Raw genomic sequence first — 224,397 nt, 5'->3', positions numbered from 1 at the left:
ACTCCACATCCCACATCCTATCCAATCCCCCCACAGCCTGCCCAACCCCCACTCTTCAACATCTTAGAAAGGACAGGGGACCTGAAGTCGCTTCTGGAAGCCTGAGCAGCCGGATGTAGCAAACACCCAACCTGCCCCACTCCTGGACTCATAAAATCCAACACACCTGCTTGGAGGTGAGAGTAGAGCTTCCCCAAACTCCTGCCCAAGTCTCAGAGATGTGCTGGGACTTTCCTGAGGAAAATCACTGCTGGGGACCTCACACACCCTGAGTCACTCCCAGCCTCCCAGCCTCAGGCAGCCGTTGGAGCCCTCTGCTTAATCCTCACCCTGCAGCAGGAAGAAGGGGGGTGCCTTCTCCCCTCTCCATGGGAAACTGAGGCCCGTAGGGCTTAAAGGACTAAGGGGACGGTCACAGGGTCACAAAGCCTGAAAAGAACCAGAGAGCCCTGGCACCCGGCCCGGGACAACCCTATTATTCCCCAGGCAGTCTGCTCTGATGGGGACCACTCAACAGAGGCAGATCCTGGCATTCAGAGCCCAAACCCCACTTGCATATAAATGCCCTTTGGTTTGTTAAGAAGGGTGTAGAGGAGCTATAGAAAACAGAAGAGGAGAAAGAAGGATGTCCCCCTCAACCAGCTCCCAGGTCCAGAACCCAGCATACCCTGGACCTCCACCCAGTACAGGCACCCCCACACTCGTTCACGGAGAGCCTCCAGAAATGAGCATCAGGCTGAAGGCTGGCCCTGCCCCAAAGGTCCAAAAAAGACCTCTCAGACAGCACCCCACAATCCTAGCTTCCCTCCCGGCAGCAGGCATAGGTTGGAGTGAGGATGGGGTGGGGTTTCTGCCCTTTGGAAAAAAAAAAAAACCATCCGACCCAGCCTAGCTACCGGGTTCTCCTGCGGGTCCTGGCTTTTTCCTTTCACCGCCACCTGTAAACACCCCACCTCACCTCCATCTCAGTCAGCTTCTCTAGCCAGAGACTCTGACGCGGTCTAAGCAACATCTCACTCACGCACACACACCCACCCCAGACATGATGTGTGTGCGCCATGCCCCACCCGCGTGGATTTCTGAGGACAATCACCCCACCTCCGGAACACAGCCCATTACGCTGAATCGCTCCATGGAGTCGAGGCACCAGGCTCACACAGGTCCACATGGGCTCGTTGCAACCACATGCATTTGCACTCACAACGTACCCCCCAATCCCACATTCAGTCCCACCCAGGACTCACGTCCTGATCCCAGGCTGACTATGGGATTACCCCCAGCCCCATCCTGCTGACCTTCTGTTTCACCGGCGCCTGGGGCTCACTCCTCACTGTGGACGCAATGGCAATCGTCAGCCGCGGCCGCTCTCCGGGCCGGTGCGCCAGCAGCAGCGGCGTCCCCAGTCTCCATCCGACCGCGAGCCCCCTCCTCCTCCGCCGCCGCCGCCGCCGCCGCGGGCCGCCCTGGCTGCCCGCCCCGCCGCGCGCACCGTCACTGCGGCGCGCACGCGCGCACCCCGGCAGCCACTCGCCCCGCACAAAGCGGCGCCCCTCTCCCGCAGCTCGCTCGCCGCCGCCGCCGGCGCACCTGGCGGGCTTCCCCACGGCCACCGACACCTCTCACTTGCCGTCAGAAAGGCAATCCCGGGCTAAGGCCCGACCCTGTTGACGCACCCCCGCAACGCCGACGCCGCTTGGCCCGTGCCCTGGTCCTGGCGGTGCCCACCCGGCTCACCCTGTGCCGCCGGCAGAGAGCGAGGGGAGATGGAGGGGCGGGTACCCGGGGCAGGAGAAGGAGCCGGGACCGTGAGTCCCCGTGCGGGCGCCCGCGGGATGCTCGTGTTGCCGCTGTCAGGGGACTGCCCGAGGCGGCTCCTCGGGAACAAAGGCGCGGGGCGGGGCAGGCGCGCCCAAGGGACCCAGGGGAGCAGAGGAAGGGACAGCCCGCCTGCCCACAGAAGTTCCTGGAAGATGGGGCCAATGAGGAATGGAGGTGGGGAGAGGTCCACGGGTTCCTGGTGTATTCAGGAAGACACTGGGGCTCTCGCCAGTGGGATTGGGTAGGTTTGCGGATAGGGATTGGGTGGGATTGCGGTGGGATAGGGGACGAGGTACGGCACTATGTGAACTTAGAAGTGGGAGGTCTCAAGGACTGCCAGGGCCCAGGAAACTGCCCAGCCTTGGAACTGGCACTCTCAAGTTTTCATTCATTCACTGAACAGACATGCTCCCAGCTTTGGCCAAACCAAGGATGTGCCTGAACGTGAAGGGGCTGAAGGCTGGAAAGGTACCCTAGGAAGCTTGAGTCTCTTTCTCTATAACCTCCACAGAGGGTGGCCTGCGAACATAGCTTGCACACCTCAGTAATGGGAAGCTCACTCCCTCAGGGGGCAGCCCACCCTGTACTCAAGCAACTCTATATGCTAGAAAGTCCTTCCTTTACTTGCATGGAAATCTGTACCGCTCCCAGCTGTTGGCCATGGCCTCATTCTGCCCTGGCCACGATGGCTTTCTGCTTCTAGAACATAGGTAGGGCCTTGTAACTGCTGTTCGCCTTCCCATCTCCTGTGCCTCCTCCCCAGCACTTATTCAGCACCCCTCGCCAGCAGCTTCTCCATATGCCTGCCCCCTTGTGTCCTTCAGGACCTAGTTCAAACAAATGTCACCTTCTCGAAGTTCCCATCGTGGTGCAGCAGAAACAAATCTGACTAGGAACCATGAGGTTGCGGGTTCGATCCCTGGCCTCGCTCAGTGGGTTCAGGACCCTGCGTGGCCGTGAGCTGTGGTGTAGGTTGCAGACAAGGCTCAGATTCTGTGCTGCTGCGGCTGTGGCATAGGCCAGCAGCTGTAGTTCAGATTACTAGCCTGGGAACCTCCATATGCCACAGGTGCAGCCCTAAAAAGCAAAACAAAAACAAAAACAAAAAACAGTCACCTTCCCAGAGAGGCCTGTCCACTTCTTCCAAAGTTCCCACACACCCACTGGTCACTCTTCTTTTTTTTTTTTTTTTTTTTTTAATATATACACCAAGGCAATTGCGGCATATGGAGGTTCCCGGGCTAGGGGTCAAATCAGAGCTGTAGCTGCCAGCCTACACCACAGCTACAGCAATGTGGGATCCCAGCCACATCTGCAACCTACACCACAGCTCACAACAATGCCGGATCCTGAACCCACTGAGCGAGGCCAGGGATCAAACCCACGACCTCATGGTTCCTAGTCGGATTTGTTTCCGCTGCACCACAATGGGAACTCTCAATGCTCACTCTTTATCTGATGTCCTGTTTTAGTGTATTCAGCACTCTGATCATCCCTGGAAATTCTCTTATCTATATGTCTATAGTCTGTCTCTCCCACTAGAATGTGTGCCATGGAGGCAGGACCCTTGTCTTCCTTAAGACAAGACACTGTAATGCCAGGGCCTGACCTGGAGAAAGGCGAAAGGAAAAAAGGAAAATGGGTGGCTAGCCCACCCTCTGAGTCCCTTCAGCAGCCTGGCCTATCACCCCAAAATGCAACCTGCTCAGCTGTTCAAGGCTAACATCTGGCACAATGTTAGGAAAAGAACATGCTCAATCTCTGTCCACAAAATAAATGAGGAAATGATGCATTTCCTCATTTCTCAGTCTTCTTAGTCTGAGACTCAAAATAGCAGGACCTGGATTTCCCATCGTGACACAGCAAAAACTAATCTGATTAGGAACTATGAGGTTTCAGGTTCAAGCCCTGGCCTCACTCAGTGGGTTAAGGATCTGAGTGCCATGAGCTGTGGTGTACGTCACAGAAACGGCTCGGATCCCACATTGCTGTAGCCTGCGGTGTAGCCCAGCAGCTGTAGCTCCAATTCAACCCCTAGCCTAGGAACTTCCATATGCCAAGGGTGAGGCCCTAAAAGCAAAAAAAAAAAAAAAAAAATAGCAGGACCTTCCCTCTCCAGCTCTAGACTCTGCCCTGAGCTCCTACAGTGTCTTCTCTGCTTGACAAGCACCCAGGCTGACAAACTCTTCAAGGACCCTAGAAGGCCTCTCCACCCCTGAGGGCAGTGGTTCCCCACTGCGAGTTTATGGACCTTAATGGGGCTGGCTGCGTAAGCACCATCTGGAGGGGCCTGGAGCCCAGCCGAAGAAGGAGAGTAAGGGCAGGGGGTCCCCTTACCTGGAGGGAGACTCAAGGTCAGCGCGGCTGAGGATGCGGTGCTGCTGCGGGCTGTAGAGCCACTGGAATGCTGTCAGCGTCCTCTCCTCAATTCGGAACCGCCCTTCCTGCACGTACCTGAGGGTAAGATGGGAAGGAGTGAGGAAGTGCGCGGACAGGGCTCTGCATGGCTCCTTTGGGGAGTTGGCCCTCCGTGATAGAAGATGACAGATGAGGAGTTCCCATCATGGCGCAGTGGTTAACGAATCCAACTAGGAACCATGAGGTTGCGGGTTCGATCCCTGGCCTTGCTCAGTGGGTTAACGATCTGGCGTTGCCGTGAGCTATGGTGCAGGTTGCAGACGCGGCTCGGATCCCGCGTTGCTGTGGCTCTGGCGTAGGCCTGTGGCTACAGCTCCGATTCAACCCCTAGCCTGGGAACCTCCATATGCCGCGGGAGCGGCCCAAGAAATAGCAACAACAACAACAAAAAAAAAAAAAAAAAAAAGAAGATGACAGATGAGAGGTACCAGTCCCCAAATATCCCCCCCCACCCCATTCTGCTGGAAAGCCCTGTTTTCAGAGAGCCACAATTAAAATTCACTGATGAAGAAACAGCTACAAGGGGCAGGTTTCAACTCAATGGATGGGAAAACTTTCAAAAAGTTAGTTGTCTGAAGTTGAAAGGAGCCACTTGGAAGGAGTGAGTTCCCTTCACCAGAGGTATGTAAGCAGAGGCTGGGCAGGGGATCCAAGCATCAGACATGGTTCTATTCTCCAAGTCCCTTAAAGGACTGAGACATTGAACTTGTTGAGTTCATAGCAGGAGAAAGGCTGCTCTGGAGTGGGGGGCGGGGGTCATGAGTCAGACGTCAGGATTAGATCTTTCAGAACCTCAAGGGTCATTCACATGGTCCCAGCCACCCTCCGGATGGACAATCATCCCAGAGAAAGGATCTGGGAGGCTGGACTGGGCAAGGGAAACAAAAGTATCTCACCCATTCAGGCCACCTACTCCTGGTAGAATCATAAATCTGTTCACTAATTCAGTATTTACTGAGTGCTGACAACAATAAGCAAAAGAGACAATCCCTGCTCTCCTTGAGTTTAAAGCTTTGTGGAGAGAAAAGCCATCAAATAATCACATAAACAAGTATATCATTATAGGAGTTCCCACTGTAGCTCAGCAGGTTAAGAACCGCATGAGGATGCAGGTTCAATCCCTGGCCTCGCTTAATGGGTTGGGGATCCCATGTTACCACAGGCTGCGGTGTAGGTGGTAGATGCAGCTCGCATCTGGTGTTGCTTTGGCTATGGCGTAGGCCAGCAGCTGCAGCTCCAGTTGGACCCCTGGCTTCAGGAACTTCCATATGCCATGGGTGTGGCCCTAAAAAACATATAAATATATGCATATGTATGTAGATATGTATATATATATATATGTATACACACACACACACGCACATGCACACATGTATTTATAAATAGACCCTCTCATACATTGCCAGGGGATTTGTCAATTGGTACAAGCCGTCTGCTGAACAGCCTGACAACACCTGTCTAAATTATACAAACAATTCCCCTGTAACCCAGCGATCCCCATTCAGAGAATTTTTCTACAGATTCTAGCATGTGGGACAAGGTTGTCTGTGGCACTATTTATAATGGCCAAAAACAAGGAATGGCCCAAGCAGCCCAGTAGAGGGCTGGTTAAATAAATTATGGTGCATCTACAGAATAAAACAGTGTGTAGCCATAAAAAATGTTTTGAGGGCATCCTCTGTGTTCTATTGTTCAAAGATCTCCAGGATATATTGTTAAGAGGGAAACAAAATCAAGTGTAAAAATAGCAGTATGTGTACTTTATATTTAAAAAGAGGGAGAAGGAGTTCCCATCATGGCTTGGCAGAAACGAATCTGACTAGCATCCATGAGGATGCAGGTTTGATCCCTGACCTTGCCCAGTGGGTTAAGGATCAGGCGTTGCTGTGAGCTGTGGTGTAGGTCACAGACACAGCTCGGATCTGGAATTGCTGTGGCTGTGGCATAGGCTGATGGCTACAGCTCTGATTCGACCCCTAGCCTGGGAAGCTCCATATGCCGCGGGTGTGGCCCTAAAAAACAAAACAAAACAAAAAAAGATAAAAAGAGGGAGAGAGGCATTCCCTTGCAGCACAGCAGGTTAAGGATATGGTGTTGTCACTGCTGTGGCACAGGTTCAATCCCTGCCCAGGGAACTTCCACATGCCGTGGGTACAGCCAAAAAAAAGAAAAAAGAAAAAAAATGCAGAGAGAGAGAGAATAAAGTAGGAATTCCTAACTGTGTATCTGTACATGTAGACATTCTAGAGACACAAAAGCTAATAAAATAGTTCCCTGGGTTGGGGGAGGGGGGAGATAGAGGAGTGACTCTTTAACAACATGCCTTTTTTTTTTTTTTTTTTTTTGGCCACAACCACCATACATGGAAGTTCCAAGCCAGGGATCAAAACTGCACCGCAGTTGTGGCCTATGCCACATGCCGTTTTTTTTTTTTTTTTTCTTTTTAGAGCCACACTCACAGCATATGGTGGTTCCCAGGCTAGAAGTCTAATCAGAGCTACCACTGTCAGCCTATACCACAAACACAGCAAGATCAGATCCAAGCCGCATCTGTGAGCTACCCCACAGCTCATGGCAACACTGGATCCTTAACCCACTGAGCAAGACCAGGGATCGAACCTGCAACCTCATGGTTCCTAGTCAGATTCGTTAACCACTGTGCCACAACGGGAACTCCTAAGGATGAGTTTCTATGCCTTCCCCCATCCCTGGGCTCCTCGGGACTCAGTGGCGAATGATACGGTCTTGCCATCTCTGAGGGTGGAACGGGTAACACCAGTTGCCTCCAAAGAGAACTGAGCGGCTGGGGGGCACTCTAACTGCTTTAGTGCTTCTGGAATTTGGACCAAGTCAATATACTATGTTTTAAAATATATATATACTATGTTTTAAAAAAAAATTTTTTTTCATTTGAGAACTTTGCTGATCATGAAGTCTTAGGTCATAAGAACCAGGAAAACCCCCAAGAAGCCACTCATCTGGCCCAACAGCTTCATTTTACACATGAGGACTCACCCAAAGATCCTGGCAGAGCCGCACCCTGAGAGTTATGCCTCCTCACTCCCAGGCTGAGAGATGGCAAATAGCGTTGTTTTTGACCCCACCAGGACACACAGAGGCCCCCAGGCTGAAGGAGGAGTAGGCTCAGTCAGGAGCCACCCCCACCCAAATCCTCTTCTCACCCACCACCCACCCCTGCCACTGTGCAGAATGCAAACAGCCGCAGCCACAGGCACCACTTCCCTCTCCTTGCTCCAGCCCCCCCTCCCCTCCCCTGCTCCCATCCCCTCCCCCTCCCAGGCAAGTGGAAGGGACAGTCCTCCCTGCTTCGCAGGCACCCTGACCTGGATGCCACTTCCCAGCTGCAGATGCGTGATTTTCTACTGTGAGTCCTGGAGGCCTCATCTGTAAAATGGGAGTCATGAGATCACCCACTCTGAAGGGTTGTTGAGAGGCTTAAATGAGAATTCGGGTGAAGCTCTGGCCACCTGCTCATCATTACAGCCTTCCCTCCCCACTGTCCTCATCCGTTCTCACCAGTCACGGGCTTCACCGGCTTCACCAATGACAGAAGAGTCCATTCTGTGCACTCTCTCCTCCAAGCTGCACCTCAAACCCCTTAGGACCGGCTGATCCCATCTTAGAGATGAGGAAGAAGAGGCTTAGGGGCCAGAAGTGAACGCGTCCCATCGACACACACAGGAAGCAACAGAGGCAGCCCTTCTGTGCACCTTCAGCCCCTGGCATCCAGGCCCCTCTGCTCACACACACACATCCTCTCCCTCCTCTGCACCAGCCCCCGCTTTCCAGCACAGATCTTGCCCGCTCCTCCCCTGCGCAGAAAAGGCCAGGGACTTCCCACATATCCAATGTCCTCCAAACCGCTCACCTGAAAGGCCCAGTTCTTCCCCACTTTGCTCCCCTCCAGCCTTTCCCACCATTTTTCATGCCACTCCCCCACCCCCCACCCATATGCACACAAAACACACCCTCTGCATTGCCAATCTGTTTGTCCTTCTCCAAAGATTCCCAGCCGTTTCTTACCTCAGAGCCTTTGCTCAGCCTGTCTGCTGCTCTCACTGCCCTCCCTCCGTCTGCGTCCTGCCCCTCCTGGCCCCACCTGCTCAAACCACAGCATCTGTCCCCAACCTCCCCCACCCCCACCAGCCTCCAAAGTGGCTCCAAGGTTCCAGGGACGCTTTGCTTAACCTCGATCACAATATTGCTCTCTGCGCGCCTGTACCTGAGTTATTTATGCGCCTGTCTGTCTCCCGGCTAGAGTGCAAAGACGGTGTCTGATCGGCTCTGAAATCCCAGCAACACCCTCACGCAGCCCCCAGTCGACTGGGCCCATTCGCTGTAAAAGTCACAACAGCCACGGTGATCAGCTCGCTAGGTTCCTAGGAAGTTTCTTCCATTGAACGCTCTCACACAGATGATCCCCATTCGTTATTATTGCTCCAATTTATTAACTCAGTTGAGTATATTTGCTGCATTGGACTTCCTCGACTATAAGGAAAAACAGAAGCACTTATCCCCACATATCTTCCCTATTAACCTGCCTTATACCTGAAATTCTATTAAACAGTACACACCCAAGGAGATTCAACACTGCAGAGGGTCAATCTTTTTTTTTTTTTTTTTTTGATCTTTTTAGGGCTGCACCCACAGCATATGGAGGTTCCAAGGCTAGGGGTCGAATCTGAGCTGTAACTGCCGGCCTACACCAGAGCCACAGGAACATGGGATTCGAACTGCGTCTGTGACCTATACCACAGCTCACAGTAATGCCAGATCCTTAACCCACTGAGCAAGGCCAGAGATCTAACCCACATCCTCATGGATGCTAGTCGGGTTCGTTAACTGCTGAGCCATGACAGGAACTCCCAGAGGGTCAATCTTATAAAGCACAATCAGCCATTAAAATTCTAGCAAGAACCAGCTTCTCAGTTTATCCCTGGGAAAGTAGGAATCAAGACCTGGGCATGATTAGGGACATTTTGAAAGGAGAGAGAAGAGGGAATGAAGGATAGGAGCTGCTCTTGGAAAGAGGTCCCCGGTTGTAGGGGTGGGTGACACGTCCAGGAGGATGCAACCCATCACCAAAAGAGAGAAGGGTCGGGGACTATACAGGTTTTTTTCAGTTGAACACTAGGATAGGTGAGGCAGCTATTCGAACTTGAATCTTGAAAATATTTTGCTAAGTGAAAGAAGCCAGTCACAAAGGACCTCATATTATATGATTCCATTTATATGAAATGATGTCCAGAATAGGCAAATCCATAAAGAGAGAAAGTAGATTCGTGGTTGTTTAAGGCTGAGGGGAGGAGCTCCTGCTGTGGTACAGTGGGTTAAGAAGCCAACTGCAGGAGTTCCCACTGTGACACAATAGAATTGGCAGCATCACTGCAGCACTGAGACACAGGTTCAATCCCTAGCCCAGCACAGTAGGTTAAGGGTCTGGCATTGCTGCAGCTGGGGTGTAGGTCAAAACTACGGCTAGGATCTGATCCCTGACCCACATGCTCCATATGCCTCGGAGGAAAAAAAAAAATCTCCAACTGCGGCGGCTCAGGTCTCCACACTGGGCACTTACGCATGCTGCTGGTGCGGCCAAAAAAAAAATCTAAATAACCTATGGACCTTAGTCAATAATAACACAATAATATATCAATATTGGTTCCTTAGTGTAGCAAATGTACCATATTGAGCTAAGATGGTAATAACAGGGGAAACTGGGTGGGGGGGGTTTATGGGAACTCTCTGTCCTATCATCTTAATTAATTTTTCTGTAAATCTGAAACTGTTCTACAATATAAAATTTAGTGAAAAAATTAAAAAAGACGAATCCCCACAATAAAGAGCGTTTACAGATCAATATATAATGAGCAAAGCAATGAGAAAAAAAGGACAAATGAAGGAGTTCCCCTCGTGGCTCAGGGGAAACAAATCCGACTAGGGACCATGAGGTTACGGGTTCGATCCCTGGCCTCGTGCACTGGGTTGAGGATCCGGCATTGCCATGAGCTGTGGTATAGATCACAGACATGGCTCAGATCCCGCGTTGCTGTGGCTATGGTGTAGTCCGGCGGCGGTAGCTGCAATTTGACCCCTAGCCTGGGAACTTCCATATGCCCTGGGTGTGGCCCTAAATGGCCAATAAACATAAAAAAATCAACTTATAAGACGAAAATTAAAACAACAACGAGGTGCATAAATAACAAGGTCCTACTATTTAGCACAGGGAACTATGTCCAATCTCCTGGGACAGACCAGGATGGAAAAGAATATTAAAAGAGAATGTATATATATATCTGACTGAGTCCCTTTGCAGCACAGCAGAAATTGGCACAACATTGTAAATCAACTATCCTTCAATTTTTGAAAAGTTTTTAAAAAAACGAGGAACCATTTTTTACCAGTGACATGGCTAAGATTTAAAAGTTTGTTAATTCCAGGGGAGTTCTCATCGTGCCTCAGCGGAAACAAATCTGACTAGCATCCATGAGGACGAAGGATCAATTCCCGGCCTTGCTCAGTGAGTTAAGGATCCAGCGTCGCCATGAGCTATGGTGTAGGTGGCAGACACAGCTTAGATCCTGCATTGCTGTGGCTGTGGTGTAGGCCTGCAGCTGCAGCTCCAATTAGACCCCTAGCCTGGGAACCTCCATATGCTGCGGGAATGGCCCTAAAAAGACATAAATAAATAAATAAATGTTTGTTAATTCCCAGTGTGAGCAAAATTGTGGGGAATGTGGCAACTCACACATCATTGCAGTTACTATAAAACAGTTTAATTTCTTTGGGGATCAAGTTGGCAGTATCTTTCACAATGTGCACATGCATTTACTCTGCAATGTCACTTTGGAGAATACATCCAACCATTATCTTTGCCCATGTTTGCATGAGTATTGATTCACTGCAGCGATGCTTGTGAGATCAAAATAGTCAAAATTCACTACAAGGTCATCACTAGAAGCTAGCCAAAGAAATTATGGTCCAAATAAAGGAATAACTACAGTCAGTTAAAAAAAAAAAAAAAATTGTTGCCAGAGCCGTCTGCACTGCTCTTGAAGTACTCACACAGCCTTAGCCTCTAGCCTCTGTCAGTTCCTTCTCCCGGATCTGAGGCCCCACCATCAGACACTGGGTAAGGCCAAGCACAGGCCCTCAGACATAATAGGAAGGCTGAAAAACCACATATGTCATAACTTGAGCTGATTAACCCAACCAAATTCTAATTTACTCTTTGGTACCTTATGGAGCATTTGGAGGAGGAGCCTCCAAAGCCGGAGAGCTGTTCCAAAAGAGTAAGTAGACCTAAGGTGTCTTTGCTGCACAGTGAATATTCACCGCCCTCTCCCAGGCTCAAAATTTTGTGGTTCAGGGTGGAGCTAACCCCGCCCCAGCTCCCAGAGTGGGCACATGACCCAGGCCGGCCAATCAGAGTAGTCCATCCCCCTGGCCATAGTGACTGGCTGAGGGACGGCTTTGTGATCCAAAACAGGCCAATGAGATGACATTCTGAAACTTTGCCTGCAACCACTGAGAAAAAAGAATCTTTCTTTCCAGGAGGGTTGCCCCTCTAAAGTGGTGCCTGCAGCTGCTGGGAGCCACCTTGCCTCCATATGGGAATAAACACAGAAAAGAGGAAAGAAAGCAAAGGGACAAAAAGAGTAGGACAGGCGTTCCCGTCGTAGCTCAGTGCAAAGGAATCTGAATAGCATCCATGAGGACACAGGTTCAATCCCTGGCCTTGCTCAGTGGGTTAAGGATCCCACATTGCCTTGTGAGCTGTGGTGTAGGTCGCAGATGCGGCTTGAATGCTGTGTTGCTATGGCTGTGGTGTAGGCCAGAGGCTACAGCTCTGATGTGACCCCTAGCCTGGGAACCTCCATATGCCATGGGTGGGGTCCTAAAAAAAGACACACAAAAAAGAGTGCTCCCTGCCAAGCTAGCTGCCTGACCACTCAAGTCACATCTTCAGGACCCTTTCAGAGCAATGCGTTTTTACCCAGGAGTGAAAGGTGACCCCGAACCTAATTAGGGTACTAACAATGATTCATGCATCGTCAGGTCTAGCCCAAGATCCAACCTAGCCTGGCAGTATTAGAGCAGAGAGTCAGAGCAAGAATCCAAGTCTGCTCCTTTAAAACTCTTTCTGTTTCCTCCTCCATGAAGTGAAGGAAGGAATCAAACTGAGCAACCTGAGCTGAGAGGTCCGCGGTGATTTCTCCCTTCTGGGGAGAGGGCACTAAATAACTGCCCACTCCCCACCGGCTCTTCAAACAGATTAACCTTACTTTTACCTCATTTATGTATTGGCGTCTCATCTGAAGAGTGACTCCACTACTTAATAATAATTTTGATTGCTTGGACTTTGATTCTCGGAGTCCTCAAAGGGCGGGGTGGGCTGAGCAGGTGAAAAGTCATTGACCCCCCCTCCTGCTCTGACCTGCAGAGACTTTTTTTTCTTTTTCCTGTCTTTTTAGGGACGCACTAGCAGCATATGGAGGTTCCCAGGCTAGGGGTTGAATCGGAGCTGTAGCTGCACCACAGCCACAGCAACACAGGGTTTGACCCCCATCTGCGACCTACACCACAGTTCACAGCAACGACGGATCCTTAACCCACTGAATGAGGCCAGGGATCCAACCTGTGTCCTCATGGATGCTAGTCAGATTCGTTTCCACTGTGCCATGACAGGAACTCAGCAAAGACTTTTTGACAATGTGAGCTTGGGTGTGCAGCCAGGCCCTGTGTTCTGGAAACAAGAAGCAGAATGGAGGAAGAATTAAGCCCCTGGGGAAGTCCTGAGTTCAAACCCTGACTCTGTCGTTTGTTTGCTGGGTGACATTGATTAACTACTTTCATTCTCTGAGCCTTAGTTTCCTCATCTGTATGAGTGGATACTAACACTTTCCTCTGAATATCACTGTAAAGAATAACTGAATCAATGCCTGTCTATGGTGGGGCCAGTAGGAAGTGCTCTGGAAGCCAGGTTACTATTGGTGGTGATATTACCGTCATTCGTATTCAGGCTAGAGAATGTACCTGGTGAGAAGTGTCCCAGAATGCTACTTCAGAGATGCCACTGGCCCTGGTGTGGGTGGGATGATTTGAGATGAGGAGGGGTCCCAGCCAGACATTCCACTTTGTTTCTTGAGTCCTTCCGGGGCAGGGGAGGGCTGAGCAGGCTGCCCTGCAATCTAAGTCCCGCAAGCAGAGGTCAGGCCCCTGGATGAAGCAGCCCTGAACAATCGGACACCGGGGACGTGGGCCCAACCCAGATGACTCTTCTGCGATGCGTCTGAAACCCTCTCAGCCTGCAGTCTTGCAACCTGACACTGGCAGGCTCTGATTTCCCAGCCTCCGGAGGACTGCAGTAGGAGTAGGGGCAACCGCGCACCTACACGGGGACCTCTTCCCTCACCTACTAGGCCCCCTCCTCAAAGCCCCCATCCCCAAAGTGCCCACCCCCGCAGGTCCAAGTGTAGGCAGACTGAGGCATCTCCTTGAACAGGAGAGTTGATAATTGTAGGTCGTGCCCTCTCCAGGCCAAGTCTGGAGCAAAAGGAATGGGAGTAGGCAGGGGAGCCGCACGGCACAAAGAAATCTAGGGTGTGGGGTAAGGGAAGTGGGGACACCCTGCGACGAGTTTGTAAGGAGGACCGGGGGTCCCTCAAAGCCTGACATTAGCGACAGGGTCGAGGGTCCCAGGTCCCAGGGTTGATGTCTCTGGAGAGCCGCGAAGACCAGGCTTGGGGACGCGCGATGGGGATGGCCAGGTAGCCCCAAGCTGCTACTTAAACCCTGCCCCGCCGCCTCCACTCTAGAAGAAACTTCGAGCCAGCGCCCTCTCTCCTTGGCGCGCCCGGCCCGGCCTTGGCGCACGGGGCGCGCGAGTTCGCGCCCTCACCAGGCCCCGCGCCCCCCGGTGCCCACTCACCAGCGCACCAGCTGCCAGCGCTTCTCTCCCGGTGCCCGGCGGCCCGCCATGCCTTCCTCCCGCTCTCTACCCGCCGCGGGTCGCACGGTGGAGGTGGCTCCCGCTGCCGCAGGCCAGTACCGAGGGCGCGCTCGGCGACGCGGGGCGCGGCGCGGGCGCGAGGCTACTCGGCCGGAGCCCAGGCGGTGTGGCCGGCGCGCGCATCCCCTCAAGGCCGGCCGTCGGCCCCGCCCCTAGAACCGGCCGGGGCTGGGTCACCGTGCCCCTTGCCGCTGCAGCTAGACCGCAGCCTGTCCCCTCACTGCCTTCGCCCCGCACTCCCTGCCCAGGGGCACAGCAAAACCGGCTTCCTTTGGGAGCACTGGGCGAGGAGTCAGAATTCTGTCGTGATGGAAACCTGACTTGCTGAGTGATTTGAGGGGATTCACTTAATCCCTCTGAGCCTTACTCCCTTGTGACACCTGTTCTACCTAGCCAAAAAGTTATGCATAAAAATAATTAAACCATGCTAAATGCCTTAAATAAAACCTGATACGGGACTTCCCGTAGTGGCTCAGCCGTTAACGAACCTGACTAGTATCCATGAGGAGGCTGGTTCAATCCCTAGCCTCAATCAGTGGGTTAAGGATCCGGCGTTGCTGTGAGCTGTGGTGTAGGTCACAGATGCTGCTTGGATCCGGCGTTGCTGTGAGCTGTGGTGTAGGTCACAGATGCTGCTTGGATCCAGCGTTGCTGTGGCTTTGGCAAAGGCCAGTGGCTACATCTCTGATTGGACCCCCAGCCTGGGAACCTCCGTATGCAGTGGGGTGCAGCCCTAAAAAGACATAAATAAATAAATAAATAAATAAATAAATAAATAAATAAATAAAATGGCGATGGATTTTTTAAGCTAGGCATCAATAGCAGAACCCATATAGGAAGAGATTAATGGATTTGACTAAAATAGGAATATTTAAACTTAGTTCATCACAAAAGCACAATAAGCAAAATTAAAAGGCAAATGTCAGGAGTTCTTGATGTGGTGCGGTGGAAACAAATCCAACTAGGAGCAATGAGGTTGCAGGTTCCATCCCTGACCTTGCTCATTGGGTTAAGGATCTGGTGTTGCTGTGAGCTGTGGTATAGTTCGAAGATTTGGCTCTAATCTGATGTTGCTGTGGCTGTGGTGTAGGCCAGCAGCTGTAGCTCCGATTAGACCCCTAGCCTGGGAACCTCCATATGTCGTGGGTTACCCCTAGCCTGGGAACTTCCACATGCTGCAAGTGCTGCAGCTCCCCCGCCCCAAATAAGGCAAATTTCAAATTGGTTTAAAAATATATATATATATATATATATATATCAGGAGTTCCTGTTGTGGCTCAGTGGTTACAAACCCAAGTAGCATCCAAGAGTGTGCGGGTTTGATCCCTGACCTCGATCAGTGGGTTCAAGATCCAGCTTTGCCATGAGCTGTGGTATAGGTCACAGATGTGGTTTGGATTCCACAGAGGCCAGCAGCTGCAGCTCCGATTTGACCCCTGGCCTGGGAACCTCCATATGCATTGGGTGCAGCCCTCAAAAAGAAAAAAATATATATATATATGGCTGTATTTGCATATCTTTATTCATAGCATTATTCACAAGAGCAAAGGAGTGAAAGCAACCCAAATAGTCATGAATGGATTAATGGATAAGTAAAATGTGATATATGGAATATTATGCAGCCTTAAAAAGGAAGGGAATTCTGACATGGGCTACAACATGGATGAACCTTGAAGATATTATACTAAGTGAAGAGCATGTCACAAAAGAACAATACTGTATGATTCCATTTCTATGCAGTACCTAGAGTAGTTATATTTATAGAGACACACATTAGAATGGGGTTGCCAAGGTCTAGGGGTGGGGAGAAAAGACTGGGATGTGAGTGTTTACTGGACACAGTGTTTCAGCTTTAAAAGATGAAAAGAATTCTAGAAATAGATAGTGCTGATGGCAGCACAACACTATGAATGTACTGAATGCTATTGAATTGTACACTTAAAAATAGTTAAGGACGTTGCTGTGGCTCTGGCGTAGGCTGGTGGCTACAGCTCCGATTCAACCCCTAGCCTGGGAACCTCCATGTGCCACAGGAGCGGCCCAAGAAATAGCAACCAAAAAAAAAAAAAAAAAAAAAAGACAAAAAAAAAGTTAAGGAGTTCCCTGGTGGCACAGTGCGTTAAGGATCCGATATTGTCACTGCTGTGACTCAGGTCCCTGCTGTGGCATGTGTTCGATCCCTGGCCTAGGAACTGCTTTTTTTTTTTTTTTTAGATACAGATCATTTTAATGAGATTGGCATAGTTAAGATCAAAAAGCTAAAGGGGACACTGTCAATTTCTCTTCAGCTCGTGCCTTACCAGGCTAGTTGAACACAACTTGAAACACAGGTGAATCTTGCTCTGTTCTATGAGATAGCAAAGGGATCTTCTCAGTATTTAAATATATTCGTATAACCAGTTATAGAAATCTAAATGTGAAACCAGTCTCCTTCTCAGGTTCTGAGAAGGTAGTCACCATTTTCCTGAAAAGTTTAACACTCCGCATTCACTTTTTTTTTTAAAAGATATTTTTTAGATTTAATTTTTATTTATTTATTTATTGTCTTTTTGCTATTTCTTTGGGCCGCTCCTGCGGCATATGGAGGTTCCCAGGCTAGGGGTCCAATCCGAGCTGTAGCCCCCCGCCTACGCCAGAGCCACAGCAACGCGGGATCCGAGCCGCGTCTGCAACCTACACCACAGCTCACGGCAACGCCAGATCGTTAACCCACTGAGCAAGGGCAGGGATCGAACCCGCAACCTCATGGTTCCTAGTCGGATTCGTTAACCACTGCGCCACGACGGGAACTCCCACATTCACGTTTAACCATCTCTGTAGAAGGGGAAGACAGCACTAGTACTCGTGCAGCTGGAATTACTACTAAAATTCAAAAAGCTGACCACATTCATTTAGCCACCAACCAACTGTATTTAAATCAGGACCATCCAACAGAAACATTCCGAATTCTGAAGTCCAGTGTATGAGATCAGTTTAAATATGGTACACACATAAAAGTCATGACACATGTCGGTCTTGTAATGAACAGGGCGGTGGCCAACTTTTACTCATGAGTAGCTTTTTTGAGACAAGCTACCAAGACGTCCCTTTCTCCCTCCGTCTTAATGCCAGTGAAGACCATTTTCGTTCCAGGGATGTACTTCTTGGGATTCTCCAAGTGTTCCAGCAGTGTCTCCTCTCCCCAGGGGATGCCTTTGTGCTTGTTGGCATCTGTGTAAGTGAATCCAGGAGCCTGACCTGTCTTCTGCCCAAACAGACCATGGAGGTTTGGCCCCGTCTTGTGCTTGCCTCCCTTTTCTACAGTGTGGCACTGGGCACCCTTCTGAACAAAGACCTTCTTGCCCTTCTCAAGGTCACCCATTTTATTTTATTTTATTTCTTTTCTAGAGCCACATGCACAGCATATGGAGATTCCCAGGCTAGGTGTCTAATCCGAGCTGTAGCCGCCAGCCTACACCACAGCCACAGCCACGCCAGATCTGAGCCGTGTCTGTGACCTAAACCACAGCTCACGGCAACGCTGGATCCTTAACCCACTGACTGAGGCCAGGGTTCAAACCTGCAACCTCATGGTTCCTAGTCGGATTCATTTCCACTGCGCCACAACAGGAGCTCCAAACATCACCCCAAGCTCAACAGACAAGTAGCCACTCACAGGCCAGACGTCCCACTTTCTGGCCTGTGAACTTCTGAATACCACCAGCAAGGCCCCACTAAAAAGTTAAGATAGCAAACTCTATGTTATGTGTATTTTACTACAATACAAATTTTAAATGTCAAAAGCTGTTATTGTTATTATAAAGGAATAAGTGATAAACACTCTAATAGAGAAACAGGTGAATATGAACAAACAATTCACAAAAGAAATATAAATAGATAATAGACACATTTTAAAAATTCAAATATTGCAGTTCCCATCATGGCTCAGCGGTTAACAAACCTGACTAGGATCCATGAGGACGCAGGTTTGACCCCTGGCCTTGCTCAGTGGGTTAGGGATCCAGCATTGCCATGAGCTGTGGTGGAGGTCGCAGACACGGCTCAGATCCAGTGTTTCTGTGGCTGTGGTGGAGGCCAGCAGCTATAGCTCCAATTAGACCCCTAGCCTGGGAACCTCCCTATGCCTCAGGTGCAGCTCTAAAAAAGACAAAATAAATAAATAAATAAAAATTAAAAATTGAGTTCCCATCGTGGCTCAGTGATTAACGAATCCGACTAGGAACCATGAGGTTTTGAGTTCAATCCCTGGCCTCGCTCAGTGGATTAAGGATCTGGCGTTTTGCCGTGAGCTGTGGTGTAGACCTGTGGCTACAGCCCCGATTAGCCCCTAGCCTGGGAACCTCCATATGCTGCAGGAGCGGCCCTCAAAAGGCAAAAAGACAAAAAAAAATAATAATAATTAAAAATTAAAATTCAAATATTATTGGAAACTAAGTACTTAAACATTTAAATATGATAGCATTTTTCTACTTGTCAAACTTGGAGCAGTTTGCTGTGGTCATCGTTGTTCGTTATCTCAGGCAGAGTTTGTACGGAGGAGGGAAGTGAGCTCTCCCAGTCATCACTGAGGTCGGAGTACGAGCGGGTCCAACTCTTGTGCCTGGCAATTTGACAACATGAGCCAAAGCCATCAAATGTGTCTCTTGGCTAAGGGATTCCTCTTTTTGGAATCCATCCTACAAAGATAATTAGAATGTGAAAAGAAGTCTTTGTAGAAGAACATCCATTGCAACACTGTTTGCAATAAAATAAAACTGAAGACAACACAAGTGTCCAACAGAGTAGTTAAGAAGCATGTCCATTGGATAAGATATTATACAGCTATTAAGAAAAGGCTTTAGGAGTTCCCGTTGTGGTGCAGTGGTTAACGAATCCGACTAGGAACCATGAGGTTGCGGGTTCGGTCCCTGCCCTTGCTCAGTGGGTTAACGATCTGGCGTTGCCGTGAGCTGTGGTGTAGGTTGCAGACGCGGCTCGGATCCCGAGTTGCTGTGGCTCTGGCGTAGGCCGGTGGCTGCAGCTCGGATTGGACCCCTAGCCTGGGAACCTCCATATGCCGCAGGGGCGGCCCAAGAAATAGCAACAACAACAACAAAAAAAGACAAAAAAAAAGAAAAGGCTTTAATAGAGTTTCCATCATGGCTCAGCAGTAACAAATCTGGCTAGTATTCAGGAGGACACAGGTTTGACCCCTGGCCTCACTCCGTGAGTTAAGGATCCAGTGTTGCCATGAACTATGGTATGCGTTGCAGACACAGCTTGGATCCTGCATTGCTGTGGCGTAGGTCGGCAGCCGTCGCTCCAATTTGACCCCTAGCCTGGGAACATCCATATGCTTCAAGTGTGGCCCTAAAACAGCTAAAACAAAACAAAACAAAACACTACGTATTTCAAACGAATAAAAGACAGCATCCAGCCAGAAAACCCAATTCTCTTCAAGAGGCTGTAAGCACTAGAAAGACTACACAGGAACATCAGGGGCGGGGGGGCGGGGGAAAACTGTGATAATTAGGTTGTGGTGATGGTTGTACAACTTTAAATATAATAAATTTTTTTTTAAAAAAAGCTATGAAATAACATGGTCGAAAAAAATCAGATGTGCCACGAAGATGACCTTGTAAACCATCGTCAGTGTGAACACACTAGAAGATAATTCACAAAAATAATACAGTTACACCAGGGCAGTAGAATTATAGGTAGTTTGTTGTTGTTGTTTTTAGGGCCGCACTCGCAGCATATCCCAGGCCAGGGATCTAATCGAAGCTACACCTGTCGAGACACCACAGCCACAGCTATGCCAGAGCCGAGCCCCATCTGTGACCTACACCACAGCTCACAGCAATGCTGGATCCTTAACTCACTGAGCGAGGCCAGGGATCAAACCCACAACCTCTTGATTCCTCGTCGGATTTGTTTCCATTCTGCCACAACGAGAACTCCCAGAATTATAGGTAGATTTTTGGTACTGCATTTCCCAACTTTCCTGATGTGTAATCCCAGTGCTTCTGTAATAAAACACAATATTTGAAAGAACCGGCTGAAGGAAGTGATAATTGATGGCAAAATGTAAAGCATTACGGGTGGCAAAGCTAAAACAAAGTTAAGGAAAAATAAAGGAAAAGGGGGCCCCAGTTACACCAAATCATCAAATAATTGGGGAGCTAGTTGCCCAAAATCATGGAAAGTGGTCTGAAAAGGAAAAATTTTCAAGCACAGAGTGGAACGGATAGGGATAGGGTAGGCACAGGTGGTTGTAGAAGTCCCAATAGGATCACAGATAAAGAGGGAAACCTGGGGGATGCTGGGGGACCACTCTAAGTTCCAGAAAGCCTACAGAAGATCATGGCAGGCTTGCCTAACTAGTGGAGGTTTGAGAATTGCCTCAGGTCATTGGGTGGGGGAATGGGACGAGGTCTGCATTTAGATTCAGACCAAGTGCCAGAGTTTGAAGACAGCCCTTCAGCTGATTTGAATACACACCTTACCAGATACTAAGGAGGAGTTACTCCTCCCAGAAAGGAAGAGGTGGGCCTTCCCAACCTCCAAGCCCCTTGGATGAGAAAACCATTACTCTCCAGATCCTCCGGGCAGAGTTTCCTTACCTACCTACTCGCATCTCTTACAAGCATCCTATCCTAATAAGTCTGCTTCTTTTTTTTTTTTTTTGTCTTTGTTGTTGTTTTTTTTGTTGCTATTTCTTGGGCCGCTCCTGCGGCATATGGAGGTTCCCAGGCTAGGGGTCTAATCGGAGCTGTAGCCACCGGCCTACGCCAGAGCCACAGCAACGCGGGATCCAAGCCGCGTCTGCAACCTACACTACAGCTCACGGCAACGCCGGATCGTTAACCCACTGAGCAAGGGCAGGGACCGAACCCGCAACCTCATGGTTCCTAGTCGGATTCGTTAACCACTGCGCCACGACGGGAACTCCCTAAGTCTGCTTCTTACCTATCACGTTGTCTCTCACTGAATTCCTTGTGCGCGGAGGCATAAAGAACCTGAACCTTTGTGAGTCCAGATACAGGGTGAGTACTCAAATTTAAAACTGTAGGTTTGGAATTCCTGTCGTGGTGCAGCGGAAACGAATCCGACTAGGACCCCCATGAGGTTGCGGGTTCGATCCCTGGCCTTGCTCAGTGGGCTAAGCATCTGATGTTGCTCTGAGCTGTGGTGTAGGTCGCAGATGTGGCTTGTATCCCCCGTGGCTGTGGCGGTGGTGCAAGCTGGCAGCTGTAGCTCTGATTCGACCCCCTAGCCTGGGAACCTACACATGTCCATAAAAGCAAAATAAATAAATAGATAAAAAGCAAAATAAATATTTATTCTGCTCCATAAATAGCAAAATAAATAAATAAATAAATAAAACCATTGATTTAAGTCCTGATCTGGCTTTAGGTTGGGTTCGAGTCCTGGCACGTGGGTCCCAGTCTCTGTTCTGGCTGGGTTTAGGCCGTCAGTGCTGTCAGTTTCAGAACCTCTCAGGATCCCTTCAATGAAAGCTGTCAGGTGAGCATCTGAGCTCTGCCCTCGAGGAAGGAAGATGTGAACAGCATTGAGGCAGAGGGGATGGATGTGTCTGAGGCTGGATTTCGGCCTAGCACTCGCATGTGCACGCGCGCGCACACACACACACACACACACACACACACACACACCTCATTCCCATTGCCATGCTAGTGTGGTTTAGGAATGATGTGAAATTTTGAAAGTCAGAGCTGAGATCTTAGGGACCATTTTGTCCACATCAGCCATTCCACCACTGAGGAGATTGCAGTCTTGCCCCTGTTTGATCTTTAATTCGTAAAGTAAGCTGACTAAGAGGCTTATCCACAGTAACCCCTCTGGTTAGGTCTCCCGTCCCAGGGCTCCAATCCCTCTAGTCATAGCATCACAAGGCACCCAGATTAGGTGGTCTTTGGGGGTCAGTACAGATGGAGAGTCTTTGAGGAGAAGAGGGTATCTCAGTAACACTGCCACCTGCTTCCCTGTTCGGAGGGTCTTGGTGCCTACTACTGCTGGAGCACTCAGTAGGCAGCAGCCTGGCAGAGAACAGCAAACGGAGCCCCCCCAGGGGAGGAAGTGTATGCCAAATAGCTCCTCCCTCCAGAACATTTCCCTACCTTTTTCTACTCTGCTTGTGACCTGGGAAGTCAACCTATATAGGCAGCATCAATGGACTCCCTTACCTTCTGGCTTCTGATTGGGATTGCCTGGAGGAGGCACCAGCAGGAGATTGGGAGGCAGGAGGAGAGGAGTTGGGATATTTATTCCTCAGCTCCCTCCCTGGCGAGTCCCTGTGGGTCAGATACTTCCTTTTCAGAAAAGTCACAGCTCCTGCCAGATAGCCTTCTCCCCATCCTCATCCTTCCTAAATTCTCAAAACTGCCTTCTTCTCTTGTCCGTCCTGGCCTAGGGTAGGGATGGTAACTGCTCTGCCCGTCCTTTGTTCTTTCTGTGTGTATGTGTGTGTGTGGGGGGGGGGTGTTTTGTTTTTTGGGTTTTTTTTTTTTGTCCTTTGTTCTTAAACTCTCCCCACAACCTTGTAGATCGGCCCCCAACTCTCTTTAACTCTCTTCAAATGATTCTTTTTTTTTTTTTTTTTTTTTACTTTTGGCCCCGCCTACAGCATGCAGAAGTTTCTGAAGTTTCTGGGCCAGGGATACAACTCAAGCCACAGCAGTGACAATGCTGGATCCTTAACCACTAGTCCACCAGGGACCTCCCTGCCAAATGATTCATATTAAATGTGCCACCTGTTCCCTTCTAGCACACCAACCAGTGGAGAACTGTTACCTAAACAGAACTCAGAATGTCAACATTCATAGCTGTCCGTGATGAGTTAGAGAAAACCTCTAGACCTTCTCTGCCACCCAGACCTCACTTTTCCAGCTGACATTCAAGGCTCTTACCTTCCACTGAAGCCCATGCCCACTGTGGTGGGTGCCTTCTGCTACTGCTGGAGTCCCATCCTCACGGAGGGGCCTGATGGAGTCCACCTCTGGCCCTGATGCACTGGGGTGTGAATCCTGGCTTTGCTTCTTTCAAACTGAGTGTTGTCAAATTTAACCTCTCTCTGTGCCTCATTTTCTCCACTTGCAAATGGGAATAAACCTTCCCAATAGGATTTCTCTGAAGTTTCAATGGGATTATGTGAGTAAAGTGCTCAGCTCAAAGTAATGTCACTTCTTTTGTTTTTGTTTTTGTTTTTTAGGGCCGTACCCATGGCATATGGTGGTTCCCAGGCTATGGGTCGAATTAGAGTCACAGCCACAGCAACTCAGGATATGAGCCACGTCTTCGAACTACACCACAGCTCATGGCAACACTGGGTCCTTAACCCATTGAGTGAGGGCAGAGATCAGACCTGAAACTCATGGTTACTATTCGGATTCCTTTCCGCTGCCACAACAGGAACTCTTTAATGTTACTTCTGAGGCAAGATGTACACTTTTTTGTTTTTTGGTTTTTCTTTTTTAGCCATCCCGAGACTTGTGGAGTTCCTGGGCCAGGGATCAGATCCAAGCTGCAGTTGCAACCTATGCCACAGCTATGTCAATGCTGGGTCTGTAACTCAGAGCCAGGCTGGAGATCCAACCTGCATCCCTGTGCTGCAGAGATGCTGTGGATCCCGTTGAGCCACAGGGAGAACTCCAAGATGTACACTTTTTATACACTTTATTTTTTATCTTTTGACTTGGCTACAAGTTTAATTTTGAAAATAGAAATAAGACTTTTCAACAGTATTTAGTGGATGGCTTGGCATATAGAACCTATTTAATTCACATTGTATTATCAACATCATCTGCAATATCATCACCTCCATATGTCGTGATATGTCTCTGGATCCCCCCACAATGTCAGGTAGCGTGCCATGCAATCAGCTTTATTCAATATTCTTTTACTCTGTGTGTTGACCAACTGGTGGTTAACCTCTTGCAGAGAGGCATCCCTAAGTCCCCTTGCCCACAAGTCCAGGCCCTAGTTCTGCCTTTCCATGGTGAACTGTCAGCTCTGCTGGTTCATCATTTTCAGTTATTCCTTGGGTGCTTTTAAGCACATCTTTTGTTTCCAGCAAAAGATGTTGCAAGTGTCCAGAAGACAGCCCTAGAAGCCCATCTGGGAGCTTGGGCCAGTGCAGGACTCTGCCAGAAGCACTTCTTGTGGCAAGGTTGGAGCGCCCCCAGGACCAGGCAGGAACATCCCTCAGACTGGTGCTGTTTGCTTCAGCTGATGAAAAGCCAGAATCCCAGATCCATCTTTTTTTCTTTTTTCTTTTTTCTTTTTTTTTTGTTTTGGCCATGTGGGCCAGGAATCTAACCAGTGCCACAGCCATAACCAGAGCCACAGCAGTGAAAACGCTGGATCCTTAACCCATTGAGTAGCCAAGGAACTTCTCCCAGGATCCATCTTGATATGGATGAAATCAAGGATCAAGGAGAAAAACATTTGTGGCTGGTCTTAATCCGATCTGCATGCAGTTTACGAAACCCTTCCAATCTTACCTCATGACACACAATGATCGTATTGCCAGAGTAGATTTTGCTTTTCCTGGTTTACTCTTTTAAGGAATATCTAGAGCTCAGAGAGATTAAGACTTGCCTGGAATGACCCAGCTAGTAACTGACACAATTCAGACTAGAGCCCAGATTTTTAGGGTCTTTAATACCACACATCTTTTGGGAATACAAAGCATAACTTTCATCCTTCTTACCAATATCTCATGAAATTGGAGGGTGGGTTCATGAGAACTGATAAATCAAAGGCTCATCAGACCCATAGCCCTGCTGGAGACTGACACACAGTACATGGTCCAGGAATGCTGTCCTAAGAGGGACAATGGATGAAGAAGCAGGATTGGGCTAGCCTTCCTGCTGCTCTCACATGGGTTTCCTCCAGGGAAATGGGGTGAAGAGGGCTACTCATGGCACAGCTAGAGTTCCTACAGGGTGGGATTTGAGATGCCTTTGAACTCCACTGCCTGTCAAGCTGATAAGGATAGAGTAGGCACAGGTGGTTGAAGAAGTCCCAACAGGGGATCATAGATACAGACCCAGTGCAAGCGTTTGAAGACCGCCCTTCAGCTGATTTGAATACACACCTTACCAGATACTAAGGAGGAGCTACAACTCCTAGAAAGGAAGAGGCGGGCCTTTCCAACCCCCACGCCCCTTGGATGAGAAAACTGGCCCATCAGATCCTCGGGGCGGAGCTTCCTTGCTTACCCACTTGCATCTCTTACAAGAGTCCTATCCTAATAAGTCTGTCTCTTGCCCATCACTTTGTCTCTCAATGAATTCCTTGTGCACGGAGGCATAAAAAACCTGAACCTTTGTGAGTCCAGACATAAGGTGAGCAACTCGAATTTCAAACTTTGGGTTTAAGCCCTAATCTGGCTTTTGGCTGGGTTTGAGTCCCAGCATGTGGGTTTAAGTCCCAATCTGTGTTCTGGCTAGCTTCAGGCCATTAGCGCTGTCAGTTTCAAAGCCACTTGAAAGACTCATTTCTTCAAATTTTTGAGAATCTGCCAAGAGCAGCTAAAGCTTTTATCCATTGACACCCAAGTCCAGTTAAGGCTTAAAAGTTGACTGGGAAGGACGGAGAGCAAAGGAATCCATAGGGAAAAGGCAGGATGACCTTTAAGCCAATGAGTCGTTGAAACCTTCTCCGAGGCCTTCATGCAAAGGTCTCCCAGTTCTGGAGACGAAGGTAGATTTCTCTGGATATTTGGCCCAGGAGTGTAGGGAAGGGAGTGTTTGGTTGGCAACAGTGCAGAAAAAGCCAGACCAGCCCTTTAGTCTCAAACCACTCAGCCCCTTCCTCCAGTCTCTGAAAGCAGCAATGGAAACCACTTACCCAGAGGTTTCCATCGCTCTGAGCCACCTGCATTCACTTAATGCCACCTGTACCTGATTTTAGACAGCAGTGAGTGATAGCTTGGAGCGAGATCTTCATTTTCTGCTCAGGAATTGAACCTGGGCAGCCTAGTTGAAAACCAGGAATCCTGCCACTAGAACAACTAGAGGCTAGGAGCCCTGATTCTTGCCCCCTGTGGAAAGCAAGAATGTGTCAAGGAGGCAAAGACGGTGAAAACAGGTATACAGTTTATTGTTAGAGTCTCAGTACAACACGTGGGAGAGCACACAGAGAAGTAATTTAAGTCAGAAGCAAAGAAGTAATAACACCCTAAAGAGGAGTGCAGGTGCCCGTGTCCCCCTGAGGGAGGAGCACACCAGAAAGGTGATTTAAATCGCTTACATAGGACAGGGACTTTGGGACTTTGTTTACCTTTGGCCAATTATCTTGTTTTAATCACACCTGACTGGACACAGGACCACCCCCCCCCCCAATATGCGTGAGCATCTTTTGGCAAAGATGGATTCCAGAGCAAAGGGTGCCAGGACTGTATCAGGGCTTTTTATGGCCTGGCGCCCCCTCCCTTTCTGACCCCTAGGAGTCTTACTGCGCATGTGTAATTGGGAAGGTCTTCTTGACCCCAGGAGTGACTCAAGTGGTCATCATCTCCTTCTACTCCAGCAGAGCTCAGCTCCTGCAATTAACTTTTTCCTTGAAGTGAAACAAGGCCCAGTTTACCTGGCCTAACAAGTCCCAGCTGTTCTCAGCCCAGGGGCCCATCTACCTTCTGCCTCAGACCCTTGCCCTCAGGAGCACAAATGCTAATGATCACTCAGCACCCTTTTAAGCACTTTACGTGCTTATGCCATCATCATCCCATTGTACAGATGAAGAGACGGGCCTGGGGAGGAGGAAGGTACTGGTACACCCAGAATTAGAAGCCAAGAAGCCTGGCTCCAGAAGCCGTCCATATGTAGTGAAAGCAGATCAACCCCAATGTTCTGGACTTTAGGTTTTAGAAAGGATCTCTCTTGGCTCTTGGGACCATCACATAAGAGGGTGTCTTATTAAGGGGCCCAGAGAGGTGATGTGACTCACCCAAGGTCACACAGCTAGTGAGAGATCTGAGGCAGCTTGGGGTGGATTTTCTGACCCCTAGTCAGCTCGCCCTCCAACCCCAACCCTTCCCTGGACCAGTGGGGGGCACTGTCTCTGGTTTCTGCGCCAGAGGGTGGGCAGATGGGCGGAGCGGATCGCGGCCTGCCGGCCTGGGCGCTGTCCGCGGTGCTGATCCGCCCGCCGCGCCCTTGCTCGCAAACTGGCCCGCGGGTTCCCCTTCCAGCTTCCAGCCAAAGCCCGCTCCATGAGCTCGGCAGCCTGCCGGGGTCCTTAGGCCTGGCTCTCGGGGTTCCCGGGGCTCCCGGGATTCCCCCTCCCCCGGCTGCGCGCAGCCAACCTCCCCTCCCCCCCGCCCCGCCTACGGCCCCTCCCCGCCAGTCCCAGGGCCCTCCCCTCCCCCCTTATCGCTCCCGCACCCCCTCCCCCCTACGGCTCGTTCGCCAGTTCCGGTCACGTTGCTGGGTGTTTACGCCTGGAGCCCGCCCCGGACCCCCCCTCGGCGCCCGGGAGCCCCCCGGAGCCCCGGCCCGACGCCCCGCAGCCTCGCAGTAGCTGATGGCGCCACAGCCTGGGCGGGCGCTGCGGAACCCCGGTCGCAGCTAGCGCGGGGAAGAAGAGAGCCTCCCGCTGCCCGGCCCGGCCCGGCCCCAGGGCCCCGTTCGCCAGTCGCCCCCTCAGGTCCCGAAGGTGAGGAGGCCGGTGGGCGTGGGGGGTGGGCACCCGGGTGGCCCCGGGTGGGGAACCGCGCGACCCCGGCTCCAGCTCCCCCGGGAGGACTGGTGCGGGGCTGCGCACCGCAGCGCGGGAGGCGGACAGGACCCGCGGGCTGCTGGCAGAAGTTGTCCTCCGCCACCCAGACTCGGGCCCTTCCTGGTACTGGCGAAGAGTCCAGAGCGACCCGAGATGGAGCCACCACCACCTCCTGCCACCTCCCACCACACAGCTTTCTTTCTGATTGCCTTTCCCTGTCCTCCCTGGTACCTCTCTTCCACGTCCTCCTTAGTCTCCACATCCCCCCCTGCCTTCTCTGGGAGTCATATTCGAGGCATAATCAGGGCAGAACATTCAGACTGAAGGGGGGGTGGGGGGGGCTCCAGTTTCCCCGGTACATCCCACTCCTCGTGTCCCTGCATCTTCAGCTCTGCTGAGGCTGGCGCTCCTGGGATCTTCAGGAGAGAGAGGGGAGCCATAGTCTAGAGATATCGGGGGCGGAAGAGCCCTAGAGTGGAGGGGACCACAAAACCCCAAGAGAACTGTGGCTCCACAGCTGACCAAGTGACCCCACTTCGCAGAGAGTCACAGACATTTATCAAGGACTGACTTTTTGTTCCCAATGCAAGTCCCAGGAGAGCCAAGGACTTGGAGAAGTGGGGGGGGGGGGGTTAAATTATTTTTTAATATGTGCCCTGACTTGGCCTGGTGAGGCCCTGCCCGCAGGAAGCTTATGGCTTAGAGTAGAAGCCAGGTTTGCATGCACAGTGTACACACACACACACACACACACACAGAGACCCCAAGGTGTGATATAAGGCAGAATGCCCAGGGAACACCAAGGCAGGAGTCATCCCAGGGTGGTGGGCCAAGGAAGGCTACATGGGAAAGGTAGCCTTTGAGCAGGGCCTTGAAGGTTTCCGGAAGCAGAGAGAGGGTGGGGGTAGTAAGGAGATTCCATGGCTTGCAGCAAGAGGTAGATTCTGAAAGAGAAGTTCAGATTACAAATGTGGGCTGTCTTTAGATTGTGAAGGGCTTTAAATGCCAGAGAGAGGAGTTCCCTTGTGGCACAGCAGATTAAGGATCTGGTGTTGTCACTGCAGCAGCTCCAGTCTCTGCTGTGGCACGGGTTCGATCCCTAGCCTGGGAACTTCCACATGTCGTAGGTGCAGGAAAAAAAAAAAAAAAAAAAAAAAACGCCAGAGTGAGCATCTAGTGGGGTGCTCCTAGTTGCCAGCCACTGTAGTTGTATATATTCTACTTAACCTCTCTGAGCCTCAGCTTCCTTATTTATGGAGCAGATATACTAACAGAACCTTCAGTGTCAGGTTGTTGTAAAGATAAATGAGTTAATATAAATAAAATGCTAAGAATAGTGCCAGCCAGGAGTTCCCGTTCTGGTGTAGCAGAAACAATCCGAATAGGAACCATGAGGTTGTGGGTTCGGTGCCTGGCCTCGATCAGTGGATTAAGGATCCAGCATTGCCATGAGCTATGGTGTAGGTTGCAGACGTGGCTCAGATCCCGCATTGCCATGGCTGTGGCGTAGGCTAGCAGCTGTAGCTCCAATTCGACCCCTAGCCTGGGAATCACTATATGCTGCGAGTGCGGTCCTAAAAAGCCAAAAAAGAAAAAAAAATAGTGCCAGCCATAAGTATTATTACCTGGGCACTGATGGTTATTATAAATATTATTACCCGTGCATCTATATCTGAGAGAGACTTCTTGAGTTCCTGCTCTCCCTCCTACCCCAGAGTCAGGTAATGAAGAGGAATAATGACCAGGGAAAATAAAGAACATACTAATTCATTTATTTATGCATTCGTTACCATGCCTCTCCTATCTAATATATACCTGCCCTGGCTACAAGAATGGTGAACAGAAGTTTAACGTTATCCTTGAAAGAAGAAGGCATACTTAAAGAATTTAATGAGCTGTGGGTATTTGAGTGTTGAGAACAGTGCAAGGGTATTTGTTAACTCAATAAATATTTTCAGTCCCCAAAAGAAAAGAAGCACCAAGAATGAAATAGAAACTGGAACAAGAGAAGCAGTCAGGGGCTGGGGGGTGGCAGGCAATGCAAACTCCATGTAAGCAGAAAGCCAGGGGCTTCAGTTCTGGTTCATCTCCCAGCCCCAGTGTCTGCCCGAGGGAAAGATGGGGAAGCAGAGACCAAGGGCCATTGAGCAGACTTAAAGAGGGAGGGGAGGGTTAGCCACCCAAGGAAAGATTGGACTGTATATGTGGTTTTCAAACTTGAGGTTAGTGGAAGTCCTTTCTCCAATGCCTCTGCATGTATAAGCCCATCATATGAAAGAGGAATAAACACAGCAAAGTTTCCAGTCCTGTCTCTTGCCCTCGACTCTTTTAGAAACATCTAAAACTCCTCTGCAGGACTCTGGGGCTTTATGAAGCAAAGTTTGAAAAACACTGATTGAGATGATTCTGAAGGCCCTTCTGAGCCCTGAGTGCTCTAAGTTTGTATTTTCTGTTGTTCTTTCAGCCCAACAAGCTCTAAGAACAGGTGAGGAGGAGCTCCCACTGTAGCTCAGCGGTAACAAACCCGACTGGTATCCAAGAGAACTCGGGTTCCATCCCTGGCCTCACTCAGTGGGTTAAGGATCTGGTGTTGCCTTGAGCTGGCGTGTAGGTCATAGACACTGCTCTGATCTGATGTTGCTGTGGCTCTGGTGTAGGCCAGCAGCTGTAGCTCTGATTAGACCCCTAGCCTGGGAACCTCCATATGCTGTGGGTGTGACCTAAAAAAAAGAATTATGCCAGGGTCAGATGGTTCCTGGGCCTGACACTTTGTCAATGGTTGGGGACCTGAGCACAGAGGGTTTCTCCCAATAACTTCCCCAAGAAGGAAAAATATTGGTAAATTTCAAATGAGAAACATGTCAGGAGTACTTGGAATTAAGTCTATAGATTGCAAAGCCTGTATTATCACTTCTTTTTTTATTCTTGATTTTTGTTTTTCTTTTTAGGGCTGCATGTGTGGCATATGGAGGTTCCCAGGCTAGGGGTTGAATTGGAGCTGGAGCTGCCGGCCTACACCACAGCCACAGCAATGCCATATCTAAGTCATATCTGTGACCTACACCACAGCTCAGGGCAACACTAGATCCTTAACCCACTGAGCAAGGCCAGCGATGGGACGCAAATCTTCATAGATATTGGTTGGGTTTGTTACCACTGAGTCACAACGGAAACTCCCTTGATTTTTTTTTTTTTTTCTTTTTGGCTACTCCTGTGGCATGTGGAAATTCCCGGGCCAGGGATCAAATCCATGCCATAGCAGGACCCAAGCCCCAGCAGTGACAGCACCAGATCTTTAACCCACTACACCACAGGGAACTCCCTACAATGAACTTTTTTTTTTTTTTTTTAATCAAGCTAGAAAATTCAAAGAAGAACTAGGAGCACCAAGAGAAGGTATGCAGCAGAAACAATGCAGGCCCCGAGGTGGTCAGGACAGTGGACAGAAGTGAGGGACCCTTCTCACCAAGCACTTTAATCCGTGAGTTTGGGCATCTCAGGCTGGGTGTGGGGAGAAGATCATACTGAGAACTCTAACCCTTCATCGGCTGCCATTGGCCCAGACCAGGTCCTCAGGCCTGAGCATCTTCAGAAGCCTGGAGCTTCCAGCACTGCATTGCTCTGCAAAATCCTGACATTTTTCTGGCTTGGGCCTTCTGAAGTGCCTGTGATTCCCCAGCCACACAGAGAGATCTGTGCGGTCTCTGGTTCCCCCTTCTTCACTCCATCCCCCCACCCCAAACAAACTAAACAATAACGTCTAAGAAAGAATATTTGCCAAGATCGTTTGTGACCCAAATTTCTGCCCTGAGAAGAACAGCCTGCCTAGTGGAAAGGAAGTATTCAGGCCCTTCTGGGAAAGCACAGAAACAGCTGGGTGGTTCAGCCTCTCACTGTGGCCAAGGTCCGCTCTGCAGGGCTATGTGGAAGGGACCTTTACTCTTCAGAAACGTTTGCATTTTATTTATTTTTTTATTTTCTATTTTTTTGCCATTTCTTGGGCCGCTTCTGCGGTATATGGAGTTCCCAGGCTAGGGGTCGAATCGGAGCTGTAGCCACCGGCCTACGCCAGAGCCACAGCAACGCGGAATCCGAGCTGCGTCTGCCACCTACACCACAGCTCACAGCAACGCCAGGGGTCGAACCCGCAACCTCATGGCTCCTAGTCAGATTTGTTAACCGCTGAGCCACAACGGGAACTCCAACGTTTGCATTTTAGCAGATGGGCACAGACCTTTTTCTCTCTTTATCCTTAGCATAGGCCCATATGCCTTCATCTTCCAGGTGCCTGCACAGCAAATGTATAGAAGCAAGAAACACCCCTCCCCCCACCACAGACACACATGCACACATAAGTGCACTCCTTGAGGCATGCACACAGGCTCAGATATATGGACAGATGCATAGGCACCCACATGCCAACACAGGTATACAGTAGCACAGAAGAGCTCGTCTGTTTCTGCTAAGTTAGGCACCAGCACCAGTGTACTGATTGCCTGCTTGACATCTCTGTCTCCTTGTTGGTTTTGTTTTTGTTTTCATTTGTTTTTGGTTTGGTTTTTGGTTTTTGGTTTTTTTGTACCTGCAGCCTATGGAAGCTCCCAGGCTAGAGGTCAAATTGGAGCTATAGCTGCCAGCCTACACCACAGCCACAGCAATAGCAGCAAGGGATCTGAGCCATGTCTGTGATCCACACCACAGCTCATGGCAACGATGGATTCCCCAACCTATTGAGCGAGGCCAGGGATCGAACCCACATCCTCGTGGATACTGGTCAGATTCATTTCTGCTGTGCCACGAGGGCAACGCCTCTTTGTCCTTGTTTGAGGTCTCCTGAGCATGTCAAATCTAACGTCTCAGGCTGGAACTTCTCTGTAAATCTGCTTCTCCATCAGTCTGCTCCAGCTCTGCAAATTCACACACTCCTGCCTTCTGCACCTGGTTACTGAGTAGCTCCTATTTGCCAGATTCTGTGCTAGGTACTGAGGAGCAGGAGGAAACAAAACAGAGTCCATCATCTTGTATTGCCCACATTCTGGCAGGGGAAATAGCTAACAAAGATGTAATATACTCTTGTGGTAGTAAGTTCATGGGAAGAAAAAATGCAGATTCAGAGAGTAGAGAGTGACAGAGGGTTCTATTTTTTTTTTTTTTTTTTTTTTTAGGGCTGCACCCACAGCATATGAAAGTTCCCACGCTAGGGGTCGAACCAGAGCTGCAGCTTCAGGCCACAGCCACAGCAACATGGGATTGGAGCCAAGTCTGCGACCTACACCACAGCTCACCACTGAGAGGAGCCAGGGCTCAAACCCACGTCGCATCCTCATAGATACTAATCAGGTTCTTGACACACTGAGCCATGATAGGAACTCCCAAAGGGTTCTGTTTTAAATCAGGTAATCAGACAAGGGCCCTGGACTAGAGTCCCGAATATACGGGGAGGGAATGGGCCCTCAGGGTATCCTGGAGAAGGACATTCCTGGCCTGGGAACAGCACAACGAAGCCCCAGAGGCTGGAGTGTGCTTGGCAAGTTCAAGAAAAAGCAAGGAGGAAGTTCCCCTGGTGGCTCAGCGGTTAACGAACCCGACTAGTATCCATGAGGACACGGGTTCGATCTCCATGTGCTGTGGATGCGGCGCCAAAAAAAAAAAAGAAAGCAAGGAGGCCGGAGGGGCTGGGGTGGAGCCAGCAACACAACAGTGGGAGATGAGGTTAGGCAGCAGGGGCTATCGGGTAGGGTCTGGTAAGAACCTTGGATTTAGTTTTAAGTGTGATAAGAAGGTTTTGAATGGGGCGTGGGGAGATGTGATCAGAGTCCCTAAAGGAACTCTGGGGCTGCGTGAAAAGTGAGGGGCAGGAGTGGAAGTGAGGGAGTTCCCAGGTAGTACACTGGGTTGAGGATCCAGCATTGTCACTTTTGTGGCTCAGGTTCAATCCCTGGTCCTGGACAAAACACAAAACAAAGCACGGAAGTGAGCAGCTAAAGAAAAGGCACTTTAGGGGTACAGGAGAGGAATGACAGTGGCTGAGACTAAGGTGACAGCAAGGGAGATAGAACTGACTGGATTTAGGTTTTGGGGGGTAATTTTTTGTCTTTTTTTAGGGTGGTGCCCATGACACATGGAAGGTCCCAGGCTAGGGGTTGAATTGGAGCTGTAGCTGTGGGCCTACGCCACAGCCACAGCCATGCTGGATCCAAGCCCCAAGCCACATCTGCCACCTACACCACAGCTCATGGCAACGCTGGATCCTTAACCCACTGAGCAAGGCCAGGGATCAAAACCAAGTTCTCATGGATGCTAGTCAGGTTCATTACCGCCGAGCCACAATGGGCACTCTTAGGATTGTTTTGAAGGTAGAAACAGTAGGATTTGCAGACAGGTTGGCTATGGAGCATGAAGAAAGGAATCATGGTGACTAAGTTTTTGGCCTGAGCAGCTGAGTGCCCTTTATCAAGATGGCAGACACTGGGCAAGATCAGCTTTGTAGGGGGGATTGTAAGAGTTCAGTATGGAGACTTGTAAGTTTGAGGGGCCTAGCAGACATCCACATGGAGGTGTTAGGATTGGTTTAGGGGGTCAGCCTATACACAGCAGCTACAGCAGTGGGACTGGATGAGACCATGCAGGGAGTGATTATAGAAGCATGTGAAAGATGGAACCATGGGGAAAGAGCTAGCAAATGTGCTTGTATACTTGAGTTTCCCAAGGTGGAAAACTGGGAGGCCTTCCCTTTCCCCAAAATGATCTCATCCCGCCAGTTCTACCCCCAAAATACACCTGGAACTTGTCTCCATCTCCACCTCCATCATCTGGTCCAGGCTCTGGCATCCCTCACCTGCTACATTTTCCCAGCTGACATCCACTCTGCCCCCTCTCATCTGCTTTCCCTACAACGGCCAGTGATATTTTGAAAATGCAGATCATGGAGTTCCCATCGTGGCTCAGCAAAAACAAATCTGACTAGCATCCATGAGGACACAGGTTCGATCTCTGGCCTCGATCAGTGGGTTAAGGATCCAGTGTTGCCATGAGCTGCGGCATAGGTCGCAGACGACTTGGATCTGACGTGGCTGTGGCTGTGGCTGTGGTGTAGCTCCGATTTGACCCCTAGCCTGGGAAACTCCATATGTCTCGGGTGCAGCCCTAAAGAGACAAAAAAAAAAAAAAATGCAAATCATATCATGTCCATTTTCTGCTTAAAATCTTTTAAAAACTTCCTGATTCATTTAGTATGAATCCAAAATTCTGAATGTAGTTTACACGTCTTTTACTTACTAACCTAACTTCCTACAACTCTCCCCCAGTACCTTTCACCTCAGCCTTCATCAACCATGGCCATGTCTCCATTCCTCAAACAGTCCACGTGAAAGACTTCGCATAAAGCTTGGCACATCGTAGGCACTCAGTAAATGTAAGCTATCATGATTATTCTACCTCTGGGCCTTCCTAGATGCTATCCCCTATTTGGGATGCTCTTCCCTTTATTTTTCTTACTAACTCCTGCCCCTCCTTCAAGACTGTATTAGTTTTCTTTCTTTTTTTTTTTTGTCTTTTTGCTATTTCTTGGGCTGCTCCCGTGGCATATGGAGATTCCCAGGCTAGGGGTCGAATCAGAACTGTAGCCACCGGCCTATGCCAGAGCCACAGCAACGCGGGATCCGAGCCACGTCTGCAACCTACACCACAGCTCATGACAACGCCGGATCGTTAACCCACTGAGCAAGCGCAGGGACCGAACCCGCAACCTCAAGGTTCCTAGTCGGATTCATTAACCACTGCGCCACGACGGGAACTCCTGTATTAGTTTTCTGTGGCTGCATAAAGTTATCATCTCATAGTTTCCAAGTATTGGAAGTCTGGCCCATTTTACTTGCATCCTCCACTCAGGGCCTCACGGGATAAAGTCATGGCAGGGCTGCATCCTCCGTTGAAGGCTCAATGAGGGAAAGATCCACTTCCAAGATCCCTTAGGGTGTTGGGAGAATGTGCTTCCTTGCCGTTGTAGGACTGGACTCCTCATTTCCTTGCTGGCTGTCAATCAGGGACCGTGCTCCCCTATGAGAGGTCTCTGTTAGTGGCTTGCCTGTGGCTTCCCCTCGCAGCCTGGCAGTTTACCCCTTCTAGGCCAGCATCCAAGTTTCTCTCAGGCTTCAGATCTCTTCCTACAGCAAGGGCCCTTTGGATGGGCCTACCCAGCATAATCGCCCTTTTGATGAACTCAAAGTCAGCTGATTAGAGATCTTAATTACATCTGTAAAATCTTTCACCTTTGTCATATAACCTAATCACAAGAGTGGAATCTATCCCATTCCCAGTCCCACCCACACCCAAGGGGAGGAGATAAGATAGGAGGGTGTGTAGATCAGGGGCTGGGAATCTGGGGGATCATCTTGGAATTTTGTCCGATCCAAGGTCTCAGCCTAAACTCATTTCCACAAGGAGACCTTCCCTGACCCCAAGTCTGAAATAAGTCCCATGTTTTTTTTTCTTTCTTTTTAGAGCCTCACTAGCGGCATATGGATGTTCCCAGGCTAGGGGTCTAATCGGAGCTACAGCTGCCTGCCTACACCACCGCTCACGCCAATGCCAGATCATTAACCCACTGAGCGAGGCCAGGGATCGAACCCACAACCTCATGGTTCCTAGTTGGATTTGCTGCTGCTGAGCCACCACGGGAACCCCAAGCCCCACTTTCTATTCTTTCACATCACCCTGCAGGTTTCTTTCATGGCACTTACCGGTCGTTGTTGTAAACTTATTTGTATTATTTGTTTGACTGATGCATCGGTGTCTTTGTTTGGTTCTCTCCTCTCCCCCGTGAGCTCCACGGGAGCGGAAAGCGGGAATGTTGTTTTGCTCATCACTGCGTCCCTGTACCGAGTACAGTGGTTGGTAATAATAGATCATTGAATGAATGGTGAGCAAATGAGCAAATCAGGGCAGGGATTCATCTAGTCACACATTAAACAAAGAGGGGAAGAAATGAAGCATTGACTAAACCAGGTCCTGTGCTAAATGCTCTACAATTTCTGATCTCATTTAATCCTCACAGCTCTCTAGGACTATTCCTATTAGTAGCCTCACTTTACAGAGGGAAGCAAGGTTCAGGGAGGTTAACGTTCTTGCTCAAAGTCACACAGCAGGAGGGGAGTTCCCTTTGTGGCTCCGCGATTAACGAACCCAACTAGTGTCCATGAGGATGTGAGTTTGATCCCTGGCCTCACTCAGTGGATTAAGGATCTGGCGTTGCCATGAGCTGTGGTGCAGGTCAAAGATGTGGCTCAGATCTCATGTTGCTGTGGCTGTGGTATAGGCTGGCAGCTCTAACTCTGATTAGACCTCTAGCCTGGGAACCTCCATATGCTGCGAGTGCGCCCCTAAAAAGCAAAAAAAAAAAAAAAAAGTCACACAGCAGGAAACCGAAAGACCTAGGATTCAAACCTAGGAGTGTTTTGAGTTCCCCTGTGGCATAGCAGGTTAAAGATCCAGCATTGTCATGATTGTCACTGCAGCAGCTCAGGTCAGTACTGTGATGTGGGTTCCATCCCTGGCTTGGGAACTTCCACGTGCCATGGGCACAGCCCAAAAAAAACCCCAAAATACAAAAACAAAAAACAGGACTGTTTTCAGTGTAAATATTGGGAAACTTCATTGGATTCAAAAGACTTGGTTGGAAAATTGGATCTGCTGCCACTTACCGTGGGAACTGTCACAAGTCACTTTGGCTCTGAGTCTGTTTCTTTGTGCAGTGGAGGTGGTAATACCTACTGAAGAGTGGTTGACAAAAGTAAGATAATGTACATAGAGTTCCCTAAACATAGCAGATGGTCAGTACAAATGTACCCAGTGATTCCCACAGGCCAAAGGGCCACCCCCTGCTGAAAGGCAAGCCCATTCGGTTGGACTTGGGAAGCCATGGAAGTACAAGGGAATGGGGGCCCTGAGAGAGGAACCTATGAATGTGAGGTTCTTAGGTGCACCTGCTGAATGTGACCCTACTAATGAAAATCTGGATTTGCACAGTCTTACCTGAAAGCCCCTCGGAAGGGGACCATTGCTGAACAGACCAGTCTGTTTGCTGGCTTCCCGCTCCGCTGGCCAGGGAGTTCCTAGGGCAGGTGGAGGAAGGTCCTCACGAGCTGTGGAAGTCCCTGGCAGAGAAGGCATGAGCTCTTGAGTCCTAGACTCCAGAGGTCTTGGCCTCCACTGCCCTCCTCCTCCTGTGTTTGCCTTTTTTTTTTTTTTTTTTTTTTGTCTTTCTGCCATTTTCTTAGGCCGCTCCTGCAGCATATGGAGGTTCCCAGGCTAAGGGTCGAATCAGAGCTGTAGCCGCCAGCCTATACCAGAACTACAGCAACTCGGGATCCGAGCCGTGTCTGCGACATACACTACAGCTTGTGGCAATGCCCAGATCCTTAACCCACTGAGCAAGGCCAGGGATCGAACCCGCAACCTCATGGTTCCTAGTCGGATTCGTTAACCACTGAGCCACGACGGGAACTCCCTGTGTTTGCCTTTTGCCTGTGCTCTTCCGGGATGTCGATCATCACAGAAGAGACTCGGTGGGAAGGGGGCAGGATCAGAGGAGAGAGCACTGAAAAAAGCCAGGGCGTCATTAGGATTCAGGGATGCAAGCCTCTCCCTCCCATCCGTGTCATAAGCTTCTGCCGTGGAGCCACTGCTTGGGTCTCCATATCACCCTCCCCTGTTCCTCTTGGAAAAGGGGTCTCCACCCCCTGCCTTCAGCTTACAGAGTCAGTATTTGCAAGACTTTCATCAAATCTTCCTCCTCCCTGACCTGAAATCGCCCATAACCCTGGGCTGAGGTTAAGTCTGAGACATGAAGTTGAATTGGGGGAGGGTTGTGCTCTAACCCTCATGCTGCCTTCCCACTTGACGGTCACCCTTGCGCAGGAGAGACCTCAGCATTCAGCCTTTCCACAGCTCCCTCGTTTTACCGAGCAGCAAACCAAGCACTCAGAGAGGGAGAGGGCTTGCCCAAAGTCACACAGCTGGTTAAGCAGCAAGCTAGAACCCACATCTCTGTTTCTCTTAAGGTTTTGTTTTTGTTTTGTTTTCTTTGCCACACCCATGGCATGTAGGAATTCCTGGGTCAGAGACTGAACCACAGCAACAACCTGGGCTGCAGCCAAGACAATGCCAGGTCCTTAATGCACTGAGCCACAAGGGAACTCCCCTGTCTCTCTTCACTGACTTTGTTGCTCCCTTTGTTTTCCTCTCTGAGAAAGAGAAGAGGCTAAACTTACATGGGGGCAAGGGCATGAAGCTATTTCCCTGTAGGCCTCAGGTTCTTCATCTATTAAATGGAAATGATTATATTTCCTGCCAGCACACCATCTTGTTCGGGAAGCTGTGGTGCGTAAATATGGGGGAAATGACTGCCGTGGCAGTAGTGTCTACCTGGTTCAACAAACTGGACCCCAGATTGAAGGAGACCACTGAAGGGACCTGAGATGTGGGGTCACCTTGTCATCCTCCCCAGGTTGGGCCCAGGCCGGGGTTGCCATGGATACTGTGTCCCTGGAGCATCAGATCCAGAGCGTGCAACGCCACATCAGCTTCCTGAAAAAAGAGCAGATGGCCCTGCTGCGAGACCTGCACCTGGAAATCCTGAGGCTGCAGAAACGCTGTTCAGGTGAGGCCCAGAGGGAAGATGGGGGGGAAGGGGCAGCTATCATCATCATAAGCACTGTCCCTGATGGGGTATCCAGTGTGAACTCTCTTAAGCCACCACCAATCCTGCCAAGCAGGTGTTTGTCACCCCTTTTTCTTGGTGAGGAAACTGAGTCTTGGGGAAGTGAGATACAAAATGTTCATCAAGCACCTTCCAGCCCTTAGAAGCCCTCCGAAGCCCTCCGTCTAGCTGGGGAGACACACACACGCCAACAGGTGATTTTAAAGATACACAGAAAAGGAGGTCCCATTGTGTCTCAGTGGAAACGAATCTGATTAGCATCCATGAGGATGCGGGTTCCACCCCTGGCCTTGCTCAGTGCTCAGAGGCCCACATTGCTGTAACTATGGCGTGGGCAGCTGGGGCTCCAATTCGACCCCTAGCCTGGGAACTTCCATATGTTGCAGGTGCAGCCCTTAAAAGCCAAAAAAAAGATACACAAAAAATAAAGAGGCCCAACAGGAGTTCATGGGCAGCATCATGACCTGGAAGCTTGGCTGATGGAGAAGACCAGGCATTCCATTCTCCCCAGACGAGGGAGGGACCCAGAAGCTCATGAAAAGTTCTCTTTGACTGGATAACACTGTGCTTAAAACTAGTGGGAAATATGGCTGCAATCAGATTGTGGAAGACTTTGACCAGTATCAGGACAGCTAAGAAGTTTGGTTTGTCCTCCTGGGTAGTAGGGAGCCACCGAAGGTTTTTGAGCAGCATTATGCCACATTAAGAAACTTGAACCAGGAGTTCCCGTTGTGGCTCAGTAGAAACGAATCTGACTAGGATCCATGAGCACACAGGTTTGACCCCTGGCCTTGCTCGGTGGGTTAAGGATCCAGTGTTGCCGTGAGCTGTGGTGTAGGCCACAGATTTGGCTTGGATCCTGCATTGCTGTGGCTCTGGTGTAGTCTGGCAGTTGCAGCTCAGATTTGACCCCTAGCCTGGGAACTTCCATTTGCCTTGGGTACGGCCCTAAAAAGACCAAAAAAAAAAAAAAAAAAGAAATGAAAAAAAAAGAAACTCAATCCGGTAACTGTGTGGCAGATGGATTGGCGGGAGATGGAGGCAGGAGACCAGTGACAGGTCCAAGGAAGAGATGCCGCGGGGCGGAAAGGGGAGGACCAGTGGGAGGCAGATTGAAGGAAGGGGCCTGGCAACCAACCGAGTTTGTAAGCAGGACAGAGGGAGGCACCAGGGATGTGGTGACCTTCACTCAGACCTCAGGCCTCAGCTGACCCAGTCCAAGGCCCCAAGTGCCAGCTTCAGAGCCGGGGATTCACTCAGTGTCTCAACCGGAACAGTCCCACTTCTTCTTTGTACAAGTAGGTAAACTGAGGCTCAGAGAGGGAGAGTCACAGCGTTCGCGTCAGCGCTGGGATTGGAACCCAGCGCTCCACACTCCCACTTGAGCTGCCCATTCGCTCCTCAGCAGGCTCAGATTTCTACCCCCTGCTCCTGGAAGGCTCCCATTACCCAGAGGGAAACCAAGGCCCAGAGGGTTCGTATGACCGCCATGGCTTCTCACGCTGTGTCACGAGAAGCTAGCAGTCTTGGCTCACAGTCCCATAACTGCCTCCAGCTCCGCACACAGGTTCAGCTGCCACCCTCCAAGGCCAGGCTCCCTTCCATCTCTCTCAATGCCTGGCTGGCAGCAGAGGTCTGCCCAGGGGTCAGGGATGGCCCCCACCAACTCACCTCTGCCTGATGCCACTTTGTCATTGCTCTAACATTAAAAGGGAATTAAGAATGAACTCTAAGATCCTATAGCTCTTCCTCTAATGTCTTTTTGCTTTGCCCTCACTCTGCAAACCTGGCCTCTTCCACTCAGGACTCAGGCCAGGAGCCAAAGAAAGTGTGACAGGCAGTGACAGAGGGCCCTCAGCCCCAGCCCCCTTCTCAGACAGGTGTGGACTGTCAGCTCTTGGTTATTGATTAAGGAGATTAAAAATAACTCTGGGCTGGCCTGGAGCAGCTACATTTGGGGCTGAAATGTCTGAATAAGGCCCTCCCTCCAAGGGGTGGGGGAAGTGAGGAGAAAAAGCAGCAGGACAAAGAAGATTTAAAGAAAAAAAGATTAAGGGAGTTTCCTGGTGGCCTAGAAGATTAAGGATCTGGCATTGTCACTGCTGTGTGGGTTTGATCCCTGGCCTCAGAACATCACATGCCTCAGAAATGGCCACCAAAAAAAAAAGAGAGAGAGAGAGATTAAGGAAGGATCCAGAGGCTGGGGAGGGGATAAGAGAGGGGGGAGGCAAGTGTAGGAACCAAAGAGCAGGGCTTTGGAGAGAACCTGCCAAAAAAGGGGTGACAACTCAAAAAGAAGAGGCTTGAGAGGTAGGTGAGTATGTTCTGGCTGGGGAGGTAGCTTGGATGGTAACACAAGCTGACTCAGCCTAGGAGTTCCCATCGTGGCTCAGTGGTAACGAACCCAACTAGCATCCATGAGGACTCGGGTTCGATCCCTGACCTCGCTCAGTGGGTTAGGATCCTGTCTTGCTGTGGCTGTGGTGTAGGCCGGCATCTGCAGCCCTGATTCAACCCCTAGCCTGGGAACTTAGTATGCTGCTGGCGAGGCCCTAAAAAAATAAGCTGACTCAGCCCTAGACTGAGCCCTTTATTTCTCTCTCTCACTTAATCTTAGCAACAGCCCTTTGTGAGGCAGGTGCAAGTTTGTTCCCATTTTGGAGGTGAGAAGACTGAGGCTCTGAGAGGTGTCATCATTGGTTCGAGGTCACATAGTAGATCTGACCTCACAGCATAGTCCTCTAAACTGTGGGCACTCTGGCTGGAAGAGGGGCAGGAGGATTTGATGGATGGGGGGGAGAGCCCAGCTGGGATTCTGTCCCCTCTCCTCCACCAATTCCTGTGGTTAAGGGCTGAGGAGAAACAAACCCACAGGCGGTAGCGACAGAGCCAAAGTCCCTTGGGCTACGTCCCCCAACCTAGTCCAGGGCCTATTGGGGTGCATAGCAGGGCCTTGGAGGAGGGGCCAAGTTGGCCCAGGAAGCCCTGGGGAGTAGAGGCATCAGAGGCCCCAGGGAGGGGGTTCAGGCTCCGGTCACAGCAAAAGGCCCAGGCGCTCCAGATTCTGTCTCTTGGCAACAGTTGGCCTCTCCAGGGAAGGCACCTCCAGCAAAGCCCCTCAACTCCAGGAGAGCCTGGCAGGGGCAGGCAGAGGGCCCACAAAGTTGGTCCTGCTGAGCAATGAGCCCAAAGATCAGTGGACCCACTCCCAGGTTCGCACCTTCTCCCTTTGGGCACCAAACTGCAGGTACAAACAGGTTCTCCTGAGCAGGCGCCCTCCGTCATGGGCAGCTGTGGCTCTTGGGCTCCCTCCTGACCCTCTCCCCACCCCGGAGGGAATTTGGGGACTGGGGTAGAAAAATGATCTTACCCAGCAGGCTGAGGGGTGGGGCTTTCTGGGCTCTAAGGTAGGGGATCCAGAAGACAGAGGAGAAACTGTTCCTGTACAAGGGTGCTTAGTGGGCCTTGGCTGCCCCACCCGACCAGCTCAGCACCAAGCCAAGAGCCATGCAGGCTTTGCTTCACCAGGTGGCGCTGTCCTCCTTGAAGCCCCTCTCCCTGCCCGTGGAATGTGGCCCAACCAGGTCTTAGATAGGGCAGGGCTAATGTCTGTAAAAGAGCACAGGCACAGCAGCACTGGCTGTGAAAACATGAAATGCAAGCATCCTGTGGATAAATAGCCACTGCCCTGAATCCCCCTTTGGTGCTCCCAAGCAGCACAAGACACTCCGTCCTTCCCAGACCCACCACCTAAACACCAAATGGTCTGCACCCTGGGTGGCAGAGGTCCTCCAGACGGGCTCTGATTGGTTGGCATGTTAAATATTTGTATATCACCTCTGCAAAGCAAGCCAGGCTTCTCAGTCCCACAAGGATTAAACTAACCCCCAAATCCAGATCACAGACCTTACATTGGGAAGATCTCTGGGCTTAGAATCAGGCAGGTCAGGCTCAGGCTGAGTCTCTGACACTTCTCTTGTCTCTCTCCCTCTCTGGGCTGCAGTAAAATAGATATGGGGGGCAGGGGGGGTGCTTTAGGTGGTTTCCAAGGATCCTTGTTGCTACATTTACCAGGCTAAGATTCCCTGGTTTCATACACATTCTCTCTCCCTCCCTCTCTCTTTAACATACACACAACTGCCTTTTCTTATCTCTCCCCCAGAACTGACCCATGACCTGGAGATAAGAGAGGCCCAATCTCACCAGCAAGGTAAGAGGACATCTGGGGGGGAATTGCCCAACAGATCACCTTTCCCCACCATTTAATAGGACCCAGCCTTCTCCATCCCCATTCTAGACTTGGGGACAGCCACTCCTCAGCTTGTTGAGCAAATGCAGGATGTCAGCCTCACTTTCCCACTCAGCAGGGTGATCTTGTGCAGTGAACAACCTGCACCACCATACATAGTACCCTGTATCCCTGTCTTGGTCCAACATGGGAAAATGAAAGCAGGAAGGAGATGGTGTCCAGGAAGTCCAGGTGGCTGACCTCATTCCTTTCTGTGACCCACTCCCCAGTCCTTCCCATCCTTGCACAAGTGATTCTCACGGTCAGTGTCCACACCCTCTGAGTGTCAAGGTGCAACACAATGACAATATAGGGTCTTTGATTTCAAGGAACTTAGTCTAGAGGAAGAGAAAAGAGGCACGTGCACATCAGCAAATTCATCATTCTACAGGCATGATTTCTTGCTATTGTAGCAATTCCATTAAAGTATTTCTTATGGATTATTACTTCCCTCATTAAATGGGGAATGGGGTTGGGAGGTGGTTTTCATTGGGTATAGGGTTTCAGTTTTGCAAGATGAAGAAGTTCTAGAGATCTGTTGCACAACAATGTGTGTGTGTTAACATTACTGTATACTCAAAAATAGGTGAGATAGTAAATTTGGTTATTTGGGTGTTCTTTGCCCGAATTAATTTTTTTTTTATGTCTTTTTGCCTTTTATAGGGCCGCTCCCGCAGCATATGGAGATTCCCAGGCTAGGGGTCTAATCGGAGCTGTAGCTGCCAGCCCACACCACAGCCATAGCAATGTGGGATCCGAGCCACGTCTGCAACCTACACCACAGCTCACGGCAACGCTGGATCGTTAACCCACTGAGCAAGGCCAGGGATCAAACCCGCAACTTCATGGCTCCTAGTTGGATTCGTTAACCACTGCGCCACGATGGGAACTCCTGAATTAATATTTTTTAAATGGGTGGGTTGCATTGTTGAGATCTTAATCTCCAAATTATATGATCTTTGAGAACTAGGACTGGGGGAGTTCCCATTGTGGCTCAGCGGGTTAAGAACCCAACTAGTATCAATGAGGATGGGGGTTCAATCCCTGGCCAGCTCAGTGGGTTAACAATACACTTTGCCACAAACTGTGGTGTAGGTTGCCAATGCAACTTGGATCTAGTGTTGTTGCGGTTGTAGCTGTGGCAAAGGCCGGCAGCTGCAGCTCCGATTCCGCTCTTAGCCTGGGAGCTTCCATACCACATGCCCATATACCATATGTGCCTAAAGAAAGAACTAGGACTGGGTGTTACCCATTGTCTCCCAGTGCAAGACACATTACCTGCCATGGAGAGGGACTAGGTAAATGCTTGATTTAAAATGAAAGTTCCTGGAGTTCCGCATCATGGCTCAGTGGAAATGAATCTGACTAGTGTCCATGAGGATGCAGGTTCGACATCTGGCCTCACTCAGTGGGTTTAGGATCTGGCGTTGCCATGAGCTGTGATGTAGGTCAAAGATGCGGCTGGATCCCGCATGCTGTGGCTGTGGTGTAGCCCAACAGCTACAGCTCCAATTCGACCCCTAGCCTGGGAACCTCCATATGCCATGGGTGTGGTCCTAAAAGACATTAAGAGAAAAAAAAGAAAGTTCCCTTGTGGAGCAGCAGGTTAAGGATCAGCATTGCCGCAGCTGTGGCACAAGTCGCACCTACTATGGTGTGGGTTCGATTCCTGGCCTGAGAACTTCCACATGCTACAGACACAACCAAACCGAAAAGAAAAAGAAAAGAATGGTCTCCCTGCCATAGTAATATGCTGCTTAGAAGTCAACAGCTACCTGACCAAAAGTTAGGCAGAGGGAAGGCTGAAAGTTTAAGGTTAAGGTAAAATGTTAGGAGCCCTACAAATTGCTTTGCATATTCATATAAAAAGATCTAAATCTTAATGGGCCTAAACTAATTTTGCCCACTTTAAGTGGCAGTCATGGGCAACGTCTTGGTGCCTCGGTGCTTGGAGGAAGAGGTTGCACGCATCTCAGACACCAGACAAGAACAGTTCTGGGAGTTCCCTGGTGGTCTGGTAGTGAAGACTTGATGCTTTCACTGCTGCGGCCTGGGTTCAGTCCCTGGTCTGGGAACTGAGATCCCACATCAAGCTTGCTGCGTGCCTTGGCAAACAGTTCTGTGACAATAGCAGCTTTTAGGCCGCTACTGTCCTTCCTCTGAAAGGGCTTTTGGGGTCATCTGGGCTCAAGGCACTGCCCTAGTGCCCCCCCCCAACCTTTTTTTTTTTGGTCTTTTTTTTTTTGGTCTTCTTTTTTTTTAGGGCCACACCAGAGGCATACAGAAGTTCCCAGGCTAGGGGTCAAATCAAAGCTGCAGCTGCCAGCCTACACCACAGCCACAACAAGGCCAGATCCTTAACCCACTGAGCAAGGCCAGGGATTGAACCCATATCCTCATGGATACTAGTCAGGTTCATTACCATAGAGCAACAACGGAAACTCCCTCAGTGTCCTTGTTTTTATCCTCTCTCTCAGTGGGCTTAAGAGCTCTCTTTCTTTGTCCTCTTTTTTCTATGAAAACCCCTGATTTTCATTTTTCCTGCAGCGTCACCTTTTATCCACCCTTTGTCACCTGGTAGCATGTCCCCACACCCATTCATATGTGCCAGTCCTGGGATACGGTCCCTGCTGACATGGATCCAGGAGATAGGGGTCCCCAACTCTGGGGGTACATTAGAATCACCAGGGAAGATTTGAGAAGCACCAATTCCCAGGTCCCATCCCAGAGAATCTCATTCCCTTGGTCTTTGGTAGCCCAGGAAACTCTATTTTAAAGCTCTCTGCCATGGTTTCAATGTGCATGTAAGATTAAAACCCAAGGCAGGCATTCCTGTCGTGGCGCAGCGGAAACGAATCCGACTAGTAAACACGAGGTTGCGGGTTTGATCCCTGGCCTCGCTCAGTGGGTTAACGATCCAGCGTTGCTGTGGCTGTAGTGTAGGCTGGCAGCTACAGCTCCGACTGGACCCCTAGCTTGGGAACCTCCATATGCCGTGGGTGCGGCCCTAAAAAGACAAAACAAAAACAAAAAAAAACCCAAGGCAGTGGGCCAAGGCAAACAATAAACAAGGAAAAGGGGGAGTTCTCGTCCTGGCTCAGTGGAAATGAATCCAAGTAGTAGCCATGAGGATGCAGGTTTGATCCCTGCCTCTCTCAGTGGGTTAAGGATCTGGTGTAGCCGTGAGCTGTGGTTTAGGTCACAGACGTGGCTCTGATCTGGCCTTGCTGTGGCTGTGGTATGGTGTAGGCTGGCATCTGCAGCTCCAATTCAACCCCAAGCCTGGGAACTTCCATATGCTGTGTGTGTGGCCCTAAAAAGCAAAAACAAAAAACAAAACAAACAAAGAAAAAAAAAACAGGTAAAGGTGTTCCCATTGTGCTGCAGCGGAAACAAATCCAACTAGTGTCCATGAGGATGTGGTTCAATCCCCGGCCTTGGTGGGTCGGGGACCATCCATGTGCTACAGATGCAACCCTAAAGAGCAAAAATAAATAAGAGCTAAAAAAAAAAAAGTTTAAAAAAATGCAGGAGATCCCTGGTGACCTACTGGTTAAGGATCTGGCATGATCACGGCTGTGGTACGGGTTCAGTCCCTGGCCCAGAAAGTTTCACATGCCTCCAGAAAGGCCAAACAAATTGCACAATATAATAAGTGCTCTCTTTATGAAGAAGGTAAATTTTGCAGCACACTGACTCCCCTTTCCTGCCCATACTGCCAGTTCTTTCATTCTTTCAATTCCCTGTTATTTGTGGTTGTTGTTGTTTGTCTTTTTGTCTTTTTAGGGCTGCACCCACAGCATATGGAGGTTCCCAGGCTAGGGATCGAATTGGAGCTATAGCTGCAGCGTACGCCACAGCCACAGCCACACCAGATCTGAGCCACATCTGCAGCCTACACCAGAGCTCATGGCAACGCCGCCAGACCCTTAACCCACTGAGTGAGGCCAGGGATCAAACCTGTGTCCTCATGGATACTAGTCGGGTCCGTTAACCACTGAGCCACGACAGGAACTCCCTTTTCAGTTCCCTGTTCTTGTAAGTCTCTCCTGACACAGGGCTTTTGCGCAAGTCCTACCCTCTGTCCAAAGCACCTTTCCTTCCCTGTTCACCACTCAACTCCTATTCATCAGTCGGATCCTAGCCCGAGTCACTCTTCTGCTGAGAAGCCTTCCCTGATTAGGTCAAGTATTAGCAAGCATCCCAGGTGCAACCTCACATTCCTTTTTTTTTTTTTTAGGGCTGCACCTGTGGCACATGTAACTTCCCAGGCTAGGGGTGGAATCTGAGCTGCAGCTGCTGGCCTACAACACAGCCACAGCAACACTGGATCTGAGCTGCAGCTGCAGCCTACACCACAGCTTGTGGCAACGCCGGATCGTTAACCTACTGAGCAAAGCCAGGGATTGAACCCGCATCCTCATGGATACTAGTTGAATTCTTAACCCGCTGAGCCACAACAGGAACTCCTAACCTCAAATTCTTTTGCGATTATTTACCTGTTGACTGAAAAAAAATAACCTAAAAGTTGAGAGTTATGTTTTATTCCATGCACATTCTGAGGACTTCAAGCTTGGGACATTGCATCTGAGAAACTGTCCCAAAGAGGCAGAGGGGGAAACCAGGATATATAGACATTTTTGAAATGAGGGAGTTGCCCTCGAGGCTCAGCGGAAGCGAACCCGACTAACATCCAGCAGCTACAGCTCTGATTTGACCCCTAGCCTGTGAACCTCCATATGCCACTGGTGCGGCCCTAAAAAGACAAAAAAAAAAAAAAAAAAAAGACTTTTTTGCAACGAAAGACCAAGTAGTTAGAACATCAGCAGATTAAAAATAAAGCCAGACATCTCAAGTTAGTGAATTTAGCGCTTTGTATGGGAAGATGCAAAGTCTAGGCTTACTGAAATTATTATTCTGATATGCATCTCAGCTATCTGGAGCCAGTATCCTGTGTTTTCTCATCCTGAGTTTCCTCAGGGTGCGCCTCTGGGCCTTTGGTTGGGGTGGGGAGGCCTCAGTCTGATGTTCAGATAGCAGGTTTTCTGTTTGCATCCTGAGTTCCCTCAAGGCTCACCCTTGGGGAGGCCGTAATGTGATGCTACATCCTTTCTTTACTGATAGGGCAGGCAGGCGGCACTTTAGTTCACATACCAAGCTTCTATGCTTGCTATGAGCTTCCTGAGGAATGCTTTATTATCCACCATATCTGCAATGTCTAACACAACCCCGGGTCCCGACTCAACAAATAGCTGTGGAGTGAATAAATGGTCCGGGAGGATGTGCACGGAAGAATTAGAGGAGTGACCAAGCAGAAGGTAGGGTGGGGACAAGGGCCCCAAATGGGCCAGCGAAGCGGGCACATGCGGAGTGAGGGCAAGCTTGGCAGAACTTGTAGTCGAGGAAGTGGGAGGCTTCGTCGGAGGGCCGGTGAGCCGTTCAGGAACGGTCAGGCAGGGACCCTCACTCTCGATCCCTCTTGCCTTCCCAGAGTTGGCATCCCAGGAGCTGGAGAGCAAATGTCGTGCCCTGGAGTCGCAGCTGGCGGCGCGGGCGGCAGCCAACGCGGAACTGCGGCGCGAGGTGGCGCAGCGCGAGGCCCTGGTGTCCGCGCTGCGCTGCAGCCTGCGCGCCGAGGAGCGCCGCTTCCTGGAGGAGCTGCGTCGCCGCAGTCACCGCGCCACCGTGCTGGGCACTGAGCTGCAGAAGCACACCGAGGCGGCCGCCTACCTCTCCTGCCAGCTGCACGCGGCGCGCCAGAAACTGCAGACTCCGCGCCCGGGCCCCGGCGCTGCCGCCGCCGCCGCGGAACCCCGGGTCCGCCGGCGCGCACAGCGAGCCCGACGCCCGCCTGCCACCGAGGCCGCTGCCAAGGGCCCGGGCCGGGACTGGGCCTCCTGGGAGCGTGCGGCCGGCGCCCTGGACGACATCGACGCCATGCCAGACCCCGCGCTCTTCCTCTACGCCCGGAGGCCCCCGCGGCCCAGCGGCCGCAGCCCTCGCCAGCCGCCTCCCCAGGAGCCCCCGGACCAAGCTGGCCCGCTGGCCGCGCCTAGCCCGCCGAGGGCGCCCGCGGACCCGGAGTAGGCGTGGGGCCGGTGAAGCGGGAACCGGGGGAAGGCGGTCCCGGCCCCGGGCTAGGGACGCAGTTCGGGCCATACAGGCGGGTCCCTAGGGCCGAGGGAGCCGGTCCCTACCCCCAGGGAGCGGACAAAGACGGCCCCTGCTCCCCAGCCCCTTCCAGCCGCCCCCGCCTTTTGTATCCCCTTACGTCGCCGAAGCTTCGAGCTTTCCCCTCCACCAGGGAGGTCCTCCGCAGGGCCCAACGAATGCACCTTTTTTTCCTGGAGAGGTCTCATAGTACCGATCCTTATCTGGTCCCCACCCTGCCACTGGGAGGGGAAGGCGCGGGGGTCACGCCCTGCCCCTGGAAAGCTGACAATCGTTTGTCGTTTGGCGGGAGGGGGAAGGCCTGGCTGGCATACGGAAAGGAAGCAGCGTGACCTGACCCTTAGCATCCTTAGGCCTTTCAGCTGCCCGCTGCGGCCTCCCCCAGCCCCGCACGGCTACCCTTCCCGCCGAGCCTCCTCCGAGGCTCGAGCTAGGGGCTAGAGGCTGGACCTTTTCCTTGGAAGCCGCTTCTCCCCTACCCTGCTGACAGGTCCTTACAGGTGAGCACGAAACACTTTAGAAGACGCCTCCTCCAGAGCCTCTGGTGGGGAAAGTGGGCAGATGAAAGTTTGAACTTCCCGAGGTTAGCACCCCTAGTCCCTTAGAGAGGATTACAGGAGGGGTTTGATGGCAGATGCTGGTCTAGGGCTGTCTCCAGCTCAGTTCTACCCTAGGACGCTGACCTAGGTGTTTAGACTCCAGGTGCAGCCAGAGATGAGCTGCCTGGTTAGGCTTATGGAGGTGTTAGAAACTGCCTTCAGGAGGGAGCTGGGAACCTGAAAGCTGTCCTGGGGGTTTTCCTAGTCCTGTTTATTGGTGCTATTTTTGCCCAGCTTCCTAATGAGCTGGCTGCACCCAGAGGCAGGAAGAAGGGCCCAGCTTCTTGGAAGCGGCAGCAATTGACAGAGGCTAGAGTTTGCTAGAGATTAGTTGTGAGGGGCCACACGGTGGGAACACAGGTGAGGCTCCAGCCTGGCCTTTTCCAGGAATGCCCCCAATCCTATCAGAGCCGACAGTGATGGGGTACTCAGTACCCTCTGTTTAGGTTGGGGAGTGACAAACTGGAAATACTGCCCCACCGCCTAATGTGTTCCCCCCCCCCCCCCGCCCCCAACTAAAGGCAGGAAGTGCAGCTCCAGTCTGGCTCATTGCTCCCACCCTAGTCCAGCCTAGAAAGACAAACCCCTGGGACCCTGTCCTCTCATGCCATCCTCCTCTGTTGGTCTTGCATCAAGTCCTAAGTGCCTGTGAGGTCTTCCAGGGGCTGCTGAGGGAGGACATGGGGCAGGGAGAGGCCTTTGCCTCACTCCCAAGCATCCCGTCCTGGCAGGTCCTGACCTGGCTGGGGCCAAGCCTTCAGTTTGTCACCCAGGAATCCAGGAGGTTTCTAGGGGTAATAAACCCTTTCCCCATCGTGGCTCCATGAAGAAGTGGCGGGGAAAGGTCCCCAGTTATACCCTCTTTCACTGTATATATTGGAGCAGGAAACCAGTGAGCCTACTCCCACCCCGAACAGACATGCAGGCCTGGGAGTTCCCTTGTAGTGCAGCAGGTGAAGGATCCAGCACTGGCACTGCAGGGCCCCCCCCTCTCGGGTTGAATTCCTGGCCAGGGGAGCTTCCACATGTTGTGGGTGTGGCCAAAAACAAACAAACAAAACATGCAGGGCCCCTCCCAGCTCAGGACTGCTGAGATCACTGAGAAATACCAGGCCTGGTTTAGGTGTCCTCCACTGGGGCACCTTTGGTTTTGTTCTCTCTCGTTCTCTCTCTTTTTTTTCCCTTTTTTTTTTTTTTTTTTTTTGGTCTTTTTGCCATTTCTAGGGCCGCTTCACAGCATATGGAGGTTCCCAGGCTAAGGGTCAAATCGGAGCTGTAGCCTCTGGCCTACACCAGAGCCATGGCAACGCGGGATCCGAGCCGCGTCTGCAACCTACACCACAGCTCACCGCAATGCCGGATCCTTAACCCACTAAGCAAGGCCAGGGATCGAACCCGCAACCTTATGGTTCGTAGTCGGATTCATTAAGCCCTGAGCCACGACGGGAACTCCTCCCCCTGTCTTTTTAGGCCTGGGCCAGTGACATGGAAGTTCCCAGGCTAGGGGTTGAATTGGAGCTGCAGCTGCCAGCGTACACCACAGCTGCAACAGCAGATCTGAGCTGCCTCCAAGACCTATGCTACAGCCTGTGGTAACTCCAGATTCCCAATCCACTGAGTGAGGCCAGGGATTGAACCCACATCCTCATGGATACTCGTAGGGTTTTTAACCCTCTGAGCCACAACGGGAACTCCTGGGGCACCCCGGGGACAGACAGTGCTGCCCGTCTAACTTGGGCCCCAGCAATGGCCTAGGGTCCTTGCTCTGCCTGCTCCCACCTCTTACACACACACCCCCAGTCTCTGTGGATGTGCCTCTGCCCTCTGACTCCCCACTGTACCCCTCCACCTGTTGCTCCCCTTTTCAGAATGTGTCTGAGTGAGGAGGCCTCTCTCTGCTCTTGGCTGCACTCACTTGAAGGGGCCCAGAGGACTGGAAGGAGGGAAAGGGGGTCTTTCTGGAGGCGCCCATCCAAACCCTCATCTTCCACAACCATACTTTTGGGGTGAACAGGGTGACTTTGTTGCATCCGTTCTTCTACAGAGATGGTGAAGTCCTTTACCCACCCACTCACCCGGTAAAAGCCATAGCTACACCCGTCTGGCCTCCCCCCAGCGCTATAGCAATAGCCCTCTTCCTCCTCCCCTCCTGGGTACCCAAGGTGTCTGGCTGGGGGCCTCCACCCGCACCCTACCCCACAGATCCTCCGGTGGCCTGCCTGCCTCTCCCCAACTGACCCCATCGACACCTCCCACCTCCTGTCCCTCTCCCAGCCATCAGAGATAATGGCGCTGAATTGTTTGTGGGGTGCCTTGGAGATGCCCCAGGTGAAAGGCCCTGAGTGCTGGGGCGGCTGACTCGCTGACTCTCAGCTGAGGTGTCAGGGCGCCTGGGAAAGGAAAGAAAGCAACCAACCCTTCTCCCCTCCACTCAGCAAGCTGGGGACGGGGGCCAAGGAAAATACAGGGTTCCAGTGATAACAAATTCCCCTTCCCCGTCCCTGTCCTGGACACAGTGGACAAGAGGCTTCCCTCCTCGCCCTGCCCCTGGGTTTGGAACAGAACCCTTGAGACAGCAGAATAGGACTGGGAGTCAGTGACCTGCCCTTGGCCTCAGTGATCCAAAAACTTCTCAGTCTGGCTCTCCCCCTCTCCTATGCTGGGGGACCCACGCTGCCAAAGGAAAGACCCCCTCCCTTGAGCCCCTGAAATGTTTGGGTAACTAGAAGGGAAAGGATTGTTTCCTTCCCTCCCCTTGCCTCTCATCGCGCCCCTCTTCTCCAGGGCACAAATCCCCATTGGGACAGGGGCCTGTTGACATGGACACTCAGGGGCCCTAGCTGGAGCCAGGAGCTGCAGATGGGGGCCCCTTCCCTGATCTGGAAGCCAGCCAGGGACCTGTGGGCAATGCAGCATGAGGCTTTGTACCCCTGCCCCCCATATCGCACCCACAGTGGCCTGCAGTTTGGGGAACCAGTCCAGGGCTGAGATGGGGTAGCCCTTCCCCAAACAAGCAGCAGACGAGAGGCCTCCCCTGTGAAGAGGAGGGGGGCCCAGAGGGCATGGAGCAGCATCTCCTCGTCGTGGAGAGCCGGGATCTCGAAGCACCGTCTCCCTGAGGTCCCTACCTGGAGTGGGGACGTGCTTCGGAACCCCCTGGCAGGACCCCCATGGACACGGCAGAGGGATCCTGCTCCAAGTTCTCTGTTGGCTGCGCTTTTTAATCCAATGCTTTTCAGAGTGTATCCACTCACCCACAGAAATAGAGCCCTGTGCTTTAGGGGTGACTGTCATATGCCTTATTCTTAATAAAATATCTGAAAAACACACAAGTCAGACTTCTTCTCTGTGGGCACTCCGCCCCTTCCTCTTCCCTCCCCCCTCCGCTCCATTCCCACAGGTCTGTGGAAAGGAAGTAGAGGAGAGAGAGAAGGGTTTGGGAGTTAGCCAGTGGGCTGGGTGAGAGTGGGAGCTGAGACCCTGGACTGCCAGTAGCTATTCCTCACAGAAGGCATGAGGCGGTCATCTGAGATGTCCTGATGCTCAGGCTAGCCCTGTCCCTCTCCTCGCCACTGCTACTCAGGTGAACAAACAAGACCTTAAATCAGAGGCTCCTGGCTAGGGTTGGCAGGGGTAGATTGGAATTGCCCATTGTTCTGGCCCAGAAGTTCTGGGCACCTCTGGCCATGCTGGTTCTTCTTCCCTGACACCCACTTCTGTCTGATCCAGCTGCAAGAAGCCCAGCACCCCGGAGATGCTGTAAGAAGCTGCAAGAAGCCAGCATCCCAGAGAAAAATCCCTCATCATTCTCCACTAATGAGGGCAAACCTAAGACTAGCTTGAGAGCTCTGCACACCCAACACCTTCAAGCCTATACATTTTTAGGGGGTTTCCATGATGGCACAGCAGAAATGAATCCGACTAGGAACCATGAGGTTGCAGGTTTGATCCCCGGCCTCGCTCAGTGGGTTAAGGATCCCGAGTTGCTGTGAGCTGTGGTGTAGGTTGCAGACGCAGCTGGGATCCTGTGTCGCTGTGGCTCTAGTGTAGGCTGGCGGCTACAGTTCTGATTGGACCCCCAGCCTGGGAACCTTCATATGCCACGGGTGTGGCTGCAAAAAAACAAAATTTAAAAAAAAAAAGTCTGTACATTTTTAGTGTGAGTCTATCATTTTATTCCTAAACTCTAGGAGAAAAAGCAGCAGCTCTGTGTTCTAAGGATGCAGGGGACATAGAGGTTTTACCTGCAACCTTTCTTCTAACGGCAGGACCCATCACTTCCTTTGGGACAACAGCCTTCTCCTATCTCAGTCCAAGTGTTGGGGGAGCGGGGCTGACCACACCAAGGCAACGCCAACGTAAGAGAATCCATCTCAGAACTTTTACTGGAACCGTTCCTTTAACACACCATGTTAGGTGCTAGAGATACAGCTGGGAACCAAACAGGACTGTGGAAGGACAAATCCTTGGGTGGCTAAAATGGCAGAAGATCAGCCTGGAAATCTGGCAAGCCATTTGCCACCACGAGGAATAGAGCTACCTGAGTATGAAGCTCTGCAAAAGAAACAAACCCAAGAAAGGACGGAGATAATTCTTGATAATTAAGCTGTCTGGATCCAGCTATGCCTGCGATCCACTATATAGAGTTATATAGACCAATAAGCCCCTACTCCACTTGTTTTTTAAAATGATTATCATTAATTTGTGTGGGGTTTTTTTCCTACTTTTTAATCCTTTTTTTTTTTTTTTTTTTTGCCATGCTCACAACATATGGAAATTCTGGGGCCGGGGATCAAACCAATGCCACAGCAGCACCTAAAGCTACAACAGTTCCCGTCATGGCTCAGCGGAAACGAATCTGACTAGCATCCATGAGGACACAGGTTTGATCTCTAGCCTTGCTCAGTGGATTAAGGATCCATCATTGCCATGATGAGCCCCCAGGGAACTCTGTACTTTTTATTTTAAACTAAATTTATACTTGGAGGAGTTCCTCTCATGGCTCAGTGGTTAATGAACCTGACAAGTATACATGAGGATGCAGGTTCAATCGCTGGCTTTTCTCAGTGGGTTAAGGATCTGGTGTTGCCATGAGCTGTGGTATAGGTCGCAGACCCAGCTCAGATCCCAAGTTGCTGTGGCTGTGGCGAAGGCCCACAGCTACAGCTCCAATTTGACCCCTAGCCTAGGAACTTCCATATGCTGCAGGTGCAGCCCTAAAAAGACAAAAAAGAGAAAAATAAAATAAAATAAATTTAGACATGGAGAAAAGTTGAAATAATACAGAGTTCCTGTATGTCTCTTACTCAGCTTCTCCTAATGTTAACATTTTACTTTATCATAGCACAATTATTCTAACCAAGAAATTAACATTAGGGGTGTTCCTGTTGTGACTCAGTGGTAAGTAACCTGACTAGTATCCAGGTGGATTCAGGTTTGATTCCTGACCCCGTTCAGTGGGTTAAGGATAGGGCATTGCCGTGAGCTGTAGTGTAGGTCACAGATGCGGCTTGGATCTTGTATTGTTGTGGCTGTGGCATAGGCAGGCAGCTGCAGCTCTGAATCGACCCCCAGCCTGGGAACTTCCATTGGCCGCAAGTGCAGCCCTAAAAAGCAAAAAGAAACAAAGAAAGGAAAGAAAGAAGGAAGGAAGGAAAAAAGAAAGAGGGAGGGAGGGAGGAAGGAAGGAAGAAAGGGAGAAAGAAAGAAAGAAATTAACTTTAGTACATGGCAGAGATCCCGTCATGGTTCAGTGGAAATGAATCTGACTAGCATCCATGAGGACGAAGATTCGATCCCTAGCCTTGCTCAGTGGGTTAAGGATCCATCATTGCCATGACCTTGCTGTAGGTCGAAGATGTGGCTCAGATCTGGCCTTGCTGTGTCTGTGGTGTAGGTCAGCAGCTACAGCTCCGATTCAACCCCTAGGCTGGGAGCTTCCATATGCTGCCCGTGAAGCCCTAAAAAGACAACACCCCCCCAACAAAAAAAATTAGTACATGGCTATTAACTACACCACAGGCCTTATTTGAATTTCAGCAGGTTTTCCACTAGAGTTTTTTTTTCCTGTCCAGGATCCCATCCAGGGTCCCACTACATTTGGGTATTTTTCCTTAGTCTCCTCCAATCCGTGATGCACTTTTATTGTATTATCTATTTATTTATTTTTAATTTTAGGACATTGGATCTCAGAGGTCCAGACATATTTTATTTTTTATTTTTTGGCTGTGCCCACAGCATGCAGAAGTTCCTGGGCCAGGGATCAAACCCGAGCCACAGCAGTAACCCAAGCCACAGCAGTGATAATGCCAGATCCTTAACCCAGTGAGCCACTAGGAACCCCCTGTGACACACTTTGAAAAGCCATTTGGAGTTGGGTTTTAGTGCCTTGCTAACACCCCAAGTCCTGAGGATGTCCAAGACCAAATAATCAATGGGGGAGAAACAAGTGAACCAAAACTAAGTACCTTGAATAAAATATTTGCAGAGCTCTAGGGAGGGAGTGACCACTTCCAGGTGCCAGGCCTGGAAATTTCTGGGCCAGGGATCCAAGCCAAGCCAAACTTTGACCTACGCCACAGCTGCAACAACACTGGATCCTCTGTACTTAACACACTGTGGATCAAACCGGCGCCTCCACAGAGACAAGCCAGATCATTAACCCACTGCATCACAGTGGGAATATCTGGAAATTTTTTTTTTTTTTTTCCTGTAGTTGGTTGAATCTGCAGATGAAGAACCCACAGATATGGAGGGCCAACCTGCATACTGACTCCTAGCCAGTGTGTCCAGATGGAGGAGATGGGCTGGCCCTGGCTCCCGGATCTCTGTTCTTTGCCCCAGTCTCTGGAAGTCAGGCTTGAGCCCACGATGAGCTGGGACTAGACTTGTAACAGGCCCAGGTCCAGATCTCTGCTTGTCTCTGGCCTTTTATCTCCCCAGGCAGCTAGGGAAGGGAAGGCCCAGCCCTGGGTAAACATCTACCCAGGACTCTGGGGTCCCACGTTCAATTCCAGTAACAGGAGAGAAGGGAAGGGAGAGAGGGGTTGGCTTTGGGGTCCTCCCAGAGATCCCTAGGGGTGCTTGGCTGAGCCCCGCCCAGAGTCACAGGGCAGAGCAGAGGTGTGCAAGGTCAGCACCAGATAACTCTGAGATCATTTTTGCAACCCCTTCATTTTACTGGTCAAGAGACTAAGTCCTGGAGTTCCCGTCGTGGCTCAGCGGTTAACAAATCCGACTAAGAACCATGAGGTTGCGGGTTCGATCCCTGGCCTTGCTCAGTGGGTTAAGGATCCGGCATTGCCGTGAGCTGTGGTGTAGGTTGCAGACGCAGCTCAGATCCCTCGTTGCTGTGGCTGTGGCGTAGGCTTGGCAGCCACAGCTCTGATTCGACCCCTAGCCTGGGAAACTCCATGTGCTGCGGGTGCGGCCGTAGAAAATACAAAAAAAAAAAAGAAAAAGAAAAAAGAGAGAGAGATACTAAGTCCTAGGGAGTCTTACCTGCTGTTACCCCTTCCCTCTTGGCAGTTCTGCCCACACAGGTTTGCGTTCCTAGAGTCAGGCCACTGAGGTAGGGAACTCCTTCCTACAATCCAGGGGAGCTGTGTTCCTGCTCACTCGCCTCTCCAACCCCTTGGGAACTCTGAAAATGAGGAAGGAAATAGGAATGCCCAGATCAGTGGGTGCATCCATCATAACAATAATTAGGGAGGTGGGAGGCTTTAAGTAGGCTAATTATGTAGGCTGGGTCCCAGCCTCTGTAAACCTCCCTTGGTGTTTACTTAGCTTCTTTACCTACGGGCCATAAAGATGGGGAGTGCCACCCAGGCAGCCCTGAGGATGAGGACTATGTAACAGGAGCCTGCTAAGGAAATGGGAAGGAATCCACAGGAGCCAAATGGCAGGTTCTACGGCCGCTGGAACTGCTGAGTCACTGGGCCCCTGGACAAACCAGTCAACGGTGTCCTTACTAATCAGGAGTTCCCCTTGTGGCTCAGTGGTAATGAACCCGACTAGGATCCATGAGGATGTGTGTTCAATCCCTAGCCTCACTCAGGGGGTTAAGGATCTGGCGTTGTCCTGAGCTGTGGTATAGGTCGCAGACACAGCTTGGATCCTGTGTTGCTGTGGCTGTGGTGTAGGCCGGCAGCTCCAGCTCTGATTCGACCCCTAGCCTGGGAACCTTCATATGCTGCATATTCAGCCCTAAAAAGCAAAAAAAAAAAAAAAAAAAAAAAAAAAAGGTGAAATCACATGGAGGCCTGAGAAGGACTGCGACTGCTTGGCTTGCCAACACCTGGGGCCTTTATTCAACCAATTAATGTGCATTAAGCACTTAGTACACATCAGCCTCTGGGGAGATGCTGGGGATACCTGGATAAGTAGGATATGGTCTTTACCTTCGAGAAGTCCCCTGATCTAGCAGCTGGACTCCTCATCTGAGAACCAGACATCCCAGTTTGGCCAAAACAGTCTCAGTTTATGCCTATTGATTGTCCTAATGTCATTATTAATAGCGTCCACTTTAGAAAAAAATAGGGTCGACTTTCATTCTCAAATTGTCCGGCTTTGCATGATAAATATTATGGTCACCTCAACCACAGAACAATGTATAGGTGGAGAGAGTTGGGGGGAGTGATGGGAGCGGTTGTTGTGAAGATAATGGTGAAAAGACATTGGTGGACAGCTTGAAAGCCAGAAATAGTCTGCTTAATATGTGATTGGACCACCCGACAATAGAGAAAGTGGTCAGAGGGTGATGCTTTTTTGTGTGGATCTGTCTCCCCTTCCCCAGGCTTGCTGCTTACAGTGTTAAAACTGAGCTATATTGGGAGTTGCCTTCGTGGTTCAGGGGAAACGAATCTGACTAGTATCCACGAGGACGCAGGTTCGATTCCTGGCCTCGCTTGGTGGGTTAAGGATCTGGGGTTGCCGTGAGCTGTGGTGTTGGCCTTGGATGAGACTCGATCTGGTATTGTTGTGGCTGTGGTGTAGGCCAGCAACTGTAGCTCCGATTAGACCCATAGCCTGGGAACCTCCATATGCCTCGGGTGTGGCCCTGAAAAGATAAAAGGAGGAAAAAAAAAAAAGGGTTTTATGAGAAAATAATTGAGTGGCTTTTTGGCCAGAATGGCCATCGTCTAGTAACTCACCAAAATGATGTACACGAAGGGAAAGAGAAGTGGCACCTGCTATATGTTCTCTAGACCTTTTAGAACACAGGGAATTTTTCCTATGGAAACATACATGTGAAATCTACAAGAAAGGTGATGTTTTATTTTATTTATTTTGTCTTTTTGCCTTTTCTAGGGCTGCTTCCCTCGGCATATGGAAGTTCCCAGGCTAGGGGTCGAATGGAGCTGTAGCCACCGGCCTACGCCACAGCCACAGCAACGCAGGATCCGAGCCACGTCTGTGACCTACACCACAGCTCACGGCAACGTCGGATCCTTAACCCACTGAGTGAGGTTGGGGATCGAACCCGCAACCTCATGGTGCCTGGTCGGATTCGCCATGACAGGAAATGCCAAGAAAGGTGATATCTTAGACATCACGGGAATAGGCACTGTTCAAAAAGTAAGGCCCCACAAATGTTAGCCATGGCAAAACCGGAAGAGTCTACAGTGTTCCCTAGCATACTGTGGCATTGCTGTAAACAAACAAGTTAAGGGCAAGGTTTTTTGGAAAGAGACTTAGTGTGTATATTGAGCATATTAAGCACTCTAAGATAGCTTCCTGAAACATGTGAAGGAAAATGATCAGGAAGAGAAGGAAGCCAAAAAGAAAGGTAGTTGGATTCAACCAAAGCACTCGCTTGCTCCACCCAGAGAAATACACTGAGAACCAATGGAAAGAAGCCTGAGCTGCTGGAACCCATTCCCTATGAATTCATGGCACGATAGATGTAAAGAAAATAAAAGACCTGGACTGTACCAATAAATAAATGAGTGAATAAATTCCCGGGGTCTCTCGTTCTGTGTTTTCCCCATGATTCTTCTGACTTGTACATTAAAATCCTTCTGACCCTTCAAAGCTTCAGAGCAGTCTCTTCTGAGAAGCCCTCCCTGACTGCCTCCCCTGCTCAGCCGGAGCTGCCTTCTTTAAAGGCTTTTATTCTGCAGCCTGAGACATGAGATGGCAGGGCGTATCTCTCTTCATCCACCAGATTGAAACTTCTCCTGGCAGGGACTAAGTGTTTCATCTCTGATCTTCCTGCAGCACTAAGTTCCTGCAAGCTTCCCTTGAAAGAGTGAATCACCCAGTGTTTTACACTATCTACACTGCTTTGATGACTACTATCTGCATCCCACCGCCAGGTGAGAGGCTAGACAGATGGGTGTTTTTATTTGACAGAGAAAGCTCCTGAGATTCAGAGGAGTGAAAGTCAAGTGACTTGCTCAAGGTTACAAAAAAGAAACAAAGTGGAGGTTGCAGGATGCAGATTTCCAGTCCAGCTCAGTGTTAGGTTCATGCACCTCCTAACTGCTCGCCTTCCATGTGGTGGGTAGTCAGGTCTTGCTTTTATTTCTAGCCTTCTTGTGCAATAGTCCAAACTCATCGAGCCCTGGTTTAGCTCTGTCCCTGCCAGAACATTTCTCACCTCTCTTCTTCCTGCTTAGATGCTTAAAGCTTTTCACTGGCTCCCTGTCCCATCACCTGTACTCCAGGGCAAAGTCCACTTTCCTGTGCAATTTTTTTGTTTTAATGGCTGCACCTGGGGCATATGGACGTTCCCCAGACCAGGGATTGAATCTGAGCTACAGCTGTGCCCTACACCACAGCTGCAGAAACTCCAGATCCTTTAACCCACTGGGCTGAGCGAGAGGGATTGGTGCCCAAGCCTCCACAGCAGCCAGAGCCACTGCGGTGAGATTCTTAACCCACTGTGCCATGGTGGGCATTCCTCTTTTGCAGTTTTTATGAGAACCTAAGCCTACCTCAGGCCACCTCTGCAGCTTCAGCTTCTCGATTCTTACTAGTTCCTGGAATATGCCTTAAATGCTTCCCCATGGCTTCCTGGGCCTGTGCAAGGAAGACCCTCCTATTCCCTTAGCATAGAGAACTTCAGCTCCCTGGCAAGACCCGGTAAGGAGTTCCCATCATGGCGCAGTGGTTAACGAATCCAACTAGGAACCATGAGGTTGCGGGTTCAATCCCTGCCCTTGCTCAGCGGGTTAAGGATCCAGCATTGCCGTAAGCTGTGGTGTAGGTCACAGATGCAGCTCGGGTCTGGCATGGCTGTGGCATAGGCCAGAGGCTACAGCTCCAATTAGAGCCCTAGCCTGGGAACCTCCATATGCCGTGGGTGCGACACTAGAAAAAGACAAAAAAAAAAGAAAAAAACCTGGTAAAATGTCACCTGGTCAGCATGCTGACTTCACTTCTCAGTCTCTACCAGGCCACAATCATGTGAAAACATGAACTACTGTACAGTGTCCAGTCTGTAGACTTAGCCCGGCCCAGCTAAATCCTCGCTCTCTGTGTGACCTTGGTCTTCCCTGCCTCCACTCTAAAGTGGGGATAATGCACCGGTCTGAAAGAAGTGCGGGGTGTAGAGGCCGCTGGCAGAAAAGAGGCCGTGGTGGCTCAGGACAAAGTTTGTTCGTCTATCTCGGACACACCACCTGCCACCCCTGCCTCTAGTGACCAGAAACTAGGCTACCCTCCACCCCCTCTTCAAGAAGCTAGACGCACCCCAGCCCCACCCCTTTGGGGGGAAAGGGCAAGCTTGTAGAGAAGGGCGCTGAGGGTAACGTGAACACCACAGATTAGGGACCGCGTGGTCATTTGGCAGCTTTGCAATAGGAAGCCCTTGGGGGAGGGGTCGGTAAGCAGGAACAGTCCTAAAGCAGTCCCCACCCAAGGTCAAAGCGCCCGCCCGACGGGTGGCGACCCGCAAGGACGTCTCTCTGTAGCTCCGCCCCTCGAGGGGGAGCGAAGCCTCTCTCTTGCCCGGGCCATGGTACGTTCCCTTTAAGACGTTCGGGAAAGGCGCCGCGTTGGTAGACGGCGAACAAGGCGCGGTGTATTTCGGCCCTCGCCGGCCTCCGTGGGCCGGGCCGGGCGCGAAGGCGGGACAGAGGCGCGGCGGTGGGGTCAAAGGCCACACGCGCACCACGTGGGCCGGTGACTCCGTCCTTCCCGCAGCGGCAGCGGCGCGCAGGGCACTTGGGTTAGTGGCGCGGCGGGCGGCGCGGACAGCCAAGCCGGACGCCCGCTCCCGGCGCCATGGTCATCAAAACGGACGAGTTGCCGGCGGCCGCCCCGGCCGACAGCGCCCGGGAGCCCAGCTCGCAGGCCGGTGGCAAGGGGCGGCCAGGCGCGGCTGGTGAGCAGGGCTGGGGCCAGGGGGCAGCTGGGCGGGAGGCTGGACTGGGCCGAGCTGGCGGGTGGGTCCGGCGTTGCGCGGGGACCGCCGCCTTCCTTCCGCGCCTGGCCGGGTTGCATCTCGCCGGGCCCTGCACCAGGTGCCCCTGCCCTGAAGGTCACCTTCACTGTCGCCCCCGGCTGCGGCCCGGGCTTCGCACGTGGGGTCCCGGGGAGAACAGCGGCGGCGAGCATACGCGCGACTCACCGCGGGGACACGTGCGCGCACACGCGGTTTCGGGGTGCGCCGCCGAGGCAGGCGGACCAACTCGGCGGCCCCACCCCCTCCGCGCCTGGGCATGGGGAACTCTCCCCGCTGGGGTCACTTGACAACTTGCTCCGTCAGGCACCCACTTCGCGTCAGGATCGCAAACATTCCCTGGGCACAAGACTGCAGCTTTGCCAGTTAGAGTCAGCTTGGGAGTTCTCAGGCTTGGTCTCTGGGAAGAGCGCGAGTTGGGGTGTGTGTTTAGTAAGGGAGCTTCTGTGATTCGTTGTCAGACGAAACAAGGCGTTAAGCCCAGATCTGCAGGCTCTGATCGCGGTCCTGTTAGGAGTCTGCCTAGTAGGAAGATGGGGGCCGGGGCGCGGGGGCGGGGGCTCTGCCTGTGTGTGGGGGCAAAGCCAAACTCCTTGGCAGGAGGTGGTGTTTGTGCCAGAACTTGATCATTAACTCACCTTATTGCGAAAAGTGGGTCAGCCCAGAGTTGCTGTTTTTAAGGCAAAGGTCAGCAGCGTGGAGTTGAGCTCCCTGCTTTCCACCATGGGGGGTATGTGGCATTGGCTTTGGGAGTGGCTGCAGCTTTTCTCGGGTGGGGCCTGCCTCTTCGTTTCTCCTGAGGCTCCTCTCTTCTCTCTATTCCTTCCATCACATCTCTGGTTCCAGCCTTGAGACTGGAAGCCCCTTCCCAGCCCCTGGGTTGTCGTCTCCAAATCCTCCTCAGAGCCCCAGGGCTGGGTTGTGTCCCTCTCTGCCCTGGGTGACAGTGTGGGAGTGCAGAAATACCCCTGCCTCCGACTCCCTGTATCTCTCCTCAAAAGGGGCTTGTCGTCTTCATGTCCCTTCCCGGCTTGGGTGAGTCAGGACAGTGTTAGGGGGGCTCTAAGACCCTGTAGCTGATCACAGCCAGGTTACTGGTGGTGGGGGATAGGTCCTGTGGCAGCTTTGCTGATTGCCTAGAGAAGGCCAAGGTTTTGGGCAGAATGACAAATGTGGATGACTCCAGCCTGCCAGGCTTCACCCAGATGAGGCTCTGAATCAGTGGTGCAGGCTAGATAAGAGGCTGATTTCCCCTCTAGCAAAGAGGCTGGAAGAGATGAAGCGACTTGCCCAAGGTCACACAGCAATTTAGCATTTGGATTTCCAGCTCACAGCCAGACTGCCAAGGCTGCCCCGGCCTGTCTCACAGGGAGCTGGGCGAGGCATGTTGGCTGGGATCATATACCGAGAACATAACGGCTAAAGAAGGGGGCAGAGGGTGTTGGAGGATTTCTCTGAGGGGCTCTGTCTGGGGCAGTGTGGGTTAGGAGGGGATACAGCTGTTCATTTTGGGGAAACTGGCAGCATACTAACTAGCAGGTGGAGCATTGGCTCCCTAAGTCTCTGGGAACCTAGTACAGAGGTAGGACTTGCATCAGAGCCCACAGACTATGTTAAAAGGAGGAGGGGACTTAATGGAGATCCCCAGAGGCCCTCAGCCCGGCTTCTTGACCTCAGAACCTAGCTCCGGACGATCTCTAGTCCCTCGGAGGAGGTGATCAAGGCTTTTGGTGGGGGAGACATAGGGTCAGTTACTTTTTTGGGGATAAAGCTGCATTTAGGGGTTAAGAGAACGGGCAGGTTTTTCAAGTTCATGGTGGTGTGTTGAGTTCCTTCTGCCTAGGGTCAGGCTCCTTGGAGTTGAGGCCCAGAGCAGCGGGGGAGAGGGCCGGCAGACTGGAGGGGAGCTTGCGTGCTTCGGGGAGCTCCTGGACAGGGCCCCCAGAGCTCTCCTGGAAAGGTCTGAGCAGAGCAGCTCAGGGAACACTGGACCCTCCCCAAACCCTGCAGACCTGCTTCTGGCCCCTGGTGGGGATGGGAAGGAGGCAGACAGCTGCATTCTGGGGGTCTTCTTTAGGATGCCTCCTCCCCTCTGCCCCCTTTTCCCTTGAAGCCCCGGGTTTCTGAGCTGGGGGGATATGCCTTCTGAGGCTTTACTTCCTGCTGGAGCCTCACCTGCTGAGGTTTTGTAGGGGCGGGGCCTGGCCCTGGCACAGTCTACTGAGTGAGGCATGCCAGGCTGGGGAACGTGCAAGGCACCTGGGCTGCCTGTGTTTCCTCTCTGACTCCTTTCTGCTGCCTGTGGGGTCCCTTTGCTCCCAGGATGAGACAGGGCTCTTCATTCTGGTCTGTCCAGTGAAGACTGGAAGGTGGGGCATATGCCATGCTGTTTGGGTGACCCCTTCCTTGTTCTGTGGAGGTTCTCCTTTCCCTCTTCCTGAAGCCCACCTCCTCAGGGATGCCCCCTGGGGTAAGAGAAGGGGTGCCAGCCCAGGAGTGTAGAGGCTTGGGGGTGTAGAGGAAGGGGGGGCTGTCTACCTGGTGGGTGCTGCAGCCTGGGGAGTGGCACTCAGAGCCCTGCGCTTGGGCAACTGATGAATGTGTTTTTTTCTTGATCTGGCTTGGCTGCCTTTTGCCTCTGTGACCTTGGGCAGCTTGCTTACTAACTTTCTGGAGCCTCAGTTTCCTCAAGTGAGAGGGTCTCTTCAAGCTGACGGAGGGGTCTGCTGTGGGCTCAGCCTAGATGAACGTTGGCTTTGTGGTAACCAGGATGCCGGTGGTTATAGCAGCTACTCTGGGGGTCATTGCCAGGCAGATCTGCCCCACTGCCAGGCAGATCTGCCCCACCCTCGCCTCCAGAGGGTGGGAGTGTGTTTGGGGAGCCCAGTGGGAGAAGAGGGGCTCTGGGCCTTGGTACCACTGCTGAGTGTGCGCAGGCTAGAACCTGTGCTTGGGGGCTGCAGGGGGTTGAGAGCCTGCTGGGTGCCAGCCCTTCAGGGCTGCTGGGACGGGGCTGGACAGGAGGTGGGGCCGCCTAGAGGAAGCCTGGCTCCCCGCCCCTGCCCTGGTTAGTATGGATGCCGGAGCAGTTCTGCCTGGGCCCTGGCAACAAGTCAGAGGCCCTGGGAAGGCGCCCTGGCGAGGCTGGGCATGTTTCTTCTCCACAGCCGCACGCACGGCCTTTGGCCTCTTGCTGCCAGCTCTGTTTCCCCAGGGGAGAGACTTGGTTTTCTCTTGGCAGCGCAGGGGCTGCTGGGAAGGGGAGCCAGAGCCTGCCAGCTTCTTGGTGGAGCAGGAGGCCTGAGGCACGGGTGCAGTTGTCCTCTGGGAGTCAGGGGACCCATCCCCCCTCCCACCAGAACTAGTGCCTCTCAGGAAGGGGAGGGCTGCCAGGTCACCTGCAGGGGGCAGCACGAGCCAGAGGCCCCCGACCAGCCACTGGACCCAGTAGGCGGGCAGGGTGCTCGGTGCAGCTGGTGGACCGGGGGTAGCCACTTCATGGCCTGGGCCTGGGTCTGCGCCAGCTGTTGCCGGCAGCTGGCTGAAGCGGTCCTGCCCACCCCTAGTGAGGTTGGGGCTGAGGAAAGGACCCCCTTGCTGGGACCTGTCCCCTCAATCCTGAGGGGCCCAGGTACCCCAAACGATGAGTCCTCCTGCCCCCCTAGCAGCTTCACCAGCAGTGACCCCCTTTTGGAGGCATGCAGGAAGGTGGGCCCGAGCACTGGTGGCACCTCCACCTGGGGTCCTGGAGCCACCGAAGCTTCCTGGCCGGCGACCGTCCTTCTGGCCGACCTTGAGCAGGATGCAAGGCAGGGGGAGTGTGCCCTTCCCAGGGCCGCCCCAGCAGGCCTGGCCCCACTGAAACCCGAAGCCAGCTGGATCTCCAGCTCTGGGCCGACCAGCTGCATGGGGGCAAGGGTAGAGACAGAGGCTGGAACGAGGGACACAGGCAGTGCTGGGCCTGAGCCGGAGACCTGGCCGCTTCGCTGCCATGGAGGTCCCATGACTTCAGAACCCAGGAGAGGGCAGCCACCGACCACACCAGGTGGGCTGTTGGGGGAGTGAGCCAGGTGGCTGGCCTCTTGAGGGGGGACCTTCACAATCCTTTGGAGGAGAGAGGAGGGGCAGAGCGGGCTGCCCTAGGGGAGTGGAGGCCCCCTATGTTCCTTCGAAATCTGATAGAGGATTGGGTACCCTGGGGCAGGAATCTGGTGCCGAGGTGCCTTCTGGGCAGGCTTTCTGGGCTAGGGACGGGGGGAGGGGGAGCTTGCGCCACTGGTCCCCTCCTCTCTGTCCCTGCCCAGACTCAGGGAGGCCAGGGCACCTGTCCAGGTCCAGGTCTCTGACTTCCCACTTGTGGCCTCTCATACCTGAAAGCTGCTATTCCATATTGGGTGGAGGCCCCCTGCTGCTGGGTCTCCACACCTCCACAGGGGTCCCCAGTTGGCAAAGCCTTGCTCAGGGACTCAGGGATGCAGCTGGGGGGAGACCGCCTCATTGTCTGCCACTCCCTTGGGTGCATATTGAAAGCTCACCATCCACCACCCTACTCCCCCGCTCCTGTCCCTGTCTGCTTCGTCATATAATTGCCCAACTTCTCCCTTTGGGGCCAGCTGCTCATTTCCCAGGGGCTTGTGGTTGCCCAGCCTGGCCTGTGGGCTCACTGGAAGGAAAGGTCCTTGTGTGTTCTTGGAGGTTTAACTTCAGGTTTGGAGAGGTGCTGGGGGGTGGGGTGACGACCGTCATTGTAGGTCCACAGCTGGCAGGAGTGAGGGCAGCGCATCCTCTAGGTAGGGGGCTCTCCCATAGGAAATCATGACTCTTGACCTTGGGCAAGGCTCTAAACTTCTTTGGTCCTCAGATGTCCTCATGTGGGGGAAGGAGGAGGGGACTATATCTGAGCTCCCGGCAGTTCTATTTATCACTAAGTTGAGGGGACACGGGGAAGAGAGAGTGGCTTCTCCCCACCCTTGTGGCATGCACTTTTGTGCCAGGCTTATCTGGACTTATCCCCTTTCCTGAGGCCCCTGCTCTGTGTTTCTGGTGGATCTGGGTAGAGCCCACACACCTCTGGGGAGATGCGCCCCATCCCCACTCCTTGCAGCTGGATAGGGAAGAGGAGGTGGGGTCTGTAGGGGCTGGGCTGGGATTCTGACCAGAGCTGGGTGAGCTGACCTGTCTGGAGCTCCCAGATAAGCATGAGGCTAGTTTCGCTGCCAGGTGGATCCTGGCTGGAAAGGCCTCGTGGGCTAAGTAGGCATCTAAGCAGGCCTGTGTTTTGCTGGTGGGGATATCCTCTGCTCCCCAGGGCCAGGAGCTCCTTTGTTTCCCTTCGTGCCTGGGGAGAAATGGAAGGTTTTGACACCTGCTCATTCTCTCTCCCCACAGCATGTGAGTCAGGTGCTGTTCACAGGGCTTTTACAGTGACTAACTCATTAATTCAGTGCCTTTCTATTGAGTGCGGAGAAGACCGGAGGAGAGAGATGGGAGCTGCTGGTGTGAGCAGCCACCCCGAGGGCAGCAGAACACATGCTCTGGGACCGTGGGGAGGTGGTGATTCTGCTCTTAGGGTCATTGGTCAAGCTTCCAAGTAGAAGACTTACTTCACTGAGGCCATGACGGATGAGTAGGAGTCTGCCTGATGGAATGGTATCTGCGGGCAGCATAAACAAAAGCGCAGGCAGAAGGGAAGGTGTGTGCCCTGTTTTCAGGCTTCTGAGTAATTTGGTGTGGCTGCGCCTTGATGGGGAGGACTGGCAGGAGCTGAGATGGACTTCAGGCTGGTGCCTGAGAGTGTTGACCTAAGACGTTCAGATCTTGTGAGCTGTGGGGAGTATTAGATGCTTCTGAGTGAGACTCTTTTTTTTTTTTTTTTGGACCACACCCTCGGCACATGGAAGTTTCCAGGTCAGAGATCAAACCAAGCCACAGCAGCGACCCCAGCTGCAGCAACGACAACACTGGATCCTTAACCCACTGCGCCATAAGAGAACTTTTTTTTAAAAATATTTATTTGATTCTATGGATTTTCATTTAATCATACTAACCATTAATTTTGCAGACTTACCATTCATTGAAACATTTTGTCTTTGTACTATGGTCACAGTAACAACTTGAAAAGCACTTTATTTAGGAAACAAGTTATCTATAGGTACCAGAGTTTCGTTTGTAGAAGCACAACCTTTGTCTTTAGATCACCTTTAGCTACTCATTTAAGGAAATAGTCATACCATGAAAATTACTTACAGACTGTGAATATAAAACACGAGCAATTGATGAAGTTGCTCTAAGTATTTGTTCCCTACAGTTTCAGTGCTATTTTTTTCTCAAAAAGCTCCTGATACTTTTTTTTCTAAATCGTACTCTGATAAACACTAGTTCTACAGTTGTGTCATAAAATACAGGCTTATTTTAAATACCTAAAAAGTATAGACTTTATAAGGAGAAAATTATATCACACATAATCATTCAAGGACAGCTAGTGAAATCTTTTGCGTCTTTTAGTCTTTCTATGGGTATAGATAGAAATGTACATAAACAGTTGGGACGTTAGTGCATATTCTGATTTTTTTTTTTTAATTGAAGCGTACTTGATTTACAGTGTTGTGTCAGTTTCAGGTGTACAGCAAGTGGTGATCTTGAAATAGGGGAAATGGCCTGCAGCAGGGCTGTGGCTGCAGAGGCTGGTCCCGTGACCAGTTTTGAGATTAGGTTGGGAGAGCAGATAGGGGTGGGGGGGGCACTCGCATAGCAGGGGCCCCTTTGTGGAGGAAGATAAATTCCATGCTGACAGGATGAGGCTTTGGTGAGGCCTAAGGGATGGCTGCATGTTGAAAAGCTGGTGAGGCCTGGATGGGTCCCGCGTGCTGGGAGGTGGGTGGTCATTTGAAGCCATGGGCAAGGGTGAGATGAAAATGATGAGAGGCTGGGGCCCAGGGACACCCACAGTTGGCCCCCTGGGAGAAGGTGTAGCTGGAGAGGGAGGAACATGAGTATTGACATCCAGGAGTTCCCTTGTGGCTACAGCTCGGGTTGCTGCTGTGGCAGGGGCTTCGTTCCTGGCCTGGGAACTTTTTTTTTGGCCCTTTTAGGGCCGCACCTGAGGCATATGGAAGTTCCCAGGCAAGGGATCAAATCGGAGCTACAGCTGCCAGCCTGCACCACAGCCACAGCAACGCCAGATCTGAGCCTTGTCTTCGACCTACACCATAGCTCATGGCAACACCGGATCCTTAACCCACTGAGCAAGGCCAGGGATTGAACCTGCGTCCTCGTGGATGCTAGTTCAATGGGAATTCCCTTAGCCTGGGAACTTCTGCATGATGCAGGTGTGATTCCCCGCCCCCGCCGCCCCCCAAGAAAAAAAGTATCAGTCTCCATCAGGGAAGAGGAGGAAGTGAGCAGGGTTTGGGGAGGGGGCATGTTGCTACCAAGAAGCCAAAGCAGACCCTTGGGTTTGGCTCTCAGGGTAGTGTTTGGTGACTCGGGAGAGTGGTCTGGGTGGTGTGCCCAGATAAATGCCAGATTGGTGGGCTGAGGAGCAAATGGGAAGTGAGAGCTAGGTGTAGAGGGGAGTAGGCAGTGGCCAGCAAGGGGAAGTTGTGTGCCCAGGGTGCAGTGGGACCAGAGTCTGGGGCAGGGCTGCATCTCTGGAGGACACAGGGATGGGAGGCAGGCCCACCTCATCAACGAGGCCGGCCTGACTCAGCTCTTCTTGTCCCCCCAGAGCTGCCATCAGTCATGCTATTGAACGGGGACTGCCCTGAGGGCCTGAAGAAGGAAGCGGGGGCCCCCGAACCACCCCGGGAAAATGGATTGGACGAGGCTGAGCCAGGAGAGGAGACCACTGGACAAGAAGTCATTGTCATTCAGGACACAGGCTTTTCTGTGAAGATCCTGGCTCCTGGGATTGAGCCCTTCTCCCTCCAGGTGAGATGGTGGAGGGGTTCCGCGGATCAGGGCCTTAGCCTGTTAGGACGAGGCTGGAAAGCCAAGCTTTGTCCGTGCTCTGTCTGGCCCTCCCTGTGTTGCAGGCAGGAAACGGAGGGTCCTATGCCTTCCAAGGTCACTCAGCTGGTTTGGCGGATGTGGGAGTCCAGGTCCAGGCCATTGTCCCATGGCTGGCGGTGGATCCCAGCTGGGACTGCCAGCCCTGTTTGGGGAGCTCTAGGTAGGGACTGGGTGTAGTTGGGATCCCGGGGCTCCCCAGCCTTCTGTTCTGTGCCCTTGGGTAAGTCGCCTCGCTGGCTGTGGTTTTGCTGTCTGCCTTAGAGGAGAGGGTTATAGGGCAGTCTTCAAGAGCAGAGCCAACCCAGAGGTCTTGCAAAATAGTAACTGCCTGGGGAGGCGAGACCCCTTTTGTCTTCTGGACCCACAGGTTTGAGCCTTAGAGCACACCTTCTGAAAGGAGGAAGGCATTTATCCTGGGGACCTTGGCGTTGGGCAAGGGAGGAGGCAGGGTTGCTGTTTTCTTTCCCTTATTCTTATCCCTCCTGCTGCTCTGTTCAGGGCTTGCTCTTGGTCTGCAAGAATAGTCTAGGCCTGCACCCGTGTATATTCCCTGTGCCTGCTTTCTAGCCCACACACAGCTGCAGGTGGGCATGGTTTGTATGGGCAGGACCTAGAATTTAAAATAAAAGCTGAAGTTCCCACCGTGGCTCAGCAGGAACAAACCTGACTAGCATCCATGAAGACACAGGTTTGATCCCTGGCCTTGCTCAGTGAGGTTAAGGATCTGTTGTGATTTTATCAGTCATGCATTGCCGTGAGCTGTGGTGTAGGTTGCAGACGAAGCTCATATCTGACGTGGCTGTGGCTGTGGCATAGGCAGGCAGCTACAGCTCCCATTTGACCCCTCTCCTGGGAACCCCCATATGCCACAAGTACAGCCCTAAAAAGACAAAAAATAAATAAATAAAAGCCAAGGAGGGAGTTTCCATTGTGGCTCAGTAGTAATGAACCCGACTAGTATCCATGAGGATGTGGGTTTGATCCCTGGCCCCACTCAGTTGGTTAAGGATCTGGCGTTGCTGTGAGCTGTGGTGTAGGTCACAGATGCAGCTTGAATCCAGCGTTGCTGTGGCTGTGGCATAGGCCAGCAACTGTAGCTCCATTTTGACTCTGGGAATTTATGTGCACCTCAGGTATGGCCCTAAAGAGCAAAAAATAAATAAAAGCCAAGGAGTTCCCTGGTGGACTAGAGGTTAAGGATCTGGCATTGTCACTGCTGTGGCGAGGGTTTTGATCCCTGGCCTGGGAACTTCCACATACCACGGGCATGTCCAAAAAGTAAAATAAGATAAAATAAAAGCAAAAGATGGGGAAACAGTATTTGCGGCATTGATTTCAGGGATCCAGGTACTGGGGAAAAACAGTATGTTTTCACCAGGGTCTTCTCCCTGGCAGGTGTCCCCCCAGGAAATGGTGCAGGAGATCCACCAGGTGCTCATGGACCGAGAAGACACATGTCACCGCACCTGCTTCTCCTTGCACCTGGACGGCAACATGCTGGACCACTTCTCAGAGCTGCGCAGTGTGGAGGGGCTTCAGGAGGGCTCGGTGCTACGCGTGGTGGAAGGTTTGTCTAGAAGTCAGGTGGCCTGAAGGTGAGGGGTGGCACACCAGGAGCCGGGGCCGGGCAGCACTCCCTGCACCCCCTCCCGCTGGTGTCTTGGTATCTGTGTCACAGAGGAGCATATGGTGGCTCAAGGCATATCGAACTTGAGGAGGTGGCACTGGACACAGGTCTGCATCTCAGCTGTCACAAGTGCATCCTCCAGCTTCATGGGTTAAATATCAGAGTCGTGATTTAAAACAAAACAAAACAAACTCAAAAAACCAGTACCAAGCACTTGAGATTAGCCTGTTCAAATTTTATAGGGATAAAAGTTCAATCTGTTAAGGAAACTCAGGTTTCACACCTCTCCAAAAGGGAAGTTAGGCCGGCGTGGAGCCATCCGCTGGTGTTGGTGAGGCTGATTTGTTTGTAAAACAAAAGGTCCTGTGAACTTGGGTCACCTGTGGGGAGGTAGCTCAGCGGTTCCAAGCGTGTCAGCCAAAGAGCAAATGTGGGAAGAGTGTAACTCAGTTGTGCCCAGACTTGCCTGATCACAAGAACCTCCCTCTTCCCCAAAAGCGCCCTCATTACAACTCACAGAACAGGCCCTGCACCGTGGGTTAAAGGATCTGGCATTGCTGCAGCTGTGGCATAGGTCGCAGCTGTGGGTCAGATTCAGTCCCTGGCCCGGGAACTTCCATGTGCCACGGGTGCAGCCATTAAAAAAAAAATGGCACAAAACACATGGTGGGGAGCAGCGTTATAGTTTGGGGTCCTGTAAGTCTGAGGGCTGCCCTGGGTGAGGAACAGGACTGAGTCCACGGGGACCCCGCAGCTCCACTGGCCTGCCCACCCATGACACTCAGACAGAGAGTAGGGGGCTTCTCTGGGCTCCCTGAGGCTTGTGCGTGCACTTCCAGGGAGGGACATTTGCTCTTTGGCAGAAGGTTTTTGGCAAACAAGGATCCCTGCCTAATGCCAGGCAGATGTGTGTTGAAAGCTGAACTCCAGCTTAGGGTTCATTGTGGCATTTGTAGCTGAAAGCCTGAAAAGTGAAAATGAAGACCACCTCAGGGAGGGCCGTGGCTGACTAGTCTTTGGTTGGTGCCCCGGTAATGCCCTGTTCCTCCCTCTCCCGTCAGAGCCATACACGGTGCGAGAGGCCCGAATCCACGTGCGCCACGTTCGAGACCTGCTCAAGAGCCTGGATCCGTCCGATGCCTTCAACGGGGTTGACTGCAACTCCCTGTCCTTCCTGAGCGTCTTTACCGATGGCGACCTGGGAGGTGCCCAAGGCGTTGGGGCCGGAGTCTGGGCAGAGGGGCCGGGAGCACGTTGGCCCGGGGCTGGGGAGGGGGATGAGGGCCGGGCAGACCTTCCCACCTGGAGGAAAGCAGGGCTGGAGGCGCCCAGATCAGGGCCGCTTTCGCCAGGGAGGTGGTTGGCCCATGGGTGGCCCTGTGCTGACCAGCCTTGGGTCCCTCAGACAGCGGGAAGCGGAAGAAGGGCTTGGAGATGGACCCCATCGACTGTACGCCACCTGAGTACATCCTTCCAGGGAGCCGGGAGCGGCCGTTGTGTCCCCTGCAGCCCCAGAACCGTGATTGGAAGGTGGGACTCACGGAGCAGGTCTCTGGTGGGGCAGAGAATCGCCACCCCAGGAGGCCTGGCCCTCTGACGCTTGGCCATTCCTGCAGCCCCTGCAGTGCCTCAAAGTGCTCACCATGAGCGGTTGGAATCCACCCCCGGGGAACCGCAAGATGCACGGGGACCTCATGTACCTGTTTGTGATCACGGCAGAGGACCGGCAAGTCAGCATCACAGCGTCCACTCGGGGCTTTTACCTGAACCAGTGAGTGCCTGTGCAAGCCCGTTCCGGGTCTGGGCAGCTGCTCGGGGCGCCTGTGCCGTGACCACCCTCTCCCCTCAGGTCCACAGCATACCACTTCAACCCCAAGCCTGCCAGCCCCCGCTTCCTCAGCCATTCCCTGGTAGAGCTGCTCAACCAGATCAGCCCGACCTTCAAAAAAAACTTTGCTGCCCTGCAGAAGAAAAGGTAGGGCTTTGGCCTGTCTGTCTCTCGTCTTACATCCTGCAGGGGGTGGATGAACCAGCAATTTTGCATGAAGAAGTTGCGCCCCCAGCACCCTAGAGCCTCCCTTTAGGTAACTGTCAGCCTGCCCAGGACGGCAGGTCTGGGACAGACACCCATTTGCTTCTCCTGGACTCCCTGGGGACAGGGCCTTGGTGGGGAGATGCCAGAGCCAGTGGGGTCTTGGAGAGAGGCCCAGCTGCCCCATCTCCCCTCCACCTGCCACAGGGTCCAGCGCCACCCGTTCGAGAGGATTGCCACCCCGTTCCAGGTGTACAGCTGGACGGCACCCCAGGCGGAGCATGCCATGGATTGCGTGCGAGCAGAGGACGCCTACACCTCCCGGCTGGGCTATGAGGAGCACATTCCTGGACAGGTGCCTGCCCTGGGTTTCTGCCTTCCCTCCCCTGGTGGGGGCCGGGCTGGGTCTGGGCGCCTGTGGGGCTGTCTGTGGGGAGGCAGGAGAAGGGTCTGCTCTGAGCAGGTTATGGGGCTCTGGCTGAGCCAGCGTCTCCCTCCCCATCCCTCTGCAGACCCGGGACTGGAATGAGGAGCTGCAGACGACTCGGGAGCTGCCCCGGAAAAACCTGCCGGAGCGGCTGCTACGAGAAAGAGCCATATTCAAGGTGCTTGCTCGGAAGGCAGGGATGGGCCATCAGGGAACCCTGCAGGGCGTTCTGCTAGCCTTCTCTCCCCTGGCAGCTCCTTTGGCTGGCCTGAGTCCGTGGGCTGAACAGGGGACCAGGGGACTCCCCTCCAGGGTGGGCTGAGTAGCAAAGGCCCCTGCCAGCTTCCCTCCAGCACACCCACGTGGGGCCCTCACCTGGGCACACTGCACTCCTGTGAGGTCAGTGCTTTTCCTGAGACAGAGAAATGAGGGAAACGTAGTGTTCTCAAAAAAAGTTAAGTTTAGGCGTTCTGTCGTGACCCAGTGGAAACGAATCCGACTAGGAACCATGAGGTTGAGGGTTTGATCCCTGGCATCGCTTAGTGGGTTAAGGATCCGGCGTTGCTGTGCCTGTGGCCTAGGCTGGCAGCTATAGCCCTGATCCAACCCCCAGCCCGGGAACCTCCATATGTTGCAGGTGCCGCCCTGTGAAAGCAAAAAAAAAAAAAAAAAAAAGTTTAGGGAGTTCCCGTTGTGGCACAGTGGTTAACAAATCCAACTGGGAACCATGAGGTTGTGGGTTCGATCCCTCGCCTTACTCAGCGGGTTAACGATCCGGCATTGTCGTGAGCTGTGGTGTAGGTCGCAGATGCGGCTCGGATCCTGTGTTGCTGTGGCTGTGGTGTAGGCCAGCGGCTACAGCTCCACTTAGACCTCTAGCCTGGGAACCTCCATATGCCACAGGAGCGGCCCAAGAAATGGCAAAAAGACCAAAAAAAAAAAAAAAGAGTTTAAAATCTTCCATAATTTTATTGCCTAGAGATGATAATGGTGAAAATAAGATCTAAATGGCCCGGCTATTCATTTTGCTAGAGGTGGCCAGGTGTTGTGCGGGTATTATCTCTTGTAATCTTCTGGATACCATACTTTTGTGTCACTGTTTTATGTGTGTGTGTGTGCATAATACAATTATTTTACTGATTTTTATAATCAAGTATTGCCAACTAGCGTGACTTCCACTCACATGTTGTTAAAAACAAAAGCGTATTTCCTTGGTATTTTCAATAATGCACTGTACAATAAAGTTAGAACTTAAAATGCACCCTGATTAATTATGCACATTGGGAATATTTAACAAAGCATAACAGATAATTTGGTTCCTTCCGTGTCACTGTTCTATGATGTTGGATCCTAGACACCCCCCCCCCCACCCCAGGCCTCATGCTCCCTGTTAATCACCACCCTCTGCTCTCTTTCGACACCTTATACGTGTCCAAGCGGGTTTCTCGCTCTTTGACTGTGAGGAAACTGCCTTCTGCTTTGCCCCAGCAGCCCTGGGTGAGCTTGGCCGGGGGGAATGAACCCTGAGGCTCGCTCACTCTCCCGCCCTCGGACCCCCAGGTGCACAGCGACTTCACAGCGGCAGCCACGCGGGGCGCCATGGCGGTCATCGATGGCAACGTGATGGCCATCAACCCCAGCGAGGAGACCAAGATGCAGATGTTCATCTGGAACAACATCTTCTTCAGCCTGGGCTTCGACGTCCGCGACCACTACAAGGACTTCGGCGGGGACGTGGCGGCCTATGTGGCGCCCACCAATGACCTGAACGGCGTGCGCACGTACAACGCCGTGGATGTGGAGGGGCTGTACACGCTGGGCACGGTGGTGGTGGATTACCGCGGCTACCGCGTCACGGCCCAGTCCATCATCCCCGGCATCCTGGAGCGCGATCAGGAGCAGAGCGTCATCTACGGCTCCATTGACTTTGGCAAGACGGTGGTGTCTCACCCGAGGTACCTGGAGCTCTTGGAACGCACGAGCCGGCCCCTCAAGATCCTGAGGCACCGGGTGCTCAACGACCGGGACGAGGAGGTGGAGCTCTGCTCCTCCGTGGAGTGCAAGGGCATCATCGGCAACGACGGGCGCCACTACATCCTCGACCTGCTGCGCACCTTCCCCCCCGACCTCAACTTCCTGCCCGTGCCCGGCGAGGTGCTGCCTGAGGAGTGCACCCGCGCTGGCTTCCCCCGCGCCCACCGCCACAAGCTCTGCTGCCTGCGCCAGGAGCTGGTGGACGCCTTCGTGGAGCACAGGTGGGGAGTGCGGGCGGGTGGCTGCATCCTTCCCGGTGGCCCAGGGGCTGAGCCTTGACGGGAGAGGCTTTGAAAAGTGAAGAGCGTGGCGTTCCCCGGTGGTTCAGGACTCGGGGTTGTCACTGCTGTGGCTTGGGTCACTGCTGGGACTTAGGTTCCATCCCTGGCCTGGGAACTTACTTACGCTTTAAGTGTGGTGGGGAAAAGAAAGTGAGGAGGAGTTAGCTGTGGCCACGGTCTTCTCGGTCTCAGCGCCACCCGCTGTGACTTCTGGCTCCTCCATACAGACAATCAGGAGCTTTGTAGGAATCAAAAACTAGCAAATGGGAGTTCCCATCGTGGCACAGTGGTTAACGAATCCGACTAGGAACCATGAGGTTGTGGGTTCGATCCCTGGCCCCGCCCAGTAGGTTAAGGATCTGGTGTTGCTGTGAGCTATGGTGTGGGTCGCAAACGCGGCTCGGATCCCGCATTGCTGTGGCTCTGGCGTAGGCTGGTGGTTACAGCTCCGATTCAGCCCTTTGCCTGGGAACCTCCATATGCCGCAGGAGCGGCTCAAGAAATGGCAAAAAGACCAAAAAAAACCAAAAAACAAAAAACTAGCAAATGGTCAGACCAGTACCTTTCAACTAGAGTAGTGCTGTTCCCTTAAGGAGCACATGGCAATCAGCTGGGGTGTTTTTGAATCTCCTCATGCCAGGGGCCTGGAGGAAGGGCAGGGGGTGTCCCTGCCACTGTCGTTTAGTGCTCAGGAGTCAACCCATCCACTGTCTACTGCCACAAGAAAAGCTTTCTTTCAAAGTGCCAGTGGGGTTCCTGGCAGTCTTGGAGCCCTGGGCTCTGTGGTGAGCCACTCTCCCCAACACCCAGCTGTGCTCTTGCTGTCTGGGAAGATCTCTGTTTTTGCCGTGACCTGCTGCCCTCTGCTAGAATTGCTGGGATGGCACATGCACACATGCACTGACACTTGCACACTGGGCAGGATGGGGCCCCAGGCCAGCAGGGTGCCCCGCCCAACATCCCTTAACCCCCGCGGGACAGGAGCTGAGGCCTGGCTGTGGTCTCCACAGCCAGCAGGGATCTGCTGGCTGGCAGAGCTGCTTGATAGTCTCCTCTCCCATCCCCGCTCTGCCCCATCCACTGTGCTCTAGGTACCTCCTCTTCATGAAGCTGGCGGCCCTGCAGCTGATGCAGCAGAAGGCCAGCAAGACGGAGAACCCCACATCCCTGGAGAACGGCAGTCCCCCCTCCTCAGAGTCCAAGCCTGAAGACCCTCCAGCACCCGAGGCGGGAAGCAAGGAAGAGGGCAGCAGTGCCAGTGGCCTGGCTAAGGTGAAGGAGCTGGCGGAGACCATCGCTTCGGATGATGGGACAGGTGGGGCTGCTGCGGCTGTAGGGGGAGCCCCAGGCCAGGGGAGGCTCGGGCCACTGCCCCAGCAGTGGGAGAGTGGGGCTGCCTCCCAGCGGGCTATGTCTCCACAGCAGACCCTCGGAGCCGAGAGGTGATCCGCAATGCGTGCAAGGCAGTGGGCTCCATCAGCAGCACGGCCTTCGACGTCCGCTTCAACCCTGACATCTTCTCGCCAGGTAAGTGGACCTCTAGGGCTCCAGTGTTGGTTGGCCTATCTGCCCACCTGCCTGGCTCATGCCTCTGCCCCCCACCCCCCCCACAGGAGTTCGCTTCCCCGAGTCCTGCCAGGAGGAAGTTCGGGACCAGAAGCAGCTGCTGAAAGATGCCGCTGCCTTTCTGCTCTCCTGCCAGATCCCCGGCTTGGTGAGGGCAGGGGCAGGGTGGGAGGCTGCTCAGGGGTGTTATGGGTGCTGGGGCCTCTCTGAAGGATAAGGATCCTTCGCAGGAGTGACTTAGGCCTGTTGACCCCCCGGGGCAGGCAGGGTGGAGTTCTCATCCCCAGAAGGAGGCAGCTGGCACAGAGGGGCCGAGGGAGGCAATGGGTTCTGCTCCGTTCTCTGCCTCGTGGGCTGGCAGCTGGGATCTGGTCCTAAAAGTCCCTATGTGATGGGGTGGCTGACACGGGTGGGGTCATCTTCCCTCCCCACCAGCTTTATACCTAGGCCCTGTGGATGACCGGGTGCTCGCTCCTTACTGAGGCAGCCCTGAGCTCAGGTGCCGTGCTTGTCCCCTGATCTTTGAGCCAAGCCCACAGTGCCAACTGCCCCAGACCCCTGCAAGGCTTGGCACGGCCGCCACGTGAAGCAGTGGTACTTGTTCCTGTGCGATTGCTCCCAGGGGAGCCCGTGCTGCTGCTGCACTGGGCTCTCACCTGTGCAGCTCCCTCAGCCCCGCTTCCCCGCCGGGCGGGCCCAGCAGTACAGGGCTGACGAGGCCTCTGCAAAAGACCGGGGGCAAGGTCTCAAGTCCTTGCTGCTTTCTCTCCTTCCCTCTTCCTGTCTGGGAGCTGGAGTCTTAGGCCCCTTCTTCCCTCAGGGCCTCAGGGCCGCATGAGCTCCCTGAGGAAGAGCCAGGGTGGGAGGAAGCAGGGGGCCGGGGCTGGGGGCCTGACCTGCTGCGGGCCCGCAGGTGAAGGACTGTGCAGACCACGCGGTGCTGCCCATGGATGGGGCCACGCTGGCCGAGGTGATGCGCCAGCGTGGCATCAACATGCGCTACCTGGGCAAGGTGCTGGACCTGGTGCTCCGGAGCCCAGCCCGGGAGCAGCTGGATCACATCTATGTGAGTGGTGCCCAGGGCGGCTCTGAGCTGGTGGGGCTGGGCTGGAGGCCTGGGCTCTGACTCAGATTCCCCTCCCTGATCCCTTGCAGAAAATTGGCATCGGGGAGCTCATCACCCGCTCTGCCAAGCACATCTTCAAGACGTACTTACAGGTACTGCTGCTCCCGCCCTAGCCTGGGTCATGGGGATGTTGGGGGAGCCCAGGGGGTGACATTGATCCAACCTCCCTCACAGGGGGTCGAGCTCTCGGGGCTCTCGGCCGCCATCAGCCACTTCCTAAACTGCTTCCTGAGCTCCTACCCCAACCCTGTGGCTCACCTGCCTGCCGACGAGCTGGTCTCCAAGAAGAGGAACAGGCGGAGGAGAAACCGGCCCCCAGGGGCAGCGGATAACACAGCCTGGGCGGTCATGACTCCCCAGGAGCTTTGGAAGAACATCTGCCAGGAGGCCAAGAACTACTTTGACTTCAACCTCGAGTGGTGCGTGAGCGGGTGCTGGGGTGTTTGGTCCAGCAGGGGAACGGGGTGAGGGGGAAGGGGTGAGCTGTGGAGGACCACTTGTTTGGGGAGTGGGCAGGGGAGCTGGGAGGGGGCTCTGAGTGTGGGTGGAGAGCCCGTGGAGAAGGGGCGGACGGGCACCGAGCTGCTTGGGCCCACCTGCCCCTCCTCCCCAGTGAGACCGTGGACCAGGCCGTGGAGATCTACGGGCTGCAGAAGATCACGCTGCTGCGGGAGATCTCCCTGAAAACCGGAATCCAGGTGGGCCCGATGCAGGGTCCCGCAGGGTCCCCAGGGCCGGGGGGGGACATGTGGGGGGTGGTCTGGCCATTTGTGCCTGGGCTGAGGATGCCTGTGGGTGTTGGGCTGCGTCCCCAGATCCTGCTGAAGGAGTACAGCTTCGACAGCCGTCACAAACCCGCGTTCACGGAGGAGGACGTGCTCAACATCTTCCCCGTGGTCAAACACGTCAACCCGAAGGCCTCGGACGCCTTCCACTTCTTCCAGAGCGGGCAGGCCAAAGTGCAGCAGGGTGCGTGGCAGGTGCTGCCAGGGGGAGGGGAAGGGTCCCCCCTGGGGCTGGCCCTGACCTTCCACCCTCGGGTGCCCTGCAGGCTTCCTGAAGGAGGGCTGTGAGCTCATCAACGAGGCGCTGAACCTGTTTAACAACGTGTACGGAGCCATGCACGTGGAGATCTGCGCCTGCCTGCGCCTCCTCGCCCGCCTCCACTACATCATGGGTGACTACGCCGAGGTGGGCCTTGTGCACCCTCTGGGCTGCCAGCAGAACCTGGCGCTTGGACCTGGCACGGGGGGGTGGTGGTGAGGGAAGGAGCCTGTGTGTTTTCACCTCCTGGGCAGCAGGAAGTAGGAGTCCAGGCCTCGAAACCGGAGCCCCTGTTATCCCAGAGGCCTGGTCTGCTGCCAACCTCCGGAGGAGCAGGTGGAGACTTGGGGCAGTGCCCGTGCCTGTCTGCACCACTGGAGAGCTTGTGTACCGGGGAGAGCTGCCGTGCCCGAGGACAGAGTGGGAGTGATAGCAGGGCCTCCCTGAATTCTGACTAGAATACCCAGTGCCTTGCAAGTGCTGTGCAAAGCTCCTGGGAATCCGTGCTGTTGCCAGTAGCCATCCTGAGGCCTGGTAGTTGGCCCTGGGGCTTCAAGGGGCTGTTTCCTGAGCCAGGGGCACTGTAGGTGCCCCATGCCCCCTCCAGCCATAGGTCTCTTGTTTTCTTTTGTCTGCGTGTGCCTTTTCTTATTATGAATGCTTTTAATTTTAGCATGATTTTAGATTTGTTATGTATGTGTGTATGTGTATAATGTGTACTTTAAAACGTGAAGCAGTCTTGGTGGGGTATAGACTTCCATGGTCACAGCAGCTGAACTTGACCACTTCCCGCTGCCTTTGCACAGAGTAAAACTAGAAATTGCGGTTAAAGGAGTTCCCGCTGTGGCTCAGCGGTAGTGAACCTGACTAGTATCCATGAGGATGTGGGTTTGATCCCTGGCATTGCTCAGTGGGTTAAGGATCTGAAGTTGCCATGAGCTGTGGTGTAGGTTGCCAACATGGCCTGGATGCCGCGTTGCTATGGGTGTAGCCGGCAGCTGTAGTTCCCATTCAACCCCTAGCCTGGGAACTTCCATATGCTGCAGGTGAGGCCCTAGAAAAAAAATTGGTGCCGGAGGAGTTCTGGCCATTGTCTCCTTGGCGGCATGGGTTCAATCCCCAGCCCAGCGGAATGGGTTAAGGATCTGCTGTTGGGGCGGCTGTGGCATAGGTCACAGCTGTGGCTCAGGTTCAATCCCTGGCCCAGGAGCTAACATGCCCCGGGCTGTGACCAGTGCTTGTGGGGCAGGCAGACTCGGGGAGGGGCACTACCACTGGGAATGACAGCCCCCAACTCCTCCAGGCCCTCAGTAACCAACAGAAGGCTGTGCTGATGAGTGAGCGGGTGCTGGGCATCGAGCACCCCAGCACCATCCAGGAATACGTGAGTAACCGCCGGGGGGTAGGGCCTGCCCAGGTGGGTGGGGCCTGGGGGCCGCGGGGCCTGACGCGTCTGCGCCCTGCAGATGCACCTGGCTCTGTACTGCTTCGCCAGCAGCCAGCTGTCCACCGCCCTGAGCCTGCTGTACCGCGCCCGCTACCTCACACTGCTCGTGTTCGGGGAGGACCATCCTGAGATGGCGCTGCTGGACGTGAGTGCTGGGGAGGGGCAGCGGGACTAGGCTCCATCCCAGGGGAGTGGGAGCTGACCAGGGCCCTCCCGACTGCCCCCAGAACAACATCGGGCTGGTGCTGCACGGAGTGATGGAGTATGACCTATCGCTGCGCTTCCTGGAGAATGCGCTGGCCGTCAGCACCAAGTACCACGGGCCCAAGTCCCTCAAGGTGGCCCTCAGGTGAGGCTGTGCTGGGTTGGGGGCAGGGAGGCCCCGGGCCACAGGGTCCCAGGAAGTACTTGCATTGAGGGCGGGCATGGGATCCAGCGCTGTGTCCTCCACCTGACTCCTGAGGAACTTTCTTTCAACTTGCATCTCTTCTCTGCGACTTGCGCCTTCTTCCCGTCGGAGAGATTCCAGAGTGGGGTCTAGAGTAGTCCGCACCCCCCCTCCCATCAGCTCCCCACTCACGTCCCTCCCTCGCCCCCACGCCGTGCCTCCCTACAGCCACCACCTCGTCGCCCGGGTCTATGAGAGCAAAGCGGAGTTCCGCTCAGCGCTGCAGCATGAGAAGGAAGGCTACACCATCTACAAGACACAGGTGGGCGGCGGCGGGCGGGGCTACGGCGGCGGCGGGCGGGGCTACGGCGGCGGCGGGCGGGGCTACGGCGCTGGCGTTCCTTAACCTCTCCCGGCCGTGCAGCTGGGCGAGGACCACGAGAAGACCAAGGAGAGCTCCGAGTACCTCAAGTGCCTGACCCAGCAGGCCGTGGCCCTGCAGCGCACCATGAACGAAATCTACCGCAACGGCTCCAGCGCCAACATCCCGCCCCTCAAGGTAGGCCCCCCCCCGCCCCGCAAACCCCGGCCGGGCCGCCTGCGCCCCAGCCCAGCCTTCTGCTGGTGGTGGCTCACCCTTCCTGCGCCCCTCAGTTCACAGCCCCCAGCATGGCCAGCGTCTTGGAACAGCTGAACGTCATCAACGGCATCCTCTTCATTCCTCTCAGGTGAGGCATCCCGCCCCCCCTGAAAGCTGGCCTTTAGTCTCCTGGGTTTTTTAAACACATCCTGCACTGACATGGCTCAGAACGGAGAAGTTCGGCCGAGGGCTGAGGATGTCTTTGTGAATTCTTTGTGCATAATTGGGCAGACATAGATCTGTAATCTTTGCTTCCCCTTTTTTTTCCTTGGGCGCGAGATTGTAGCGAACCACGCACGTAGGTATTTCGGATTGTTTGGCGTCGGTAGGTAAACAGGGCCTCTGTGCTTTCTCTGGCCCCTGCTGTGTCTGTGGGGATGTGCCTTCATGCCCGGCCCTGAGCGGCCCTGGGCGACGCTCAGAAGCAGTGCTGCCTTCAGGGGGTCCTCAGTCCCAACCCCTGTCCTCCTGTGTGGGGCTTAGCTTCGGTCAGCTCAGCACGAGCGCTTTCACAGTGTACCTGCTGTGTTGCACCCGCACCTGTTTCCTGGGTGTAATTGGCTGTAGGAGCGGCCAGAGTGCAGCAGGTTTGAACTGGGCGTGAAGGCCGAGTGAGAGCCAGGCCTTAACTGGAGGCTGTCAAGTGCGTGGAGTTGTTTTTCAGCACTCTCTGCTTTGGGGAAGGAAGCAAGCACAGAGCCTGATCTTGTCCTAAGTTTAAGCAAAGCCAGTAGGGTGACGGAGGGCCCAGGGCCACTCTGATAACCACCCTTCGCCCCCATCCTTCTGCTCAGCCAAAAAGACTTGGAGAATCTGAAAGCTGAGGTGGCACGGCGGCACCAGCTCCAGGAGGCCATCAAGAACAGGGATAAGGCTGAGGAGCCCATGGCCACTGAGCCAGAGCCAGCAGGGGCCTCAGAGGATGCGGCTTCCCAGCCTCCAGCTGCCAAGGACCCTTCTTCCCCGAGCTTGCAGGGGTAGAAAGGGAGAGACAGACGGACAGTCAGCTGCCCCGTTACCCAGTGATCCAGACTCCAGGAGAAGGGAGCACGCCCTGCACATCGGGAGAGGAAGCAAGTCCCTCTTCCTCCACGTTTCCAACCCCAACCCCACCCTCAGCATCCTCCTGGGACCCTGGCCTGGTGTGCCTGACCCCCCGAAAGATGTTCTTGCACTGGTTCAGTGAATATACGATGCAGAGGTCTAATCAAAGACATGTGAATGGAGTGTATGGGCATCAGTTCCCAGCTGGGGGGCAGGTGCCCCCTGGAGCCCCCCATCCTCAAGCAGGTGTGTGTGAGTGTGTCCATGCCGCGAGTGTCCTGATCCGTCCTTCCCAACTGTACATAGCCCCGAGCCGGTTCTGAGTGGGTGATGCGCAGATGAGATTTCTCAGGTCATTTGTATGTTTGACATTATGGCTGCTGCTTTTGCTGCCACTGCCCCTGGGCCTGACCTGGCTGAAAGTCCAGGTTTGAAGCCAAAAAAGAGGGGAGCTTTCCTGTGTCCTGGGAGAGGGAGCCAGAGCTCTGTGGCAGGGCTGGAGGGTTGAGGTGCACTTTAGTTTGTGGGGGGTGAGAGCCTCAGTGGCTTTATTACTAACTGTGGTTGGGCCTGGCCTGGCTGTGCTTGGGGTGGGGAAAGGGGTGGACTCCCCTGCGCCCAGCCCCAGCCTCTCTGCCCTTGGGCCCCAGCAGGAGGTGCTGCCTCCCTAACTTCCTGCGCCCCAGCTGGGGATAACCTGGGGGAGGGGTATATAGTCTGAATGTATCCTCCCCATTGAACCTCAGCTGCCTGACGCACAGTGGGGCTGGGGGGGGTCTAGGGGAACCAGGGCTGAGTCATGGGTCCTGGGGGAGAAGTTACAGATCCACAGGAGTGACTGTCACTTAACTTGTGGAACCCAGCTCCCTACCTGGTCCTTGTCTACAAGCACCTTCTACAGAGAGGAGCTCTGAGGGTGGCAGGGGGGTGCTGCAGAAGGGGGTGGCCCCCACGGGCCCCGGCTGCCCCTCCACCGCCTGCCTGTGCCGCTTCTCTGTGCCTATTGTTGAGCCCTGATGGGTGGGGGGAGATGGCCACCCTTGGGAGCTGGAGGGAGCTGTCCCCGGGCTGGGGCATCTGCCTGGTGGCTTTGCGGGGAGCTGCTTATGGGTATGGTCTGTCCAAACACCGTGTTTCAAAGGGAGTGGGTGTGAGCTAGCAAGCGAGGCATCCCCACAGCTGATCAAGAACTTTTTCTTGTTTTTAAACCATCACGTCTTCATTTCACATTGGAATAAAGAGAGTTTTTGAAACCTGCTGCCCCAGTCTCCTGTGTGTTGTATGCTAGTCTTGTGAGGGTGCTAGAAGTGCCAGCAATGGTACTAGTAAAAAAGTTTAAAGCGCCAAGTGTGAAATTAGGTCAAATACAAGGTTACCCTTATAACTGTCATGTAAGTGGGAGGAAAGCAGGTGGAGTCACAGGTAGCCGGCTAGGATTTACCGGTCGGCCAGTCACTAGACCCGTGGGACTGGGACTGGCACACAAATGAATGTCACCTGCTGCTGGTCACAGAGAAAAAAGCTGAGATGATACAGAGCTTTGTGTGGTGCCGGCTGCAGTGAGGGGTGCTGCAAGGGGAAGGCCCAGGCCCTGGGCCAATGCTGGCCCTAATAGGCTCTTGAATACCTAACTCTGGCTACCTGCCCGTGGCCCATTGCTCTGCACACTCTGAAGACTTGAAGTGCTAGGATGAAGGGTGTTGGAAGGGTGCCATCCCAGGGTAGTCTTAGAGCTCGGGAGGCCCGTGCAGAGATCTGATGAGCTTGAGGGGCAGGGCCTGTGAGGTGGGAGGGTTGTGGGGAGGAGGCCTGTCCCTTAGTGTATACAGCTGGCAGCTGCTGCCCAGCCTTAGGCCTTTTTGAATACTTAGTTCTTTTGTGTCTGACATGAAAAGAAAAAAAAACTCCAACCCTAATACTTGCTAGTTTTCTTGAGCCAACTGGAAAAAAAGACGGTCCCTGACCTAAAGGTTTTAAGTGCTACCTGGAGATCTCCACCTGTGCCTCGATTGGGTGCTCCCTCCCACCCAGCCCTCATCGTACAGTCTCTCGGTTGTGTCCTGAACAGGCGTGACTTCCTGTAGCCTTTATCCCCATGAATGCCGGTCACGTGTTTCATGGCACTTCTAGAAATGGGGACATCATCTTTTAAAGCTGAGAAGGGATCAAGGTAATTACCACTGATTGTACCAACCAGTTACCTGAGAGGCCCATTTTTCATGGTTGATCCCTTAAGCGTATTAGTGCTGTCAGATATCTTTTGACAACCCAGACGACAAGGGACAGTTGTCTTATAAAGGACACAGGTGTGAAATCCACCCTTTCTCCTCTTAGTTGACAGATTTCAATTGTTTAAAGAAAGTGAACAGTGGTATCCAGGAAGGGTGAGATGAGGAGCAGCACGTGTTAGGCCATGGTCTGTGTGGATGGGCAGCTGTGAAAAGATTGTGTGAGCCACACTCCTGTCTCTTCAAGCCCCCAACCCTGGTCTTTCATGTTCCTCTCTAACTACTGTTCTCCCATGTTTGCATTTCTTTCAACATGCATATTACTTTTACAACTTAAAAAAATATGTGTGGGAGTTCCCGTCGTGGCGCAGTGGTTAACGAATCCGACTAGGAACCATGAGGTTGCGGGTTCGGTCCCTGCCCTTGCTCAGTGGGTTAACGATCCGGCGTTGCCGTGAGCTGTGCTGTAGGTTGCAGACGCGGCTCGGATCCCACGTTGCTGTGGCTCTGGCGTAGGCCAGTGGCTACAGCTCCGATTCAACCCCTAGCCTGGGAACCTCCATATGCTGCGGGACCGGCCCAAGAAATAGCAAAAAAAAAAAAAATATATATATATATATATATATATATATATATATATATATATGTGTGTGTGTGTGTAAAAGAACTGTTATTGCCAGCTTTCAGGTTGTATCATCTGTCTCCTCTCCAAACTGGCATTGTCCCTTTTTTTAATTTAAAAAAATCTTTGAGGTATAGTTGATTTAGTGTTGTATTAATTTCAGGTGGACAGCAAAGTGATTCAGTTAGTATGTATGTGTGTGTATGTATTTTTTCATGTTTTCCATTATGGTTTATTACAGGGTATATAGTTCCCTGTGCTACATACCTTGTTGTTTATCTCTTTTAGATTTAGTAGTTTGTATCTGCTAATCCCAAACTCCCAGTTTATCCCTTCCCCACCCCCTTTCCCCTTTGGTAACCATAAATTTGTCTCCTGTCTGTGAGTTGGTTTTTGTTTTGTAAAATAAGTTCATTTGTATCATGTTTTAGATTCCACATATGATATCAGTCTTTGGTTTCGTATGATAATCTCTAGGTCAATCCATGTTGCTGCAAATAGTGTTACTCATTCTTTTGATGGCTAAGTAGTAGTACCTCGTATGTATTTTCTACATCTTTATCCAGTCTTTATCCATTCATCTGTCGGTGGACATTTCGGTTGTTTCCATGTCGTGGCTGTTATAAATGGTGCTGCTATGAATATTGGAACATTGGGGTGTGTGTATCTTTGAACTATGGCTTTCTCTGAATATATGCCCAGGAGTGGGATTGCTAGATCTTATGGCAACTCTATTTTTAGTTTTTAAGGAACCGCAATACATTTTCCATAGTGGCTACACCAGTTTACATTCCCATCAACAGCGTTGGGAAGGTTCCCTTTTCTCTATCTACACTTTCTCCAGAACTGATTATTTGTAGACTTTTTAATGATGGCCATCCTGATTGGTGTGAGGTGTTACCTCATTGCAGTTTTAATTTGCATTTGTTGAGCATCTTTTCATTTTCTCGTTGGATAAATGTCTATGTAGTTTTCCTGCCCATTTTTTGATTGGGTTCTTTATTTTGTTATTATGAGCTGTTTGTGTATTTTGGAAGTTAAGTCCTTGTTGGTCACATCATTTACATTGTTAAATATGAATATCGAGAGAACTGTTACAACTTCATTGAGGAATTCCTGTATATCTTGAAGTTGAGAACAAGGTATTCTGATGGGCCCAAGTATTTCTTTGTCCTGACTACACTAGCAATCAAACAAGGCATGCATGGTCAGGATACCTTACAAAGGACAGGTGGCCCTTTTCAAATGCAAACAAAATAACCCCATTAAAGAGGCAAATCTATTGATTAAAAAAAAAACAAACCCTCAGACACTAAAGATACAGACTACTCAGGACATAATTATACTGAAGAATAGTCATTTCATAGCAAGTGATTGTGGAGCCTTCCTAAGTTGCAAATGTGGGCAATATAATTCTTAACCCTTTCCTAGCCTCTATCCCATTTCCAATGGCCACGCCACAGTAGAGTTGGCAGTGCAGTATAACGCGGTGAGGGGCTCAGCGATGGGATGAGGTCTTTTCCTGCAAAACTAAAGGTAGGTTAATCTGTACTAATATCAACCAGCAGGGAGTATATGTGAGGTGAAGATGTGTTGAGAATAAAGGGAAGTGTTGGCAGCTGACAGGCATTCGCATGTCAGGGTTCTTGTGTGTCAGCAGTGGAGAATCATTAGTCTACACGCAAGACAAGTTTCAGCAAAGACTACTAACAGGACACCCAGGATCCAGCACCATTTCTCCACCAAGTCTTCCACACTCCTGTCCTGCCTCATACTACATACACCAGGGACAGAGGCAGCCGTGTCTTGGAAGGAAGCTTGGTGTCTGTGATGTAGTAGTGAGTTAGTTACTCAGGTTTTGAACAGCTGCCTGCACTTTGAGAAAAGTGGGGAAAAAAAAGTCTTGTAAGGAAATGGAAAAGCTGCAACATACAGGAAGCTTCAAGCTCCTTACTGGGGTGCTCTTGGCTCAGCTTCCCATTTCGGGGCAGGGTGGAGAAGCTCCTCTCCTAAGAGGCAGGATGACAACTGGGTTGTAAAAGCCACATAATTCTTGTCCTTTATATGTGAAAAATGCTGGAGACTTCATTGGTGCCCTAAAGACACTATGGATGCTAGCTGGACAGCAGTCGCGGGATCAAAGGCAGGACATCGCCACCATGGGTAAAGTTCAAAGAAAGCCAAGAGGCCTCTGGAGCAAGGGTGCAGATTCCTTGGTACATTTCAATCCAACTTTAAAACAGTACTAAGAATCTTGAAGAATCCAAGACCACTAGGCAGATCAAAAGGCTCATTCATCAAGAGAACAAAGGAGACAGGGTCCTGTCTCCCTGGGGCCCTGACCACCACATAAGGGTCAAACCTTTGAAAGGGGGACCTGAACAGGTCATTCCTGACCTCAGCTGTAGTCACTGCCGAAAAGGACGGCTGGAGAGGAAGGTGGGGGGCCATAACAAACAGTCTTGGCACTGCCTGACCCAGTAGGTACAGCAAGAGACCCTGCAGCCACACTGTGGGCTCCCTGTGCAAATAGGGTGAGAGCAGCAGAAAGCAGTGCTGGCACTGCCCTAGACAAAGGCTTTCCATCCAGCCCCTGCTGCCCTGCCAGCAGTTTGCATCTTAACTCTCCCTCTGACTGGTGCTGAATACAACTTTGCTTCCTAGGCAACTCAATTGAAGAGATTTTAAATCTTGCATAAAAAGACCAAAAAAAAAAATCACATCTAGTTTTATAGGCATTTAATAGTTTACCAATTGGTACAATAAGATTTTTTAATATGCAGAAAACATGAATAAATCTTGTTTTACACAGTCTGAGAGCAACAAATCTTACTGTAAAACACAAGAGCAATATTATATACATTCCTTTACTGATTTTTTAAAATTGTGTCAATATCTTCAGTTAACTCTTACAATCTGGGGAACTGTTTTCTCCAATCACCACCTCTGTGACGTTCATTATGAAATCAACGCTCGCCTTCATGTCAGTGTCAGGATCAACTTCGAACTCGAAGATTATGTTTGTTTCTACCATCTTCAGAGTGAGCTTGAGGGATGCCTGAAGGGTAGGCAGGACAAGAAAGCAGCTACTTACATGATACAGTGGAAAGATAAAAAGGCCAGTTCAGTCCAGTCGTGACTTGTAAATCCAGCTTGCCCTCCCCCCGCCCCTCTGAAAAAAACCAAAACCTTTCCCACCAATTTTGTACATGTCGAGTCTCTACCAGGAGATTCTTCTTTGCATCATCTAGATTAGTAACACATCGGACTTATATACAACTGGACAGAGAATAACCATTTTAAGGGCCTTTTCCTTCAATTTAACAATTTTAGCTTCAGTTGCTTAAGGATTATCAAGCCACCACTGTCAACAAAATAAAATGTCCTTTACTTCTAAATAGTTTTTCTTTAAATAAATTAAAAAAAAAAACTATTTAAAATGAGTGATATTACCTGGAAGTTCACATAGAAACAGAAAGAGGCAAACAGGAGAGCAGGGCACTGACATTAAGGAGACTGGGCTTGGTGATCTAGAGCCAAAGCTTTCCGAAGACTACAGCGAGCGCCCACAGCCCGGACGACGTGCTAACACTAGTGAGTTTGAGAGCAGTGCTCTGGGCACACCATTGGTCACACCACACATGGACAAAACAGGACGGTCTCAGTCTCCTAAAGTGCAAGATGCCATGTCAAAAAGCAACTATTCTCCAAGCCATGTCTAAGCCGGTTTCCATGGCTCGCACTTTCAAGAGTGCAGCTAGGACTTCTTGGGCACGTTGTATTAGGGTGGCACTGGAATGTCTGTTTTCACACACACAGAAGGTCAATCATCATCTGAGGATGCAATTCTACCAGCTTTTTATTTCTTAAATAAGTGGCCAGTTTGATTGAGAAAGTGACAAAGCAGCAGTGAACCTCTAAACCAATTAATAAATTCCTCTACTTACAATCCAAACCAGTTACCTCAACATTGTACTTATCCCAGGCAAGGCACAGGGTTAGACAGCAGACAGAGAAAACCGAGGAAACAGGAAGAAAGGGCATCAACAGGGCAGTGTCAAAACAACAGTGCAGGAAACCTCTGCAAATCTGCTTCCGGATTGTGGATGGACCGCTCTCCCCACCCCCTTCATTATTCAAACAGGGCTCGTTACACTTGGATCCAGTTGAGGACCATCCCTGAGATTCAACGTTCGCTGCTTCGCAAATGGAGGATGTCTGGTAACTCGACTAAGCAGCAGGCTGTGGCAATCTCCCAACAAGGATGACTTTGTTTATAGAGTGATAGTTTCTCCTTGTTTGTCAGTGAAAGTCACTGTAGGCTGCAGGGAAAACCCAGCGGACAGCGGCTTTGTTTCCTCCTACATCGGTACCATTTTTTCCTTTATTGTTCGTATCTAGGAGTGATTTCTAGATGTTGTGGCTTACCCTTAAACAATTCGTGTTGCTACATGCTAAAAATGAATTAAAATACAAGACATTTATACATGTACAAACAAATGTTAAGATGCACCATTTCTATGTATTTATATTTCTTAAAATAGGACAGGAAATAGCAGCAAACGAGAACAAAGATATCTTCCATAGCTTTTGTAGAAAAATCCAGTCAGAACAGCTAAGGGGAAACAAAAAAAGACTTCTCGATGTGAGCAGGGTTGTGAGGCAACATTGTCCTGAAAGTTATTCTACTGTATTTAAGAAATTAGCTTACGTTGTAATTTTTGTCCTTAAAAATAGCCATTAGTTTTCAAAACACTTATCCTTCCAGAGACATCTCTCAGGAATTATTAAAAACGAAAGACACAAACTAGACATAAAGCTGCTTCTAGTAAATATATGGCCTGTCTCTGTGTGTGTTATCTACAGGACATTAACTCTAACCCTTTGTCTTTTTCAGGATCCAAATCTCCATTGAATACTAAAAGGGACATTAAAAAAAATTCACATATTACACAAATGAACAAATGCAATCCAGAATAAGTTTCTCTGTTAAACTATCTTTGTTATTTCATTGTTCTGTTAACTTTTCAAATGTCTTCCTTAAAAAAAAAAAGGTTGGTTAGCTAAGCAATGGAATTATTTATTAATAATCTGCAATGGAATATTGTTTCCAAAGTCATAGATAAAAATTCTCTTAAACCTACTTGTAGTAACTTTGGATCACAATGTACAGGATATCAGGGATGTGTGAAATGCTCAACAGCCAAACTGGGGGTGCAGATGGAGGATAACGGAAGTGATTTTTCTTTAGCTGGGGAAAATTCCCACAGAGTCAGACCTAGTTTTCAGAAGCGTTAGGATCAAAAAGGATTTGTTCTAAAGCATGGTATTCCACAGCAAGATTTATTCTATTTATATGTTTTAGCACTTCTTCAAAAACCCAGGACCCAAGGACATGGAGGTTGTATGTGTGTGATATACATATACAGACTTATCCACTTCTAGATAGGCCCATATACTCATAAACATTTATATATAAACAAAAGGTGAAAACACAGTACATTTTTATGCACGCTCCATTAAACCCTGTCTTTTTATAAACCTGTAAGTTAAACACAGTTTAAATCGATATCAGATTCATGTTGAAAAACAAACCGCTGTATTTCTCCCACTCCCTTAAAATGGGCAAACATAACCTTTTCAATATTTCTTTGTCATTATGTTATGCACATTGCACATCCCTAAAAAACATCAAAAACAATAGTGATTTGTACCATGACACACTCGATGGGAAGATTAAACTCTACTTGGAAGTCACATCACTATACAGTCTAATAGTATGGAGAATACAACTAGAAGTGTGTCTAGTGTGGAAAATAGAAGCTTAGAGTATTACAGTGTTTTTAAAACCTGTTTACAAAGCATTAAGACCCAAATGAACTAAATGATTTGCTATTAGCTGCTGAGATTTTTCTTATTTCAGATTTACAGTCATTTTCTTACATAAATATACCACTAGCCTTTGCTTGATAGGCTGCCAAAACAAATGTATCCTATTGATTTGGCAAATGTGTCATGACAAAAATTCCAATGTGTAATCCCCATTAATTACATAGATGGTTCAGAAGATTTTGAATTGTAGTCTTATTATCTAACATCCTTAAAGAAGATTTATTAAGCACACTTAAGTGATGTTACATAGATACACATTTCAGAAAAAGCCCTAATAACCACCACTTTCCCCCAAATGAGGCCATCAAGTCAGGCACCAACAGATAGCAGAAAGAAAACAGGAATTAATAATCCAACATAAAATGACACTGTCAACTATTCAGTTTAGTGCCCTATTTCAATTTATTTCAACTTCTGCCTTCTTAGGCCTGGTGTGACCAATGCCAGCCCAGGTTTTTAAACCCTAAGGTACTTCTAGACAACGTATGTAAATTTACAGTATACAATTTGGATTCACCATGCATGAATACTTTGTGTGTAACATTTAATAAGCTCAATCTACATCCAGAATAATTTACATGAAAGGACAATATTTATTTAAACAGAGCTCAATGGGGTAACCATGGTATCATCAGAGTGCATCCAGAGGAAAAAAGGGAGGAGGGGCCAAATGAGACTCAATCAACGGCACTCCCACACCTTTACTGTTTGATCTACACTGCCAGTAACCACATATGGTGCCGTCTTATGGAAATCTGAAAGAAAAAGAAAAGGCTTATTTTAAAAATCAGACTGAGCCCAGACACAGTTTTTAATAAGCCACAAAATAAGCAAGTCCAAGCGCCAGAAATACCCATTTTTTTCCCTCTATATAGCCACACATCTAGCAGGTACATCAAGCGTACCAACTTGGTCAGGGAAGCTGAGACTTAATGATTAAACCCTATATTAATACCCTAAAGGAAAAAAAAAAAAAAAAAAAACCTCTCCCACTATCCTCATCTCAACGAAGGCTGATTAAACACTGAATTCTAACAAGGACAGCCTCAATGTATCCATTTATTGAACACTTACTGTGTTCCAGGCTTAGTATTAAAGCATTATATTCATGTTTAACCCTTCTGATGGTCCTGTAAGGTTAAGCACTGCCCTATTTTACTGCGGCTTTACGTTCATCATTAGATTCACCACACTCTAGTGTGGCACACTTTACTGTATTCACTATCTTAAACTCTAGAACAGGTCTAGATGATACTCAAGATGTTCACTAAATGTAAATACAATTCTCTGGGTTTCCAATCCATGATGGTTTATACCTGCCAGAGGAAAAAAGTTGAGTAAGATTTCCCTTGAGAAACTTAGAAACTAGTAGGGGAGAAAAATTACCCATCAGAGTGGTCAGTAAGCATACTCTTCATAACTCCAGTTCCCAAAACCAATGTTGTGCAATGGAGAAAGTAATTTTTTTTTATTATAAGGCTGATGATGGAGAGAGAAAGTTAAGGAAAAGGTAGGAAGCCATAGAATTTTTAACCTGTCTTCTCTATTCTGCCCTGAAAGTACATGTTCATTTCTTACCTGGAAAGGCCCACATGTTACATAAAACTGAGCTCTGGCCCTCCAAAACCTAATTGCTCAGAAACCTTGTAACTTGTACATACCCAAGGAGGTAACAAAGTGTTCATGCGCATTGAGGGTCTTCATGCATCGCTTGTTCTTGTAATCCCACACACGCAGGGTCTTGTCATCAGCGCAACTCAAAATAAACTTCCCCCCAGAATGGAACAGAACTCCACGTACCCAGTTATCATGACCCACCTTAAAAACAAAAAGGTACTTAACTTAATAAAGGGATAAACAGTTTAAATAGCACTTACCAAAATAGTAAGTCACTACTCAAAGTGGACTGAAACTGCATGCAATGAAAACACCAATGCCAAAAAAGACAAAGGTAAGAAAAGTCTAGGGGATTCTTCTAGATTAAGGGAAACAGAAAAGTAACAAGACATGACCAGTAAATGCAACATACGATATTTGACTGGCTCCTGGACAGAGGCTAAAATGAAGTTATAAAGGATACTGTGGGGTAACTGGAGAAAATGTGAATATGTAGTGTGGTAATGTTAAGTTTCTTTAGTGTGACAGTTTTATTACGGTTACATAGAATACCCTTGTTTTTAGGAGACATGTTAAAATATGTGGGGTCAAATGTCATGATGTCTACAGGTCAACTTCTAAATTGTTCAGCAAAATCTACAAATAGATTAGAAACTTAAAGAAAACGTTAACAACAGAATACTCTAGGTGAAGGATATGTGTGTATTTATTGCATATCGTTATTCTTCCATTTATCTAGCTCTATCCCCTGCCCAGCAGTTCCACTTCTTACAGTTTATCCAAAGAAATAATTAAGACTGTCCAGATGACTTAAAAGATGTCCATCAAAGCACTGTATGTAATCAGTTTATCAAATGACATGAGCAAGTGTCACTATAAATTAAAAGTCTGCTGCAAAGCAGTATGTACAATATACTGTTTTATATATTACAAAAACCACCACCATATTCATCTATCTAGTAATTTAAGAAAAAGGCTTAGAACTGCACAGTCCAACAGGATAGCCATTAGTCACGTGTGGCTATTCATATTTTTTCTTTTATGGCTTCACTCGCGCCAACACAGAGACAGCACCAGATCCTTAATCCAGTGTGCCAAGGCAGGAACTCCATTTGTGGCTATTCGATACAATAAAAAATTGAGTCCTTCAGTCTCACTAGTTACATTTCAAGAGCTCAATAGCTGCCTATGGCTATACCATGCTAGACATTGCAGACACAGAATACCTCACAGTAAATTCTACTGGACACCTCTAGTCAGTGAAAATATATTTTGTAGGTATTATTAGGTATGGTAAAGTGACTTGAGGGTGAGTTTTACTTCTTTTAACTTTTTATTTCTCAAATTTTCTACAATGTAAATAACTATAGCTTTTGTAAACGGACCCCCTACATTAGAGCTAATAGTTTTAAAAAAAGAGATAGTCAAGGCGATACATCTTTTACCTTGGTTTGTACTTTTGCCTTTGCCCTTGCAGAAAAAAGAACCCTCCTTCAGTTGAAAAACAGGAGCCAGAAAAAATTAATGGCAACATACGTTGTTACAGAAGAGAGCAGCACATGCTTTTTTTTTTTTTTTCTTTTTGCCATTTCTTGGGCCGCTCCCGCGGCATATGGAGGTTCCCAGGCTAGGGGTCAAATCGGAGCTGTAGCCACCAGCCTGCACCAGAGCCACAGCAACGCAGGATCCGAGCCGGCGTCTACGACCTACACCACAGCTCACAGCAACGCCAGATTGTTAACCCACTGAGCAAGAGGCGGGGATCGAACCTGCAACCGCATGGTTCTTAGTCGGATTCGTTAACCACTGCGCCACGACGGGAACTCCAGCACATGCTTTCTAACAGCAACACAGTGTATGTGAACTGAGCGCAAAATGCCACTAAGAGGAGAGTTTGCAGATAATACCAGGTGTCTCTCATATTCTACAGAGAGTCACTTCAAGGTAGAGTGAACAGCTGAAGGATCTCTAAACCATTAACACTAAATTATAAAAGTTGCTTATTGGATTAATGGCAACAGATTCCCTTAGAACAAGAATGTCTACAACCCTTTAGAATCATTTATATGTCTTCATATCAAAATCTAGATGAAATAGGCTCCTAAACGAAATAAACATTCGCAAGTCACAAAGCTAACACCTTTAATTTCAGAATGGTAAAATAAAGCAAATAACTAGAACGTGAATTAATAGGTACTAGATAAAAAGGATTCATATTAAGATTAGATATAATGAAAAAGAGAAGCAAACAGCCTCAAGAAATGAATTAGTCTGTAATAATACTATTTTCCCTCCACGTACATATTATATAATTTTTAGAGATGCAGCAGCTAGGATTCCCCCCCTCCCCCTTAGCACTGACTGCTTTGTAGATCCTTTGTATAAGTATTCTACAACAATGACTTCCACATCACTGTAACAATGGAAGTAACACAAAAAGCTATCTTTATAAAGAAGTTATTTTAAAACCTGGAGTTCCCATCATGGTGCAGCGGAAATGACTCTGACGAGGAACCATGAAGTTTCGGGTTTGATCCCTGGCCTCACTCAGTGGATTAAGGATCTGGCCTTGCTGTGAGCTGTGGTGTAGGTCACAGACGTGGCTCGGATCTGGCCTTGCTGTGGCTGTGGTGCAGGCCAGCAGCTATAGCTCCGAATCGATCCCTAGCCTGGGAACCTCCATATGCCAAGGGTGCGGGCCCTAAAAGGACAAAAGACAAAAAAAAAAAAAAAAAGTTATTTTAAAACCTGAAGTAGTTCAAACTATTTAATAAGATATCAACAGGCATCTGACCCCAAAAGATATGAACACAGTAAAAATGCAAAAGCAGCGGTGAGATTATGCAAACTTACAAGGGTCATAAGGCACATGCCAGTACTGACGTCCCACATCTTAATAGTCTTATCTCTGGATCCAGACAGTAAGAATGGCCCAGGCTTGCCGCTTTTTTTAGTCTATAGAAAACAAAATTTTATGTATTAAGGTATACAACTTGATGTTTTGAAATACACAGGAAAATGATTACTACAATCAAGCTAATTAACGTAAGAATCACCTCACATAGTATCTTGTGTGTGTGATAAGAAGACTAAAGATCTACCCTCTAAGCAAATTTCAATTATGTGATACAGTATTATTACCTATAGACATCACGTTATACATTAGATATCCAGGACTTTTCTCTATTATTGAAATACAGAAATCTTTTTGACATAATTTACACAGAAAGGACCCAGATAATATAAAAAGAGAAAACTTCCACTTAGGATTCAGTTTCTGCAGGAGTTTCTGCTGTGGCACAACAGGTTAAGGATCTGGTGTTGTCTCTGCGGTAGAAGAGGCTCAATCCCTAGCCTGGTGCAGTGGATTAAGGATCCAGTGTTGCTGCAGCTGTGGCATAGGTCACAGCTGCAGCTTGGATTTGACCCCAGGCCTGAGGAACTTTCATATGCTGTGAGTGTGGCCGGAAAAGGAGTAAGAAAAAAAATTTGGTTTCTAGTGGTTTCTACCATACCAATGGATAATAAATTTACTGCTCAAGACTTCTATAATCAAGAAGAACTCAAAAGGTATTTAAAAAATAAAAACTGGAGTTCTCATTGTGGCTCAGCAGGTTAAGAACTGGACTAGTATCCATGAGGATGCAGGTTTGATCCCTGGCCTCAGTGGATCCAGTATCCAGCGTAAGTTGCAGATGCAGCTTGGATCTGGTGTTGCTGTGGCACGGGCCTGGAGCTGCAGCTCCAATTTGACTCGTGGCCTGGGAACTTCCATATGCTGCAGGTAGGGGCTTAAAAAGAAAAAAATTAAAAATTTAAAAAACTTTAATTTAGCCTTTCCAGCCAGAATGAAATTTACAACATAGGTAAATAACCACCACTAGGTGGCAGTAAAAAGAATCTGAAAAGGTAACCAGCCAGAAGCTTCATTTCAAGATATAACTGGATAGGGTGTGGGTGAGAATGGGTGGAGTTTTTCCTTAATTTATTAAAATGTTATGATGTATTAAAATGTATCAGAAGCTTGTGGTAAAGGACTATGACAAAATGATTTAAAACCCAAAAGTTAATTTGATAATAGGAAAAAAAAAAAAAAAAAGCCTCCATATGAAATATTCTTTCTTTTCTTTTTGGGGCCATGCCCACTCCACAGCAATGACAACACTGGATTCTTAACCACTAGGCCACCAAAATGGTTTCTTCATTTAAAACCAGTATTTAAATACTGAACTGCATTTCACCATAAATTTATAAAGTAAGGAAAGCTATTTTTCTAAAAGATAACTTTAACCTCCCGTAAGTTTTATTTTGCATTGGCATACTCTTACAACAGTGGCATTTCTTTTTTTTCTTCGTCGTTTCTAGGGCTGCACCCACGCGGCCCATGGAGGTTCCCAGGCCAGGGGTCCAATTGAAGCTACAGCCACTGGCCTAACGCCACAGCCACAGCAATGCCACATCAGAGCCATGTCTGTAACCTACATCACAGCTCACGGTAACGCCAGATCTTTAATGCACTGAGCGAGGCCAGGGATCAAACCTGCGTCCTCATGGATGCTAATCAGATTCATTTCCAGCTGAGCCATGATGGGAGTTCCAACAATGGCATTTCTGATAAATTTAAAAAACCACTTTTACTCTTCAGGAGAACCCCCATTCCAGCACGGATCAAGAATGAGCTGAGAGCAATAATAATCACTGATTTAAAAATATAAAACAGGAGGTCCTGTTGTGGTGCAGCAGAAACGAATCTGACTAGGAACCATGAGGTTGTGGGTTCGATCCCTGGCCTTGCTCAGTGGGTTAAGGATTCACCATGGCCATGAGCTGCAGTGTAGGTCGCAGATGTGGCTCAGATCTGGTGTGGCTATGGCTGTGGCCACAACTACAGCTCCGATTAGACCCCTAACCTGGGAACCTCCATATGCTGTGGGTTTGGCCCTAAAAGAACAAAAGACCAAAAAAAAAAAAATTACATATATATATATATAGATAGATATCTGTATCTATATCTATCTATATATATACACACACACACATAAAAACACATTTCTGGAGTTCCCACTGTGGCTCAGTAATAACGAACCTGACTAGTATCCATGAGGACATGGATTTGATCCCTGGCCTCGCTCAGTGGGTTAAGGATTCATCAATGCTGAGAACTACAGGGCAGGCCGAAGACGCGGCTCAGATCTGACATTTCTGTGGCTGTGGTGTAGGCCGGCAGCTGTAGCTCCCGTTCAACCCTAGCCTGGGAATTTCATATGCTGTGGGTGTGGCCCTGAAGAGACTATATACACACACATATTTACACATCTGCAAGATGGAAAGAGTAAATAAAGGGTTTCAAGATTCAGAATTCTGGGTTGGAGATTTTTAAATATTAATGGCATGAAAATGAGAATCAGGAAAATTATTTAAGATTCTGAGATAACACTAACAAAATCATGACATATAAATCACATGGTACCTCAGATCCTGTTGCTTCAGAGATGGAAGAATATGAGCTTTCTGGAGCCCAGGAAATGCATTCTACCACATGCTCATGTTCTCGAAGCTCAGCCTTGCATTCCTTTGTTGCTACGACCCATACGCGCACAGTCTGGTCATTGGAACAGCTGGCTATCAGCGTGCCATCCTGATTTGGCCGCACCATACGTACCCACTCTCTGTGTCCTGTGAATGTCTTCACACAGTAGCTGTCAAAATAAGTAATAATTTACATCATAAACGGCAATCATTGGGAGCCTTCCCAGAAGCGACACAAAACTAGATATGCACTGGAATGGAAAGAATGGCATCATGTGCAAGTCAACAGAATACAGGTACATTCCCGGTTAATAAAAGATGGGGACAGGCTGGAAAGTCAAACATCAGTTAAAATAAGCTGACAGAAGTATCATTAAGGAGCTAACCAAATCAAAATCTAGAAGGAAAAAAAGAGAAAATCTCTTGACTTAAGCACACACAATACACCTAACAAAAATATTTCTAGCCATGTTGGGAAAAAGGCATGCTCTTACTAATCTGGACAAAACCAGCAGGTTAAATAAGGTTTTATTATAACAATCATGTAATTCTAAGCACAACCAAATTAAGCCTAATAGGGGCATACCTGCACAAATGTTATTTATATTTTAATTCAACCCACAGAGAGATCACCTAAAAGAAGACCACAGAGAAAATAAGCCATTACATAAAAAATGGCTCTCGAGGACATGAGTTTCTTTCATAATTTCTCTGTTCCTTTTGGGTAGACATTTAGAAATCAAAACTTAGTTTTAAAATATGAAACAATCATGGTGATCATCCTGGGTTACAGGCAAATTTATGGGAACAATAAGAACATAATTTGGGAGGGGTTGTTTAATATTATCTCTTCAAGCTGATACCTGTTAAAGCAAATCTACTTACCCAGTTTGCACTTCCCACATTTTTATAGTTTTATCCCTTGAGGCAGACACTATATGATCTCCATTGGGCATGATGGCTACTGAAGAAACATTGTGGTCATGGCCTAAAACACAAAACACAGTAACATATTAAGTAATGTATCAAGAGCAATTAAACCCCAATGTACGATGGGATTTCAATAACACAGCAACTTCAAGTACAATGGATTTTATATAAGAAAAAGTTTAAGGGGAGTTCCCGTCGTGGCGCAGTGGTTAACGAATCCGACTAGGAACCATGAGGTCGCGGGTTCGGTCCCTGCCGCCCTTGCTCAGTGGGTTAACGATCCGGCGTTGCCGTGAGCTGTGGTGTAGGTTGCAGACGCGGCTCGGATCCCGCGTTGCTGTGGCTCTGGCGTAGGCCGGTGGCTACAGCTCCGATTCAACCCCTAGCCTGGGAACCTCCATATGCCGCGGGAGCGGCCCAAGAAATAGCAACAACAACAACAACAACAACAAAAGACAAAAAGAGAAAAAAAATTAAAAAAAAAAAAAAGAAAAAGTTTAAGGAATTAGTAACTTAATAAAATAACCAGCATTTGAATGTATTAATATGCTGAATATTTTTAAGATTAGAAAACCACAAAATTTTCCATGGTTACTATTCTAAGGTATAAGAAATAAGGCTTACAAAGGTAAACAGAATGGGTAAGAAAAATGAGAATTTCACATTACATTTAAAATAGTGATTGAAAAAAAAATAAGGGGAGTTCCCGTCGTGGTGCAATGGTTAACGAATTCAACTAGGAACTGTGAAGTTGAAGGTTTGATCCCTGTCCTTGCTCAGTGGGTCAAGGATTCGGCATTGCCGTGAGCTGTGGTGTAGGTTGTGGACGTGGCTCAGATCTGGTGTTGCTATGGCTCTTGTGTAGGCCGGCGGCTACAGCTCTGATTAGACCCCTAGCCTGGGAACCTCCATATGCCGCAGGTGCGGCCCTAGAAAAGACAGGGAAAAAAAAAAGAAAAAAGGAGTTTCTGCTATAATGCAACAGGATCAGCAGTGTCTTTGGAGTGCTGAGGATGCAGGTTCAATCCCTGGCCCAGCACAGTGGGTTAAGGATCTAGCACTGCTGCAGCTGTGGCACAGGTTGCCAGTGCAGCTGGGATCCGATCCCTGGACCTGGAACTCCGTATACTGGGATATATATATATGAAATAAAATAGTGGTTGAAAAGTACTTTGTTGTTGATGTTCATAGGGGTAAAAAAACTGCATTATTCACAATGCTAAATAGCTATTCCTTTGCAAAAAAAAAAAAAAAGTCCCAGCGAACCCTCATTAATATCACATTATTTTAAAGACTACACAATGGTTAGAAAGAGCTCTTCTAAGTTAGAACAGTAAGATACAGGCTACTTAAAGAAACAAATAGATTTTACAAAAGGATTCAATAAAACTCCTTTAATTGGTTAGCTTCCCTAATGTATTTAATTGGGGGTAGAGGAACATGCCTTTCAAATTATACCCTCTATGTAATCACATAGCTTATTCTAACATTACTGGATAATCTATTAAAAATTTTTTATTTGTACTATGTCTAGATACTCATGTTGCAACAGAACAAAGGGTGGGGAAAAAAATGTATACACGTAAGGATAACTTGATCCCTTTGCTGTACAGTGGGAAAATAAAAAAATTTTTTTTATTTCTAACACAGTATGTGTTCCTTATATAAAATCCAAACATTCATTATTTCATTATGTTTTTAAAGAAACAACAAAAATTCTTATTTAGTGAGCACCTTCTATGTACCAGGTACTAAACCAGATGGTAGGAGTATATGATCTCATTTTATCCTCACAACAACCTTATGATTTCAATTCTTTCTTTCTTTTTTGTCTTGTTAGGGCCGCACCTGCAGCACATGGAGGTTCCCAGGCTAGGGATCGAATCCGAGCTGTAGCTGCCAGCACACGACGGAACCACAGCAACACCAGATCCGAGCCGAGTCTGTGACCTACACCACAGCTCATGACAACACCAGATCCCCAACCCACTGAGCGAGGCCAAGGATAAAACCCAAAACCTCATGGTTCCTAAGTGAGATTCACTTCCGCTGCACCACAAAGGGAACTCCCCTGATTTCAATTCTTAATTCAATACTTAAATTATTCATCTTCCAGATTAAAGAGGTTAAAATTTCCCAATCCCATAAGTAGGAATCTGTACCCAGTTATGTGATTTCCAAAGCCCCAGCCCTTCCTTTTTTTTTTTTTGTCTTTTTAGGGCCACACCCTCAGCATATGGAGGTTCCTAGGCTAGGGGTCAAATCGGAGCTGTACCTACTGGCCTACGCCACAGCCACACAAGAGCTGGGCCATGTCTGCAACCTACACCACAGCTCAAGATCCTTAACCCAGTGAGCAAGGCCAGGGATGGAACTTGCAAATTCATGGATACTAGTCGGGTTGTGTAACCTCTGAGCCACGACGGGAACTCCCCCTGTGCTTTTTCCACAAAGTCAAACTGCTTCAGAAAATAGTCTCCAAAAAGAAAAAAAGAAAAGAAAAATTGAGAACTATGTCTAGATACTCATGTTGCAACAAAACAAGGGGTGGGGGAAAAATGTATACATGTAAGGATAACTTGATCCCCTTGCTGTACAGTGGGAAAATAAAATATATTAAAAAAAAGAAAGAAAATAGTCTCTATAACAAGGCCTGGAAAAACAACTTAACAATGAGACTAGTATATGTGGAACACTAAAAAGTGAGCAAGGGAATCCGGGTTCCAGCTTTTATTATATCTATTCTCTAACTTCAATTTCCTGAGGAAAATGAAAAATAGCAACAGCGGCCAAAAAAAAAACCCCCAAACAGCCCACCCCCCATAATTTCATCTTAAGGACAGAGAGGTGCCCTAGCAGTTTTTTTCTCACCCAAAAATATTTGTGAAAACATATTTCATAACCATTAAGAGATGCTTAAAACTTTACAACAGAAACAACTCCCAATTATCAGGATTATCCATGGACTATCCATATCATATGCTCCTCCACTGATATAGACAATTAAAATTGAGTTCCTGTCATGACCCAGTGGAAACGAATCTGACTAACATCATGAGGACACAAGTTCGATCCCTGGCCTTGCTTAATGATCTGGCGTTGCCATGAACTGTGGTGGAGGTCGTAGATGTGGATCAGATCTGGCGTTGCTGTGGCTCTGGTGTAGGCCAGTGGCTACAGCGCTAATTAGACCCCTAGCCCGGGAACCTCTGTATGCCGTGGGTGCAGCTCTAAAAACACACAAAAAAGGATCCAGCATTGCCATGAGTTGTGGTATAAGGTGTAGACATGGCTCAGATCTGGCACTGCTGTGGCTGTGGCGTAGGCTGGCAATTACAGCTCCAATTCGACCCCTAGTTTGGGTTGCAGGTACAGCCCTTAAAAAAAAAAAAAAAGAATGTAGGGAACTTACATACTGTTAGAAAACATTACCCTTCTCTCTGGAATACCATGTTAGAACTAAAGTCAAACTCTTACCATGCATGGTTCTGATGCATTCAAAGCCCTGAAAATCCCATAGTTTAATGGTCATATCTGCAGAACATGAAGCCAGAAGCTTGCCACTGTGGTCAAATGATATATCCTGTACAGAGTCTGTATGCCCCTTAAGAGTTCTTTCAAAATCTCCAGTCTCATAATCCCACACCTGTCAAATGAAGAGAAAACTGGTTAGAAAATTCCTTTCTAGGTTAACATTTACACTCAGCAGGCCAGTCTGGCACTTTACTAATTAGCTGAGCAAGTAACAAAGGCTGTCTTAGAAACAGCATCTTCAAGTATAAATTGGTCTTTTCCCTATAGAAGAAATCAATTATTAAATAGACCTCTAATACCACATTTATTAGGCATCTACCATGTATATAATCACACTAGTAATAAGATATGTAACATCTCAAAAGAGTTCTGTCCCAGTCTAACAGCAGGCAACATACATGTTAAAAAGACAATATAAGTACCCAAAACAAAAAAAAATGTCAGGGGCCTATGAGAGAAATTTGTATGTAGGATATTAGGGGAATGATAAAGGAGTACTCAATTCTACTAGACACTCAGAGCTCAAAGACTTCACAAGATTTAACTATCCATAAATAGCAGAGTAACAAAAAAATTATTATTTTTAGTCTTTTTGCCTTTTCTAGAGCCATTCCTGCGGCATATGGAGGTTCCCAGGCTAGGGATCTAATCAGAGCTGTAGCTGCCGGCCTACGCCAGAGCCACAGCAACTAGGGATCCGAAGCATGTCTGTGACCTACACCACAGCTCACAGCAACACTGGATCCTTAACCCACTGAGCAGGCCAGGGATTGAACCTGCAACCTCATGGTTCTTAGTCGGATTCATTAACCACTGAGCCACGGCGGGAACTCCAAAAACATATTACCATTTTGATGAAAAACACTAAGCCACAGTCGTATTTTTTATTTTTTGCCCACAACATGCAGAAGGGTTCCCAGGCCAGGGACTGAACTTGTGTCATGGCAGTGACCTGAGCCACAGCAGTGACAACGCTGGATCCTTAACCATTAGGTCACCAGGGACCTCCCAGTCGCATTTTTAAAAGATAATTTTTCTAAGAAAATAAAAATAATGAGCTATCAAAAATAAGTATTATTAGAAGTTCCTATTGTGATGCAGCGGAAACAAATCTGACTAGCATCCATGAGGATGTGGGTTTGATCCCTGGCCTCACTCAGTGGGTTTAGGATCTGGCATTGCCATGAGTTGTGGTATATGTCACAGACGCAGCTCGGATCCTGCATTGCTGTGGCTGTGGTGAAGGCCAGCAGCTGCTGCTCAGGTCGGGTTCGATCCAGAGCCTAGGAACTTCCATGTGCCCTGAGTGTGGCCCTAAAAAAGACCAAAAAAAGTATTTTTAGAAGCAGATCTCAACAAGATACTAAACTTCCATTCTGGAGGCCAAATGCTAGTCTAAATTTTTTTTTTTTTAATTTATAGCTGTATTCTCAACTTATGCAACAGCAGTGGCAACACCAGATCCTAAACCCACTACACCACAGCAGGAACTTCTGAAATTATATCTTTAACAATAATTACATGCTCTAAAATCAAATGACTCATTCCATTCTTCCCATAGTTCAAATGTACCTGTGCTGGTTGTATTTCAACCAATTTAGAGAAATTTGGAAGATGATTTTGAAAACTTACAAATAGGGAAATGGCTTTATAAAGAATTTACAGCACATATACAGTAACATTACGTATGAAAGAACATTATATGTGATTACAACTACATAAAACACATAAGGAAAACAAACTGGGGAGTTCCTATTGTGGCTCAATGGTAACAAACTTGACTAGTATCCATGAGGACATGGGTTCGATCCCTGGCCTTGCTCAGTGGCTTAAGGATTCCACATTGCTATGAGCTGTGGCATAGGTTGCAGACAAGGCTTGGATAGTAGTCGGATTCATTTCTGCTGAGCCACAACTGGAACTCCAGTTGTGTTATTCTTTTTTTTTTTTTGGCTTTTTGCTATTTCTTTGGGCCACTCCCTCGGCATATGGAGGTTCCCAGGCTAGGGGTCGAATCGGAGCTGTAGCCGCCAGCCTACGCCAGAGCCATAGCAACGCGGGATCCGAGCTGCGTCTGCAACCTACACCACAGCTCACGGCAACTCGGGATCCTTAACCCACTGAGCAAGGGCAGGGACCGAACCCGAAACCTCATGGTTCCTAGTTGGATTTGTTAACCACTGCGCCACGACGGGAACTCCTGTTATTCTTTTTGATGCTATTAGGAATGGAATTATTTTCCCGATTTTCTTTTTCATGTTGTTCTTTTTTTTGTCCTTTTTCTTTTTAGGACCACACCCACAGCACATGGAGATTCCCAGGCTAGGAATCTCCATGTGCTGTGTTACAGTTGCCGGTTATACCACAGCCACAGCAACTCGGGATCCAAGCCACATCTACAACCTACGTTACAGCTCACGGCAACACCGGATCCTTAACCCACTAAGCAAGGCCAGGGATTGAACCCACAACCCCATGGTTCCTAGTCGGATTGTTTCTGCTGCGCCACGACGGGAATTCCAGATTGTTTTTCACTAATGTATAGAAATAACTGATTTTTGAGTGTTAATCTTGTGTCTTCTCTTGTTGCCACTTTAATTGTTAGGTATATGTTTCTTATTTCATAGACCTTTGATGTTTCAAGTTCTTTTCCTCTGTCCTTTTTGTTTTGTTTTTGTTTTTTTAAGGGCCTCACCTGAGGCATATGGAGGTTCCCAGGCTAGGGGCTGAATAGGAGCTGTAGCTGCTGGCCTACACCACAGCAAGAGCAATGTGGGATCCAAGCCACGTCTGTGACCTACAGCACAGGCCCCTGGCAATGCCAGATCCTTAACCTACTGAGCAAGGCCAGGAATCAAACCTGTGTCCTCATGGATGCTAGTAAGATTCTTTTCCCCTGAGCCACCACAGGAACTCCAACAATTTTTTATATTTTGTTCTTGTATCCTGTGACTTAAATTCAGTCATGGTTCTAGCACCTTTTTAAAAATAGATTTGGTGGGAGGTGGGGTGGATGCACTGGGGGTGTGGGATGAAAATATTATAAAGCTGGATTGTGATGATCATTGTACAACTATAAATGTAATGAATTCTTGAGTAATAAAAAATAAATAAAATAGATCTGGCATTTTCTACACAGAAGATCATGTTGTCTGTAAATAAGACAGTTCCATTTCTTCCTTTCCAATCTGAATGCCTTTTATTTCTTCTTTACTGTACTGGCTAGGCACAGCAGTACAAAGGTGAATTTAAGTGGTTGAGACTGGTTACCCTGACTCTGGTGTCTTATCTCGGGAGGAAGCATAATTTTCCACCATTAAGTATTATGTCCACTGCAGGTTTTCCAGATACCTTTACCTTTTATCAGGTTAAGGAAGCTCCCTTCCTAGCCTGTTCAGAGTTTTTTGCATTTGCATTCATGAATGGTATGGTACTGGTCTATAGTTTTCTTTTTTTTTGTAATATCATTTTGACATCTAATTGCTTAATTTTGACACCACGAGTTCAGATACTTTATATACTGAAAATAAATGATATGATCCTGACATTCACTTCCATTTCAGTTAACTTTCTTTCCATGCATTCATTAAATAACACTAAAGCATTTTCTCTAAAATAAATATACCCAGAATATGAACTGTCTCTTCATAGATGGTAGGCAGAGCATGTCAAGAATTTTTTTTACTTGACATTTATGTTTTGTATGACTATAAGAGCAGTTAAGTGCTCATGATAAAAACTCTATAACATACTTAAAGGCAAGAAAAATATCCATTGTCCTAACCAATGACATGGTTTTTCCATTTTGCACACTCCTTTAAAATTTTTTATTATTTTTTTCCCTTTTTCAGCTGCACCCAAGGCAATGGAAGTTCCTGGGCCAGGGATTGAGTCCGGGCCACATCTGTGACCTACGTCACAGCTGTGAACACGCCAGATCCTGAACCCACTGCACAGGGCCACGAATTGAATCGACAATGCCAGAGATGAGCCAGATCATAAACTGACTGTGCCGTGAAAGTGTAATGACTGTGTATACTTCATTATCCCAGTTCCTCTGCTTAGCATAAGGATTTTTCCATGCCACTAAAAACTTATTAGCAAACATTCTTTTTTTTGTTTTCTAGGGCCGCACCCTCAGCATATGGAGATTCCCAGGCTAGCGGTCGAATCAGAGCTGTAGCCGCTGGCCTACACCACAGCCATAGCGATGCCAGATCCGAGCTGCATCTGCGATCTACACCACAGCTCACGGAAATGCCAGATCCTTAATCCACTGAGCAAGGCTAGGGATCAAACCTGCATCCTCATAAATGCTAGTCAAATTCACTTCTGCTAAGCCATGACGGGAACTCCTAGCAAACATTCTTTTTAAAGGAATTTCTATTGTTTTCTAACAACAGGAAAAATTTTTTATTATAGAAAACATTATGGTGAAAACCTTTGAATACTGAAAAATATCTGTCTTCATTTTGCAACACTTAGGTCAGACAGTAACAGTGAAAAAGCATTTAGAGTAAAAAAATATAAACTTTTTTAGCCCTTCATGTATTCTGCTAAACTGTTCTCCCCTAAGATTATATCAAATGAAATGAAAACATCTACTTCATCAAATTCTTATCACCACTGAGAATTCTCATTTAAAAAGTAAAATATCTTGGCATATCTGACATACATTGTGATTTTAATTTGCATTTCTTTTATTATTAGTGAGGCCAAAGCTCTGCTATTGCTGCTTAGCCAGTTTTTCTTCTTATATGAATTGTCTGTTCATGTCATAGAGTCCATTTTTCTATTAAGATGTTACTGTTTTCCATATTTGTTTGAACTCTTTACATTTAAGTTGGCAATCCTTCATCTGCTTTATCAGTTGAATGTGTTTTTCAGTTTTGTTTGCTATTCATTTTTCTTAACATTTAAGAACTAGTTATAAATGACAATCAGAAATCATGTTTTTAAATTTTATTTTGTCTTTTTAGGGCCACACCCACAGCATATGGAGGTTCTCAGACTAGGGGTCGAATCAGAGCCGTAGCTGCTGGCCACAGCCACAGCAACGCCAGATCCAAGCCATGTCTGCAACCTACACCACAGCTCATGGCAATGCCAGATCCTTAACCCACTGAGAAAGGCCAGGGATCAAACCTGTGTCCTCATGGATATTAGTCAGATTCATTTGTGCTGAGCCCTGACGGGAACTCCTGTTTTTAAATTTTAAATGACACATCATTGTAATCGTGGCACAATGGGATCAGGAATGTCTCTGCAGTGCCAGGATGCATGTTCAATCCCCAGCCTGGCACAGTGGGTTAAAGGATCTGGTGTTGCGGCAGCTGCAGCTAGGATCTGATTCCTTGCCTGGGAACTGTATATGCTGTGGGGTGGCCAAAAAGAGAAAAAGAAAAAAAAAAAACTCTCATGAACTATTCCAAATATCCATCCTTTATCATTTTTCCTAAATTATAGTTCAAATATTCATGATATAAATGAATGGCTCTAAAAGGAACCCATTATATTTGAGATGCACAAGATAAATTATTCAATATAATAAAATTTTAATTTTGTAATCAATAACTATAACATTAGCTAGCTTGAGGCCTTTCCATCTATCCACCAAACACTGTATTCTTATATACATTATGTATATATTACTTTGTTTTAAGCAAAATAATCTGACATAGATTTTTTTTTGTCTTTTTTTGCTATTTTTTTGGGCCGCTGCCGCCGCATATGGAGGTTCCCAGGCTAGGGGTCGAATCGGAGCTGTAGCCGCCAGCCTACGCCAGAGCCACAGCAATGCGAGATCCAAGCCGAGTCTAGTCTGTAACCTACACCACAGCTCACGGCAACGCCGGATCGTTAACCCACTGAGCAAGGGCAGGGACCGAACCCTCAACCTCAAGGTTCCTAGTCAGATTCGTTAACTAATGCGCCATGACGGGAACTCCTGACATAGATATTTTTAATGCCCCTTCCAACAAATGCGAAATTTGAACCCTAAACACATCAAGTACCCAAGATAGTCACAAGACTACAAAAGACTCCGTCTTTGTGTGCTTCTTTGAAATTTTTGGAAAATAGTTCTATCACAATCATCATTTAGAAATCACCCAGCTTTACCACAATTAAAGAAAATAATTGGAATGGGAGTTCCCGTCATGGCACAGTGGTTAACGAATCTGACTAGGAACCATGAAGTTGCAGGTTCGATCCCTGGCCTTGCTCAGTGGGTTAAGGATCCGGCGTTGCCATGAGCGTAGTAGTGTAGGTTGCAGAGGTGGCTTGGATCCCACATTGCTGTGGCTGTGGCGTTAGGCCCGAGGCTATAGCTCTGATTAGACCCCTAGCCTGGGAACCTCTATATGCCGAGGGAAGCAGCCCTAGAAAAGGCAAAAAAAAAAAAAAAAAAAGGAAATAATTGAAATGGAAACAGGTTTCTTTTTATCCCACAGAGTAAGAAAGAAAAAGACTCGTATACAAAATGAACAGAATGGAGTTCCTGTCACAGCTAAGTGGTTAACGAATCTGACTAGGAACCTTGCTCACTGGGTTAAGGATCCAGTGTTGTTGTGAGCTGTGGTGTGGTGTAGGTCACAGACGTGAGTCAGGTCCTGTGTTGCTGTGGCTCTGGTGTAGCTCTGATTGGACCCCTAGCCTGGAAACCTCCATATATGCGTGGGTGCAGCCCTAAAAAAAGACAAAAAAGAACCAAACAAAAAAACCCACAAATGAACAGAACAACACTAATTATGATAGTAGATGACTGGAAATAAAAATCCAAAGGAAGATTTGTTAATGGTGGTGAGACACTGCTGATACTGAGTACTCCTATAGTATTTGGCCAGCACCCTTTAAAGCACTTTTCATGTATTAATTCATTTAAATCCTCCCTAAAGCCCTGTGACAAAATATTAATTATCTTTATTTTACAGATGAAGAAAGAGAAGCACAAAAAGTTAATTTGCTCATTATCAAATCATTAAGTGGCAGGGTCAGAACTTGAATACACAGTTTGTGCTCTTGACCATTAACTATAAAGTCTCCATACATAATGGTGATTCATTAGAAATAAAGATATTTCTAAAATAAGTTTAATCAAAAAAGGAAACAAAACTAAATAGAAATGTTTTCATTAATGAAACAACCATGTGTGAACGTTACATAAAGACTAAATGGAAGGGAGAACTTTCAGTAGTTGTTGAGATATGCTGTATGATTATAGATAAAACTTTTAAAACTTTCATTTGTAATTCTTTTTCCTTTTCTTTTTTTATTGCTTTTTAGGGCTGCACTTGTGGCATATGGAAGTTCCCAGGCTAGGGGTTGAAATGGAGCTAGCCAGGCTAGACCCGAGCCCCATCTGCCACCTATGCCGTAGCTTGAGGCAATGCTAGATCCTTAACCCACTGAGTGAGGCCAAGGATCTAACCTGCATCCTCATGGATACTAGCTGAATTCTTAAACTGCTGAGCCACAATGAGAATTCCCACGAACATTTCCTTAGTTATACCTCTACAAATGAAAACTTAAAATCTAGAAATTAATCTGAAATAAGCTTCAGAATAGAGAAACCTAAATTTTTAAAACTGTATTTTACTTATCTTTCTGTAGGTCGTTTCTACAACTGTCAATGTATTATGTCTGGACCAAAGGGAATTACAAAAACAACTTTTTATGATTAAAAAATATTAAAATGGGAGTCCCCATTATGGCTCAGTGGATGAAGGACGTTGTCTCTGTGAGGACATGGGTTTGATCCCTGGCCTTGCTCAGTGGGTTAAGGATCCTGCGTTGCCATTAAGCTGTGACGTAGGCCCCAGCTGCAGCTCCAATTCAACCCCTGGCTCAGGAACTTCTATATGCCACAGGTGTAGCCGTAAAAAGAAAAAAAATGCATATGCTTATCATGAAAAATATAAAAATCAGAGAAATACATAGCTTATAAAGTGAAAAGCTTCTACATTCCCACACCCCTGAAGAGAACTACTTAAGTTTGGAAAGTACAATTTAAATTTCTCTATTGAATTCTTTTGCAGAATTATATTCATCCCTTGAATTACTAGTTTTATAATCCTGTATTTTCATCTATCATCTCTGCTTATAAGTAAGGCACACACTTATATTTTTATTCTCCAAGAACAAAAATTACTCAAGCACTAGGTGACCTATTGTTTATTGTCCAGTGCTTAATTAGTGATACTCAGTGTTCTCAAATTCATCAGTAAACTTGTTTGGCAGTTTGTCTCTAAGGAGCTACAATGAAATTTTATTCTAATTCTGTCTTTTAAGGTTAAGAACCAATCACAGTTTCAAAAAGGCGCTCCTGTCCCTCTGCTTAGGTCCTCATTTCAGGATCTTTTGATTTCTTTCACTCAATTAACATTAAATCTGCTTCTAACAATCATCCTATTGTATGTCTTCCAATTTTTTTTAAAAAAACTACCTTAATTGTAGCATCCTCTGAAGCAGAGACCATAACACTGAACACAGGATGGAAAATGACTCGAGTAACTGGACTCCTATGACCACTCAACGCATATTTTTCTGGTGGACGGGGAATCCATTCTTTTGGGTCTCGTTTTTGACCAAGAGGTCCACCCGACGTAAATTCTTCTTTCGCTTCATTTAGTTTTGATTCTAATTCCATAACCTTGAGAAAGAACACATGGTTACGTACAGATAGATTCTGAAAAACAGCATATTTGGTGTTTTAAAAACTGCCTTTATTTTGCATCCATATATGCAGAATAAAATTTTAGTAATTTACAAAACATTTGTCAGATTTAATTGAAAGAGATCTATATTATATATCACCAAAATTTTAGTAGTGTGACAAAACTAAAAACTGAGAAAGCCTTAATAGAATTGTGTTTTGACCACTTAACTCAAAAGAAAAACTTGCAAGGTACCAGGATATGAATTAAGGACAAGTAGGGAACCTATCTTGATTCCATCTAAGTCCGCCACTCTCAATAAATTCTTTCCAAACCGGTTTACATTATACATACTAATCACAATATTCACAATAAAAAAGCTAATATTAATAAGCATCTATGTTAGGCACTTTTCTGAGAGCTTTTAATAGATTAACTCCCAGTATAATGTCATTTATTCTAACTCCGCCTACCCAAAGTATAAATTTTAGGACCAGAATACTACTTACTGCCTTCACTTTATAAATAAAAACAAAAGCTCAGAGATGAAAATGTCTTGTCTAAGAGCACATTTTAGTGCTCTTTTCCCAGGATCATATCAACTCCATGTGTTCTTCCCACTTAACTGTATAAATGGGCTCTTAAGTATCAAATCCTTAAAGTTGAGGTTGTGTTAGGTTCAACCCAGCCTGGGATGCATAAGTTAGTTTGCATATATCAACAATGATCTGAATAGGTCAAAAAAAAATTTTTTTAATGTAGAGAAATGTATTTTTATTTGCCTTTTCAAGGTTAAATATAATTATTAATTAATGCAGAAGAATAATATGTTATATTGATACTTTCAAAGTTTGTATAATACTCTGAATACAACTAACTTAAAAGAAAAAAGACTTAGTTACCTTCTTTTGTAATCTAATAACAGATGTCCATTTTTTTTCCAAAAGACCAGCATATTTCTTATCTAATTCTTCATTCTAGAGAAAAAAATGAGAACCTTTAAAAAAACATGGTTCAAGTACAACAGTGCAAGCCAAACTGACCATTCATCTACAAGCCCAAACATTACTAAAAATATCTGACTGTATACCGAGTTTAGTGCCAAATAAACCACAGTTACAAATGATAAGATTTTTGAGTAACTGAGGTGACTATTAACTACTGATAATTGAGTAAAATACACTTATTAAGTACACCATGAAATAATTATTAAAAAGTTAAACAATGGAGTTCCCGTCGTGGCTCAGTGGTTAACGAACCTGACTAGTATCAATGAGGATGTGGGTTCGATCCCTGGCCTTGCTCAGTGGGTTAAGGATCCGGCCTTGCCATGAGATGTGGTATAGGTCACAGACTCGGCTCAGATCTGGCATTGCTGTGGCTGTGGTACAGGTTGGCAACTGTAGCTCCGATTCAACCCCTAGCCTGGAAACCTCCATATGCCATGGGCACGGCCCTAAAGAGACAAAAGACAAAAAAAAAAGTTAGACATACCATATCTAATTCAGCTTCCTTTTTAAAAACTGAATATGCTTCTTCATAGCCATTTGAACGAAGATAATCTGCTATAGCTCGATTTCTGGAAGAAAACAAATTCAAATGACTCCTAATAAACTCTCATTTCTATTTTGAACAGAAAATATTTTATTTAAAATCTCATAAATCTTAAGACATTCTTTTAAGAATTATTACCTTCCAAATCATACAAGTATTTCACAAGAAAAGGAACCAATACCCCCCCCAGCCTCTAAAACATTCAGCCCTGTCATAGTATATCCACAAAATTATAACATTACTCTTGAGCTTTTAGTTATGGTTCTAATGTGTTCCTTACTTTACAAACTGTGGGTACTCTATAGATATGGCTTATTAATTAGTTATCACTCTGTGACAGTAATGATGAATTTTGTTCATGTTTATAGTTTATATTTAGCCTTCCCTTACTACTTTTATTCTAACAGACACTAAAAGACTAGCAAAGGAAATTTAGTTTTTGCAGGGAGAATTGTTCAAATAAAATTGTAATTAATAAATATTTTAATATTAGAGACAACTTAATCCAGGAGAGTGGATGAAAAAAAAGAGTGACATAAGCTTTAAACCTCGTATACTATCAAAAATGAGACATTCATTTAAAATGAGAACTCAAAGGTTAGAGAAGCTAAATTAGTAGATGAAATTCATGCTCTCTTTATAATCTTCCAAAGAGAGTATCAGCTACCTGTATCCTAAGGCAACCTATTCTAATGTCTCTCAATTTTTTTAAGCCTTAAGTTCCACTGTGATAGAAATAGTTGTTTTCTTAGTATTGCTTTCAAAACATTTTAAATTAAATAATTTCAAAGTTAACATACACACAGACTTAAAAAAAATATAAGCACACAATAAAGTGGGGTTTCTACCACTGATCCCCAATATTCCATCTGAGGAAACCACTTTACCAATGTTTTGTATATTCTTTCAGAGATAATCTACCTAAGAGTATATATCCCTGCATAATCTTTCAGAGATAATCAATACTGTTTTATAACAGACTACATACAATATTTTATATACATCACATAAATTTAATCTTAGCAAGCATTCTTTATCAGATGTATAGAAATCTGCTTCAATTAAAAAAATGTATTCCATTAGAGACACATGCTTTTACAATTAGTATTACAACATCATGGCTATTCTTGTATAAATGTCTTGCTACTGCCTACCTAATGCTTTAGGAAATAACAACACTAACAGTGTTGGAGGGTGGGATTAAGTTTTAATTCAATGGCATTTGAAAACAAAACAAGCTGGAGTTCCCTTTTGGCTCAGCGGGTTAAGGATCGGGCATTGTCACTGCTGTGGCTCTGGTTGCAGCTATGGTATGGGCTCACTTCCTGGCCTGGGAACTTACGCATGCTGCAGGCATGGCCAAAAATCAAAACAAAACAAAACAAACAATGGCAAAAGAAAATGAGACCAAACATTTTATGTTTTAGTCAATTAATAGCATATCGAAGATTAAAGTACAATAACCAGTGGAAGACAAGGTCCATACATGACAGTTGTGAACATAGGGACTGAGGAAAGGTAAATTCTTACTATTATTTTGAGTCTGTGTCTGTGTGCTGCCTATACTTTCTGTCCTTTTCTGAGATCTTTTTAATTTCCAAAGTACTTCTACTTGGGTCTTCTGAAATAATACAAAATACAAAGGTAATGGCTGTCTCAAAATATTCCATCAAATACTATGTTGTCAAAGCCTGTATTACAAATCTTCAACAAAAATAAATAACCCTTTGGTTAGGATACCTCAAGTAGTAAGGGAAACAAAGATACTAAAAGGCATCTATTTATCTTAGCTTTATTTCCTTCAAGCAAATAAAAGGAAAAATGTCAATGGTAAAAAATCATATATAGTATTTCTAAATATTTAATGTCCCTACATAGCCCTAATCCTACCCCAAGGTCAAGCCCTAATGCCTAAACTATGTCTACTCATACTATGTTCTCTGCCCATATATTCACATCACCATGTATGCTTTTAATCAAGCAACAATCTGCTTATTTCATCTAATCACTGTAAAAATCTTTCCTTGTCAATAAATATTCATTTATGACATCACAGTTGTTAATATTCAAACAATATTCCATTATATCAATGTACCAAATTTTATTTAAGCATTCATCCATTGGTAGACTTACAGTTTCTGATTTTTCACTATTTAAAATAATTTTGCAAATAAATAGTCATAAAGCTTTTCAAATATCTTCACATTTTAAGTCAAAAGGTGCTATAGACTTTAATGTTTGCATCCCCTCCAAATTTTTATGTTGAAACCTAATCCCTATAGTGATGGTATTTAGAAGTGAAGTCTGGGAGGAGATCACAAAAAGGGTTAATGCCCTTATAAAAAAAGACTACGAACCAAGAAGCAAACCCCAACCAGACACTGATCTGCCAGTGCCTCAATCTTAGATTTCCTAGCCTCTAAAACTGTGGGACATAAATCTTTGTTGTTTATAAGCCACCCAGTTTAGGGATTTTGTTTTGGCAGTCTAAGAACAGACTAAGACGAGAAAAAAAAAATTTTTTTTCTAGCACATTTTGATAGCTACTGTCAAACTACTCCCCAGAGTTGTAAACAACTTATACTCCTACCATTAGTTCTGAATACTATCCCTTTACCACATTTTCTTTTCAAACAACTGACTTAAACAGTAGATGCTCTTTGATTTTGCTTATATAGCTTTTACGAAAGTGTACTAGATGTTAACTTTTTTTTTTTTTTTGGCTTTTTTCGATTTCTTGGGCTGCTCCCGCAGCATGTGGAAGTTCCCAGGCTAGGGGTCTAATCAGAGCTGTAGCTGCCGGCCTATACCACAGCCACAGCCACAGCCACAGCAACAGCAACTCGGGATCTGAGCCGCATGTGCAATCTATACCACAGCTCACAGCAACACCAGATCCTTAACCCACTGAGCAAGGCCAGGGATCTAACCCGCAACCTCATGGTTCTTAGTTGGATTCGGTAACCGCTGAGCCACGACAGGAACTCCTAGATGTTAACTTTTTAAAACTTCTGCCAGATTTCCAAATTCTGTGTGGCTTAACCCAACATTTGTATTTTTTGTTGTTGTTGTTGTTGTTGTTGTTGTTGCTATTTCTTGGGCCGATCCCGCGGCATATGGAGGTTCCCAGGCTAGGGGTTGAATCGGAGCTGTAGCCACCAGCCTACGCCAGAGCCACAGCAACGTGGGATCCGAGCCGCGTCTGCAACCTACAGCACAGCTCACGGCAACGCCGGATCCTTAACCCACTGAGCAAGGCCAGGGACCGAACCCGCAACCTCATGGTTCCTAGTCGGATTCATTAACCACTGCGCCACGATGGGAACTCCCAACATTTGTATTTTAAAAAGAGGCTGTGTGGCAAAGCCAATTAATTAAATACAGGTAATTCCACCTGTACATAAAAAGCATAGTTGCATATTATATTTATACTTTTTACAAATTGTTAAATCCAATTTAAAAAACAACATTCAGTGTTGTTTTTTGATCCTAAAACCATTCTGTTAAATTAGGTAGAGGAGTTCCTGCTGTGCCACAGTGGGTTAAGAATCCAACTGCAGCAGCTTATATCCCTGTAGAGGCTCAAGTCTGATCCCCGGCCCAAGGCAGTGGATTAAAGGATCTGGCATTGCTGCAACTGCAGTGCAGGCTGCAGTTGTGGCTCACAGTGAATCTCTGGCCAAGGAACTTCCATATTCCAAGGGTGCATAAAAATAAATAAATGAATGAATAAATAAGGTAGAAAGTATATTACCTCATTATTATTATTATATAATGACAGACTGATTTATCCAAGGTCACAAAACTAGTGAAATAATTTAGGATAATAATTCCAATCAACATTTACTGAGTAGGTGGGGAAGAAACTGGCTAAATAAATGGAAGGCTACACCTCCCTTCAACTAGAGTTGTTACATTTTCATGTATTTCCATATATTGTATTTCTTCATAAATGTTTAAAAAGTGGATTTATACTGCTTTAAAAAGAAGCCCTACACAAATTCTAAACACCAAGAATGACTCACACTTTTAATCACTAGGCTTTTGTTTTAGTAACTGACTTGATGTGGGAGATGGGAGAAAATATTTGATTCACAAGTTTCTAGTAGATGACAGTAACATTTACTTAGGAAAGAAAACAGGAGAAGAGGAGGAAGAAAAAAAGGGGTAGGAATATAATTAGTTCAGTCTTAAACCTTTTGACTTGAAGGAGCTTAAGGTATTTAAGTAAAGATATATGATACATTAGGAGGTAACTGAATATAACCAGAAGCTCAAGAGACAGATCTGATGTAAGGAAAGATTTGGGAAAATTCATAAACAGGTAGTAGCAATCTGTTAGGTGGTGAAAGATGCTCTGCAAGATGGTATATAATGGGAAGGAAAAAGGACACTTAGAATGTAAATAATGGAACCTTGACAAATACCAGTATTTAAGAAGCCATTACAGACAAAAAAAAAAAAAACCAGCAGTCATTATGGAGTGAAGGAGCCTACTAAGACATTTAAGAGAGATGTCACCAAGCCAACAGAGAAGGGAGTTGAGAGGTCAAGTAGAGTAAGTCTAAAGTATCCAAGCAATGTGGCTACTAAGAGGTCACTGCTGACTTTAGCAAGTGCAGTTCTGGAACTTAAAATAGCTTCAGTATTCCACTCCATAGTAAGGCTTCAAATGAGCACCATAAACAGTATTCCATATGAGTTTAAAAAACAGACATACAAAAATATAGCAAATACATTAAAACTGAAGTTTAAGTAAATGAGTCTTGAGACCATCAGGGATAGTACATTACACTGATAATGTACAAAGTCCACAACCCAGTCCCAGAAGAGTCTAGTCAACCAGATACAATTCAGTCGTGTGTGTGTGTGTGTGTGTGTGTGTGTATTTTTTTTTGCCTTTTTGTCCTTTTAGGGCTGCACTCTAGGCATATGGAGGTTCCCAGGCTAAGGGTCGAATCGGAGCTGTAGCCACCGGCCTACGCCACAGCCACAGCAATGCAGGATCCAAGCCGAGTCTGCGACCTACACCACAGCTCACAGCAACGCTGGATCGTCAACCCACTGATCGAGGTCAGGGATCAAACTGAGACCTCATTGTTCCTAGTCAGATTCGCTAACCACTGCGCCATGATGGGAACTCCCAGTTAGATTTCTTAGTCACACATCTAACCACAATGTCAGGTCAGTGGTGTTGACAGAGTCAAGAAACATAAGCCAGGTCCCCATGGCCAGATAACTTTGGTACCACCACCCGTTACCCTCACCACTCAATAGCTAAGTTAACTATATGATCCAGCGAATGTGGAACCAAACTCAGGAAAGATGTACCACCATTGCTTAAAGTAAGAATAAACAGACTGAAGAATCTTGTAGTTCTAACAGTCTAAAGGGTGGATTTAGAGTTTGCTAATAATTTCAATTCTTGACCTAGAGTTGATTTCATCAGTTTTACTAAGGATGGAAGACTTATCTTGTTAGAAACAAGTGGACATCAAAGCAAAGTTTATAATAATCTTTCAAAGAAACTTCATACATATAAGTTAAATCTACTAAACCTTAGGAGATTAAAAAAGAAAAATTCGGAGTTCCTGTCGTGGCGCAGTGGTTAACGAATCCGACTAGGAACCATGAGGTTTCGGGTTCGGTCCCTGCCCTTGCTCAGTGGGTTAACGATCCGGCGTTGCCGTGAGCTGTGGTGTAGGTTGCAGACGCGGCTCGGATCCCGCGTTGCTGTGGCTCTGGCGTAGGCCGGCGGCTACAGCTCCGATTCAACCCCTAGCCTGGGAACCTCCATATGCCGTGGGAGCGGCCCAAGAAATAGCAACAACAACAACAAAAAGACAAAAAAGACAAAAAAAGAGAAAAAAGAAAAATTCATACATTCACACATAGAAGTGTAACAGTAACGCCAAAACCAGTAACCCCATGCAGAATCAGAAAATGGTTAAAATCAAAAGAACAAACTGAGGAATTTCCTGGTGGAAGAGCAAGTTAAGGATCCCCACATTGCCACTGCTGTGGCATGGGTTTGATCCCTGACCCTGATACCCATGCTGCAGGCTTAGCCAAAAAGAAAAACTGTAAGGTAAATGAGGTTGTTTGTTTCTCTAAACTATACCAAGTTTATTAAAATGCAAAGATTATATTTTAAGTATTTTAGTTGACTTCCTACACTCTTTTCATTGTTCTTACATACTCCAGGATAATTTTTGTAGCTGCATCAGTCATACATAATACCCCGACACTATCAACCCAAACACACCCCTCACATTCTTCTGCCATGGATGCAAAAAAAAAAAAAAGAATAAAAATTAACAAATAAAAACATTTTCTATGTAGAGCAGAAATCAGCACACCATTGTACGTCAATTATACTTTTTTTTTTGGTCTTTTTGCCTTTTCTAGGGCCACACCCACAGCATGTGGAGGTTCCCAGGCTTAGGGTGGAATCAGAGCTGTAGCCACCGGCCTACGCCACAGCCACAACAAAGCAGGATCCAAGCCACACCTGCGACCTACACCATAGCTCATGGCAATGCCGGATCCTTAACCCACTGAGCAAGGTCAGAGATCGAACCCGAAACCTCATGGTTCCTAGTCAGATTTGTTAACCACTGCGCCACGACAGGAACTCCAATTACACTTTTTAAAAGTGTAAAAAAATGCCATTTTCTACCTTCTCCTCCAACTTTAATATGTCTATAGCAATTGTAGGTATTTACTTAACTGTGAGACCCCTTTAGAATATATTCCTGTAAAAAATTACTTTGCATACTTAGACCCATACAGAAAAGTCAGCCTGAACAAAAAGAGGATAGCCAATATAACTACTGTGTCTTGAAAAGTTTGAAACATTTACATTTCTGGAGTTCCCATCGTGGCGCAGTGGTTAACAAATCCGACTAGGAACCATGAGGTTGCGGGTTCGATCCCTGCCCTTGCTCAGTGGGTTAAGGATCCGGCGTTGCCGTGAGCTGTGGTGTAGGTCGAAGACGTGGCTCGGATCCCTCATTGCTGTGGCTCTGGTGTAGGCCGGCGGCTAACAGCTCCGATTAGACCCCTAGCCTGGGAACCTCCATATGCCGTGGAAGCAGCCCAAGAAAAGGCAAAAAGACCAAAAAAAAAAAAAAGAAACATTTACATTTCTAAAGGTAAAGCGAATTTTCACTATAAAACAAGGGAGGAATGGGGGAAGGGATGAGTAGCAAAACCAGTTACCAAAGGGTGTAAAAACTAATTCAAAAAAGAGAAAAGAGATTGAATGGAAGAATCTTTTTTATGAAGATGTTCTAGGGATTAAAGGAAAAAGAAAATTATAGGCAGGGGAATGAAGGAGAGAAAGGGGATGAGAATGGTACTTGATGAAGATCTCAATGGATACCCAATCAAATCCTTCAACATTCTTGACTTTAAAACACTCCTTAACAATGGATAGGTCTTCATTAACTTAAAAAAAAAGCACTTCAAACCTTCAATCAATAAATATTATAGTTAATGGTAAAACACTAGAAATACATGCATTAAAGTCAAGGACAAGGAACCTTATAATCACTATTTAAAATTGCTCCAAAAGTGATCCATCTAAATAATAGATATAAATATTGGAAATGAGATTAAGATATGAGAGATAGCTGAAAGACAGGAAAGAAACAGATTATGAAAAACATGCAAGGCAGAAAAAGCAATTTAATCTAAGTGATTTTTTTTTTCTTTTCTTTTTCAGCCATCCCTGCAGCACATGGAAGTTCCTGGGCCAGGGATCGAATCTGAGCCGCATCTGTGACCTATGCCACAGCTGCCAGATCCCACTGTGCCTCCAGAGAGACAAACTAGATCATTAACCCACTGCTCCACAGCAGAACTCCTGTAAGTGATATTTTAAAAAAATTTATATATCAGAAGCATATAGGAAAATTAGATGGGATAACAACTAAATAAAGGAAGAGTATCATATAGTAAGCCAAGCTCTAAAAAATAAAAATGAAGAACTCTTGGAGTTCCTGTCGTGGTGCAGTGGTTAACAAATCCGACTAGGAACCAAGAGGTTGAGGGTTCGATCCTTGGCCTTGCTCAGTGGGTTAAGGATCTGCCATTGCCATGAGCTGTGGTGTAGGTCAAAGACGTGGCTCGGATCCCACATTGCTGTGGCTGTGGTGTAGACCGACAGCTACAGCTCCGATTAGACCCCTAGCCTGGGAACCTCCATATGCTGCGGGTGTGGCCCACAAAAGACAAAAAAAAAAAAGGAAAGAAATTTATGTTTAAATATATACTTACTTCCCTAGTCAATGAAAATATATAGCCTTTTAAAATAAAAATTTGAAAGAGAATTATAGCCTCATTTCGGTTCCAGCATCCAATTCATGTATTTTGTTTCCAAATTTTACTGAAGAATAGTTGATACTGTGTTAATTTCTGCTGTACAGCAAAGTGATTCATTATACAGAAACATATACATTTAAAAATACTCTTTTCCTTATGATTTACCATAGGACACTGAATACAGTTCTCTGTGCTCTACAGCAGGACTTTGTTATTTATCCCCTCCATGTATACTAGCTTACACCTGCTAACCCCAACCTCCCACTCCATCCTTCTCCCAAGCCCTTCCCCCGTGGCAGCCACAAGTCTGCTCTCCTAGTCTACAAGTCTGTTTCTGTTTTGCAGACAGGTTCATTTGTGTCATATTTTAGATTCCACACATAAGTGACACCACATGGTATTTGTCTTTCTCTTTCTGACTTATTTCACCTAGTATGGTAATTTCTAGTTCCATCCATGTCGCTGCAAATGGTATTCTTCCTTCCTTTATTGCCTTTAAGGGCTGCCCCCTTGGCATATGGAGGTTCCCAGGCTAGGGGTCCAACTGGAGCTGCAGCTGCTGGCCTACACCACAGCAACAGCAACGCAGGATCTGAACCACGCCTGCAACCTACACCACAGCTCATGGCAACGCGAGATCCTTAACTCACTGAGTGAGACCAGAGATGGAACTGCAACCTCACGGTTCCTAGTCGAATTCATTTGCGCTGTGCCACAAAGGGAACACCATATTTCACTTTTTAAATTCATGGCTGAATAGTAGTCCATTGCATATACGTACATCCTCTTCATTCATTCATCTTTTGATGGATAGGTTGTTTCCATGTCTTGGCTACTGTGAATAGTGCTGCTATGATCACAGCCCCTGTGAATTATAGTTTTGTTTGGATATATACCCAGGAGTGGGATTGCTGGATCATACTGGTAACTCTATCCTTAGTTTTCTGACGAACCTACAGATTGTTTTTTTTTGGGGGGGGGGGCACAGCATATGGAGGTTCCCAGGCTAGGGGTCGAATCAGACCTATAGGTGCTGGCCTATACCACAGCAATGTGGGATCTAAGCTATGTCTGCAACCTACACCACAGCTTGCGGCAACACTGGATCCTTAACTCACTGAGCGAGGCCAGGGATCAAACCCACAGCCTCATGGATACTAGTCAGGTTCATTAGCGCTGAGCCATGACAGGAACTCTCATATTGTTTTTCATAGTAGCTGACCCAATTTACAATCCCAACAATGTAGGACAGTTCCCTTTTCTCCAGCATTTGTTATTTGTACTTTTTTTTTTATATAAAGTATAACTGATTTACAATGTTGTACTTACTTGAAGACTTTTTCTCTGAATACTGAATACTTTTTTTCTGTGCTTACTGGCCATTTGTATTTCTTCTCTGGAGAACTATTAGGTCTTCTGCCCAATTTTCAGTTGGGTTGTTCGGGTTTTTGCTGTTGAGCTGTATGAGCTGTTTGTATATTTTGGAAATTAAGCCCTGGTCAGTCAAGTAATGCAAATAGTAACTGAATTTCAACAGCTCAAGCTACAATCTCAGAATATTCTTCAATTAAACTGAGCCAGAAGATTTAAAACAGAGTGGGAAATACCTGTTTGAAAGCTGAATTACTAACAAAATCTAAACACTGCTCTCATTCCTTAACATAGATTCTAAATGATCCTCAAGTGCCCAAAACTAAGCTACAGAACTATTTGTAACAGCATATTGCCAAGATGCAAGGTACTGTGCTCAGACTTGTCTTTACAATTATTCACTCCATGACATGTGTATATGTGCCAGAGCCTTATATGGCATCTAATGCCACTCTATGAACATATGCTGCCATAGCTATAGTGTATTCCCATGTATAATTTCAAGTATGCAGGGAAGTACCGATCTGTACTTAAAAAAAAAAATCAGGAGAGAACCACTTTCTAATGGATACTAAATATATACAATGTTCAAATACATGTACATGAGAAACCTGAACACCTCAAAGTAAAGAGATTAGTTTTTTTAAAAGCAAAATACAACTTAAAAATATATTATGGAAGTGAAAAGAAAGAAGGAACCTTAAATGCTTGCTGTTAAGTGAAAGAAATTATTCTGAAGAGGCTACATACCACGTGATTACAACTTTCTGAAAATGGCAAAAGTATAGAGTGCAAAAAGATCAGTGGTTACCAGGGATTTGGAGAGAGGGAGGATGGACAAATAGGTGAAGCATAGGGGATTTTTAGGGCAGTAAAGCTGTCTACAGGCAAAGCAGGATTTAGGAGAAGGGTGAAGAGAATTAGTTTTACATGTGCCAGTCAGAATTAGCTAACAGAGACAAACAAGAAATTATCCAAAAAAGGACTGAGATAATTTGAAGAAGGTTAGCTCATCTGAGGAGGACCTGGGAAGCTAAGAGGTAAAATATGCCCCAAGGGTAAAGGGCTGTAATAATATGGTAGAAAGGTGTTCGATGACAGCACACTCCATTTCAAGCTATTCTAGCCCAATCACTCTTCCCTACAAACAAAACTGTCCTCAAAGTAAGAAGGTAAAATGCCACATAGGACCCATGCAAATTTTTTAAAAGAAAAGGAAAAGTAGCAAAGCAAGTAATAGAGGAAAGCATGCTTTACAGAGGAAGAATAACTCCTAGAAGCAACAGAAAATTATAGATGAATGCTATCTTCAAAAATATCCAAGGTAATATAAAACTAAAAATAGACCAAAATTAAAAGAATCCAAAAAGACATAATAGAATATAACCAAATATAATAAGAGAAAATATCCTTAAAATAAAGAATATCCAGGAAGTTCCCTTGTGGCGCAGCAGATTAAGGATTTAGTGTTGCTGCAACTGTGGTGCAGGTTGAAACTGCTGAGGGTGCTCCATCCCTGGCCTGGGAATTTCCACATGCCAAAGGGACAGCCAAAAAGAAAACAAAACCAAAAAAAAAAAAGCAAACAAAATCTAGCTTGGTGAATAGGAAGACAAGTGAACAAAATACTATGGTTACCTAGGCAGAAAAGCAAGGAGAAACAGGCTCCACTGCAACTATAATACCAGAGAATATTAATATTCTTTCTTTCTTTTTGGCCATGCCTACAGTGTATGAAGTTCCCAAGCCAGGAACTGAACCCAAGCCACAGCAATGACAATGCTGAGTTCTTAACCACTAGGTCACCAGGGAACTAAAGTTTCTCAGTTCAAAAGAAAATCCATTAATATTTTACTTTTACTACACAGACAAAAACACCTATTTGCCTTATAAAATACTGAAACAATCCTGTCACAAATCTTCTTTATCCAATTTCATTCTCTTCAGAGGCAACCACTGTTAACAGCGTAGTGTATATCCTTTCAGGCCTTTACAGATATAGGCATGAACAAAATGCATAGCTGTGTGTGGGCGTTTAACATAAATGTATCATACCATCTTATTTAGCTACCAGACTATTTGACTTAACAATGCATCTGAGAGTTCTTTACCTATTGATACACAGGAATATACCACATTTTAAAAATGCTATACAGCACCCCATAGAATAGATATAACGCAGTTAACATATTCCTAATGATGGATAATTTTAGATTATCAGCTTCTTACCACTAAAAACAAGGCAAAACATTCATAATTTTACATAGCTATTCCTACAGAAATACTTGCACATGTGCTAAAAAAAGAGGGGGATCCAGCACAAATGAACATCTCCTCAGAAAAGAAAATCATGGACTTGGAGAAGAGACATGTGGCTGCCTGATGGGAGAGGGATGGGGAGGGAGTGGGAGGGATCGGGAGCTTGGGCTTATCAGACACAACTTAGAATAGATCTACAAGGAGATCCTGCTGAATAGCATTGAGAACTTTGTCTAGATACTCATGTTGCAACAGAAGAAAGGCTGGGGGAAAAATGTAATTGTAATGTATACATGTAAGGATAACCTGACCCCCTTGCTGTACAGTGGGAAAATTAAAAAAAAAAAAAAAAAAGAGGGGGGACTCTTTATAAAGAAAATTGTCATATCAAAGAACACACATATTTTGAAAGACACTGTCAAACTGACCTTTAAAGAAATGATAACAATGTATATGCCTGTCACAGGTGTCTGAAAGAACCCATTTCCATACACCCTTGAGAGTCAAGGCTGTCATTATTTTCATTTTGGACAACAGTTTTAAAGAAAACACTACTTTTTTTTTTTTTTGGTCTTTTTGCTATTTCTTTGGGCCGCTCCCTCGGCATATGGAGGTTCCCAGGCTAGGGGTTGAATCGGAGCTGTAGCCGCCAGCCTACGCCAGAGCCAGAGCAACGCGGGATCTGAGCCGCATCTGCAACCTACACCACAGCTCACGGCAACGCCGGATCGTTAACCCACTGAGCAAGGGCGGCAGGGACCGAACCCGCGACCTCATGGTTCCTAGTCGGATTCGTTAACCACTGCGCCAGGACGGGAACTCCACACTGTATTGTTTTGTTTATGGATACTAAGTTTACTGGCCAATTAAAAATTTTTTTTTGTTTGTGAATGGCCTCAGTATTGTCTTTTTCTCATTTTCCTACTAGCTGCTTGTAACCATTTTTATTAATTTTTAGGATTTCTTTCTATATTCTAGATGTCATTCCTCTGTTACATGTGTTGCAAATATTTTCCCCAGCAAGTATTTTAACTTTTATTTTAGGTCCTTCTTAGAAAAACTTTATAATTTGATAGTCAAATTTTCCACTTTTTCTTTTGTTTTCTACATTTGGTATCTTTAGGAAGTCATTTCCTACCAAAAGGCTATGTTTTCTCCTACCACTTGTACACCGTAATTTTCTATTTATTAACTTTTGGGCTTTTACTCCTTCTGGATTCAAGGTTATCTTATTTAGTACAATCTGCTGCACAAACACTATTTGCTGAACAGTACATCTTTTCTCTACTGATGTGAAATGCCATCTTTTTTTTTTTTTTTGTCTTTTTGCTATTTCTTGGGCCGCTCCCGCAGCATATGGAGGTTCCCAGGCTAGGGGTCCAATCGGAGCTGTAGCCACCGGCCTACACCAGAGCCACAGCAACTCGGGATCCGAGCCTCGTCTGCAACCTACACCACAGCTCATGGCAACGCCGGATCGTTAACCCCACTGAGCAAGGGCAGGGACCGAACCCGCAACCTCATAGTTCCTAGTCGGATTCCTTAACCACTGCGCCACGACGGGAACTCCCTGAAATGTCATCTTTATCATATGCTGAATTTCCATTGACAAATGGGCCTGTCTCTAAACTCTGTCCCCCTAACTTACTTCCCAATCCACAAATATTTTACTTACTACCTTTATAGTAACATTTGAATATTTGATACAATTAGTCACTTTCTCACTAATCCTTTACAATTTTTTCTTAACCACTTTCCTCTTCCAGATGAATTTGAGAACCAGCTGGTCATGAAAAATTGTTCGGATTTTTATTGGGATTCTATTTAATTTCATTAATAATTTGGAAGTTCTGACACCTTCCCATTATTCACATTTTTTTCACTAGAAATAGTGCAAAGCAATCTTTTTTACATTACCCAACAGAAAAAACAAATTTTTTTGAAGGCCATCTTGTTTCTGGCCACCACATTAAACCCAATCAATCTACTGTTAATTCTGTTGGGTTTACTGTTTAGATGCTATCACTACAAATACATTTGGTCTCTTCCTTTCCAATAGTTATATCTAATTCTTTTTGTTGTCCTATTACATTCGCTAGAATCGCAAATCCAAGTTTAAATAGTAGCAGGAAGACAGGAACTTTCTAAAACTCAGAATTGTTCCAGACTTTAACAGAACTGCATTTGATCTTTCTAATGTTTGCCATAAATTTCTGGCAAAGAGCCTTAATCAGATTTAGAAAATATCCTATACCTTATTTTCTAAGAAATTTTTTTTTGGTCTTTTTTTTTTTGCCTTTTCTGGGGCCACTCTGCAGCATGTGGAGGTTAGGAGTCGAACTGGAGCTGTAGCTGCCGGCCTACACCAGAGATCCAAGCTGTGTCTATGACCCACACCACAGCTCATGGCAACGCCGGATCCTTAACCCACTGAGGAAGGCCAGGGGTCGAACCCGCAACCTCATGGTTCCTAGTTGGATTCGTTAACCACTGTGCCACAACTGGAACTTAAGAAATTTTTAACAATCAGGAAGGAACATTAAAAATACTATTTCTGGGAGTTCCCTTGTGACACAGTGGGCTAAGGATCTGGCACTGGCACTGCAGAAGTGCAGGTTTGATCCCTGGCTCAAGGAAATTCCACATGCCACACAGGTAGGTGCAGCTTAAAAAAAAGTACTATTCCTGCGTTTTCTGAATTGATGACTTTTTTCTATTTATTAATATAATCATTACATTAACAGGTTTGTTTTTTTTTTTTTGGATTTTAAGGGCCACACCCACAGCATATGGACGTTCCCAGGCTAGGGGTCCAATCGGAGCAGTAGCTGCTGACCTACACCACAGCCACAGAAACGCCAGCTCCAAGCTGTATCTGAAACCTACACCACAGCTCACAGCAACACCAGATCTTCAACCCACTGAGCAAGGCCAGGTATTGAACCCTCGTCCTCATGGATACTACACAGGTTCGTTACCACTGAGCCATGACGGGAACTCCCTAACAGGTTTCTAAATGTTGGAAAAACTTTTGTGTTCTTGGGATACTTGCCCATGATTAACTTCTTTCATATGCTACAAGGTTCGGTTATTGTATTATTTAGTGTTTTATGTCTGAGTTCATATAAAAATTAGTGTGTAATGAATTTCTTTCTTCATTATTTTCCTTCTGCCTAGTGTTGCTATCAGGGTTATTCTATCCTCATAAAACGAGCTCCTGGGAGTTCTCCTGTGGTGCAGTGGGTTAAGGATCTGGCATCACTGTGGTGGCTTGGGATGCTGCTGTGGCATGGGATTGATCCCTGGCCTAAGAACTCCTGCATTCCATGGGAGTGGCCAAAAAAAATTTTTAAATAAAAAAATAAGCTCCTAAGTTTTCCACCTTTTTCTATGTTCTGGAAGCAACAACATAATCTGGGAAGTTACTGGTCCTCAAAAACTTGATAAAAAGTCTAGGCTTGAAAATCACCTGAACTTGGAGAGAAGGGAAGGACTGGACTGGACTGGGAGTTTGTGGTTAGTAGATACAAACTATTACATTTAGAATCGATAAGCAATGAGGTCCTACTGTATAGTACAAGGAACTATATCTAGTCGCTTGGGATAGACCATTATGGAAGATAATATTTTTAAAAAAAGAAATGTACATGTGTGTGTGACTGAATCACTTTGCGTTACAGCAGAAATTGGCACAACACTATAAATCAACCATACTCTAATAAAATTCGTTTTAATTAAAAAAAAAAAAGAGAGAGGAGTTGCCACTGTGGTGCAGCGGAAACAAATCTGACTAGGAACCACGAGGTTGTGGGTTCTATCCCTGGTATCGCTCAGTGGGTTAAGGATCTGGCACTGCTGTGAGCTGTGGTGTATAGCTCAGACGTGGCTTGGATCCTGTGTTGCTGTGGCTTTGGCGTAGGCTGGCAGCTGTAGCTCTGACTGGACCCCTAGACTGGGAACATCCATATGCTGTGAATGTGGCCCTAAAAAGGAAATAGATAGATAGATAGATAGATAGATAGATAGATAGATAGATAGATAGATAGATAGATAAAATCATCTGCACTTGAACTCCATTTACCATTTTCTCTACAGTTTATGATCAAATTTTCTACTTCTTTTGAACAAATTTTATCATACATGTATTCATCTAGAAAATCACTCAGCTGATTCAGATTTTCAAATTTAATAGGACAGAACACTCATAATTTTGAAAATCTTCATTTTATGTTGCCTCTTTCATTACTATATTGTTCATCTGTATCTTTTCTCTTTTAGTTTTGTCTATTCCCCCCCCCCCCCGCCTTTTGGCTACCCCATGGCACATGCACTTTCCTAGGCCAGGGATCAGATCCTAGCTACAGTTGCAATCTACATGGCAACTTTAACCCACTGTACCAGGGCAGGGATTGAACCCTATCCTGAGGCTACAGACATGCTACAGATCCCATTGTGCCAGAGCAGGAACTCCCAGTTTTGTCTATTTTTAAAGTTTTTAATTTTACCAAACAGGTTACCACGTTATATTTTCTATTTCATTAATTTCTGTTTTTATTTATTATTAATTCCTTCCTTCTGCTTTCTTTAGGCTTATTTGTTGTTCTTTTTGAATGTTCATTTCTAGTCTTTATTTTTTAAAAAAGATTCATTAGGGAGTTCCTGTCGTGATGCAATGGAAACGAACCCGACTAGGAACCATGAGGTTGTGGGTTCGATCCCTGGCCTCACTCAGTGGGTTAAGGATCCTGTGTTGCTGTGGCTGTGGTGTAGGTTGCAGATGCAGCTCAGATCCTGCGTTGCTGTGGCATAGGCCAGAAGCTGTAGCTCTGACTGGACCCCTAGTCTAGGAACCTCTGTATGCCACGGGTGCAGCCCTTAAAAATAAACAAACAAACAAAAAAAAAAAACAAAAAAAAGGATTCATTAAAGACTATCCGATTTTTTTATATGCCATTATGTAGTGGGCTACATCCCAGGTTTTTGTTGTGAGTACTCTCACTAATAATAATTTCTTTACTTCCTAAATTTCATTCGGCTCTTTATTCCAGTTACTTTGAAGTATATTTTTAAATGTTCATATGGATAGATTTCTCTTTTCTCTCCTTTTGCAATTAATTTGTACATTTATTGCATTATTGTCAGCTAATGAGGTTTATGTGATTTCTGCATTTTTGGAATTTGAAATTTTCTTTTCAGTCTAAAACATGGCAATATTTTTCCTTAATATTTATAACTGAGGGGGGAAAAGGCATAATCTAAAAATTGTTCACCTTTTACTTCTCATTCATTTTGGGAGCAAGAAAAAATTATTCTCTAGCATGCAAAAACTCACAGAGGTCCATATATGAGCCCATTTTGAAAAAAGTACAAGATTGACAAAATCTACCCAGAGAGTAGATAAGATAATCTATTCTTATCAAAACAAGAATATAAGAATGGCCCAAACTCATCAAATTGTACACATTAAATATCTACAGTTATTTGTTTATCAACCATACTTCAATAAAGCTGTTTAGGAGTTACCACTGTGGCTTAGCAGTAACGAACCCAACCAGTATCCATGAGGATGTAGGTTTGATTCCTGGCCCTGCTCAGTGGCTTAAGGATCCCGCGTTGCTGTGGCTGTGGCATATGCTGGCAGTTTCAGCTTCAATTCAACCCCTAGCTTGGGAACTTTCATATGCGGCAGGTGCAGCCCTAAAAAGCAAATGATAATAATAATAATCATGATAAAGCTGTTTAAAAAATACAAGAATGAGAAGTTCCCGTTGTGGCGCAGTGGTTAACGAATCCGACTAGGAACCATGAGGTTGCGGGTTCGGTCCCTGCCCTTGCTCAGTGGGTTAACGATCCGGCATTGCCGTGAGCTGTGGTGTAGGTTGCAGACGCGGCTCGGATCCCGCGTTGCTGTGGCTCTGGCGTAGGCCGGTGGCTACAGCTCTGATTCAACCCCTAGCCTGGGAACCTCCATATGCCGCGGGAGTGGCCCAAGAAATAGCAACAACAACAAAAAAGACAAAAGACAAAAATAAATAAATAAATAAAAAATACAAGAATGGGAAAGTTGTGGCACAAAAGAATTAGGGGTGAACATCAAATCAAATACAGTACGTATACAGGACAACCTAAAAATACAGACTTCATCTTTTGTTTTTGTTTTTTTGTTTTTAGGACTACACCTGTGGCATATGGAAGTTTCCAGGCTAGGGGCTGAATCAGAGCTACAGCTTCCAGCCTACACCACAGCCAGAGAAATTCAAGATCTGAGCCATGTCCATGACCTACATCATAGCTCATGGCAACGTGAGATCCTTAACTCACTGAGCAAGGCCAGGGGTTGAACCCGCATCCTCATGAATACTAGTTAGGTTTGTAACCACTGAGCCACAATGAAATTCCCTTCCTTTATCTTTCATGGGGAGAAATCAATGCATAAAATTTGATAAAGAAATAGAGGTATAAGTAATATTAAATGAACTAAAAACAGATACTATTTCTAAATTCACAGAACAGGTGACAAAAAATGTTAAAAACAGTAAGACCACAGAAGGTAGGCAATACACATTCAGTGAGTTTAACCACAAATTATCATTTTCAAGTTTGTCAAAATTCATTTCTATTCTAAAAATATCTTAAAGAATTTTACTGGCTAATTGTTATCCAACCTTTAGAAATGCCAAAATGCTACAAAGGCCAATTGAGGTACCCAAATTTATCTTATTTGTAAAAGGTACATAAACATTTGTGATTTTATATCACAGTAAATATATGTTCATAATATTTTCAAAAACAGGAGAAAAAGGAAAACCTTTCATTTTATTTCCTCACTAAAAACTAGAAGACACTAAATCCATCTCCCAAATTTATTTATTTATTTATTTATTTTTGTCTTTTGTTGTTGTTGTTATTGTTGTTGCTATTTCTTGGGCCGCTCCCGCGGCATATGGAGGTTCCCAGGCTAGGGGTTGAATTGGAGCTGTAGCCACCAGCCTACGCCAGAGCCACAGCAACGCGGGATCTGAGCCGCGTCTGCAACCTACACCACAGCTCACGGCAACGCTGGATCGTTAACCCACTGAGCAAGGGCAGGGACTGAACCCGCAACCTCATGGTTCCTAGTCGGATTCGTTAACCACTGCGCCACGACAGGAACTCCCATCTCCCAAATTTATATTTAGACTCGTAAGGCAAATTTTGTTTGCTTGATGATGAGCACTTTAAGTCAATTCTTATCTCAACTTCCATAAAAACTTAGCTACCTGAAATTAGGTTCTCCGCTCTTCAGTTGATTTCCCCCCCCCAAAAAAAAGCTTTATTATTATTATTATTATTATTTTTGTCTTTTTGCTATTTCTTTGGGCAGCTCCCGCGGCACATGGAGGCTCCCAGGCTAGGGGTCGAATCGGAGCTGTAGCCACCGGCCTACACCAGAGCCACAGCAACTCGGGATCCGAGCCTCGTCTGCAACCTACACCACAGCTCACGGCAACACCGGATCCTTAACCTACTGAGCGAGGCCAGGGATTGAACACACGTTGGGAACTCCAGAGGTTGGTTCTTATGTAGAGGGTTAAGGAGGGGTAACTGAGTAGAAAGGATTCAGAGGAAGATAACACTTCAGAGTATGTATTTTTGTATAGATGATGTTCTACATAGTTAAAATATTAAATAAAATCAGAAAGATGGGAAGAGGGTGGATGCAAAACACAGAAACCCTAAAAACTAGGAGATGAACCCAACTGTATTTCAAATGAATGATATGACTACATGAAGAGGGAGAGAAAAAAACAAAACAAATCCATATAATTTACAAACACAGTATTTGATGATATACTCCCAGTCTCCAGTAGTAGATAGACAGGGTAGATGGGGGAGAACTGCTTACAATTCTGAACCAGTGGTATGAGCATAATAACTCTGAAACTACTTTGTAAGTATCACAGCCCCCACAGAGGAGAGTCTAGAGACATTTTTGGATGTGGCATCAAGTAGGTAGAAACTAGGGATGTTGCTAAACAATCAAGAGTGTACAGGACAGCCCCCATAGCAAAGAATTATTTGGCCCCAAATGACAATTATGCCAAGATTGAGAAACCTTAGTATGTGAGCCAGGTGTCTGAGCATGTGTTTATACACACATGTACTCCCTAGTTCTGTTTACTTAAAGGGCCAAGAAGCAAAGACATCTCAGTAGCAATGAATACACTAGCGGAACAATGGCTTGGTGCAACAGCTGATTCTAGGATTAAAGCAGGATAGGTAAACAATAAGCATGGGCTATTTTGTTATCCTAGAGAGTAAGGGTATATATAAGAGCCAACTGAAGAGGCTCCTATGGAACAACCTGGGATGATTCAAATACCAAAACAGTAAGAAAAGTAATGAATGATAAACGACTGAAAATATAAGAACCTGTGAATTCGTATCAACATAAAAAGACAAGTATGTATAAAGGAGAAAAAGGTCTACTGATTACAGTAAAATGCTACGTGCTGACTAATAAATACAGAATGACTAGTGGTGTTAGAAAATCATCACTTTGCAACCACTGTAGTAAAGAATTCTTTAGGCGAGAGTTCCCATCATGGCTCAGTGGTTAACGAATCCGACTAGGAACCATGAGGTTGTGGGTTCCATCCCTGGCCTTGCTCAGTGGGTTAAGGATCCGGCGTTGCCATGAGCTGTGGTGTAGGTTGCAGACGCGGCTCGGATCCCGAGTTGCTGTGGCTCTGGTGTAGGCTGGGGGCTATAGCTCCATTTCAACCCCTCACCTGGGAACCTCCATATGCCGTGAAAGCAGCCCTAGAAAAGATTAAAAAAAAAAAAATTCTTTAGGCAAGAACCATCAATGGAATAAAATGTAGGGGAGAAATACTGATGGGAAAGAAGAATGTTGGAATGATCTTAAGGTGCCTCATCACTTATTTGTTGAAAAGGAAATAACAGTAACTATATAGTGGAGACATGAGGCATTTAGCTTGAGGGATCAAAATTATCATCATTGAGGTGCAGATGGACAGTATGTGTCTCTAGATATGATATCCCCTGAAAAGACTAGAAAATGATTTATGTAGTATTCTGGCCAAGAATGCGTAAACTGGATATAAACATGAGGAAACAAACACAAAATGAGAAACATTCATATTTCAAAAAAAAAAAAGGAGTTCCTGTTGTGGCTCAGCAATAATGAACCCTACTGGTATCCATGAGGATGCAGGTGTGATCCCTAGCTTCATTCAGTGGGTTGGGGATCCAGTGTTGAGCTACAGTGTAGGTCACAGACATGGCTTGGACCCACCATTACTGTGGATGTGACGTAGGCTGGCAGCTACAGCTTCAATTTGACCCATAGCCTGGGAACTTCCATATGCCGAGGGTGTGGCCCTAAAAGGACAAGACCAAAAAAAAAAAGACTCATGTAACAAATGTTGTTGAGGATGTGGAGAAAAGGGAACCCTCCTACACTGGTTGGTGGGAATGTAAACTGGTGTAGTCACAATGGAAAACGGTATGGAGTTTCTCAAAAAAAAACTAAAAACAAAGTTACCATATGACCCAGCAATTCCACTCCTGGATATATATCCAAAAGAAACAAAATACTAATTAATACTACTCAGCCATTAATTAAAAAAAAAAAAAACCTGAAAATTTGGCATGTGAACATGGATGGACTTAGAGGGCATTATGCTAAGTGAAATAAGTCAGACATAGAAAGACCAATACTGTCTGATATCACCTATATGTGGAATCTAAGAAATAAAACAAACTATTGGATAAAACAAAAAAAGCACACTCACAGATACAGAGAACAAACTAGCAGCTGGTTACCAGTAAAGAGAGTCAACATTTGGGTAGAGGGGGAAAAGGGGTTATTATGGGATTATATGATATCATGTGTGTGAAAGTTTTGAAAACTGTAAAGAGCCACAGAATTTAAAGAATCTTTCATTCAATTAAAAAATTTTTGAGTTCCCTGGTGGCTCAGCAGGTTAAGGACCCCACACTGTCACTGGTATGGCTCAGGTTGCTGCTGTAGTGCATTTTTAACCTTCCACAGGCCACGAGTACAGCCAAAAAATTAAAAAATAATTTAAAAAATTTTATGGCTGTGCCCACCTGCAACACATGAAAGTTCCTGGGCCAGGGACTGAATCTGAGCCTCGGTTGTGGCAACACTGTATCCTTTAACCCACTGCTCTAGGCCAGGGATCAAACCCTTACCTCTGCAGCCATCTGAACCACTCCAATCAGATTCTTAACCCACTGTGCCACAGTGGGAACTCTCCCCACCCCCCAATTTTTTTAAAGACTATTCAAAGACAGAATCATAAAAGACAAAGAAAGGTTGAGGAATGTTTCAGGTTAAGTGAGACTAAAGAGACATGACAACTAAATATAGTATCTGATCTCAGACTGGATGGTATGTCAGAGAGAGAAAAAAATGCTATAAAGGACAATATTGGGCTGATAACAAAACTGAAGTAGATTAAATAAAAGCATTGTGACAATATTAAATTTTACTGAAACTGCTAACTGTAAGAACACAGTTATTCTTAGGAACTGGACAATGAAGTTATCTTTGAGAAAAGACCCTTCATGCATGCAACTCATTCTCAGATGGTCTGGAAAAAAAATTATCTCAACTAACTTGTTTGTTCTGCTTTAAACATATACACGATAACATTAACAAGGACAAATAATACTATGTCAAAATAAGACAGTTTTAAAATCAGACCAAACAGCTCAAACCAGTATCTGAATTTTCATAGCAATAATTTTAATTTAGAATACATCTCCCAGAGTTCCCATTACGGTTCAGCAGTTAGGAATCCAACTAGTATCCCAGAGGACAAGGGTTCGATTCCTGGCCCTGCTTAGTAGATTAAGGATCTGGTATTGCTGTGAGCTGTGGTGTAGCTCACAGATGTGGCTCAGATCCTGCATTGCTGTAGCTGTGGCATAAGCCTGAAGCTGCAGCTCCAATTCAACTCCTAGACTAGGAACTTCCATATGCTACAAGTGTGGCCCTTAAAAGCAAAAATAAAGATAATAATAATGACAATAATACATCTCCCAAAGCCATATTTTTATTTACTACTTGGTCCTTTTATGAGAGAATTTACAAAAAAAAAAAAAACATAAAAACAGAGAAACTTACAGTTCATCTCGTTGTCTCTGGGACAGCACCATTTTGGCTGTAACGTCAAGCTTATTCGATATAGTGGTATGTCCCTCCTTCGGGAAATCAAAATCTTTGCGATGCCTGGACTTATACTTAAATATGCCACTAAGTGGCTTCAACGCAGGGGAAAATGATTCTTTCACAAGTGAATCCAACTAGTAACCAGGAGATATTCAACAAGTAAGGTTCATTCCACCTAAGGAGAAAGAGAGAGAAAGGTTATTTTTCACTCAGAATTTAAATTATTTCTAAATTATTATTTGCAGTATATACTTTCAAAGATGAGGTTTAGGAGTTCCCTGTTGGCTCAGCAGGTTGGAAATCCAGCATTGTCACTGTTGTGGCGCAGGTTTGATACTTAGCCCTTTGAAATGCATGCTGCAGTTGTGGACGAAAAAAAGAGATGAGGTTTATTGTGATGCCAATATGAATATCAGATATTTTAACATACTGTGAAAAACTGATGTCAAAATATAGTCATTTTTGTGTCTTAAATTATCTTTAATAGTTTACTGAGCCAAGATAGCACTACTTAAAAATTTACCCACTCAAAACCATGTCACCTGCTATATCTACTTTTATCAATTTAAAATTTTGTTGTTGACTTTTTTTTTTTTTTGCTTTTTAGGGCCATCCCTGCAGCAGATGGAAGTTCCCAGGCTAGGGGTCAAATTGGAGCTGCAGCTGCAGGTTTACGCCACAGCCACACAGGATCTGAGCCACTTCTGTGACCTACACCACAGCTCACAGCTCACAGCAATGCAGGATCCTTAAACCACTGAGCGAGGCCAGGGATCAAACCCACATCTTCATGGATACTAGTGAGGTATGTACCCACTGGGCCACAATGAGAACTCCCTCAATTTTAAATTTCAAATATTACCACATAGGTTCTGGAGAAGATAATTTTCCCTTGATGAAATACCAAATATTCTAATTTACAAAAAGAAGTATTATCTGAAAAAATAGGTATTTCCCAAAATTGCCCACCAGCCAAAGGTTCCAACCATAACCAAAGTAACCTTTAAGACTGAGTTATCAGTCACCAGTAAGTCTTAAAATAGCTGATATTATGTATGTCAACAAACTATTTAGCAATCCCATGCCCCTTTAACCAATATATTTAATCAATAAATAATTTAGCATTGGCTCAATTTACTTTGTGTCCTTAAGAAGGATGTGTTTTAAAAAAATTAAAAACTGAATGGAGTACATAATTTCTGTGCTCACAGTAATTCAATCCTCTAACCTAGATTTTTGGACAATATTACTTAATATTTTAGAGCTCTTTCTTTATACCTGTAACACTATAAAACCAGTTTCTATACAATATCTAAAAAGTACTGTGATCAACTCATGAGAGGAAATGTAGATAAGAGTAAGAAAAATCAAGAACCGTTTCTTAAAGAATTATTCTTCAAATCTCCTATTTTACTGAAGTTTAAGTATATTTTGTCTCATCACATTGCACAGAAACAGCTAGAAAGAATTTCCACCATAATTGGGAATACTGTTTGTCCTTGAACAAAATGGGTTTGAACTGCATCGGTCCATTTTTGTGCGAATTTCTTTCAGTCAATATGGGACTATACAACGTGAAATTGTGAATATCAAGAATCCAGCCAACTGTAAAATTTTATGCAGATGTTTGATGCCCCTTGGCCCTGCACTGTTCTGGTCAACTGTGTATCTGAGATGTCTTCCTTAAAATGCAAAATACTGAAATACAAAATTATTTGTGTATACAAAATTCAACTGACGAGGATCCTTCAGAGTTCCCGCCATGGCTCAGCAGTTAACAAATCTGACTAGCATCCATGAGGATGCATGTTGGATCCCTGGCCTTGCTTAGTGGGTTAAGGATCTGGTGTTGCTGTGAGCTGTATTTGTGATGTAGGCCAGCAGCTACAGCTCCAATTCGACCCCTGGCCTGGTAACCTCCATATGCCACAGGTGCGTCCCTAAAAAGCAAAAAAGCAAAAAAGCAAAGGATCCTTCAAAGAAATAGAAAATCATCTTCCAAATGAAATTAAATTTTATTTATTTTTTGTCTTTTTAGGGCTGCACCTGAAGCATATGGAAGTTCCCAGGCTAGGGGTCAAATTGAGAGCTTCAAGTGCTGGCCTATACCACAGCCACAGCAACGTGGGATCCAAGCTGTGTCTGCAACCTACATCACAGCTCACAGCAAAGCTGGATCCTTAATCCACTGAGCAAGGCCAGGATCCTCGTCAGTTGGCAACAGCTCTGATTTAGATCCCTGACCTGGGAACCTCCACATGCCACGGATGTGGCCCTAGAAAAGTAGAAAGACAAAAAAAATAATAATTAAAATAAAAATATGAGCCCTAAGTCAAAAGGTGGGCAGTCACATGTTCCCAATGGCAGCTGCTGGTTTCAATGGAGAGCCATCTCCATTGAGCAATGCTAGTAAATATAGCCAGAGATATATAATTTTCAAAAAATCTTTATTGAAGCATAGTTGATTTACAATGTTGTATTAATTTCTGCTATACAATAAAGCAACTCAGTTATACATACATATTCCTTTTTTTCCCTTTTCTTTTTAGGGCTGCACCTGTGGCAAATGTGTAGCATATGGAAGTTTCCAGGGCTAGGGGTTAAACTGGCCTATGACACACCAACTCAGGATCTGAGCCATAGCTTGCAGCAATGCCAGATCATTAACCCACTGGGTGAGGCTAGGGATCAAACCTGCATCCTCAGAGACACTGTTAGGTTCTTAACCCACTAAGCCACATGGAAACTCCCATATTCTTTTTCATATTCTTTTCCATTATGGTTTATCACAGGATATTGAATACAGTTCCCTATGCTATACAGTAGGATCTTGTTTATTCATCCTATACATAACAGTTTGCCTCTGCTCCCAATCATTCCCTCCCCATAGCAACCACAAGTCTGTTCCTATATCTGTGAGTCTGTTTTTGTTTTGTAGATATGTAGATTTGTGTTGCATTTTATTTATTTATTTATTTATTTATTTAGGCCACATGCCATGAGGAAGTTCCTGGGCCAGGGACTGAACGTGCACCACAGCAGCAACTCGAGCTGCTACAGTGATAACACTAGATCCTTAACCTGATGCACCACAAGGGAACGCCTGGTCTCTATTTTAAATTCCATATACAGTGATATCATATAGTATTTGTCTTTCTCTCTTACTTCACTTAGTCTAACAATCCCCCAGATCCATCCATGTTGCTGCAAATGGCATTATTTCATTCTTTTTGGCTTTTACTGCACTGTGTGAGTTTATTTTTAAAAAAAAGATGACGTAAAGATGGTACCATAAATAAGTATCTTTGAAATATGGAGTTCCCATTGTGGCTCAGTGGGTTAAGAACTAGACTAGTATCCATGAGGATGCACGTTCGATCCCTGGCCTCTCTCAGTGGGTTAAGGATCTGGCATTGTCGTGGCCACGGTGCAGGCCAGCAGCTGCAGCTCTGATTTGACCCGCAGCCTGGGAACCTCCATATGCTGCAAGGGGGGTGGGGGTAAGAGGAAGGGAAGAAGGAAGGAAAGAAGGACAGGAGGAAGAAATAGGTGGAAAAGTTGTAAAGCAATTTTTCTGGGTTGTTGTTTTTCTCAACTAAGATGGTTAAATGCTAATGGGAGAGGGGAAAAAAAAAAGACACAAGAGAAATGAGGAAGAATTTTAACATCACCATTTTTGCCCTTTAATTAACCAAAGGCAAACGAAGAAAAAAAAAAAAAAAAAACCAGACTCGTCTATTTCTTGACAGAATAACACCACACCACCCATAAAGTATTCTTGCCACAAAATCAAATCTGAATCTGATCAAGTATCTTGCTCTGATCATCAATGTGCAAAAAGTATAGAGCACAGAAGAGTATGTTGACGACACCAAAGGGATATAATCAGCAAAATCCAGACTGTGAAAAGCTCTATAAAATAAATGACCCTGGAGTTTCCATTGCGGCTCAACAGTAACAAACTCCATAGTGCCCATGAAGATGCAGGTTCGATCCCTGGCCCCACTCAGTGGCTTAAGGATCCTGTGTTGCCATGAGCTGTGGTGTAGCTCACAGATGCAGCTAGGATCCCAAGTTGCTGTGGCTGTGGCACAGGCTGCCCAATGAAGCTCTGATTTGACCACTAGCCTGGGAAGGTCCACATGCAGTGGTACGGTCCTAAAAAGAGAAAGAAAAACCAAATTAAATAAATGACCCAGTTTCTTCAAATAAATTCCAAGAAAATAAAAAGAGTTGGAAAGGGAAATCTAAAGCTTAAAAGAGATAAGTGATAATAAGAACCAACTGGAATTTATTGACCTTACTTAGATCTAATTTTGCTTTCTTTTGGGGGGGGGGGGCTGCACTTGTTGCATATGAAAGCTCCTGGGTCAGGGCTTGAATCAAAGTCACAGCTTCAATAACGCCAGCTCCTTTGACCCATTGTGCCAGACGAGGGATCAAACCTGCACCAAACTGCTGCAGTGGGATTCTTAACCCACTGGGTCACAGCGGAAACTCCAGATCTAAATTTTCTTAAATTGTAAAAATAAACAATGATTTGTAAAACAAACTAATCAAGTTTTAAGGAAATATGAACATTTAATATCTGATGATATTAATATTTTCAAGGGGTAATACAGTACTGTGGCTATTTTTTAAAAGTCTTTTTTAAAATATACAATGAAAAATTTATCAGTGGAATAGTATGTCTGGGATTTGCTTCAAAAAACATGTAAAGTGCATGGAGTGAGATATGTGAAACAATATTAGCTCTGAGTTGAGAAATGTTGAAGCTGGATAATGGGTATATGAATGGGTACTAGTCTCTACTTTTGTTTATGAGCCTGATATTTTCCATAATAAAATGTCCTTTTTAAAAATCAGAATAGGGCAATACTGAATAGAAGGAGGACAAAAAAGGAATGAGAGATCCAGATATACGAAAGGAGAAAAAGATGCAAAAAAAAATTTTTTTTGGTCTTTTTAGGGTCACACCCACAGCATACAGAAGTTCCCAGGCTAGTGGTCTAATCAGAGGTACAGCTGCCAGCCCATACCAGAGCCACAGCAATGCCAGATCTGAGCCTTGTCTGTGACCTACACCATAGCTCAGGGCAACGCTGGATCCTTAACCCACTGAGTGAGACCAGGGATTGAACCTGCAACCTCATGGTTCCTGGTTGGATTCATTTCCACTGAGCCACGAAGGGAACTCCCGCAAATACTTTTTATATTTCAAGAAAATAGGAAGTGAGGTCATTTGCTGGGTGGGGGTAGTAAGGAAGAAGGCATTAAGAGGTTTGAAATAGCTGCAATGAAGAACAAAGACAAAGAAACAGAACAGGATGTAGAGGAAGGACATTTTTAAGAGTGGAGACCATGAATTTTTGGTCGTAGCAATCAAAAAAGATAAGTTTTTCTTTAGCAAGTATATATGGTCTGGCTGCAGACACAGAAAAGTCACACATTTAGAGATCTAGGTTGGATTGAGGTTTTCAGGGTATGTGTGATGAATACATAATGAGGAGAGTTGAAACAATGGCTAAAAGAGCCTAAATTACACTGTCAAAAGTGAACACAGGAAAGGCAAATAGAGGGATCAAAAAAGCAGGTCTTTCTCCCGGAGAACATTCAAAAAGTTGTAGTCATAGAGTGGGATGATTAATTTTAAGACTTCTCAATTTGTAACTATTATTATTATTTACTGCCATAGGTTAATAATGTTTTTTATTACAACCGCTAAATACTGATGACAAATAGTAGAAAGAGACAACAGGTGTGATGAGCCCTAGATGTGCGTTAAGAAAGATGTGGTTCAAACCTGTCAACTCTATAAGCCTGAGTAATTCACGCAACTTTTCTGTGAAGAAAATATCTAAGGTTCCCTGTAACCCAGATTATTTCATCCTCTATTAACTTCCTACCCTTAAACTTTCCTACCACCCCCCCCACACACACACACACAGATGATACAAAGTATTTCTCAGATTTACCTTTCTAGTTACCTTTTAGTTTAACATTTTAACATGTAGTTGCAAAATATCTGATAACAAAAATAAACGTTTCTCAAATGGAGCAAAAGAAAGAGCCTAGAGCTATTTAGCAAAAAGCAGTCTATATTTATAATAAACAGTATGAATAAACCAGGCAATATTTTCATATCACCTGGTGGAAGAATTCTGTATCTTCTGGTGAGGGGTCATTGGATTCCTTTGAGAATGTGATGAAAGCCAAGATCTCTCCCCATCTTTTATGAAGATAAACAAAATATTATATATATATGTTAAGGGGGTTCCCAAATCCTTCCAAAGTCAACATAATAAATGAAAAGACTTATTTTTGAAATGTATTTTGGCAGTACTTCAATAACCTAAGCTATACGTATGTAATACAAACAAATTTAAAAAAGGAGTGTGGTTTATTCATTTGTATGTTAATATCCAGACGTTCTTAGAGATCAGGTCTGGTTCGCCTAAGCACTAGAAAGAGGCTTCTTCAGTATGCTTTTTGAAATGCACAATTCTTAGGGATTCCATATTCTACTGTGTGTGTGTGTGTGCGCGCGCGCGTGTGTGTGTGTGTGTATCTTTTTAGGGCCGCACTGAGGCATATGGAGGTTTCCAGGCTAGGGATCAAATTGGAGCTGTAGCCGTTGGCCTACGCCACAGCAGCACCAGATCCCAGCAGCATCTATGACCTACACCTCAACTCACAGTAATGCCAGATCCTTAACCCACTGAGCGAGGCCAGATGGGACCCACATCCTCATGGAAACTAGTTGGGTTGGTTAACCACTGAGCCATGACAGGAACTCCTCCATATTCTAATTTTTTTTTCTATGACCACACCCACGGCATATGGAGGTTCCCAGGCTAGGGGTCTAATCGGAGCTGTAGCTGCCGGCCTATGCTAGAGCCACAGCAACGTGGGATCCGAGCCACCTCTGCGACTTACATACACCACAGCTCACGGCAACGCTGGCAACGCTGGATCCTTAACCCACTGAGTGAGGCCAGGGATCGAACCCAAAACCTCATGGTTCCTAATTGGATTTGTTAAGCACTAAGCCACGATGGGAACTCCCATATTCTAATATTATATTCACTCATCTGCTCCACCAATGCAGCCCTCCTAGATAACAATGTTTACCTCACCACAGAAAAAGGTGAAAAGTAAAAAAGAAAGCAGAAAGGAATTAAGAGAGTATTAAAAAAATAATCTTATAAGTCAGAATGGTCAATGAATTATCAATTTAAGTTCCTCTCATTTTAAGTGTTAATGTGTTAACATAGGTTTCACTTACCAAAACAACCTTTATAAAATTTTATTTCATTAAATAATCTATTTTGTACGCTGTTCCTTGCTAACTGGAGTTTATGAAATAGGGGAAAACAATAAAGGAAATAAAGGGTATGTGTGAAGGAAAACATAAACAAGCAATTATGGCAACAGTAGAGGAGTGTACTGATAAAAAAGTGGAAATCGAGAGTTGCCTTTTGTGGTGCAATGGAAATGAATCCGACTAGGAGCATTAGGTTTCGGGTTCAATCTTTGGCCTCACTCAGTGGGTGAAGGATTCAGTGTTGCTGTGAGCTGTGGTGTAGGTCATAGACACGGCTTGATCCCATGTTTCTGTGGCTGTGGCATAGGCCAGCAGCTATAGCTCCAATTCAACCCCTAGCCTGGGAACCCCCATATGCCAAGGGTGCGGCCCTAAAAAGCCAAAGAAAAAGTGGAAATCATCATTTATCTATTTTTAGATGTAGAAGTAAAAGTTTAAGAAAGGAAGTTCCTGGGCCAGGGTTTGAACCCTCACCTCACAAGTGACCTGAGCTGCTGCAGAGACAAAGCCAGACCTTTAACCTGCTGTGCCACAGTGGGAACTCCACCACTTCTTTGAATAGCACATATTATATAGCTCATAACCATAATCCAAATATTTTCCAGATATAGTAATGAGGCAAGGCAGAAGCTACTGGCAAACAGATCTTTTCAGACAAGTTTTTCAAGAGTTAAATAAAATCTTTTGTTTCCCAATAAACTATGTGCTTCTTGAGAAATAAAAACTAAAGTAGTCAACTCCCCAAACATGGTCCCACCTGCTGGATAAGAAATGTTTTTCACTTGTGCTGTCTTCTCTTTCCCTCACCATCCCTAATTGCACCATCCAAATCATTCTGATTTCTGTATAACTATCCCAAAAGAACACACACATGTGTTTTGACTTGCACAGTCCTCACTGTATAGAATTAAAAAGGAGGACCATCTTTCATCCATTTAAACAGTGGTATTTTGGGTGTCCCTGCAAATTCTCCATCAATTTCCTCAGATGTGATGCTCCTTATCATGGCATCAGACATGAAGTTAGAGGTTTCTCTAAGTTCTCAACATTTGACTCTGATTACTATTCTAGGTAAAAACAATGTTTAAAACTATAAATTAGAACATTCCCTAACACCATACACAGAAATAAACTCCAAATGGATTAAAGACCTAGATATAAGACCAGATACTATAAAACTCTTAGAGGAAAACATAGGCCAAACACTCTCTGACATAAACGACAGCAACATCTTCTCAGATCCACCTCTTAAGAGTACTGACAATAAAAACAAAAATAAACAAATGGGACCTAATCAAACTTAAGTTTCTACACAGCAAAGGAAACTCTAAACAAAACGAAAAGACAACCCACAGAATGGGAGAAAATCTTTGCAAATGCATCAACTGACAAGAGATTAATCTCCAAAATTTATAAATAACTTCTGCAGCTCCATACCGAAAAAAAAAAAAACAACCCCAACAAAAAATGGGCAGAAGATCTAAACAGACAGTTCTCCAAAGAAGACATACAGATGGCCAAAAAACACATGAACAGATGTCCATCACTCATTATTAGAGAAATGCTAATCAAAACCACTCTGAGGTACCACCTTACACCAGCCAGAATGGCCATCATCAAAGTCTACAAACAGTAAGTGCTGGAGAGGGTGTGGAGAAAAAGGAACCCCAGTACACTGTTGGTGGGATTGTAAATTGGTGCAACCACTGTGGAAAACAGTATGGAGATTCCTCAAAAAACTAAACATAGAACCACCATTTGATCCAGCAATCCCACTCCTGGGCATCTACCCAGAGAAAACCACGACTCACAAAGACACATGTATTCCGACGTTCAGTGCAGCACTACTTGCAATAGCCAAGACATGGAAACAACCTAAATGTCCATGACAGAGGAGTGGATCAAGAAGATGTGGTACATGTACACAATGGAATATTACTCAGCCATTAAAAAGAACGAAATACCAGCATTTTTAGCAACATGGATGGACCGAGAAATTATCATGCTAAGTGAAGTCAGCCATACAATGAGACACCAACATCAAATGCTTTCACTGATATGTGGAATCTTAAAAAAGGACACAATGAACTTCTTTGTAGAACAGATGCTGACTCACAGACATTGAAAAACTTATGGTCTCCAGAGGAGACAATTTGGGGGGGTGGGGGGAATGTGCTTGTGTTATGGGATGGAAAGCCTGTGAAATTGGATTCTTATGATCATTATACAACAGCAGATGTGATAAATTCATTTGAGTAATAAAAAAAATAAATTAAAAAAAAAAAACTATACCATTAGTGCTATACCACAATGAAGTCCAATAATGAGGGGAAAAAAAAAAGGGTACACTTACCTATAAAATCAATGCACTGAATATTTTGAAAAAAATACCCAAATTAAAAATTTTAAATTTATAGTTTAATTCTATAAGATTACACAGGACAACAAAGTGCACCCCAAGAGTAACTTCATTTCCTTAAACCAATCTTCGTGATTTCCTCACTTGCACACCTACAGAGTTGAGCTTCCAGAGTTCTGAGATTCTTTTCTGAGTAAAAACAAACTAACTAAAACAGGAATTGTTCTTGCAGTATCTTGAGTTCTGTGTGAAAATTAATATGAAAAAGTTAGATTTTTCCCACCCTGCCCCCAATCTGAAAATGCTAGATCACTGAAGCTTTTTAATCAAATACCTAGGCTTCACTCTACTGGCTTTTATTCTGCTTCAGCTTGGAGGCCCATGATTCACTGGGACCTGCTGCTGGCAAGCAATAACAAAAACAAGAGCAAAAAAAACCAGGTTGGTTCATCACTGAGGGATGGACTAAAAGCTCAAGCAAAGTCCATTTTTAAAATAGTAAAATTCTTCCAACAGCTACACCATTTCCTCACTCTATTAGTTATAGCTAACTACCATAACTCATTTTGCAAGATTTAAGTCACTCATCCAAAATTTACATTAATATTTTGCATTTTTCAACTAGCCTTGGGCTGATGATTAAGATACCAACTTTCCCACTGAGAATTACTCCTACCAATCTTAAGTCTCATAACTTTTTAATATTAAAGGCAAGTATTGTAAATAGATGCTCTATAGCTTTAGATTATGAATGTGAAGAAAGCAGAAATAGTATTCTGGGGATGAGATTAACATTTAAGAAAATCAGATTTCCCTCCATAATGTGGGTGGACCTCATCCAATATGCTGAAGGCCTTAAGAGAAAGGACTTACACCTCCCCCTGAGATGTCTAAGGCCAGCAGACTGCCTTTGGACTTGGGGCTGCAACATCAACCCTTCCCTGGGTCACCAGCCAGCCAGCCTATCCTGTGAATGTTGGACTTGCCAACCTTCAAAAATCACATGAGCCAATTCCTTAAATTTTCTCGTGCTCCTTTCTCTTCCTCTCCCCCTTCCTCCAGAAACTGATTGATTTATGGGTCACTTTTTTCTTTTAAATATGCCCCCAAGTCTCAGGTTCTGTTATAATAATATAAACACTTTTATTATTATAGTCTTATCCTGTTGCTAAACTCTAGTGGAAATGAGTACTATTCATCCCTCATACCACTTTAACTCCCTGGATACTCTCCAGACAAGTCAATGCCTTCAAGGGTTATCAAATGTGAAAAACTGGGTCCCACTTAAAACAATTCAGACAGATGTCATGAAATAAGGCTACTGAGGTGCAAAACAGATAACTGAGAACTCTCCTAGCTTCTGTTTCTGCATCACTCTCATCACTAAAGAGTTAAAAAAAAAAGTTTTTGATATTCACTGCAATTGCAACTTACAAGCACCATCTCATTACTGCTGATCTTGCAGCTCTTCTTTTTCCTTTCCTTGTTTCTTTTTTCTTGGCCTGTCTTCCTCAAAGCTTCTTGGCTTTCCCTTCATGGGCATTAATCAGGATGCCTCATTTTCACAGCACATCCATCAAACACACGCTATATATAACTTCATCCCAGCAGTATTCACCTGTTGATGGGTGTGCAAAGATTGCTTCTTTGTTGATTAAAATCCTTCTCTTCCGTGACTTAAGGCATGAAGCCATTCTGAATTCCTGACGGTTCCAAAGAAACTGAATTCTGACTTGCTTGGATTTTATTGTGTATCACTTTCTCCTGCTTATTACCTCAAACCCATTTTCTGTGTGATACAACTGTGTATGCCTATGAATGGTGAAGTAGAATGTGAAAAAAGAAACATGCTGGTTTGCAGGTCACTTTTTTCTCTTAAATTCACTCTGGTGTCAAAATATACTTAAATGAAAACAAAAGGAAAAGATCCACCATTTATTGGTATGTCTCTAAAACAACCTGACAGAGACAATGACAAAACAAAATGATTCTGGAATGTAAACTATTCCTCCTAAAAATATTGAGTTACCTATGAACTGTGTTCTACGTTATTAAATTTATTACTTCCAGATTCACTGGGATTCTATGATGGCAAATAATTATCTCATTAAATGAAAAATACCAAATTATACTACTTGTTCCCTAGTGTAAATTTCAACTTGATTAGATGTGAGTGACATCAAGAGAAAAAATGAGGAGTTCCTGCTGTAGTGCAATGGGATCAACGGTGTCTTTGGAGCACTGGGGTGCAAGTTCCATCACTGGCCTGGCACAGTGGGTTAAGGATCTGGTGTTGCCACGGCTGTGGCATAGGTCACAACTGTGGCTAGATCTGATCCCTGGCCTAGGAACTCCATATGCTGCAGGGCGGCCAAAAAAGAAAAAAATTGAAAAATTCACCAAACTGATGCTGATTACTTCTGTGTTTACATAAAGTTTGACAATAATTCTTTAGGGTGGAAAAAACACCTCTGGGACACAAAACAATAAATGCCATATATGTATATTTTTCAAATTGGATTTACCAAAATAGTTGAAAAAAGTAACTATGGATTTTAACTAGGTGTGTACATTAGAACTACCTGAGGAACTTCCTAAAAATATAGCTAGGCCATGGAGTTCTCGTCATGGCTCAGTGGTTAACGAATTCGACTAGGAACCATGAGGTTGCAGGTTCGATCCCTGGCCTTGCTCAGTGGGTTAAGGATCCGGCGTTGCTGTGAGCTGTGGTGTAGGTTGCAGACACGGCTCGGATCCCGAGCTGCTGTGGCTCTGGCATAGGCTGGCAGCTACAGCTCCAATTCGACCCCTAGCCTGGGAACCTCCATATGCCGCAGGATCGGCCCTAGAAGTGGCAAAAGACCAAAAAAAAAAAAAAAAATATATATATATATATATAGCTAGGCCTTATCCTCAGAAATTCTGAGGCATCGAAATTTTAAAAATTTCCCCAGATGATTTTGATTCACATACTTAGTAGAGAACCATTCCCTCAACACTACAAACCACATCTAGTACAAAGGACCAAATGCAAAATTACAAACGGAAATTGAGATATCATCAGTGTCAGAAAATGTCATCTGGGTTTCAAGGGTAAAAAAAGCAAATCTGGAAGCGAAGGTACTCAGATTTCTAATGGTAACTGCAACAAATGTCACCAAATTCAAAGGAATACTATATTTATAAAGACCTTCAGATATATCTTGAAGAGATATTTTAAGCCAACAGGAAAAAGAGGTAAACCCAATATTCTGAAATAATTAAGCACTATGCATTGTAGTTAAGCTGTTAGTGAAGATTTTTAAAAAATATTTCAAGAAGAAAACACCACTGGCTTGTTCATTATACATCTATCTAGTCCTACTCTTCCTGGTATGTTCTAATGGACACATTCTTTTGTAACTATATTACTTTGTTGCTTTTTGTCTTGATTATATCTCTTCTTTGTATCCAGAACAGGGGTCAGCAAACTTTTATAAAGGGGCAGATAGTAAATATTTTAAGTTTTGCTGACCTTATGGTTTCTGAAACAAGAAAGCAACAATAAATATTACGTGTGGAATAGATAAGTCTCTATTCCAATAAAACTTTATGGAAACGAATTTGCATTTCATGTAATTTTAAAATAAATTATTAATTTATAAAATTAAATTTAGGGAGTTCCCGTCGTGGCGCAGTGGTTAACGAATCCGACTAGGAACCATGAGGTTGCGGGTTCGGTCCCTGCCCTTGCTCAGTGGGTTAACGATCCGGCGTTGCCGTGAGCTGTGGTGTAGGTTGCAGACGCGGCTCGGATCCTGCATTGCTGTGGCTCTGGCGTAGGCTGGCGGCCACAGCTCCGATTCGACCCCTAGCCTGGGAACCTCCATATGCCACGGGAGTGGCCCAAGAAATAGCAAAAAAAAGACAAAAAAAAAATAGAAATTTTACAAAATAAATTGGATAAAAATTTTTACAAAATGTTATTTTGCTTCTTTCCAACCAATAACACCTGTAAAAATCATTCTTAGCTCAAAGGCTACACAAAAACAAGTATGAAGCAGGACTTGACTTGTTAGCCATAGTTTGCAAGCACACTCATCTAGACAAACGAAGTTATCTGATGATACAGGCTACTTAACTTATGCGGCAAGCTTAAATTCCTGGGCCAGGAATGAAACCCATGCTACAGCAGTGACCTGAAACACAGTACTGATAATGCTGGATCCTTAACCCCCTAGATCACCAGGGAACTCCCAGCTACTTTTAACAACAGTATTATCTCTTCCACAGTGTTGTCAGGCAGATTAAATGAGTTGATACATGTGAAGTACTTAGAACAGTGCCTGGTACACAGTATGTGCTATTTGATTTTATACACACACACACACGCGCACCCAGAGACACACAAGGAGGAGATATAGAAAGAAACTAAGATATTTCTACATCTCTTCTATTTTGTTTAACACCCCTTCATTTGTTAGCCTACCACACTGAAATATTTTACCTAAAATCTGTTATAAAAAGGAAAAACCATTCAGTGTTGAGGTAGGAAAAGTATCCAATTATGTTTCATCAGCTTTTCTCACAACTAATTCTCTAGTTCTCGTTCTCAGAAATCCAAAGTAAATATATCCACCTGCAATTTATCCACAGCAGTAGTCCCATTAACCCGAATCTCAGGCCAAAAACAAACAAAAAAACTGAAAACCCTTACCTGCCTACTGAATTAAATATTTACAAAGATCTACTAAGACTTCAGAGAAGGACATGAGATCCTAACCTTCAATACACTAATGCAACTGCAGTTAGGAAAGACCTGTCTACAAATGCATCATTACATTATAACCAAGACAAAGCTTCCAAGTCCAGGTTTAGAGTACTTTTTCCTTTAGTTACACAGTCAATTTAATTAGCCAAGGAAAGTCAGTGACTCTCACCATGGCTTATTAGCTCAGCCTAACACTAAAGTGTGAGTCAAAGAATAAGGGAAAAGCTATACAAAACTCAAGTGAGTTGTAATAAGGCAGAAAGGTATTTATTCTGGGTACATGCCCCTCACCATGTCTCACAATTTTCCGCTCCCCTTCAAGATCCAGCCTGAAGGCAGCCCATCATCACCTCTGGCTAGCCTGTTCTCATTGGCAGTGGTAGGTACATACTTCTTTAATCTCACTGTGTCATATACATATATTCCTGAATGACTTTATATGCTAGGCTCTTTTCCTGTAATGCTTACTTCTGAAACACTCAGCTAAAAAATGAACATAGTTATTTAACAGATGAGGAAACATTCGTTAAGATTAGTGCACGGGAGTTCTCTCGTGGTACAATGGGTTAAGGATCTGGTGGTATCACAGCAGCAGCTTGGGTCGCTGCTGTGGTGGGTTCGATCCCTGGCCTGGGAACTTCCACATGCCACAGGTTAGGCCAAAAAACCCCCAAAACATTAGTGACAGGTATTCAAGGTCAAACAGCTAGACAGTGGCAGGGCCAGGAGTCAAACCAGATTTGTCTCTGACTTTCAAACCAATGGTTTCAAACAACAGTAATGAGGACAGAGAGGAAGCCAAGTAGACAGGATTCTCTTTTTTTTAATCTGTGTATATACTGGGTTTCTGTAAATGTTTTTTAGTGAAGTTTCCACTGTTAATTTTTTTTTTTTTTTTTTTTTTTGCTTTTTAGGGCCACACCTGAAGCATATGGAGGTTCCCAGGCTAGAGGTTGAATTGGAGTTACAGTTGCTGGCCTATGCCACAGCCACAGGAACAGGGTATCCGAACCATGTCTGTGACCTACACCACAGCTCACAGCAACGCCAGATCCTCATCCCACTGAGTGAGGCCAGGGATAGAACCTGCAACCTCATGGTTCCTACTCAGGTTCATCTCTACAGCGCCATGACGGGAACTCCTAAGATAAATTTGATCACTGATTCAACCCCTATGCTGCTTCCCATATTCTTTGTAACTACATACATGCTGTCTCTAGCACCAGACTGACCTCCTTGGGGCAAACACTGAACTGAATTTCTTTGCCTCTCTAGTGCCAGGCATAGTATGTGGCACCCAACAAATGTCTGTATGGAATCAAGCTTTGAAAGAAGCAAAACTGTATTTCCTTGAATTTTTAAAATGATTTTTATTTTTTCCATTGGATTTGGTTTACACTGTTATGTCAATTTTCTACTGTGCAGCAGTGACCCAGTCACACATACATAACACATTCTTTTTCTCACATTATCCTCCATCTTGACTAGATATAGTTCCCAGTGCTATACAGCAGGATTTCATTGCTTATCCATTCCAAAAGCAACAGTTTGCATCTAATAACCCCAGATTCCCAGTCCATCCCATTTCCTCCCCCTCGGTAACCCTATATTTCCCTGATTATAAGCAATTATAAAATAACTTATGACTGCACACACATTATCTTTTCTTTTTTCTTTTTTGGCTGCCTTGTGGCACATGGAGATTCTAGGCCAGGGATCAGATCTGAGCCTTAGTTGTAACCCAAGCCACAGCTGCAGCAATGATGGATCCTTAACCCACTGTGCCAGGCTGCAGATCAAACCTGCAGGAGTCCCAGGGCTCCCGAGACTCTTCCAATTCCATTGCTCCACAGGAGGAACTCCATGTATTATCTTTTTAAAAAGAAAAACCAAGTGAGCTTTTAAAAATGTTTTCCAAAAATGACACATTTCTTCAATATTCAAAGCTTTATTTTTTTTATTTTTAATTTTTGGGTCACATCCTGGGCATGTGGAAGTTTGAGGGCCAGAGATCAAACCCTTGCCACAGTAGTGACCACACTGATCCTTAACCCACTGAGCCACCAGGGAACTCCCTCAGGGTTTTATTTTAATAAAATATGAATTATCTAATAACTGTCAAACAGTATTGGGGAAAGATATTAACCATGTTTTATTTTCTTGTTTAACTTGCCATACTAAGAGATTATTAGGGTTGGAATTCCCGTCATGGGGCAGTGGTTAACGAATCCAACTAGGAACCATGAGGTTGCGGGCTCGGTCCCTACCCTTGTTCAGTGGGTTAAGGATCCAGCGTTGCCGTGAGCTGTGGTGTAGGTTGCAGACACAGCTCAGATCCAGTGTTGCTGTGGCTCTGGCGTAGGCTGGTGGCTGCAGCTCCCATTCAACCCCTAGCCTGGGAACCTCCAAATGCCGAGGGAGCGGCCCAGGAAATAGCAAAAAGACAAAAAAAAAAAAAAAGACTATTAGGGTTAAACCATATAAAACTGCCAATAATGGCAATTACACAGGTTCGACCTAATGCTTATCAATGGTATTTAGACACCACTGGCAAAGCTCTCAGCAGCTAACATAAATAGTAGAACTCGAGAGATTTATTTACAGTTTTTAAGCAGAGTAACTCCCTCCTCTCTGTGATTTCAGAGTTCTTTGTACATATATATTTAATACTTCTCACCCTACCTCATAATTACCTGCCTTGATGCTGTCTTAACAACACTCCTCCAAAGCTGCAACCTTGACATATCTGTTAGATCTCTGCCAGATATCATGGTAATTAACACACAGTAGAAATTGAGCATTTCTAAATGATTGCTATAGGAATCAGTAAAATTGAGAGGAGTTCCCTCATGGCTCAGCAGGTTAAGGATCCAGTATTTTCACTGCTGTGGCTCTGGTTACAGCTGTGGCATGGGTTCAACCCCTGTCCTGGGAACTTTCACATACCATGGGCATAGCCAAAAACAAACAAACAAAAAAACTGAGATAAAAATTTACCGTGTCCTTCACACTATACCACTCTTTATTTTCATCCTCTTTTGCTTTTTAGGGCCGTGTCCACGGCATATGGAAGTTTCCAGGCTAGGGGTCAGATCAGAGCTACAGCTGGTGGCCTATGCCACAGCAACATGGAATCCGAGCCTCATCTGCAACCTATATCACAGCTCACAGCAACACCAGATCCCCGACCCACTGAACAAGGCCAGGGAGCAAACCTGCATCCCAGGGATACTAGTCAGATTCATTTCCACTACACCACAATGGGAACTCCTTCATCCTTTTTTTTTTTTTCAATTCTAAAAAATCAAATTCTTGAAATATGGGCAATAAAATACATTCAAAGGCCAGGTGCTTGGAGCTGGTTTTGATGTAATTTTTTAAAAAGATTTAACACTAATTAATATACATCAGAGAAAGTGTATCAATTTAAAAATCCTATAGAAAATCAACTGGCTGATTCAACTCTTATTATAACTAAAAATTAAAGATCTTTTAACCTTCTAACATGCTTATCAGCCTTCTAGTTTCTGCTTACAAAAGCTACATTTTCAAGTGACAACTACACAAATATAGATACAACAGCTTGTATATCTGTTTATTTTGTCTGTTGGTCTTTTCTAGGGCTGCACCCGCAGCACATAGAGATCCCCAGGCTAGGGGTTTCTAATCAGAGGTGTACTGCTGGCCTATGCCAGAGCCACAGCAACGCAGGATCCAAGCCGCGTCTTCGACCTATACCACAGCTCATGGCAACACCAGATCCTTAACCCATTGAGCAAGGCCAGAGATCGAACCTACAACCTCTGTTTTTTTTAAAATCAAAACTAAGTCAAAACATATCCACTGCCTTAAAAATCAGAATAAAAAAGTTTACTAATACTTCCAAGCCTAAAACAGTAATAGAAGACATACTATTCTTTGTGTGCGTGTGGTTTTTTTTTTTGTTTTTTGTTTTTTTTTAAGTACAAGGTATGGTGAATACTAATGCAGATAGCCCAAAGGAATGATGACAATTTAGAAATCACTGGAATTTTTAAGCAAGGGAGTAATGTTCTGTAATTGGTGTTTCGTGGTAATTGTCCTGGAGATAAACTATGGGAGATATTAGAGCAAGAGAAGGCTAGAAGTAAAAGATAAACAGAAGCCTGGACTAGAATGGAAGCAGTGAGAGTCAAACTGCAATTATGCAAAAGTGTATTATTATTATCACTCTTGTTATTTTACCCCATCTACTATTTGCTCTTGTCTTAAAGATGGCTTTCTCAAGGATATGATCTTGGTCCTAAAGGTAGATGCCCTGTTTGCAACCAAGAACAACTGTGCAGATGTTGTGACAAACAAATTGGAAAACCTGCTTTGTCTCTGTCTCTCAACTGAACTGACTTCTAGTTTACTACTATTTGCACCAGTGTCTTATCTCCACTGAAGCAAATAACTGAGAAATAACTATATTCTCAGTGTCAATTATTCTGTTTATTTTCTTCTTACAGCCATACATGCAACATACGTACGTTCCTGGGCCAGGGGTCAAATCAGAGCTGCAGCTGCAGGTCTAATGCCACAGCCGCAGTAACAACACATCCTAAGCAGCACCTGCAACCTATGCTGCAGCTTGCTGCAATCCTGGATCCTTAACCCACTGAGCGAGGCCAAGGACTGAACCTGCATCCTCACATAGGCAACCTCAGGTCCTTAACCTGCTAAGCCACAATAGGAACTCCTAATTTATTTATTCTATCAGGTACCCAGTATTCAAACCAAACAACACATTATCTGTGGTTCATATAATTTATATGTCTCATCTATGGAAAGCTACATGTGAAGTAAAAGCAATATTGACATAGTCCCAATAAAAACTTAAAATATAGTTGAAGATGTGAGCTATAAATACAAATCTTTTTATCCATTCACTGACTATTCTGCTAGACTCTCTGATATGAGGTTTTATGATAAAAAAAAGGTGAATAAAATGGAATCCACCCCTAAGAGAATGTACAGTCCAGTTAGAATAAGGTAGGAGGGTGGGGACACAAAAGGAGGTGATAAAATATATGACATGAGGTTAGGACTGGCCGAGTCAGCTTTATAAACTGAAAGACTAAAGATGGAAATGACCGGTGTTTTTTGAGGCAGGTTTTAGAGGAGGGGAAAATAATTTGCTGACTATAACATGGCAACAACATATCCAAATGAAAAATTACTTTTTAAAAGTTGGAAAATACAGTATTGTTGAAAAGCTGAGGCTACACATGGCAAACTGAGAAATATAAAGGGCAGTCATCAGTAAGAAAATAGTGGTTTCAACTCTGAATACAACAGGTACAGCAGTGAAGGTACAAGATAAAAAACTGTATATAGTTCTAGTACGGTTGAAGAAAAAAAAATCTTGCTGGGGGAGTTGAGCACTTGTGAAAAGACAGAACAGGCAGAGCCATTTTAGTATGTTTCTTAAGGGGAGAGACCATATCTATTACAGACATAAATAAAAACAATACCTCCTTATATTTAATCTATGCTGAAAACCACCAAGAGTCCATTTTCATGGGACTGGTCTGCTGAAGCAATTAATTTCCAGCAGCATAAAACAGGATAGTGTACTGGCCCCCTTTTTCTTTATATCTATTTCTTAGTAACTTAACCAGTTTTGGATACTCTGGAAGAATACTGCTCTGTCAACCTTCCAACAAGAAGACAGGAATGTAGCACATTCAAAATTGTTTTCCAAGAAGAATCTTAACCTATAAGCACTCCCACAAATTTTATTTGGATAAAACTAGGTTTTGACAAAAATACTTAAATCCTACATATAAACGGTCTATATCTGACGTATGGAACACCCACATTGAGTGTTGTTAAATACTAGACATCCATCTACCTTAGAGTTGATGAGAAAAATGATAATTACACATAACCCTCTTTATGAGGACCCCTATGAGAAATTACAGTCTGATAGTGCCAAGAGTTAGTTACCTTTCTGAACTGGTTTATTTTATCTTTTTTTTTTGTCTTTTTGTCTTTTTGCTATTTCTTGGGCCGCTCCTGCAGCATATGGAGGTTCCCAGGCTAGGGGTCCAATTGGAGCTGTAGCCACTGGCCTACGCCAGAGCCACAGCAACGCGGGATCCAAGCCACGTCTGCAACCTACACCACAGCTCACGGCAACCCACCAGATCGTTAACCCACTGAGCAAGGGCAGGGACCGAACCCGCAACCTCATGGTTCCTAGTCGGATTCGTTAACCACTGCGCCACAACGGGAACTCCTATTTTATCTTAAGTTTATTGTGAAAAATAAGCTGTCACCTCATAGAAAGCTCAGAGTCAAACTTGTTCTCTCTGCCTTCAGCAAGACCACTGTGATAGACCTTTTTTGGCCTAGATTCTGATTCTGTTTTATCCTTAACCTTTGTTTTTGCTCCTTCTTTCTCTTTGCTTTTAGTCTGTGGTTATTTTGTAGCATATGCATCTATATGAATTGTCTTAAATATGTTATACATTGAAAACTTACAGAGACTAGGCAGGTAAAAATGAGAATCAACTAGAAATAAGATAACAGTGGTAGAACTGTTGTTTTTTGTTTCTTCTTTTAAGTCCAATTAAAAAAAATATTGAGCAGACAAAACACATTTTTTGATCCAAATCTCAGACCATGCATTTGTAGCCTCTGAACAAGGTAGCTAATACATATAGTGCTGAAAAGTAGGAGAGTTGTAAAGATTAAACCAGTTTTTCAACCCTCTGCTTAAAACCTTTCTGGAACAAGGATGTATTTAACAACTAAAAGAACAGGTAAATATCTTGCATTAGCACAGAACTTCATTAATTTACAAGCCACCTTCATATTTTTTTGATCTTCAACTAACTGTACCATGCAGCAGCCCTCACAGCTATTTGCACAAAAGGCAGAGATCACAAACTCGTGTCTACAGAGAATGCATGTAATACAAGTGAACGAAGTAGGCAAAATTGTGAGCTTTTCATCTAAAACTCATTTTGTTTGCATATTAATATTATAGTATTCTTCACTTCCAGAGAAATATGCTGTTCTACTTTTCTTGAATATTGCACTTGTCTAGCTATAATTTCCCATTTCTTGTAGAAACATCAATAGAAAATATTTTTCCACTATAAACAGTGCAAAGCGATAATAAACAGTAACTGAGGGGTAGGAACTTGTTTCACTGGAGAGCTTATGGCCATCTAAAAGAGGGCAGCTGTGACTCAGCTTGGGCCAACTGTTGCCATGGGAAAATGTGGGCCCCATTGTTGCCAGAGCTTCTAATTTTTCAGGATAATCCAAAAATAGAGACTTTATGAAAAATACTTCATTTTAAAATACTAAAAAAAAATTTCTTAACTATACAAGGCCAAAAGAAACACATTTACACTTAGTTTGTCATACAGACCACCAGTGTGCAAACCAATACAATACAAACTCAATACAATTAAACACAGGTTTGGTTTGTTTTTTTCTTTCCCTGTCTTTTTGCCTTTTCTAGGGCCACTCCCAGGGCATATGGAGGTTCCCAGCCTAGGGGTCTAATCAGAGCTGTAGCCACCCGGCCTACGCCAGAGCCACAGCAATGTGGGATTCAAGCCACGTGTGCAACCTACACCACAGCTCATGGCAACGCCGGATCCTTAACCCACTGAGCAAGGCCAGGGACCGAACCCGCAACCTCATGGTTCCTAGTCGGATTCATTAACCACTGAGCCACGACGAGAACTCCAAACACAGGTTTTTGAACAGTTGAGTAGACTGAGGAAAGGGGAACAAAATTAGGAACAAAATTTAGTAATTTATGGTCTAAAATCAATGTCAACAATATTATTCATTCTACTTATTCAATTCAAAGCATAAAAATTACTAAAGAATATTTGTGATCCCTTCCTCTTGTTCACTGCAGTATTTTCTGTAATAGCAAAAATCTGGAAGCAATCTAAAGCCCTATTTCTATAGTGCAGGTATGAAGAAATTATAGTATAATCATACATAAGAAACTATATAACATAATAAACTAGATCTACACGTATCAGTACATCTAGAAAACATTTCCTTAGGTGAAAAAAAGCAAGTTGTAGGGTAGCATATAGTATAATATTAATGTAAATTCTAAGCATTATTTATAACACATTTTGTTGTTTTGTGGGGCTTTTTTGCTGCAGCCATGGTATGCAGAAGTTCCCAGGCCAGGTATCAAACCTGCACCACAGCAGCAAACCAAACCATAGCAAAAACAAAGCCAGATCCTTAACTGCTAGGCCACTAGAGAACTCTAACATTTTTATGGACACAGATACAGATACGAAAAGTATAAAAACATAACAAAAAATATATACAAACTTTAGTAGGAACTTTACCACTGGGAAGAGGGTATAGGATTGGAAAAAGGATATCAAATGCTTTATTTCTTAAAAATGAAACTCTAAAGCAAATATGAAAAAATGGTATCTGTCAGTTAAGGTAGTAGCTATGTGGACATTTTATACTATTGCAGGTACTTCTCCTGCATGTTTGACAAATTCCATAATAAAAGTAAATAAATACGTAAAAGAGTTTGTAAATATATAAAATAAAATTTAAAAGAAAAAACAAAAAGCACTCTTCTGAGTATAGGTTTCTTGATAAGGCCTTCTGATATCAAGGTGACTATGCAAATGAAATGAAAGCACTGAAGGAATAAATCTTACATTTTTGAGGCCCTACTGTGAATAATTTTGAAGCCAAATAGTGGAGATTCAACTAGTAACTTAGCCTCCCTCCTACAAACTAAGAAACTCTGGGCAAATTTTCAAACCCATTAAAACTATCTGCCCATGTATAAATGGAGCCCGTACTATCACCTACCTCAAACAACCATGGTGAAGCTTAATGAGATAATTGGTGTTAAGGGTTTGTCTACCATTTTACTTCCCTCAATAGAGTTCTACGGAGTTTCTGTTGTGGCTCAGTGGATTAGGAGCTAGTATCCATGAGGATGAGAGTTTAATCCTGGCCTCACTCTGTGGGTTAAGGATCTGGCATCACCGTGAGCTGTGGTGTATGTTGCAGACACGGCTTGGATCTGGTGTTGCTGTGGCTGTGGCGTAGACCGGCAGCTGCAGCTCCCATTAGACCCCTGGCCTGGAACTTCCATATGCCACAGGTATGGCTCTAAAAATCAAAAAACAAACAAACAAACAAAAGACAAAAAAAACGAGTTCCAGAATGAAGATGTAAAAGAGAATTTCACTTGAGGATGATGATATGGCACAGAACCTTTTGCACTTTTACATACATTAGCAATGTAAAAGAGACACAGCTTTCTTAATGTCCAAGACAGAACAAATCAGTTTTGCCATCAAAAGAAGGCAGAACATAGAGGCAGACTGCCCTATTACTATTATATCAACTCATCTTCATCATCTTCACATCACCATACTAACAACCACCAACATTTACTGCATATTTACTATGTGCAGGGAACTGATAAATACATTAACTCATTTGATACATCAGATAAAACTATATAAACACTAACGAGAAAAAGTATCTATCGTAAAATCATGAATTCGGAGAAAAAGAAAATTTCTTTCAGGTAAAAAAAATTAAGGAAGGCTGCCTGGAAAAGGAGAACCTTGAATGGAGATTTGAAGTATATATAGGTCAGAGGATACAAGAGAAGAGAAGGGAGGGAGTGGTAAAGAGTTAAAAATACTATAAGGAACAGAAAGGCTGAATCAATGGATGCATGGCAGGCAATAAGAAAAAGAATCAAAAGGTAAGCCAGGACACAAAAGAAAAGTCTTTAAGTGCCCATTTAGGATTAAACTAACATCTATTCAATACCATGTTCCCGACAATGTGCCCTTTGCATTTTCACATACAAAGATGACTAAATATGGTAAAAAGCTGCAATGGGTTTTTGGCATGAAAGTGACTTGAGAATTGTGGTTCAGGAAAATTAATCTGGCACTTTATGTAATATCCTACATAATTCCTTCTCTTATTCTCTACTGTTGACAGCTAATGACATCACTTTCTCAATCCTACCCAGCACTCAAACCACAAATCTGAGAAGTCTTCTAATGCACCCCTTTCCTCATCATACACTATTCATTCACAATCCTAAACCTCTCTTGTGTCAACAACCTTCACTGCCGCTGTCTTACTTCAAGCACTAGTCATTCTTTCCTGAAAAACCCTACTAAGTGACTTTCAAACTCCAATCCATATTCCTCACTGCCAACATAAACTATCTAAATACACATCTGATCATGATGCTCATGAAACTGTATCTTCCAAACTGTCTACGAACAACAAAGATTTGTAGTTCCTTCTGGCTCAGCAGGTTATTAAGAATCTGGCATTGTCACTGCTGTGGCTGGGGTCACTGCTGTGGAGTGGGTTCAATCCCTGGCCCCAGAATGCCCACATGCCACAGATGCAGCCAAAAAATAAAAATTAAAAAATAATAGAAATACAGAAGGGAGCTAAGATTATCCAAGGAATGAATAAGTGATGAAGTGTTCTGCTACCATCAAAATTTATCATATGTGAATAAACAATGAAAAAATTAGATATAATAGAAATAACAAATTAACAAATTTTCACCTCTTTAATGATTCAGCAGTCACTTCAAATTTTTACAGCATTTCTATGGTGCTAACAGTTTCATAACTGCAAATCTTAACAAAGTTTTTATAAATAAAAACAACATAAAATCATTATTTAACCTTCTGGCTCTTTGGACTTGGGCTAAATTAAGAGTTTCACATAATTTTGTTATCTTAAAGAGAAACTTCTATCTACTGAGAAAAACAGCAAAGGCCTATAAATTTAAAGAAATTAAAAACTACCTCAGGCCATTTATTCTCATTTTTATGGAAGCAACATAATATACCCACAAAGCCTCACATATCACTACCATAGAGGGCATTTAAGGTCCAAAGTACTTTTTAAAATAGAGTATTGCTTCTAAAATGTTAGAAATAAGAGTTCATGCTGTGGCGCCATGGGTTATGGATATGGCGTCATCTCTGTGGCAGCATAGGTTTGATCCTCACCCTGGCACCGTGGGTTAAGGATCCAGCATTGCCATAGTCATCGCAGTGCAGCTTGGATTTGATCCCTGGCCCAGGAACTTCCATACCATATGCCAGAAGTGCAGCAAAAAAAAAAAAAAGAAAAAAAAAAGAAAAAGAAATAATCTTACATGGGAGTCAACCTTGACTCTTTTTTTGGCCATGCCCATGTCTCGCCGAAGTTTTAGGGTCAAGGATCAAACTCGAGCCACAGCAGTGACAACGCTGGCTGTTTTTTTTTGTCTTTTTGTCTTTCTAGGGCCGTACCCATGGCATGTGGAGGTTCCCAGGCTAGGAGTCCAATGGAAGCTGTAGCCACTGGCCTACACCAGAGCCAGGGCAACACAGGATCTGAGCCATGCCTGCAACCCACACCACAGCTTAGGGCAATGCCGGATCCTCAAACGTGCGTCCCCATGGATGCCAGTCAGGTTCCTTAACCACTGAGCCACGACAGGAACTCCCAGTGCTGGCTCTTTAACCACTATGTCACCAGAGAACTCCTCTTTCTTCCTCTATATTCAATTGATTACCTGGATCTCTGCCACGTTTACTGCCTCTGTATTTGTTGAATTATTCTGTCTACCCTTAACACTGCCATTACAGTTCACACCATCATCTCTCATCTGGACTAATTTCAGCAGGTCTTCCTAAATCTAGTCTTGGCCAGTTAACATCTGTCTTCTACTCAGCCCCAGAATTATATATTTAAAATACAATCTGATCAATGGAATAGAATAGAAAGCCCAGAAATAAACTCAAGCATCCATGGTCAATTATGACAAAGGAGGCAAGAATATACAATGGAGAAAAGACAATCTCTTCAATAATTGTTGCTGGGAAAACTGGACTGCTATATGCAAAGTAATGAAATTAGAACATTCTCTAACACCATAAACAAAAGTAAACTCAAAATGGATTAAAGGCCTAAATGTCAGACTGAATACTTTTTTTTTTTTTTTTTTTGCCATTTCTTGGGCCGCTCCTGCGGCATATGGGATGTTCCCAGGCTAGGGGTCGAATCGGAGCTGTAGCTGCCAGCCTAGGCCAGAGCCACAGCAACGCAGGATCCGGGCCAAGTCTGCAACCTACACCACAGCTCACGGCAACGCCGGATCCTTAACCCACTGAGCAAGGGCAGGGATCGAACCCACAACCTCATGGTTCCCAGTCGGATTCGTTAACCACTGCGCCACGACGGGAACTCCCTGAATACTTTTAAAACTCTTAGATGAAAATATAAGCTGAACACTCTCACATAAACCACAGTACTATCTTCTCAGATCCACCTCCTAAAGACAATAAAAACAAAAAATAAACAAGTGGGGTCTAATTAAAAGTTTTTACATAGCAAAGGAAACCATAAACAAAAAAAGACAGACCACAGAATGGGAGAAAATATTTGCAAATGAAGCAACTGACAAGGGATTAATCTCCAAAATATACAAACACCTCCTGCAGCTCAAAACCAAAAAACAAAAAACCCAATCAAAAAATGGGCACTAGATCTAAATAGACATTTCTCCAAAGAAGACATACTGATGGCCAAAAGACACATACAAAGATGCTCAGCATCACTAATTATTAGAGAAATGCAAATCAAAACTACAATGAGATACCACCTCACACTAGCCAGAATGGCCATTATCAAAAAGTTAGTCTACAAATAATAAATGCTGGAAAGGGTGTGGAACCTTCTTACACCATTGGTGGGAATGTACATTGGTGCAACCACTATGGAAAACAGTATCAAGGTTCCTCAAAAATCTGAAAATAGGGAGTTCCCATTGTCGCCCAGTAGTAATAAACCCAAATAGTACCCATGAGGATGTGGGTTCGATCCCTAGCCTTGCTCAGTAGTAAGGATCTGGCATTGCTGTGAGCTGTGGCACAGGCTGGCAGCTGATTCAACCCTTAGCCTGGAAACCTCCATATGCCACAAGTATGGTCCTAAAAAGCAAGCAAGCAAACAAACCAAAGCTGAAAACAGAACTACCACACAATCCAGCAATCCCACTCCTGGGCATCTACCCAGAGAAAACCATAATTCAAAAAGATACATCCACTCAAATGTTCACTGAAGCAATGCTTACAAAAGCCAAGACATGGAAGCAACCAAAACATCCACCAACGAAGTAATGGATAAAGAGCATGAATATTACTCAGCCATAAAAAAAAGAATGAAGGAGTTCCCGTCGTGGCGCAGTGGTTAACGAATCCGACTAGGAACCATGAGGTTGCGGGTTCGGTCCCTGGCCTTGCTCAGTGGGTTAAGGATCCGGCGTTGCCATGAGCTGTGGTGTAGGTTGCAGACGCGGCTCGGATCCCGCGTTGCTGTGGCTCTGGCGTAGGCCAGTGGCTACAGCTCCGATTCAACCCCTAGCCTGGGAACCTCCATATGCCGCGGGAGCGGCCCAAGAAATAGCAACAACAACAACAACAAAAAAAAAAAGACAAAAAAAAGAATGAAATAATGCCATTTGCACCAACATGGATGGACCTAGGCACTATCATACTAAGTCAAGTTAGACAGTGAAAGACAAACGTCATATATCATCTACATGTGAATTTTTTTAAAAAAGGATACAAATGGGAGTTCCGTTGTGGCTCAGTGGTTAACGAATCCGACTAGGAACCATGAGGGTGCAGATTGAATCCCTGGCCTCACTCAGTGGGTTAAGGATCCGGCATTGCCGTGAGCTGTGGTGTAGGTAACAGACATGGCTCGGATCCCGAGTTGCTGTGGCTCTGGTGTAGGCCAGCAGCTACAGCTCCAATTCGACCCCTAGCCTGGGAACCTTCATATGCCACAGGTGGGGCCCTGAAAAGACAAAAAAAAAAAAAGATACAAATGAACTTATCTGCAGAACAGAAACAGACTCACAGTCTTTGAAAAACTTATGGTTACCAAAGGGGATAAATGGATGGGATGGGAGGGATGTATTGGGTGTCTGGGATTGGCATATGTACATAAGGTACATGGAATGACTGGCCAACAGGGATCTGCTGTATAGCACTCTACCCAGTATTACATGATAATCTGTGGGGGAAAAGAATCTGAGAAAGAATGGATGTGGATGTGTACGTGTATGACTGGGTCACTTTGCTGTACAACAGAAATTATCACAGCCTTTTACATTAACTATATTTCAATAACTTAAAAAAATAAAATAAAAGTAAATAAATAAATAAAATACAATCTGACCATATAACTCTGTACTTAACAACAACCCTGGGAGTTCCCACTGTAGCACAATGGGATTGGCTGCATCTCAGTAGCACCAGGACATAGGCTTGATCCTGCCTGGCACAGTGGGTTAAAGGATCCAGCGTTGTAGCAGCTACAGCACAGGTGACAACTGTGCAACTGTTGCTCAGATCTGATCACTGGCTCAGGAACTCCATATGCGTGGGCCCGCCAAAAAGGAGAGAAATGAAAAAACAAACTGAAAAGACCACGACGCTGGAGTTCCCCGGTGGCTTAGCAGGTTAGGGATCCTCCATTGTCACTGCTGTGGCACAGGTTCAATCTCTGGCCCAGTAACTTCTGCATGCTACAGGCGCAGCCAAAAAAAACAATACACAATCCTTCACTGGCTCGCTTAACTTAAACAAATATTTAAATAGCACTTACTATATGCTTATCACTGCTTCAAATGTTTTAGAAGTGTTCACTTACTCTTCACAACTACCTATGAGAATTTAAATAGCTAGCTTATATATATATATATATATAAAATATATAAATATACTATACATATTGATAACGTATGTGTATGTGTGTATAATGTAACTCAGCTATGAAAGCAGAATTGAGGCATTCCTGTCATGGCGCAGTGGAAACAAATCTGACTATGAACCATGAGGTTGCGGGTTCGATCCCTGGCCTTGCTCAGTGGGTTAAGGATCCGGTGTTGCCGTGAGCTGTGGTGTAGGCTGCAGACGTGGCTCGGATCTGGTGTTGCTGTGGCTGTGGTGTAGGCCAGCAGCTACAGCTCCAATTAGACCCCTAGGCTGGGAACCTCCATATGCTACAGGTTTGGCCCTAAAAGACAAAAAGAAAAAAGAAAAAGACAATTGAAAACGGGCAACTGGGCTCCAAACAAGGCCCTTAATCACTACACTATGCTACCTCCCTGTTTCCTAAAGTTCATATGCTTTAACACAGTTTATAAGGTCTTTGACTAATTTCAAGTCGTATTTCTAATCAAGCCCCACTTTGCTCAAACTCAGTAACACTGAGCACCTTGTGATGCATGCCTTTCCTCTCCCCACTATGTGACCTTTATGATTGTATTACTACTGTTTCCTGTCTGGAGTACTTTCTACTACCTCAGCACAATTATAACAAGAATGCACTGAATACATTCTGATGAAAGAATGAATTTTTAATGCCACATAAGGTGAGTAAGCAATAATAAACAAAATTTTCTATTATTAATTATACTGGTAGACATAGAAAACATGAAAACACCCAAAATTTTAGAACTCAAGTCTCTGACACACCTAAATTTTATCCTGTTAAAATATATACAGACAACAATAACCAAAAAAGCTTTCCCCAACCTTGGTTCTTGCTCAACTCTTTGTTTCTTCCTAACCCCCACACCCAACATTAGCTAACCAAACTAAAACAAAAACAAAAAACACCTCAATTCCTCACTTTCCACATTGCTTGTTTCTCTCACTTATCAAATTGGTTACTAATTACACATACTCAATCTCTCTAAAATCAATTCCTTCACCCTGCACAGCCACTTTAAAATAGTCTCTACAGGTCTGCTTCCATCCACTCAACAGTTACATCTTCCACAATGCTAACAGTTGCCTTTTTTTCTCTTTAAACTCTCTGTATTTTAAAAAAATTGATACATTCTTTTAAAAAATTTATTTCTTTTTAGGGCAGAACCTGCTGGAATATGGAAGTTCCCAGGTTAAGGGTCAAATCCGAGCTGCAGCTGCCAGCCTACACCTCAGCAACACCACATCTGAGCCGCATCTTCAACCTACACCACATCTTCGACCTTAACCCACTGAGCAAGGCCAGGGATCAAATCCAAATCCTCAGATATGTGTCGGGTTCTTAACTCATTGAGCCACAACAGGAACTCAGATACATTCTTTTCTTAATATTCTTTTCCATTATGGCTTATCTCAGGATACTGAACATATATAGTTCTCTGTACTATACAGTAGGACCTTGTTGTTCATCCCTTCCGAACCTAATAGTCTGCATCTACTAACCCCAAACTCCTAGTTCATCCCTCCTACCTTCCCCTGACAGTTACCTTTTTAAAAGGGAAATCTAATAACTTAAAATCATCCCCTGGCACCTCAAGGGCAACAACAGTAGTTCTCAAAAACAATCAACAAGGAAGCTTACTGAAAATGCAGACAGCAGTGCTGAGACCTTAGGAGCCAAAAAGCCAGAAATGCCCCAATTACCTAGTGCCTGTAGAGGTCATGCCAGGAAAAGAGATGCAGTCTTTCCAATTGAGAGAGCTGCAGTATTTTCTCTTTTCTACTTTTATTTACAGTGTGTTCAGAGCTTTTCTAATGTGAGGGCAACTTTTACTGGGATCAAAACGAAGCAAAACAGAACTTTTCCCCCATAGTTAATATTTTTTTCTCTATAGTCTAGTTCATTCCACATTATTATGCACTGTAATTAGATGGGGCATATTTTGTTGAATGTGAACTGATCATAGGTAACCAAGGATATTATGGTGAAATGCTATAAAATCTTTTCCCAATTTAATTTCTATCTCTAAAACCCTCTGGTTCCTGACACAGCATGTCTTAAAGACAGAAACTAAGTACTTTTGAATGTGGTACCTACCAGTAAGCCACAAACAATAATAATATTTTGATTAAAGAAAAAAGCCACGGCTCACTCTGTCATTAGATTACATCAGTTATAACTGCAAATCTATTCTATTTCCCCCCAAATAAAAATGGGCTCTGTATTTTTTTTTCTTCTTTTTTTCTTTTTAGGGCTGCACTGTGACATATGCAAGTTCCAAGGCTAGGGGCTGAATCGGAGCTCCATCTGCCAGCCTATGCCACAGCCACAGCAGTGTGGGATCTGAGCTGCATCTGCAACCTACACCACAGCTCACGGCAACGCCAGGACCTAACCCACTAAGCAAGGCCAGGGACCGAACCCGCATCCTCATGGATACTATAGTCAGGTTTGTTACCACTGAGCCACAACAGGAGCTCCTATGTGATTTCCTTTTTAAGCACTGGACAGAGAAAAGTGTGGGTTAGAAGTTTTGTTATTATTTTCCCTTTGTAAAATGACTCTTGGTTAATTAGAATATTTGTCCATTTATAAATATTTCATTGGAAATTCAGTAAGTAAGCTTTAAGCGGAAGGAAGGGAGGGAAGGAGGGAGGGAGAGAGGAAGGAGGGGAGAATAAAGGAAAAATATAGATACGCCAGGTGCTCCGCACCATGGAATTTTTAATTACATAATTCTAACATGGAGCCTGGAAATGAAGATGGTCCATGTGCCACCTCCTTTACAGCAGGTGCAGATCAGGGTAATGTACTTGCTCCTCTGTACTCACCTACCACTCCAGCCAAACTGAACTACATGGAACTCCTCTCACCATCCAAGGTACTTATAAGACTAGGTACAAATTACTCTCCAAACAATGTGACAGGATTTCTTCAAAAATGTTTAATAACATCTTTGTGAAAACCTCCTTGAAAACTTTGGGCCCTCATCTCACCAAGTACATATTTTGATTACAGCACTGTTATGCTACCTTTGCATGTTAAATATGTGTTTATAAACTTTAAAAGTCAGCCCTTTGGCAAGGGCTGACAATCATTATTTGTATCCTCAGTGCCTGGACTATAACTACATGTTTGCTGGACAGAAAAATTGATGAGACTTTAAAAGAGAAACAAAACTATGTAATGATGTTGAATAATTTTTTTTAAAAAGTAGAAATCCACGAGTTCCCACTATGTCCCAGTGGATTAAGAATCCAACTGGAGACTGTAGCCTGCAACTGCTTGGGTTGCTGCAGAGGTGTGGATTTGATCCCAGGCCTGTTATAGTAAGTTAAAGGATCTGGCAACTTGGATTCAATCCCTGGCCAGAGAATTTCATACTCTGCAGGTATGGCCATTAAAAAAAAAAAAAAAAAAGTAAGAGACCCCCCCCCCCACCCCGCAACAAGATTCTCTGCACAAGGGATAAAACGGAAGGGCAAGATATAAAAACTCCAAGAATATAATAACTGAAATTCAAGAATTATCTTGTTCTCAAATTATAAATTCTTCTTAATTAAATAAATATCTTTGGAGTTCCTGTCGTGGAGCAGTGGTTAACGAATCCGACTAGGAACCATGAGGTTGTGGGTTCGGTCCCTGCCCTTGCTCAGTGGGTTAACGATCTGGCATTGCCGTGAGCTATGGTGTACGCTGCAGACATGGCTCGGATCCCACATTGCTGTGGCTCTGGCTCTGGCGTAGGCCGGTGGCTACAGCTTCGATTCGACCCCTAGCCGGGGAACCTCCATATGCCGCGGGAGCGGCCCAAAGAAATAGCAAAAAAGACCAAAAAATTAATTAATTAATTAATTTAATAAATAAATAAATATCTTTTAGGACACTGATCTACAAGTTGGGTTTTCTTTTTTTTAAATTGATTGATTGGTTTATACAGCCATACTAACAGCATATGGAAGTTCTCAGAACCGATCTAACTGGAGCTGCAGCTGAGGCCTATGCCACAGCCATAGCCACACTGCATCCAAGCTATCCAAGCTTCATCTGCAACCTACGCTGCAGTTTGAAACAATGCCAGATCCTTAACCCACTGAGCGAGGCCAGGAACTGAACCTGCTTCCTTACAGAGACAACACCAGGTCCCTAACCCACTGAGCCACAACAGGAACTCCCTTACCCGTTCTCTTTTTAAATTAAGAGTCCCAATCGGTCAAAAACATTTTGTTTTCTGCTGCAGTGTTTACAAGTTTTTTTTGAGGGAACGGGAAGAACAAGGAGGATTCAAATATGAACACAGCACCAATGAATAAGATTTCCTATTTGCCTTGTTTCTCAGACCAAAAGATCCAAAACATGGTGCTCTGTCCTAAAATCCCAACACTGAACTTCAGAGTACTTCTAGAGAGACATATAATTCACTTAAATGTATCTTCTTCAAAGGCTTTCTCTGATATTTATTGTCCATATTATTCTTAAAATATTTTTTTTAAAGTAGGGGAAAATGGGGGTTATTAAAATTAATAATAGGTAAACTATTTTAATAAATAAGAGAAAGGAGGCTAATCTGCCTTATAGAATTGCAGATAACATACATAAACAGACACCTCCTCATCCCAGGACATGGGAACTTGACTCAATTCCAAGGCAAACACTACATCAACCAAGTGAAGAAGGTTAGCATCACCAATGATGTTTTGTGGGTATTATGTTGCCTCCAACATTCTACGATGTGATGAGAAATGCATTTCATCTCTGTGGTATTTTTTCTAAAAACTGATAATCCATCTATAATCATGAAAAAACATCAGACAAACCCATTTTGGGGGACACTTTATAGGATACATAACCAGAACTCAAGGTCAAGGTTATGAATAATAAGGAAAGACTGAGAAACTATCACAGACCAGAGGAGACTGGGGAGACATGACAACCAAATACAATGTGGCACCCGGGTTTAAATCTGGAACAGAAAGAGGCCATTAATGGGAAAACCAGTGAAATCCAAAAAAAGCCTGGAATTTAGCTAACAGTAAATACCAAGACTGACAAATGTACTAAGGAAACGTAAGACGTTAACAATAGGGGGAAATGGGTGCAGGGTGTAGATATACAAGAATTCTCTGCACAATCTTTCCAACTCACCTACAAATCTAAAATTAGTCCAAAATAAAAAATTTAAAAGGAAAAGCAGCAAAATGTGGGGTCATTTAAATTAATATTGAAAAATACAAACAAAACCTTTCTGTTTGTTAAAATAAAGATTTTCCTACTGTGGCACTGCTGGTTCTCTGCAGCACCAGGACGCAGGTTCCATTGTGAGCCATGATCCCCGCAAAGTGGGTTAAAGGATATGGCGTTGCCACAGCTGTGGCGTAGGTCACAACTGCAGCTCGGATCTGATCCCTGACCTAGGAACTCCATATGCCTTGGGGTGGCCAAAAAAGGAAAAATAAAAGTGCTTTGCAGTTTAAATAAAGTGCTTATTAGCAATATAATTTTATATTGAAAAACTAAAATTTTCCATTCGGCATTGATTTACATAGCACTTCTTGCCTACCAGAAGACTTTGAAGACATCACTAGGTTCAGATACATATAATGGATATCAAAGAGGAAAGACTCCCCAATACTAATTCTTAAGAAATACACTTAAAACTATAAGAGCTATATTAATATATTAATTGCTTATTTGTATGATTAAATCCTGTTAATTCTTCCTTTAAAAATGTCTAATACTAAAAAAACACCTACTGAAGGGTTTACAGACCTTTCATCATTCAATAATACTCAATAATAGCAACCACCCTATAAGTTAGATACTGTCAATATTATCTATCCATAGATACAGAAACCAAAGCTACTGCTCGAGGCTCACAGTTGATAAATTGTGGAGTTAGGATTAGAATCTGAATTATTCATTTTTGGTTTTAGTCAACAGCTTCATTGAATCCTCTCTGATTATGGTAAACGTATACACTTTTTCCTCATCCTTAAAAAATAAGTTAATCAAGCGTTCCCATTGTGACTCAGTGGTAACAAACCTGACTAGTATCATGAGGACATGGGTTCGATCCCTGGCCTTGCTCAGTGGGTTAAGGATCCAGCATTGCTGTGAGCTGTGGTATAAGTTGCAGACGTGGCTTAGATTCCATGTTGCTGTGGCTGTGGTGCAGACTGGCAGCTGTAGCTCTGATTTGACCCCTAGCCTTCCATATGCCGTGGGTATGGCCCTAAAAAGCAAAAAAAGAAAGAAAGAAAGAACAAGAAATATGTTAACAAAACCCTCAAATAATCCATACAATTGGAGTTCCCAGGCAACGGGATCAGCAGCATTCTGGGAGTGCTGGGATGCAGGTTCAATCCCAGCACAGCACAGTGTGTTAAGGACCCGGCTTTGCAGCAGCTTAGGTCACAACTACAGACTGGATCTGATCCCTGGCCCAGAAACTCCATATGCCTCAGGGTGGCCAAAATGGAAAAAGAAAAAATAATAATAACTCTACCCTCACCTTCCCTTCTTTTGCAGTCAGCATATTTTTGATAAAAATATAAACAAACATGTGCTTTCCCTTCTAGGGCAGCAGGTTAGGTATCCAGTGTTGTCACTGCAGTAGCTCAGGCTGCTGTGTGGTGCAGGTTCAATTCCTAGCCAGAGAACTTCCACATGCCATAGGTGTGGAAAAAAATATATGGAACAAAAGATAAACACAGATAAAATATATGCCTTATGCAAACAAAATATTATCATAAAACATACCCTTTTATTTCTGCCATAGATTAAAAGTGGCTCAGCAATGTGCAAATCCTTAATAACATAAACTTTCAAAAATTAAACTCCCTAAAAATGTCCCAGATTTGTGTGTGTGTGTGTGTGTGTGTGTGTGTGTGTGTGTGTGTTTTCTAGGGCTGCTCCCGTGGAACATGGAGGTTCCCAGGCTAGGGGTCGAATCGGAGCTGTGGCCGCCAGCCTACGCCAGAGCCACAGCAATGCAGGATCCGAGCCGCGTCTGCAACCTACACCACAGCTCACGGCAACACCGGATCCTTAATCCACTGAGCGAGGCCAGGGATCGAACCTGCAACCTAATGGTTCCCAGTCGGATTCATTAACCACTGCGCCACGACGGGAACTCCTCAAATTCTTAATTTCACTGACAGTCTCTCGGAAAGTTTCTTAACAGCCTCAGTTAACTGTCAATAATTCCTGTCATCACATAAGAGCTCAAGGAGCAGATAATCAAAATGCAAATGTATTTCACTTATAGATTATAGAGTTTTGCGGCCCTGATACAACTATGTTAGAAGTGTGATCCTATTCCAGAACATAAAATTTCTTGTAAAGTAAGAACATTTTTCTCTCCTTCACCTTAATTCCCAAGCAGTCATTACAAAGAACCATAGCCATTACAAAGAACCATAAAATAGAATATTTCTTTTCACATAATCCCATCAAATGCAAGTATGTATTTACTAATTAATACTTCTTTTCTGTACTTATTTAAATGTTAAACACTAATATTTACTTATTAATACTACTTGTATACATGCAGCAGGTACTTATTTACTTATTAATACCACTATAAAGCAGTATTAGACATTTTCTGGAAGTCCCTACTCAAACGACTTATGCAAACAAAATAGTTAACAGCACATGTTAATAAATAAATGATGCAGGCAATAAATGCCACCAGTTTTCACCATCTTAGAAAAGAAATTAACGTAAGAATACTTATGAAAAAGAGTCCATTTTGTCCAAAGAAAAAGGAATGTTTGCTCCATCATGCAAGGTAATAACCAAGTGGTTCAGTGACTACAACATTTACCTCATTCTAGCTACTAATCTAACATGTGACCTTGGAAAAAGAAATTCTCTGAATTTTATTTCTCTCATCCATAAAAATACCATTCTATATCAAAAAGCTTGGCAAAACAAATGAAATACACATTCTATATTTTTACAAAGTTCTAGGGGATATTTACAACAATGTTAAATGACAATAACTTCAGAGGATACTTTTCCAGAAGTGTCCTTGACAAATGCACAGATCAATCCCAACTAGGTAAGTTTCAACTAAAAGCCACCAACTTTTAAAGAATATATCAAAATTATAAGCCTTTATGACACCTACATCCAACGACTATAAAGCATTTCACAAATATCAATTAAAATTTATAATTTGCCATGGCAAGGTATAAAGTTCTACTTAAATGACTAGGCAAAACATCCTATCAAACCAGCAACAAAGCTAAAACAATTCAAAAAGCCTTCACTGCTACTTACTATTAGACATAATACAACATCTTTCTTCACAAGACACAGATTTCTCTGTATCTTACCTTGAGATACAGATTTCTGGAACATTTGGCCTTCAGCAATTAGATAAATCTAAAGCTTTAAAAGAGATTTGCTTTTTCTTTTCAGAAGTCATATACCATTAGTTTTGTTTTATTTTATTATTATTATTTTTTGTCTTTTGTCTATAGGGCCACACCCTCGGCACATGGAGGTTCCCAGACTAGGGGTCAAATCGGAGCTGTTGCCACCGGCCTATGCCAGAGCCACAGCAACCCCAGATCCGAGCCACGTCTTCGACCTACACCACAGTTCACAGCAATGCCGGATCCTTAACCCACTGAGCGAGGCCAGGGATCTAACCCACAACCCTATGGTTCCTAGTCAGATTCGTTTTTGCTGCGCCACAATGGGAACTCCACCATTATTTTAAATGGAGCAACTTTTTAAGTAAAACAAACAAAAAACAAAGTTGTATTGTAAAGTGGCAAAGAATTTAAACTTAACTACTTCTCCCTTTCCAAAGTGCATGGAAACATATAACCTACCAATGAAATATTTTCACAACAGAAACTTATAGGCAAGTAAAAACTCTTTTTTAGGACCACAGCATACTTGACAGGCATGGTTTAAAATCAACTGAGCCTCAAGTCCTTTTGGCAAAAGAGTGAATGACTCACTGTTTTAGAACTCAATGGGAAGAATTGGAAAATTAACTGATTGCCCTAAGATTTTGCTTTGGGTTTGTTTTTTTAAAGGTATCTCCATGCTAATGCTGACAACTGCCATACTTTCTACGGCTTACCTATTAAGATGACAAAAATTGTGAATAATATGTATCAGAGGTAAACAAAAACTAAGGTCCTCTTATTTTCTTGGGCACTGAAAATATGAGCAATAACGTACCTGGAAAAAAGACACCAAGTAATTCTACTAAAAAAAAATTAATCCACCTCAATTCATTAAGTTTCCTAAGTATAGGATTATGAAGAATTTTAAAAATCAATCTCCAAATTAAGCAAAAGATTCTGCTGCAAATATCGGAAACACACACAGATAAACACTGGAACTAAAAGCTCTCTTCAGTCAAATTATTTTTAAACTCCTAATCAACTAATTATTACTGAAAAATCACAGCCCTTAGTGAATTTTTATAGCTACAAATACTATATGGGATGGGGATATGTCAGACACATGACAGTGAATTATCATACTAACCTCATTCCTCACCTTATGAACTCTTCTACTTTCTAATCATATTAAAAATAACAAAAAATTAAAAATATATCATACTCTGACAAAGTTATAAGGCTCATCAAAATCATATTTACTACATGAATCTGACATTCTCCTGAGAATGCTTGATACAAGAGCTTAAAATGATCTACTCTCTCTTATGGTAATATCTTAGTAAAAGGTCTCTTCCAAGGGACAACACAAGAGAAAGGGTCTATATAAAGAGCATTTAACACAAATTACTTTATCCTTTCTTGCTCATTTTGATGTTCATTATTTAAAAATCACAAACTTAATGCTTTAATGCAAACTAACATTAAAAGAAAATATCCGTAATATTATCAGGTTTCTGGAATATTTCTACTCCTGTTTCTTGCCAAATATTTCTGGCATTCATTAATTTACAATTATTTGACTAAAACAATAAAAAATATTAAGAAGGGTGTGTATGTATATATACATCTCTATATAAAGACAATAAGTATCTGCTTCAGAGCAGGGACATTTGCTTTTTACCCCAATCTTTCAATACCCACCTTGCAAAAAAGGTGGAAACTAAAAACATGACATTTCTAAGATTTACCACAGAGAAATGCCTTTGTTGTAGCACCAATTAGCATCAAATAACCTTACAAAACATAAGCAAGAGAAAAATGCTATCAAAGGGCAATCTAGCATTTCACAGCTTCAGCTCTCTTACTCCACCCAGTCTCCCTGGCTCAATGGCTGTTCACAGCATCTACAAATATTAGCCCATTTTAAAAAAAAAAGGAGGTGGGGGAGAGGCACTGAAATTGGGCTAGTTCCATCAAAATCAATATACACAGAAATAATTTGTGAAAAACTGGGTTCCAGTTTCTGATTTATAAAAACAACAGCTACAAATTTGTTTAGGAGATCCTCTTCTTGTGAACAATCCAAACAATGATCATTTATAATAGAACATGAAAGAAAAAAATCACCCTAAATACAGATTACTCTTCTGCTTTAATAAAAACTGCAATTTCCAACTGCCAATTATTTTGCAAAACTGTGTCCTGAAAGATACCCATGAGAGATTAAGCTAGCTAATGCCTTAAACCCAATCAAAAAATTTTAAGTAAAAGCTTTTAATATATCCAATATTATATCACTACCGACATACCCAACCAGGAAATTTTTCTGATTAAAAGACTGGACCTGCAGCAATCAAGCCCTGCTGCAGCAAAAAAGAAGAAGAGAGAAAAAAAATTTTTCAAGCAAATACTACTGTGGCTGAAGCGGAGGGATGACATTACCGGTATGGAAGGCCCAAGCACTGTCTCCTCCGCCCTAGCCTCAAAATGAAATTCACACAAAACAACCCACCTCCCAACAAAAATAGAATTACCAAAAATAGCACAATTTTTTTGTTTAGCCTTTAAAACGTTACGAACCTCAAAGATTGTGTGTTAAAGTAGAGGTCAGAATAACAGTAATATCTTTATTCTCTTCCGATTGCCTCTTTAGCAAAGTGGGGGGGTGGGGGAAAACCTTGGCATGACATCGCCCATTGAGAATCACAAATCTGGTTCTTCGCTTCCAAAGCACAATTTTGTAACCAAAGGATTGATATAAATTGGACCCAAACCTCAAGCCCAAAAGAAAAATCTCCTGCTCTCCTCCCAAGGAGTTTCTTGCTAAGTCACCAAAGAAAAGCAGAATAACATAAAACCAAGGCACCTTGCTCTCCCTTATCTCAGATACTGAAAAACCTCCTCTTCCTCTCCACTCTTCTGTTTAGAGTGGTAGAGTTAAAATTTGCCCTGGTACCGCCTCAAAGGCATATTCTCACCTGCGAGGCTAAGGAAGGCACTGCGCTTCCTATATGAGTGGAGAGATTAGATTAGATGAAGGAGAATGGCTGAGGGCCTCGAAGCTCAGGGTTACAACGTCAAAAGGCAACTCCCGTTTAAGGAGCCGGTGGCAGAAAAGAAAATCCTGCCGGATTTGGTGGGTGGATGTTGCAGATGGTTCGGTGGGTCGGGCCGCTCCTCCTTAATGGGTGCAGAGGCTCGACCACCGCACAGGGGGGCCAGGGATGGGCTGGGCCATCATTCTCGGGTCAACCCCATCCTAAGGACAGGTGGGGGACAGAACGCCTCAAGGCCTGTGGGTGCCGAGGCGGCTCCGAGCGGAGCCCGGTTCCTTAGCGCCAACCGCGGGTGGGGTGGGGACTGCGGAGCTCGCCTTCCGCGCCGGTGGAGAGAAGGGCCGAATCCTTTCCCCAAGATCATAGAGCGACCTGCTCTCCACGCCCTTTCTACCCAAGAATACTTTTCTTGCTAAGTCACCGAGGGAGGAGGGCGATCCCTTTCCCGGAGGGCCACGGGTGGAGCCGCGGAGGCCCTGGCACCCCCGGAGCCCGGGCCAGGGAGGAGGGGAGCGAGGGCAGCGCCCTCCCGGGCCTGTCCCCCCTCCTCCCGAGTCTCTCACTCAACGGCCGTCGCGGCCGCCATTTTGAGAGCGAGGAGAGAAGAAGAAGGAGGAGGCGGCGGCAGGGGGAGGGGAGAATGGGAGGGAGGGGACCGGCGCAGCCACATCGTCAGGCCGCCGGGCTCGGCCCGCAGCTGCCCGAGCGCGGTGGGAAAGACAGAGGGAAGGGCGCAGACTCTCGCTGCCTTACCGGAGCGCTGCACCGCCGCCTCCGCAGGGCCTCTTCCGTCCTTCACTCCCATCCACCGGCGGGGGAGGGGGAGAGGGAGAGGGAAGGGAGGAAGGAGGGAGGGAGGGAAGGAGGGAGGGGGAGGATGGCGCGCTGGGCCCGGTCCCGGGGAGGGGAGCGGGCGGGCTCCTCAGCCGTTCCGGGGCTCGAGCCCAAGCCCGGCGCTCGCGGTTTCTCTCGCTCGCGCCCGAGCGCTCCCCTCCTTCTCCTTCTCGCTCCCTAGACCCCGGAGTCGCTGCTCGTTCGCTCGCTCACTCGCTATCTCTGCCGCCGGACTCCGCCGCCGCCCCGCCGCTCCAGCTCCGTCTGTCACAGGAGCTGCCCCAACGCCCTGACGTCACCGCGCCGCCGCTGCCGCCGCCGCCGCCGCCGCCGCCGCCGCCCCAGACCCGCGGGGAAGAGGGAGGGGAGGGGGCCGGGAGCGGAGGAGGGGCTGCGGCGCATGCGCCAGTCTGGGCCGGGCCCTGAGCCTCGCTGCCTTCCGCTTAGCGGGAGGGCTGCCGGTGTGGCTTGGAAGTACCGAGGGGGTCGGCGGACGAGTTTGCGCACTAGGCGCTTCTTCTTGCGCTGCACACGCCTCTTTAACCAGGGAAAAGGTTCTCGGTCCCCTTTTCCTAGACCGTTGTTTGACTGTTCTGGCCCCTCACGAACTCCGGCTCTCTTCACCTCCCCGCCCTGCTCCTGCCCGCGAACTACGCTCTCCCCACTTCCCCCGGCCAACAGCAGAGACCAGCTGGCGCCCTTGGATTCCGCGCCCGGATAGGCTTCAGAAAGCGAAGCCCGGGCCAGGCTGTCGCCCCTTCTACCTCCGGTCTTCGGTGGGGGCCGGGAAGCAGAGGGGAGTAGGTTGAGTTGGCTTGGGGAGAAGAGCTGTTGAGGTTAAAAGCCTTGTTGCCTTCATTTTTATTATAGATTTTTAATTGGGAAGATTCGCTTTTAGATGTGATTCAGCTATTGTTTTCCTGAGTCACATACGCAGGCACACAGTTCTGCGACTCTGGAAGTCTCAAAACTGATGCCCAAAGAAAGACCTGGAACTTTATTCCTACAAGGCGTGTGTGTGTGTGTGTGTGTGTGTGTGTGTGTGTGTGTGTGTGCGCGCTAATTTACGGGTTGAAATACTGATGACCAGTCTTGGGGATTTATAGTCAGTGTATTCCATATAGAGACATTCGGTTTAAAAGAAGCCAGATTTGAGGTTCTGAATCATTCAATATGGAATATTCTCTTAGTTAAGAGTTACCTAGTGTGATTATCTTGTCATTAATTTGTGCTGTCCAAGGAAACTTACCTGAAACACAGGTTTAGGCTTGTGTTTTTTGATTTTATTGCTTTCCTTTATGTAGGTAAACGCATACACTGCATTTGAGATGAACTTGGTTAATGAGAGAGATAACTTGGGTATATGTATCCCGAATCAGCCTCTTAGAGGAAATGTGACCTTGGCTAAATGCCTCTTTCTGGCCTCAGTTTCTCTATAAAATAGACCTAATAAATAACTAACTTGTAAGGTTTTTGTGAGAATTAGCGAGGCTATGCTGCGTGTGTACAATATATGTCCTTAGTGGAGAGTCACCCAATTCATTTAACCACTACTGTTGCTTGATGCTAAAACAAGTTTTCTTTTATCAAGAAAGGTTGTTAAGTCTCTAATCCTGGAGTTGTTCAAGAAGAATATGAATGAACTGCCTGGAGGGTTTGGGTTCTCGCCTTCTCGAAAGCAGGAAAGTAAATCAAATGATCTCTGGAATGTCTTTTCCAGGTTTACAGTTTGGGGATTCTCTGGCTGGATAAGGACCAAAAAATGCACTGAAGTTTGGTCTGTGCCATGTCCAGTAACAGTCAATAAACTTGGAAATAAATTAACATCCCTTGTTATAAGAATCCACTTTTGGTTTGTTTTTATCTGTGAAAGTATTATTGCCTCACATTGTACTATTAATATTTAATCATCTGAGTATATCAGTTCTTTATTTCTTTTTTTCTTCTTTTTTTTTTGTCTTTCTGCTTTTTTTTTTTTTTAGGGTCCCACTAACGGCATATGGAGGTCCCCAGGCTAGGGGTCTAATCGGAGCTATACCTGCCAGCTTACACCATGGCCACAGCATCGTGGGATCTGAGCCATGTCTGCAACGTCCACCACAGCTCACGGCAACACAGGATCCTTAACCCACTGAGGGAGGCCAGGGATCGAACCTGCAACCTCATGGTTCTTAGTCGGATTCATTTCCACTGCACCACAATGGGAACTCTAGTTCTTTATTTCTTAAATGAATGTTCTAAAAGCCTACAAAGTTGTCCAGAAATCAGAATCATATTGATAAACACCGATTTAATACAAATAGGTAACTCTAACCTGCATAAACCTTGAGCTCATACATGCAGGTGTTCAGAATACTTTAAAATCTGTATTATTTAATTATAAATTAAATTTGAGATCAGGCTGTATCTCAATAAGAGTCCTTCAAAAAACAATAGACTCCCTTGGGAAGAATCTGTAAAAATTTTCTCCCTGGATTATAACTTTTCTTTAAAAGTTTAAAGTCTTTTAAAAGTTATAATCCAGGGAGTTGTGTTATGTGCCTTGATATGGGGCCATGTGTTCTGGTTCTGTGCACTTTCTTTTCAGTTGCTAAAATGATATATCCGTCTTCATAAAGTCTTGTCTCTTTGAGAATGGAGAAGTGGGACATCTGTACTATCAATCATAATTCATAAGGACCTATACAAAACCGACTATGTCCATCCAGGAAACATTCGATAATCAATATTTTGGATGATATTTATCAAAAAAAAATTAAGTATAAACTTCCATTTTACTTACTGCAATCTAACAATCTCCTCATTCATTTGAATTGCAAACCTTCATTTTTTTCAGCGAACATTTTAAAAATGGAAGCATTTGTTTCAGTTGCTGCAGTAAAATTAGTGTTAGTTTAAACAATTCTGCAAATAAACTGACTGGAAGAAACACTGGAAATATCACTATTGGGGAGAGGACAAAATGTCTTCTAAAAATAGCTCCAGAGCAAAAATCTGTTTATAATGAACACAAATATTTTGAGAATGAAACTGTCCTCTGTTTATAGGCAAACATAGATTGCTGTACGTGTATACTTGATATAAAACAGTTAGGAAATGGTGAGGAGTTAGCTTTTAGGCATAGGTTATGTGTCCCTTTTGAAAGAAAACCATGACCTAATTGACAAGAGACTCACTCTAGGAGATTTTAGCTAAATAATTTGTGTACCTGAATTTCCCCAAAACATGGACCTATCAGTGAGGATAAGGTCAACTAAACCAGTCATTCTTCATCTCAGCATCATGACACCCTCATGTGTCATGAACATAGGGAGGCCATAAAAACAAACGAAAAACTTTTAATGGAGGTGAAACTCTCAACCTGGAAAGAAGAAATATTTAGAAGCAGCATTTGTCATCTGAAAACTTTAAAGTGCTGACATAAATAACAATACCAAAAAAAATCCATCAAATTCATTCTAGATGTCACTGCAATAGACCAGGCAAAAAGTAAAACAACCCTCTTTATGCCTGTGTGTACACCTAGTAGAGTAAAAGATTAATTCTTACCTAGAGGAGTCAAGGCTTTGTGAAGGAAGTGATTTAAATCAGTCTTTTAAAAATGGCTAGAATTTTCATTCATTCACTCGTTCAACAAATATCTGAGTACCTTCCATGTATCAGACCCTGTACTGGGTGTTGAACATTACACAATGAACAAAACAAAAAGAATCCTTGAGGTCATAGAGTTTATATTCCGGTAAAAGACACAGAAAAAAGGTGACAAGGCCATAAAGGCAATAGGCAGTATTGAAATGGTGAAAAATAGGTAGGACCACATGAGTGAGGGTGGTAAGACATACTGAGGAACGAATGATTTTTGAGCTCAGACTTGAGTAGCCAAAGGACTCTAAAGAACAAGTGCAAATGCCCTGCATCAGGAAAATGATGGCTGTGTCCCAGGAAACTAAAGAAAGTCCAGTCAAATGAGAATGAAATGATGGTTAGGGAGGGGGCTTCTTGAAAACTGCACTGGTCCAGGGAACACCATTCACACTTGATTCCCTGAATAGCACAGAGAGGAAAGTAGCAGGAGAGACGATCAGAGAGACAGTAAGGAATCAGAGTGCAGGGCCTTGAGAACATAGTGGGGAGTTTGGACTTCATTTTAGTAGCTGTCAATAAAGGTAAGAACAAAAAAAAGCACATTTTGAGGCTGTCTTTTGGTCTTTTGTCTGGGGCGCACCCACAGCATATGGAGGTTCCCAGGCTAGGGGTTGAATCAGAGCTACAGCTACCAGCCTACACCACAGCCACAGCAACACCAGAACCAAGTCACGTCTGCGACCTATATCACAGCTCTCAGCAAAGTCAGATCCTTAACCCACTGAGTGAGGCCAGGGATCAAACCTGCATCCTCATGGATACTAGTCAGATTAGTTTCTGCTGAACCACGATGGAAACTCCCTTATCTTGTTTCATTTATACTCTCACTCATTTGCCCCTTCATATATTGAAGCACGTTCATTTGAAATATCACATTATTTTACTCACTAGTAGTTTAATATATGTCTCTAAAAGAAAAAAAAAAACCCTATTTTTGAAAATATAATCACAATAGCATTACTATGTCTAAAAGAATATCAATAATTCCTTAGGATATTTTGACCCTACCCATTGATTTTTGCCTCACCAAAGACATGGAGTGATCAGAAGTTATGGAGAAATCAGACAACCAATCTTAAGTTAAGCAATCTTAGACAAAAGAACTACACTGAATTATGTGTGATCGCCCCACAATTTTCTCTTGGATAAATTTTAAAATTTAAACAATTGGTCACTTATCCAATTAAAATGAATATTACTAGTAGAAATGATTTGCATAGCATTTAAGTAGCAATGGCTAGAACTGCACACAGTAAAATTTTTACCTGCGAATTCGAACTAGGAAAGTTGCATGTGGTGAGAACTGGGGCCACAAAAGGATGCTCACAGTAGAAAAAAAAAGAGACTAAAAGGAAAATGCTGATAAGTAAATCAAATGTCCTTTGTAAAATTACTAGAGGAAAGAACTTTTCCCCCGTGAAAATAATTTCATTAATACAAAAATGAGAATAGAAAAATTGGGAGTGCTTTAATCTTGCAAAATAGAGAATTGATCAAATAATTAATTTGACTAAATAAGAGTTTGTTCTAATAAACACATTTGTCCTAAAAATTTACTGAAGTTGGTATAATTCTGACTAAAATACTAAGATTCACAAAAGCTGAGGTAACATGTCCTACATATTTTTTTTTAATTTCGTGATAGCCACATCTCAGAGTTAAAAGTGGTGAAATCAATTTTTACCTTTTCTTTACACTCTTTGAAATCCAGTGTGTATTTTACACTTATCACATATCTTAATCCACACTAATCACATTTCGAGTGCTTAGTAGCCCATGTAGCTGGTGGCTATCATACTGGAGAGGAGAGGTCTGGAGGAAAGGTGATCCAAGTGGAAAGAGTGGTTTAAGCAAAGGAATGGAGTTACACATGTGGAAGGCAAGTTCTGGAAACAAGAAGTGATTCCAGTGCAGCTGAAAAGGAGTATATGTTTATGTGCTGAAAAGGAGTATATGTTTATGTGCGAGAGGGATAGGAGGTAGGTAGGTGAAGGATTGGAGAAGGAAGAGGGGGGAAATGTGCAGGCTGTAAGACTAGATAGATCAACTGGACCAGAAGGTTTTGGATTTTTTTTAAGCAGTGCCTGTGGCACGTGGAAGTTCCCAAGTTCAGGGATGGAACCAGTGCCACGGCAGCAAAGCTGCTGAAGTGACAACGTCGGATCCATAACAACTGCACCACAAGAGAACTCTGGTTTTGAAGGTCCTTTTTTTTTTTTTTTTTTGTCTTTTTAGGGCTGCACTGGGGGCACACGGAAGTTCCCAGGATAGGGGTTGAATCAGAAGCTGTAGCTGTGCACCTACAACACAGCCACAGCAACGCTGGATCCTTAACCCACTGAGTGAGGCCTCGTGGATACTAGTCGGGTTCATTACCACTGAGCCATGATGGGAACTCCTAGTTTTGAATATCTTGATTGTTGGTCCGTCCTGTTTGCTATGGGGCTGCTCATACTAACCTTCATCTTTCAAAGAGAACTCTGGCCAATAGTGTCCTCTTTTCCCCTCTCAGTTGCTATTTTTACTGTCCCTTCTTCCCCTATTGACTGTGCAGAGAAAGGACTGGATTCCAGGTCTCCAAATGATGGTCCAGAAAAAACCACTAATGCTAACTTATGTCAAGACATACCCTAAATCATGGTTTTTATACTTTCTTTTTCTCCAAAGCACATTTTTCCAAGCAAAATATTGTACAGAATGCCCATATGCATATAAACAAAGCGACAAGCAAAAACAGAACTTCCCTGTTTGAAATGGGAGTTTTCAGGCACAAACTGACACCCCCTCTGCCGTTCCACATCCACAGCAGGAAATGTCTGTCATCTCATTGTGCATCTTTGACAGCATTCGGGACTCACACCAGATCAGTTTCTTCATTTAAAAAAAATTTAGATTACTAACTCTATCCTTTTTAAGGGTGAGTAGACTATGGCTGTGTAGGACGCATTTTCTATTCTCTCCTGGGCTACAATGTACAGTACTTAGGTAAACGAAATAATATTCTTTTCCCTATAATCACTTTTGATACATGTATTATTTTAAAGTGTGTAGGAATTCCCTGGTGAGTTAAGGATCTGACATTATTGCTGCTATTGCTCCAGTTGCTGCTGTGGCATAGGTTCTATCTCTGGCCCCGGGAACTTCTGCATGCCACCTGGTGTAGCCAAATAAATAAACGAAAGTATGTAAAATTTTGTTCCAAAACTTTTTCTTTGTAAAATTGGGTTTGTTTTAAGCACTTACGCATCTTCTAGGAATGCAAACAGGTTAGTGGAAATACTCTGACAGGACAAAGTATAGGACAGAAGGCTGCTTCCCAAACCACCACCCCCCCCCCGCCACTTATTTGTGAGACTGCCTTTTCTGTCTCACTAGGTACATGTTTATTTCCTTTATTTCATGATTTCATTTACTTATGACTTATGCCACAGCAAAAATTTTGGAAATTTCAGAAAACATGAAAATGAAAAAGCACAAGTAACCCTATAATTCAGATATAAACACAATGAAAAAAAATCATATGTACCCTTCAATTTTTGTTTGTACATATACAAGTCAATATTTTTCACACAATCAGGATCTTAGTTTACATGCAGTTCTGAACCTTAACAGTTTTTTCTCTCTTCTCTCTTTTTTGGGGGTGGCACACCTGTTGCATGTGTAAGTCCCCAGGCTAGGGGTCAAATCAGAGCTATAGATGCTGGCCTACGCCACAGTCACAGTCACAGCCACAGCCACAGCCACACAGAATCCAAGATATGTCAGCAACCTACACCACAGTTCACAGTAACGCTGGATTCTTGACTCACTGAGCAAGCCCAGGGATTGAACCTGCATCCTCATGGATACTAGTCACATTCCTTTCCACTGAGCCACAACGGGAACTCTGAGAGCTCCTAAATCTTAATAGTTTTTAACTGGAGGTTAAAAATCAACATTTTCCCATGTCATTAAATAGTCTTCGAAAGCCCAATCTTGTAATAGTTGCTAAGTAACCCATTATTTTTGTGTTTCTCAAAAGCATTTTGGATCAAACAATCCCTTATTATTTTTAACTTTTAATTAAACTTTTTATTTTGAGATAATTGTAGATCGACATATGGTTAAGAGAAATAATAGAGAGATCCCCGCACACAACTAACCCCTACCCCATTGGATAACATCTTGCAAAACTGTAGTACAATATCACAGCTAGGAAACTGACATTGATACAATCAAGATACAAAACATTTTCATCAATAGGAGGATCCTCCATGTTGCCTTTTTTAGCAGCAGCTACTTCCCTTAATTTTCAATTTAAGAAGGTTATATAAATGGAATCAAATAGTATACAGTCCAATCCTTTTTTTTTTTTTTTCTTTTGCAGCTGCACCTGCAGCATATGGAAGTTCCCAGGCTAGGGGTCAAATCAGAGCTGCAGCTGCAGACCTATGCCACAGCCACAGCAACACCAAGCCACATCTGGGACCGCAGCCTTGAAATAAAACCCATAGCATTGAAAAGAATGATTGCCCCTATTTTATTCTACTTTCTCAAAATTGTTTTAGCTCTTTTAGTTCCTCTGCCTTTCCATATAAATTGTAGGAAACTTTTATGTATACCTACAGAAAACTTGGTGGGATTTAATAGTAATTGCATTAATCAGTTGAAAAGAAGAGACAGCATTACTAAATTGAATCTTCTAGTTCATGAACACCGTTATGACTCTCCTCTTTAAGTCTTTTTTGCATAAGATGTTTGTAGTTTCAGTACCTATGTTCTGTATATATTTTGTTAGATTTACATCTAAGTATTTCATGGGGTTTTTGTTTGTTTGTTTGTTTGTTTGAGTGATTATATATGCACTGTAATTCAAAAAAAATTTTTTTAAATTTTTTGGCTTTTTAGGGCCATACCCACAACATATGGAGGTACGCAGGCTAGGGGGTCTAATCAGAGCTACAGCTGCTGGCCTATACCACAGCCACAGCAACACCGGATCTGAGCCTCGTCTGCGAACTACACCACAGCTCATGGCAATGCCAGATCCTTGACCCACTGAGCGAGTCCGGGGATCAAATCCATGACCTCATGGTTCCCAGTCGGATTCGTTTCTGACAATGGGAACTCCTGTAATTTTAAATTTGGTGACCAGATGTTCATTGTTAGTATATGGAAATGTAATTGATTTTTCTATGTTTATTTTTTATCCTGAAATTTTGCTAAAGTCACTGATTTGTACCAAGAGATTTTCTTTGGAGAATCCTTGGGATTTTCTCTGCAGAAAATCATGTCATCTGAAATCAGGACATTTTAATTTCTTCCTTTACAGTCTATGTGCCTTTAGATATTTATTTATTTATTTTGCCCATTGCACTTCCAACACTTTGTTGAATGAGGTTGACAAGAGCAAACATTCTTAACTTGTTCTGCATGTTTGGAGGAAAGAATTCAGACTTTTAGTGCTGGCTATAGGCTTTTCACAGACATTTTATCAAGTTGGAAGAAGTTCTCCTCTATTCCTATTTTTGTGAGAGTTTTTACCGTGAAGAGGTATTATATTTCTTCATTGATTTTTCTGCAGCAATTGTTATGATCATGTGATTTTTTTTCTTTAGCCTGTTACTATGGCAGATTACACTGACTGATTTTCACATACTGAATCAGCCTTATATCCCTAGAATGAATCTCACTTGGTCATGATGTATAATTATTTTTATATATTGCTAAATTTTATTTGCTAATATTTTGTTAGGATTTTTGCGTATGTACTCATGAGGGATATTGGTCTATAGTTTTTATACTGTCTTTTCTGGTGTTTTTTTTTTAATCAGGATAATGCTAGCTTCATAAAATTAATTGGGAAGTGTTTTCTCCTCTTCTATTTGCTGGAAGAGACTATGTAGAATTGATGTTAATTTTTCTTTAAATGTTTGATTTCCATCTGAGCTTTGAAATATGTTTTTGGAAGTTTTTCAAATATGAAAAAGAGAGAAGACACAATTTACCAATGTTAGGAATGAAAGGGGGGATATAACTGTAGACCATGCAGACATTAAAAGCTAATAAGGGAGTATTAATGAAAGATATGACATATAAATTTGACAGCTTACAGATAAAATGGGCCAGTTCCTCAAAAATTACAAACTTCTCCAGTTCACCCAAAATGAAATAATTTTAATAGCCCTATAACTATTAAGGTTATGGATTTTAATTTAAAAAAATTTAAAAACTCCCAATCCATGAATGCAGCTAGAGATTATCATATTACGTGAAGATATTCAGAAAGATAAATACCATATGATATCACTTATATGTGGAATCTATCATAAGGCACAAATGAACCTGTTTACAAAACAGGAGCAGACTCACAGATTTAGAGAACAGACTTGTGGTTGCCAAGGAGAAGGGGAGAGGGTGTGGAATGGACTGGGAGTTTGGGGTTAGTAGATACAAACTATTATATTTAGAATGGATAAACAATAAGATTCTACTGTATAGCACAAGGAACTATATCCAGTCTCCTGAGATAGATCATGATATATGAATATAGGGAGTTCCTGTTGTGGCTCAGCAGAAAAGAACCCAACAAGTACCCACGAGGGTTAAGGATCTTGCATTGCCCGAGCAGCAGTGTAGGTTGCAGACGTGACTCAGATGTGTTGCTGTGGCTGTGGTGTAGGCTGGCAGCTGTAGCTCCCATTTGACCCCTAGCCTAGGAACTTCAAGATGTCACACCTGTGGCCTTAAAAAAAAAAAAAAGTGAATATATATATAACTGAGTCACTTGGCTGTACAGCAGATATTGGCACAACATTGTAAATCATCTATACTTTAATTCAAAGTTTTTAAAATGATAAAAAAAAAACCCCTCCTAATCCAAAACATTCTTTGACCTATTTTGAGTTGATTTTTGTATATGGTTTAAAGTAAGGGTCCAACTTAATTCTTTTGCAGGTGGAGATACAGTTTTTCTAGCATGCATTTGTTGAAAAGACTGCCTTTTCCCCATTGAATGACTTTGGCGAGGAAAATCAATTATAACTTTTATTTTTTTTAATTTAATTTTATTGGAATATAGTTGATTTACAATGTCGTGGTAGTTTCAGGTGTACAGCAAAGTAAATCAGTCATACATATAAATATACCCATTCTTTTTCCCATATAGGTTATTATGAACTATTGAGTAGAGTTTCCTGTGCGATACAGTAGTTTCTTGTTAATCATCTATTTTATACTGTAGTGTGTATATGTTATTTCCACCCTCCTATTTCCTCCCTCCCCACAATGGTTTCACCTATGGTAATCATAAGATTGGTTTTGAAATTTGTGTGTTTGTTTCTGTTTTTTAAATAAGTTCTTTTGTATCATTTTTATTAGATTCCACATATAAGTGATATCTCATGACATTTGTCTTTGCCTGATTTACTTCACTCATGAAAATCAATTAACCGTGCATGCAAGGGGTAACTTCTCAGCTCTTCTTTCTATTCCATTTATCTATATATCTGTCCTTATACCAGTACCGCAGGGTTTTGATTACTGTGGCTCTGTAATAAGTGTTGAAATGAGGAAGAGCGTGTCCTCTAGCTTCGTTCTTTCTTGGCTCCTTGGGGTCCTTTAAGATTCCCCATAAGGAGTTCCCATTGTGGCTCAGCGGGTTTAGTGTCCGTGATAAGGATAGTATTGAACCTATAGACTGCTTTGGGTAATACTGTCATCTTGACAATGTTAAATCTTCCAATCCATAAACAGTGGCTATCTCTCCATTTACTTAGTTAAGTCTTGTTTAACTTCTTTATTCCTAAGTATTTTATTCCTTTTGATGCTATTGTAAATGGAATTGTTTTCTTAATTTCCATTTTTGATTGTTATTTTCTTAGTAAATAGAATGCAACTGATTTTTTTTTTTTTGGATGGGGGGCCATACCCATGGCACATGGAAGTTTCCAGGCTAGGGGCCAAATTGGAGCTGCAGCTGCCAGCCTACACCACAGCCACAGCAGTTCCAGATTCGAGCCTCATCTGCAACCTACACCAAAGCTCACTGCAATGCCCGATCGACTGAGCAGGGCCAGGGATTGAACACGTGACCATATAGATACTAGTCGGGTTCATTACTGCTGAGTCACAATGGAAACTCCCACAATGTTCAGGATTTTTTGTTGCACTTAGGAGAAAAGATAGGAAAAAGTACATAAACTCCATTTTTCCAGAAATGGAAGTTGGGACATATCCTTTTTTTATGAAGGATGTGTTACAACCCTGGTCCCTGGGCACTAATGCCAGCAGTACTCCAAAATCACTGTAGTCCCAAATGCTCTGAATTGGAATTATAGTTATTCCTTTATTATTCATTAAGGCTATTTCCTTTTTTTTTTGTCTTTTTGTCTTTTCTAGGGCCGCTCCCAGGGCATATGAAGTTCCCAGGCTAGGGATCGAATCGGAGCTGTAGCCACTGGCTTACACCAGAGCCACAGCAACACAGGATCCGAGCCTCGTCTGCGACCTACACCACAGCTCACAGCAATGCCGGATCCTTAACCCACTGAGCAAGGCCAGGGATCAAACCTGCAACCTCATGGTTCCTAGTCAGATTCTTTAACCAGATTCTTTAGCCACAATGGGAACACCAAGGATATTTCTAATATTTCATTAAAATATAGAATGATGAAAAATCTTAAATATAAACATTTGTTGCCTTGGACTAATTACTTCCTTAAAACAGGAAATATCTTATTCTAATCTGAAGATTAGGATTACTAGGTCAAAGGATATGTATTTCATTAAGGCTCTCAATGCACATGTAAGTCACTTTTTAGAAAGGCAATGTCAGTGGTTTCACTCCCCTTTAAAACACTGAGTATTACCATTCTTTTCTTTAAAAAGATCCTCTTTCATTCACTACAAAATAATCAGGAAACAAACAAGTAAACTAACAACAACAAAAAAGAATAAGCAACATGAAAATAAATCCTCCCATACAGAGGCAACTACTTTTTCTGTCTTGGTATCTATTTTCCTGTACACTTTTTATTGTACTTTTGTAGTTACAATTGCAGCATGCAGAAGTTCCCGGGGCCGGGGATTGAACCCTTGCCAAAGCAGCAACCTGAGCCACAGTAGGACAATGCCAAATCTCTGTGCCACAAGAGGACTCAACGTTATTTTAAAAAAACAAAAACAAACAAACAAACAAAAAACACCTTGTTTTCTCATAGTTTCTGAGAATCAGGAATTTAAAAGCAAGTTGATGGGCATTTCTGGCTTGGGGTCTCTTGAAGGCTGTAGTCAAGAGTTAGCTGGGGCCAGGTAGCATCATTTTAAATAACTGTTGTATTAGAACCTTCTGGTTGCAGACAAATACAAATCAAAATAGCTAAGGCAGGAATTCCCACTGTGGTGCAGTAGAAACGAATCTGACTAGGAACCATGAGGTTGCGGGTTTGATCCCTGGCCTCACTCAGTGGGTTGGGGATCTGGCGTTGCCGTGAGCTGTGGTGTAGGCTGACAGCTACAGCTCTGATTAGACCCCTAGCCTGGGAACTTCCATATGCTACAGGTTTGGCCCTAGAAAGGACAAAAACAAAAAACAAAATAGCTAAGAGAAAAAGAGGAATGTATTGGCTCGCACAACCAACCACAGAAAAGTTAGGAGTGAAGCACTAGAACCATAAATGTGAATTTATTTTTCCAGAATTCACTCTTCAGCTTCTTGTCAGTGCCTCTTTCTGTGTGTCCAGTGCATTCTCTCAGATTGCCTTCTTCTAAACATTTGGAGAAATGGCAAACCATAGTGCCTAAGCTCACAACCACTACAGATAAAAAAAGGTCTGTTCATTTAAAGTACAACTGTTATATGGTTATACTTTAATATATGAATATCCATATATATATTAATAAATTCTACAAACCAACAATAGACAACCCAATTAATACATATTTATACTTGAAACACTTACTTTGGAAATTTTATTATTATTATTATTATTTTTTATGGCCACATCCACAGCCCACGGAAGTTCCTGGGCCAGGGACTGAATCAGAGCCACAGCTGCAGCAATGCTGGATCCTTAACCCATTGCACTGGGTTGGGGATTGAACCTACACCCCCACAGTGACCTGAGCTGCTGCAGTCAGATTCTTAACCCCCTGCAGCCAGAGTTGAAACTCCCGAAAAATTTTAAATGTAGCACAGGAATGAACAATTCCTTAAAGGTTAGAGAGAATTTTTTGGAGTTCTTTCGTGGCACATCGGATTAAGGATCTAGCATTGTCACCGCAGTGGCTTGGGTCACTGCTCTGATGTGGGATCAATCCCTGGCCTAGGAAATTCCACATGGCACAAGCATGGCCAAAAAAAAGAAAGACTTTTTTTTTCAGGAAGCCACATGTACATAGTACTATTCTGAGTAGCTCTTTGACAAGGATCTCAGTTTCTTGTGTGATCATTGTTGTTTTAGGGTTTCTTTTCTTTATTTGGTCTTTTTAGGGCCACATCCGTGGCATATGGAGGTTCCTTGGCTAGGAGTTGAATTGGAGCTGTAGCTGCCAGCCTATGTCACAACCACAGCAACACAAGATCCAAGCTGTGTTTGTGACTCACACCACAACTCACAGCAATGCAGGATCCTTAACTTACTGAACAAGGCCAGGAATAGAACCTGTGTCCTCATGGATGCTAGTCAGATCGTTTCTGCTGAGCCATGATGGGAACTCCAGTGTTTTAGGTTTTTATCTTTTCATTGAGTCTTTTTTTTTTTCTTTCTTTTCTTCTTCATCAAGATTTTCAGGAGTTCCCATCATGGTGCAGTGGTTAACGAATCCGATTAGGAACCATGAGGTTTCAGGTTCGATCCCTGGCCTCGTTCAGTGGGTTAAGGATCCAGCATTGCCGTGAGCTGTGGTGTAGGTTGCAGACACGGCTTGGATCCCTCTTTGCTGTGACTGTGGCATAGGCCAGTGGCTACAACTCCGATTAGACCCCTAGCCTGGGAATCTCCATATGCTGCAGGAGCGGCCCTAGAAAAGACAAAAAATAATAATAATAAATAAATAAATAAATAAATAAATAAATCTTGGGAGTTCCTATTGTTGTACAACAGAAACAAATCTGACTAGTATCCATGAGGATGCAGGTTTGAGCCCTGGCCTCGCTCAGTGGGTAGGGGATCTGGTGTTGCTGTGAGCTATAGTGTAGGCGACAGATGGGGCTCGTATCCCTTGTTACTGTTGCTGTGGCCTGCAGCCTGGGAAATTCCACATGCCATGGGTGCAGCCCTAAAAAGCAAAATAAATAAATAAATCTTAGCTGGGATTTTGATTAGGAGTGCATTAAATGTATACACAAAACTTAGAACTGACATCTTTTTGTTTTGTTTTGTTTTTTGTTTTTTGTGCTTTTTTTTTTTTTTTTAATTTCTTGGGCCACTCCTGCAGCATATGGAGATTCCCAGGCTAGGGGTTGAATCAGAGCTGTAGCCACCGGCCTATGCCAGAGCCACAGCAACACGGGATCCGAGCCACATCTGCAACCTACACCACAGCTCACGGCAACGCTGGATCCTTAACCCACTGAGCAAGGCCAGGGATCGAACCCGAAACCTCATTGTTCCTAGTCGGATTCATTAACCACTGAGCCATGACAGGAACCCCAGAAGAACTGACATCTTAATTTTAGCTTCTAATCTATAAAAAATGATGTATATCTATTTATGTACATCTTCTTTAACTTCTCTCAGTAGTTTTCCGTTAGAATAAATTACATATTTCATTAGATTTCTTCCTCCATATGATGTGTTTTGATGCTATTATAAATACTATTTTTGTTTTGCAATTGCTTAATGCAAGTATACAGAAATGCAGTGGATTTGTGTATAATGACCTTGCATTTTGTGTTCTCGCTAATTCATTTATTAGTTCTAATAGAGCTTCTTTGGGTAGATTCCATAGTGTTTTCTACATGCACAATTATGTCATCTGCAAATAATAACAGTTTTACTTCTATCTAATCATTATGCCTTGTTTCCACTATTAGGGGAAAATGGTTCACCATTAAGTACAATGTCAGCTGAGGTTTGTTTTAGCTGCTCTGTAGCAGATTGGAAAAGTTCCCTTCCATTTCTGATTTGCTGAGATTTTTCAAAATCATAAATACATGGTTTTAAATGCTATCAATGATTTTTAAAACATCTATTTAGATTAGCCTACATTTTCTCCCTTATTTTGTTAGTGAGGTGAATTGCATTGATTTGTTTTTTAATGTTAAACCAATGCTGCACTCCTAGTATAAACTTCTTAGTATTCTAAATTTTTTTGTTTGAACTTTTTGCCATATATACTTATTAAAAATTAATCACTTAAAATTTTAATGTATACAAACGTAAATGAGCAGGGCTATTTCTGAACATTTACCCTACAGAAAAATAGGACAAATGTGTTCATGGATGTCTGTTGTCGCTTTTTTGTGTGTGTGTCTTTTTTCGTCTTTTTACGGCCACACCCATGGCATGTGGAGGTTCCCAGGCTAGGGGTCTAATTGGAGCTGCAGCTGCCAGCCTGGGCCAGAGCCACAGCAACGCCAGATCTGAGCCGCATCTGTAACCCACACCACAGCTCACGGCAACGCTGGATCCTTAACCCACTGAGTGAGGCCAGGGATCGAACCCAAAACCTCATGGTTCCTAGTCGGGTTCATTTCCCCTGCACCATGACAGGAACTCTGCTTTTTTTTAATATATAATATCAAAAAAAATTATAAACAACCCAAATAGCTACCATTAAGGAAGTGGTAAATAGATTAATTTATATTCAGCCAATAGAATAGTAGTCAGCCATTAAAACTCATAATATATGTCCATATATGGGCATAGAAATAAGATTTAGATAGTTTTTCAAACTTAAAACGCAGGTAACAGGGAGTTCCCGTTGTTGCTCAGCAGTTTGCAAGCCTGACTAGCATCCATGAAGACGCAGGTTCCATCCCTGGCCTTGCTCAGTGGGATAAGGATCCGGCATGGCTGTAAGCTGTGGGTGTAGGTCGAAGACACTGCTTGGATCCCAGGTTGCTGTGGCTGTGGCTGTGGCATAGTCCAGTGGCTACAGTTCTGATTGGACCCCTAGCCTGGAAACCTCCATATGCGTGGGTACAGCCCTAATAGACAAAAAGATAAATAAATAAATAAATAAATAAATAAATAAATAAATAAAATGCAGGTAAAAACCATATGTGTAGAGTGACCCCAGTTTACACCCCCCCCAAGAAAAAGATCTAGAATAATGAGGTAGATTAATAAATATTTTGAGGGAGTTCCGCAGGTGGTATAGTGGAAATGAATCTGACTAGGAACCATGAAGTTGTGGGTTTAATCCCTGGCCTTGTTCAGTGGGTTAAGGATCCGGCACTGGTGTGAGCTGTGGTGTAGGTTGCAGACGAGGCTTGGATCTGGCGTTGTTGTGGCTGTGGTGTAGGCCGGCAGCTGTAACTCCGATTGGACCCCTAGCCTGGGAACCTCCATAAGCCGAGGACGCGGCCCTAAAAAACGAAAAATAAATAAATAAATAAACATTTTGACATGAAGAAACCTCCAAGACATTCAATTAAGTGAAAAAAAATCAAGTTGAAGAACAATACATATAGCATAATCCCATTTATGGCAAAACAAAACCAAAAAATATATTGTATATATACATATATTTTTGTGTGTCAATGTTCTTTGCTGGCAAGCAACGCAAACGAATTGGCTAATTTAAGAAAACAACAGCAAGAGCTTATTGAGTAATTAGGGATTCCCCCCCCCCCCAGAGACTTAAGGAAAATGTGAAGAATCAGGTCTCAGAAAGAAGAGAAATCACGCAGCCCTCGGGAGCTGTTGAGAATCAACCAATGGTAGGCTCCTCACATTACTGCTCTTAGAATGAACACACTCCAAGAGGTGTTTTCATTTTCCAAACCAATATCCAAATTGCAGGGAGAGAGATTTTGACTGGCCTCGCTTGAGGTCGTACACATGGTCACCCTCTGGTCGACAACCCTGGAGACTCTATCTGATATGGATGGTAAAATTGGAGGACTATTTGTGCAGACAAAAATGATCTCTTTGGTATACAAATACACACGTTTTCTCGGGGGAGTGCATAGTCTTTTCCATCCATGGTACCCCCTGGATTTGTGCAATTGAGCTGCTGTGGAAAGGATATTTACACTATTAACTTTTGAGCTTCTACGTTATCTGAATTTTGCTATAAGGAGAAGGCATTCTTGTGCTCTCTTTGCTGAGGCCAGAGCTGCCTGTGGCTCCAGTCCATGACAAACGCCGATATTAGAAAACGAGACTCACACAGGAAAAATGGTGGAGACAAGAAACGAGAAGAAGGAAGAACCTGATGGGCCCTACGCCCTGGGTCCAGTCATGCCGAGGCCACCTCCACCTTTTCCCTTTTTAAGGTTTAGAAGTGTGAGCCACTAAATCCTTACCCCCACCCACTTTTCCTTAAATTCGTTTTCATTTGAGTTGCAATCGAAAGAACTGCAAGTGAGAGTAAGGAAAGCCATCAATGATGTTTGTATAACCACAGTAGCAAGTAAATTTGTAAAAAATAGCACTGAGGAGTTCCCTTGTGGCCACGGATTAAGTACCCAGTGATGTCACTGCAGTGGCTCAGGTTGCTGCTGTGCCACTGTCAACTGGAGATCCGTTCACAACAATGTGAATATGCTTAACGCTTATGAACTATACACTTAAAAATGGTTCACCCCCAAATTTTGTTATATGTTTTTACCACAATAAAAACATTATCACATATCTATAAATCTAAAAGGGGTATTAAAATAATAACACCATGACCAGGAATGACTTATTCTAGGGATGTTAGGGTTGTTTGACATTTGAAAATGTATTAATATAATTTATCACAGCAATTGAATTAAGGAAAAAAACTATATGATCATCCTAGTGAATGACAAAAAAAGCCTTTAATAAAAATCGAGGGAGTTCCTGTCGTGGCACAGTGGTTAACGAATCCGACTAGGAACCATGAGGTTGTGGGTTCGGTCCCTGCCCTTGCTCAGTGGGTTAACGATCTGGCGTTGCCGTGAGCTGTGGTGTAGGTCACAGACGCGGCTGGGATCTGACATTGCTATGGCTCCTATTAGACCCCTAGCCTGGGAACCTCCATGTGCCATCGGTATAGCCCTAAAAAGACAAAAAATTTTTTTTCCTCTTTTTTAGAAGAATAAATGCTCATTAAAATATTGAAACAACATATAAGGTAAAAAGTAAACATTTCTCACTGTTCTATCAATTCCCTTACTCAGAGGTAATCACCTTCAATAGACTCTTTTCTTCATATCTGAGGTACACAGTTGGATTTTGAAAAATAAAACTGAGATCATAATATACGAGCACATATATATAATATATTAGCTAAATATTTTTTAAACTTAACAAAATAGCATGGACCAATTTCCAGCTTGGTACTACAGATTTACCTTCTCTTTAATGGCTTCACAGTATTTCAGAATGTAAATGTACAATAATTTATTTAACTGTTCCCTACTGAGGAATTTTAAGTTGTTTTAAGCTTTTTTGCTATTAAAAATGCTTTAATGAAGAGCTCTATGCATAAATATTTCTTCACTTGTGAAGGATCGTCTTTTAGAATTGAAATTGCTGGGTCAAAGAATATACAGTTTAAACTTTTTCACAGATACTCTCAAATTATCCTTTAAAATAATTTATAGTCAGAGAGTTAGAGAACATCCATTTATTCGTATTCTCACAAACAAAGGAAATAATTATAATTCTTACCACGTTCGCCCATCTGGTAAATGAGATCCCCTCCAAAAGTCATTATTTGTAGATTATATGATCACATACCTGGGAAAAAAACAAGAAAATTAACTAAATAAAGTTTAGTCTAGAGAGCTGGTTGTGTCTGAAGGAAAGCACTTCAGCCTTGGAGGAAGTATAAATTGTACTCCAGAGGGTAATTTCTCAGCATGAGTAAAAAATATAAAAAATACACATCTCTTCTGATGCAGCAATCAAAATCTGGGATTTCTTTCCCTAGGGAAGTGAAGAAATGTACAAAGATCTAGCTACAATATTTTTTACTGATGCATGGTTTATAGCTATGAAAAACTGAAAACAATCTAAATGTCCAACAACAAGGGAGAAGTCAAATAGAGGATCACTCATTCATACAATCATACACAACACATCCATTAGAAGCAATGTTGTAGGGAGTTTCCATTGTGGCTCAGTGGTAACGAACCTGACTAGTATCCATGAGGACTCAGGTTCGATCTGGCCCTGCTCAGTGGGTTAAGGATCTGGTGTTGCCAAGAGCTGTAGTGTAGGTCCAAATGCAGCTTCGATATGATATTGCTGTGGCTGTGGAATAGGCCAGCAGCTGCAGCTCTGATTTGATCCCTATCCTGGGAACTTCCATAGGCCAAAGGTGCACCCTAAAAAAAAAAAACACACACACACACAAAAAGAAGAAGAAGTGATATTGTAGATTATAATGTATTGACAATATTTCAAGTTTTAGTGCTCAATGAAAAAGATGACAAAACATATACAATATGATACAAATAAAAATGTGTGTGTATGTGTGTGTGTATATATATATATATAGGCATATATAGTTCTGTATTATTTATCACATTGATCTTGGTCAAATTTGATCTGCTGTAAAGGTAAATTTGCTTTGAAACCCAAGCCAAAATACCCATCCAAATGTAAGCTTAGCACCTGAGATCCCAGCTAAGCTACGAGGAGTGGATGCAAATATAAAGCTCAGAGATAATCCTGACATAAAAAGAAATGCCTGTTCTGGGACCTGAAAATGAGGCTTCTTAATGAAATTACCAGCTGTTTGAATAACCTCTTTTTTGTTTACAAAGAACACAAGCTCTGCCAGCATATCTCAGCGTTGTTTTAAGCACCCCTTGGGACCCTGAGGACCCCACATTGCTCCTGTCATTTAGAAGCTTATCCAGTGGTTGAAAGAATCCAAACAAGTTGCTTTCAGCTCAACACTGCAATGTCCCCAGTAAAAAGGAGGGCCAGTGTTTGCTCTGTGACAATTCCCTGTTTTCCCAGACCATGAATCAGCCCCATTGTCTCACCTGCCTCTGTGCATCATTCATTCTGTACATCACAGCTAATGGCAAAAGCAGGAACATGGCAAAGAAAGTGAGACTCTGGGCAAAGAGAATGCCAGGCCCAGTATTTAATTCTGCTTGTAAAGGGTCAGAATTTCACAGGGGCCGCTTCAGAGAAATGGCTGGAAATGTATCAAAAGGCTAATTTCGGGAGTTCCCGTCGTGGCGCAGTGGTTAACGAATCCGACTAGGAACCATGAGGTTGCGGGTTCGATCCCTGCCCTTGCTCAGTGGGTTGACGATCCAGCGTTGCTGTGAGCTGTGGTGTAGGTTGCAGACGCGGCTCGGATCCCGCGTTGCTGTGTTGCTGTGGCTCTGGCATAGGCCGGTGGCTACAGCTCCGATTCAACCCCTAGCCTGGGAACCTCCATATGCCGTGGGAGCGGCCCAAGAAATAGCAACAACAACAACAACAAAAAAAAAGGCTAATTTCAAGGAGAGTATCTAATTTACAAAATAATACTTGGCAGTTAACTGGCATTTTTTTCATCCAGAGGTAGAGGTGTTTCCAAATGTGAATGTACAAAAATGCTCTGGGCACCACACCACGTCAGACTTTTCTTTCCTTCCTCCACTGCCTTCCCTTCTACCCCAGTTCCTTTCCTCACTCTTCCTCCCTGTTCCTTCCCAGCTAGAAAGAAATGATAGTTTAATCTAGGTAATCTAGTTTAATCTAGGTAATACTAGTTTAATCTAGCTAATACTCTCCTCTTGTGCAAGCTGATTGTTCGCTCAGCTGGCCTAATCCTTTGCATGCAATTTATTTTATAAAGAATAAAAGGGAGGAGTTCCTGTCGTGGCGCAGTGGTTAACGAATCCGACTAGGAACCATGAGGCTGCAGGTTTGATCCCTGGCCTCGCTCAGTGGGTTAATGATCTGGCGTTGCCATGAGCTGTGGTGTAGGTTGCAGACGCGGCTCGGATCCCAAGTTGCTGTGGCTCTGGCACAGGCCGGCGGCTACAGCCCGGATTCAACCCCTAGCCTGTGAACCTCCATGTGCCGCAGGAGCAGCCCAAGAAATGGCAAAAAGACAAAAAAAAAAAGGATTAAAGGGAGAAAATTTTTGTCTTTAGGTCATAGCACCCATTGCCCAAACAACTCTTTTTTTTTTTTTTGTCTTTTTTGTCTTTTGTCTTAGGGCGGTGCCCGCGGCATATGGAGATTCCCAGGTTAGGGGGCCAACTGGAGCTGTTGCTGCCGGCCACAGCCACAGTCACAGCAATGCCAGATCCAAGCCCAGTCTGTGACCTACACCACAGCTCACGGCAACGCCAGATCCTTAACCCACTGAGGGAGGCCAGGGATCGAACCCTCAACCTCATGGTTCCTAATCGGATTCATTAACCGCTGAGCCATGATGAGAACTCCCCAAACAACTCTCTTTAAATCCCCAGAAACCAATTCAAGGTCATGTCTTTCTACTCGGTGATAACTCAGCTTACCTCTAGTGTACTAGTTAGGATTCTTTGGTTGTAAGTAACAGAAACCTATTTGAGCTAGCTTAAGAAAAAAGGGGCAATTTTTATGATAGAGGTACTTTCACAGCACCAAAGGACGGGTAGGCAGTGAGACCACTGAAAGGGTCTAGAATCAGGACGAATAAAGCAGTCTTGAGCCCCCACCTCTTCCTCCCTTCTTCATTCCTTTCCTCTCTGTATATCTGCTTTTCTTTCTCCTCTGATCCACTTGACATGCAGAATATAGCTGCCAGATAGCTCCCAGTTCACAGGTTAAAATTCCAGCCAACTGCAGAATGTTTCAGTTCAATCCTAAATTTCCCAAAGAAATAATCTAACCATCAATAAGGGTGGCTTGTCCCCCTCTGGTGCAGACAGCCATGGCCAGGGAGGCAGAGTCATGTGGTAGCAAGTGGCTCCTAAGGGCCCACTCCCATGACGTGGTGCCGTGGGTATGCTTCCAGGGAAAAGTGAATAACTAGTGGGCTGGAGAAATGACTGAAAACATAAACCAAATCCATTTATTTATGTGATATTGAATTATTTAGGAACGGGTTTTTTTCTTTTTTCTTTTTTTGTTGAAGCTCAAGAATATTCCTTTTAAAATATTTCTAGAGTTCCCTTGTGGCCTAGTTAAGGATTCAGCCTTAACACTGAGCAGTTGTCACTGTTGTGGCTCAGGTTTGATCCCTGGCCCAGGACCTTCTGCATGCCATGAACACAGACCAAAAAAAAAGTTAAAAAAGTATTTCTAACTACATTTTTATATAGTGAAGTTTCCATGATCAAATGACTATCCTCTTGGATCCCAGTTGCACCAAATCTCTTAGCCTTTCTAGTTTTCAAGGACCAGTAAACTAAAAATTAAGCAGTGAATATTGACATTTGCTTCCAGTGCTCCCGAGTACTGGGCAGATTTATGGGAATAACTTGGATCTTGGAAAAGGCAGCTAGTGTTTACTGAAGGTCAATAAAGTATTGAAAATAGCATGGAAAGCTTTGTCATCTTGGCCAAATGCTTAGCTTCCCTGGATCTCTTCATCTGTAAAATAGGAGTAGTAAGATTTTTAATCCTACCTCTTGGGGTCAATTGTGGGTCAAGTGAGATTACAAGAACTTTTAACTATAAAAAATAGTAGTATAATAGCATCATGTGTAACCCCAGGCCTCACCAGACTTTGGTACAAATGAGGAAAAGAGCCATTATATACAACATAATATGGCAGTTAAAAACAAGGTGGTTTCAACAAATGGTGCAAGAAAAACTGGACATCAATATGCAAAAAAAAGAACCTTGATCTGTAGCTTGAACTATATATAAAAACGGACTTGAATCACAGATCCAAATGTAAACCTAAAACTTCTAACCTTCTGGGATAAAATGGAGGAGAAAATATTTGTGATTTAAGATTAGGTAAAAACTTCATAGATAAAAATACAAAAAGCATGAACCATGAAAGAAAAAAATTGAAAAAGTAGACTCATCAAAAGGAAAACTTCTGCTCTTAAAGAGACACTGTTTTGTTTTGTTTTTGTCTTTTTTTGTCTTTTTGTCCTTTTTAGGGCCACACCCACGGCATATGGAGGTTCCCAGGCAAGGGATCTAACAGAGCTGTTGCTGCCGGCCTACACCAGGGCCACAGCAACCCCAGATCCAAGCTGCGTCTGTGACCTACACCACGGCTCATGGCAACGCCAGATTCTTAACCCACTGAGGGAAGCCAGAGATCAAACCCTCAACCTCATGGTTCCCAATCAGATTCATTAACCACTGAGCCATGAAGGGAACTCCAAGACACTATTAAGAAAATGAAATGATAAGACACAAACTGGAAGAAAAGATTTGCAAATCATCTGATAAAAGATTTGTATCCAGGGTATATAAAGAACTCACACACTTGGAGTTCCATGGTGGCCTAGCAGGTTAAAGGATCTGGCATTGCCACTGCTGTGGTGCTGGTTTGATTCCTGTCCTGGGAACTTCTTCATGCCATGGGCATGGCTTAAAAAAAAAGAGAGAGAGAGAGAGAACTCTCACACTCAATAGCATGAAAACAACCCAATTTTAAAATGGTAAAAAAAATTTGAACAAGTGCTTTACTCAGGTTGTTGTAGGGATAAAATGATAGAAGCAAAGCATTTAGTACTCAGAGTGAAAACTCAATAAGGTGTTATGCTTCAAAAAATTAAAACTGGTACTACCATATGATCCAGAAACCCCATTTCTGGGTTACATCCAAAGGAAAGGAAAACAGGTTATTGAAGAGATATACAGACTCTCATGTTTACTGCAGCATTATTCACAATAACCAAGATTTAAATACATATAAAATGGAATTACGGAGTTCCTGTAGTGGCGCAGTGATTAACAAATCCAGCTGGGAACCATGAGGTTTCAGGTTCAATCCCTGGCCTCGCTCAGTGGGTTAAAGATCTAGCGTTGCTGTGAGCTGTGGTGTAGGTCACAGACACAGCTTGGATCCCACCTTGCTGTGTCTGTGGTGTAAGCTGGAAGCTGTAGCTCCGATTCGACCCCTAGCCTGGGAACCTCCATATACCTCGAGTGCAGCCCTAAAAAGCAATAAATAAATAAATAAATAAATAAATAAATAAATAAATAAATAAAAATAGACATTCAACTTGCTGAGAGACTAGATCTTTATTCCTCTCACTAGAAGAAATGATACTTGTGTGATGCAACAGAGGTGTTAGCTAACAATGGCAATCGTATTGCAGAATAAATGTATGCGATCGATACACTGTACTTCCTAAATTTACACAATCTCATGTGTCAATTATATCTTAATTTAAAAAAAGTTATTGTCCATCCACTTCTGTGATTTTTATCCTGAGGATCAAGAGCAAGACATGGATTTACTGGCTCTGCTCTTTAAGACGTCTGCATTGGCCTCCACTTGTATGAAAGCAACCATCTTGCCTCTGTTCCAGTCAGAGCTGCTTTGGTTGTAAGAAAAAGAAATCGCTGGAGAGAAATGAAAGTTTAGTGTAAAAGTAGATTGGAGAAAAGCAAAAACGAGCCAGGAGCTTCAAGGAAGGGAAAGAGCCAATCATTTTGGTACCAGTGACCCTCTCAGTCTTCTGTGATGGTTTATCTGCTGCTAGAGACACATCTGCTCAGCTTCCAGCTCCCTCAGAAATGTCTTTCTCTCGGAGTTCCCGTCGTGGCGCAGTGGTTAACGAATCCGACTAGGAACCATGAGGTTGCGGGTTCGGTCTCTGCCCTTGCTCAATGGGTTAATGATCTGGCTTTGCCGTGAGCTGTGGTGTAGGTTGCAGACGCGGCTGGGATCCTGCGTTGCTGCGGCTCTGGTGTAGGCCGGCGGCTACAGCTCCGATTCGACCCCTAGCCTGGGAACCTCCATAGGTTGTGGGAGCAGCCCAAAGAAATAGCAAAAAGACAAAAAAAAAAAAAAAGAAAAGAAATGTCTTTCTCCCAGTCTTATTTCTTCCCGCATCTGACTTGCACACGCCCAGACATGCTGCCTTCTTCTCGATGCTCCCTGGCATTTCCATTCAATTGGCTCCCTGAGATTAACAACTTCCTTCTGTTTGTTTATTTCCTTGGAGAGGACTGTGTTAGGTCAAGCTCATCTTTTTCAACTGGGCCGCATAAACTACAAATAGCTGCCCTCTTGGTGGATTGGCTCCCTTGAGATAAAATGTCCACCCCTTGACCAATCAGCTTTGGTCCCTCACATTTCCTGGTTAGTAAAAGTAAGTATTATCATAAGAATCTATCATGCTAATTTGATATGTGACAAACGAGATTCTACTTTAATCTGCATTTTTATTAGGAAGACTGAACATTTCTATTTATGTGTTGGTAATCTCTCTTTGCTTGTTTATTTTTAATGTTCTTAGCGTGTTTTTCTATTGCAGTACCCATCTTTCCCTTGCTAGTTAGTAAGACTATTAACCACTTGTCTATTACATATCTTGCAACTGTTTCCCCCAGTTTGCCATTTGTATTTTAACTTTGTGGTGGGATTTGGCAGGAAGAAGTTTTTTTGTTTGTTTTGTTTTGTAGTCAGAATTGTTATCCTTTCCTTCAAGCGTTCCACCCTTACGGTCATATTTAGAAAGTCCTTCGGCTCCCCAAGATTATAATAATGTTCATTTATTTTCTTCCTGGAATGTTTATGGTTTCAGTTTGTGCATTACTTGGTGTGGGTATAGGGTAGAAATAATAGTAGCTAGCATTTATGAGGCACGTTTTGTGTGATAGGCACCATGTTTTTATTTTTTACCACCCATTATCTCTTTTAATCCTCATAGTCATATGAGGTAGTCACTTTTATTACCTTGTTTTTAAATACAGGAGAAATGAGGCTTAGGGAGGTTGAGTATCTTGCCTGCAATTACACAGCTCATCAGTGGCAAAACTGGTATTCAAACCCTGTATATCTACTTTCAGAGGTCTTAATTGTTGCTGTGTATATTATCTCACTTCCTCCAAAAATCATTAGTCATTTGTAAAATCCAGCATTTCTCTCACTGATTGAAATGCCACTCTTACCATCTAGTAGTGTTTGCTAAGTTCCTGGGTCTATTTTGCCCATTCTTTTCTGTTCTATTGATTCTTCTGTCTATTCCTATGCCAGTTACATACTGTTCTAATGACTGCTGCATTATTTATACATTCTATTATCTGGTAGGCCAAGTCATCCCTAGATGCTCTTCTTTTTCAAAGTTTTCTTATCTTTTCTTATGTATTTATTCTCCAAGAAAAACTTCAGAATTATGTTGTAAAGTCCCCAAGACTTTCCACTGAGATTTTTGCTGAAAATGTTGGGGGCTGGGGATACCTTGCGTGCTGAGTTGAGTTCATCAGATTCCTCAGTTTATTTATTTTTTCTTTCTTTCTTTCTTTTTTTTTGGGGGGGAGGGGGGCACTTCTGTAGCTTACAGAAGTTCCTGGGCTAGGGACTGCAGCTGCCAGCCTATGCCACAGCCATAGCAATGCCGGATCCAGGCTGTATCTGCAAACTATGCCACAGCTTGTGGCAATGCCAGATCCATAACCCACTGAGTGAGACCAGGGATTGACGCTGTATCGTCATGGAAAACAGTCATGTTCTGAACCCACTGAGCCACAACGGGAACTCCAAACTCCTCAGTTTAGATCGAATATGGTCTCTGTCGAGCCCTTTGCTTATTTTAACCCCTCCCACCCCTCCCTTATCCTTGGTACACATTGTCCCTCCCCTCCCACAGAAACACCCCCTGTTGTGTTTGAAATATGCCCTTGGATAGGTATGTGTTCTTATAAAGTACATGCTGCTGCTCTTGTGCCTAGATCTTAAATTTATGTAATTGTACTGGTGTAAGGATCTTCTTCTGTTTCTTTTGTTTCTATATCCAGCACATGCTACTGCATGTACATTGAGCTCATGGGTCCTTCTTCTGAGAAGCATTACACAAGGATGCACCCAAATATTCCACAAGCAATGGCACCACGGATGTCCCCAACGCCTCATTTCACAATGGAGCTGCAGGGAACATCCTTGGACATGGTTCCTTACAGGCTGGAAAATGCTCAGGAGTACTCAGGTGGGGATTGCTGGTTGTTCAGTCTTTACATCCTTGATGTCCTCAGTCCTGCCAGATTACTTTCCGGAACGGTTTGCAGATGTTCTTGTTGTTTTCAGAACAACTGGTTTGCATTCCCATAATGACAAAAGGATCGCCATTTCTCCGATTCTCATAATCGCTGCTGTTTTCCAACTTGCATTTTGTCCCTCTGATAGGTAGAAAATGATATCTCATTGCTTCAATTTGCATTTCATTGACTACCGGTGAGTTTGAACATCTCTTCTTATGCTTGTGAGTCATTTGCACTTTCCCTTCTGTGAATTACCTGTTGACGACCTTTGCCATTTTTCTAGTTTATTTCCTAATTTTTTCACCCATGGTCTTTCTTCTTTCAAGTATAAGTATTTAATCCCCCTACAGTGCAGATTAGTGTATAGTAGGTGATAGGAATCATACTTTTTCTCCAAATAATGACACTATTTCCCTGACATCATCTCCTGAATAATTTGTTCTTTCCATGTTGACTTGTGGTGTCATCTTCATCTTATAGCAAATTCCCATAGATGTATTTTTTTAACTTATTAGTGCACCATTTATTAAAAGAAATTATTAAAAGAATTTTTTTATTGTGGTTGATTTACACCGTTCTGTCAATTTCTGCTGTACAGCAAAGTGACCCAGATATATATCTATACACTCTTTCTGTATGAGTCTACTTCTTTCTTTCTTTTTTTTTTTTTTAAGGGCTATACCCATGGCATATGGACGTTCCCAGGTTAGAGTTCGAATTGAAGCTGCAAGCTGTTGGCCTATGTCACAGCCCAGCAACATCAGATCTGAGCCATGTCTGAGACCTACACTGCAGCTTGCAGCAACGCCAAATCCTTAACCCCTTGAGCGAGGCCAGGGATCGAACTCACATCCTTGTGAATACTAGTCGGGTTCATTACTACTGAGCCATAATGGGAACTCCCAGTATGAGTCTATTTCTGAAGTCTATTCTGTTCCTCTGGTTTATATATCTATTCCCACAGCATCACCATTCTGGTTTTGTGACTATGGCATTATGTTCTAGCATAAAATCTGATTGAGCTAATCCCCTCTTGTTGATCTGTTTCCAAAATAAATTCAGTTATTCCAAAGAGAATAAGTTTGTCCGATTTCTTCCCCCCAAATTCTGATGTTATTTTGCCTAGAATTACATTTAACTTATAGATTTGGGGAAAGTTGGCTTTTTTTTTTTTTTTTTTTGCTTTTTCAGGCCAAAGTAGCGGCATATGGAAATTCCCAGGCTAGGGGTCAAATCGGAGCTACAGCCACTGGCCTATGCCACAGCCACAGAAACACATGGGATCCAAGCCGTGTCTGCAACCTACACCACAGCTCACGGAAACACTGAATCACTGAATCACCCACCCACTGAGCAAGGCCAGGGACTGCACCCATATCCTCATGGATCCTAGTCGGGTTCATTAACCACTGAGCCACAAAGGGGACGCCGAGATTTGGCTTTTCGAAGTAAATATAAGTGCATAAAATGTTTTTTGGCCCTGCAAGTGGCATGTGGAAGTTCCTGGGCCACAGGGACTGAACCCACACCCCACTCCCCATAAGCCATCACTTGCATCTTTTTAGCTCTTTTCTTCTGGCATTTTTTTGGCCCCACCCTCCAGCACGTGGAAGCTCCCAGGCCGAGGACTGAACCCACACCACAGCAGTGACCTGAGCCACAGCAGTGACAACACCAGATCCTTAACTCTCTGAGCCACCAGGGAACTCCTTCCCTTCTGGTATTTCTCTCCATATCTTTAAACAGGATATTCACTCTGTCATTTTAAAATGTTCCTATTTTGGGGAGTTCCTGTCGAGGTGCAGTGGTTAACGAATCCGACTAGGAACCATGAGGTTGTGGGTTCAATCCCTGCCCTTGCTCAGTGGGTTAAGGATTCGATGTTGCCGTGAGCTGTGGTGTGGGTCACAGACACGGCTCGGATCCTGCATTGCTGTGGCTGTGGTGTAGGCTGGCAGCTACAGCTCTGATTTGACCCCTAGCCTGGGAACCTCCATATGCTGTAGGCTCGGCCCTAGAAAATAAATAAATAATAAAAATAAAATAAAATGTTCCTATTTTAGATATTATCAGTTGACTTCTTACTATAGAAATAGGATTTTGTTCTATGTTACAGCAGATGTAGACTTATAAACACATCTTTCCTCACCCTCCCAATATAGTTTCATTACAATTTTTAAAAATTGATACTCAGTGCTTAATTTGTTATAACCATGTAATATCATTCACAGCTGAGTCATACAGGAATATGTCATGTTTAAATGTTTAACAATTCTGTTTCCCCTGACATTAAAACGACCTTGCTTTGTCCTCTTGGCTGGTTTTCTATGTACCTATCACGTGCTCAGAATCTGCAGCATAACTCTAAAACTGCTTCTCAGCAGAGTCAAACACAGCTGTCTTGGTGATGTTGCCTCTGAAGCTTTCCATCCTCCTGCTCCAAAACAGATTAGTCACTCCTAAGATCCACTGAAAAACTGGCCTTCCTCACTTGTCACCCTTGATCTCTACTTCATGCTGCAGCCCCTGTAACATGGCCCATGGTATCCTTGCTGTGGTCCAGACGATCTTCCTGGAGCTTGCTGAGAAATTGACTTGCATGGGAGATACATTTTTGGAAAACATGCATATCCAAATATGTATTTATTATCCTTTCACATTTGAATTATGACTTGACTAGACATTTAGGTTGGAAGTCAATTTTTTTTTGTCTTTTTGTATTTTCAGGGCTGCACCTGTGGCATATGGAGGTTCCCAGGCTAGAGGTCTAACAGGAGCTGTAACCGCCAGCATACGCCGCAGCCACAGCATCGCCAGATCAGAGCCGCATCTGCAAACTACACCACAGCGCACAGCAACACCAGATCCTTAACCCACTGAGCGAGGCCAGGGATTGAACCCACAACCTCATGGTTCCTAGTCAGATTCGTTTCCACTGTGCCACTACGGAACTCCCAGAAATCAATTTTTCCTCAGAATTTTGAAGGCATTTATCCATTGTCATCTAGCTGCCAATATTTATGGTGATAAATTCAGGGTCATTCTGATTATCGACTTTTTTTGTGTTACCTGTTTTATTTCTTTTAAGATTTCCATTGTCCTCAGCGTTCTAAAATTTAATAAAGATTAGCTTGGGTGTGGGTTTGTCCCCAATAATAGTACCAGGCAATTGGTAGGTCCTTACCATTTGAAAACTCAACCTTTACTTATTTTAATTAAAAAAAATTATCTCACATTTTATCTATTTATTTTTAATTTAATTTAATTTAATTTTTTGGCCGCGCCTATGGCATACATGATTTCCCAGGCCAGGGGACAAACCTGCACCACAGCAGTGACAATGCTAGATCCTTAACCTACTGAGCCACCAGAAAACTCTGAAAACCCATCTTTTAGTTCTGGGAACTTATCTAATGCTTTAATACTTTCCTCTCAATTATTTTTCTCTGTTCTCTTATTTCCTGAAATTCCTATTATTTAGTTGTTGGACTCTCTAAACAAGCAATTTTTTTCTCTTTCCTCTGCCCTCTCTCCCTCCCGCGCTCTCTCTCCATTTTAGGAAATTCATTTAGCCTTACTTTGCAATATTTTCTGTTTAGATATTATGTAAAAGTTAATACATAAAGTTAAAGCCAATTCAAACTATATGATTGACCCAGGAGAGGGTAAAATGTTAGCTGGAAAGAAAATCATACTGTAGACTGTTCTTTGATATAGGCATTTTCGTTTCTTTTTTTGTTTTGTTTTGTTTTTGTCTTTTTAGGGCCGCACTCTCGGCATATGGAGGTTCCCAGGCTAGGGGTGAAATTGGAGCAGCAGCCACTGGCTGTGCCATAGACACAGCAATGCCAGATCCAAGCCTCGTCTTTGACCTGTGTTGCAGCTCACGGCAACACCAGATCGTTAACCCACTGAGCCAAGGCCAGGGATGGAACATGTGTCCTCATGGATACTAGTCAGGTTGGTTTCTGCTGAGCCATGATGGGAACTCCGCATTTTCATTTCTAAGAATTGTTCCTACTGAAAATATCTAATTACTGCTATAAGAAGAAAGCAAACACAGTCTGGACAGGCAAAAACAAGAGATAGTTGCTAAAAGTTAAGTAGGAAGAGAAATTGCATGAAGAGACTGTCACTCATAAAGTAGCTTCTATGTCAAACCTCTCTGGCTGCAGTATTAACCACCTCTAAACTCACTGGCTGTTCTTTTTTTGTTTTTTGTTTTTTGCTTTTTAGGTCCGCACCTGAGGCATATGGGGTCAAACTGGAGTTGTAACTGCTGGCCTACACCACAGCCACAGCAACGAGGGATCCGAGCCACCTCTGCAACCTACATGGCGCTCGTGGCAACATCAGATCCTTAACCCACTGAGCGAGGACAGGGATCGAACCCACATCCTCATAGATCTTGATTGGATTCATTAACCACTGAGCCATAACAGGAACTCCTAAACTTACTGGTTTGTTCATAATTCTGTGGGTCAGGAACTTGGGATTGTGTCATCTGGATGGTTCTTCGGTTGGCCTTGCCTGCAGTCAATCATCTATCTGTAGTCAACTGAGGTCTTACTAGGACTGAAAGGTCTCTGATGGACTCACTCACATATCTGGCACGTGGCCAATCGGACAGAGGCAGGCTGCTGGCTGGGCATCCTCAGCTCTCTTGCATATGGCCTCTTCATTCAGCTAGCTCAGGCTTGTTCACGTCTTGGTCTCAGGGTGACAACCACAGCCAAAAGTGGGTAAGCCCTTTCGCACAAGCACTTTTCAAGTCTCTGCTTGCGTCATATTTGCTAATGTCTCATCGACGAAGACCAGATTCAAGGAGTGAAGGAATAACTCCCACTCCTTGATGGGAGCTACAAAATCACTTTGCAAAGGGACACAGTTATACATGTGGGAAAAATTATCGCAGCCATCTTTGTCAACATATGATCACTCCTGTCACTTATTCGATGTGGGATTTTGGTTGGTTGTTTGTTTCTGGTATTCAGTGTTTTAATTTAGTCAATATCATGTGCTCTGTGCTGGGACCTATGTATAAAGAGAAAATAGGACTGTCTTCTGTCCTCGGAAGATATGACTTAGTGAAGCACGTAGACAATTAAATCGACATCACAATCCAGTGCAGTTGGAGTCCCAACAAAGTTTAGAGGATACTATGTAGGTACGTGGGAGGCCCCGTGATTCCCACCGGGTGAAAGACATAGGAAGGCTGCTGGGAGGAAGTGACTGGTGAGGAAAGTCTTGAGACCGTCTCTACTTTGCCTTCTCAATGAGTGGAGGAGGAAGGGATGAAAGAGGGGAATGAAGTTAAAGAACTAGTAGCTTCAATCAACCTTCAACCATCTTCCTTTCCCACGTGAGAATGCAATGATGAAATCAAGATGGAAGCCTGAAGTCAGGCAGAACCAAAGAAACACGCTAAGGCCATTGCTCTTGGGGCTCCCCCATCTCTTATAGTCTCATCGGACTACATGCTCTATAAAAGATCCTTTGTTGGGGTGACTTTCCTAGACCGAGGTTATGGGCAGGGTACCTGCTACTTACAGCTTTGGGTCTGGAACAGTCTTTGCCTTTCATTCTCAGCAGTTCCACCTGTCCCATGTTCCTGGACAAAGGCACGATCAGCATCACAGCCATGATGCCCTAAAGCACAAAAGAAGAATGGGGTTGAAAAGGTAACAATGGTATAAAGTACATGTTTGGTGCTTAATAAAAGATTGCTGGAGTTCCCATCGTGGCGCAGTGGCTAACGAATCCACCTAGGAACCATGAGGTTGTAGGTTCGATCCCTGGCCTTGCTCAGTGGGTTAAGGATCCGGCGTTGCCATGAGCTGTGGTGTAGGTCGCAGATGTGGCTCAGATCCTGCGTTGCGGTGGCTCTGGCCTAGGCCGGTAGCTATAGCTCTGATTTGACCCCTAGCCTGGGAACCTCCATATGCCATGGGTGTGGCCCTAGAAAAGGCAAAAAGACAAATAAATAAATAAATAAATAAATAATTGTTGAATTTTTAAAAAATGCTCAGAAGGAGGAATATATGTCTAATAGTTATCTGTGTTTACGTCTGGTCTAGTCACTGGAATTTAGGGGGAACAGGGTATTTCGTGATTTCCTATATTTGCTTCTATAATGTTTGAATATTTTACAATCAGCAGAGAGTCCTGCACTCTCAGTTTAAAAGCTTGCAAAAAGCCGAAGGTCTGAATCATTTCCAAGTGATACTACTACTAATAGCAACAATAACACTCAAAGTGAATCCTCATTATGTATAACCATTGCATGAGTATTAAACATATAAATAACTGTGAGTTAGGTACAATCATTCTTCCTGTTTTATAGATGAGGAAACAGAGACTCAGCCAGGTTTTATACTTTTCCCAAGATGCAGAGCTAAACAAGTGTCAGAGGAGAGTCTGACTCTGGGCTGTTCGGCTTGAGAGTCTGTTCAAAAACACTGTACTATACAAAATACAACTGTCAGCAGGGGAAAGGGACAAATATTATCTGAAACTGGAGAGTAAGGCCCAAAGCAGCAAGTATGATTTCTTCAAAGCTTCCCATTTTACCCTTAAACTTCATTGTAAGTTACTTTCTGTCTCATGATACATGAACATTTGTTTGAAAATAAAAGCATGGAGTTCCCGTTGTCGCTCAGAGAGTTAAGAACCTGACTAGTATCCACGAGGATACGGGTTCAATCGATCCCTGGCCTCGCTCAGTGGGTTAAGGATCCAGCGTAGCCACAAGCTGTGTGCGTAGGCCACAGATGAAGCTTGGATCCTGTGTTGCTATGACTGTTGGCACAGGCCAGAAGCTGCAGCTCTGATTCAACCCCTAGCCATATGCCACAGATGTGGCAAGAAAGAAAGAACGGGGAAAAAAAGTAAAATAAAAGCATGCAAATTATTTCTCATAAGTCATGTAAATGCTCCAGGAACATGTCATTTGTTTGTCCTGGGGCTTCATGTGTCCTGAACACACTACTGTTTATAGAGAGACAACTGTTTGCTCCAGGTTGATAAACACAGTCACAATTGGTTCTCCGTGTTTCTGACACTCTCTGGAGATCAGCTAAGGCAGAATGTTTTCCTAAGATCCTGGGAGAGATCAAACATCAGTTAACTCTGGTCTCTACCCAGTTCAGGGGATAAATTCTTCTTCTATGGGCCTGTCTGGTGACAGCTGACAGACTGGTGGACCTGCTGGCCCGGGTGTGACATTCCTCAAGCTGGCCCCCAGCTGTCTCAGATATGGTCAACTCCTCCTCACAACACACAGCTCGCTTTCTAGGAATTTACACACAATGATGGCTGCAATGATGCAGTGCAATCCAACACTTGGTTGTTAAATGATTACTAAGAGCAAAAGTTCATCCACAAAAAAAAAAAAAAAAGGAATTACATAGTGGTAATTGTTGCAAAACATTCTGAAAGTAGTTAAAGCTACCAAGTTGTACACTTAAAAATAGTTAAAATGGCTTTTTTTTGCGGGGGGGGTGGCCACATCTGTGGCATATGAAGGTTCCCAGGCTAGGGGCAGAATCTGAGCTGTAGCTGCCAGCCTACACCACAGCCACAGCAAGGTCAGATCTGATCTGAGCCTTGTCTGCAACCTACACTGCAGCTCACGGCAACCCCAGATGCTTAACCCACTGAGCAAGGCCAGGGATAGAATCTGCGTCCTCATGGATGCTAGTCAGATTCGTTTCCACTGAGCCACGACAGGAACTCCTAAAATGGTCAACTTTATGTTATACATTTTACCACAACAGTAAAATAGTTTTAAAAAAAGAAAAGAAAAAGAAAAAGCACCAAAATTTATCCACAACAATAAAATAGTAAAAACAGCAACAACAACAAAATCTATCCACAAGTTTGGTCCCAGCCTCAAGGATATTCTGGGGTTGGGGGTGGAAACTATGTTCCAGGCAGATGGAAATACCAGCCATGGGAGAGCAAATTTAATCCTATAACCCCTCACTGAAACCCCTTCAATGGCTCCCTATTAATCTGGGGATAAAGACCAAAAGCCTTAATAGGCTTTATGAGGTTCTATGTGGTCACCTTTCTGACCTCAATTTGTGCCACTTCCCTCCTTGCTTTTTCTATCCCAGCCACCCTGACCTCCCTTCTCTTTCTTTCAACATATCAAGTTCCTCTCCACTTCAGGACCCTTTGCATGAGATTTTCCCTCTGCTTGAAAACATTTCCCATTCTACTTTCTTCCTGGCTGATTCAGTCCAAGCATCTCTTTCTCAAAGAAGGCCCCCAGTATGGTCAGATTCTATGTTACATATGCTTATGGAACTATATATCTTCCTGTTATAGCTGTAAATCACAGAAAATCTCCAAATAACAGTGACTTAAAATCAAAGCTTATTTCTCTCTTATGTTCTGACATTCTGGGCTCTATGGTGCCTAAGACACAGGCTTCTTCTATTTTGTTGTTCCACTACATGTGGCTTTCATTCTCAAGGTTATCTCATGGCCCAAAACAGTAGCTGGGGCTCCAGCCATTTCATCCACATTCCCTCAAGTGGAAAGGAGGAAAGGGGAAAAAGGTAAGCCCTTGACCAAAAAAAAGAAGCAGATCCCCCTCCCCCATGCCACCAAATACCTCACATGGTGGGAAGGGGTGAGGTATCTCTCTGGAGTCTTTTTTTTTTTTTTTTGGCTGCACCTGTTCCTGGGCTAGGGGTCAAACCCATGCCACAGCAGTAGCTAGAGCCATAACAGTGACAATGCCAGATCCCCAACCCACTGAGCCACCAGGGAACTCTACCTCTGGAGTGTATTCTTATCAGGGCACTAGTTTCATTCATGAGAGATTCACCCTCATGACCCAGTCATGTCCCAAAGGCCCCACTCCTAATACCATCACATTGGGGGTTAGAATTTAACATATGAACTTTGAAGGGACACAAACCTTCGGATCATAGCAGGGACCTTGGTGCCATCTGGATGGACTTAAAAGCTATTATACTTCTTGGCAAGAGATAATAAAAATATAGATAACATTTATTGAGTGTATACTGGACATTGTCACCTAATCCTCAAAACTGTCCTGGAAGGGAGGTTTCAGTGTTAATTCTGTTTGTTTAGAGGGGGAAGCTGTGACTTAGAGAGGCTAATGGTTTGCTCAAGGTCACACGGCTGGGAAGAAGCAGAGGGACGACTTGAACGAGGCTCTGGATCTGATGTCAGTGCCATTAACTACCCCTTAAGACTGTTTCAGGACTAAGCTGCAAGTAGTAAATCCCATCTCCCCTCGTCCTTCCTACCGGTTGCAGGCTAGCTCAGCATCCCCCAGTGCAGCCTCAGCATCTCTGGCTAGTTTAGCCTCATTCAACACAGTCTTTCATTATAACTAAACCACTGCCATATGGAGAAAGACTAGGAGCAGAGAGGGGGCAAAAAATCAGAGCTCCCATCCACTGGATGGCTATTCATAAACAAAAGAAAGAAAATCAGAAATAACACATGTTGGATGGGTGAGGAAAAATTTGGACCCTTGAGTTATCACTGGTGGGAGTGTAACATGAGGTACCTCCTATGGAAAATGGTATGGCAATTCCTCAAGAAATTAAACATGGAATTACCATATGATCCAGCAATTCCACTCCTGGATATATGCTCAAAAAAAGTGAAAGTGGAACTGGAACCGAAATTTGTACACCCGTGTTCATAGCAGCACTATTCACAACAGCCAAAAGGTAGAAGCCACACAAAGGTTTGTTGACAGATAAATTGAATGTGGTATATATGGACATTGGAATATTATTCAACCTTAAAAAGGAAGGAAATTCTGTAATATGCTACAAAATGGATAAACATCGAGGACATTATGCTAAATGAAAGAAGCCAGTCATAAAAGGACAAATATTGTATGATTCCACTAATATAAGCTTCCTAGAGTAGTCATAGTCATAGAGTCAGAAAGTAGAATGATGGTTGCCTGGGGCAGGGGGAGTAGAGAAGGGAGTTCATGCTTAATGGGGACAGTTTCGATTGGGGAAGATGAAGAAGTTCTGAAGCTGGACAGTGATGAGAGTGGCACGAAGCTATGAATGTACTTTATGCCATGGAACTGCACACTTAAAAATGATTAAAATGGGAGCTCCCGTTGTGGCATAGCAGGTTAAGAACCCGACTAGTATCCATGAGGAAGCAGGTTCAATCCCTGACCTTGCTCAGTGTGTTAAGGACCCAGCATTACCGCAAGGTACAGCATAGGTCACAGATGCAGCTCAGATGATCCCAAGTTGCTGTGGCTGTGGCGTAAGCCAACAGCTGCAGCTCCGATTTGATCCCTAGCCTGGGAACTCCCATATGCTGCAAGTGTGGCTCTAAAAAAGAAAAAAAAAAAAAGATTAAAATGGTAAACTTTATGTTATGAATATTCTCTCCCTCTCCCTCTCCCTGTCTCTCTCTCTGTCACACACACACAGACACACACAGCAATGTTTCCCAGGAGAAATCCTGAGCTGCTGGGCTTCTAGAGGCAAGAAAGTAGAGAAGTAAGAAGGGGAGGGAACTTTGCCCAGGCAGCTGGTCCTGTCTTCCTTAGATGGTCTGCCTCCAGTGGGGTGGGGAGAAGAGCCAGGTCCTGGTTCCTGGGTTCTTCGGCAGACAGCTGGAGGGAACACGAGGTCCTGTCTGTCTTCCTGAAGCTCTTCTACCTCCGGCTGCAGCTGGCTCACCACTGGGCCCCAGTGGGACAGGCAGGGTCAAAGCAATTAATTGACTGAAACACACCCTGGACTCTTTCCCTCCCTACTCTCCTGGCGCTGTCCTCTGGCCTTAGGGCTCCTCCTGAGGGTGACTGCCCCTCTGCTGCCTCAGTCATTCCATTTTTTGTGGAAAATGCCTTTGCTATGGGACTGCCTGAGGAAGATGAGGCAAGATGAAGATGAGGAAGAGCTGCAGGGATGGGGGCGGAGGGGGAGCCCTCCCCGCCCTCTTAGTCATTCGGCCTGCATGGGCGAGGTGTCCCATCCTGGTCACCATGCCTGACAAATATGTGGCCCAACCAGGATGAGAGCAGGAAAAGGGATCCACTTGACATCACTGGGAGGAGAGAAAGCCAAGGGAGTGTCACACCTGCTTTCGGAGCATTGAAGGGGATTTTTTTTAATGCCATTAACATTTTTGTCTTGGATAAAATCATATAGGTACAGAGCTAAAAATCCAAAAAGTCAAAGAGAAGAAAAAGGCCTAATGGAAAAACAGCAGCTCTCCACTCCCACACTCACGCCCCAAGTCTAGCTCCTCAGATTCAACAACTTTTAACTAATTTTAAGCTGTTTCTTCTAGTATTTACCCCCCTATATCTAATAACAAGTTTGTACCGGTATTTCTGGAAATTTCATTTGCTGATTATCACCCGTGGGTTTCCTATTATGGGTGTGGAGGATTTAATTCTCACTTCACCTTTCCCATGCCCTTCTCAATGTCTTTTAACCCAGTCTTGGGGAGTTCCCCGGTGGCTCAGTGGGTTAAGGATCTGTCATTGTCACTGTTACGGCCCTGGAACTTTTGCATGCTGTGGGCACAGCCGAAAAATAAAAAAATAAAAAATAAAATAAAATAAAATAAAGACCCAATCTTGGTTAAAGCTGTACCTCGTGTAAATTTCATTCCCCGACCTCCCACTTCTTGCAGCCCCTCTTCCCACCTAGACAGGTTGCTCTCTGAGCCTCTCTGAGGCTCCCTTCCTGAAGCTTTCCTTTGCTGATCTCCTGGGAATTCCAAAGAGAATAGTTTTATAACTACTTTTAAATGACTTCAGAAGGCCTACTTGTTCACTGTAGAAACTTTTTCTGTTTCTTTTTAGGGCCTCACCTGCAGCATATGGAAGTTCCCAAGCTAGGGGTCAAATTAGAGCCGCAGCCTACACCGAAGCTTGCAGCAATGCCAGAACCTTCACCCACTGAGCAAGGAGGCCAGGGATCGAACCTGCATCTTCATGGATACTCACTGAGTTCTTAACCTGCTATGCCACAAAGAAAATGCCGTAGTAACATTTTTTAAAGGCACAAGAAAGAAAATGACAATACATTCTTCTTCTACCCAGCCATAACCATTAACATCTTGGTATATATCTTTCCAATCTTTTTTATATTTATCAATATACATCAAGGAGGGGAAAGTGTTACCTAAAAAAACAAAACCCACAACTGTTGCATTTCTACCCCTGGGAGAGTAGCATGATTCTCATCTGAGTGATAATTCTTCCACGGAGGAAAACAGCTTGTTAGACCCCATGAATCTATGAATATCAAACATGCCACTTTTCCTGGCCCTACCAGAGCATGGTTAAAAAAAAGAAAGGGAGAAACTGTTTAAAAAAAAAAAATAAAGAGAGCAACTTAATGCCCTGCCAGGAGGAAGTGGTAGGGATTAAGAGGTCGAAAAATTAACACTTAAAAAATTGAGTCACTGAGGAGTTCTCTTGTGGCACAGTGGGTTAAGGATCCAGCATTGCCACTTCAGCAGCTTGGGTCGCTGATGTTGCACAGGTTTAATCCCTGGCCCAGGGAACTTCCACTTGCTGTGGGTGCGGCTGGAAAGAAAAAAAATAATTAAGGCATTGAAAAAACTGACAATCTGAGAGAGGAAAAGAATTTAGAGCCACATCGTCCAATACGGTAGGCCCTAGTCACCCAAGGCTGTTTAAATTTAATAAAATTAAAAATTCAATGCCTCATTTGCACTGGCCACATTTCAAGTACTCAGCAGACACATATGGCTAGTGGCTACCCTATTGGACAGCACAGAATAGTACATTTCCATCATCACAGAAAACTGCTGGATTGCACCAGTTTCTAACAAAGATCAAAAACTTGTAATGCATGTTCCTGGCATATGTGATGATTAAGAGGGTAGTCTAGAGCCAGATGCTTGAGTTCAAATCCTGCTCTGCCACCTATTACCTGTATGACTTTGGACAACTTAATGGCTGTGCTTCAGTTTCCTCCTCTGTAAATGAAGATAATAGTAGCAAGTACCCAAGCAGTTGTTATAAAGACCAAATAATTAATACCAGTAAGGTACTTAGGAAAGTACCTGACATGCAGTAAATACCTAATAAATACTTCGATTTGCTTGTTAGTTACTAACAAATGAAGTTGAGGATTTCTAAGTAAAAATCTAGGGTTTTGGCCTTTTTTTTTTTTTTTTGTGAGTGCCTGGCAACCCTGGCTTGAATTCCTGCAATGCTACAAATGGCTGGAATGGAGTAGCAGTTGCCCAGTTAGGATGGAGCATAAATCTCTAGTTGCTCACGTGTGCTTTTGGGGGCATGTTTTGCGTCAGCCCCACTCAGAGCAGGCATCCTCCTCTTATAAAGACACAGGGTAGGCTAGTGAGCGGTCCTGGAGGAGGTGGCAAATGCATGGGCATCAAGAAATGTCTTAAGGAGGGAGAATGCAAGGCGCTATCTGGGACACTGATATGTAATGTTCGATTTGGAACTGTAGCCCAGAATGCAGAGTGTGGTGATTCTGAGCCTCACATCTTCGGTAAAAATCTGCTGCATACAGAGTTTGAGGACAGTGACACAGTATTTTTGGTAAAATGAAGGAATGAGATGATCTGGCCAGGAATACAGATGGTAGAGAAAACAGAATGAAGACAGAATTTTGCAAGTGCCCAGAAGAATGATGAGCCCCTTGAAAAATCCTAGGAGCTTTTTTGAGGGTGGTCACCAGAGGATGGTGGCATAGAGAGGGTATAGAGGCTAGAGTCATTGTATTTGAATAATGGGGAATGCATGACTCTCTAAGGCTGGAAGTAGTGGCAATCTCTCAAGGCAGACATCTGGATTATAGACTCAGGCACATGAAAGAGAGAGAGAGAGCACAGACTCAGACTACAGTATGACAACTCTGCAATTTCCTTTTATCTCTTACTGTATCATGAACCATGTCATTATTCTTTCTTTTTTTTTTTTTTTTTTTGTCTTTTAAGGGCCACACCTGTGGCATATGAAGGTTCCCAGGTTAGGCTTTAAATCGGAGCTAGCCACTGGCCTATGCTACAGCCATGCCAGATCCGCACCGAGTCTGCAACCTCATGGCAATGCCAGATTCTTAACCCACTGAGCAAGGCCAGGGATCGAACCTGTGTCCTCGTGGATACTAGCATATTCGTTTCTGCTAAGCCACAGTGGGAACACCACGTCAGTATTCTTTTACGTCGGTAATTCTCAAGAGGGGAAGAGGTCATTATCAGAATCAAATAATACAGGTGATTCTTCAAGCCACACAGGTCTATCAGAGATCAGGCGAGGAAACACAATCACTTCCAGTGTTTAAATCAGAGTGGATTCAGTACAAAAATTAGCGATAACCAAATATCTGGATGGGTAGAAGGAGCAGGCTCAAGGGAAGCCGTTCCCCTGTCACCCTCAAGAAGGGTCAATTCTAGGACGTACTTCTCCAGCTACAATCCAGGTACCAGAAAGCTGGGATCACCAGGCTGTTGCCACCTGGACACTGGAATGTGGGATTTTGCCATTGTTGCCTCCACAATTTCCTCTCAACATCCTTGAACCTAAAGATTGGACCTTGGTATCTCATGGCTTTGTTTGCCAGAAGCAAACAGCCCAAAGCAATAAGAATATGGCATGACCTACACCTCACTTCCATTTTCTTTTTCTTCTTCTATTTTTTTTCCTTTTTAGGGCCACACTCGAGGCATATGGAAATTCCCGGGCTAGGGGTCGAATCAAAGCTGCAGCCACTGGCCTATGCCAAAGACACAGCAATGCAGGATCCAAGCTGCATCTGCAACCTACACCGCAGCTTGTGGCAACTCCCAGTTCCATTTTTCAAATCTTACAGAAATGCATGTAAGTGACAGGACCTACTGTGTACCCAGAATCCTAGTTGGGTGCAACCTAAAAGGTAAGTATAGCTTTATCTTTTCAGCCTCTGCAGTAGAGGAAGGACCACTGGAGTAAATGCTGAGGGTCCATTAACTGCATCCAGCACAGAGATTCTAGTAAGCCACCTCTAGGAAATCATCATCGTCTCTGTTATAAACAGAGCTATTTTTGCCCTCCCTGCTACCATGTCCCCTTCTTTTTTTCTTTTTTCTTTCTTTCTCTCTTTTTTTTTTTTTTTGGCCACAGGGTGCACCAGCTTGATGTGGGATCTCAGTTCCCAGATAAGCGACCAAAAACATGAATCCTAACCACTAGACCCTCAGGGAACTCCCCCACCACCCCTTCTAATAATAGTCCCCGATTTTCCTTTGGAGAACCACCTCTCCCACTTGCAATCCATGTGGCTGGGTGAGGCTGATTGCATGACTAGCCCTGGGGGACTAGTGTCCTTCAGCTCTTGCTCAGCAAGTAATCCCTCAGAAAATATGTAAAGGGATGTGATATCATATCCCTGGAGACTTCGGAAAGAGAAAGAACAGCGATTTATCTTGTACTGTTAAGACATTAAATAGCCTAGCAGCTGGGGGCAGAATACGGACTCATTGTCACTTTCTGCTCTACAATTTAGCCATTGTCTGGCCTGAGTGACATCGATGAGCAAATCATTCCCAGGTATCTTTCAGAATTTCAAAGTATCTACAAGGAAGACAAGCCTGATTGCAAATATTCTGCCCTTTAGTTAAATAAAGCATTAGATCACAATCTCAATAATATTTGGAAAATGTTATCCCCATAATACCTTTAGACTCAGCCCAACCTTCCCCCAACACACACACACACACACACACACACACACACACACACACTCTAGCTCTACCTCTCACTCCCCCCCCCCCCTTTTCTTTTCTTTTCTTTCTTTTTTCTTTTAAGGGCCAAACCTGTGGCATATGGAAGTTCCTGGGCTAGGGGTCGAATCAGAGCTGCAGGTGCCAGCCTATACCACAGCCACGGCAACAAAGATCAGAGCTGCATCTGTAACCCACACTGCAGCTTGGAGCAATGCTGGATCCTTAACCCACCGAGCAAGGCCATGGATCGAACCTGCATCCTCATGGTTACTAGTCGGGTTCCTAACACACTGGGCCACAAAGAGAACTCCCTTACTTCCTCTTACTTCATTCTTCCTAAGTTGGGCTCTGCATTCTGCAGCACCAATATCTACCAACAAATTAAGAGGATTAATTCCAGGAATTAAACACAAGAACACAAAACTAAAAGAAGGAGGAAAGAGAGGGAGAGGAGAGTTATCTGTTTAAGAAGTTCTGGTGACTACGGTACCTAGGAATTCAAACCTGCTTTCCATGTTTGGCTGAGAGCCTAGGCAGTATAACATGGAAACAGCTGTGAATGAAGGTCTGGCTGCAAACCTGCACACTTAAGGGACCCTAGGTCATCTCTTTGGGCCTCTGATTCTCATTTAAAAATGAACAGGTTGGATTCATTTATTTTCTAGTTTTTTGTTTGTTTGTTTTGTCTTTTTAGGGAGCAACTTCGTCATATGGAGGTTCCCAGGCTAGGGGTTG

General features: G+C 45.0%; 4 protein-coding genes and 1 pseudogene across 10 annotated transcripts; 3 read left to right on the top strand and 2 right to left on the bottom strand.

The window, feature by feature from the left end:
* Positions 1-17,225: 17,225 nt before the first annotated feature.
* Positions 17,226-17,627, bottom strand: LOC125114447 (cytochrome c-like). The gene has a single exon (XM_047757733.1). It carries the CDS (start codon positions 17,625-17,627, stop codon positions 17,310-17,312), a length of 318 nt encoding a protein of 105 aa, XP_047613689.1. The 3' UTR covers positions 17,226-17,309.
* Positions 17,628-39,500: 21,873 nt separating this feature from the next.
* Positions 39,501-50,926, top strand: CCDC92B (coiled-coil domain containing 92B). The gene is made up of 3 exons (XM_047758918.1): positions 39,501-39,647; positions 43,870-43,917; positions 49,487-50,926. Exons 1-3 carry the CDS (start codon positions 39,518-39,520, stop codon positions 50,080-50,082), a joined length of 774 nt encoding a protein of 257 aa, XP_047614874.1. The 5' UTR covers positions 39,501-39,517; the 3' UTR covers positions 50,083-50,926.
* Positions 50,927-59,921: 8,995 nt separating this feature from the next.
* Positions 59,922-60,667, top strand: LOC125113889 (60S ribosomal protein L21-like; annotated as a pseudogene).
* A 2,222-nt stretch (positions 60,668-62,889) lies between these two features.
* Positions 62,890-86,095, top strand: CLUH (clustered mitochondria homolog). 4 transcript variants are annotated; one of them, XM_047757289.1, is made up of 26 exons: positions 62,890-63,093; positions 70,898-71,100; positions 72,577-72,748; positions 73,870-74,013; positions 74,214-74,338; positions 74,425-74,579; positions 74,658-74,783; positions 75,048-75,195; positions 75,353-75,445; positions 76,828-77,522; positions 78,674-78,897; positions 79,008-79,109; positions 79,196-79,296; positions 80,062-80,214; positions 80,304-80,366; positions 80,449-80,693; positions 80,888-80,972; positions 81,090-81,243; positions 81,326-81,465; positions 82,622-82,702; positions 82,785-82,910; positions 82,993-83,114; positions 83,382-83,475; positions 83,578-83,712; positions 83,808-83,881; positions 84,588-86,095. In XM_047757289.1, exons 1-26 carry the CDS (start codon positions 62,994-62,996, stop codon positions 84,772-84,774), a joined length of 4,047 nt encoding a protein of 1,348 aa, XP_047613245.1. In that variant the 5' UTR covers positions 62,890-62,993; the 3' UTR covers positions 84,775-86,095. The 4 variants fall into 4 exon arrangements, with proteins under 4 accessions (XP_047613245.1, XP_047613244.1, XP_047613243.1 ...); XM_047757288.1 differs by having other exon boundaries at positions 62,907-63,093; positions 79,005-79,109; XM_047757287.1 differs by lacking the exon at positions 62,890-63,093 and adding an exon at positions 67,125-67,216.
* An 8,054-nt stretch (positions 86,096-94,149) lies between these two features.
* On the bottom strand, positions 94,150-213,550 carry PAFAH1B1 (platelet activating factor acetylhydrolase 1b regulatory subunit 1). 4 transcript variants are annotated; one of them, XM_047759134.1, is made up of 12 exons: positions 213,475-213,550; positions 199,483-199,551; positions 138,511-138,730; positions 115,338-115,422; positions 114,746-114,820; positions 113,633-113,839; positions 105,133-105,301; positions 101,611-101,713; positions 100,667-100,895; positions 98,050-98,151; positions 95,241-95,397; positions 94,150-94,334 (listed from the first exon to the last, which is right to left on the bottom strand). In XM_047759134.1, exons 3-12 carry the CDS (start codon positions 138,540-138,542, stop codon positions 94,261-94,263), a joined length of 1,233 nt encoding a protein of 410 aa, XP_047615090.1. In that variant the 5' UTR covers positions 138,543-138,730; positions 199,483-199,551; positions 213,475-213,550; the 3' UTR covers positions 94,150-94,260. The 4 variants fall into 4 exon arrangements, with proteins under 4 accessions (XP_047615090.1, XP_047615088.1, XP_047615089.1 ...); XM_047759132.1 differs by lacking the exons at positions 199,483-199,551; positions 213,475-213,550 and adding an exon at positions 179,969-180,328; XM_047759133.1 differs by lacking the exons at positions 199,483-199,551; positions 213,475-213,550 and adding an exon at positions 179,138-179,830.
* Between the last annotated feature and the right edge of the window lie 10,847 nt (positions 213,551-224,397).

This window comes from Phacochoerus africanus, chromosome 14 (genome assembly GCF_016906955.1).
Source record: "Phacochoerus africanus isolate WHEZ1 chromosome 14, ROS_Pafr_v1, whole genome shotgun sequence".
NCBI classification, from domain to species: Eukaryota; Metazoa; Chordata; class Mammalia; order Artiodactyla; family Suidae; genus Phacochoerus; species Phacochoerus africanus.
Note: the sequence above shows the minus strand (reverse complement) of the source record. Positions and strands in the feature narration are given on the sequence as shown.

What these genes read in the sequence shown, in the direction of transcription:
- PAFAH1B1 (XM_047759134.1), bottom strand. Translation starts at nt 138,542, where the DNA reads ATGGTGCTGTCCCAGAGACAACGAGATGAACT. An exon ending in TTATTAGATTACAAAAGAAG is followed by an intron (nt 113,840 to 114,745) that starts GTAACTAAGTCT and finishes TTCTTTCTCAAG; the next exon opens with GTTATGGAATTAGAATCAAA. An exon ending in ATGCATCAGAACCATGCATG is followed by an intron (nt 101,714 to 105,132) that starts GTAAGAGTTTGA and finishes TTTGTGTTTTAG; the next exon opens with GCCATGACCACAATGTTTCT.
- CCDC92B (XM_047758918.1), top strand. Translation starts at nt 39,518, where the DNA reads ATGGATACTGTGTCCCTGGAGCATCAGATCCAGAGCGTGCAACGCCAC. An exon ending in GCTGCAGAAACGCTGTTCAG is followed by an intron (nt 39,648 to 43,869) that starts GTGAGGCCCAGA and finishes TCTCTCCCCCAG; the next exon opens with AACTGACCCATGACCTGGAG. An exon ending in GGCCCAATCTCACCAGCAAG is followed by an intron (nt 43,918 to 49,486) that starts GTAAGAGGACAT and finishes TTGCCTTCCCAG; the next exon opens with AGTTGGCATCCCAGGAGCTG.
- LOC125114447 (XM_047757733.1), bottom strand. Translation starts at nt 17,627, where the DNA reads ATGGGTGACCTTGAGAAGGGCAAGAAGGTCTTTGTTCAGAAGGGTGCC.
- CLUH (XM_047757288.1), top strand. Translation starts at nt 62,994, where the DNA reads ATGGTCATCAAAACGGACGAGTTGCCGGCGGCCGCCCCGGCCGACAGC. An exon ending in CCTGCCAGATCCCCGGCTTG is followed by an intron (nt 79,297 to 80,061) that starts GTGAGGGCAGGG and finishes GCGGGCCCGCAG; the next exon opens with GTGAAGGACTGTGCAGACCA. An exon ending in TCCCTCAAGGTGGCCCTCAG is followed by an intron (nt 83,115 to 83,381) that starts GTGAGGCTGTGC and finishes GCCTCCCTACAG; the next exon opens with CCACCACCTCGTCGCCCGGG.